The sequence below is a fragment of the Taudactylus pleione genome, unplaced genomic scaffold (assembly GCF_031769625.1).
Source record: "Taudactylus pleione unplaced genomic scaffold, aTauple2 ptg000854l, whole genome shotgun sequence".
Lineage (NCBI taxonomy): Eukaryota > Metazoa > Chordata > Amphibia > Anura > Myobatrachidae > Taudactylus > Taudactylus pleione.
The window spans coordinates 827,706-1,116,063 of record NW_028285256.1 but is presented as its reverse complement, the minus strand read 5'-3'; the positions used below and the strand labels follow the sequence as shown (position 1 = coordinate 1,116,063).

The 288,358-nt window shown below is 44.7% G+C and overlaps 3 protein-coding genes and 1 long non-coding RNA gene across 10 annotated transcripts; all 4 read left to right on the top strand.

Annotated features, from left to right (window-relative positions):
- The first annotated feature begins 60,682 nt into the window (after positions 1 to 60,682).
- On the top strand, positions 60,683 to 72,281 carry LOC148474291 (uncharacterized). The gene is made up of 3 exons (XR_015872907.1): positions 60,683 to 60,749; positions 61,848 to 61,953; positions 72,256 to 72,281. It is a non-coding gene; the product is annotated as an uncharacterized LOC148474291 (long non-coding RNA).
- A 66,017-nt stretch (positions 72,282 to 138,298) lies between these two features.
- TIMM10 (translocase of inner mitochondrial membrane 10) lies at positions 138,299 to 150,470 on the top strand. Of its 5 annotated transcripts, XM_088458806.1 has the most exons (5): positions 138,303 to 138,404; positions 139,619 to 139,649; positions 141,473 to 141,657; positions 144,185 to 144,297; positions 149,180 to 150,470. In XM_088458806.1, the coding sequence occupies exons 4-5, from the start codon at positions 144,227 to 144,229 to the stop codon at positions 149,379 to 149,381; spliced, it is 273 nt and encodes a 90-aa protein (XP_088314932.1). In that variant the 5' UTR covers positions 138,303 to 138,404; positions 139,619 to 139,649; positions 141,473 to 141,657; positions 144,185 to 144,226; the 3' UTR covers positions 149,382 to 150,470. The 5 variants fall into 5 exon arrangements, with proteins under 5 accessions (XP_088314930.1, XP_088314932.1, XP_088314931.1 ...); XM_088458805.1 differs by lacking the exon at positions 141,473 to 141,657; XM_088458804.1 differs by lacking the exons at positions 139,619 to 139,649; positions 141,473 to 141,657 and having other exon boundaries at positions 138,299 to 138,404.
- A 3,245-nt stretch (positions 150,471 to 153,715) lies between these two features.
- SLC43A1 (solute carrier family 43 member 1) lies at positions 153,716 to 244,513 on the top strand. Of its 3 annotated transcripts, none has more exons than XM_088458814.1 (16): positions 153,716 to 153,824; positions 165,396 to 165,660; positions 166,519 to 166,674; positions 170,008 to 170,212; positions 173,878 to 173,933; positions 174,220 to 174,296; positions 214,768 to 214,860; positions 217,349 to 217,482; positions 217,732 to 217,892; positions 220,500 to 220,649; positions 221,145 to 221,180; positions 225,028 to 225,133; positions 228,661 to 228,769; positions 230,572 to 230,645; positions 235,747 to 235,870; positions 241,109 to 244,513. In XM_088458814.1, exons 3-16 carry the CDS (start codon positions 166,521 to 166,523, stop codon positions 241,280 to 241,282), a joined length of 1,653 nt encoding a protein of 550 aa, XP_088314940.1. In that variant the 5' UTR covers positions 153,716 to 153,824; positions 165,396 to 165,660; positions 166,519 to 166,520; the 3' UTR covers positions 241,283 to 244,513. The 3 variants fall into 3 exon arrangements, with proteins under 3 accessions (XP_088314940.1, XP_088314939.1, XP_088314941.1); XM_088458813.1 differs by having other exon boundaries at positions 166,469 to 166,674; XM_088458815.1 differs by lacking the exon at positions 165,396 to 165,660 and having other exon boundaries at positions 166,469 to 166,674.
- An 18,676-nt stretch (positions 244,514 to 263,189) lies between these two features.
- TMEM17 (transmembrane protein 17) lies at positions 263,190 to 287,424 on the top strand. The gene is made up of 4 exons (XM_088458812.1): positions 263,190 to 263,357; positions 280,042 to 280,145; positions 282,244 to 282,357; positions 285,267 to 287,424. The coding sequence occupies exons 1-4, from the start codon at positions 263,258 to 263,260 to the stop codon at positions 285,498 to 285,500; spliced, it is 552 nt and encodes a 183-aa protein (XP_088314938.1). The 5' UTR covers positions 263,190 to 263,257; the 3' UTR covers positions 285,501 to 287,424.
- The last annotated feature ends 934 nt before the right edge of the window (positions 287,425 to 288,358 follow it).

Sequence of the window (288,358 nt, the reverse complement as noted above, 5' to 3'; positions counted from 1 at the left end):
ATCTCTTCCCTGGCCCTTCCCCATGAAGCCATGGCCCTTTTTTGGGTGCATTATGTCCCTTTGAAAAATGAGGGGGGCGCCAATGCTCTTTCTGGCACAGGGCACCAAAAAGTCCAATTATGGCTCTGGAACCTAGTAACGACCGACCAAGGCTGGCGCGGAGGGGGGGGGACAAAGTAAGGGGGAAATTAAAAAGAAAATAGCACAGCGGGAAAGGGGAAAGATGCACCAAAGGGGCAGGGGAAGGACAGGGGAGGGGCGGGGGAACCAGGGCTGAAGGAAGCCTGGCCCCAGGGAGGATATGTAAAAAAAAAAAACCCAGAAAAAAACAACCTGGCTGGGAGTAGAAAGGGCTATGGGATGATGGGGATGACCCCAAAGGGACTTAGGGAGGGTATAGGCCCCTGGGGCACTTAAATAGGGGGCGCCATCATAAAGGGGGGCTTTAAGGAAATCTCAAATGCCGGATACCACTATATGAGTGGTATCCAAGATGGCCGCCACTATCTGAAATGGGCGCCGGACCCGCCGTGAGGCTGGGTCCAGTGCACTGGGGTGGGAGCCATACACTCCTGGCAGGGAGACAAGGGGTCGAATAACCGCTGGGGGGAGGCAGGCCACCCGCCGGGGACATGCGGCGATGACTTCCGGAGTGTCCAGCGGGAGTCACAGCAGCGACTGCTCCCGCTGGTACAGCTAAGCAAATAGAACAAGCAGCCAGCCTGTGGAGGGGGGGGGAAGAACCTGTGGGGAAGGGGCATGCTGAGGAGGAGGAGAGACAGATGTGAAAAGAAAGGGAGAAAGAAATGAGCAAGGGGGAAGAGGAGGGAGGGATGACAGGGAAAAGAAGGAGGGAGGTAAAGAAAGAGAAGGTAATAAAGCTGCAAACAGCGGGATACTCATCCAATCCTCCAGAATTGACAAAGAGACTGATCACATGCACAACCACCTCTTTTATACATAATTATCAAACACACCAACAATTCACTCCATTGGTCAGATAACCAACCACCTGACCAATAACTCAACTAATCTACCTAGTAACAAGGCTGTCAAGACAGACAATCAGCAAAAAATCCAGGACTCTTATCTATTCTTAAGCCTATATGGCTTTCGTCTGCTATTACAGTATGTTCAACACTATTGTCTATCTTAAGTAGCTATATTCTAGGGTGAGAACCACTAATTCTATTTATTACCGTTACTGTTATTAATGAAATTGTAGTAAAGCAGAGAAGAAAGCAGAGGATTCATATGGTGACAAACGTCTATGGTGATAACTGTTCTATTTATTTGATCTGCTAATAGTTTGGGCTACTTTCTTATTTATGGCTAACTGTAACAAAAATAAATTTTGCCATTTTAAAGGCTCTGTTATTGTGTCGGGATAAGTTGGGGAAACCTGCCTCTATGTCATGGTGTGCGCAAAATAAAAGGATCCAGAAATCAAGAAAAGAAAGAAAGAGAGAGCGCACTGTCTTCTTTACTAATATGATTAATATTAATATTGTGAAAACCGGAAGGGTGTGAAGTGAGCCCAGCAGCTGCCAAATTAGCAGCACAGAAACCTAGAGTTAGGTGCCGTTGTAGTCAGTATGGAATAGATGATAGTATAATTAAGGGAAGGAAAAGCACATGAGGGAAGAGGGTCCTGCTCGTGAGAGCTTACATTATAAACTAACCACTTCAGCGACACGCCCGCAGGCCATTTTTTATGCGTCTGAATAGCACCCCCCCCAGTCACCGCCCAGGAATGCCCAGCACATTTCCAACACATTTGTGATACCAGGCATATGAATCACAATCACAGCACTCTGTGCGTGCACTCTGTGGGGCCCTCAAGCCGTGTTACTCATATTCACAATCTCCTATTTAAACCGGTTCCTGTGAGCGATCCATTGCTGAACAATGTGTTCCTTCCCAAAATAGTTCTAGGCTCCCGGTTTACTCCTTGTATCCTGTGATTGTGTTCTCTGTCACTCTATCAGCTACTTTGTGGATTCTCACTATTTACCATCTGCCACTGTGTTCTGTTACCTGTCAGCGCTGCAGCTCTCACACTGCATACAGACCTGCTCCAACCATTTTGTCTGCCTTCCATCTGCCGCTACAGTTTCCTTGCTGCATATCAACTATTACTCCTCAGTGCAGGGCCGGCGAGTACAGCGGTCTTCATTACATCATACCGCCGGGGCAGTGCATGCAAGTTACCTATTCTGTTTTACTCTGTGCTTGGTGGTTGGCCAGGTTATTGGGTTCAGTGGTTCCCAAACTGTGCACCGTGGCACCCTGGGGTGCCTCAGGACACTTGCAGGGGTGCCCAGGATGGTGGTCCAGCACCAACTCAAATTAATTATTGTCAATGTAATGTAAATATGTGGACAAAGAAGCTCAGACCGGTCCACAACCACATAACTGAGCCTAAGGATGACAGGTAAGCACAATTTACTTCACTTTACTACATTTTTCCTGAATTTCTCAATAACAAACATTTGGCTTAGGGGTGCCATGAAAACAATGCTGATACTCTAGGACGCTGTGATTCAATAAAGTTTGCGAACCACTGGGTTATACTATTGTGATGACCTTGAATTGGTTTAACAGTGCTGTGTGCTATTGTCTTGGGCTGCTTTAGAGAAGGGTGCTGGTACCAGTGCTAGGGTTCAGTGTGCAGAATACGGTGTCCAGTAAGCTGTATTACTTATACAGACTCTCAGTTTATGAGTTCCTCACTGGTTCCAGTTCCAGGTCTTGCGTCAGAGTAGTACCAGAGTTACAGCTTCCTCAAGTTGTACTCTGACTACATAAGACTCTGATTCCTGGCTTGAGTTCTGAGTTCCTATTTACCAGTACTATATTGTTCTGAGTCCTTTAGTTCACCCTTGTTTCTGGAGTGTATCCCTGGACTTGCTGGCCTTCACAGGTCACTAGACGAGGGGTCGCTCAGCGGACCTGGTCTGTTCACTGCAGTTCCAGTTCAGTATCCATGCATATCACAAGTCAGTGGTTCCTGCTACACGGTCACTAGTGTACTTATACTCCTGGTTATACTCATTCAAAAGAGTTACATTAAGCCTCCTCGTTTCATCTGCACCACCATTCAGTCCACTCTGGAACTATTATTATATACCGCTGTGACCCTGGTCACTCTATATTACTTACCTACTCTCATGGAAGGTGCAGGAGACTCCCTATTTGTCAGGTAGTCCTCCAGAAGAGTGGGTGGCTCTCCCGCATCCTGCCCACTTCCTTGTGAATTGGGTGGGATGGGGAGATAATACCGGGAATTGCAGGTTCATATGGGTGGGGTGGGACTAAAATGAAGCAAATTGCACAATTTTATGGGTCTAATGTCAGCTGCATCTCCTCTCCGGGCTCCTCCCGCAGTCGGCAAGTATGGATTAGCTTGATTTTAGTAAGTTAGGTTTGTTATTGTTAATTACTATTTTTTGTGCTTGATAAATCATTTCTCATAATGACATAACATGGTACTACTCTGTCAGATATGTAGGTAAAAAACACCAATGGGCTTAAATTAATATTGCAATACACTGTTAAATACATAGGAAAAATGCATCAAATGCATAACATAATACTGTACTATACTGTCAGATCAGTAGGGAAATTCCATCTTATGCATAACCGCATGAGATTATGTGTAACACATCTATCTGTGAGACATGAAACCAGCCCTGGATGAATCTATACACTGTCTTTAAGCTGGACTTATTTGCAGCAATTCAGCAATAAAAAAAACACAAATGGATACGGAGACAGTTTTGAGTATACATACTTGGCACTGAGTGGTTCTAGAGTACAATCCATGGCACCATCTAATGGCCAATTGCAACACTGCAATGTATTACCACTACATTAATCAAGACATAACAGCAATCAAGTCGATATTACAAAGTGATTTAAAACCCTGTACTAGTGTATTTCATAGATATGGGTCACACGCTGCAGACATCAGGACAGCATACAGTATGTGTTATGTATTACTAATGCTGGGAAGCAACTAGCTCTTCATTTACCAAATTATTTACAGATGTCTTAGCCTAGGTCAGGTTACAAAGCGTTGGTCAGTAATAGATCAGATAGATCTGTGGGCCTGATTCAGAGCCGGACGCTCTGACCAGAGCGCTCTCTCTGAATCAGGGCCCTCCTACCTCAACTTGGAGCGGCCTCTTGGACGCTCGCATAGCTGTAGGTTACCACCCACAGCTATAGCGAGCGTCCATGATGATGGTTGCGATGGTCAAGACCATTGCGACCATCGGGCTTGCGATGAGACCCTGCGGTAGGGTCTCGTGGCTGCAAGCCCAGGAGTGATTTTGGCTCTATCAGAGCCAAAATCACTCTGACTGACATCACTAGTGATGTCAGTGGTGCCGGACCCAGACGGTAGGCGTTCCCATGGGAACGCCTCCATCTGGCAGCCACGCCCCCGGCACACCCACCAAAGGGGGTGTGCTGTCAGTCACCATCGACAGCACGCCCCCTTTGGTGCGAGACCCATAGCGACAGCTTGGCTGTCGCTATGCGGGTCTCGCGCATGTGCAAAACGGAGCTCCCTCCATCGTGCGCATGCGCATTAGGGCACCATCGACCCGCTTGCGAGCGTCCTACGCTCGCGAGCGGGTCTGAATTAGGCCCTGTGTGTGAAGCTGACAGTTACTGAGCAGAAGATAAGTTTTTCCTTATGAAAGACCTGTCAGCTGGATTGTTGCCACCCTTTGGCAGCTGCCTAGGGCACCAATGATTAGAGTTTCCTAAATCACTCATATCGTAATGTTACTCACCCAGTGTTTTTAATGCTTCTTCTCCCCTCTCGGTGCCCCCTCTTGGAGTGCCAGCTGCTGAGGTGAAGCAGCCAGAAGCTACTCTGCAGCTCCTCCATCTCAGTGTTATGCTGGAAGTGTAGTGCTTGGCAATGATGTCACACCTAAATGCCACACTCCCAGTCTGAGGAGTGAAGAATGCCATTCAAATGCCACGGCAAGGAGCAGTAAGAAATGGGCTGATCCAGGTCTTTATGTATTGATCTCCGGTAATTGATACCAATCTTGGGCAATGCAGCGGAATGCATACTGTACATTCCTTATTATAGACCTTTAGAGACAGCACCTGTGAATGATTGGATGTGTACATTGCATATGAACTGTGAAGCTAAAACTCTATACAATGGACCCCAGAGGCTGGTGGCAATGTGGAGGATAAATGTAATGACTGCACCATGGTGTTAGACTGCAGCCCTGCCCTAACTATCCTTTATTAAGGAAGCTATATAAGCTTTACCTATACCGTGGAGAACTTCACAAGTATTCTTAACAGTCAAGCAGACTAATTTGCTTCCATTTGGTCACCCTGGTTGAATCATCACAATTACTTTTCTCCATTATCCTCAGGACTGTGATCCCTGACAACCTTAAGCCCGACTGATGACTTTAAGTCTATGGTCTCTGCTGAAACCTTGTTGGCTATGTTCATTTTATGTTATCTCTGATTAGCTGTTATAATAAATCCCCAGATTGCTCGTCAAGTTGATAACAGTTGGCTGGTTATGTGATGTTCCTCACAACCCTCCCCAACTGGCTCCATTTTCTTTTTTCTATGTCAAACTCTCCTACCGCCCTCCCTATAAAAAAGTATTATTTTTTTTTTCTTAAAGAAGGAAGGAAGTACAGTGGTTGTACGTCACCAACACAGAAAGGTCTCCAGGTCTGATGTAATTGAAGCCTAGGATTAGGAACTAACACCAAAAATTGGAAACCCGTCTCTCCGTAAAAGGTATAGAGCCAAATGTAATAGGGTGAGAGTTTAGCAGTAAAACTCTCACACTAATACATTGATCGAGTTGTATTTTCAAAACAGGAAACACCTGGATGAGAGTTTAAATCTTGACAGTTATTTGAGTCTGAATAACATTGTATATTCATTGTATATAACATTGTTTGTATATTCTGTGACTTTATTGCATTGGCTCAGTTTAAAAATGTGAGTTTTCTATTACATTTACTATACTCTCACCCTATTACATTTGGCCCATAGTATTTTCCTCAAAGTAGTACATAGAAAGAATGCTTGGGAACAGACTATAATTGGGAGGAGGTCCATAGTGAACAGTCTGGTAAAGACAATTCACTATTGACCTCAGGTAGAACACTACATGCAATTTAAATACACTTTAATCACTTTTTGTTTATGATGAAACAAAAGTATCATTCAGCACAAGTAGGCGCTCCTACCCATTGTGTGTGTGTGTATATAGGTGGCGTTGGTGAGCCACTGAATCTGTGCTGCTATGGTTGGATCTTCCTACACAAGTTTAAAAAGGAGTGTGATTACACCTATCTGCTGCCCTGCGGAGGCAGCCAGGCCAAAAAGTCAGAGGCCATACCTGCAAGAAGCAATGTTAAAGATGGAGAGCACTACTGTGCAGACTCCATATTGCTCCTCCAGGGAGGCTTCATTCCCTGCACCAAAAATGTCGGAGAACCCAGTACTGCGCATGCACATTGCCATCTTGTCACTGTGCTAGAGTGTCACAATGGAAGATGCATGTCTTCCAGTTACCTCTATTATACTATACTGCATCCACAAAGGGGTCCAGTCATCCTGCTCCGCTACCTGGTTCCTGCCATGCTGTATGACACCCCATTTTGCTCAAGCTCAGCTCCATTTATCGGTGTGTATAACAGTGAGTACGGCTGTACCCATTTCACTATCACTAAACCACTCCTGTGGTTAAGCAATGGGTTGTTCATTGTCTCAGGGAATCAGCTGGTGTGTACAAGTTTTTTTGTTGACTGCCCCTTGATAGGCAAGGCTAAGAAATTAGGTAGTTGCCTGAAATGGGACTAGACTGATTATTATTTTCTATTCGTTTATGCTGACATTAAAGCATAATTTACTTATTTAAAATTGGATAAGCTGTATGTTGACCTTTATTTGAGCACCCAAGTACTGCACCACTGACCACTCTACTGAGCAAAATACCCCAGAATGTCACAATATGTACAGTACTGCTCTCATATGGCTACATTTCCATGTTTCATTGTACTTTTTCACATTGTTTCCTATATGGTGGGTAAAGCTGGGCATCCACTGTACAATTATCTGTCAGATATCTGTCCAATCTGGCTGGTTGGATTGAAAACCTGGTAATGTATGGGAGCAAATGACAGTTGATCATATGGTTTTAAACACTGGAAAATGGATAAAAAAACAATTGTTCAAATTGGTTAAATTCATGTGCTTTAACCAATTTGGCTGAACGTCCATTTTTGTCTGTTTTCCAGTGTTTGTGAGCAAATGGTCGATTGTCATTTAATCGCATACATTACCAGATTTTCATTTCAACTAGCCAGATTGGACAGATAATTGTATAGTGGAAGCCCAGCTTAAGCATGCTGTAGCAAACATTACAGATAAGGCAAATTATAGAGCCCATACATCAGCAATCAGAATATTGTGGTTTTTTTCCTGATTTCACAATTCTCCAGTCCACCAATCTGTACCCATACATTAGATATATCCCAGTGATTTGCAGATAATTCTTAGCAAATAACAGATCTGCCAATCGTGAAAGGCTCATCATTTTACTAGTAACAGTCGGCAATTCTGCTGATTGTTACATTACACTAGCAATCTGCAGCCCCGATTGTTCAGTGAAATCCAACATGTTGGACATCTTGAATTACTGATTCTGATCACTTTTTTTTTGCAATCGGTGAATCCCAGACATTGCAGATACTTTTACACGATCATCCGCAAAACAGTGAATTGCCTCAATTATTTGATGATATATGGGCCCCCTTTATGTGTACGCCTGTTTGTGGAGCATATGTTGCATGTTTTCGCACTGCACATATTCTGGAATTGAGTACATGCAAGTACAGGTGATGAACAGTCATACACATTTCTTTAATTAGAATTGAAGAGGTGTGACTGGGCAGGTAAAGGGCGTTCCCACATAATCCTAGTTTAGCTAGGGCCTCTGAGCAGACTGCTGTCGGGATTCCGGCGCCAAGATTCTGACCGTTCGCATCCCGACCGCAACTACATCCCCTCTGAATCAGGCCCGTAGTCAGAAAACACCAAGGGCCAAAATTCAATTCAGTGCGATGATGAATAGCCACAGGAGGGAGCTCCTTCAGCTATCCAATACAATGCGCTGTTGGTTTAAGTCAGAGAATGCCGGTTCTCGCGACTTAACCTGGGTGTTTAGTCAGAGAATGCCAGTTACCGCGCCTTAAGTGCCGGGCGCGCGTCTATTAGCGCCGTGCTAAGCTGGCAAACAGTTGCGCGCCCTGCCCTTTTATCAGATTTCTCCTCGCATCCCCAGGGGATGCGGGCCAAACAGCGCAGTGTATTGACTAGCTTCTGGAGCTCCCTCCCGTGGCTATTCATCATCGCACTGCATTGAATTCGGCGCCAAAATAGGCAGCTGGCTAATAGAAATATTTGGAGTTAATAACACTGTCTAGACATAGACGGACTGTCTTATGTACAAAATACATAACTTCATTAAAGTATTATTGTACCATAGTAAAGTACAGTATTATCATTACACAGTCCAATACGACAATGCAGCTCCTGTTTCAACAATTTTCGAAGGCAAAGAAGGAAACATGCCAGTATATATTAAAATTTCATTTTCCGAAGTGGTTGAGATTACAACCAGTTCCGTAGCGCATCTGTAAAATGTAATATTTCACTAATAGTCTGACTGCTGAGAGGAACAGTGACCTTGCGGAAAAAAAAAATATATATAGAAAAATTGTTCCTGCTTCTTACAGTTTCCTGGTTCCAATATACGCCACAAACATGGGACAGCAGATAGCGGCAGCAGTGCATGTCAATATTGCTGCTAGGGTGGTGCGACCAGGGCACCGCAGGGCAGGGAGCGCTGTTTGGGCTTTTCAATTTTCCAGTTTATTTTCATTCTCACTTGTAGCTTCCTCTTCTTTTATCCCCAGGATCTCCTGGCCTTTAAATACACATTTAATTACACAGCAAGTGTCCCGTTATGAGAGCAGAGTGTGTGCTGTGATGTTCAAGTGGCCATAGTGTGTGTTGGGGAGCCTGGAGCGGAGGATGGACTGAGGCAACTATTTTGACCCATTGAGGAGACTAGCTGATGCGGACGCTGGACAGAAGCAGCGGAGGTAAGCTTGTTAGTGTCCCACAGCCCTCTCTTCCGTACCCCCCTACCAGTGTCCCCGCAGTCCCATCACTGAAACCCCATGCCAGTGTCTCTGCAGTCCTATCCTCCTAGCCTGCCAGTGTTTCATTCGGCATGCAGGCTGCGGGGACCAAGGATGCAGGGAAGAAGGGACTGAGGCGGTGCCGGATAGTCGAAGACAGCGAAGAGGGATGATAGCCGGCGGGGTCCGGGCTCCTGTCTGTGACTGCTGCTTGGTGGGTGCCGGCTAGAGAGAGTGTCCTGCAGAGTCTTTGTACAGGTGAGATGCTGTGTGAATGGGGATGAAGGCTGTGGGCAGGAGGTAGGGTGGGCACAGATGAGCAGCAGACTCTGGGCACCAAGTGCACAATTGGAGCACTTGACTACCTGGCCGGCCGCAACTTGCTGGGCAGCGGCGGCCAGTGGAGTGTGCGCTGAGCCGGAGGCAGTGGGGATACAGCGGGAAGGGATGTGAAAAGATCCCTCTGCTGCATAAACGGCAACTTGTGAAGAGATTCGGGGGCTGTACGCCATCTCAGGGTGGCGTACAGCTTCACTGTCAAATTCCGAAAAAAAAAGTATTTTCGGAACTTGATGAATTACATAATTTCTATTTCCCGATACTATAATATGGGGACTGTGGAGATTATCGGGGCAGATTGTAACCACGAGATATGAGTGATATGTCCTGCATTACAGCAGTGATACGTGGCCCTGACACTTAATTTATACAAAAGTAGGTGAAAATGATAATTTTCACCAGCTTTTGTTTAAATGAAGTGATGATGAATAGGCCCCTGAATCATAAAGCAAAGTAATCTAATGATGGAAACCCCTATTTAAGCACATTGAGACCTATTGAAGAACAGTGCTATATAAATTATTATTATTATTACAGGTTGAGTCTCCCATATCCAAAATGCTTGGGTCCAGGGGTACTTTGGATATCATAATAGTCCGTATTTTGGAATATTTGCAAACCATATTGAAATGTCTTAGGAATAGGGCCCAAATCTTAACACAGAAGGCATTTATGTGTTATATACACCTTATACACACAGCCTGAAGGTAATTTTATACAATATTTTCAATAATTTTGTGGCTCAAAGTTTGTGTACATACATGAATTTTATTTGTTTCATATACACCTTATACACACAGCCTATAGGTCATTTTATACTTTATTTTAATTTTTTGTGCCTTAAACAAAGTTTGTGTACATTGAACCATCAAAAATCAAAGGCTTTACTATCTCAGTCATACTAAAAATATTCCGTAATTGGGAATATTCCGTATTTTTACATTATTTTATACTGTGAATTTCCCAAGACAATGACATTGATAATAATAATAACTGAACTTGCTAATTAAGTGAAAGGGGGACATTAAACTGTCGGGGAGATGTATCAAGCCTTGGAGAGAAATAAAATGGTTAAATTGTCCAAAGCAACTTATCAGCTTTAACTGTCATTTCAAATATTGTGCTAGATAAATGACAGAAGCTGATTGGTTGCTATGGGCGACTTCTCCACTTTATCGCTCTTCAAGGGGTTTATTTGCGAAATTTACAATCCGACACTTCTGTTCCTGTTTATGCCCGATAATTAAAAGGGCACTGATCTTATAAATATCAGGTATAAGCAAGAACAGAAGTGTAGGTAAAACTTGACACTTATTAAATAAACCCCCAAGGCTGCTAAATATAGAATATAAATGTGTCTAACTGTTATATAGCTGCTCAGGAGCACCAGCAGCACAGTAGAGTAACAATCATATCAATAGTAATTTGTGAACTCTGTGAAAGTAGTACTCAGTAAAGAATAGAGACTCTGTCAATAAATACATAAAACATTTTTATTATTTGTTAAACTATAAAAACGATTTATTATGCGGAATGACGCAGAAGTGTGAACTGGAGAGACGCAGAGATTTAAGCTGGAGAGACGCAGGGGCATGAGCTGGAGAGATGTAGGGGTGTGAGCTGGAGAGATGTAGGGGTGTGAGCTGGAAAGACGCACTGGCCCTAGGTAGTCTCGCAGCACCCAGAGTGGCCACACCCTGCCTGGGACGCGCCGGCCCTAGCTAGTTTCGCAGCACCCAGAGCGGCCACACCCTGCCTGGGACGCACCGGCCTTAGCTACTCTCGTAGCACCCAGTGTGGCTGCACCTTGCCTGGGACGCGCCGGCCCTAGCTAGTCTCGTAGCACCCAGAAGGGATGCACCCTGCCTGGGACGCACAGGGACGTGAACTAAAGAAACGCAAGGGTGTGAGCTAAAGAGATGCAAGGGTGTGAGCTAAAGAGATGCAGGGGTGTGAGCTGGAGAGATGCAGAGGAGTGATATGGAGAGTGGAGAGATGCAGGGTGTGAGCTGGAGAGATGTAGGGGAGTGATATGTAGAGTGGAGAGATGCAGGGGTGTGAGGTGGAGACACGCAGGGGTGTGAGCTAGAGAGATGCAGGGGTGTGAGCTGGAGAGATGTAGGGGAGTGATATGGAGAGTGGAGAGATGCAGGGTGTGAGCTGGAGAGATGTAGGGGAGTGATATGGAGAGTGGAGAGACGCAGGGGTGTGAGGTGGAGAGATTCAGGGGTGTGAGCTGGAGAGACAGGTGAATAATGGTGATCATAATGGCATAACAGCCACATACTTGGGCAACCTCCAGACTCATGAAGAGTCATCCTTCAGCACTCAGGAGAGGAAAACCCCCTGTGGAGGAAACCTCTGGGGAACCATGGCTTCAGGATCGCCCTTCCCTCTGGGCATTAAGAGGTGTATTAATAGATAAAGGGAGACAGGTGAATGATGGTGATCATAATGGCATAACAGCCACATACTTGGGCAACCTCTAGACTCATGAAGAGTTATTCTTCAGCACTCAGGAGAGGAAAAACCCCCTGTGGAGGAAACCTCTGGGAAACCATGGCTTCAGGATCGCCCTTCCCTCTGGGCATTAAGAGGTGTATTAATAGAAAAAGGGAGACAGGTGAATGATGGTGATCATAATGGCATAACAGCCACATACTTGGGCAACCTCTAGACTCACGAAGAGTCATCCTTCAGCACTCAGGAGAGGAAAAACCCCCTGTGGAGGAAACCTCTGGGGAACCATGGCTTCAGGATCGCCCTTCCCTCTGGGCATTAAGAGGTATAGTAATAGATAAAGGGAGATGTTCAATGCTTTCCAATACTTACCAAAGATCATCAGTTGTTGTGTAGAGTAAGGGGAAAGAGAGGAGAAGACATTGTTAGTGTAAGAACAAGCAGAGTGATAAACTGTAAACATTGATGTGGTTGTGAAGATGAAAAATCTCTCTATGTAAATAGGTTAATCCGATTTTCCAACTATTGAGGACATTGAAAATGCCTAAAATATGAACAATTGCCAATAGGGACAATTTTATTCCCCCTAATGTGTGGATTATATAAATCAGTTCACTCGCCGGTGAGGGCCAGCTACATCCCTCCGCTCAGCTGCTGGCAGCCTAACGCTGCCGGCAACGGGCTTCTATGTCATGCCCATGTGCGATGGTCAGTCTGCGTATGCGTCATCTAAAGATGTCAAGAGCAGTGATAAACAGTGATAATTTTAGATTGTTAAATAGCGAGTGCTAAATGGGTTATGTATGATAAATGGAGCTCTTAATATTTGCATAGGCAAATATACAATCACTTGTTACAGGTCTATTTCATAATTTTAGTCTATACTATTTTGTCCTATTTCATCATTTGGATATACTTTGTACAATTATATAAAGGTCAGGCATTTCACTATCTCCAGATCAGTGCTCCCCCCCCCTAGATCTGTGTATCCTGTATTGTGCTTCCCTGTTTAATTCCCCCATTATTGTATTGTGCCCCCACATTTATATGTGCTGGCCCCCATCTATATGTTTTATATTGTGTACTCTCCCCACCTGAGTCTCTCTGTTTTGTACTGTACTCTAATCACACCCCACCGCTACAAATACATTTATCTGCACATCTGTCTCTTACTTCATCACCCTGACCCTCCTCACAGCCCATTGTATTACTAATGATCCCTCTGCCAGCCCTCCTCGCTCTGCACAGTCCTCTGTTACTGTCTCACATGGATAGTCCTCCTGTCTTTTCCTCGTCCATGCTATAAGTCTCTGTTCTTCCAGCTACTTTATGTGCTTATCATCCATACTGTCCTCTTGATTTCTCTACTACTACATTATGAATTTTCATTCCTAAATGTGTTATTCCTTCCTGTACTTCTCCTAATTATGTGTCCTTGTACATATATTCCCTGTTCTATATTGTCCTGTATCTCACCCTAATACACTGCACCCTGCTTTCCTTACCCACCTCCATCATACCCTGCCATGTAGGACTTACCTTCTCCTTCTTGGCCAGTAACTGTAATCTGCAGCAACTGTAGATAGAATGTTACAGGATGAAGCACTGTGATGTCACAAGATAGGTGTATGATGTCACAGCAACCATAGCAATGCTGCTAAGTTACAGCTATCATATTATAACTGGATGTACATGCACTTTCAATAAAAAAAGAGAATAATGTAGAAAAAAAACTATAAGGCAATGTTGTACAGAGTGCCCCAATATATTAGTGAAGGGAAAATCTAAGTTATAGTAAAATCTAGATTATATCACCATTTATATTTTAGAAGCAAACAGGATTTATGGTTCCTACCAGTTACATCTCTTTATCTGACTTCATCTGGGGGACACTCCATTACACCTGGGGTTAGTGTGGGATAGAGACGTCAGCACATAGGGGCCTATTCATGATGTTAACATTTCAATTAATCATTGCTCCGGCATGGTGACAGCTGATGTGAAATCATTTGTCCCCGCAAACGGCTTCACTGCTCCTTTCATCATTGCTCCTACAGGTCACACATGCGCACAAGAGCCCCGACATCCGGTGGAAGGAGCTGGACAGGGGCGGAGGGATCCTAAAGGATCCCTCTTCGCTACCTGGGACTCCTTCCCACAGGGAAGGAGCGGGTATCGGGAGCATTTGCCATCTTATGTTAGCAAATGCTAACGCAGTCAAGCTCCGAAAATATTATATTTTCGGAGCTTGATGAATTCTGTCCCCATATTAGTGTATGGGGACAGCGGGCCATTCCGCCAGAGGAAGGTAAGCAGGAGATATCTGTGATAGTGTATGGGGACAGCGGGCCATTCCGCCAGACGAAGGTAAGCAGGAGATAACTGTTGCCCTGATTCAGAGCCGGACGCTCTGACAGAGCGCTCGCTCTGAATCAGGGCCGTCCCTCCTACTTTTTGGAGTGGCCTCCTGGCCGCTCGCATAGCTGTGGGTGACCACCCACAGCTATAGCGAGTGGCCAAAATTATGGTCGCAATGGTCAAGACCATCGTGACCATCGGGCTTGCGACGAGACCCTTGTGGTAGGGTCTCGCTGCTGCAAGCCCTGGAGTGCTTTTGGCTCTATCAGAGCCAAAAGCACTCCCACTGACATCACTAGTGATGTCAGTGGGGCCGGCCCCAGACGGTAGGCGTTCCCATGGGAACACCTCCATCTGGGCAGTCACGCCCCTGGAACACCCACCAAAGGGGGCGTGCTGTCAATCACCATCGACAGCACGCCCCCTTTGGTGCGAGACCCATATTGACTGCTTGGCCGTCGTTATTTGGGTCTTGCGCATGTGCACGACGGAGCCGCCTCCGTCGTGCGCATGCGTACTTGGGCAACATCGACTCGCTTGCGAGTACTCAGCGCTCGTGAGCGGTCTGAATCAGGCCCTGTGATACTAGTGTATGGGGACAGCGGGCCATTCCGCCAGAGGAAGGTAAGCAGGAGATAACTGTGATACTAGTGTATGGGGACAGCGGGCCATTCCGCCAGAGGAAAGTAAGCAGGAGATATTTGTGATACTAGTGTATGGGAATAGGCCCCTAAATGTGCTGACACCAAGCTTAGGGGCCTATTCTGCTCTGAAAATCAGCTGCTTCCAGTAGGAAGGAGCAGATTGTGGTACTGTGTGTCGTAATTTTAATTGGGCGTACAAATGTGTTGTCATGGCTGTTCCTTGTGAGACCACACCCTTTTTTGTGGCGGCAGGCTGTCCCTTTAGAGAATATGGGTGGGAGGGTGTTACCAGGTTAACATTGCTGCTCTACACAGCTCCGCCTCCCCTGCGTGTTAGACTGACCAACAGGAATCAGCCCATGTATGAGTGCGACGTCAAGACGCCACGCTGTGCGCGCTCACTTGCTCTGCATGGCTGTCAAGAAGAGCTTGTGGAGGTCTCTGGAGGAGCTGTGCAGCAACACCCGGAGGAGGATGCCGGCCAGAGACGAGTCACTCAGTCACTGTGACACTGACAGCTGCCACTGCCCCACTGCCAGATGTAGAAGAGGAGAGGATGGCAGAGTAAAGCAATTTATATTGCTCTCCCCAGGTAAGGGAATTTTCCATACTGCAGCTTGCAGGGGAGAGGTGAGCTTGGGTATGTGTATATATATATATATATATATATATATATTTATATATATATATATATCTATATTAGGGGTGTGCACCGGCCACTTTTCGTGTTTTGTGTTTTGGTTTTGGATCTGAATCTTTCTTCGTGTTTTGGATCTGGATTGGTTTTGCCAAAACCACCCTTCCGTGTTTTGGGTTCTGGGTTTTGTGTTTTGGATCTGTATTTTTTTGAAAAAAAGCATAAAAACAGCTAAAATCACAGAATTTGCAGGTTTTTCTGCTCCTATGCTATTATTAACCTCAATAACCTTAATTTCCACTCATTTCCAGTCTATTCTGAACACCTCACACCTCACAATAGTGTTTTTATGTCCAAAAGGTTGCACTGAGGTAGCTGGATGACTATGCTAAGCGACACGAGTGGGCGGCACAAACACGTGACCCATCTAGGCGTGAAACTGCAGTGGCAGACAGGATGGCAGTTTGAAAAACTAGGCCCCAAACTGTACATAATGCAAAGAAAAAAAAGAGGTGCAAGATGGAATTGTCCTTGGGCCCTCCCACCCACCCTTATGTTGTATAAACAGGACATGCACACTTTAACAAACCAATCATTTCAGCGCCAGGGTCTGCCACACAACTGTGGCTGAAATGATTGGTTCGTTTGGGCCCCCACAAAACAAGCTGGCAATTAATCTGTCCCTGCACAAACTGGCTCTATGGAGGCAAGATGTCATCCTCATCCTCCTCATCCACCGATTCCTCACCCTCTTCAGTGTGTACATCCTCATCCTCACAGAGTATTAATTCGTCCCTGCTGGAACCACAGGTCCCTCTGTACGTTCTGGAGGCTGGTCTCCCTGGAAGAGTTGATAATTCATTTTATGAACATCATCTTCTCCACATTTTGTGGAAGCAACCTCCTACGCCTTTCGCTGACAAGGTTCCCGGCTGCACTAAACACTCTTTCAGAGTACACACTGGAGGGGGGGCAACTCAGGTAAAATAGAGCCAGTTTGTACAGGGACCTCCAAATTTCTTCTTTTTCCTGCCAGTACAGGTACGGACTGTCTGACATGCCTACTTGGATGCTGTCACCGATGTAATCCTTTAACAGACAGACGCACGCTTGTCGCTGCTGCTTTGAGGATGCAAGTGCGGCTACAGCCCACACAATTCACAAAGACAGAAAAAAAAAAAGAATATTTTTATTGTTTGTGGAGCGCACTTTGAGGGTTACACCACCCTTTAACAGACAGACGCACGCTTGTCGCTGCTGCTTTGAGGATGCAAGTGCGGCTACAGCCCACACAATTCACAAAGACAGAAAAAAGAAGAATATTTTTATTGTTTGTGTAGCACACTTTGAGGGTGTCACCAACCTTTAACAGACAGACGCACGCTTGTCGCTGCTGCTATAAGGATGCAGGTGCGGCTACAGCCCACACATATCACAAAGACCGAAAAAAAAAGAACAATATTTTAATTGTTTGTGTACCACACTTTGAGGGTGTCACCACCCTTTAACAGACAGACGCACGCTTGTCGCTGCTGCTTTAAGGATGCAGGTGCGGCTACAGCCCACACAATTCACAAAGACAGAAAAAAGAAGAATATTTTTATTGTTTGTGTAGCACACTTTGAGGGTGTCACCACCCTTTAACAGACAGACGCACGCTTGTCGCTGATGCTTTGAGGATGCAAGTGCGGCTACATCGCAGACAAGTCACAAACACATTAAAAAATAATAATAATTTTTTGGAGCACTTTGAGAGTTACAACACCCTTTAACAGACAGACGCACGCTTGTCGCTGCTGCTTTGAGGATGCAAGTGCGGCTACAGCCCACACAATTCACAAAGACGGAAAAAAAAAGAACAATATTTTAATTGTTTGTGTAGCACACTTTGAGGGTGTCACCACCCTTTAACAGACAGACGCACGCTTGTCGCTGCTGCTTTAAGGATGCAGGTGCGGCTACAGCCCACACATTTCACAAAGACAGAAAAAAAAAGAACAATATTTTAATTGTTTGTGTAGCACACTTTGAGGGTGTCACCACCCTTTAACAGACAGACGCACGCTTGTCGCTGCTGCTTTGAGGATGCAGGTGGAATCTAGACGGGATTTGGAACCGAGGACACACTACCTCCATCAATTGTCTAAATCCCACTGCACTAATGGCGGATACCGGACGCACGTCTAACACCAACATAGCAGTCAAGGCCTCAGTTATACATTTTGCTTCAGGATGACTGCGGTCGTACTTCATCCTCATCGCTAGGGACTGTTGGAGGGTCAATTGTTTAGTAAAAGTAGTGATGTTCCTACTTCCTCTCTGGGATGAGGAACAACTCCCAGCAGCAGCAACAGCACTAGGAGGAAGTGGTTCTTGATCTTTCCCTATTTTATTTTTATCGGAGAAAGTTTGGTCCTCCATTTATGTTATATTGATATATACGTGCGGCTAAAGCGCACACAAACACAGAAAATATTTTTTTATTTTTGCTGGAGAGCAGTGCACTTTGTGGGTTACACCACCCTTTAAGAAATGAGCCAGCCGGCTCTTTACTTATGGGACACAGGCGCACGCTTGGCGCTGCTCCTTTGTTGATGCACGTGCAGCCACAGTGCACACAAGTCACAAACACAGAAAATATATATTTTTTTGTTTTGGAGTGTACTTTGGGGGTTACAGAACCCTTTAACGGTCAAGCCAGCCGGCCCTTTACTTATGACACAGGCGCACGCTTGGCACTACTTTGTTGATGCACGTGCGGCTACTGCGCACACAATTCACAAACACAGAAAATAATTTTTTTTTTGGTTTGGACTGGAGTGTACTTTCGGGGGTTACAGCACCCTTAACGGTCAAGCCAGCCGGCCCTTTACTTATGACACAGGCGCACGCTTGGCACTACTTTGTTGATGCACGTGCGGCTACTGCGCACACAATTCACAAACACAGAAAATAATTTTTTTTTTGGTTTGGACTGGAGTGTACTTTCGGGGGTTACAGCACCCTTTAACGGTCAAGCCAGCCGGCCCTTTACTTATGACACAGGCGCACGCTTGGCACTACTTTGTTGATGCACGTGCGGCTACTGCGCACACAATTCACAAACACAGAAAATAATTTTTTTTTTGGTTTGGACTGGAGTGTACTTTGGGGGTTACAGCACCCTTTAACGGTCAAGCCAGCTGGCCCTTTACTTATGACACAGGCGCACGCTTGGCACTACTTTGTTGATGCACGTGCGGCGACAGCGCACACAATTCACAAACACAGAAAATAATTTTTTTTTTGGTTTGGACTGGAGTGTACTTTCGGGGGTTACAGCACCCTTAACGGTCAAGCCAGCCGGCCCTTTACTTATGACACAGGCGCACGCTTGGCACTACTTTGTTGATGCACGTGCGGCTACTGCGCACACAATTCACAAACACAGAAAATAATTTTTGTTTTGGTTTGGACTAGAGTGTACTTTCGGGGGTTACAGCACCCTTTAACGGTCAAGCCAGCCGGCCCTTTACTTATGACACAGGCGCACGCTTGGCACTACTTTGTTGATGCACGTGCGGCTACTGCGCACACAATTCACAAACACAGAAAATAATTTTTTTTTTGGTTTGGACTGGAGTGTACCTTGGGGGTCACAGCACCCTTTAACGGTCAAGCCAGCCGGCCCTTTACTTATGACACAGGCGCACGCTTGGCACTACTTTGTTGATGCACGTGCGGCTACTGCGCACACAATTCACAAACACAGAAAATAATTTTTTTTTGGTTTGGACTGGAGTGTACTTTCGGGGGTTACAGCACCCTTAACGGTCAAGCCAGCCGGCCCTTTACTTATGACACAGGCGCACGCTTGGCACTACTTTGTTGATGCACGTGCGGCTACTGCGCACACAATTCACAAACACAGAAAATATTTTTTTTTCTGGTTTGGACTGGAGTGTACTTTGGGGGTTACAGCACCCTTTAACGGTCAAGCCAGCCAGCTCTTTACTTATGACACAGGCGCACGCTTGGCACTACTTTGTTGATGCACGTGCGGCTACTGCGCACACAATTCACAAACACAGAAAATAATTTTTTTTTTGGTTTGGACTGGAGTGTACTTTGGGGGTTACAGCACCCTTTAGCGGTCAAGCCAGCCGGCCCTTTACTTATGACACAGGCGCACGCTTGGCATTACTTTGTTGATGCACTTGCGGCTACTGCGCACACAATTCACAAACACAGAAAATAATTTTTTTTTTGGTTTGGACTGGAGTGTACTTTCGGGGGTTACAGCACCCTTAACGGTCAAGCCAGCCGGCCCTTTACTTATGACACAGGCGCACGCTTGGCACTACTTTGTTGATGCACGTGCGGCTACTGCGCACACAATTCACAAACACAGAAAATAATTTTTTTTTTGGTTTGGACTGGAGTGTACTTTCGGGGGTTACAGCACCCTTAACGGTCAAGCCAGCCGGCCCTTTACTTATGACACAGGCGCACGCTTGGCACTACTTTGTTGATGCACGTGCGGCGACAGCGCACACAATTCACAAACACAGAAAATTATTTTTTTTTTGGTTTGGACTGGAGTGTACTTTCGGGGGTTACAGCACCCTTTAACGGTCAAGCCAGCCGGCCCTTTACTTATGACACAGGCGCACGCTTGGCACTACTTTGTTGATGCACATGCGGCTACTGCGCACACAATTCACAAACACAGAAAATATGTTATTTTTTTAGCACTTGGGGGGAGCACCCCTGATGGACAGAGCACCCCCTGGACAACACTACAGCACCCCTTTAGGACTGGGACACTGCACAGCACTTTGGAGTGGACACAGTCCCTATGGAGAACTGACTGCACAACACAGTCCAGCCAGCCCCTATGGACTTTGAAGTAGTGGACACAGCCCCTATTAACAACAGCAGCACAGCACAACACAGCCAGCCCCTATGGACTTTGAAGTAGTGGATAACAGCAGCACAGCGCAGCACAGCACAGCACAACACTACACTACACTACACAGCCCAGCCAGCCCTAACTCCCACCCTCCCTCTTCACTGTCCACAGCCGAGTGAGAAAATGGCGCCGACGCGGGCACCTTATATAGGATCCAAAACCCGCGAGACTCGGAAGGCGGGATGATGACGTTTTGCCCCGATTTCAGATCCGAGTCAGGCGGGAAAAGTCGAGCCTGACTCGGATCGGACTCGGATCGGGGGGGCTCGGGGGGGTTCGGATTTCAGAGATCCGAACCTGCTCACCCCTAATATATATATATATATATGTCTATACCCAAGCTCACCTCTCCCCTGCAAGCTGCAGTATGGAAAATTCCCTTACCTGGGGAGAGCAATATAAATTGCTTTACTCTGCCAACCTCTCCTCTTCTACGTCTAGCAGTGGGGCAGTGGCAGCTGTCAGTGTCACAGTGACTGAGTGACTCGTCTCTGGCCGGCGTCCTCCTCCGGGTGTTGCTGCACTCCTCCAGAGACCTCCACAAGCTCTTCTTGACAGCCATGCAGAGCAAGTGAGCACACACAGCGTGGCGTCTTGACGTCGCACTCATACATGGGCTGATTCCTGTTGGTCCGTCTAACACGCAGGGGAGGCGGAGCTGTGTAGAGCAGCAATGTTAACCTGGTAACACCCTCCCATCCATATTCTATAAAGGGACAGCACGCTGCCACAAAAAAGGGGTGTGGTCTCACAAGGAACAGCCATGACAACACATTAGTACTCCCAATTAAAATTACGACACACAGTACCACAATCTGCTCCTTCCTACTGGAAGGAGTTCCAGAGTGCAACGAGGGATCCGAATGGGCCTCCAATGGCCCTCTCTGTGCACATGTGTGAACTCAGGGCCTCATTCAGCACGGATCGCAAGTCTGTAATCGCACGCACCCACTGTGAAACTATGCAAATGATTGCGATCGCACTGCGATTGCAACACTATACCAAGACGCCCATCACTGTGTAAAGTCGCCCACTTCCCATTACATACATCCGCAAGTCAGAGAAAACATCTGTAACATCGGACTCATACGCACACTTGTGGTTGAACTAACCCAGACTCGCAAACTGCGGAACTTCCTGTCACCATTTAGACCTCAGACACGCCTGTGTTCCTTCTACCACCCCACTCTCCACCCCCAAATGTTGCTTTCTGTCAATCACTCTGCGATGGCTCTGAGTATCCTCAGCATTTGCTTTCGCGATTGCAGCAGCCGGTTCGCGCACATGCGCTGCATACGCATGTGCAGAACGTAAACATCGACCGGGTGTGTGCTTCCGCAGACTTGCGATCCAAGCTAATTGAGGCCCTCAGTTCATGCAGTGCTCACTTACACTGTCCAGCAGTCTAAACTTTAACCGGTAGTAATCAGGGCTGTCGAGAGTGGGGACTGACCCATATGCTGGGGGTGTGGCCAAATTGTGAGAGGTGGGGCCACGCTCACTTCCAAAACTAATGCTGCATACAACTCAGCCAGAGGCTGATCCAGGGAAGGGGAGGCAATCAGTGCATTACCCCCGCCTTCCATAACTAGGGGTGTGCGAGTGATGCCACTGCACAGAGCATACCATCGCTGCCCCATGGCACCTACATGTGCCTTGCAGGGTGCCTAGAGTGGCACCCTGCAACTACTAGCACTGCCAAAGAACCACAGGGATGCTACGGATAGGTACCCTGCAACCCGTGGAGCTGGCTGGGCAGTGCTCTATTTTCTGGTGCCAGTGGCCCCACCCCCTATGTGTAACGTAATGACTTAACGGGTTTAGGAGCCAGCGCACTGCCACCCTGTTACGGCACTGCACTGAACGCTGTATAGCAGCGTAGCAGCAGGGGGCACATCAAACAAGGGCAGTCTCCTTGGATCCTCTGCAGCTTAGGATGGGGAGAGAGGCGGCGACAACTGACACAGGCCCCACCAACAAACTTGGGCCCAGGTAAAGAGTACCCTTTTCAGGGCCCCTGCTAGTCATTTGAGGTGAAAGCGTCAGCGATGATAGGGATGGGAAGCAGCTGATTTTCAGAGCAGAATAGGCCCCTAAGCTTGGTGTCAGCACATTTAGGGGCCTATTCCCATACACTAGTGTCACAAATTATCTCCTGCTTACCTTCATCTGGCGGAATGGCCCGCTGTCCCCATACACTGGTATCACAGATATCTCCTGCTTACCTTCCTCTGGCGGAATGGCCCGCTGTCCCCATACACTAGTATCACAGTTATCTCCTGCTTACCTTCCTCTGGCGGAATGGCCCGCTGTCCCCATACACTAGTATCACAGGGCCTGATTCAGACCCGCTCGCGAGCGCTGAGCTCTCGCAAGCGAGTCGATGTTGCCCAAGTACACATGCGCACGACGGAGGTGGCTCCATCGTGCGCATACGCGAGACCCGAATAACGATGGCCAAGCAGTGGTGATTGACAGCAAGCCCCCTTTGGTGGGCGTTCCAGGGGCCTGGCTGCCCAGACGGAGGTGTTCCCATGGGAACGCCTACCGTCTGGGGCCGGCCCCACTGACATCACTAGTGATGTCAGTGGGAGTGCTTTTGGCTCTGATAGAGCCAAAAGCACTCCAGGGCTTGCGGCAGCGAGACCCTACCGCAAGGGTCTCGTCCCAAGCCCGATGGTCACGATGGTCTTGACCATCGCGACCATCATTTTGGCCACTCGCTATAGCTGTGGGTGGTCACCCACAGCTATGCGAGCGGCCAGGAGGCCACTCCAAAAAGTAGGAGGGACGGCCCTGATTCAGAGCGAGCGCTCTGTCAGAGCGTCCGGCTCTGAATCAGGGCAACAGTTATCTCCTGCTTACCTTCGTCTGGCGGAATGGCCCGCTGTCCCCATACACTATCACAGATATCTCCTGCTTACCTTCCTCTGGCGGAATGGCCCGCTGTCCCCATACACTAATATGGGGACAGAATTCATCAAGCTCCGAAAATATAATATTTTCGGAGCTTGACTGCGTTAGCATTTGCTAACATAAGATGGCAAATGCTCCCGATACCCGCTCCTTCCCTGTGGGAAGGAGTCCCAGGTAGCGAAGAGGGATCCTTTAGGATCCCTCCGCCCCTGTCCAGCTCCTTCCACCGGATGTCGGGGCTCTTGTGCGCATGTGTGACCTGTAGGAGCAATGATGAAAGGAGCAGTGAAGCCGCTTGCGGGGACAAATGATTTCACATCAGCTGTCACCATGCCGGAGCAATGATTAATTGAAATGTTAACATCATGAATAGGCCCCTATGTGCTGACGTCTCTATCCCACACTAACCCCAGGTGTAATGGAGTGTCCCCCAGATGAAGTCAGATAAAGAGATGTAACTGGTAGGTACCATAAATCCTGTTTGCTTCTAAAATATAAATGGTGATATAATCTAGATTTTACTATAACTTAGATTTTCCCTTCACTAATATATTGGGGCACTCTGTACAACATTGCCTTATAGTTTTTTTTCTACATTATTCTCTTTTTTATTGAAAGTGCATGTACATCCAGTTATAATATGATAGCTGTAACTTAGCAGCATTGCTATGGTTGCTGTGACATCATACACCTATCTTGTGACATCACAGTGCTTCATCCTGTAACATTCTATCTACAGTTGCTGCAGATTACAGTTACTGGCCAAGAAGGAGAAGGTAAGTCCTACATAGCAGGGTATGATGGAGGTGGGTAAGGAAAGCAGGGTGCAGTGTATTAGGGTGAGATACAGGACAATATAGAACAGGGAATATATGTACAAGGACACATAATTAGGAGAAGTACAGGAAGGAATAACACATTTAGGAATGAAAATTCATAAACCTTCTATCGGATGAGGTGTTGTCATGTGTGCAAACCACTTATCATACTAACATAAAATAAAGACACTGAGACGTGGATTTGGCAGATAACTTGATGGCGATTTATTGGAGCAATAATAATTATTATTTATTTAAGGATGTATGGTGGCAAAGAAAGGACGGCCAGAAATCAGCCAGATCTGCTATGCCCACACACAAACAACAAAAGGCATAGCAGGCATAGATCGCCCAGAGTGCATACACATAACCATGTAACTCATATCATCAACAAAAGGTAACGCTCACCCCCATCTTGACTTCCCACCCGTTTAGGTGGTGATACTGCCCCCCGTTAGGTTGGTACAGCCAACTACCAGTCAACGAAGGGAGCGCCCTTAAATCATAATTGCACCCGGACTGGCGACCTGCCGTTCTTTCCCGCCACCCAAAACCAAACCCACAACATACCAAAATTTATAGGGGAGGGAGGGTGGGGAATCTGGAACAAAGAGGCTTTGGCCCACACTTTTATCCCACTATATAATGTTCCTGTTACAAACCCGCCCCTGCTTGCCATAGGCTAACTCCCACAAGTAATTTGCATACATGCCTGCCCCCATCCTAGAGGTTTAAAACACCTCTTTTCTTATGCAATCTTTCGGTTTCTCTAAACCTTCTATCGGATGAGGTGTTGTCATGTGTGCAAACCACTTATCATACTAACATAAAATAAAGACACTGAGACGTGGATTTGGCAGATAACTTGATGGCGATTTATTGGAGCAATAATAATTATTATTTATTTAAGGATGTATGGTGGCAAAGAAAGGACGGCCAGAAATCAGCCAGATCTGCTATGCCCACACACAAACAACAAAAGGCATAGCAGGCGTAGATCGCCCAGAGTGCATACACATAACCATGTAACTCATATCATCAACAAAAGGTAACGCTCACCCCCATCTTGACTTCCCACCCGTTTAGGTGGTGATACTGCCCCCCGTTAGGTTGGTACAGCCAACTACCAGTCAACGAAGGGAGCGCCCTTAAATCATAATTGCACCCGGACTGGCGACCTGCCGTTCTTTCCCGCCACAGCAAGGTTCTGCTTATAGAACCGCCGCACCGCCACCATACCAAGTACTACCCCAATAACGCCAACTCCTCAAAAAGATCCCCAATAAACAATGACAAACCCTCCTCTGTTAAATGAACTCCATCAGGTCTATACATATAACTAAATCGAAATTGAATGTTCTTATGGTAAATGAAACGGCCATAATTGGCCATCACAAATTTGGCAACTGCGAAATTAAGTTTCTTCCTAGCTTCGTCATTAGCAGGAAAACTCCTAACCCCACGCCAGACCTGTCGAGGTACAATGCAAGACCAAATTAATTTACACAAGGGCCAGGCCGATAGCACCCTCGCCAAATCGTTGACAATATCAACTCGTAATTCTACAGTGGACCTCTGCCCTAAGTCGTTGCCTCCTAAATAAGCCACCAAAATACGTGGCCTACCAAAAAGCCTTGCATACTCTAACAGTTTAGGACAAAAGGAATGCCATCTCATACCTCTGGAACCTATCCAACGGACCATAGCTGAATATTCAAAAATTGGAGCTTGATCTGAACTCAAACCTAGCAGCCCAGAAAATATATGAGTGGCCTATAACCCAAATGTCCTGCGTGTCAAAGAGCAATCCTAAAGGTGGAGGAAAGCAGTAAATAAAAAATTAGTAATTGTCATAAAACAATAAAATTTTATGGTGTATTAGTGGGATCTGATAGAACATAAGTGAGTATCTGCCAAAAAGAAAAATTTTCTATTGGTCGCCGACTTTACTATTTGAAGTGGCTGAGACAAACAGAAGACACAAAGGGGAAGAATGGGTGGGGAATTGGGAAAAAACAGGTGAACTCGGCAAGAGGTAAAATAAAAACCTGCTGAGGGATGGACTATGGCCTAATTAAATGATTGAGAATAGCCGAATTGAATCCGTCAGTTCAGGTAAAAATTGTAAAATCCCTCAAGACTCCCATTGCCAGCAATGGCGAGTAGCTAATCCCGAGTAGGACGGACAGGGGTAACAGACAAGACAGGACAGTACATGAGACAAGACAAAAACCAGGCAAGCATAAAATATAAACGTAACCGGAACAGACTGTGAAATGACTTTAAAACAAAGGGCCTTCACGCCTAGGTCGAATGTAACCTTTATAACTATCCGATTTCCAACGTCCTAGGTCCTTAATTTCTGATGCCGAGAAACCCGCAGCTGCCGCCGAAGTTGCGGCTCCGATCAGAAATGAGTGTGTACCAAAATCTTGAGGTGGGAGGCCTAAAACTGATACACACCTCTTCAAAAACCAACCAAACTGGTATTTGGTAAGCGGAGTCCTGTCCATATGCATGAGTCATGAACCAGGAACATCCGGCCGCAATAACTCATACCGCATAGCTAGTGCCACGGGGCAGATCTGTTCGTACCTAGATGGACCCAACGAGATCCACCTACCCCTACCAGTCTGGTCGGTCTTTGACCGCCGAATCCTACAGAGAACAGACCTCTCACTGACCAGGATATCCGAGAGGAGCATGGCGGCATCAACCCATTTGGATGATGCCACCAGCTCCGATACCCTCAAGGTGCCGTGAAAAGCCTCTGAAAACACCACTTGAATCAGGACCGCCTCATACGCAGTAAGAGCCACTCTGAGAACCGCCCCTAATACTGCCGGAAAGCAGATGAGCATCCACAGGTCTCCTACGGTCAGCTACTGGCCGGGAGACCCGTGCCCAACCCTTTAAAGCCTTCACAATCAGAAAACTTTTAGTAAAGTCAGGTTGGCCCTTCAATTTACAATAAAATGCAATGCCCCCCAAAGAGCGCGCAACAGAAGCCCTGGATCTGCCAGCCAAATGGAGACTCCAAATAAAAGAAAGCATCGAACGATGCTGACTCTTACCTGCCTGTTTGCTGCTACGGGAATAATCTTCCCATTCATTCCATGCCTGCCGATATGCTCACAACGTGGAGGGGGCTAAAGACTGTTCTGCTAAGCCCTCCATGCCGGCTCGATCACCTGCCAAACATAAGAGGGGCAAAGCACAACGTCAGCACCAGGGGCCACAGATCGGGACCTAGCCCACTGGAAACGTGATAACGCATCGTCTATCTCATTCTCCACCCCAGGAACGTGTCTTGCCTTAAACATGATGTTACAGCGCAAACATGTGAGCACAGCTGCGCTAGCAAGCGCAAAACCAGCAGGGAAGCCGCATGTTGCTGATTGTATCGCATGGACCAAGCCCAGGTTGTCACACCTGATAATGATGCTGCGATTGCGTAACCATTCCCCCCAGATTTCCAAGGAAACCATTATGGGAAAGAGTTTGAGAAGGAGTAAGTCCTTAGTCAAACCCTTTCCCACCCATTCTTCCAGCCAACGGCCAACGCACCAGGAGCCATCAAGGTAACATCCGAACCCTGTGGTGTCTGCTGCGTCGGTGAACAGCTGCAGCTGCAAATTGTCAGCGGCTGGAGACATCCACAACCGAACGCCATTAAAATCCCGAAGAAACGAGACCCAGACAGAGAGGTCCTGCTTAATCTCTGAGGATAAACGTAGCAAATGTCTCGGTTAGTGACACCAGCCGTGGCCCTTTCCAATTTACGTGAAAAAGCTCTGCCCATTGGAATTACTTTACAGGCCCAGGAGGGATTGCGCCTGCCGCAGGGTAATTCTACTGGAAGCCGTGCATTCCGCTATGGCATTACGCAACTTGACAGGCTTATCGAGAGGAATGCGACAAGAACCCGCCGAGGTACAGATCTCGATACCCAGGAATGACAAGGGGAAGGGCCCTCCGTTTTGTCCGCAGCAACGGGAACTCCAAATGAGAAAACAGCGCTCGTAAAGAAAACAAAAGATAACTGCATCTGCCTGAACCGGAAGGGCCGACACACAGAAAGTCATCGAGATAGTGGGCTATTCCATGACTACCGCAAAAATTAAATAAATAAATTCCGCGCACCAGTGTAGGAAGGTGCTAAAATGCTCAAAAAACGCACAGGACACAGAACACCCCATAGGCAAGCATTTGTCTATGCAATATCCGTTGTCCAAGCTAAAAACCCATAAACTGGAATGACTCTGGGTGCAAAGGAAGTAGACGAAAAGCTGACTCAACATCTATCTTAGCCATCAGTGCGCCCGGACCATAACACCTAATGACGTCCAAAGCATCGTCAAAAGACTGGTACACCACCGAGGAAACCTCAACTGGTATGGCAAAATTTACTGACGAGCCTGGCGGATAAGACAGATGTTGCATGAGCCTGTATTTTCCTGGAATTTTCTTGGGAACCACTCCCACCGGGGAATTCACAAGATCCCTAATGGGGGTTCTGCAAAAGGCCCTGCAATGCGCCTGACGCTAACCTCGCCAGCCACTTTTTCCCTAAGAATGTGAGGCAATTCAAAGGCAGACTTCAAATTTCTAGGCGAATATGTGTCGACATCCCTGCAAATAGGTAAACGAAAACCAAAACTGAAGCCTTTTAATGAAAATTCTGCGTCCTGCAGAACCGGGTACCAACTCAACCATTTTGCTATCGCTGTGACACGGACAGGGGATGGAACTTTACTTAGCACTTGTGCCTTTTGCTGGCTGTGCAGGCTGCTGCTGGGCACCCCCCTTGAAACACTTGGCAACTGGGTGATTGCCACCACATCGCAAGCAGAGGTGACGAAAACGACATTTTCGTCCCTGCGTACAGGTGGAATTATTAAAGGCGAAGCATTTTCCCCAGACGCCTGCTGTTAGCCCTGACGAACTGAACTAGCTGCTTTGCTCGCGTTGTACCCCTCATAGGCAGGACGCGAAGGCTGCGTGACCTCCAGCAATGTATATTTGTCGAAGTAGGAGCATAGCTGAGAATGGAGCTTCCCGGTGATAGCTGCTTGGGGCAGTGATTGCAATAATAAGCTGTGCACCCCTGTAGAAATTCACTGTAGCACATGTATTCTGTCTATTTTGTAAGTTAAATGCTCAGAATACAGTATATAATACAATCTCCTCTATTGACTGATAATATGATTCAAAGGAGATAAAAGCTAGATCTAAGGTGCTATACATAAATAAAGCAGTGTCAAAGCCATTACCCCTTACTGTCAGATAACGCATCACTAAAGCATTCTATTCCCCCAATGATACCTCAATGCCCAGCATAATACTGACACTGTTTGCTGCAACTGTTTTCTACCATTAAGAGGGCATAATCAGCACTTAGACCATCTATAAAATACATCATACGAATGTACTGAATGATATAATTCTGGCATATACAGGACCAGCAAACACAGTAAGCAATTATATGTAGAAGTAGAGCCATCCTGTCTGAGCTGAATCTTTTTATTTCATGTGCCGGCTCCTTTACAGATCATATGAGCAAGTTGGGGAATCTGGGAGAGGGCAGAAAAAGAAACCATGCTCTGTCCTGGACATAGATGCACAGATTGGTCCCCTTATGTACTGGATGGTGTATTATCCAGTATTAATAATTGATCCAATAGGTGATCCATATCAGTGCACCCCGTACAGTGCATGTTTTCCAGATCTAGTTGGTGCACAACAATATTCATTACTGGCTTTTTAACTTTTTCTACTGGCTGACACATTTAAAAGATCAACAGGGACTGTAGTGCTAGTTATTTCATTTGTGACACTGAGGGGATCCTAAAAAACATGCAACTTTAGTATTATATGCTATTTCTATTGTAGTCATCGTGGTGTGGGCTGAGGGGGGGTTCAGGCAAGGCACTCATAAACCCCTCCTGCATTTGCCTATGGTGCTGGCCACTGCAGCCACAAAGATGATATTGACCAGGGGCATTAAGGACTGAAGGGAAGCACCCCTCCCCCGCACTGGCACACCTTCCACAAAGCTGCTGCAGCAGCCTGAGGGGGGATAGAACTATCAATAGGGGAACCACACCTGCAGCTCCTAATAACATGGGGGCACTGTGGAGCCAGGGACCAGGGTCTGGGGAGGCTCATTACTAGGCAGGACATAGCTACACCCACCCCCAGCAGAACAAGAAATCAGAAAAGACACTGATTGAGGACAGAAAGGAAAAGTAAAAGCAATGATATGAAGTAAATGAAAAGAGACTAAATACAATAAGGAAAAGGAGGAGAGAAGAAGAGAAGAAGGAGAAGCACTAAGAGAGTTTTATTAAGGAAAATGACAACTGACAAAATGCACTTCCCTGTCCTGGAGGAATCTGGAACAAAGAGGCTTTGGCCCACACTTTTATCCCACTATATAATGTTCCTGTTACAAACCCGCCCCTGCTTGCCATAGGCTAACTCCCACAAGTAATTTGCATACATGCCTGCCCCCATCCTAGAGGTTTAAAACACCTCTTTTCTTATGCAATCTTTCGGTTTCTCTAATGTAGTATAAGAGAAATCAAGAGGACAGTATGGATGATAAGCACATAAAGTAGCTGGAAGAACAGAGACTTATAGCATGGATGAGGAAAAGACAGGAGGACTATCCATGTGAGACAGTAACAGAGGACTGTGCAGAGCGAGGAGGGCTGGCAGGGGGATCATTAGTAATACAATGGGCTGTGAGGAGGGTCAGGGTGATGAAGTAAGAGACAGACGTGCAGATAAATGTATTTGTAGCGGTGGGGTGTGATTAGAGCACAGTACAGAACAGAGAGACTCAGGTGCGGAGAGTACACAATATAAAACATATAGATGGGGGCCAGCACATATAAATGTGGGGGCACAATACAAAAATGGGGGAATTAAACAGGGAAGCACAATACAGGATACACAGATCTGGGGGGGGGGAGCACTGATCTGGAGATAGTGAAATGCCTGACCTTTATATAATTGTACAAAGTATATCCAAATGATGAAATAGGACAAAATAGTATAGACTAAAATTATGAAATAGAGCTGTAACAAGTGATTGTATATTTGCCTATGCAAATATTAAGAGCTCCATTTATCATACATAACCCATTTAGCACTCGCTATTTAACAATTTAAAATTATCACTGTTTATCACTGCTCTTGACATCTTTAGATGACGCATACGCAGACTGACCATCGCACATGGGCATGACATAGAAGCCCGTTGCCGGCAGCGTTAGGCTGCCAGCAGATGAGTGGAGGGACGTAGCTGGCCCTCACCGGCGAGTGAACTGATTTATATAATCCACACATTAGGGGGAATAAAATTGTCCCTTTTGGCAATTGTTCATATTTTAGGCATTTTCAATATCCTCAATAGTTGGAAAATCGGATTAACCTATTTACATAGAGAGATTTTTCTTCTTCACAACCACATCAATGTTTACTGTTTATCACTCTGCTTGTTCTTACACTAACAATGTCTTCTCCTCTCTTTCCCCTTACTCTACACAACAACTGATGATCTTTGGTAAGTATTGGAAAGCATTGAACATCTCCCTTTATCTATTACTATACCTCTTAATGCCCAGAGGGAAGGGCGATCCTGAAGCCATGGTTCCCCAGAGGTTTCCTCCACAGGGGGTTTTCCTCTCCTGAGTGCTGAAGGATGACACTTCATGAGTCTAGAGGTTGCCCAAGTATGTGGATGTTATGCCATTATGATCACCATCATTCACCTGTCTCCCTTTTTCTATTAATAGTTTAATACACCTCTTAATGCCCAGAGGGAAGGGCGATCCTGAAGCCATGGTTTCCCAGAGGTTTCCTCCACAGGGGGTTTTTCCTCTCCTGAGTGCTGAAGAATGACTCTTCGTGAGTCTAGAGGTTGCCCAAGTATGTGGCTGTTATGCCATTATGATCACCATCATTCACCTGTCTCCCTTTATCTATTAATACACCTCTTAATGCCCAGAGGGAAGGGCGATCCTGAAGCCATGGTTCCCCAGAGGTTTCCTCCACAGGGGGTTTTTCCTCTCCTGAGTGCTGAAGGATGACTCTTCATGAGTCTGGAGGTTGCCCAAGTATGTGGCTGTTATGCCATTATGATCACCATTATTCACCTGTCTCTCCAGCTCACACCCCTGAATCTCTCCAGCTCACACCCCTGCGTCTCTCCACCTCACACCCTGCATCTCTCCACTCTCCATATCACTCCCCTACATCTCTCCAGCTCACACCCTGCATCTCTCCACTCTCCATATCACTCCCCTGCATCTCTCCAGCTCACACCCTGCATCTCTCCACTCTCCATATCACTCCCCTGCATCTCTCCAGCTCACACCCCTGCATCTCTTTAGCTCACACCCTTGCGTTTCTTTAGTTCACGTTCCTGTGCGTCCCAGGCAGGGTGCATCCCTTCTGGGTGCTACGAGACTAGCTAGGGCCGGCGCGTCCCAGGCAAGGTGCAGCCACACTGGGTGCTACGAGAGTAGCTAAGGCCGGTGCGTCCCAGGCAGGGTGTGGCCGCTCTGGGTGCTGCGAAACTAGCTAGGGCCGGCACGTCCCAGGCAGGGTGTGGCCACTCTGGGTGCTGCGAGACTACCTAGAGCCAGTGCGTCTTTCCAGCTCACACCCCTACATCTCTCCAGCTCATGCCCCTGCGTCTCTCCAGCTTAAATCTCTGCGTCTCTCCAGTTCACACATCTGCGTCATTCCCCATAATAAATCATTTTTATAGTTTAACAAATAATAAAAGTGTTTTATGTATTTATTGACAGAGTCTCTATTCTTTACTGAATACTACTTTCACAGAGTTCACAAATTACTACTGATATGATTGTTACTCTACTGTGCTGCTGGTGCTCCTGAGCAGCTATATAACAGTTAGACACATTTATATTCTATATTTAGCAGCCTTGGGGGTTTATTTAATAAGTGTCAAGTTGTACCTACACTTCTGTTCTTGCTTATACCTGATATTTATAAGATCAGTGCCCTTTTAATTATCGGGCATAAACAGGAACAGAAGTGTCGGATTGTAAATTTCGCAAATAAACCCTTTGAAGAGCGATAAAGTGGAGAAGTCGCCCATAGCAACCAATCAGCTTCTGTCATTTATCTAGCACAATATTTGAAATGACAGTTAAAGCTGATAAGTTGCTTTGGACAATTTAACCATTTTATTTCTCTCCAAGGCTTGATACATCTCCCCGACAGTTTAATGTCCCCCTTTCACTTAATTAGCAAGTTCAGTTATTATTATTATCAATGTCATTGTCTTTGGAAATTCACAGTATAAAATAATGCAAAAATACGGAATATTCCGAATTACGGAATATTTTTAGCATGACTGAGATAGTAAACCCTTTTATTTTTGATGGTTCAATGTACACAAACTTTGTTTAAGGCACAAAAAATTAAAATAAAGTATAAAATGACCTATAGGCTGTGTGTATAAGGTGTATATCAAACAAATAAAATTCATGTATGTACACAAACTTTGAGACACAAAATTATTGAAAATATTGTATAAAATTACCTTCAGGCTGTGTGTATAAGGTGTATATAACACATAAATGCCTTCTGTGTTAAGATTTGGGCCCTATTCCTAAGACATTTCAATATGGTTTGCAAATATTCCAAAATACGGACTATTCCGATATCCAAAGTACCCCTGGTCCCAAGCATTTTGGATATTACTCCTCAGTGCAGGGCCGGCGAGTACAGCGGTCTTCATTACATCATACCGCCGGGGCAGTGCATGCAAGTTACCTATTCTGTTTTACTCTGTGCTTGGTGGTTGGCCAGGTTATTGGGTTCAGTGGTTCCCAAACTGTGCACCGTGGCACCCTGGGGTGCCTCAGGACACTTGCAGGGGTGCCCCAGGATGGTGGTCCAGCACCAACTCAAATTATGTATGGTCAATGTAATGTAAATATGTGGACAAACAGAAGCTGAAACCGGTCCACAACACATAACTGAGCCTAAGGATGACAGGTAAGCACAATTTACTTCACTTTACTACTTTACTACATTTTTCCTGAATTTCTCAATAACAAACATTTGGCTTAGGGGTGCCATGAAAACAATGCTGATACTCTAGGATGCCGTGATTCAATAAAGTTTGCGAACCACTGGGTTATACTATTGTGATGACCTTGAATTGGTTTCACTGTGCTGTGTGCTATTGTCTTGGGCTGCTTTAGAGAAGGGTGCTGGTACCAGTGCTAGGGTTCAGTGTGCAGAATACGCTGTCCAGTAAGCTGTATTACTTATCCAGACTCTCAGTTTATGAGTTCCTCACTGGTTCCAGTTCCAGGTCTTGCGTCAGAGTAGTACCAGAGTTACAGCTTCCTCAAGTTGTTCTCTGACTACATAAGACTCTGATTCCTGCCTTGAGTTCTGAGTTCCTATTTACCAGTACTATATTGTTCTGAGTCCTTTAGTTCACCCTTGTTTCTGGAGTGTATCCCTGGACTTGCTGGTCTTCACAGGTCACTAGACGAGGGGTCGCTCAGCGGACCTGGTCTGTTCACTGCATTTCCAGTTCAGTATCCATGCATATCACAAGTCAGTGGTTCCTGCTACACGGTCACTAGTGTACTTATACTCCTGGTTATACTCATTCAAAAGAGTTACATTAATCCTCCTCATTTCATCTGCACCACCATTCAGTCCAGTCTGGAACTATTATTATATACCGCTGTGACCCTGGTCACTCTATATTACTTACCTACTCTCATGGAAGGTGCAGGAGACTCCCGATTTGTCAGGTAGTCCTCCAGAAGAGTGGGTGGCTCTCCCGCATCCCACCCACTTCCTTGTGAATTGGGTGGGATGGGGAGATAATACCGGGAATTGAAGGTTCATATGGGTGGCACTAAAATGAAGCAAATTGCATAATTTTAGGGGTCTAATGTCAGCTGCATCTCCTCTCCGCGCTCCTCCCGCAGAGTGGGATTTCAAAGTCGGCAAGTATGGATTAGCTTGATTTTAGTAAGTTAGGTTTGTTATTGTTATTATTGTTAATTACTATTTTTTGTGCTTGATAAATCATTTCTCATAATGACATAACATGGTACTACTCTGTCAGATATGTAGGTAAAAAACACCAATGGGCTTAAATTAATATTGCAATACACTGGTAAATACATAGGAAAAATGCATCAAATGAATAACATAATACTGTACTATACTGTCAGATCTGTAGGGAAAATCCATCATATGCATAACCGCATGAGATTATGTGTAACACATCTATCTATCTGTGAGACATGAAACCAGCCATATCTTAGCCCTGGATGAATCTATACACTGTCTTTAAGCTGGACTTATTTGGAGGAATTCAGTAATAAAAAAAACACAAATGGATACGGAGACAGTTTTGTGTATACATACCTGGCATCCAGGGCCGGCTTTAGGGGTGTTCAACCTGAGCGGTTGCACAGGGGCACCACCCATAGAGGGCACACCCCTCCCCAACATCCCGATTTCAGCAGGACATTACTGTCCCGCTGTTGCACCCGTGGGCCGAAGTGGCCTGGGGGTGGTGAAATTGGGAGGTTGGGGACCCCCACCGCTGCAGCTGTGCGGCGGTGCCGGTCCCCGGATGGGAGAGGGCTGGGGGAAGCCCAGCTAGTGAGGCTCCCCCCAGCCTGACGTTATTGGAGGCGGACACGCCTACTAATAACGTCACGTAGGGGGCATGGCCTATGGTAATTAGGCCACACCCCCATTTTCAGTCACACCAGGGAGCTCTGGAGGGGGCCGGCACAGGGGGCTCTGACCCCTGGAGCTGGCGCTGTTGGCATCGTGTGGTCCTAGAGTACAAACCTTAATCCATGGCACCATCTAATGGCCAATTGTAACACTGCAATGTATTACCACTACATTAATCAAGACATAACAGCAATCAAGTCAATATTACAAAGTGATTTAAAACCCTGTACTAGTGTATTTCATAGATATGGGTCACACGCTGCAGACATCAGGACAGCATACAGTATGTGTTATGTATTACTAATGCTGGGAAGCAACTAGCTCTTCATTTACCAAATTATTTACAGATGTCTTAGCCTAGGTCAGGTTACAAAGCGTTGGTCAGTAATTGATCAGATAGATCTGTGTGTGAAGCTGACAGTTACTGAGCAGAAGATAAGTTTTTCCTTATGAAAGACCTGTCAGCTGGATTGTTGCCACCCTTTGGCAGCTGCCTAGGGCACCAATGATTAGAGTTTCCTAAAGCACTCATATCGTAATGTTACTCTCCCAGTGTTTTTAATGCTTCTTCTCCCCTCTCGGTGCCCCCTCTTGGAGTGCCAGCTGCTGAGGTGAAGCAGCCAGAAGCTACTCTGCAGCTCCTCCATCTCAGTGTTATGCTGGAAGTGTAGTGCTTGGCAATGATGTCACACCTAAATGCCACACTCCCAGTCTGAGGAGTGAAGAATGCCATTCAAATGCCACGCAAGGAGCAGTAAGAAATGGGCTGATCCAGGTCTTTATTGATCTCCGGTAATTGATACCAATCTTGGGCAATGCAGCGGAATGCATACTGTACATTCCTTATTATAGACCTTTAGAGACAGCACCTGTGAATGATTGGATGTGTACATTGCATATGAACTGTGAAGCTAAAACTCTGGACAATGGACCCCAGAGGCTGGTGGCAATGTGGAGGATAAATGTAATGACTGCACCATGGTGTTAGACTGCAGCCCTGCCCTAACTATCCTTTATTAAGGAAGCCATATAAGCTTTACCTATACCGTGGAGAACTTCACAAGTATTGTTAACAGTCAAGCAGACTAATTTGCTTCCATTTGGTCACCCTGGTTGAATCATCACAATTGCTTTTCTCCATTATCCTCAGGACTGTGATCCCTGACAACCTTAAGCCCGACTGATGACTTTAAGTCTATGGTCTCTGCTGAAACCTTGTTGGCTATGTTCATTTTATGTTATCTCTGATTAGCTGTTATAATAAATCCCCAGATTGCTCGTCAAGTTGATAACAGTTGGATGGTTATGTGATGTTCCTCACAACCCTCCCCAACTGGCTCCATTTTCTTTTTTCTATGTCAAACTCTCCTACCGCCCTCCCTATAAAAAAGTATTTTTTTTTTTTTTTTTTAAATAAGGAAGGAAGTACAGTGGTTGTACGTCACCAACACAGAAAGGTCTCCAGGTCTGATGTAATTGAAGCCTAGGATTAGGAACTAACACCAAAAATTGGAAATCCGTCTCTCCGTACAAAGTATAGAGCCAAATGTAATAGGGTGAGAGTTTAGTAGTAAAACTCTCAGACTAATACATTGATCGAGTTGTATTTTCAAAACAGGAAACACCTGGATGAGAGTTTAAATCTTGACAGTTATTTGAGTCTGAATAACATTGTATATTCATTGTATATAACATTGTTTGTATATTCTGTGACTTTATTACATTGGCTCAGTTTAAAAATTTTAGTTTTCTCTTACATTTACTATACTCTCACCCTATTACATTTGGCCCATAGTATTTTCCTCAAAGTAGTACATAGAAAGAATGCTTGGGAACAGACTATAATTGGGAGGAGGTCCATAGTGAACAGTCTGGTAAAGACAATTCACTATCGACCTCAGGTAGAACACTACATGCAATTTAAATACACTTTAATCACTTTTTGTTTATGATGAAACAAAAGTATCATTCAGCACAAGTAGGCGCTCCTATCCATTGTGTGTGTGTATATAGGTGGCGTTGGTGAGCCACTGAATCTGTGCTGCTATGGTTGGATCTTCCTACACAAGTTTAAAAAGGAGTGTGATTACACCTATCTGCTGCCCTGCGGAGGCAGCCAGGCCAAAAAAGTCAGAGGCCATACCTGCAAGAAGCAATGTTAAAGATGGAGAGCACTACTGTGCAGACTCCATATTGCTCCTCCAGGGAGGCTTCATTCCGTGCACCAAAATGTCGGAGAACCCAGTACTGCGCATGCACATTGCCATCTTGTCACTGTGCTAGAGTGTCACAATGGAAGATGCATGTCTTCCAGTTACCTCTATTATACTATACTGCATCCACAAAGGGGTCCAGTCATCCTGCTCCGCTACCTGGTTCCTGCCATGCTGTATGACACCCCATTTTGCTCAAGCTCAGCTCCATTTATCGGTGTGTATAACAGTGAGTACGGCTGTACCCATTTCACTATCACTAAACCACTCCTGTGGTTAAGCAATGGGTTGTTCATTGTCTCAGGGAATCAGTTGGTGTGTACAAGGTTTTTTGTTGACTGCCCCTTGATAGACAAGGCTAAGAAATTAGGTAGTTGCCTGAAATGGGACTAGACTGATTATTATTTTCTATTCGTTTATGCTGACATTAAAGCATAATTTACTTATTTAAACTTGGATAAGCTGTATGTTGACCTTTATTTGAGCACCCAAGTACTGCACCACTGACCATTCTACTGAGCAAAATACCCCAGAATGTCACAATATGTACAGTACTGCTCTCATATGGCTACATTTCCATGTTTCATTGTACTTTTTCACATTGTTTCCTATATGGTGGGTAAAGCTGGGCATCCACTGTACAATTATCTGTCAGATATCTGTCCAATCTGGCTGGTTGGATTGAAAACCTGTAAATGTATGGGAGCAAATGACAGTTGATCATATGGTTTTAAACACTGGAAAATGGATAAAAAACAATTGTTCAAATTGGTTAAATTCATGTGCTTTAACCAATTTGGCTGAACGTCCATTTTTGTCTGTTTTCCAGTGTTTGTGAGCAAATGGTCGATTGTCATTTAATCGCATACATTACCAGATTTTCATTTCAACTAGCCAGATTGGACAGATAATTGTATAGTGGAAGCCCAGCTTAAGCATGCTGTAGCAAACATTGCAGATAATGCAAGTTATAGAGCCCATACATCAGCAATTAGAAAATTGTGTTTTTTTTCCTGATTTCACAATTCTCCAGTCCACCAATCTGTACCCATACATTAGATATATCCCAGTGATTTGCAGATAATTCTCAGCAAATAACAGATCTGCCAATCGTGAAAGGCTCATCATTTTACTAGTAACAGTCGGCAATTCTGCTGATTGTTACATTACACTAGCAATCTGCAGCCCCGATTGTTCAGTGAAATCCAACATGTTGGACATCTTGAATTACTGATTCTGATCACTTTTTTTTTGCAATCGGTGAATCCCAGACATTGCAGATACTTTTACACGATCATCCGCAAAACAGTGAATTGCCTCAATTATTTGATGATATATGGGCCCCCTTTATGTGTACGCCTGTTTGTGGAGCATATGTTGCATGTTTTCGCACTGCACATATTCTGGAATTGAGTACATGCAAGTACAGGTGATGAACAGTCATACACATTTCTTTAATTAGAATTGAAGAGGTGTGACTGGGCAGGTAAAGGGCATTCCCACATAATCCTAGTTTAGCTAGGGCCTCTGGGCAGACTGCTGTCGGGATTCCGGCGCCAAGATTCTGACCGTTCGCATCCCGACCGCAACTACATCCCCTCTGAATCAGGCCCGTAGTCAGAAAACACCAAGGGCCAAAATTCAATTCAGTGCGATGATGAATAGCCACAGGAGGGAGCTCCCTCAGCTATCCAATACAATGCGCTGTTGGTTTAAGTCAGAGAATGCCGGTTCTCGCGACTTAACCTGGGTGTTTAGTCAGAGAATGCCAGTTACCGCGCCTTAAGTGCCGGGCGCGCGTCTATTAGCGCCGTGCTAAGCTGGCAAACAGTTGCGCGCCCTGCACTTTTATCAGATTTCTCCTCGCATCCCCAGGGGATGCGGACCAAACTGCGCAGTGTATTGATCAGCTTCAGGAGCTCCCTCCCGTGGCTATTCATCATCGCACTGCATTGAATTCGGCGACAAAATAGGCAGCTGGCTAATAGAAATATTTGGAGTTAATAACACTGTCTAGACATAGACGGACTGTCTTATGTACAGTATACATGACTTCATTAAAGTATTATTGTACCATAGTAAAGTACAGTATTATCATTACACAGTCCAATACGACAATGCAGATCCTGTTTCAACAATTTTGAAAGCAATGAAGGAAGCATGCCAGTATATATTAAAATAAAATTTTCCGAAGTGGTTGAGATTACAACCAGTTCCGTAGCGCATCTTTAAAATGTAATATTTCACTAATAGTCTTGATGACTGCTGAGAGGAACAGTGACCTTGCGAAAAAAAAATATATATATAGAAAAATTGCTCCTGCTTCTTACAGTTTCCTGGTTCCAATATACGCCACAAACGTGGGACAGAAGATAGCGGCAGCAGTGCATGTCAATATTGCTGCTAGGGTGGTGCGACCAGGGCACCGCAGGGCAGGGAGAGCTGTTTGGGCCTTTCAATTTTCCTGTTTATTATCATTCTCACTTGTAGCTTCCTCTTCTTTTATCCCCAGAATCTCCTGGCCTTTAAATACACATTTAATTACACAGCAAGTGTCCCGTTATGAGACCAGAGTGTGTGCTGTGCTGTTCAAGTGGCCATAGTGTGTGTTGGGGAGCCTGGAGGGGAGGATGGACTGAGGCAACTATTTTGACCCATTGAGGAGACTAGCTGATGCAGACGGTGGACAGAAGCAGCGGAGGTAAGCTTGTTAGTGTCCCACAGCCCTCTCTTCCGTACCCCCTTACCAGTGTCCCCGCAGTCCCATCACTCTCTTCCGAAACCCCATGCCAGTGTCTCTGCAGTCCTATCCTCCTAGCCTGCCAGTGTTTCATTCGGCAGGCAGGCTGCGGGTACCAAGGACGCAGGGAAGATGGGACTGAGGCGGTGCCGGATAGTCGAAGACAGCGAAGAGGGATGATAGCCGGCGGGGTCTGGGCTCCTGTCTGTGGCTGCTGCTTGGTGGGTGCCGGCTAGAGAGAGTGTCCTGCAGAGTCTTTGTACAGGTGAGATGCTGTGTGAATGGGGATGAAGGCTGTGAGCAGGAGGTAGGGTGGGCACAGATGAGCAGCAGTGGGGATACAGCGGGAAGGGATGTGAAAAGATCCCTCTGCTGCATAAACGGCAACTTGTGAAGAGATTCGGGGGCTGTACGCCATCTCAGGGTGGCGTACAGCTTCACTGTCAAATTCCGGAAAAAAAAGTATTTTCGGAACTTGATGAATTACATTATTTCTATATCCCGATAAGTGGCCCTGACACTTAATTTATACAAAAGTAGGTGAAAATTATAATTTTCACCAGCTTTTGTTTAAATGAAGTGATGATGAATAGGCCCCTGAATCATAAAGCAAAGTAATCTAATGATGGAAACCCCTATTTAAGCACATTGAGACCTATTGAAGAACAGTGCTATATAAATTATTATTATTATTACAGGTTGAGTCTCCCATATCCAAAATGCTTGGGACCAGGGGTACTTTGGATATCGGAATAGTCCGTATTTTGGAATATTTGCAAACCATATTGAAATGTCTTAGGAATAGGGCCCAAATCTTAACACAGAAGGCATTTATGTGTTATATACACCTTATACACACAGCCTGAAGGTAATTTTATACAATATTTTCAATAATTTTGTGGCACAAAGTTTGTGTACATACATGAATTTTATTTGTTTCATATACACCTTATACACACAGCCTATAGGTCATTTTATACTTTATTTTAATTTTTTGTGCCTTAAACAAAGTTTGTGTACATTGAACCATCAAGAATCAAAGGCTTTACTATCTCAGTCATGCTAAAAATATTCCGTAATTCGGAATATTCCGTATTTTTACATTATTTTATACTGTGAATTTCCCAAGACAATGACATTGATAATAATAATAACTGAACTTGCTAATTAAGTGAAAGGGGGACATTAAACTGTCGGGGAGATGTATCAAGCCTTGGAGAGAAATAAAATGGTTAAATTGTCCAAAGCAATTTATCAGCTTTAACTGTCATTTCAAATATTGTGCTAGATAAATGACAGAAGCTGATTGGTTGCTATGGGCGACTTCTCCACTCGCTCTTCAAAGGGTTTATTTGCGAAATTTACAATCCGACACTTCTGTTCCTGTTTATGCCCGATAATTAAAAGGGCACTGATCTTTTAAATATCAGGTATAAGCACGAACAGAAGTGTAGGTACAACTTGACACTTATTAAATAAACCCCCAAGGCTGCTAAATATAGAATATAAATGTGTCTAACTGTTATATAGCTGCTCAGGAGCACCAGCAGCACAGTAGAGTAACAATCATATCAGTAGTAATTTGTGAACTCTGTGAAAGTAGTATTCAGTAAAGAATAGAGACTCTGTCAATAAATACATAAAACATTTTTATTATTTGTTAAACTATAAAAATGATTTATTATGCGGAATGACGCAGAAGTATGAACTGGAGAGATGCAGAGATTTAAGCTGGAGAGACGCAGGGGCATGAGCTGGAGAGATGCAGGGGTGTGAGCTGGAAAGACGCACTGGCTCTAGGTAGTCTCGCAGCACCCAGAGTAGCCACACCCTGCCTGGGACGCGCCGGCCCTAGCTAGTTTCGCAGCACCCAGAGCGGCCACACCCTGCCTGGGACGCACCGGCCTTAGCTACTCTCGTAGCACCCAGTGTGGCTGCACCTTGCCTGGGACGCGCCGGCCCTAGCTAGTCTCGTAGCACCCAGAAGGGATGCACCCTGCCTGGGACGCGCAGGAACGTTAACTAAAGAAACGCAAGGGTGTGAGCTAAAGAGATGCAGGGGTGTGAGCTGGAGAGATGCAGGGGAGTGATATGGAGAGTGGAGAGATGCAGGGTGTGAGCTGGAGAGATGTAGGGGAGTGATATGGAGAGTGGAGAAATGCAGGGATGTGAGGTGGAGAGACGCAGGGGTGTGAGCTGGAGAGATGCAGGGGTGTGAGCTGGAGAGACAGGTGAATAATGGTGATCATAATGGCATAACAGCCACATACTTGGGCAACCTCCAGACTCATGAAGAGTCATCCTTCAGCACTCAGGAGAGGAAAAACCCCCTGTGGAGGAAACCTCTGGGGAACCATGGCTTCAGGATCGCCCTTCCCTCTGGGCATTAAGTGGTGTATTAATAGATAAAGGGAGACAGGTGAATGATGGTGATCATAATGGCATAACAGCCACATACTTGGGCAACCTCTAGACTCACGAAGAGTCATTCTTCAGCACTCAGGAGAGGAAAAACCCCCTGTGGAGGAAACCTCTGGGAAACCATGGCTTCAGGATCGCCCTTCCCTCTGGGCATTAAGAGGTGTATTAAACTATTAATAGAAAAAGGGAGACAGGTGAATGATGGTGATCATAATGGCATAACAGCCACATACTTGGGCAACCTCTAGACTCACGAAGAGTCATCCTTCAGCACTCAGGAGAGGAAAACCCCCTGTGGAGGAAACCTCTGGGGAACCATGGCTTCAGGATCGCCCTTCCCTCTGGGCATTAAGAGGTATAGTAATAGATAAAGGGCGATGTTCAATGCTTTCCAATACTTACCAAAGATCATCAGTTGTTGTGTAGAGTAAGGGGAAAGAGAGGAGAATACATTGTTAGTGTAAGAACAAGCAGAGTGATAAACAGTAAACATTGATGTGGTTGTGAAGAAGAAAAATCTCTCTATGTAAATAGGTTAATCCGATTTTCCAACTATTGAGGACATTGAAAATGCCTAAAATATGAACAATTGCCAAAAGGGACAATTTTATTCCCCCTAATGTGTGGATCATATAAATCAGTTCACTCGCCGGTGAGGGCCAGCTACGTCCCTCCACTCAGCTGCTGGCAGCCTAACGCTGCCGGCAACAGGCTTCTATGTCATGCCCATGTGCGATGGTCAGTCTGCGTATGCGTCATCTAAAGATGTCAAGAGCAGTGATAAACAGTGATAATTTTAGATTGTTAAATAGCGAGTGCTAAATGGGTTATGTATGATAAATGGAGCTCTTAATATTTGCATAGGCAAATATACAATCACTTGTTACAGCTCTATTTCATAATTTTAGTCTATACTATTTTGTCCTATTTCATCATTTGGATATACTTTGTACAATTATATAAAGGTCAGGCATTTCACTATCTCCAGATCAGTGCTCCCCCCCCCCAGATCTGTGTATCCTGTATTGTGCTTCCCTGTTTAATTCCCCCATTTTTGTATTGTGCCCCCACATTTATATGTGCTGGCCCCCATCTATATGTTTTATATTGTGTACTCTCCCCACCTGAGTCTCTCTGTTCTGTACTGTGCTCTAATCACACCCCACCGCTACAAATACATTTATCTGCACGTCTGTCTCTTACTTCATCACCCTGACCCTCCTCACAGCCCATTGTATTACTAATGATCCCCCTGCCAGCCCTCCTCGCTCTGCACAGTCCTCTGTTACTGTCTCACATGGATAGTCCTCCTGTCTTTTCCTCGTCCATGCTATAAGTCTCTGTTCTTCCAGCTACTTTATGTGTTTATCATCCATACTGTCCTCTTGATTTCTCTTATACTACATTATGAATTTTCATTCCTAAATGTGTTATTCCTTCCTGTACTTCTCCTAATTATGTGTCCTTGTACATATATTCCCTGTTCTATATTGTCCTGTATCTCACCCTAATACACTGCACCCTGCTTTCCTTACCCACCTCCATCATACCCTGCCATGTAGGACTTACCTTCTCCTTCTTGGCCAGTAACTGTAAATTGCAGCAACTGTAGATAGAATGTTACAGGATGAAGCACTGTGATGTCACAAGATAGGTGTATGATGTCACAGAAACCATAGCAATGCTGCTAAGTTACAGCTATCATATTATAACTGGATGTACATGCACTTTCAATAAAAAAGAGAATAATGTAGAAAAAAAACTATAAGGCAATGTTGTACAGAGTGCCCCAATATATTAGTGAAGGGAAAATCTAAGTTATAGTAAAATCTAGATTATATCACCATTTATATTTTAGAAGCAAACAGGATTTATGGTACCTACCAGTTACATCTCTTTATCTGACTTCATCTGGGGGATACTCCATTACACCTGGGGTTAGTGTGGGATAGAGACGTCAGCACATAGGGGCCTATTCATGATGTTAACATTTCAATTCATCATTGCTCCGGCATGGTGACAGCTGATGTGAAATCGGAGCTTGATGAATTCTGTCCCCATATTAGTGTATGGGGACAGCGGGCCATTCCGCCAGAGGAAGGTAAGCAGGAGATATCTGTGATAGTGTATGGGGACAGCGGGCCATTCCGCCAGATGAAGGTAAGCAGGAGATAACTGTGGCCCTGATTCAGAGCCGGACGCTCTGACAGAGCGCTCGCTCTGAATCAGGGCCGTCCCTCCTACTTTTTGGAGTCGCCTCCTGGCCGCTCGCATAGCTGTGGGTGACCACCCACAGCTATAGCGAGTGGCCAAAATGATGGTCGCTTGCGAGAGCTCAGCGCTCGCGAGTGGGTCTGAATCAGGCCCTCTGATACTAGTGTATGGGGACAGCGGGCCATTCCGCCAGAGGAAGGTAAGCAGGAGATAACTGTGATACTAGTGTATGGGACAGCGGGCCATTCTGCCAGACGAAGGTAAGCAGGAGATATCTGTGATACTAGTGTATGGGGACTGCGGGCCATTCCGCCAGAGGAAGGTAAGCAGGAGATATCTGTGATACCAGTGTATGGGGACAGCGGGCCATTCCGCCAGATGAAGGTAAGCAGGAGATAATTTGTGATACTAGTGTATGGGAATAGGTCCCTAAATGTGCTGACACCAAGCTTAGGGGCCTATTCTGCTCTGAAAATCAGCTGCCTCCCATCCCTATCATCGCTGACGCTTTCACCTCAAATGACTAGCAGGGGCCTTGAAAAGGGTACTCTTTACCTGGGCCCAAGTTTGTTGGTGGGGCCTGTGTCAGTTGTCGCAGCCTCTCTCCCCAGCCTAAGCTGCAGAGGATCCAAGGAGCCTGCCCTTGTTTGATGTGCCCGCTGCTGCTACGGTGCTATACAGCGTTCAGTGCAGTGCCGTAACAGGGTGGCAGTGCGCTGGCTCCTAAACCCGTTAAGTAATTACGTTACACATAGGGGGTGGGGCCACTGCCTCCAGAAAATAGAGCATTGCCCAGTCAGCTCCACGGGTTGCAGGGTACCTATCCGTAGCATCCCTGTGGTTCTTTGGCAGTGCTAGTAGTTGCAGGGTGCCACTCTAGGCACCCTGCAAGGCACATGTAGGTGCCATGGGGCAGCGATGGTATGCTCTGTGCAGTGGCATCACTCGCACACCCCTAGTTACGGAAGGCGGGGGTAATGCACTGATCGCCTCCCCTTCCCTGGATCAGCCTCTGGCTGAGTTGTATGCAGCATTAGTTTTGGAAGTGAGCATGGCCCCACCTCTCACAATTTGGCCACACCCCCAGCATATGGGTCAGTCCCCACTCTCGGCAGCCCTGATTACTACCGGTTAAAGTTTAGACTGCTGGACAGTGTAAGTGAGCACTGCATGAACTGAGGGCCTCAATCAGCTTGGATCGCAAGTCTGCGGAAGCACACACCCGGTCGATGTTTACGCTCTGCACATGCGTATGCAGCACATGTGCGCGAACCGGCTGCTGCAATCGCGAAAGCAAATGCTGAGGATACTCAGAGCCATCGCAGAGTGATTGACAGAAAGCAACATTTGGGGGTGGAGAGTGGGGTGGTAGAAGGAACACAGGCGTGTCTGAGGTCTAAATGGTGACAGGAAGTTCCGCAGTTTGCGAGTCTGGGTTAGTTCAACCACAAGTGTGCGTATGAGTCCGATGTTACAGATGTTTTCTCTGACATGCGGATGTATGTAATGGGAAGTGGGCGACTTTACACAGTGGTGGGCGTCTTGGTATAGTGTTGCAATCGCAGTGCGATCGCAATCATTTGCATAGTTTCGCAGTGGGTGCGTGCGATTACAGACTTGCGATCCGTGCTGAATGAGGCCCTGAGTTCACACATGTGCACAGAGAGGGCCATTGGAGGCCCATTCGGATCCCTCGTTGCACTCTGGAACTCCTTCCAGTAGGAAGGAGCAGATTGTGGTACTGTGTGTCGTAATTTTAATTGGGAGTACTAATGTGTTGTCATGGCTGTTCCTTGTGAGACCACACCCCTTTTTTGTGGCAGCGTGCTGTCCCTTTATAGAATATGGGTGGGAGGGTGTTACCAGGTTAACATTGCTGCTCTACACAGCTCCGACTCCCCTGCGTGTTAGACGGACCAACAAGAATCAGCCCATGTATGAGTGCGACGTCAAGACGCCACGCCGTGCGCGCTCACTTGCTCTGCATGGCTGTCAAGAAGAGCTTGTGGAGGTCTCTGGAGGAGCTGTGCAGCAACATCCGGAGGAGGACGCTGGCCAGAGACGAGTCACTCAGTCACTGTGACACTGACAGCTGCCACTGCCACACTGCTAGACGTAGAAGAGGAGAGGTTGGCAGAATAAAGCAATTTATATTGCTCTCCCCAGGTAAGGCAATTTTCCATACTGCAGCTTGCAGGGGAGAGGTGAGCTTGGGTATAGATATATATATATATATATATATATATATATATATATAAAATTTGGATGCAGCTGGTGGTCTGGTTTCCTATCAGTACTACTGTGACATGTGTATAAGGGGCGCTACTACTGTGGCATTATGTGTATAAGGGGCACTACTACTGTGGCAGAACGTGTATAAGGGGCACCACTGTGTGCCATAACGTGAATAAGGGACACTACTATGTGGTGTAATGTGAATAAGGGGCATTACAAATGGTGTGAATAAGATTGTACTACTGTGTGGCGTAATTTGAATTGGGGGAACTAATGTGTTGTCATGCCCATTCCTTGTGAGACCACACCCCTTTTTTGTGGCTGCGCGCTGTTCCTTTATAGAATATGGGTGGGAGGGTGCAAATTTATAGTTTGCAGGGGGGCCGTGTGTTTGTGTGTATATAATATATACACACACAGTATATATGTATACATATACAATGTTGTCCCCTTCCCCGCCTACACTTTATTATCCCCCTACGCTTTGTTAGAATTCCCCTGCTGCAGTGCCTGGCTTTGTTAGTATGATGCTGCTGAAAGTCATGCTACATATATGAATAGTGCACTGTACAAGTTATTGCCCTTACGGTGGCGTCTCACTGAAACAACCTGCCCTAAACCCTCTCCACCCGCGGGCCACAGTGTCCTGCAGGTGGGAAAAGTTTAACGATCACAGGCAGTGAATAAATTCTGTGTGCATGCACATGGCATCTATTCACAGTGAGGCAGCGCTTGAGGGCAGCCCAGCATCTCCATAAGTGCTGAACATGCTCCTTGGAATGAAGAACAAGGGGTTTGACAGAATACACGCCCCCTTGTCGGGAGTGCTCGTGCATCTTCTCCTGGACAGGGCCCTGCCTGCTATTCACCCTAAAGTGAACATTAGGTTGTATTGACCTCAGCCATTCACTTCACGAAACAAAGTGTCAAACATCCAAGGTAACATAACTTCTGGCAAGGGGATGGATCTGGGACCACCCATTACCAGGGGCGGATTGGGCCACCGGGACAGCGGGAAAGTTCCCGCTGGGCCGGTCCCATGAACCCCTCTACCGGGCCGGCTGACATCGGCTGCCGGGCCATGCAAATTTCTATGTACTGGGCTGCCGGCTGCGGCGCTTCCTCTAATTGCGTTCCGACATGGAACGCCAACAGGAAGTTGTCACCTGTTCCGGCTAGCAGGCACTTCATAGTGCCGTTAGACAGATGCAGTGCTGCAGCGGAGTCAGCGTACGGACCGCTTGCGCTCCAGCCGGGACACTGCGGGGGGCCGGGGCAGAGTATGGCAGAGTTAGAAGGGGTGATCCATTTTTGCACAAGACCACCCCTCAGCTGTGCGGGCAGCGGGCAATGCCGGTCTGGACTCAGGAGCTGGTCATGCCGGAGTTAGCAAGGGACGAGGCGGTTCCTCATCCTCCTCGGCTCCCCTGCCCAGCAGTACTCCAGTGCGGTCTGACAGTCATGGACCCTGCAGCCGCGCACTACCGGCACAGCATGACCTGGAGCTCTAGGTAAGAAGCCCAGTGTCCTACCGTATGTGCAACTAGATTCACTGTGCCTGTCCAGCTGTGATGAGACTACAAGTCCCAGCACACTTTGTCAACTGAATGTTCTGGGACTTGTAGTGCCATACCAGCTAGAAAGGCTCTGAAAAGACAGACAAGTGTTTCATATATATATTCTTTTTTTTTTTGCTTATGGATTTCATGAAAATTCCTTCTTTAGGAATTTGTATGCAGTCTGCTGTGGAAATGTTATATACTGTGTATATATGTATATATATATATATACACACACACATATATATATATATATATATATATATATAGCCAGTACTCCACTCCACAATAATGGTACCTGCCCACATGTCTTCCTAGATGCTATATCTCTAAATAAAGAAGCCCCCTCAGGGTCCCTGCTCTCACCCTCCCTGTAACTCCCCCTCAGTGTCCCTGCTCTCACCCTCCCTGTAACTCCCCCTTGGTCTCCCTGCCCTCACCCTCCCTGTAACTCCTCCTCCCTGCCCTCACCGTCCCTGAAAGTCACACTGTGTGTCTGTCACTCAATCTCAATATTCCTGCCACTCATACTCACTGTCACATTCACCTTTGTATCACTCATACTGACTCTCAATGTCCCTACACTCATCAATTACAGTAGTCCTGCCAGTCACAGAATCACTCAAGCTATGTACCACACAAACACCCACAATGTTACCATCACACACTCACCCTGGCACTCACACTTAATAACACACAAACACCATCAATGTTCTCTATTAAAAAAAAAATGAGCAGGAAAGAATGTCAGAAAGGAAACAGACACAGAAATAGAGGAGCAGGAGAGCGAGAGGGGGAAAGGTGGAAGACAGGAGGGAAGAGAGAGAAAAAGCAGTGGGATGAGACAAATGGGAAGGAGAATATCAGAGCGAGAGAGAGAAAAAGTGTGGAGGAAGAAAAGAGATACGAGGAAAAGACAGAGCCGGAAGTGAGAGATGGAATAAAAAGGGGGAAGAGGGGAGGAGAAGGGGACAGAAGAGAAAGAGAGAGTAGAAAAAAAAAATCAGGCAGTGTCGTGGACAGCAATAGTTTAAAAAATAAAAAGAAAGCCAGGCAACGCTGGCCATTACCTTTTGGATTTTGTGTGTGTATGTATATATGATTATGTTTTTAAATGTAAATTTTTGTGTGGATGTTTCATGTTATAATGTGTATTTTGGGAAGAGAGTAATAGCTGAATCCACACTAAAGTTTCATGCACACACGCAAGATCCACGCTGGGTTCTATGTTAAAAGTAAAGTGAAAAGCGTCTTAAAAACATTTATTTGTGTCCAACTCAGAATCAGATCCAATGAGGAGAGATCCCGCTCCCCTCGATAGACCCCACCCCCTCAACAGGCCACGCCCTCTTTAGGGCTGCTTCCTATAAATCTCCCGGGCTGGTTTTTCATCCCAATCCGCCCCTACCCATTACCAACTGTCTAGCTTCACCTATAACCATAAGGGATAATGGATAGGCCCCTTATTCTCAGATTATAGTAGGGATGTGTGCCGAGCCCCGTGTTTTGGTTTTGGATCTGGATTTGGTTTTACAAAACCACCCTTGCGTGTTTTGGTTTGGTTTTGGATCTGTATTTTTTTTCCAAAAAAATTATATAAACTGCTAAAACCACATAATTTGGGCCTGTTTTTGTTCCTACAGTATTATCAACCTTAATAACAATAATTTTTAGGCATTTTTAACCACCTCACAGCTCACAATATTGATTTCACTATTTTTCACCAATATAAGCCAAAGGCTGCAGTGAGCTGGCTGGCTAAAGTAAGCGACAGAGCAGCAGTGCAGGGCAGTTTAAAAAATATAGGACATCTATGAAACATTGCCACACAGCAGTGGCAGACAGGATGGCAGTTTAATAAACTATAATAATGTCAGTCGTCAAATAAACCAAATTGTGCAAAATGTAAAGAAAAGAGAAAACTTGTATTTGAGATATTAAAAAGGACATGCACAGTTTAACAAACCAAGCACTTTAGCCACTAGGACTGACATTTTCATGGCTGAACTCCTTTGTTTGTATGGGCCCCCACAAAACATTTTTTGGAAGGACTACCTTCAATTTTCAAGGAGGAGGTTGATGATGAGGGTGTTGGTGGTGGAGATTGCATGTGCTGGTCCAAACTGCTGATAGATGATACTGCTTGTTATTAATTTACAAATTATTATAATTTTGTTAAACAAATTGCATGAACTCGCTGCAAATGACGTAACAGGGAGGAGGTGCCTAGATGGTTAACGTCCCTTGCACAGTTGGTTAATGTGCCTTAGCAATTTTAATCTTTTTGACACTTCTACAGGGAAAAAGGCTTAAAGCATCATAAGATGCAGAACCACCAGTCATAAATAAAGGCCAAGACCTTATCCTTTCCTTGCCACTTTGTGTAGTAGATGGCATATTGCCAATTTTTTATTTCTCTGCAGCTATCTTAGCTTTTAATTTTTTTTCTTTAACACTGTAAAACATTGCTTGTTTGATATTAAATGCCCAGACTTAAGCCCTTGGGCATCGGCCTTCGTAGATGACGTTGACGGCCTTGCATCGTCATCATGACTGCTGGCAGAAGCTGCATGACTGGTATGTAGTTCCTGCTCTCCTCTCATTTGATCATCCTCCATATCAACAAACTTACACTGTGGCACAATATTTTTTTTACATTGGGGAATATCACACCTGAATGAGGCAGCAGCACCTTGATGTACAACACAGACAGCAACCCTGTTTTATGGACAACAAAGCACCCGTGCCAAGAGCAGACAGACCACAAATACGTGAACAATAAACTGTGGTCTGGCCGGCAGTGTCACCAAACAATAATAGTGTAACTACTACTACCTAGCACACACACACAAAAAAATGAAGCAAAAAAATAAATAATTTTAACTTTCATTTTTTTTACATTGGGGAAGAGCACTCCTGGACAACACAGCACCCCTTTATGATCTGCAGCCCTAGCCCCTTGATGGACAGGACAAGACAACAGCAGCCCTTTATGTACTGCAGCCCCTGCCCCTTGATTGACAGGACAACACTGTACCCTTGAACAAATAGTAACATGGACAAGTCACTTACAATGATTGATGACCGACAAGTTGACAACTACACTAACTGCACCAACAGCAAGTCTGCTCTGTAGTCCCCAGCCAGAGTGAAAATGCTGCCGATCACTGGGACCTTAGAATCCAAAACCCACGAGAATCCAACAGGGGGATGATGACGTTCGCCTCGTTTTAAGATCAGAGTCACGCAGGAAACCCCGAGCCGGACTCGGATCTCGTCTCAGAACACAAAGTTTGGGTGGGTCCGGTTCGAACCGGACCCGCTCATCTCTACATTATAGTAATACATTATATATAATAATTCTTTGTATGGAACTTAATATGTTCAGCACATGCCCCATTTTATTGTGGCAACTGCAAGTTGGCCACAAAACGGCTGATTCAGCTACTTACCAAGCACCAAGCTACAGTTTTACTGTGCAATTTGTCTATACATTACAGCTAGCATATAAAGCAGACCCTCATGTGCATGGCAAGTGTGCTTTTAACGTTAAATAGCCCCAGGACCCCAGGGTTGTTATCAATTGGCACTGCTGCCATTGGCTGATCTATTTTGTATCCTGGAATAATTTGTTTGGTTGATGGCACTCACTGCAGTAATGTACATTGTAGGCTGCTGTCAGTAGTCATTGTTTTAAGCAGGGATTCAGTATGATTGGCCGCCGGCCGCGGTTCAATTCCCGACAGCGGTATCCCGGCAGTAGTGAAAATCCTGATCGTCCCAAGGTAAGTATTTCCTACCCTATTCTACCCCCTAACCCTCCCTTAGGGGTGCCTAACCCTAACCTCCCCCCCAAGTGCCTAACCCTAATCCCCCCTCTAAGTGCCTAAACCTAACCCCCCCTTCCCCGCTGCCTAACCCTAACCTCCCCCCGGGGGTGCCTAACCCTCACTTTCCCTAGCCTAACCCTAAACATCCGGAGGGGTGCCTAACCCTAAGTCCCCCCCCGGTAACCCTAAACCTAACCCCCCACCACCCCCGCGCGGCTGTCCGCGCCCGGCTTACCTTCGATCGGTAAGACGGGTGTCTGCTCCCGGCATAGGTAAAATGACAGGTGTCGGAATTTCGACGCCTGTCATTTAACCCCTTGCCGGGATTAGACAGTCTGGAATCCATCCGTCGGCTTCCCGACTGCTTCCCTTAAGCAGAATAGGGATGAATCAGAACTAGTACTGACAGCGGATTGGGTATGAAATACCGGCGCCGGAAGCCTGATGAGTGAACATCTGGACAGGGGCAGGTAAGTACACTATTCCTCCCCTCCCTTAGTGGTGCCTAACCCTAAACTCCCTGTGGGATGCCTAACCCTAACTCTCCCCAGGGGGTGCCTAAACCCCCATCCCCGGGCTAATGCTGATACTTACCCGGAATCCTTGTTCAGGATTCTGGCGGTCGGGATGCCGGCAACGATATCCTGATCCACTTTGAGATAGCGACTTCTGCATTTTGGCGGGCATCGGGATTCCGGCGACATATCGGCAGCTGGCATCCCGTCCGCCGGCATATTAACTACATCCGACAGCACCTTGTGATATTTACAACTATCATCTGTTCCAGGAAATGAGTACCTAGGGTATTTTACACTTATTATGGGGCTGATTTGGTAGCTAAATTGTCTTTTATCACTCATTAATGTTTATGCATTTAAGTTTGTGTACGTTCACTTTTTGAGCATGCGCAAAGTGAGATCAGGCAACATGTGCCATGCAAACTGGCATAGTACTCACTGTGCATTCACCCCATTGCGCATAAATAGATACAAAAACATAATTTACATGTTTACTGTTTAGCTACTGTAAGTATACCTTTGGTTTTTTAATACTATAACCACTTTTAGAAAGCATATATATTTTATTTGTCATATTTGTCTACTCTCCTGGAAAGTCCGTGAGACTCTCGAATCTCAGGTGGTTCTCCCGGATGACCAGAAAAGCAGGAAAGTCTCCCAGATCCCTCTCACAGTCCTCTGCAGCTTCTTGAGGGAAGCTTGCTGTCTGAGCGGCTTGATGACACGATTCGCTCTGAATAGAGTCATTGTGGCCCTACCCCTGCTTTACAATCTGCTAATTGCGGCTTTGTATAATGAGGTGCAGGGCAACAATGACTTAATTGTACAATTACGCCACCCTCTTGGCTGTACCATGCCCCCTGCATCACCAGCCTGGCTGCCCCCTCCTGGAACCTATCACAATCTACATCTCATAAAGACTTGTGCCCCTCACTTTATCGGTAGGTGTCAGTGTGTAAAAGATGAGTTTCTGTGGATGCTGTGCCTTTCTTTCTCTACCCTTCTCCCTAAATTAATAAAAAGCAATGAACACAAACCAACAATCTCATTAGAGGGCATTCTCTGAACATGGGCGAGCAGAAAGCGGAGGTACAATAATATACATGTAGTGGGAGACTATAGGTAAAAGTGTAGGAATGCTTAATTCTTGAGAAAATAAGGAGATTTACCTCCATTTTATCATCATTTTTTGCTCCTTCCAGTTACAGATAATTAAATTTTTGGGTCTTCTGTTTGGGTAAAGCCTACTGTATGCAGGGGCGTATCTATAATGGGTGCAGGGTGTGCGGGGAACACTGGCCCCTTGGTCCAGGGGGGCCCCACACCGCACACCCTGCACCCATGATATTACCTCTACAGAGTCCCACGTCGGCGCAGGTGTCCGGCGCTGTAAAACGACTGGAAAATTCCTGTCATTTGCACATGCGCAGTACAGCGAAAATGGCCGCCGCGGCCATTTTCCCGGTGACCTGTGCATACACTATAGACTCTGGGCACGCTCTAGTGCCCAGAGTCTATAAGTCCGGTGCTGGCCGCGCACAGCTCAGTGCGCTGCCGGGTGGAGAGGAGGGGGCTCGTGTCGGAGACTGCACACGGGCCCCCTCCTCTCTAGAAACGCCCCTCACTGCATGTTACCCAGGATGTAACATGTACATCAAGGCATTTTGTCCTCCTTGCCCAACTGCCTGTTAGCAGGTGCACTGTGATAGGGCAGTCTGGGACATTTATTGTCATTAACATGTATCACTCTTCTACTAATAATCAGTATAAGAGGAGTGTGATATTGCACACATACGAGTAAATTACATTAATAACCATACATAACATATGTCCTCCACTATAATCCATATATCACCATGCTTTTCTTTATTCTATTGCTGTGTACGGGATCCCGGCGGTTGGGATACCGGCGGTCAGAATCCCAACAGAATTAGGTAAGTATCCTAACCCTAATTTCCCACAGTCTAACCCTAACCCTCCTCCTCCCGCAGCCTAACCCTAACCCTCCCCCTAATAATAAATACTTGCCATCAGTATGTCAGCGGTCGGGATTCTGACTGCAGGTCATACTGATACCTTAGGTCATTACTATACACAGGTCATACTGATATCACACACCTGATACACACTAATCATCACTATATACAAGTCATAGGGCTCTATTTACTACAATCCGCATTTGTAATGCAGATTGTAGTGTGATATTACCGCCGGATTTCGCATTGGATTTACTACACAGGGATTTACTACAAATCCCTTGCAGGGACAGAGCTTACAATAAAGCTCTGTCCCTGCGAATCCCCTCCGGAGCCTTATCACGGTATTTTCGCAAAAAATACCGCGATTAAGTGCCCGCGCATGCGCCGACCGGTCGCCGCTGCTACCCCCCACCGGCGCTAAGCCCCGCCCCCGCAATCGCGGACCCCCCCTCCCCCCCGCGACCCCCCTCTCCCTTACTTACACTTACCTGCATGCTCCAGGCCTCCGGTGATGGTCTCCATTCCTCCGGTCAGGTGATCTTCCATACTGCACTAGGGCCCGATCACCTGATGACCGGGCAGCAGTGCACTGTGGGAGACCAGCTGACCAGAGGGGAGTCATCACCGAGGCCCGATCACCAGTCCCTGGAGTCAGGTAAGTAAATTTTTTTTTTTTATATTTTTTTTTTCTTTTTTTTACAGTAATCAGCTTGCGGTCTGTTTAGACCACACAGCTGATTACAGGGACCGACTCCCGGCTCTGCTCTCCCCGTTAGAGCAGGGCAGGAGGCCGGTAACCCGGGGGAGACCCTGGATAACGCCACCTCCAGGTGGCGTTATTATCACAGGGCTTTCCCCGGTATTTTTTTCACATTTATTTTTAGTAACTTTGGTTGGATGACATTTCCCATTACAGTTATGGGAAATGCGATCTGCTTTACTAAAAATAAGTGATACTTAGGGGTTGAAGTAGAATTTTACGAATTCTACTCCAATTGCCCTGTAATAACTATAGGTGATACTAAAATAATGTAAAAAAGGGTGTGAAAACACCATTTTTCACTTTATTTTAGTAAAAATAATGTTAATAAATAGAGCCGATACTGAGATCAAATAACTGATACACACTGATCATTACTATTGTAACAAGGTCAGGAAATCTGTACCATCTCCTGGGGTAGATGGCAATGTGCAGCAGCTGAGAGATCACACAAAGGGGCATATGTATCAAAGCTTGATGTGAGATAAAATTGTGAAATATATATCACCAACCAATCAGCTTCTAACTTACATTTTGCAGGCTGTGTTTGAGAAATGATAGTTTGGAGCTGATTGGTTATGCTGGGCATACACCATACTTGCCGACTATCTGGCTGCTCCTTCCGGGAGGGAGCAGCCAGATCAGCAGAACAGGGGGCGTGGCTGGCAAAGGGGGCATGGCTGGGCGGGCTGCAGGTGTGACAGGGGGGGGGGCCACGCGATCGCGTCATTTTGGCCTGCTCCCGCTACACAATGCCGAAAAACAGGCATTGTGAAGCAGGGGACGGGGCCAAAATGACGCGGATCGCATCAGCTGCCCCCCGCTGCGGGGGTTAATCAAGTACTGGCGGGGGGGAGACGGGGGATCGGCGGTATGCGGGAGGCTTGCCTGCCTTTCCAGGGGTGCGGGAGCTGCACCCATTTATCGGGAGGCTCCTGCCCGAAACGGGAGGGTAGGCAACCCTGGCATACACGGCCAGATAAAATGCCTGTCAGACCGACAGACATTTTATCTGGCCGGCTGCCAGCCGCAGATGTCGCCGGCATACACTGTGAGATTTCTCTCACAGTGTATTCGGCAGACATCTGTGCTCCGCCCCGGGGGGAGGAGACATTTCCCTGTTCCTTCCGTAAGAAGGAACACAGGAAATGTCTGTCTGTCGGCCGCGGCTGGGCATACACTGCCCGATGCGGCCGACAGTTTACCGGGAAATATCGCATCGGACGGACATGCTGGACAATCCGGCATGCCCGACCGAGCAATATTTAACCCTCGGTCGCATCCCCACACGCTACAATTATCGGGGCGATCGCCCCGATAATTGTAGCGTGTATGGCCAGCATTAGTGATATATATTTCACAATTTTATCTCACATCAAGCTTTGATACATATGCCCCAAAGTTTGTTGGTCTGGTGCAACTGACCTTGGACAGTTTTATTATCAAGCAAAAACAAAATAACAAATATAAATACCTTGGCGTCCAGCACTAACTAAACACAGAATGGTCCTAGCTCACTAATAAAAATACAAGAAGTTTTTACCAGGCATAGTTCACTTGGTTTCAGCAGCATGTTTTCTCTCATAGGGCTCTATTTACTACAATCCGCATTTTGAATGCAGATTGTAGTGTGATATTACCGACTGAATTCGCAATGCGAATTCAGGCAATATCACAGGGATTTACTAAAAATCCCTTGCAGGGATAGAGCTTGCGATAAAGCTCTGTCCCTGCGAATCCCCTCCGCAGCCTTATCGCAGTATTTTCGCAAAAATACCATGACAAGTGCCCACGTATGTGCCGACCGGCCGCCACTAAGCCCCACCCCCTGATGATAAGCCCTGCCCCCCATCATCGCGACCCTCCCCGCGACCCCCCCTCCCTGATTACATTTAACTCCGGTGATTGGTGCTCCAGTGATTTCCTCCGTGGCTCAGCTGACATCACAGGGCTTTCCCCTGTATTTTATCACAATTTATTTTTAGTAACTTTGGCCAGATCACATTCCTTATTACAATTATGGGAAATGCGATCTGCTTACTAAAAATAAGTGATAATTAGGGTTGGAGTAGAATTTTACGAATTCTACTCCAATTGCCCTGTAGTGATTTTAGGTGATACTAAAATAATGTGAAAAGGGTATGCTCTCTAAATCTAACCCTCCCCCCTCACTCACACGGCTAAAGCTAAGGGCACCCCGGGCTTATCTCGTTCAGGCTGGCATTCCGGCGTGGGGGTTAAGATAGGCGTCGGTATTTCGATGCCTATCTTAAGTCCCTTGTCGGGATTCAGCTGTTGGTATTGAGACCGGCGGCATCCCAGCAGGCACATTTGCTGCATGGGCAGATGTAGTTGCATCTTGAAGTGCGTCTAGCTCTGCATATCGATATACAGGGCTGTAAGGAGAGGCGGGACTAGCCGTACATACCATTGGCTGCAGCTTGCGCCCTTCTCTAGCGTTTGGATTCCGCACTGTTTGTGTGGGGGGGGGCCCTGTCTGTTTTTGTCGCACCCGTGCCCCACAATTTCTGATGGCAGCCCTGCTCAGTGGCTTCCCTACCTTTTCATGCACCCAATGCGGGTAGGTAAGCTGTGTGCGTGGCATCGCCGTGCACCGGGAAATAGGGTGTGTGGCCTCGTGACAAGGGGGCATGGCCTCCCGGGTGGTGGCAGGGCCACATTCCCAAACCCCATTTTTAGCATCTCCGGGGGGTCCCGAAGGTGCGGGCTGCTTCCGGAGACCAGTGTACTAGTAGTGCACTTTGGTGTTACCCCCTCAGCGGGTGACACCCGGGTGCGGCCTGCACCCCCCGGGGAACACCACCCTTGCGACGCCACTGGTCATACTGATATGACACATCTGATACACACTGATCATCACTATACATGGGTCATACTGATATCACACACCTGATACACACTGATCATCACTATACACAGGCAATACTGGTACATACTTGCCAACTCCCTGATTGTCAGGGAGACTCTCTGAAATAGCAGCAATCTCCCTGACACCCTGAAGAGTCTAACAATCTCCCTGATTGCACTGTGCCCCAATTATGAAGCTATATATATATATATATATATATATATATATACACAAACAGAGATATATACAGTCAAATTGAATCATTAGTATAATTTCCCTGCATTTGGTTATAAGGCACAATGTTCCCTATGGCTACGAGCATTTTCTGAAAAGTATCAGTGTGTTTTTTTTCATCAACAATTAGTTCTTACTAACTGCTTTGGGGCTTATTTACATTTGGATGTAAATCAGTTTTATGACACCACTCTCAGATGTAGCAGTACACGTCTACTTTACCATCACGCAATCTCCCTGAAATGCTTGAAATGCTTTTTCAAAAGTAGGCAAGCATGAACTTCTGTTATAAAACAAACATCTTTGTGGATTGTCTAGTAACATCAGGCTTGCCGACTATCTGGCTGGCTCTTCCGGGGAAGGCAGCCAGCTCGGCACAGCTGGGGGGGCGTATCAAAGTTTTGAGGGCGGGCCAGGGGCGTGATCTCACAATTGCGTCACTGCGGCCCCGCCCCTGGCAACATAATGCCTGTAATCTCGGCATTGTGTTGCCGGGGGCGGAGCCACGATGATGCGATTTACCGCGAATCGTGTCATCAGCCCCCGCCCCTGCTGCAGGTATATTTTTTTTCTTATATATCCGGCAAGCGGGAGGGAGGGTAAATTACCGGGACAAGTGCCTACTTTTCCGGGAGGTCGGGAGCGGCACCCGATTTTCGGGAGGCTCCCAGCCAAACCGGGAAAGTAGGCATGTATGAACAACAGATGACTAGTAACATTTTGTGTTTTAATGTCTTTAAATGTAAATTCATTTATTATAACAAATAGTTGACATTAGCAACCATCTGTTTTTAAAACCTCCTTTAAAAGCACATTTTTTAAAGTTTAATTTCTCATTTAGAACTTAACTCCCAATACTGAGCCTACGCGATATACCACATTCATAATGTGCTGACGACAGTGACTTACAAGAGTTTCTTCCTTATTGTTAGTCCTGTAGAAGAAGACATTGCCCCTACTCCTGGTAAAGGAGCAACCCGTGAGAAGGATAATCATGAACGCAAAGCCGAGCTGCCCCGTTCTAGAACTATGCCAAAATCATCCGGGAGGGCCACAAGGAAAGACATAGCGGAAAAGTTTGGAGGGTAAGTGTATAAAGTGGCTATTACCAGTCCATACGTGACAATATTTTAAAACTATCCTCCAGGAAATGGCCATTGTGGGGGGAGGGGACTGTGGGCCAGCAAATTATGTATTTGACAATGTACCTCCATTGCCATGAATCAAATCACACACATACAGACTTAGGGAGTCATATTAAGTTGGATGCAATTCGCACTTAAACCATAACCCTAAATTGTATCTAAATAAAAAGCCAATTTGCAATGGTGACTTGGCTAAATCACAAGATCCGGTCAGCTGTTTATAGCCAGTATATGCGGTCCCTCATCGTCATTATCATCATCACCTGCAAATTTTGCCACAGTTACTATGGCAACCACAGTCACGTGACATACAATGTAGTGAGCAGAGATCCTTTGGAATACCACTATCACCTCTTAGTATAGTCAAACCTTTTTTACTCTCCTTTGCACCCAGCTGCCTTCATATATATTCATATATACTGACTGTGAGTGCCTGTGACTGTGAAGCAGCAAGACAATGTTTTTTTTGTGTGTCTGCTCGGTGCATTGGGTCATCTTTCTCCTCCATCTACCACCTCAGCCATGACATGACATCCTGAGAGCTTTGAGTCTGTGGCAGCCATATTTGTTTACCCTCCAGAGAGTTTTTGAATAGAAAATAATGATAACTTGGAATATAGTTATGCTTATGTTCATTTTAGCCATTTCATTGGCTATCTTAAATACTTTCTATGTAGGATTTCTGCTTCAACATCTGCAATTTGCCACTTATAGCATTGTTGAAAAGGATACCCCAATCTCCCGTTCTCCTTCTCCTTTCCCTCCTCCATTTTCCCCATTCTCTTTCCCTTTATCTACAAGAAGTAGAAGTATTGAAAAGTTTTAATTTTATTTTATTTACCACAATTACATTAATCGCCAGTCACTGAAATGTTTTCAGTGTTAGCATGTCTTTTTATATATACTGTGTATATATGTATATATAATATTATATATATATACACAGGATATCTGTTTGTATCTGAGATGTATTTTATTATACTTAAATACAGGTAATGTGTAGTAAGGTCAGGTGATGTACTGTGAGCTTTCTTACAGGGTGGCCACTTCTGGGATTCGTGTGCAAAGATCGACAAGCTGTGGTGCAGGTGCTGTGAAGAATATGCTGCTAGAGTGGTGCCGGGCAAAGACTCGTGGGCGCGAGGTGAGAATCTGGAACAGTATTTCATTGGGATCAATTCCACAGAGCAAGATAACTTTCTTAGGAAGAATACTGGGCTCAAATGAATTACAATCAAAATGTTGTGTGTGAAAACCTGTATGGGATTATAAAGCAGCTCAGTTACCTAAAGCTGGGTACACACTATACGATGTGCTACCCAGCGATGGTGTGATGTGCCGTAATCATACTTTGCTGTACACACTGCGCGATCCAGTGTACAATGGTGTAAAACATTGTAGCAGCATGACGTTATTCATTGCATGCCCTGGAGAACAGAAGATGGGACGATGCAATGAATGACTGTCACGTACAACGGATCGGGCGTACACACTGCATGATCCATACAATACATTATTCCGATCTGTGATGGAGCAATATGTTTTACGACGGATGGTATAATGTGTACCCAGGCTTACATATTGTGATCTTCTGACTGACAGGCAATTGCTTCCATTGGTGTCCAGTAGTTCATGTCTGAGAGATAATTGTTACTCTCACTCCCAATCCGTACCGGCCCAACAGAGTTTATGCAAAATATGAAACTTTCTCTCTGTCTCCTCTTAGCTAGCATTTGTCTCACCCATCTATCTAGCTTCAGTCATCCGAAATCTATGGCGAGACTGATCATCATCTCTCCCCACTCCACATCCACTAGAACATTCCCTACACTGGCTCTCTATATCCTCCAAAATATGATTCAAATGACTTCCAGACAAAGCCATAATACCATCGCTTCCTACATGTCAAAGCTCATCTCCAAATACTCTCCCTCACGCCCTCTTAGATCTACCTGTAACCTGACCCTAGTCTCTCACTTACGCCTACAAGACTTCCCAGCCTTCAAATCATTAAGCACTTTCTGTAAATCCTGTAGACTCTTCCCTTCTCCTTCCTATTCTACTGACACTGCTACACCGTCACACCCAGGAGCTGGGGGGATAGTCTAAGCATGTGTCTGCCACTGGCAGAGGACTAGTTACAATGGGGGCATACCTAGCCCTAGACCACCCTTAAAGACCCCCCCCCATCCTTTCATGCTTGGTGCAGTAAAGGGGGAAATGGGCATAACATTATATTGCTAGATAGAGGTTACTCAATCAAGAAAGGCAGATTTCCCTGATGAATAGCCACTGTTTGAAGCATGCTGTCCTCCCTCATTGGGGTGCAGGACATATCTGTTCTGACAGCTACTTAGCAGTGATTGTGGATAATTTGCATTACATATAAAACAATTTAGAATTATTTAAAATATGTACTGTGCTGGGTAAATTGAAAATTAAATAAATGTAAATCAAAATAAATTATATATACACTATTTTAAATTGAAAGTGGTGGATGTATAATAAATAAGGAATTCTTGTGGTGGGATTGCTACACTAAGAGGTTTGGTCCCTGCACTCTGCTTGCTTACCTGTGTGTGGTGCCTCATTGGTGGGGTTCTAGATGGATAACATCCTTTCCACGTTCTCCATGCTGCTTCCTGCTGCTGGCCGAGCAGGCCAGTGTGGTGTCTCCAATTACTAGGAGCCGTTTAGACTTACGGAAGCCCTGTGCTTCCAAAAGACTTGAGGTTGTAAAAGAGCCTTAATTTCCTCTATTCCAGTTCATACTTGCATAATGAGATAGTCTGTCACTAAAGAAAAGAAAATATCCGATACATACAAATGCACCAACATTAAGTATTATTTATTTATTTACAGTCATTTATATAGCCCCATTATAAAAATAAAACACTTTACAGAAATTATTTGTACTTTTCACATAAGTCACTGTGCCGACTTAGGACCCGTTTTAGGTATGGACGGAATTGAAGAGCCACACACAAGCGGTTATTCCTTCTATCTCAAATGCAAATGCAGCGGGAGGTAACAGAACAAATAACCACACCAAAGAGGCTGACAAGTGCGTTAAGTTAGCTCCGCCCCTATTAGTGACTTCTGCAGAAGGTCCTTCCGCCTCACAAGCTCTGATTATTATGGTGTCCTTTGATTAAGAGAAGCTCTCACTCTGTATAATGCGGGAGAGCTGTGTCATGTAGTGTAGGTTATAGGAAGGTTAGGGGGTACTTTGGAGGGGATCCAGGTATGCCTGTGTTGGGATTAGGTTATAGGGAGGTTTGCTTTTGGTGTCTTTAAGTTTTGTTTATTTGCTTAGTTTGAAGGTTAGGGATGGGCTTTGAGGGGTGGCGGGCTATGGTAAGCAATACTTTATATATATATTTATGGTGGGTGTAAATCTTTATATTTTGCATAATTTCATTTATTACATTTAAACCCCATTGTTGTTATGCTTTTATTTGTTTTTCTGTGCACCCAAATGGCACCTTTACGTGTTGCTTAGGTCATCCGTGATTGTTATGGGGTATTTTAAATTACCTGTATTTGGTTTAAAAATCCGGCTATTTTTATTTTCTTATATTCTATGTCTCACTGGCTGTTCTTATATGTTGTCATTCGTTCTTTGATTTATATATCCTTATATGTTATTTCTCATGTCTCCAGCCCTTATCATATGCCTGTTCTCCGGGCTGGGTGTAATACTGCGTACACACGGTACGATTAAACTGGACGATTTAAATGATAACGATATCGTTCAAATCGTCCAGTTTTCGGCCACTTCCAACCCATCAACGACCAACGATGCACGGGCATGTATGGACGATAGCGATATCGTCCATCGCTCGTGCATGCTGGTCAACTTGGTCGATATCGACCAAGTTACTATAGGGATGTTATAGTCGTTAATGAGTTGGTGGTGTGCTGGATGATCAATATCGATTATCCAGCACACCAGGAGGTTGCAGGACGATCCGACAACGATATAGTTATCTGATTGTACGCAGCTTAATTTTTTCAATAAAAATACATGATTAAAAAAAAAGGTCGAGGCGGCCTAGAACGCACCCATGAATTTGTCCCAGAGGTCCTCAAAAGGGTTAAGATCTGGACTCTCCCGCTTACTGAATTTTCAGTATACCAGTCCAGCGCCGCCCTGGAAACATGACAGGTGGCATTGTTGTCCTGATAAAAACATTTGTTGTTTCTGTAGAACTGCAAGTGCATGGGCCTCCCTACATGGCGTTCTTGTCAAAACCGTCACATTAGTGGCCATTTGGAACTCATGTGTTTGCTTGGGGGTGTCCAATCACTTTTGTCTACATAGTGTGTGTGTGTATATATATATATAAATATATATATATATAATGTCAATAGGTTCGGCACTCCCCATATATAAAATGATGATCCTGTGTGCCCTTGCAAAAATTGAATAGGGGTCATGGAAGTGCCAGATCCGGCAAAACACACACGGCACTGAGGACGAGGCGTGCAAGCCTCGAAATGTTGAGGTAAAGCAGTCTTTTGTATCAATCTGCAGTGCCGCGTGTGTTTTGCCGGATCTGGTATTTCCATGACCCATATACATACATACATATACATACACATACACACACACACACACACATATATATATTATATACATATATATATATATATATATATACACACACACACACACATATATATATACATATATATATATATACACACACACACATATATATATATATATATATATATATATATATACATACATACACAATTGTTAGGGATTGCCAGTTGCCTCACCTGTGCACGCCTTCATCGGATGCTTCTGTAATGGATTCTCTCACACTCATGTACCTACAGGCTTCAGACTTTGGGCCTGACTCAGAGTTGTACACAGCTGAGAATTTGTACGCAGTGGATGTGCGAAAATATGAAGATGTCACAGCCACCGGGATTTGTATTGAGACACAAATCCAAACAACTTTGTGCAAAGACACAGAATCTGATACAGATCAGTCGATTATTGGAGTTCTGAGTAACCCTATGCTTACTTAGAATAGCTGCTGGAACCAAGAGCCTGCAGCCATTTTTACTGCTTGTGGGATCGCAGTTGCAGGCTGAAATATGCCCAAAAAAACGGTTGCGTCACTTTTGTCATTGCCAGCCACAAATGGTCCCTGTCTGTCAATCACTTTATAAAAAAGTACCCGGACGCAGCATCGGATCAGAGAAGTCGGCAGTGAGCGTTTTTAGCAAAGCAGCGGCTGTGCTACTGCGTCCATCTCTGAATCAGGCCCACAATCACTAACCTCTCTAATATCTGGAAGAGTATTTTAACAAATGCACACTAGCACTAAAATGGTTAATTACTTGGCAATCATGCCAAAACAATCTTCTTAATGGTAATGATTTCATTAGTGCATAAGAACAGAAACATTTGTAATTTGTAATTAATTTTGATGAACATCTTCTTTTCCACATTTTGGGGAAGTAACCTCCTATGCCGGTCACTGACAAGGTTCCAGGCTGCGCTGAAAACTCTTTCAGAGTACACACTGGAGGGTGGGCAACTTAAGTAAAGCAAAGCCAATTTGTGTAAGGGTCTCCAAATTGTCTCTTTTTCCTGCCAGTAGTGAAACGGACTGTCTGACATGCCTATTTGGATGCTATCCCTAAAATAATCATCCACCATTCTCTGAATGGTGACCATATAAGACAAAGTCACGGTAGACATGTATTTCATTGTAGGCAGTTCTTTCAGTCCCAACCAGATGTCATTAGGTTTTGCTGACTGATCTGCATCACCACCAGCAGCGGGTCTCTTAGGAAAATTTAATTTTTTCCTGGCAGCCACAGAAACTGAAAGAGGAGATGCTGCCATGTCACGTGCCGCTTGAGCTGACAATTTTTTCACCACCAGCTCTTTGCATCTTTCCAGATTTATGTCCGTCGGAAAGAAAGACACAAGGTATGACTTAAACCTAGGATCAAGTATGGTCGCCAAAATATAGTTATCTGATTTCAAGAGATTGACGACCCTTGGATCCCGGTGAAGCGAATGAAGGGCTTGATCTACAAGTCCAACATACTTAGCGGAATCACTCCGTTTCAGCTCCTCCTTCAGTTTCTCCAGCTGCTTTTGCAAAAGTCTGATTAGGGGAATGACCTGACTTAAGCTGGCAGTGTCTGAACTAACTTCACATGTGGCAAGTTCAAAGGGTTTGAGAACCTTGCACAACACGGAAATTATTCTCCACTGCACTTGACTAAGGTGCATTCCTGCTCCTTTCCTTATGCCATAGACCATAGTGTAGCATTGGATGGCCTTTTTCTACTCCTCCATCCGCTGAAGCATATAGAGTGTAGAATTCTACCTTGTCACAACCTCTTGCTTCAACTGATGACAGGGCAAATGCAACAGTTCTTGCTGGTTCTGCAATCTTCTACACGCAGCTGCTGAATGTCGAAAATGTCCCGAAATCTTTTGGGCCACCGAGAGCATCTCCTGCACGCTCGTCATTTTAAAAAAAAAATGTTGCACCACCAAATTAATTGTGCGAGCAAAACATGGGATGTGTTCGAATTCGCCCGCATGTAATGCTCATACAATATTGCTGGCATTGTCAGAAATCACAAATCCAGAGGAGAGTCCAAGTGTGGTAAGCCAATTTGCAAAAATTTCCCTGAGTTTTTCTAAGAGGTTCTCAGTGGTATGCCTCTTAGTGAAACCGGTGATACACAGAGTAGCCGGCCTCTGAATGAGCTGGCATTTGTTAGATGCTGCTGCTACTGTTTGCACTGTTGGAGGCAATACACCTACAAAGTGGGCTGTCACAGTCATGTAATCTTTAGTTTGCCCTGTCCCACTTGTCCACATATCTGTGGTTAAGTGGACAGTGGGCACAACGGTATTTCGGATGACATTAATAAGGTTTTTTTTAATGTCCTTGTACAGATTGGGAATTGCTATTCTAGAGAAGTGGAATCTAGAGGGGACATGGTAGTGGGGACACAGGACCTCAATTAACTGTCTAAAACCCACTGCATTAATGGCGGATACTGGACGCACATCTAATACCAACATAGCCGTTATGTCGTCAGTAATCTGCTGTGCAACTGAGTGTCTGCTGTCATACTTGTTCCCCATTGCAAAGGATTGTTTGACAGTCAATTGTTTGGTTAAACTACTAAAAGTAGTCTTCTTCCTGGTCCCCTTCTGGGATGAAGATCCACTCACAGCAGCAACAGGCGTAGCACTCAAGGATCTTTCTGAGGAACCACGGATAGGAGAGGAGTCAGTCATTCTTATGAAATTGGATGCAGGACTACTCCCGAATCTGATCATGATTGAGGATGCAGCTGTTGGTGGTGGAGATTGCAGGCGCTTGGATCCAGATGAAAGGGAGCAGCTAGGTAACACTGGACTGATTGTTGTTACATTTTTTTTTAGCCAAAGTTTCTGAATTTGAAAAACCCTTTTCAATTTGATGAATATGCTGCAAGTGACATAACAGGGAGGAGGTTCCTAGATGGTTAAGGTCCTTACCTCTACTCACTGTTACTTGGCAACGGTTACAAATGGCTTGGCAAAGGTTGTCCAGATTTGGGTGAAAATATTTCCACACGTGAGAAGTGGATTTTTTGGTCCTTTGCCCAGGCATGACAACAATGGGACTTTTCCCACCATGGGCAACAACTGTTGCCTGATTTACAATTTTTAAACAAACATCCTCGGCATCAACATCCTCATCATCCTTGTTGTTATCGCCAATTACATAAATATCCTCCTCATCTTCCTGGTGCAATTCCACAGAAGCATCCTCGATTTCTACGTCAGCATCTTGACTTGTGCTGCTCATCCCCACATTTGCAGAGGGCACACAAATGGTGGAAGGAGGATCCTCTTCAAGTACAGTATTAAAAAGGTCAGGCTCACACATGGCAACCGCGGACACACTTGGACTCTCCTCGGGGATCTGTGACTTTTCAGAGCACACAGTTGGTTCCGGTGTCTTACATGTCCTAACAATATTAATTATTTTTTTATACCTCTCCTACAAGCAGAAGGGCTTAAATCATCACAATTAGAACCACCAGTCATAAATAAAGGCCAAGGCCTTATCCTTTCCTTGCTACTTCGTGTAGTGAATGGCATGTTGGCAATTTTTTGTTTCTCTAAAGCTAACTTAGCTTTAGATTTTTTTGTCTTTAACAGGGTAAAAGTTGATTTTACATGGCCTGATTTAAGCCCTGGGGCATTGGCCTTCATAGATGACGTTGACGGCCTTGCGTCATCATCATGAGTGCTGCCGGCAGTTACAAGACTGGTATGTGGATCCTGCTCTCCTGTCATGTGACTGTCCTCCATACTCACTGCGGTCTTGCAGCAGTGTCACCAAGCAATTATAGTGCAGCTACATTGCCGCTAACGCACACAGCCACACACAAAAAAAATATATATATGTATTTAAAACTGGGTAAGAGCACCCCTGAACGAGGCAGCAGTCCCATGATAAATGACACAGGCAGCGCCCCTGCGCAGCTACGTTGTTAAGTGCGGCGAATGCACACAGAAAAAAAAACACTTTTATTAAATTTTTTTACACTGGGGGAGAGCACCCCTGAATGAGGCAGCAGTCCCTTGATAAACGAGATAGGCAGCACCCCTGTGCAGCTACATTGTTGATAAGTGTGGCTAACACACACACACACACAGAAAAACCCCCACTATTTTTATTTTTATTTTTTTTACAATGGGGGGGAGCACCCCTGAACGAGGTAGCATCCCCTTGATAAACGACACAGGCAGCACCTCTGCGCAGCTACGTTGTTGATAAATGTGGCTAATGCGCACACACACACAGAAAACAACAAAACACTTTTATTCATTTTTTATTTTTTTTACACTGGGGGGGAGAGCACACCTGAATGAGGCAGCAGCCCCTTGATAAATGACACACCCCTGCAGCACCCCTGCACAGCTAAGTTGTTGATAAGTGTGGCTAACGCGCACACAGAAAAAATCTTTTATCATTTTTTTTTTCTTTTACACTGTGGGGAACGCACCCCTGAACGAGGCAGCAGCCCCTTGATAAAAGACACAGGCAGCACCCCTTTGCAGCTACATTGTTGATAAGTGTGGCTAACACACACACACACACACAGAAAAAAACCCACTTTTATTATTATTTTTTTTACAATGGGGGGAGCACCCTTGAACGAGGCAGCAGCCCCTTGATAAACGACACAGGCAGCATGCTTGGGGCAGCTACATTGTTAGTGCGGCTAACGCGCGCACACACACACACACAGAAAAAACCCCACTATTTTTATTTTTTCCACACTGGGGGTGAATAGCACCCCTGATGGACAGAGCACCCCCTGGTCAACACAGCAGCACCCCTTAATGGACTGCAGTGACAAAGGAGACACTGAAGCCCCCCTCTTCTGTCTTCAGCACAGCTCTTATAGACAACAACACAGCCCTTATGGACATGAGCACAGCACAGCACAGCCCAGCCCCTATGGACAACAGCAGCCAGCCCCTATGACAACAGAAGCCAGCCCCTATGCACAGCAACAGTACAGCTGCTATAGACAACAACAGCACAGTACCTCCCTAGCTTCCTCTTCACTCTCCACAGTCGGAATGAAAATGGCGGCGAGAGCGGGATCCTTTATAGGATCCAAAACCCCACGAGAATCCGACAGTGGGAGGATGACGTTTTGCCTCGCTTTGAGATCCAAGTCAGACGGGAAACCCGAGCCGGACTTGAATCTCGCCCCAGATCTGCAAATTCGGGGTGGGTTCGGTTCTCTGAGAACCGAACCTTCTCATCTCTAATACAAATAAGACACATTTGAAGGTAAAAAGTCGCACGAAAGACGCTTGGTGCTACCGTGTCACACGGATCTCTCGCGTTATGTGTGGCGCGACTTGTAGGAGGAAAGATATGTGGACACATCTGTACATACGATGTTTCTGATTTTGTGTGTGTGAGATGCTCTCAGGGCTGCCTCTAAGCACTGGACGGCAAGTAAGTCATTAGCATATTTTCACAATTGTGATCCGTGAGAGTTTGCAGCTGAGATGGAATTTGCATCCACATCTGAATCAGTCCCAATGTCCCCAGTAGGTGTATGGATGAAAGAAGAGTACAGATTATGAGAAGGATTGGACATGTGCAAATTCTAGGAATTGTTCTTGTTCCATCAGACTGAAGGGACCTCACATATTTGGGGCCATAACTTGCAAAAGACACTTGAGGCCTGATTCAGAGTTGTGCGCAAACCCGATGGTTTACATACAACTCCAATGGTTGCCGATCAGCCCATACACAGGATCTGTACTGCACATCGCAGTGCCCCCTAAGCTGCAGCCTTTTGATGTTCTCAGACGCAGCAGTGGATCACAGAAGCTGGCAGGAGGCGTCTATTTACACAAGACATTGGTATCATTTTACTTTGCCGCTGTGTACAAAGACACAGCGACGAGGCGATTAGCATACAACTTTGAATCAGGCCCTTGTTTTACGAACATAAGTAGCTGTGATTAACAGATTTTTCAAAATAAGCAAAAGGAATCTGATACCAGGGTTTGTTCTTCAATGTCCAGAATGTCAACATACAACATACAACATGTCAACGTTGTCAACGCTAACATAACGTTGATATTGTCAGAATGTTGATATTGTGATTTTAAGGTTAGGGTTAGGCTTACATTGAAAATCCTATTGTTGACATTGTAAATGTCAACATTAAATCAGTGTTGGCATTCAGATCAGGTCGACATTCTGAATGTCGACTAAATATATTCAACCTAATGTGGCCTTCACAGGACACAGTTTTTCACAGGACACTGACATCACAGTCTGTGCAGAGTCCTATGCAGTAAGCTACACATGCAATCCTCTGTGTTGGAGTAAGAATGCTGCGTCTTCAGTGATCTTTTAAGGTCAGGTCAATCAGCACATTAACAAAACCAGCAATGGTTGGCGGACAGGGTAATAGTATACACACATATTACTCCTGCACATACCTGTAGCAAATGCTAGTGCTGTACAGGTGGATGCATGCCGAAGCTGCGCCTGACTGACCACATACATGTGAATTCGCATTTTCTTGCATGTGTATTTTCCAGTGTAAGTTTAGGGTACAAATACATCCAACTCTCTATGATCCCCCTTATTACTCAGTTTACATCTTTAAGTTTCCCTGTTTCTTTGGCTCAATTTCTTAGCTCTAGTCTATATGGAAAGTGGGTTCTGTACTTAGTTTTCCCTTGTAGCTGAAAGTACACTATTACATAATGGTACTCAAACACAGTAGAGATATTGTCATATATGTATATTCTAATAAGATCTATAATGTTAACATTATTCTGAAAACAACAGGTAACTACCGAGATAACTTACCATAGTTACAATCTGACTTTCTTTCTTCTATCTTTGGCTTTTAGGGGGTAGACATCCAGAATTTTTCGAGCAGTTGGGTAGCGGCCTTGCATTCTGTGCTCTCATTCTGGCCTTCTTCCAGGATGCGTTTGACTACGACTCTCTTGATCCCAAGAACAGAAGACAGAACTTTCAGCAGAGTGAGGAACACAGTTTGGAAAAGAGTGGTAGGGGTAGCATGGTGGGGGACATAAATGAGAGGGGATAATTGAGCAGAGGCAATTGAGACTAATGTGGCCCAAATGGGATGAGATCCAGGTTTTTGGCTTTATCCCCAAATAGCCAAATCTTTGTCCAACTTGGCCACACACGTAGAGGGCAAGTTGGACAGAACTGTATATTCAGTGGTCAGAAAGAATCCCATTACTACAATTGTCCAATGATCAGTGGTCAGTGGAGAGCCATAAATATATTGATTCTTTAACGCATGTACACACATAGCGATTTTGTGTGGTGCCATCATTAGACGGCTGAACTAATGGAACCCCTTGGGATTGCTGTTGCTTGGTCCAATCTGGCCTAATTGAATACTGTATAGAGCAGACAATTCAGAGATCAGACCAAACAACTGAATACCAACATGTATGGCCCCTTTACAAAGAAACTACTTTTTTTATAATATCAACATAAAGTCCCCATCCTCATTATCTCTTATTTCTCTATCTAATCCTACCTATTACTGAGCTGATGAATAGACCCCTTATACTCATGCTACTAACATAACACTACAGTATATAGATCTGTCTACCTTATCTCTTTTAATATATATTTTTCCTTTGTTGTTTGTGCTCTAGCTTTTTTCTATCTGCTCATTGTGTTCCCTGCATTACAGCAATATACGTCTGCTTTATTAAATAATAAATATGTACAGTATGCAAGGACACATATACCAGCCCTTCATGGTATAGAAGTGCATATTCAAACATCATCAACACCACATTGCATCCACAGATGCACGGGTGCCAGGAGCTCACACATATTTGTGTTAAATTCTTTGCATTAAGGACTCAAACACGGACAAATACATATGGAAAAACATATATACAGTAGAATAAACTTTCCTATTATATCTGTGGGCCTGATGCAGAGATTGACGGATGTGCAGAGACGCACACAAGCAGCTGTGAAATTCCGTCCATCTCAGATGCAAATGCGTCAGACACCTTCTTGCTGCATTTGCGATCCCAGTACTACGACTCGCATCGCAGTCTGGGATCATCATCGCGACCGATGGTTGCTCCTTTGGTTATGGTCTTTAACCGGGTACTGATCACTTAAGATGCCAGGAATCTGTGCCTGGTCTTGTCCCTCCCGGATAACGGTGACCAGACACGCCCCTGCTCCACACCTAAAAACACCACAACATGTCAACCATGCTGCGGCTTTGGGAGAGTCAGCGAGTGAGATTGCAGGAAACGTCATCAGATTAACGTACATCTCTGAATCAGGCATCCATGTGTGCAAAATTTCAGTGTTACTATATAGATCACTGATCATACTCTGCTTCAGACCAACTTGTACAGCTCTGAGGTGTATCCATGGTCTAAGCTGCAAAGTGTTTTTCATATAGGATTAACTGTATTATACATACAATTTTCCAATTATATTGTTTCTATTGTCCTGAGATTGGCTTTCTGTCTTCTTATTCTATTGATCACACACTACCAGACACTCCCCCATGATCCTACTAATAGCCTCCTCTGTAATACTTACTGTACCTCCTCTCCAGGAAGTTTGAAGACTGCCCCCCTCTGCTGGATGTGGAGGACATGGTACGTATGAAGGTCCCGACTCTAAATGCGTTTACACCTATGTGCAAGAACTATACCGCAGTCTGGTCGCTAAGGGGCTGGTGAAAACCAAGAAGGCATGAGCTTACCAAAGATGTACGAATAAAGGCAAAGTAAGAGATAATTATCCATTATATTTTATATTAATAATCTAAATGTAACACATGCTCCAAATATAACCAAACTATTCATATTGCTGGTGATTTATACAAATGACAATAAAACAATGACATACAAATAAGTATTTTCCCAGCAAAATGCTAGCTAGGCCTGGAACCCGGGAAAATAGCCTGGCATTAGTGCAGACAGCGTCCATGGTAGTTTTAAAAGAAGTAGGGGTTACTTTTTTGCTGACGTCTGAGTGACATGTAGGCTCTGCTCTCTAATATGTCATATTGGCAAGTGTCTTGAAGATGAACTTGGTGATGACACCATCCATGGAGGACAGCTGCAATGGGCAGGTCCAGTCAACAAACCAAATCAACAAAGCAACTTTATATCAGTTTACTGCCCAACAGAGATCAGTGACAGCTTATTGTGAAGTGGGAAATAAAGGTTATGCTGCTGAGGAAGTAACATTCATAGATGGGAACTGGGAGATAAGATCAAAGACTATATATGAACCAATGTGGCTGTATACATATACATAGACACTGTCATTTGAGATGTCCTGGTGACTTGTGCAAATAGTCCCTGGGGGGACCCATTTCATTTCTGTACAGTGCCAGGCACACAGCATTACAGGGGTTCTAGGGGTGATTTGGTAATCAGACAACAAGGGGGGAGCAGGGCCAGTAGGTGCGGATCTGGATCTTCTATGTATACGCTGCACATACTGGCCCTGCCCCCCTATTACATAGTAGACTATCTCCATTATCCATCTTTGTGCCATGATCCTTCTCCATCAGCCATGATTTATGTGACATAAGCCTCTTTTTTTTGCACAGGTTTCATAAACAGGGAGCTTGATACAAACGGTCTCTTCAAAGTAGCAGAAGCAGTTTGCCAAGATATCAAGCGGACACCTCTCTGTTCTTGGAGAAAAACACAGAGAAACAAGCACATGTGCAGTAGAAAAGTGTTTGTTATGTCAAAGAAAATAGTTTTATTTTTAAATAAAAATGGGTTATGGTTAAAGCAGTGTGGAGTGTGGGCCACATGGAACATGGCTGTGTACTGTTTCCCTAATTCTTGCTCCGTGACCCTCTTGAGTGGGTGGAACATATAGCCTATAGCAGTGGTTCCCAAACTGTGCGCCGTGGCACCCGGGGTTCCTCAGGACACTTGCAGGGGTGTCTCAGGTTGTTGGTCCAGCACCAAATCAAATTCTTTATCGTCAATGTAATGCAAATATGTGGACAAACAGAAGCGCAAACCCGTCCACCACCACATAACTGACCCTAAGGATGACAGGTCAGCACAATTTACTTCACTTTACTATTTTACTAGATATTTTCAGAATTTCTCAATAACAAACTTTTGGCTCAAGGATGCCATGAAAACAATGCTAATACATTAGGGTGCCGTGATTCAAAAATGTTTGGGAACCTCTGGCTTATAGCATGGAAGGAAATGAGACTGAATATCACCCAGCACAGAAGCCACTTCTGCCCGGCATATCCTGAGCTACCAATACCTAACATTTATCACTCCACATAAACTACATTCACCAACCCAAGTCCTATTTGACAGTTTACCATGGAAAATGGCACCGGATTACCATTTTATGATGTTTCAAATTACCATGTAGTTCCAGTGTCATGCTAGTCATACACATTGTTTTTTTTATTTTGTGAGGGACTCTACAGTATTACCTCACTCATTCTCGACATCCTCTAACACAGTTCTGCCACAGCAATTACACATGTGCTGATGGTCTAATATAGCGGTTCTCAAACACAGTCTCAGGACCCCAAACAGGTCACATTTTCCAGGTCATCTAGCAGGTGCACAGGTGTACTCATTACTCACTGACACATTTTAAACATCCACATGTGGAGCTAAGTATTTCACATGCGATTCTGTGAGGAGACCTTGAAAACATGCACATTTTGGGGTCCTGAGGACAGAGTTTGAGAACCTGTGGCCTAATAAAATGATTGCGTTCATCTCCGTCCAAAACACTCACTTTATCTCTGTGTCCTCTTAAAATGACATTATTATTGAACATTCAGTTTCAGCTTTATAGAAGACTTGGTTACCTAATGAGGAATATATAAATCAGCCTGTTACAAATGAGTAATCAATTGAGGTGTGGAAGTGGGAAGGGAATAAAAGAAAACATGGCTACAGCAGAACAGGGGGAGGATTGATGAGCAAGGAGGACCGCAATGTCCGTGGCAAGAGATCAGCATGAAAGTCTACAGTACTTGTCGGATATATTTATCAGTGAAACATATTTTTTTGTATTTAGCAGTGATGCCTGGTTCTTCCTAGTTATGAGTAAATGAGGCTATCAGTAAAGTTTGAGAACCTCTGTGAATACTGGGCCTGATTCAGACCCACTCGCAAGCGGGTCGATAGCCGGGCAGAGCGCACTGCGCGTGCGCGAGCCCTGCAGCGAGCAAGAAATCACTCACTCCGGGGCTCACAACAAAACGGGGCGGCTGTCGATGTTGATTGACAGCTCGCCCCGTTTTGTAGGCCAGGGAGGGGAGGTGGCTGACCAAACGGAGGCGTTCCTGAAGGAATGCCAGCCGTTTGTGGGCGGCCCTACAGACATCACTTGTGATGTCAGTAGTGAGCTTCCTGCTCTATTTGAGCAGGAAGCTCACTGTGGCTTGTGGCAGACAAGACCCTACCACAAGGGTCTTGTCGGAAATCCGATGGTCGCAACCATTGCGACCATCAACTGACCGCTCGCAAAAGCTGTGGGTGGTCACCCACTGCTTAGCAAGAAAAAGCTTCCCCCCTGATTCAGAGCGAGCGCTCGCTTTTTGCGAGCGCCTCTGAATCAGGGCCACTGTACATATAAAGGTAATCAGATAATGCTTATGATTACTTTGTTTATAAAGAAAAGGAACAAAATTAATGGAGTGAAAACCACTCCATTAAGGGTGCGCGTTTAAGTGGACTAATCAGGACACAGGTATACATCAAAATATTAATTTTATTCCACACTAAAAAATGATATCTAAACCCTCATTAAAATGTGTGCACATAAATACATCCAATAAAAGAAAAAACTCTCCTCCTCTTAAATACAATACTTGAAGACAGGAATCAATGTATAAATAAAGTCCTGCCCAATTAATAGCATTTGATGAGTGGTTTATTCCATCCTGTTTCCACAGGAATTATTTAAATTGAAAGGTTGCTTTGTAAGCTTTACTCCATAGCACAGCTTGATACACCTGTAAATAATATAGTCTCATTACAATTGAGCAGTCTCTTCAGTTTTGACTGTGAGTCCAATATAAATAATTAATATGGATATGATCTTAGAGGACTTGCTGGACAAAGTGGACTTAAGCCAAAAAGTAATCACCAATAACCAACTCCAGGGTAATGCTGATAGTTGTGCAGAGATGAAAGAATCACTTGTCCTCACTACAAGCTGTCAGCAGCAGGACATAGTCACAGTGACCACAAAGAATCCTCCCGGTCGGCGTATAAGGAAGTGACTGTAAGGTCTTGGTGTAGGCTTGATTACCACATAGTGATCAGCTAGGTCCTCGCTGACGGGTGATAAGCGGTGGTTAGGGGAATTGTCCACATAAATCCAGTATATAAATAGAGGGTTAGGAGTAATCGACAGAGTCCCAATATTCTTATCCTTGACGCGTTTCTCCATTTAAATGTAATCATGGTTCCTCAGAAGGTAAGTAAAAAAAAGGGGACTACTTTCTGACCTTAAATAGCTCTCTCAGTTAAGTCAACTGCTGATAATAATTGACTAATTAAGTTAACACCCAATTATAATTCACCTGTGTCCTGAATCAATATACATTTATTTATAAACAAAGAGTATCAAAAATACTCATTCCAAACAGAATTTGCACAATAAATATCAATCCTTAAAACAACTGCACTTGCATTTGAACAAAAGACATATATATTTTCTCTAACCTGCGTTAATCAAGAGTATTTAGTTCTCCAATGTTCACTCATAAGAACCTCAAGAGAAAACAAAAAATCCTTTTTCATTATAGGTCTGGCTGTGGCACAACACAATAATCACACAGCCTTCTAAGCAAATGGTCATGGGTTCTAATACCATTAGAAATGGAATATTGATTTTTTTGAAAAACATGATCATAATTTATTACTCTAACAATAGTCCTTATTTTGACATGATCTCCAATCCCAAATCATAAAACAAATATTATAAACTGCCATTAATCGGACTAAGCAGATGGCAATAGCTATACATTTTAATTTTCTCAAAGTCATATATTGTGCATCTCTACATCACTTATTGAAATGAATAGTGACAGAGAGTAGTCAAAATATATAGTAATCTATCATAAATATATTTTGTGCAGTCATCTAAATACATAAAATACTATTAAGAACCAGTCTTATTAGAGATCATGAGCAATGGTTCTCTTATATATTAATCACATCAGCACCTCGAATAGCAACATACACCTACACATGCATACATATATATACACATGTATAAAGCCAACTAAAATAAGAAGCAGAGATTGAGAAAGAAAAGAGAGGGAGGTAGAAGAAAAGAAGGGGGACATTTTTATTTCTTTATTTTTTTAATAATAAGGGGAATAAAACCCGGGGATCAGTGAATGTTATTAAGTTCAATGTTTTCATTTAGTCCCCAGGTATTAATGTCCCCAATGCAAAAATCCAATATGCCTCCCTCTTGTACAGGAGATTGAACCTGCTCTTCCCCCTCCGAGAGGTGGACACATGCTCAATCCCCTGCACCGAGAGAGATCTCACATCACCCCCCATGACATTGAGCTATATGTCTGGAGACACTATGAAGACAATTTTCTTTAACTACATTTCTCCTATGTTCTAAAAACCTAATGTTTAAGCTTCTCGTGCTACGTCCCACGTACTGTTTCCCACATTTACATGTTATAAGATATACAACATAAGTGGATTGACAATTAATACATTTACATATATCGTATTTGTTCCCCAACGAAGTTGACTGAAAACTAGTACTCCTATGTAAAGTAAATTTGCATGTGATACAAGAACGCCGTCCACATGTAAAATTCCCTTTAGGTTTCATTAAAAAATCCATCTTAGTTCTAGTACTCTGCTCAGACAGTCTATTGACAAAAAAACTTGGTGAAAGGAAGTTCTTCAGATATTTAGCTTTACGAAAAGTAACTACAGGTTTATCCCCCATATGAGGGGCTAGGACTCTATCCATATTTAGAAGATTGAAATTCTTATAGATAATTCTTTTGATATGATCTGAACAATTATTACATTTTGAAATAAAAGACATAGTATAGGGTTTACAGTTAGCTTGTTCTTTTTTATTATTATTACTTTCCTTAGTTGATAGGAGAGAGTCTCTATGATATTGCTCTACTTCTTTATATGGCTTCATCAATAATGATAATTGGTAACCTTGCTCCAAAAAATGCTAGGGTCAGCTTCCCTGCTTGTTCTCTAAAGACAGTTATATCAGAGCAACTTCCGTTTAAGTCATAGGTACTGACCCTTAGGTATGTTTTCTTTCCACTTACCATAGTGAAAGTTTGAGTAATTTAAATAGCCATAACAATCTACATCTTTTTTATAGGTTTTAGTACATCATTTATTCTTTCTGACTTCCAAAGAAATATCCAAAAAATTAATGTGAGAAAAGTGACAGGTATGTGTGAATCTTCAACCAAAATTATTAGTGTTTGAATGTGGAATAAAGGAGGATATCAAATCAAACCCCCATCCCAAAGATCATCTATATATCTGCCGAAGAGCACCAGGTTCACCCCAAATGGACTGCCCCAAATGTATTGTTTCTCAAAGAGGCGCATATACAGGTTGGCGAAACTCAGAGTGAACCTGGTACCCATCGCAGTACCGTGAAGTTGCAGAAGAAATTGTGCATCAAAAAAAAATAATTGTGAGTTAAAATAAATAGAATCTAATACAAACTGACGTCGCTTAGTCTCCAGTCCCACATCAGAGTCAAGGAAGTGGCGGGTGGCTTGTAGGCCTCCCAGATGGGGGATGTTAATGTATAATGACTCGACATCACAAGTCATCAACATGTACCCATCCTGCCACTTCACATCCCCTATCAGTTGGAGAAAATGGGTCGTGTCTCTGATGTGGGACCGGAGAGTAGCGACATGAGTCTGCAAAAATGAATCAACAAAAGCCGAAAGATTTGTAGTGAGGGACCCAACACCTGAAATAATAGGCCGACCAGGAGCTGAGGAAAGAGATTTGTGTATTTTGGGGAGGTGATAATAAGTGGGGATAACCGGAAAACCATTAAACAAAAATGAATATTCTTCTCTGGAGATTGCTTCTTCTATCAAAGCTCTGTCAAGAAGATTTTTAAATTCTTTTATATATTATTTAGTCGGATCAGACTGAAGTTTCTGATAAAACTTTGTCTGTCAACTGTCTCTTTGCCTCACTATGATAATCGGAAGTGTCCTGGATCACTGTCCCACCTCCCTTATCCGCACTTTTGATCGTAATAGTTTTATCTTTCATAAGTTTATTCAGTGCCTTTCTTTCACTCTTATTAAGATTATCATATTTTGTAGCTCTCTTGATATTGTTCTTTTCACATAGGATCCGAAAATCCTCTAAAGTTGAGGTATAAAAGGATTCTATGTAGGCACTTTTAGACTGTATTGGAAAAAACTCTGATTTCTTTTTGAAGTTCTTTTTATTCCCATCAATTTCAAACAATTTAATTATCTCCTCCTTGTTATCATCAACTTTCCCTTCCCTTTCTAACTCTTCTAAAATTTGTACAGCTAGAGTATCTCCCGTATCCACTACTATCAGATTCCCCTCTCTGTCTCTTTTCTTAAGTTCCTTGTTCACAAAATACAGTTTTCTACATAATTCCCTTACCTATCTATTTAATGATACAAATAGTTCAAAAAGATCAGGTTTAGAGGTTGGTGCAAATGTTAGTCCTTAAGCTAGTATTGATTTTTCATGTTCACTCAGATTGCGAGAAAATAGATGGAATATCCCTTTATTTCTTATCTTATTTTTGCACTTTTGGTAGGATTTTTTGTAACCTCCTCTACATCCTCGTCTCTGAATCTTTTTGATGTATCCGTTCTTAGAATTTCGTATCTGATGGGATCTAGTCTCAGATTTTCCTTTTCTCTTCCTAAAAAATTAAGTTTTTTCATTTATTTCAAAATTACTATTTCCTCCCTCAATCTAATTTGTTCTTTCGGTCTCACACCTCTTGATGTATATACATCCTCTCTCACATTGTCTCTTCTTCTACGGGAAGGTGTTTAGAGATCTTTCCTAAATCGTTCTTGTTCTTTGCAAATTGTGTATTCATCAGAATATTGTCTCCTATTGGCTGAATTGATCCTACCTCTTTAAAAACAATTGGTCTGGCTCCCACTTTGAGTTTGAGTGTCTTGTCTACTTTTCGATCTATCCGATTTAAACATTTTTTTCCCATAGTTGGAGGAACTCCTATCCTGATTCATAAATTGTCTATTATAGGATCTCACTTGATCTGAATCATAATCCCTAGTATCCCTCTCAAGCTTGCAGAGAAACTAGTAGATGTATGTAGTCATTAAAGCCAATTTATATGAGTAGAAAAGTGAGAGTTCGCGTATCAATGCAATTATCTTACTCAAAGGGATTATACAGTTTAAATAATTAAAAAAATAGCACTCCTACCCCTTTATAGCCCCACATCAATGGTCATTTAATGTTTTATTTGTCCCACTAATCATGGGATCCAGCATTTACAGAGTGAATTGCAGTAACTTTGCCTCCCAGCTCCAAGCCTGAACTTGACTTTGTCCTGACATTTCCAAATGAAAATTGGGATAAATTAGATTGTTCCCACAAATTTCTCTGATGCACTGTACTGTGCCTAATTGTATAGCTATAGCTCTTTATAATAAAGCCTAGCACAGTGATTTCTTTGCAGGGCACCTGCACGTTAACACAGGCTTAGAGACATATACATGCTGTTGGCAAGCAGTATCGCAGTAGCTCAGGTGGCTGAGCCATGTACAGTGTCTGCAGATCTCTCAATCAATAGTGGATTACATAATAGGTAAGACAGATAAAACCAAAATAGACCATTATGGCCAAAAGGGGGAGGGTGGTGTGGTTCAAACTATAATATAGCAGTATTTAAGATTCATTATTTGTTAAGTTTTATTTTCCAACATGGCATTCGTAACTGATATACATAGGGGCCTATTCATGATGATAATTAACATTCTAACTCGCTGCGGAATCCGGAGCAATTCATCATTGCTTTGGCGCGGTGGCAGCTGATGCAAGTGAATCTTTTTACTGCTCCTTGTCACGCTTGGCGCTGGGGAAGTGGAAACTCTGGGTCCGGATTGCGGAAGGAAACAAAGGCGAGGGGCCTGGATATATGTTCTCCTCATCCACAGCTCTCGAGTGTTGACGAGAACTGGGCAATGGTGCGGAGTCTAACCCACAGGATGGTGTTCACCAGTGACCCCTCCAATCGGGATTTGGGCTTAGCTGCACCCTGTGAGCAGGTCGTGGTCCTTTGACCAGGAACCCGAGCTCAGTGGGAATTGGAGACACAAATAACCGTGGCCCTAATAAGAGATGCCTAAGATTTAAGGCACTGTGGAGTGATCCACAAACAACGTAAAGAAGTCTGGCAATACTGTAGCACAAAGTTCACTAGTGACACGTTTAGCACACAGGCAGATATGGTAATTCACTGTTGTATGAAGTTCACTAGAGGCTCGTTTAGCACACAGGCAGATGGTAATTAACTGTTGCACCTGGTTCACTAGAGACTTGTTTAGCACACAGGCAGATGGTAATACACTGTTGCAAGAAGTTCACTAGAGACACGTTTAGCACACAGGCAGATGGTAATACACTGTTGCACAAGGTTCACTAAAGACACGTTTAGCACACAGGCAGATGGTAACTCACTGTTGCACAGGGATCACAGTAACATCTTGGCACACAGGCAGAGATGGAACACACTGTAGAGGAAATAGAACGCCAGGAACCTGGACCGGAACTCAACTAGGGACTAGGAGACAACCGTTGTTCAGGCAGTTTGCAGAAAGGTGGAAGCAAGCTATATACCCCACAGAACCCTTTGATAGGTGCACAGCGATCAGCTGATGCTCACCTATCCCAGGCCGGAAGTACAGTCACATGGGCCGACTGACATGGCGGCGCCCATGCCGGGAACCCCGATTCCAGACACCGGACCGCCCGCAGTCCCCTACGCACGGGGAGAATGCTCAGCGTCCTCTCAGCCGCCGCGCCAGCTGCCCGACCGCCCGGGAGATCAAAGGAAGCCGGCGAGGAGGTAAGGCGGCGCTGATCCCCGGCAGAGCCCTGACAGTACCCCCCCTTTCAGGGTGGGCACCAAACACCCCATAGGCTTATTTGGAAATTTCCTATGGAAGTCTCGGACCAACCGTGGAGCATGCACATCGGAAGCCTTGACCCAAGCCCTTTCTTCGGGACCATAGCCCCTCCAATCGATGAGGTATTGAAGAGTATTAAACTTAAGGCATGAATCCAAGATCTTCTCTACTTCAACCTCAGTACCCTGTAAAGTCTGTACTTGAGGCAATTTGGGAGGAACAATTTGAAATCGATTGAGCACCAGAGGACGTAAAAGAGAAATATGGAATGTATTGCAGATTTTCATTTGTGGAGGAAGTTCCAACTTATATACTACTGGATTGATTATCTTAATGATGCGATAGGGGCCAATAAAGCGTGGAGCAAGTTTCATCGTGGGTACCTTCAAACGAATGTTCTTGGAAGATAACCAAACCCTATCCCCAACTTTTAAAAAGGGAACAGCCAAACGTTTCCTATCGGCAAATCTCTTATAATTCTTTGAGGATTGTACCAAGGAATGGTGAAATTTATTCCACAGGGTTGAAAATGACTCAATCTCCTTGACTGCTGCCGGAACTTCTACCGCTGGAAGATGTTCGAAGTCAGAGACTCGGGGATGTCTACCGAAGACAGTGAAGAAGGGTGTGGATTTGGATGACAAATGATACTTAAAATTGTGAGAAAATTCTGCCCATGGTAGAAGGTCCACCCAATCATCCTGAGAAGATGATACAAAAAGCCTGATGAAGGTCTCAAGTTCTTGATTAACCCTTTCGGTTTGACCATTCGTCTGAGTGTGGTATGCTGAAGAAAATTTTAATTTAACTCCACATGTATTGCACAGGGCTCTCCAAAATTTGGCCACGAATTGGACCCCACGATCAGAGATTATCTCCTTAGGGAGACCGTGTAATCGGAAGATATCCCGGATTAATATTTTAGCCAATTGAGGAGCCGATGGAAGACTAACCAGAGGAACAAAATGTGCCATTTTTGAGAAGCGATCCACGACCACCCATACCGTATTGTGCCCCTTGCATCGAGGTAGCTCGGAAATGAAGTCCATAGAGGTATGAGTCCATGGGGCAACTGGAACCCGTAATGGGCGTAATGGACCCATCACTCTCCTGCGAGGTGTCTTATGCTGCGCACATTTAATACAGGACAGGACAAATTCTCTGACATCTCCCTTCATGGTGGGCCACCAGTAGGAACGTAGTAGGAATTGATAAGTTTTAGTGATTCCTGTATGACCAGCAAATAACGAAGTGTGAGCCCATGTCAACAGTTTTTTACGTAAACTGGGAATAACAAAATTTTTTCCCGGAGGCGGAGAGGATATCTGTGTAGGAGCGAAAACAATTGGATCAAGAATTGGACGTATCTGCGGATGGTCCTCTTCCTCTACCATAGTCATAAAAGAACGGGAGAGAGCATCCGCTTTTTTGTTTAAAATGCCTGGGCGAAATTGAAGCCTTAGATTGAACCTGGAAAAAAAAAGAGACCATCGGGCCTGCCTGGCATTCAATCTATGAGCAGTTTGTAGATAAGTTAGTTTCTTATGGTCTGTAATGACCGTAACTGGAAATCTAGCTCCTTCCAGAAGATAACGCCATTCCTCTAGTGCCAAGCATATAGCTAATAGTTCCTGATCTCCAATAATATGATTTTTCTTTGCAGGAGAGAATTTCCGGGAGAAGAATCCGCAGGGGTGGATCTTCCCATCTTCAGCGATCTGAGACAATACGGCCCCAATTCCAACAGAGGATGCGTCCACTTCTACCGTAAATGGTTGATCCAGCTGAGGCTGGTGGAGAATTGGGGCTGTGGAAAATGCAATTTTTAATTTTTTAAAACCTTGTATTACTGGATCAGGCCAAGAGGATGGGCTCGCTCCCTTCCTTGTGAGAGAAGTAATAGGAGAGACCAATGTGGAGAAATGTGGAATGAACCTCCTATAATAATTTGCAAACCCAAGAAACGTTGAGTAGCTTTCAACGAAGTAGGCTGAGGCCAGTCGGCAATAGCTTTCAGTTTATCAGGGTCCATTCGAAGAATTTTTCCAGAGATTATATGCCCCAGGAAGGGTACCGAGGTCTGATTAAAGAGGCATTTTGACAACTTTCCAAAGAGACGATGATTTCGGAGACGAGACAACACTTCTAGTACATGCCGATGATGGTCTTGTAAGTTTGCAGAAAAAATTAAAATATCATCGAGATAAACTACCACAAATTTATAGAGAATGTCCCGAAAAATCTCGTTGACGTAGCCTTGAAATACAGCTGGCGCATTACAGAGTCCAAAAGGCATTACCATCCCTAGTATTAAAAGCGGTTTTCCACTCATCCCCTGCCTTTATCCGAATTAAATTGTAGGCCCCGCGTAAGTCTAGTTTGGTGAAAAACTGAGCTCCTCGGACCTTGTCGAAAAGTTCGGAAATCAGGGGTAGTGGATACCGATTCTTTATCGGAATTTGGTTTAGGCCCCGATTATCTATACAAGGGTGGAGCCCTCTGTCCTTTTTCCCTACGAAGAAGAACCCTGCTCCAGCAGGAGAGGATGACGGCCGGATAAATCCTTTAGCAAGGTTGTCCTTAATGTACTCTGCCATAGCGGTAGTCTCAGGAACAGATAATGGATAAACATGGCCACGAGGAGGGGTCTTCCCCAGAAGCAGGTCAATAGCACAATCCCATGGTCAATGTGGAGGGAGTTTATCTGCCGCTTGTTCGCAGAATACATCAGCAAAATCCTGGTAGGGCTCTGGTAAATTGGACTGAGAGGGACCCACAGAGATAGAGGGTGGAGAGAACATCTCGGATGGACAGGTAACTGTGGTTAACTTCCGCAAAGGAACCACCTTGGTCAAACACTTCTGTAAACAACTTGATCCCCAGGACAAAATTTGCATCTTATTCCAATTGAACACAGGGTTGTGTTTTTTTAACCAGGGTAGCCCCAAAACCAGCTCGTAGGGAGACTTAGGTAACACAAATAATGCCAGCCATTCCTGATGAAGACATCCAATCTTGATGGATACTGGATGGGAGAGAGAAGAAAGAGATTCTCCTAGCACTGTTTTACCATCTAAGCTGGAGAGTACTAGTTTATTGGGTAATGGGACGAGGGGGTGCAGCGGCTGTAGCTGGTGGAAACGGGAGAATAGATGCCAATGTAGTTTGGATCGAGACCAGCTGTCTTGAGAGCTCCTGCAGGTACTGGGCCACTTGCTGTTGGGTTGCCTCCTGGTTATCCATCCGAGAGGCCAGGTCCTGAAGGGACCCTGTACCTTGGGACCCAGCGGCTTCCATTGTGCGGCCTGAACAAACTGTCACGCTTGGCGCTGGGGGAGTGGAAACTCTGGGTCCGGGTTGCGGAAGGAAACGAAGGTGAGGGGCCTGGATATATTTTCTCCTCATCCACAGCTCTCGAGTGTTGACGAGACCTGGGCAATGGTGCGGAGTCTAACCCACAGGATGGTGTTCGCCAGTGACCCCTCCAATCGGGATTTGGGCTTAGCTGCACCCTGTGAGCAGGTCGCGGTCCTTTGACCAGGTACCCGAGCTCAGTGGGAATTGGAGACACAAATAACCGTGGCCCTAATAAGAGATGCCTAAGATTTAAGGCACTGTGGAGTGATCCACAAACAACGTAAAGAAGTCTGGCAATACTGTAGCACAAAGTTCACTAGTGACACGTTTAGCACACAGGTAGATATGGTAATTCACTGTTGTATGAAGTTCACTAGAGGCTCGTTTAGCACACAGGCAGATGGTAATTAACTGTTGCACCTGGTTCACTAGAGACTTGTTTAGCACACAGGCAGATGGTAATACACTGTTGCATGAAGTTCACTAGAGACACGTTTAGCACACAGGCAGATGGTAATTCACTGTTGCACAAGGTTCACTAGAGACATGTTTAGCACACAGGCAGATGGTAATACACTGTTGCAAGAAGTTCACTAGAGACACGTTTAGCACACAGGCAGATGGTAATACACTGTTGCAAGAAGTTCACTAGAGACACGTTTAGCACACAGGCAGATGGTAACTCACTGTTGCACAGGGATCACAGTAACGTCTTGGCACACAGGCAGAGATGGAACACACTGTAGAGGAAATAGAACGCCAGGAACCTGGACCGGAACTCAACTAGGGACTAGGAGACAACCGTTGTTCAGGCAGTTTGCAGAAAGGTGGAAGCAGGCTATATACCCCACAGAACCCTTTGATAGGTGCACAGCGATCAGCTGACGCTCACCTATCCCAGGCCGGAAGTACAGTCACATGGGCCGACTGACATGGCGGCGCCCATGCCGGGAACCCCGATTCCAGACACCGGACCGCCCGCAGTCCCCTACGCACGGGGAGAATGCTCAGCGTCCTCTCAGCTGCCGCGCCAGCTGCCCGACCGCCTGGGAGATCAAAGGAAGTCGGCGAGGACGTAAGGCCGCACTGATCCCCGGCAGAGCCCTGACACTCCTTTCGGAACAGTGACAGGAGTGAGCATGTGTGACCTAGAGGTCACGCATGCGTACAAGAGCCCCGACGTCCGGTGGAAGGAGCCGGACAGGGGCGGAGTGATCCGAAAGGCTCTCTCTTCGCAACCCGGGCCTCCTTCCCAAAGGGAAGGAGTGGGTTGTGATCCACAAGCGAGAGCATTCACCACCTTCGGAGCTTGATGAATTCTGTCTCCATACTAGTGTATGGGGACAGCGGACCATTCTCTCAGAGGAAGGAAAGCCGGAGAGATCTGTGATATCTCCTGCTTTACCTTCTTGATGAATGGTCCTCCAATGTAAATTTTTACAATTGCAGGTGAAAATGTTGTGATGATGAATAGGCTCTAGAGTCACAGGAACACCTGGCATCTGATCACAGGCACTGCATACTGAGACACCAGGGATAACTGAAAAATTAGATAATATTTGTGTGAAATATTTGTGTACAGGGGCAGTGGTATGGCAGAGTCTATGTACGCACCAGTGGATGCCTTATCATTATTAACAGTCCAGTTGCTTAACCAGTGGGATGGTTTATTGGATGACAAATGATGTACAGCCGGACTCACTGTGATACATACTGGTTTTGGATGGAGCGGAGCTAGAGCAGAGCACGGTGTCATACAGCTCACCCAGTGAGTGTATGCAGCAAGCTGATAGTGGTGCAGGATGCTGGAACAGCGGTAAATGCAGGGTAATCTCGCAGATCTCTTTAGGGATAAGTAGAAGACGTCCATCTCCCACTGTGGCACTCTTAAGCTGGGCATCCACTATACAATTTTCTGTGAGATATCTGTCCAATCTGGCTGGTTGGAATGAAAACCTGGTAATGTATCGTTCATTTGCTCACAAACACTGAAAAACAGCCAAAAATGGTTGATCAGACAAATTGGTTAAAACACACATATGTAACCAATTTGAACATTTTTTTTTGTCCTTTTCTACTTCAGGGTCCATAGGGTATCCACAGGATACCTTGGGGTATAGGTGATGACGTCAGGCATCGGGCACCATAGAGTTGAGTTTTCAGTCCTCCCAGGATGCACTAGGGTCCCCCTCCTATACTCCGCCCCGAGCCAAGGCATCTTAGTTTAGTTTGGTGCCCGGCCGGAGTCGGATACACCTGTTGGAGTGGGGGCTAAGAAGAGCCCCTGAAGTTTTCTTCAAGCAGCTGTGGCTGCACATCTGGAAGTACAGCATGGACAGTCAGTCCTGACGTCCATGCTGTCTTCCCTACACCCCCGCCGGTACCATAACGCCGGTACTGATCCGGGGATGCTGGTAGGCATCTGGGGTCACAGCTAGCGGTGACCCCAGATGTTGAGGACCATGGCCGGAATCAAGGAGGACACCAAGGTAAGCAGCGAGGTCCCGCGGTGGGTCCCCGCTGTTACATGGTCCAGAGTCCCCAGGCAGGGGGCTCCCTGGGCAGGGCAGTTTCTAGGGTCTGAGGCTCCCAGTGCGAGCAGTCAAAATGCGCCCCCCCCTCCCCTCGAAGCAGTAATATTGTGGAGTGGGCGTGGCATCATCGTGAGGGGGTGTGGTATCACAGTAAGGGAGCGTGATCTAGAAAGACCACAGAATGACAGCCACCGTGACTACTAAGTACAGGAGTGTCTAACCTGTCAGAGGCAAAGCGCTGAAAAATATATGTAGCTAAAGTAAAGATAGACAGCATGCGCATGTTGCAGGGGGAGTCTGTGATGCGGCCCCACAAGCGGCCGGAGGCGTCTCAGTCCGCTCCTTATGAGGATGACGACGGGACGTCCGATGATGGGGAGATTCTGGATCTTTCTGACCAGGAACCTCCCCGTCCTAAAGAGTCGGACGCTAAGTCTAAGGTGTATATACCTGTTCTTATTTGTGCAGTCCGGACTGCTTTAGTTATTGAGGATGAGGAACCTCCGGTATCTAAGTCCAAATATGCCTTTTTCAAAGAGGTTAATGGAGATGCCACAGTATTTACTCTTTTGGAACAATTAGTTGACCACCTAGAGGAAGCGTGGAAACAGCCAGGCAAACGATATCAGCCTCAAAGGCGTTTAGCAGTGGCGTATCCGTTTGCGGACAATTATTTTGCTAAGTGGGAATCACCTCCACAGGTGGATTCTTATGTGACACGCCTTGTCCGTAGTGCCACGTTACCCATGCCATCCATGTCCTCCCTTAAGGATGCTACGGACCGCAAGGTAGAGATCTGCCTGAAGTCCATCTATTCCCTTGCAGGGGGGGCAGCACGGCCAGCTATGGCCATTTGCTGGGTCGCCAGAGCTATGGAGCGCTGGGCTGATACGTTGGAGGCGTCCTTCGATCCCGACTGTTCGGCTGAGCAGGCGGAGTTGATAGGCAATCTCCGGGATTCGGCCACTTATATCAACGAAGCGGCCGTAGATATTAGTACCCTGGCGTCTCGAATTTCTTCGGCAGCGGTGGCTGCTCGTCGCACTTTGTGGTTGCGATCCTGGAAGGCGGATGCTGATTCCAAAAAGGGTTTGGAGGCATTGCCTTTTAACGGAGAGGTTCTCTTCGGTCCGGACCTGGACAAGATTATAGCCACGCTGGCGGCAGCTAAATCAGCATGTCTCCCTTCGGCTGTTGTTCCTTCTGGTTCAGGTACATCGTCCTTTCGGGCTTACAGGGCCCAGGGTAGGCCTAAAACACAGTCTTTTCCCCGTCAGGCTGGCCCCCAAAAATCAGCCAAGTCCCGGAAGCAGGCCTGGAGTACCAGACGTCCGGTCCCTAAGCCCGATGACAAGCCTGCGGCCTGATGGTCCGGGCCTCCCTTTGTGGGATCCCAAAGTGGGAGGCCACCTGCTGCAGTTCGCCCGGTGTTGGTCGGTCACCACGACAGACACTTGGTTTCTCGAGGTGGTCTCACACGGGTGGGTATGCCCTCTCCTTCCGGCACTGACCCCCGGCTCGATTCTTCACCATGGGTCTACCATCAGACCGGAACAAAGCCACGGAGCTGCGGAAGGTTTTGCACACTATGCTCCAGGCTGGAGTTATAGTGCCTGTTCCATTCTCCCAGAGGGGCCAGGGTTTCTATTCCAATCTCTTTTTGGTGCAGAAACCCAATGGGTCATTTTGTCCAATTCTCAACCTCAAAGCTCTCAACAAATCTTTGCGGGTACCGAAGTTTCGGATGGAAACCCTACGGTCCATCATTCTGGCGCTGGAACCTGGGGACTACATGGTGTCATTGGACATACAGAACGCTTACCTGCATGTCCCTATTCTTTGCGCCATCAGCAGTTCCTCAGGTTTGCAATCTGCAGCGACCACTTCCAGTTCCGGGCGTTACCTTTTGGCCTGGCGACAGCACCACGTGTTTTCACCAAGGTGATGGCGGTCATGGCGGCTTCCCTGCGGCTGCAGGGGGTCCGCATGTTGCCGTACTTGGACAACCTTCTATTAGTGGCAGGATCTCCGGAGCTCCTTCTGCGCCACTTGGACCTGGCCATTGCGCTACTGCAACGGCATGGCTGGTTAATAAACTGGCAGACGTCCACCCTGGTCCCGTCTCAGCGGATTCTGCACCTTGGAGCCTTATTGGACTCGGGACGGCAAAGGATCTTTGTGACGGGGGAAAAGATCTCTGCCTTACAGTCGAGGGTGCGCAGTTGTCTGCAGAGCCGCCGGGTTTCTCTACACTCAGCGATGAGGTTACTGGGCTCCATGGTGTCGGTATTCGACATGGTGGAATATGCCCAGTTTCACTCCAGACCTCTGCAGCACCTGATCCTGTCCAAGTGGAATGGACTGCCTCAGTCTCTAAAATCCCAGACGATAGTGCTCACTCCGGAGGTTCGCCTGTCCCTTGCCTGGTGGTTACAGACGACCAATCTCAACAAGGGTCGTCCGTTTTGGGTGGCGAATTGGGTCCTGTTGATGATGGATGCCAGTCTTCGGGGCTGGGGAGCAGTTTGAGGTCCACACTTGTTCCAGGGCAGGTGGACTCCGGCAGAAGCAGAGCTTCCAATAAACATCTTGGAACTCCAAGCGGTGTTCAACGCTCTCCAGCAGGCACGTCGGGTTCTCCAAGGTCACCCAGTGCAGGTCCAGTCGGACAACGCTACCACCGTGGCCTACATAAACCGGCAAGGAGGAACCCGAAGTCGGGCGGCTCTCGTGGAGGTGTCTCGGATCCTGGTATGGGCGGAGCGCAATCTTCCGGCCATATCAGCTGTCTTCATCCCGGAAGTGCCAAACTGGGAGGTGGACTTTCTCAGTCGCCAGGACGTTCATCCGGGAGAATGGTCCCTGCACCCGGACGTTTTTCAACTGCTGGTGGACTGGTGGGGTCTTCCAGAGATCGACCACATGGCGTCCCGGCACAACAACAAGTTGCCGGTGTACGGGTCTCGCACAAGAGATGAAGAGGCGTCTCTGGTGGATGCTCTGTCCGTCCGGTGGACGTTCCAGTTTGCTTATCTCTTTCCGCCAGTTTCCCTTCCACGGGTAATCCGGAAGTTCAAACAGGAAGGAGGGATGCTCCTGTTGATAGCTCCTGCATGGCCCAGACGGCACTGGTTCTCAGACCTTCGGGGTCTGTCCGTGGACAGTCCTCTGTGGTTGCCGCTACGTCCGGACCTTCTGTCACAGGGTCCTTGTCTTCACCCGGACCTGACTCGGCTGTCTTTGACGGCGTGGCTGTTGAGACGGCCATGTTAAGGTCCAGGGGGCTTTTCCAGCTCTGTAGTGCGTACCATGCTCAGAGCTCGGAAGCCGTCTTCCGCGAGAATATACCATCGCGTGTGGCATACGTTCTTCCAGTGGTGTCGGCCGAGAGGTTATGCACCGCGGGAGTTTCGTCTGTCTCGGATTCTCGCCTTCCTGCAAGCGGGACTAGACCATGGGCTTCGCCTTGCTTCTTTGAAGGTGCAGGTTTCGGCCCTGTCTGTCTGGTTCCATCGTAGGATTGCGACAATCCCAGATGTGCGCACCTTTATGCAAGGTGTTCTACGCATTCAGCCACCCTTTGTTCCACCTTTGGCGCCTTGGGATTTGGCTGTGGTCCTGAGGGCTCTCCAGGGGCCGCCGTTTGAACCACTGGGCTCAGTGGATCTTAAATGGCTAACAGCTAAGACTGTTTTCTTTCTGGCCATAGCTGCGGCCAGACGTGTTTCTGATTTAGGGGCTCTTTCTTGTAGACCACCTTTCTTGATTTTTCATGGCAACAGGGCAGTGCTACGCACTCGTCCTGAGTTTCTTCCCAAAGTTGTTTCCCAGTTTCATGTTAACGAGGAAATAGTTGTTCCGGCCTTTAACTCACCTGGCCTTTCAGTGGGTGAGGCCACTTTGGATGTTGTGCGGGCCTTAAGGACTTATGTTGACCGCACTTCTTTGTTTAGGAAGTCGGACGCCTTGTTCGGACACCTTGTTTGTCCTCTATGGCTTCCGTAAAAAGGGTTGGCCTGCTTCAAAGCAAACTTTGGCAGCCTGGATCCGTATGGCTATTTCTGAAGCTTATCTTCATGAAGGTCTGCCGGTTCCTCCTTCTGTGAAGGCTCATTCCACTAGGTCTGTGGGTCCTTCGTGGGCAGCTCGACGTGGTGCCTCTGCAGTCCAAATCTGCAAGGCTGCTACGTGGTCCTCTGTCCATACCTTCGTGAGGTATTACAGGCTTGACACCTTCGCCTCTCAGGATGCTTCCTTCAGGCGGCAGATTCTCCTTTCAGCACAGGAGCGTCCCCAACCTTAAAGGATACTGCTTTGGGACATCCGCAAGGTATCCTGTGGATACCCTATGGACCCTGAAGTAGAAAATATGAGATATGGTAAGAACTTACCTTTGTTATCTCTATTTCTACGAAGTCCATAGGGTTCCACAGGACTCCCGCCCTGTCGCACCTGTGCTGCAGATAGGCTTTACTCTGGTCACCGGTTTTTCTGTCTCCCTCTGGTGAGAATGTGATTCTTGTGTGTGTCCAGATCTTTCTTCTCTCTCTTCCTTCTCCTCCTCCGGCCTATGGCTTGATAACTAACTGAGATGCCTTGGCTCGGGGGCGGGGTATAGGAGGGGGACTCTAGTGCATCCTGGGAGGACTGAAAACTTAACTCTATGGTGCCCGATGCCTGACGTCATCACCTATACCCCAAGGTATCCTGTGGAACCCTATGGACTTCGTAGAAATAGAGATAACAAAGGTAAGTTCTTACCATATCTCATATTTTTTCAGTGTTTAAAACTATATGATCGACTGTCATTTGCTCCCATACATTACCAGGTTTTCATTCCAACCAGCCAGATTGGACAAATATGTGAAGAAAATTGTATAGTTGATGGCCAGCTTTACTCAGTGACAAGATGGTGCAGTGTGTGCAACCTGTGGCGGCCATGACCCCAGAGCATATGACATCATCCCATGGGGGTGTAGGCCACCAGCGCATGGAAGAACAATGCTGCTCTATGGGACTATAAAGATTGGGGTTGTCCATGTCAGGAGCATCCAGAGGACGCCATAGCAGCTATTCTGGCTGCAGGCACCCAAATTTCCAGTCTTACTTTATGATAGCTTGAACAAAAGTTTATAAATAGATAAAACATAACAACAGACAGTATGTTCATATTTATTTTCCTGTAATAATATTAATAATAGAAAGTACCTATTGCTTGTTGTAGTATATTGAAAAGTAACAAAACATATGGTTTGAGAAAGAAACAACAGTAAAAGCTGCTGGAACTTGAGCAATAAAACCGTAAACATTGCCACAATGTGCAAAATAATATCCACAGAAAATAGCTATTACGCTAGGTGTTAACTGTTTTAGTTTGGGATCATATTATGTCAACACAGCAAATTACTGTAGTTGCACATAGCTGCCCAAAACATTATTAAATGTAGTGGGTTTTAATGCAGAAGATAATAGTATTGCATATTGTACTTCCCAACCGTCCCAAAAGCCACTATTTGAGGTTTCTGTCCTGCTGACGAATGGGACTGCTTTGTCCTGATTGTGGGAAGTTAGGAAGATGTGTGGACCTCTCACAGCAGTTAAAGGTTTACAGGAGGAGGACCAGCAACAGAAAAGGGGTGGCTAATGCCTTTCAGCACTAGGCACACCCCCTCAATGACACAGACATAACCCATCCGACACATAGCCATGCCCCTTGTCCTGAAATACTGACCTCCGATGTTGGGAAGTATAGTCTTGCATATGTAAAAGCACTCCATTATGGAACATTACATTGAATTGGGAACACTGATCCATGGCAACAAAACAGCACTTTCAGTACATCTGGGCTGGCTATACTACCCAAGTACCAATGGAAATATCATTATATAATAAGATCAAGGTCATATGTTATTTACTAATCCGATGATTTCGTGTGCAATGATGAAGTAGAGAGATCTTGAGGATGGACTAGTGCGAGCAGCCAGAGGTTACAACCTATCAGATAGTTTATTGCAATAATGAAAAAGAATGTTTTCCTCACCATGTAATGACTACATAATTGCACAATGATGTAAGTAACACAGCAGGAAGTTCAGCAGCGCAGTGTATATATGACGACAAAGCAGTCTGGCAGTGTAGGGAAAGATAGACATCCAAATCCTGACGCCTATCTTTAGCCCGACGCCGGAATCCCAACAGACGGCTTCCCCAACTAAGGTAAGAAGGGAATGTTAGCACTTAGCCGCTGGGGGGAAGGTTAGGTTTAGGCACCAGCTAGGGAAAGGGGGGGATTAGGGTTAGGCACCACCTGGGGGAGATTAGGGTTGGGGGGGAGGGTAGGGTTGGCCTACTTACCTGCCCCGTCAGGATTCTGTGTCGGCCCGCCGGGATTTCATACCCAACCCGGACTAAGATATGGAGCCAAGTAACCTGTAACTGTTACTGTGTAGATGGTGGAGCACATTACATAAGATTTACACAGGTTTAGCTCACTCACTTTTTTATCAATCATTTACTTAGTCAGGTAATAGCAGAAAACCTTAAAGATATTGCTGAGAGAGGGACACAGTAACTTGAGAAAACATCTGTAGCCTCAGATAAGCTCAAAGTCTTAATATAGCAGAGGAGGGAAATAAATGAGTCCAGAAAATGATGGTAGAAGTGAAACTACAGACAAATATTGAGACAGGGATACTTCCCAGCATCAGGACGTTCAGCATTCCGGTGGTCCAGATGCCACTTATTCAGGATAGCGGCGTCTGCATTTTGCCGGCGGTCGGGTTTCCGGCTTCGTTATATCGGCGGCTGGGATCCCGACTGCTGGTTTTTAACTACATCCCCTGAAAAGTAAAGTTTTTAGAGCTCGTCCCCCCACTAGCTAATGAAATCTTTGCATGGCAGGAGAACTTTTGGGCATGTGCCGGAAATTCAGGGACTCAAGTGTACCCCCTTCCCCACCCCTCCTACTTGTGCTCTGCCATATCTAATATATGTGCGGTGACCGGAGGGCTTTCAATGTGCATGTCAGAACGTCACCACCACTTGCGCAGTATCCGGATCCCAGGACAATGATGCGGTATTTTGCAAACTGCACTGATTGGCTACTTGGCTGAGGAGGCTGAATAATGTGGACATCGCAAGATGGGTAAGTATTATTGAATCACTCTGTAACTTCAAGATATATTGCATTGATATGACCCACTTCAGTATCTTAATGAATACCTGAGTATCTCTACATCTCAAAGTCCTCAGCATATTCCTGAATAATCAGCAAGGCGAATAACCCTAGAACATCAAGGAAGTGATCCTTATAATAAGATACTCTACTGTTGTTGACTCCTACATTGGGGAGTGCAGCCTAGGGATCAAGACCCTCTTATAAGCAAATCCTCAGTCTTAAGATCTAACCCGGTTCCAACGCACCGTATAGGACTATACCACTAATTATAACAAAAAAAGATATATGGTCCATATATTCCAATAAATTTATGTTTTGAATTTATGTGAATGTTGCATTATGGATGTGACATGTATATGATTCAGCATTAGTATTCATGACATATCCTAATTTGTAGTTTGTCATGTTCCATGTGATAATTTAGTTTGTACTGTGGATTACTGCTCTTCCTTTTGATGTATGTACCTAAATTCATTCCATGAAGGCTTTTATGTAGCCATAGCAAAAGCACACATAAGACCTCCATTGGTTTATTGCTGATTAATACCTTAAACATCCTTACTTAACTTAACACTTAACTTATCTAATTAATAAAGAGATGGACACAATAGCTTGGCTAAAAGGTCACAGCATTTATTTACCAATTAATTAATTCATCTAACCGAGGTGGAGACGCTGCATACTCAGTTCTAGATTTCAAGTTGGAGACATACACGGGGAACGAATGAAACGCTCCCCCTACAGACGCACTTACGCTGCGAAGGTCTCACCTCCCTCCTGGGCATAGTCCAAGCGCTTCCGTACAAAAGCGCTCGGGTCCCCTTGTACGAGAAGGACAAACTCGCCATAATACATCGAGGTCCAGCAACCTCACAACGCTCTCTTGCGCCACAATAAAGCCACTGAGATGAAGCATTCTCCTGCCAAAGCGAGACTCAGAAGGAGACTGGCCCACCACCAAGGAAAACTAACTAATCTAAGAAGCAAGCAATTCCTTAAGAAACAAACCTAAACCCAAAGCGTTAAAATGCACCCCGTCTGAAAAAAAAATTCTGTCCAAATCCGAGCCCCAAAAGCCATACCTAACTACCAAGCCACCCAAAGACAAGACCTGTTCATTCACAGCCCTATAACCTTACGCCTCGCTCTGTCCATGGCTGAATGATCCCGTGCACCACGCCACACAAGACGAGGCACTGTTTCAGACCATACAGTGCGCGTCTTCGGCCACAAAAAATTTATTGCATACACCAGCCCCCTCAACCAATCAGCTCCAAACCCTCCAACTCACAAAGATCATTCCCACCAACAAGCAGGGCCAACCAATCAGACATCCCCTAATTCATGACCGACTCAACCAACAGATCCTTCACGTATGCACACAGCAGGCCACGCACACCAATCCAGCGAACATGCCTACTACCCAGCAACAAAAAGGGCACATCTAGCCAAACCATGTCGCTCTGCCCAGAAAATACAGGAATGGCCAACTAGCCAAACCTGCTCTTCTCCAGAACCTTCAACTGTAAGGAAAGAACCACCACACCAAAACCAAGCCGCACACAACAAAATTTAAAACACAGCAACTAACTAGCAGGATTACCAAATGGGTAAAACATGTAACCCGCGTGAAGAAAAAAAACTAAAAAACCTTCCCTGTGAACCAAGGTGGGCCAGATAATGGTCCCCGGGTGAAAAAAATGAAAAAATACTTTCACACCCATACTTATCGAATGCTAACCATTCAATAAGTGGTGGATAAGCATTTTCGGGTTGGCGCAGGAAGCGCTACTAAAGCTTATCGCGGCGCACCTAAGATGTGTAAGCAGACAACCTCCACCTACCCAATCACATGAAAAGAACCATCTAAACCCAACTTCACTGAAGAACATCGTTAACTAAAATAAAGAGAGGAATTAAAATGGCATAGACTTACCACTGGGCCCGACTGAAGGGCAATACCCCAATTACAAGGAACGGGTCGCACAAAACAAATAAAGGGATCCCCAGCCTCAGTAAGGTAAACCATATGCCCCTTCCTAAACGGTCAGCTTGGAAAACTTAAGCCTGTGCAACATGCCGAAGCCCTGAACAAACTGCATTGAAACAATGAACCCAAGGAAAACAAAATCTTGCTGGACACCACAATTGCACTGACCCGAACAGAACATAACCAAAATGCAACTGAAAGGCCAAACTGAAAAGGGGCAACTACTAAATCGACAAAAACCTCCTTGACATAACCCAAGCAACCTCCCCTAAAGCTGCAAGTCAGAGGGTCTGTGGGAGCAAGCACTGGTGGGAAAACCCCTACGACAAACTTTAAGGGCCTCAACTAGTGGGAAAAATTCTGAAGAGCCGTAAAGACCCTACAACTATTAAAGAAGGAGATTCTCGTCAGCGCTGGGACCACAGATCCCATAAAGTGGCCACACTGGTAATACCCTCATACAAATTGACAAAAACATATCCCTTGAAGACCCAATCCCCCGGAAGCCTGTCAGTCCCACCAGACCACTAAATAAGTCTGCAGATATGGTGGTGCAAGCACCCTCCATGCTTGCCTGACAACCTGCCATACCACTGCAGAAATCGCTGGAGCATATGTAAAACGGGATTAATAAAGCGAGATAAAACATACTCAAAATGTAGCATACACAATGCAAAGTAAATGCCTCAACAGCCGAAAAGCTGGAGGAGAGGGAACAATTTGATTGCTAATGTCACACCAAGCCCAGAGAGTCACACCAGAAACCCCCCCCGCTGATTACTTAAACGACCGCTCCATAGGTCAAATAACCATAAACAAATGCAAACAGTACCAACAACCCAAAAAGTGCCAATAAGTCCTTCCGCATGTTGTTTCCAGCGGCCAGGGTGCTACATATCAAAAACCTTCAAAAAGGTCAAAGTATACAACAAGCCAGCTGCCTTGGCAAAAGCTGAATTGTAGTAAATAATGACCGGACATGAAGGCAAGCGTGGTAGCTACTAAATTGAACAAGGGCCTGGACCAGAATCACTGGCTCGCGCTGTGCATTCGCAAGTGGCCCGATGTTTTGCGTATGCGCATGTGCACGCTTCGTTCTGCACGTGCGTGAACTACACACTGTGATCGCAACCCTCTCACTCACCCAGCAAAGGCAGCCCAGGGTAATGAGTGACAGGAGAGGCCATTTGTGGGTGGTAACAGGGGCAGGACACTAATAACGGGGGGTTGGAGATGCGAACGCAGGCGTGCCTGGGTGTTTCAACGCCATTTAAGAGGCGTGCATAATTAACAGGCAGCGTCATAGCACACGTCACTTGCCATTTTTTTACACTGATTTCTACGCAATGATTGCGGTAGGTTAAAGCTACCTCAAGCACTGCGTTCGCATCCGATGGTGCTAGATGTACCAATGTTTTAATATACTTCCTGGAGATGACGTGTGCTGGTAGGTGGCTCTGCCTGTGCGATTGGGTGTACACATACACAAAGTGGCCGCTCGCTAAGACATGGTGGGCGTGCTTATGCCTTGGCGATCGATCGCTTCCCGTGGTGTCACTTTGAAAAATTTGCATATGCATCTAGCGAGCGTACGCAGATAGTGAACGGGTCTGAATCAGGCCCCAAGTGCGGAGGGCATCCTCAATCACAGAAGACAAACACACTTGGTAATATGGCTTGCACGCACTGAACACAACCCCTACCAACTGCATACCAACAACCTGCCCAGAGGGATGAAATGACAAGCACAATAAATTAACCTAGCAGGGCCGTAGCTAGGGTAGTGCGGCCGGTGCCATCGCACAGGGCACCACAGGTCAGGGGGCACTGTTTGGGCCTGTCAAATTTCAGTTTATTATCATTCTTGCTTGTAGCTTCCTCTTATTTTATCCCCAACATCTCCTGGCCTCTCCCATCTCTTCCCTGGCCCTTTCCCATGAAGCCATGGCCCTTTTTTGGGTGCATTATGTCCCTTTGAAAAATGAGGGGGGCGCCAATGCTCTTTCTGGCACAGGGCACCAAAAAGTCCAATCATGGCTCTGGAACCTAGCAACGACCGCACCGTGCGCAGCTTAAACCCATACGCCTACAAACCACCGGCAAAGGACACCCAAAAATCAACCAAATTTCCTGCGGCAAATGACAGCAAAGCTAAGTGCCCAGATAAAAGAAGCATGAATAGAAAATCTGTCTTATTAAGCACTACCGGAGCACCTGAAATCCAAACAGAGGAGGTAGCACAGACATAGCTCCCCCTGGCCCTATAAAGAGAAATGAGGTATAAATAATGTGCAACACGGGCCCGGCAATGCCAGCGGAAAGTGTAAAAGGAAGTGAATGTCTCAAAATAGGTGCTGGAGAAAACAGTTATAAACAAATAAACCCCGTCCCAACGAACTCATAAAGTACATGCATGCTGATGGACAGGATCGCTCCTATGCCTACATCTGATGCATCAGTTTGCACAACAAAATCAGGGGTCATCAGAACTGGTTGGGTACACAATGCAATTTTTAGCCCCTGAAATGCCTTCTCTGCTTCAGGACTCCAATTAACTATGACTTTCTGTTTGCCTTTGGTAAGGTCAGTTAGTGGGACTGCAATGGTGGCAAATTGGGTATAAATCTCCTATAATATCCAGTAATCCCTAAGAAGGCTCTCACCTGCTTCTTGTTCAGGGGTCATGGCTAGTTTTGTATTGCCTCAATTTTATTAAGTTGTGGCTCTATCAAACCTCCGCCAATGTGTGATACCCCACCAAAACACTGTTTTAAGCCTATGGTGGGTATCACTAATGTATTTACAATCCCTATAAAAACAAAATACATGTATTGGTGCAGGTAATATGTGATGCAGAAGCTGCTGCAGGTGACTGTGGGGGACAGTTACGGCAATTACAGGGAGCCCTGAGGATGATGCGCTGAGGAGAGGACATGCACGTGAGGACTCTCCCGAGGGACAGTAGCAATTTGTGGACAAAGCAGCGGTCAGCTGCTGCCACCGGAGCACCAGAGACCTCCACCCAGCACCTGTGACAGCCTGCAGCTAAGGGGTGAAAAGCTGAAGGTGGTCCCAGTGCCATCAAAACTGAATTGGAGGCAGGCCTACCTTGGTATAAACTTCAAGCATAGAATAGCCTGTATCCCATATAAAGAGACCACTGGGTAGTGCCACTTATCTTCCTGAAGGAGCTGAACCAACGTCCGGAGAGGTCGGTAACACAATCCCCAGCTAAATCCTGCATTATAGACTGCATTACAGCCACAGCACTGAGGCAATCAACATTACAGAGTAAGGTGAGGAGTGCAGATGTCAGTTATAGTGACCATCACCTGATCATCATTTGCAGCACCATACTCATCCAGCAGTATAGCTAGTACCCAAGATACTGGACAGCAGCCATAGCTAGCTTACAATCAGTACATAACAGCCTTAACCCATCAGGAGGCATCAACTAAACGACATTACATTAGTGAAAGTCTGCAGAGATAACAGCATAAAGTAAAATGACAATTCCTTTTAAGCACTTCAAATGGCTGTAAAATTACATTATAGGCTGCAAAAAGCATTCAACCCGGGCAACGTACTACAACAGAGCTCTCCAACGGTATTTAAGTAATAACTTTAGCAAAAGTGAGAGGAACATCCCAAAATCAACTTATAAGTGCACCACCTATAAAAAACAAACTGAACATATTGTTGGTATTAGGCTGCATGCATGCAATTATAAAAGTGAACAAAAAGTATTTTAAAAAAATGTGTGTTATTCAAAAAGTGTTACATTTCTTTTATTTAATTGTTTGGTCACTGATATACAGTAAGTGCGACTATGCCAAGTTGTTTAGTGTGTAATACATGACAATGTAACTGTAGTTCACTGGGACCAGTTAGTTATTCAGAAATAGTGATATAATTTGTTCCGTAAAGAGAGTTATAAGAAGAATTGCATGTTGGTAGGGAATATTCATCTTTTCACAGGTGTTCGAAGTGGATGGGATAAACAGAGTCTCCCACTAATTTCCAGTGTAATAAAAAGTCCATTTTCAATTCAGTGTGATTTTCTAGTAGATGTAAAGAAATTATATTGTAATTTGTCATATGCTGATTGTTACACATTGTGTGATGTTAACTTTTTAATAAATTGTAACTCTTATTTGAGACCAAACTGGTGACAATCTATGCCTATAATCCCTCCTTACCTCTCTGCAGCCAGAAAAAGAACCAAATAACTCATTCAAATCTTTTAAGATTAGTTGACACTACACCACACCATATACCCGAACAGGTGGGGTGTCACAAATGATGTATACGAGATACTTTGCTTCTTCCATCCTTAGGCAACATCCTTTTGGGTTGGCTGTCAATCTTGCCCTATAGATGGAGTCTAACACTACTTGTACTCTGGGCAAGTGAGACTGCCAATTAGGTCTATGAATGACCACACCATCTAGATAAGCAGCAGCATACTGTCTATGGCGCCTTAGAATTCTTTCCATCATCCTTTGAAAGGTAGCCGGTGCCCCATGTAACCCAAAGGGCAACATCTTGTATTGGAACAACCCTTCTGGTACAGAAAAGGCTGTATTTTCTTTGGCATTCTCAGTTAACGCCACTTGCCAATACCCTTTGGTTAAGTCTAGAGTGGTTAAATACCTGGCTGTTCCTAGTTTTTCAATTAGTTCATCCACCCTAGGCATAGGGTAGGCATCAAACTTTGACACACTGTTCAATTTTCGGAAATCGTTGCAGAAATGCACACTTCCATCAGGCTTTGGAATAAGCACAATGGGACTTGACCACTCTCTATGCAATGCTCAATTACACCCAATTCCAACATTTTTTAAATTTCTTTAGATACCGATTCTCTTTGGGCTTCTGGTAACCTATAGGGCTTTAGGTTAATCTTAACCCCTGGGTCAGTGATTATGTCATTTTTAATGACTGTGGTTTTGCCCGGTTTATCTGAAAACAAAACTCTATTTCTGCTAAGAAATTCCTTAATAATGTCCTCCATGTTGTCTTTAGGTGTAGGTTGGAAGCGGAATCTGGCTTCTCTAAGCATCTACCGACGCCACCTTCATGGATTCCACAAAACACAGGTTGTCATCCAAACAACAAATTGGTGTCTGTCTCTTTACATTTTCAATGCAAAACTTTTCCTCTTGCTGCAGCTTTCGTGTGTCTGCCCGCATTGTCCACCACTTGTGATATAGTCGGGGTAAGGGGTGCCCCTCCTGGGGTAGATAAACACCTCCTTCCACACAGCAGCCAGGAAACAGCACACCAGTCCAGGGTTTTCGTGCAAGCTGGTTGGAACCAGTTTTATTGTGCTATATACACAACAAAATAAACAAAACATAAAAATAAATCCTAGCCCCTCTGGGCACTAACTAGACAGGTTATTCCCTCTCTACAAGTGCCTTACCACAAACACAGCACTTTCAAATATCACAGTGTCTCTGAACAAGCCTCAGTGTCTGTTTCTCCCCAGGGTATGTGAGACACTGAACCAAAACCTAACACATCTTATCTGAGCCATTTCCAGGTGCAACTACTAATCAGCCTGCTCTCAGACTGAAAGTCCCAACACCTGGAATGGCCTGTGGATGGAGCCCTCCCTTTGCTTCTCACATCCACACCCCTAGGACTGATTATCCGGCTTTTACCAAAAGACGACACTTCTGGACTGTTTGGCATAACAGACTTTCCTGGGGTTTTTAAAACACATATGATAGGAATCTGGGACACACATATATGCCATCCCAGACTTCTCCAGTGCTTCTATCACATAGCCTAGTAAATAAAATACCTGAACCAAAACTACAAATCAGCCACAAGACCTCAACAAATAGCTGAGAAAACCACTCTGCAGGCCGGCTCTGGTATGGCATAATGAACAGAAAAACCGTTGGGCCAAGGTAAATATTGAACAAGGAGATACCACCCCGGAGCCTAAAAAGGGAAAACTTCACAAAGAAGAATTAACAGATTCTGTAGGGAGGGGCAAGGGAAAACGTAAATTAACCCATCAGTGGGCCACTTTTGGTAAGCAGAACTGGTGCTGCGGGATGAACCTGACATGAAGCAACCCCGAATGGTAAACCACAACCAAACAGATCCCCCCCCTCAACGGTAGTGGAAAAGTGGAATAGCCTCCCATCAGAGGTGGTAGAGGCTAAAGCGGGGTATCCACTAGGTGATTTTTGCAAGCGATTGCACGATAATGACATCGTTATCGTGCAATCGCTTGAAAATTGCGCATGCATCGGGCATGTTTGGTCGATGCGCGTGCACGCTGGTCGCTTCCGACATCTATCATCGCCCGTACATGCTGGTCAACCTGTCAGGTTCAGCATGTGCGGGGATGATGGATGTGCCTGGACTGAACGAAGTGAACGTTCAGTCTAGGCACATCACTAGATATACAAATGAGAGCATGATTGCAATGTCGTAATCGTGCTCTCGTTTGTATATCTAGTAGTGGACATCCGCCTTAAGATAGTAGAGCAAATTGAACATACATGGGAGAAACATAAGGATATCCTTCAGCAGAAGTAAATCAATAAGGGCTGAGGTAACAATAGGTGTAAAAATGGGGCAGTCTAGATTGGCCAACATGTTACTATGTTTCTAACTTGCGAGAAAAAAAGGGGGGATGCCCTTTCGGGGTACCATTACAACCATTCGGACAGCTCATCTCAAACCAATGTGTGACTAGCCTACTAGCGCCACATGCATACCACATGAAACCACAAGGCACGCTGCTACGAAATGCACTCCTAGGGGCATAATCAGCAATAAATATGAATTATACTCCCCACATGCAAGCCCATTGTACCGGGTGAACATATCAGAAACCAAATAAAAGTAGTTAAACAAGTTTGCATGTACCTAAGTACGTGTCCAAAAATAGCAAGTCGCAAAGACAATGATGCCATGAGTAAACTACAATATTCTTCCTCCCCTACATCACCTGGTGCCCTAGCCAGCACCAAACCCATGTAAGTAAAATGGAAAGTGAGGAACAAAAAACCAAATATATACCTATGCAAATGTTCTCCCGCACGGTCTTGTGCAACCCCTAACGGACCGCTGAGTTGGCACAATGTACAGAGTCCACCCCCATCTCAGGCTCCGCAGTCTGTGAAGCAGCTGCCCCCCGACCCTAGCACCTGACTTTCGGACAACTGTAGCGCAAACCACCTAATAAGCTTGTGCAAACGCTTGGGGGAACTAGACAAGCGAGAACTGTAAAGAGTCAGTGTAAGAGAAATCATGCAATCCGATACTTACCACCACCAGAAGGCACGGGAACTGCGTCATCTGCGACTTCATGCGGAGGAGCCACCGGATCGTAATCCAGGGTCGTCTTGACGCGCACTGGAACAGCAGCCACACAACTGCTGCATCATCTTGAGGAACCACAGCTGAGTCCGGCAGACCTGTAACTAAAGGAGAAAGGTGAGCAGCCGAGACAGAAGCAGGAGTGCTGGGCGGAGGGGTGGGGAAAGGAACCATAAGGAAGAAGGGGACCTAACAGATAGCAGAGGGGGGGGTGTGCTACAGAAAACCCTGAAATGGGCCAAGGCTGACGCGGAGGGGGAGGACAAAGTAAGGGGGAAATTAAAAAGAAAATAGCACAGTGGGAAAGGGGAAAGATGCACCAAAGGGGCAGGGGAAGGACAGGGGAGGGGCGGGGGAACCAGGGCTGAAGGAAGCCTGGCCCCAGGGAGGATATGTAAAAAAAAAAAAACAGAAAAAAACAACCTGGCCGGGAGTAGAAAGGGCTATTGGATGATGGGGATGACCCCAAAGGGACTTAGGGAGGGTATAGGCCCCTGGGGCACTTAAATAGGGGGCGCCATCATTAAGGGGGGCTTTAAGGAAATCTCAAATGCCGGATACCACTATATGAGTGGGATCCAAGATGGCCGCCACTATCTGAAATGGGCGCCGGACCCGCCGTGAGGCTGGGTCCAGTGCACTGGGGTGGGAGCCATACACTCCCGGCAGGGAGACAAGGGGCCGAATAACAGCTGCGGTGAGGCAGGCCACCCGCCGGGGACATGCGGCGATGACTTCCGGAGTGTCCAGCGGGAGTCACAGCAGCGACTGCTCCCGCTGGTACAGCTAAGCAAATAGAACAAGCAGCCAGCCTGTGGAGGGATGACAGGGAAAAGAAGGAGGGAGGTAAAGAAAGAGAAGGCAAACAGCGGGATACTCATCCAATCCTCCAGAATTGACAAAGAGACTGATCACAGTCACAACCACCTCTTTTATACATAATTATCAAACACACCAACAATTCACTCCATTGGTCAAATAACCAACCACCTGACCAATAACTCAACTAATCTACCTAGTAACAAGGCTGTCAAGACAGACAATCAGCAAAAAATCCAGGACTCTTATCTATTCTTAAGCCTACACGGCTTTCGTCTGCTATTACAGTATGTTCAACACTATTGTCTATCTTAAGTAGCTATATTCTAGGGTGAGAACCACTAATTCTATTTATTACCGTTACTGTTATTAATGAAATTGTAGTAAAGCAGAGAAGAAAGCAGAGGATTCATATGGTGACAAACGTCTATGGTGATAACTGTTCTATTTATTTGATCTGCTAATAGTTTGGGCTACTTTCTTATTTATGGCTAACTGTAACAAAAATACATTTTGGCATTTTAAAGGCTCTGTTATTGTGTCGGGATAAGTTGGGGAAACCTGCCTCTATGTCATGGTGTGCGCAAAATAAAAGGATCCAGAAATCAAGAAAAGAAAGAAAGAGGAGAGAGAGAGCACTGTCTTCTTTACTAATATGATTAATATTAATATTGTGAAAACCGGAAGGGTGTGAAGTGAGCCCAGCAGCTGCCAAATTAGCAGCACAGAAACCTAGAGTTAGGTGCCGTTGTAGGCAGTATGGAATAGATGATAGTATAAGTAAGGGAAGGAAAAGCACATGAGGAAAGAGGGTCCTGCTCGTGAGAGCTTACATTGTAAACTAAGTTTGTGTCTTTAGACGCCATAATACCACTTGATGCATCTGTAGCCGTAACAATCGGTGGGACCACTTCAGCGACACGCCAGCAGGCCATTTTTTATGCATCTGAATAGCACCCCCCCAGTCACCGCCCAGGAATGCCCAGCACATTTCCAACACATTTGTGATGCCAGGCATATCAATCACAATCACAGCACTCTGTCAGGTTCACTGTGGGGCCCTCAAGCCGTGTTACTCATATTCACAATCTCCTATTTAAACCGGTTCCTGTGAGCGATCCATTGCTGAACAATGTGTTCCTTCCCAAAATAGTTCTAGGCTCCCGGTTTACTCCTTGTATCCTGTGATTGTGTTTTCTGTCACTCTATCAGCTACTTTGTGGATTCTCACTATTTACCATCTGCCACTGTGTTCTGTTACCTGTCAGCGCTGCAGCTCCCACACTGCATACAGACCTGCTCCAACCATTTTGTCTCAGCCAGCAAGTATACTGCCTTCCATCTTCCGCTACAGTTTCCTTGCTGCATATCAACTATTACTCCTCAGTGCAGGGCCGGCGAGTACAGCGGTCTTCATTACATCATACTCCCGGGGCAGTGCATGCAAGTTACCTATTCTGTTTTACTCTGTGCTTGGTGGTTGGCCAGGTTATTGGGTTCAGTGGTTCCCAAACTGTGCACCTTGGCACCCTGGGGTGCCTCAGGACACTTGCAGGGGTGCCCCAGGATGGTGGTCCAGCACCAACTCAAATTATGTATGGTCAATGTAATGTAAATATGTGGACAAACAGAAGCTCAAACCGGTCCACAACCACATAACTGAGCCTAAGGATGACAGGTAAGCACCATTTACTTCACTTTACTACTTTACTACATTTTTCCTGAATTTCTCAATAACAAACATTTGGCTTAGGGGTGCCATGGAAACAATGCTGATACTCTAGGACGCCGTGATTCAATAAAGTTTGCGAACCACTGGGTTATACTATTGTGATGACCTTGAATTGGTTTCACTGTGCTGTGTGCTATTGTCTTGGGCTGCTTTAGAGAAGGGTGCTGATATCAGTGCTAGGGTTCAGTGTGCAGAATACGGTGTCCAGTAAGCTGTATTACTTATCCAGACTCTCAGTTTATGAGTTCCTCACTGGTTCCAGTTCCTGGTCTTGCGTCAGAGTAGTACCAGAGTTACAGCTTCCTCAAGTTGTACTCTGACTACATAAGACTCTGATTCCTGGCTTGAGTTCTGAGTTCCTATTTACCAGTACTATATTGTTCTGAGTCCTTTAGTTCACCCTTGTTTCTGGAGTGTATCCCTGGACTTGCTGGCCTTCACAGGTCACTAGACGAGGGGTCACTTAGCGGACCTGGTCTGTTCACTGCAGTTCCAGTTCAGTATCCATGCATATCACAAGTCAGTGGTTCCTGCTACACGGTCACTAGTGTACTTATACTCATGGTTATACTCATTCAAAAGAGTTACATTAAGCCTCCTCGTTTCATCTGCACCACCATTCTGTCCACTCTGGAACTATTATTATATACCGCTGTGACCCTGGTCACTCTATATTACTTACCTACTCTCATGGAAGGTGCAGGAGACTCACGATTTGTCAGGTAGTCCTCCAGAAGAGTGGGTGGCTCTCCCGCATCCCACCCACTTCCTTGTGAATTGGGTGGGATGGGGAGATAATACTGGGAATTGCAGGTTCATATGGGTGGGGTGGGACTAAAATGAAGCAAATTGCACAATTTTAGGGGTCTAATGTCAGCTGCATCTCCTCTCCGGGCTCCTCCCGCAGTCGGCAAGTATGGATTAGCTTGATTTTAGTAAGTTAGGTTTGTTATTGTTAATTACTATTTTTTGTGCTTGATAAATCATTTCTCATAATGACATAACATGGTACTACTCTGTCAGATATGTAGGTAAAAAACACCAATGGGCTTAAATTAATATTGCAATACACTAGTAAATACATAGGAAAAATGCATCAAATGCATAACATAATACTGTACTATACTGTCAGATCTGTAGGGAAAATCCATCATATGCATAACCGCATGAGATTATGTGTAACACATCTATCTGTGAGACGTGAAACCAGCCATATCTTAGCCCTGGACAAATCTATACACTGTCTTTAAGCTGGACTTATTTGGAGGAATTCAGTAATAAAAAAAAACACAAATGGATACGGAGACAGTTTTGAGTATACTTACTTGGCACCGTGTGGTTCTAGAGTACAAACCTTAATCCATGGCACCATCTAATGGCCAATTGCAACACTGCAATGTATTACCTCTACATTAATCAAGACATAACAGCAATCAAGTCGATATTATAAAGTGATTTAAAAAACCCTGTACTAGTGTATTTCATAGATATGGGTCACACGCTGCAGACATCAGGACAGCATACAGTATGTGTTATGTATTACTAATGCTGGGAAGCAACTAGCTCTTCATTTACCAAATAATTTACAGATGTCTTAGCCTCGGTCAGGTTACAAAGCGTTGGTCAGTAATTGATCAGATAGATCTGTGTGTGAAGCTGACAGTTACTGAGCAGAAGATAAGTTTTTCCTTATGAAAGACCTGTAAGCTGGATTGTTGCCACCCTTTGGCAGCTGCCTAGGGCACCAATGATTAGAGTTTCCTAAAGCACTCATATCATAATGTTACTCACCCAGTGTTTTTAATGCTTCTTCTCCCCTCTCGGTGCCCCCTCTTGGAGTGTCAGCTGCTGAGGTAAAGCAGCCAGAAGCTACTCTGCTGCTCCTCCATCTCAGTGTTATGCTGGGAGTGTAGTGCTTGGCTATGATGTCACACCTAAATGCCACACTCCCAGCCTGAGGAGTGAAGAATGCCATTCAAATGCCACGGCAAGGAGCAGTAAGAAATGGGCTGATCCAGGTCTTTATTTATTGCTCTCCGGTAATTGATACCAATCTTGGGCAATGCAGCGGAATGCATACTGTACATTCCTTATTATAGACCTTTAGAGACAGCACCTGTGAATGATTGGATGTGTACATTGCATATGAACTGTGAAGCTAAAACTCTGGACAATGGACCCCAGAGGCTGGTGGCAATGTGGAGGTTAAATGTAATGACTGCACCATGGTGTTAGACTGCAGCCCTGCCCTAACTATCCTTTATTAAGGAAGCTATATAAGCTTTACCTATACCGTGGAGAACTTCACAAGTATTCTTAACAGTCAAGCAGACTAATTTGCTGTCATTTGGTCACCCTGGTTGAATCATCACAACTGCTTTTTGTCAGGGCTCAGCCGGGGATCGGCGCCCGCTTACCGCACCGCCGGCTTCCCCTCTCATCCTGGGTGGTCGGTCGGCCTGCGCGATGGCGGGGGAGAAGCTGAGTATTCTCCCCGCATGCTGTGGCTTCCTGGAGGGCTGGTGTCCGGCATCGCAAATCCGGACATGGGCGCCGCCATGACAGTCGGCCCATGTGACTGGACCCTTCTCCCTGATAGGCCCGTTTTCAGCTGATGCTGTGCACCTGTCTAAGGGTTCCCCTGGGTATAAAACTGTTCCACAGGTTATGGGAAATTGCCTGAACAACGGTTGTCTCCTAGCGTGCTTTAGTGAGTTCCCGGTCCAGGTTCCTATTCACCCGTACAGCAGCAGTGTTACCACCTTTACCTGTGTGCCTATACGTCTCTGGTGAATACCCGTGCAGCAGTGTTACCACCTTTACCTGTGTGCCTATACGTCTCTGGTGAATACCCGTGCAGCAGTGTTACCACCTTTACCTGTGTGCCTATACGTCTCTGGTGAATACCCGTGCAACAGTGTTACCACCTTTACCTGTGTGCCTATACGTCTCTGGTGAATACCCGTGTAGCAGAGTTACCATCCCCACCTGTGTGCCTTACGTCTCCAGTGAACATCCGTGCTACAACGTATACCACCTCTACCCATGTGCCTTCTATCTCTGGTGACGTCTCAAGTAACCGTGAGTTGCTGCCCACTTGAAATCCTTATTGACATTTGATCCTCGTGTCAAGGTGTTTTCTACACAGTGTTTTAAGGGACTGTTTGGTGCCTAAGCAGGCATATCCTCGCTGGGCCACGGGTGTAGTGTCTCTATCCCTGCAGGGCTTGGGTACCTGGTCAAAGGACCGCGACCTGATCACGGGTGCAGCTAAGCCCATATCCCAATTGGGGGGGTCACTGGCGAACACCATCCTGTGGGTTAGACTCTGCACCTTTGCCCAGGTCTCGCCAACACTCAAGACCTGTGGATGAGGAGAACGTACATCCAGGCCCCTCGTCTCCGCTTCTTTCCCCAACTTAGGCCCACCACGTCCTCTTCTCCAGTCTCAGACGTGACACTTTTCTCCATTATCCTCAGGACTGTGATCCCTGACAACCTTAAGCCCGACTGATGACTTTAAGTCTATGGTCTCTGCTGAAACCTTGTTGGCTATGTTCATTTTATGTTATCTCTGATTAGCTGTTATAATAAATCCTCAGATTGCTCGTCAAGTTGATAACAGTTGGATGGTTATGTGATGTTCCTCACAACCCTCCCCAACTGGCTCCATTTTCTTTTTTCTATGTCAAACTCTCCTACCACCCTCCCTATAAAAAAGTATATATATATATATATTTTTTTAAAGAAGGAAGGATGTACAGTGGTTGTACACCAACACAGAAAGGTCTCCAGGTCTGATGTAATTGAAGCCTAGGATTAGGAACTAACACCAAAAATTGGAAAACTGCCTCTCCGTAAAAGGTATAGAGCCAAATGTAATAGGGTGAGAGTTTAGTAGTAAAACTCTCACACTAATACATTGATCAAGTTGTATTTTCAAAACAGGAAACACCTGGATGAGAGTTTAAATCTTGACAGTTATTTGAGTCTGAATAACATTGTATATTCATTGTATATAACATTGTTTGTATATTCTGTGACTTTATTACATTGGCTCAATTTAAAAATGTGAGTTTTCTATTACATTTACTATACTCTCACCCTATTACATTTGGCCCATAGTATTTTCCTCAAAGTAGTACATAGAAAGAATGCTTAGGAACAGACTATAATTGGGAGGAGGTCCATAGTGAACAGTCTGGTAAAGACAATTCACTATCGACCTCAGGTAGAACACTACATGCAATTTAAATACACTTTAATCACTTTTTGTTTATGATGAAACAAAAGTATCATTCAGCACAAGTAGGCGCTCCTACCCATTGTGTGTGTGTGTATATAGGTGGTGTTGGTGAGCCACTGAATCTGTGCTGCTATGGTTGGATCTTCCTACACAAGTTTAAAAAAGGAGTGTGATTACACCTATCTGCTGCCCTGCGGAGGCAGCCAGGCCAAAAAGTCAGAGGCCATACCTGCAAGAAGCAATGTTAAAGATGGAGAGCACTACTGTGCAGACTCCATATTGCTCCTCCAGGGAGGCTTCATTCCCTGCACCAAAAATGTCGGAGAACCCAGTACTGCGCATGCACATTGCCATCTTGTCACTGTGCTAGAGTGTAACAATGGAAGATGCATGTCTTCCAGTTACCTCTATTATTGCTATACTGCATCCACAAAAGGGTCCAGTCATCCTGCTCCGCTACCTGGTTCCTGCCATGCTGTATGACACCCCATTTTGCTCAAGCTCAGCTCCATTTATCGGTGTGTATAACAGTGAGTACGGCTGTACCCATTTCACTATCACTAAACCACTCCTGTGGTTAAGCAATGGGTTGTTCATTGTCTCAGGGAATCAGTTGGTGTGTACAAGGTTTTTTGTTGACTGCCCCTTGATAGACAAGGCTAAGAAATTAGGTAGTTGCCTGAAATGGGACTAGACTGATTATTGTTTTCTATTCGTTTATGCTGACATTAAAGCATAATTTACTTATTTAAACTTGGATAAGCTGTATGTTGACCTTTATTTGAGCACCCAAGTACTGCACCACTGACCACACTAATGAGCAAAATACCCCAGAATGTCACAATATATACAGTACTGCTCTCATATGGCTACATTTCCATGTTTCATTGTACTTTTTCACATTGTATCCTATATGGTGGGTAAAGCTGGGCATCCACTGTACAATTATCTGTCAGATATCTGTCCAATCTGGCTGGTTGGATTGAAAACCTGGTAATGTATGGGAGCAAATGACAGTTGATCATATGGTTTTAAACACTGGAAAATGGATAAAAAACAATTGTTCAAATTGGTTAAATTCATGTGCTTTAACCAATTTGGCTGAACGTCCATTTTTGTCTGTTTTCCAGTGTTTGTGAGCAAATGGTCGATTGTCATTTAATCACATACATTACCAGATTTTCATTTCAACTAGCCAGATTGGACAGATAATTGTATAGTGGAAGCCCAGCTTAAGCATGCTGTAGCAAACATTGCAGATAATGCAAGTTATAGAGCCTATACATCAGCAATCAGAAAATTGTGTTTTTTTTCCTGATTTCACGATTCTCCAGTCCACCAATCTGTGCCCATACATTATATATATCCCAGTGATTTGCAGATAATTCTCAGCAAATAACAGATCTGCCAATCGTGAAAGGCTTTTCATTTTACTAGTAACAGTCGGCAATTCTGCTGATTGTTACATTACACTAGCAATCTGCAGCCCCGATTGTTCAGTGAAATCCAACATGTTGGACATCTTGAATTACTGATTCTGATCACTTTTCATGCAATCAGTGAATCCCAGACATTGCAGATACTTTTACACGATCATCCGCAAAACAGGGAATTGCCTCAATTATTTGCTGATATATGGGCCACCTTTATGTGTACGCCTGTTTGTGGAGCATATGTTGCATGTTTTCGCACTGCACATATTCTGGAATTGAGTACATGCAAGTACAGGTGATGAACAGTCATACACATTTCTTTAATTAGAATTGAAGAGGTGTGACTGGGCAGGTAAAGGGGGTTCCCACATAATCCTAGTTTAGCTAGGGCCTCTGGACAGACAGCTGTCGGGATTCTGGCGCCAAGATTCTGACCGTTGGCATCCCGACCGCAACTACATCCCCTCTGAATCAGGCCCGTAGTCAGAAAACACCAAGGGCCAAAATCCTATTCAGTGCGATGATGAATAGCCACAGGAGGGAGCTCCCTCAGCTATCCAATACAATGCGCTGTTGGTTTACGTCAGAGAATGCCGGTTCTCGCGACTTAACCTGGGTGTTTAGTCAGAGAATGGCAGTTACCACGCCTTAAGTGCCGGGCGCGCGGCTATTAGCGCCGTGCTAAGCCGGCAAACAGTTGCGCGCCCTGCACTTTTATCAGATTTCTCCTCGCATCCCCAGGGGATGCGGGCCAAACAGCGCAGTGTATTGATCAGCTTCAGGAGCTCCCTCCCGTGGCTATTCATCATCGCACTGAATTGAATTCGGCGCCAAAATAGGCAGCTGGCTAATAGAAATATTTGGAGTTAATAACACTGTCTAGACATAGACGGACTGTCTTATGTACAGTATACATGACTTCATTAAAGTATTATTGTACCATAGTAAAGTACAGTATTATCATTACACAGACCAATACGACAATGCAGCTCCTGTTTCAACAATTTTCGAAGGCAAAGAAGGAAACATGCCAGTATATATTAAAATTACATTTTCCGAAGTGGTTGAGATTACAACCAGTTCCGTAGCGCATCTGTAAAATGTATTATTTCACTAATAGTCTTGATGACTGCTGAGAGGAACAGTGACCTTGCGAAAAAAAAAATATATATATAGAAAAATTGTTCCTGCTTCTTACAGTTTCCTGGTTCCAATATACGCCACAAACGTGGGACAGCAGATAGCGGCAGCAGTGCATGTCAATATTGCTGCTCGGGTGGTGCGACCAAGGCACCGCAGGGCAGGGAGCGCTGTTTGGGCTTTTCATTTTTCCTGTTTATTATCATTCTCACTTATAGCTTCCTCTTCTTTTATCCCCAGAATCTCCTGGCCTTTAAATACACATTTAATTACACAGCAAGTGTCCCTTTATGAGACCAGAGTGTGTGCTGTGCTGTTCAAGTGGCCATAGTGTGTGTTGGGGAGCCTGGAGGGGAGGATGGACTGAGGCAACTATTTTGACCCATTGAGGAGACTGCGGACGCTGGACAGAAGCAGCGGAGGTAAGCTTGTTAGTGTACCACAGCCCTCTCTTCCGTACCCCCCTACCAGTGTCCCCGCAGTCCCATCACTGAAACTCCATGCCAGTGTCTATGCTGTCCTATCCTCCTAGCCTGCCAGTGTTTCATTCGGCATGCAGGCTGCGGGTACCAAGGACGCAGGGAAGAAGGGACTGAGGCGGTGCCGGATAGTCGAAGACAGCGAAGAGGGATGATAGCCGTGGGGTCCGGGCTCCTGTCTGTGGCTGCTGCTTGGTGGGTGCCGGCTAGAGAGAGTGTCCTGCAGGGTCTTTGTAAAAGTGAGATGCTGTGTGAATGGGGATGAAGGCTGTGGATAGGAGGTAGGGTGGGCACAGATGAGCAGCAGACTCTGGGCCCCAAGTGCACCCTTGGAGCACTTGACTAACTGCCCGGCTGCACCTTGCTGGGCAGCGGCGGCCAGTGGAGTGTGCGCTGAGCTGGAGGCAGTGGGGATACAGCGGGAAGGGATGTGATAAGATCCCTCTGCTGCATAAACGGCAACTTGTGAAGAGATTCGGGGGCTGTACGCCATCTCAGGGTGGCGTACAGCTTCACTGTCAAATTCCGAAAAAAAAAGTATTTTCGGAACTTGATGAATTACATAATTTCTATATGCCGATACTATAGTATGGGGACTGTGGAGATTATCGGGGCAGATTGTAACCACGAGATATGAGTGACATGTCCTGCCTTACAGCAGTGATAAGTGGCCCTGACACTTAATTTATACAAAAGTAGGTGAAAATGATAATTTTCACCAGCTTTTGTTTAAATGAAGTGATGATGAATAGGCCCCTGAATCATAAAGCAAAGTAATCTAATGATGGAAACCCCTATTTAAGCACATTGAGACCTATTGAAGAACAGTGCTATATAAATTATTATTATTATTACAGGTTGAGTCTCCCATATCCAAAATGCTTGGGACCAGGGGTACTTTGGATATCGGAATAGTCCGTATTTTGGAATATTTACAAACCATATTGAAATGTCTTAGGAATAGGGCCCAAATCTTAACACAGAAGGCATTTATGTGTTATATACACCTTATACACACAGCCTGAAGGTAATTTTATACAATATTTTCAATAATTTTGTGGCTCAAAGTTTGTGTACATACATGAATTTTATTTGTTTCATATACACCTTATACACACAGCCTATAGGTCATTTTATACTTTATTTTAATTTTTTGTGCCTTAAACAAAGTTTGTGTACATTGAACCATCAAAAAACAAAGGCTTTACTATCTCAGTCATGCTAAAAATATTCCGTAATTCGTAATATTCCGTATTTTTACATTATTTTATACTGTGAATTTCCCAAGACAATGACATTGATAATAATAATAATAATAATTGAACTTGCTAATTAAGTGAAAGGGGGACATTAAACTGTCGGGGAGATGTATCAAGCCTTGGAGAGACATAAAATGGTTAAATTGTCCAAAGCAACTTATCAGCTTTAACTGTCATTTCAAATATTGTGCTAGATAAATGACAGAAGCTGATTGGTTGCTATGGGTGACTTCTCCACTTTATCGCTCTTCAAGGGGTTTATTTGCGAAATTTACAATCCGACACTTCTGTTCCTGTTTATGCCCGATAATTAAAAGGGCACTGATCTTATAAATATCAGGTATAAGCACGAACAGAAGTGTAGGTAAAACTTGACACTTATTAAATAAACCCCCAAGGCTGCTAAATATAGAATATAAATGTGTCTAACTGTTATATAGCTGCTCAGGAGCACCAGCAGCACAGTAGAGTAAAAATCATATCAGTAGTAATTTGTGAACTCTGTGAAGTAGTATTCAGTAAAGAATAGAGACTCTGTCAATAAATACATAAAACATTTTTTTATTATTTGTTAAACTATAAAAATGATTTATTATGGGGAATGACGCAGAAGTGTGAACTGGAGAGACGCAGAGATTTAAGCTGGAGAGACGCAGGGGCATGAGCTGGAGAGATGCAGGGGTGTGAGCTGGAAAGACGCACTGGCTCTAGGTAGTCTCGCAGCACCCAGAATGGCCACACCCTGCCTGGGACGCGCTGGCCCTAGCTAGTTTCGCAGCACCCAGAGCGGCCACACCCTGCCTGGGACGCACCGGCCTTAGCTACTCTCGTAGCACCCAGTGTGGCTGCACCTTGCCTGGGACGCGCCGGCCCTAGCTAGTCTCGTAGCAACCAGAAGGGATGCACCCTGCCTGGGACGCGCAGGGACGTGAACTAAAGAAATGCAAGGGTGTGAGCTAAAGAGATGCAGAGGTGTGAGCTGGAGAGATGCAGGGGAGTGATATGGAGAGTGGAGAGATGCAGGGTGTGAGCTGGAGAGATGCAGGGGAGTGATATGGAGAGTGGAGAGATGCAGGGGTGTGAGGTGGAGAGACGCAGGGGTGTGAGCTGGAGAGATGCAGGGGTGTGAGCTGGAGAGATGCAGGGGTGTGAGCTGGAGAAATGCAGGGGTGTGAGCTGGAAAGACGCACTGGCCCTAGGTAGTCTCGCAGCACCCAGAGTGGCCGCACCCTGCCTGGGACGCGCCGGCCCTAGCTAGTTTCACAGCACCCAGAGCGGCCACACCCTGCCTGGGACGCATCGGCCTTAGCTACTCTCATAGCACCCAGTGTGGCCACACCCTGCCTGGGACGCATCGGCCTTAGCTACTCTCGTAGCACCCAGTGTGGCTGCACCTTGCCTGGGACGCGCCGGCCCTAGCTAGTCTCGTAGCACCCAGAAGGGATGCACCCTGCCTGGGACGCGCAGGGACGTGAACTAAAGAAATGCAAGGGTGTGAGCTAAAGAGATGCAGAGGTGTGAGCTGGAGAGATGCAGGGGAGTGATATGGAGAGTGGAGAGATGCAGGGTGTGAGCTGGAGAGATGCAGGGGAGTGATATGGAGAGTGGAGAGATGCAGGGGTGTGAGGTGGAGAGACGCAGGGGTGTGAGCTGGAGAGATGCAGGGGTGTGAGCTGGAGAGATGCAGGGGTGTGAGCTGGAGAAATGCAGGGGTGTGAGCTGGAAAGACGCACTGGCCCTAGGTAGTCTCGCAGCACCCAGAGTGGCCGCACCCTGCCTGGGACGCGCCGGCCCTAGCTAGTTTCACAGCACCCAGAGCGGCCACACCCTGCCTGGGACGCATCGGCCTTAGCTACTCTCATAGCACCCAGTGTGGCCACACCCTGCCTGGGACGCATCGGCCTTAGCTACTCTCGTAGCACCCAGTGTGGCTGCACCTTGCCTGGGACGCGCCGGCCCTAGCTAGTCTCGTAGCACCCAGAAGGGATGCACCCTGCCTGGGACGCGCAGGGACGTGAACTAAAGAAACGCAAGGGTGTGAGCTAAAGAGATGCAGGGGTGTGAGCTGGAGAGATGCAGGGGAGTGATATGGAGAGTGGAGAGATGCAGGGTGTGAGCTGGAGAGATGCAGGGGAGTGATATGGAGAGTGGAGAGATGCAGGGTGTGAGCTGGAGAGATGCAGGGGAGTGATATGGAGAGTGGAGAGATGCAGGGGTGTGAGCTGGAGAGACAGGTGAATAATGGTGATCATAATGGCATAACAGCCACATACTTGGGCAACCTCCAGACTCATGAAGAGTCATCCTTCAGCACTCAGGAGAGGAAAAAACCCCTGTGGAGGAAACCTCTGGGGAACCATGGCTTCAGGATTGCCCTTCCCTCTGGGCATTAAGAGGTGTATTAATAGATAAAGGGAGACAGGTGAATGATGGTGATCATAATGGCATAACAGCCACATACTTGGGCAACCTCTAGACTCACGAAGAGTCATCCTTCAGCACTCAGGAGAGGAAAAACCCCCTGTGGAGGAAACCTCTGGGGAACCATGGCTTCAGGATCGCCCTCCCTCTGGGCATTAAGAGGTATAGTAATAGATAAAGGGAGATGTTCAATGCTTTCCAATACTTACCAAAGATCATCAGTTGTTGTGTAGAGTAAGGGGAAAGAGAGGAGAAGACATTGTTAGTGTAAGAACAAGCAGACTGACAAACTGTAAACATTGATGTGGTTGTGAAGAAAAATCTCTCTATGTAAATAGGTTAATCCGATTTTCCAACTATTGAGGACATTGAAAATGCCTAAAATATGAACAATTGCCAAAAGGGACAATTTTATTCCCCCTAATGTGTGGATTATATAAATCAGTTCACTCGCCGGTGAGGGCCAGCTACGTCCCTCCGCTCAGCTGCTGGCAGCCTAACACTGCCGGCAACGGGCTTCTATGTCATGCCCATGTGTGATGGTCAGTCTGCGTATGCGTCATCTAAAGATGTCAAGAGCAGTGATAAACAGTGATAATTTTAGATTGTTAAATAGCGAGTGCTAAATGGGTTATGTATGGAGCTCTTCATATTTGCATAGGCAAATATACAATCACTTGTTACAGCTCTATTTCATAATTTTAGTCTATACTAATATGTCCTATTTCATCATTTGGATATACTTTGTACAATTATATAAAGGTCAGGCATTTCACTGTCTCCAGAACAGTGCTCCCCCTCCCATATCTGTGTATCCTGTATTGTGCTCCCCTGTTTAATTCCCCCATTTTTGTATTGTGCCCCCCCATCTATATGTTTTATATTGTGTACTCTCCCCACCTGAGTCTCTCTGTTCTGTACTGTGCTCTCATCACACCCCCACCGCTACAAATACATTTATTTGCACGTCTGTCTCTTACTTCATCACCCTGACCCTCCTCACAGCCCATTGTATTACTAATGATCCCCCTGCCAGCCCTCCTCGCTCTGCACAGTCCTCTGTTACTGTCTCACATGGATAGTCCTCCTGTCTTTTCCTCGTCCATTGTATAAGTCTCTGTTCTTCCAGCTACTTTATGTGTTTATCATCCATACTGCCCTCTTGATTTCTCTTATACTACATTATGAATTTTCATTCCTAAATGTGTTATTCCTTCCTGTACTTCTCCTAATTATGTGTCCTTGTACATATATTCCCTGTTCTATATTGTCCTGTATCTCACCCTAATACACTGCACCCTGCTTTCCTTACCCACCTCCATCATACCCTGCTATGTAGGACTTACCTTCTCCTTCTTGGCCAGTAACTGTAAACTGCAGCAACTGTAGATAGAATGTTACAGGATGAAGCACTGTGATGTCACAAGATAGGTGTATGATGTCACAGCAACCATAGCAATGCTGCTAAGTTACAGCTATCATATTATAACTGGATGTACATGCACTTTCAATAAAAAAGAGAATAATGTAGAAAAAAAACTATAAGGCAATGTTGTACAGAGTGCCCCAATATATTAGTGAAGGGAAAATCTAAGTTATAGTAAAATCTAGATTATATCACCATTTATATTTTAGAAGCAAACAGGATTTATGGTACCTACCAGTTACATCTCTTTATCTGACTTCATCTGGGGGACACTTCATCACACCTGGGGTTTGTATGGGATAGAGACGTCAGCACATAGGCAGGGCAGTTTCTAGGGTCTGAGGCTCCCAGTGCGAGCAGTCAAAATGCACCCCCCCCCAAGAAACAGTAGTATTGCGGAGTGGGCGTGGCCTCATCGTGAGGGGATGTGGTATCACAGTAAGGGAGCGTGGTCTCGAAAGACCACAGAATGTCAGCCACTGTGACTACTGAGCCCAGGGGTGGCTATCCTGTAAGAGGCAAAGCGCTGAAAAATATATGTAGTTAAAATAAAGCCTGACAACATACTCAAAAAATGGGGTGTGGCCTAGCTGTCACAAGCCCACGCCGCATTTGTGTGTGCATGCCTGTGGTGTGACATTTGCAGGAGTATGACCTTGTATCACACCCGTTTTAGTCATGTTGGGGCCGAGACCAGCACATTGAAAATACAAGCCATATCCATATAAAATACACTAAAATAAGCCAGGTCCACATAACCTTCAAGCCACTTCAGGATTACACTGCAACAAACCACTGCCACATAAAATACACTGCAACAAACCACTTCCACATAAAAAATAATGGAAAAGCCAGAGCCACATAAACTACGTTTTAAAAGCACATCCACCTCAAATACATTATTAAATCCAGAACCACATAAAACACATTGAAAAAACATGATTCACGTAATACACATAATAATGTAATACATTCCAGCCCGACAACTGACATTACACACTCATATACATTACTCATCATGCTGCACCCCCCCATTGATATTACACATGCTGCACCCCCCAGCATATACATTACTCATCATGTTGCACCCCCCCATTGATATTACACATGCTGCACCCCCGCCCCCCCCAATTGATATTACACATGCTGCACTGAACCCCCCCAAATGACATAGCACATGCTGTGCACCCCCCCAGGCCCCAACATGCTGCAGGCAGCCTGCACAACTGACAGTGACACTTACACCACACTGCACGCTCTTCCCCTTCCCCCCGCAGAGGTGCAGTTTAGTTACCTGGAACTGGAAGAAGTAAATTGGAACCTGCTGCAGCTGCTGTGCGCTTGCCGCGCTTCCATCCCATGCCCAGTCCGGAGTGCGGGCGCCGCCGCCGCCAACCACCCAGTCAGTGAGACCACCAGAGAGAGAGTGAGTGAGGAGTCGAGCCGAGGGCAGCCAGTAGCAGGACGGAGCGGAGGTCACTCTCAGCCGGCGGGACCGGACAGACTCTTCAGTGCTGATGTGTGGTGTGCGCGCCACCCCCTTCCTGTCATGTGACACCCAGGAGGAGAGGAGGGAAAGCGGCTATTGGGTGCGCGCCGTGTGCGCACGAAGTTACTGTAGGTAAGACAGGCTGATGCAGCCTGCAGGAGTCAGACCCGGCGTATTTTGCATTGAGGGCGGAGCGCCCCATGCAATTGCACGGGTTGCCCGCCCCTAGAAACGGCCCTGCACATAGGGGCCTATTCATGATGTTAACATTTCAATTCATCATTGCTCCGGCATGGTGACAGCTGATGTGAAATCATCTGTCCCTGCAAGCGGCTTCACTGCTCCTTTCATCATTGCTCCTACAGGTCACACATGCGCACAAGAGCCCCGACATCCGGTGGAAGGAGCCGGACAGGGGCGGAGGGATCCTAAAGGATCCCTCTTCGCTACCTGGGACTCCTTCCCACAGGGAAGGAGTGGGTATCGGGAGCATTTGCCATCTTATGGTAGCAAATGCTACAGCAGTCAAGCTCCGAAAATATTATATTTTCCGAGCTTGATGAATTCTGTCCCCATATTAGTGTATGGGGACAGCGGGCCATTCCGCCAGAGGAAGGTAAGCAGGAGATATCTGTGATAGTGTATGGGGACAGCGGGCCATTCCGCCAGACGAAGGTAAGCAGGAGATAACTGTGGCCCTGATTCAGAGCCGGACGCTCAGACAGAGCGCTCGCTCTGAATCAGGGCCGTCCCTCCTACTTTTTGGAGTGGCCTCCTATAGCGAGTGGCCAAAATGATGGTCGCGATGGTCAAGACCATCGTGACCATCGGGCTTGCGACGAGACCCTTGCGGTAGGGTCTCGCTGCTGCAAGCCCTGGAGTGCTAGTGATGTCAGTGGGGCCGGCCCCAGACGGTAGGCGTTCCCATGGAAACACCTCCGTCTCGGCAGCCACGCCCCCGGAACGCCCACCAAAGGGGGCGTGCTGTCAATCACCATCGACAGCACGCCCCCTTTGGTGCGAGGGAGCTCCGTCGTGCGCATGCGCGAGACCCGGGGAGCGACGGGCTTTCCATCGCTCCGGGTCTCGCACCAAAGGGGGCGTGCTGTCGATGTTGATTGACAGCATGCCCCCTTTGGTGGGCGTGCCGGGGGCGTGGCTGCCAGACGGAGGCGTTCCCATGGGAACGCCTACCGTCTGAAGCCGGCCCCACTGACATCACTAGTGATGTCAGTGGGAGTGATTTTGGCTCTGATAGAGCCAAAATCACTCCAGGGCTTGTTGCAGGGAGACCCTACCGCAGGGTCTCCGTCGCAAGTCCGATGGTCGCGATGGTCAAGACCATCGCGACCATCTTTTTGGCCGCTCGCATATGCTGTGGGTGGTTACCCACAGCTATGCGAGCGACCAGGAGGCTGCTCCATTTTCATGGAGGAGGGCCCTGATTCAGAGCGAGCGCTCTGGTCAGAGCGTCCGGCTCTGAATCAGGCCCTAAGTGTAGTTTGTGTTCACAGTGAAGTGCAGCCATTCAGTTCTAACCTGAGAATAAACCCCACACATGAATGGTCTCAGAATGCTTTACTGTTGGCATGACATAGGACTTATGGCAGCGCTCACCTTTCCTTCGCCGGACAAGCTTTTTTCCAGATGCCCCAAACAAACTGAAAGGGGATTCATCTGAGAAAATAACTTTACCCCAGTCCTCAGCAGTCCAATCCCTGTACCTTTTGCAGTATATCAGTCTGTCCCTGATGTTATTCCTGGAGAGAAGTGGCTTCTCTGCTGCCCTTCTTGACACCAGGCCATCCTCCAAAAGTCTTCGCCTTACTGTGCGTGAAGATGCACTCATACCTGCCTGCTGCCATTTCTGATCAAGCTCTGCACTGGTGGTGCCCTGATCCCGCAGCTGAATCAACTTTAGGAGACGGTCCTGGCACTTGCTTGGACGTTCTTGGGCACCCTGAAGCCTTCTTCACAACTATTGAACCTCTCTCCTTGAAGTTCTTGATGATCCGATAAATAGTTGATTTAGGTGCAATCTTACTAGCAGCAATATCCTTGCCTGTGAAGCCCTTTTTGTGCAAAGCAATGATGACTGCACGTGTTTCCTTGCAGGTAACCATTGTTAACAGAGGAAAAACAATGATTTCAAGCACCACCCTCCGTTTAAAGCTTCCAGTCTGTTATTCTAACTCAATTGGCATGACAGAGTGATTTCCAGCCTTGTCCTCGTCAGCACTGACCTGTGTTAACGGGAGAGTCACTGACATGATGTCAGCTTATCCTTTTGTGGCAGGGCTGAAGTGCAGTGGAAATGTTGTTTTGGGGATTAAGTCCCTGATTCAGAGCCGGACGCTCTGACCAGAGCGCTCGCTCTGAATCAGGGCCCTCCTCCATAATTATGGAGCGTCCTCCTGGACGCTCGTATAGCTGTGGGTCACCACCCACAGCCTATACGAGCGTGCAGGTTGATGGCCGCGATGGTCTTGACCATCGCGACCATCGCCACTGCGAGCCGGAGCCTGCGGTTGAGTTTCTCAACCGCAAGGCCCGGAGTGATTTTGGCTCTATCAGAGCCAAAATCACTCCCACTGACATCACTAGTGATGTCAGTGGGCCGGCTTCTGATGGTAGGCGTTCCCTTGGGAACGCCCCCGTCTGGGTGGCACACCCCCGGCACGCCCACCAAAGGGGGCGTGCTGTCAATCAACATCGACAGCACGCCCCCTTTGATCAGACACAACGAGCGAAGGAAAGTCCTTCGCTCGTCGCGTCTGGCGCATGCGCACGACGGAGCTCCCTCCGTCGTGCGCATGCGCAGTGCACACCATCGACCCACTTGCGAGCGGACAGCCACTTGCGAGTGGGTCTGAATGAGGCCCTAAGTTCATTGTCCTGGCAAAGAGGGACTTTGCAATTAATTGCAATTCATCTGATCACTCTTCATGACATTCTGAAGTATATGCAAATTGCCATCATAAAACCTGAAGCAGCAGACTTTGTGTCATTCTCAAAACTTTTGGCCATAGCTGTAGACGGTTACTAGTGTACTTATACCATACTTGCCGATATTCAGCTCCCTCCTTCCGGGAGGGAGCTGAATGCAAGCATAGAGGGGGAGGCGTGGCCGGCTATGACGTCGTTTTGGGGGCGGGGCCAGGGGTGTGTCTGCACGAACGCATCATCGTGGCCCCGCCTCCTCTTCACGATGCCAAAAATAAAGGCATTGTGAAGCGGGGGGCGGAGCCACGATGACGCGATTCAGCGCGAATCGCGTCATGGGGCATCCCCGCTGCGGGGGTTTCAAGTAGTTGTGCGGGGGGCAGGCGGCAGCCGACCAAATCGGGAGGGTAGGCAAGCCTGACTTATACTCCTGGTATACTCATGCGCAAGAGTTACATTAAGCCTCCTCGTTTCATCTGCACCACCATTCAGTTCAAGGGTCCCAAATCGGATCTACAGAATACTCAGAACGTGACACTCTGGAACTATTATTATATACCGCTGTGATGCTGGTCACTATATATTACTTACCTACTCTCATGGAAGGCGCAGGAGACTCCCGATTTGTCAGGTAGTCCCCCAGAAGAGTGGGTGGCTCTCCCGCATCCTGCCCACTTCCTTGTGAATTGGGTGGGATGGGGGGATAATACCGGGAATTGCAGGTTCATATGGGTGGTGTGGGACTAAAATGAAGCAAATTGCATCATCTTAGGGGCCTAATGTCAGCTGCATCTCCTCTCCGGGCTTCTCCCGCAGAGGGGGATTTCAAAGTCGGCAAGTATGGATTAGCTTGATTTTAGTAAGTTATTTTTCTAGTTAGGTTTGTTCTTGTTACTTACTATTTTGTGCTTAATAAATTGAAATCTTATTCCTAAATGCCAATCATTTCTCACAATGACATAACATTGGGCTTAAATTAATATTGCAATACACTAGTAAATACATAGGAAAAATGCATCATATGCATAACATAATACTGTACTATACTGTCAGATCTGTAGGGAAAATCCATCATATGCATAACCGCATGAGATTATGTGTAACACATCTATCTGTGAGACGTGAAACCAGACATATTTTAGCCCTGGACAAATCTATACACTGTCTTTAAGCTGGACTTATTTGGAGCAATTCAGTAATAAAAAAAACCACAAATGGATACGGAGACAGTTTTGAGTATACATACTTGGCACCGTGTGGTCCTAGAGTACAAACCTTAATCCATGGCACCATCTAATGGCCAATTGTAACACTGCAATGTATTACCACTACATTAATCAAGACATAAAAGCAATCAAGTCGATATTACAAAGTGATTTAAAGCCCTGTACTAGTGTATTTCATGGATATGGGTCACACGCTGCAGACAATAGGACCCCCTATTGTGCCCCCAGGAGTAGTCCTCCCAGTAGTGGTCCACCCTATGCAGTGCCCCCAGTAGTCCCCCTTATATAGTGCCCCCAGTAGAAGTCCCCACTATGCAGTCCCCACTGTGCAGTGCCCCCAGTGGTAGTTCCCCCTATGCAGTGCCCCCAGTAGTGATCCCCCGTAAGCAGTGCCCCCAGTAGTGATCCCCCCCTATGCAGTGCCCCCAGTAGTGATCCCCCCTATGCAGTACCCCCAGTAGTGCCCCTGATATAGTGCCCCCACTCCAGTAGTGGTCCCCCCTATGCAGTGCCCCTTATATAATGCCCCCAACAGTAGTCCCCCCTATGCAGTGCCCCCAGTAGTGGTCCCCCCTATGCAGTGCCCCTTACAGGGCCGGCCTGCCCATTACGCGAGGTACGCTACCGCGTACGGCGCCTAGCTGTAAGGGCGCCATCTCCTCAGTCCCGCCGCCGTACCTCACAGCTGCCGGCAATACAATAAGTCACACTGACTTATTATACTGTGCCGCTGCGCTGCCTGCCGCCAGCCAGTGCCGCAGCCTGAACACTGTCAGTGATTGACAGTACAGCTACGGCTGGAGGGGAAAGAGGGGCCGTCCTCTCTTCTCCTCCCCTCCTCTCTCCTCACTCCAAAGTGACAGCCTGGCTTTGGCTTATGCTGGAGTCCATCCGTACACGTCCATACAATGCTGGAGAGGGAGGAGGGGCTGCTCTCTTCTCCTCTCCCCAGAGTGACAGCCTATGCTGGAGTCCGTCCGCGCAAAGCTGGAGGGGGAGGAGGGGCCGCTTTCTCTACTCCTCCCCACAGAGCGACAGCCTGGCTTATGCTGGTGTCCGTCCGAACAAGGCTGGAGGGGGAGGAGGCCCCACGCTCTCTCTTCTCCTCCCCTCTCCTCAGCTCCTCCCCCCATAGGGACAGCCTGGCTTAAGGGGGGTATCCACTAGACGATAAAGTTGAACGATTGAACGATAATGATAAAATCGTTCGATAATCATTTGAACATCGTTTGCAAATCGTGCAGTAATTGTTTCTAACGATGTACGATGCGCGCTCCCGCTGGTCGTTTGATCGTCTCCTCCATCGACTGAACATGCAGGTCAATTTCACTTGATTGCTTACAAATCGTTTACACATCGTTTACGCTGAACGATCAAACGATGAACCACTATCTGCCCACTATAGCTGAAAGCTCTCAATCACAGATTAAAACAACATAGTTTATTGTTAGATATTTTGCAAATCGTTTGCAAATTGTTCAGAGTGGAAGATCATATTTCAAGGGAAACTTCAAGGGAAAATCGTTAAGAGGTTGGACAGGGATAAAATCGTCTAGTGGATGCCCCCCATTACTGTAGTCCGTCCTTACAAAGCTGGAGGGGGAGGAGGGGCCACGCTCTCCCCTCTACTCAGCTCCTCCCCTTTTACCTTAAGTTCCCCGGCTTCCTCCCCTCTCTGAAGGCTGTGCTTGGGCACCGGGCATCTGACGTAACGTGACCGTCCCCGGCGTTAAAAGACCAAGGAGGAGCCACCATCCACGAGCTACACTGCAGTTCTGGGCCCAGGTAAGAAAATTTAAATGCTGTGTATTAATCATCTACTGGCTGTCACCGTCTCCCTGTCCCCACTGCTGTCACCCTCTCTTGGCGTCATCCTCTCCCTGTCACCCACTGCTGTCACCCTTTCTTGGTGTCACCTTCTCCCTGTCACCCTCTCACTGTTGTCATTCTCTCCCTGTCACCCAGTGCTGTCGCCCTCTCGGTCACCCATTGCTGTCACCCTCTCCATCACCCAGTGTTTTAATTTTCTCCCTGTCACCCAGTGCTGTCACCCTCTTCCTGTCACCCAGTGATGTCACCCTCTTTCACCCAGCGCTGTCACCCTCTCCCTGTCGTCACCCTATCACTGTCATCCATTGCTGTCACCCTCTCCGTTACCCAGTGCTGTCATTTTCTCCCTGTCACCCAGTGCTGTCACCCTCTTTCACCCACTGCTGTCACCCTATCACTGTCATCACCCTTTCCCTGTAACCCATTGCTGTTACCCTCTCCCTGTCACCCAGTGCTGTCACCCTATCACTGTCATCACCCTTTCCCTGTAACCCATTGCTGTTACCCTCTCCCTGTCACCCAGTGCTGTCACCCTATCACTGTCATCACCCTTTCCCTGTAACCCATTGCTGTTACCCTCTCCCTGTCACCCAGTGCTGTCACCCTATCAGACATCACCCTTTCCCTGTAACCCATTGCTGTTACCCTCTCCCTGTCACCCAGTGCTGTCACCCTCTCCATCACCCAGTGCTGTCATTATCTCCCTGTCACCCAGTGCTGACACCCTCTCTTTGTCGTCACCCTTTCCCCTTCACCCATTGCTGTCATCCTCTCCGTCACCCATTGCTGTAACCCTCTCCTTTTCGTCACCCTTTCCCTGTATCCCATTGCTGTTACCCTCTCCCTGTCACCCAGTGCTGTCATTTTCTCCCTGTCACCCAGTACTGACACCCTCTCCCAGTCGTCACCCATTGCTGTTACCCTCACCCAGTGCTGTCATCCTCTCCCTGTCGTCACCCTCTCCCTGTCACCCTCTCCCTGTCACCCAGTGCTGTCATCCTTTCCCTGTCGTCACCCTCTTCCTGTCGTCACCCTCTCCCTGTAACCTATTGCTGTGACCCTCTCCCTGTCGTCACCCTCTCCCTGTAACCAAATGCTGTCACCCTCTCTCTAAATTTTATATAATTGTAGCTTAGCACCCAGGTTGATCCTGCTGTTTAAGGGCGTTACAACACTTTTGTAATTGCAATTGTTTATTTTATGTAATTGTTACATCATTATATGTACTCCCGATATTTCATACACTGAAATATGAAAATTTATTTCACCAAGGGGCACCAAAATCTATAGCCGCTTACCAAAAAAATTAGGCTCGGGCCGGCCCTGGCCCCTTATATAATGCCCCCAGTAGTAGTCCCCTCTATGCAGTGCCCCTAGTAGTAGTCCCCCCCTATGCAGCGCCCCCCTCCAGCAGTGTCAAAGACACACACAAACCCCCCCCTTCGTCCTCCCAGGCCGGCCCGCTCTGCACTATGGGCGAGACGTCATGGCACCGGCAGTGGGCGCAGCAGTCAATGAGAGTCTGTCTGACTCTCATTGGCTGCCAAAACAAACACACTGCCGCTGGGTAGTACGAGTGTACTACCCGGCGGCGGTGTTTGTTACTGTGTAGAGCGGTCCGCATTACAGTGACCAGTGTCCTGGACCGCGGCCGGCAGGGCGCCGAGGGCACGAGCCCTGCTCGACCCCCCCTAGTTACACCACTGGCGTAAGGTGCAATCAGGGAGATTGCTATTATTTCAGCGAGACAGCGAGAAATTTAACTTGTTGTTTCCACTCTTAGGGCCTGATTCAGAGATGTATACAATGGTGATTTTTACACAGAATGAGTGAATGACAGGTAGTCGGTGGGGGTGATAGGCAAACGCAGGCTTCTCTGACCATCAGGAGAGCAGCTATATTCGAGACAGGTCAGGCCTGCATGACTGGTCAATGTGCGTCAGTGTTACCCATATTTATGCTGGTATACAATGTGGGACGCAGGAATCAGCCCGTGTATGAGCGCGAAGTCATGACACCACGCTGAGAAGGCAGCAGTGGGCGTCCCTATGCTTGGGTAAGCTTTGGAACTATTAGCATATTTTCGCAGCTGCATTCCGTGCGAAATCGCAGCTGCAATCGCGTTAGCATCAATCTCTGAATCAGGCTCTTGAACAACACCTGCCTGACCCCTGAAGCCAGGCCGGCAGATGATCTGCAGCTCATACTTCTGATATTTCACTACAAAACTGTCTCCTAACTTCAGGTAATGGCTCCTAACTTCCCCCATTTGTTACAAGGGATCAAATAATATTGAGGTACAGTAGTGTTACGCAAGAAAGAACAGCCCCTTTATTAAAACCATAAATGTTTTTAAATCCATGTACTGTTTGTTACTGTGTGTTTAATTTTTTTACTTTATCTTTTGAAAAGATGAATACAATAGCAGGTGTCACTACACTGAAGAGATTAGGTATGACCGGTTGGTGTATGGTTACAGATGGGTGTGTTTAGGCGTCTGGGAGTTGGTGTTTTACACCTGGTGACAGTTTGGAATGTGACTAATCTTGCTGGAAATAATGTTGTTTGTGTCTTGTTGTTATGGTTACAACTTCATTCATAAATGACTTTCTTGTTCAGCCAGGATTACTATACATTCAAGAACATGTCTACGGTGCTAAGCAGGGACAGCTCCAGAGGGAGATGATTGCCCCCCCCTCCCCTTAGAATATAACATATCAGGTGTGCACTTAGGGCCTGATTCAGAGCCGGACGCAATTAGCGCTCGCTCGTCCAGAAAATAGGGGTGGCTATTCAAATGAACCGTTCGCTCTTTGCGGTCTGTTCACGCCTCTAGGTCTGAACGAGCGAACAAAACTTGCGGTCGTTTTTTGGGAAACTACGCCCCCTGGCCGCTCGCATCCTACGTCATGTCCGCTATTTATTAGATTAATCGAGTACATCGACCAGGGTATGAGCTGCTCGCTATTCTTGTGGCTGGTTTTTGCTACCACAATTTTGCGAGCAGTTCTGGCTATAAAAAAACCCAGTGACGTGGTCAATGACGCTGCTGTATTAATTATGCACACCCATAAAACGCCCGTTTTGACCTTTAAGCACGCCTGCGATCGGATCTCCACTCCCCATTTTCAAGCACCTTCCCCTGTTACCACCCACATACTCCTCCTTCTGTCACTCAAATTATCAGGCATTCGCTATTTTGCGAGCACATGAATTTCGACCGCACTGACTGGTTCGCGCATGCGTATAACGATCCGTACGCATGCGCAGTTGGGCAAACATCGCTCGGAGCGAATGAGCGGCCGCTTACGAGCGGTTCTGAATCAGGCCCTTAGGTTGCCCAGAAATCCCCCCCATCCACAACATAGTTAGTCTCATGCAAATCTCATTGCTGACTGACACCTAAGAATGCCATTTATTGGGGACATCATTCTAATGCATAGTAAAATATTCTCACAAATGAAATGTGTTCATACTTCCTCTCTGAGCTGTATAAGCGCAGGCCGTGCAGTGCAATGGCAGCAAAACATCAAGGCAAGAGATATGTGTGGAGGATGGATAGCAATGAGCGATAGGAGCTAGGAGGCGAATCAGAAAGAGATGACTGGATCAGGAGTATTCAGCTGTCAGCGGAAGATGCCCGGGACAAATATATTCAGGTATCATTGCCCACAGTAGGGTTTACCTATTACATATAGTAAACTGACATGTTTATATTCATCAATATAAATGTCCTGTTAATGTATGGGTCAAGGTAAACACACTAATGGTGCATACACACGGTCAGATTTTCTGTCAGATATTAACGATTGTAAAAATTCGTTCAATCATTCATATCTGAAAGAAAATGTGACATGTGTGACTGCAAAGATGAACGATGCGCGTTCCCGTTAGTCAGATACCGATATCGGACATCTGATGTGTTTGCAGACAGATTTTGATGATTCCATTAAGTTTAATAATGTCTGAAATCGTTCAAATTGTTGGTAAAATCGTTCATCTGACATATCTGACTGTGTGTATGCAGTATGCACCATTACATATACACACACACCCACGGGATGTAGTCGGCATCCCGGCGTTCGGGATGTCGACTGTCTAAATTCCGGCGCCAAAATCCTGACCGGTCGGGATCACGGGACCAGTATCCTGAGTATCGGGGTGTTAGAGGGAGGTTAGGGCACGGGGTTAGGCACTAGGGGGAGGGATGGGGGTTGAGCACCGGGGAAGGAATGTTAGGAATAGGGAGCGAGAAGGGGGGGTTAGGTTTAGGCACCGGGGAGGGGGTTTTAGGTTTAGAGTGTGGGGAGGTTAGGTTTAGACCCTAGGAGGGGGAGTTAAGGTTAGGGACTGGGGAGAGAGGGTTAGGGTAGGGGTTAGGAAAATACTCCATTCGTTCTTATGTGTGTCGGGATTCTGGCTGTCGGGATGCCGTTGTCGGTATTCTGACCAGCGGAATCCTGACAGCCGGGATTTCATACCCAACCCCACACACACACCCAAGGAGGTATGACCCATTCACTGCTGTTCTGCGCAGTTGTGTGGTTGCCATGCACACCTACTAATAGTCAGAGCCGGGCCTAACCAATTTGATTTCATAGCCCTTTGATCCAGAACCCCTCTCACAGCACAGCACCCATCACCCAGCAGCACAGATCAGCAACACCCATCACCCCTCATCCATAGCAATCCTCATCCAGAGAGATGTAACTAGACATTTTGTTTCCATGTTCCAGCAAGAGCATTGGCGCCCCATCCCCATATTTTAAATGAGGACAGTGAGCGCCTGATTCACATTACATGACACAGTAGTGTCCGTTATTCACAGTACACCACTCCGTATTGCTCCTTATTCACATTACACCACACAGTAGTGCCCTTTATACACATTACGCCACACATTAGTGCACCTTGCACCCATAATGCCACACAGTCGTAGCACCCCTTATACACAATGCCACACAGTAATGCCCTTTACACATTGTGCCAGACATTAGTAATGCCCTCATACACATAATGCCATACAGTAATGTCCCTTACACATGATTACACCCCACCCTATCCATCCCAACACCCATTCCACAGCACTCACCTGGCCAATAAAACTATGACCTCGTCACCTCAGCCTGCCTGGACTCTGCAGATATTGAAGCCGCCATGCTTGCGCTCCTCACTCTATGCTCAGCTCGGCACTGTGTGCCTCCCTGCAGACAGGCTCAGCATGCTGGACTCTGCAAAGGTTCATGGGATGAGGAGCTGATGCGGCTGGGCATGCGCAGAAGCCCTCCTCCAGTGGCCATTTTTGTTACTGTCCACTGCCCCTATTGTCTCTGCTTCCTGCTCCCGCTGCTGCCGCCCGTCTAAGCTGAGAGCTTTGATCGCGGAAGGGCAGCCAGAGCATAGCTGCCGACGCCATCTGCCCGTCCTGGTCCTGCCAATGCCTGCTGTCAAGCTGAGCCGCCCCTAGGCTTGAAATGCATGCCCTTAGGCATTCCAAATGCCCTAGGTATTTGCCTAGTTTATCTATGTCAAGGGCTGGCTCTGCTAATGGTGAATGGCACACTACAAGTAAGGTTTAGGTGAAAGAGGTAAGTGGTAGCTTTGCACCCCCATTATTGTCATGCTTCCATATGACATGACAATGCTCTCTTCTCACGAAGCACTCAAACACTATGCAGTCAATTCAATTAGATGTGAGTTTGCGAAAGTGGACTCACAGCATAAAACTTGCATACAATGCGGCAATGTGTGCACCAGAGAAATGCGATATTCATTTAGAAATGGCAGAAAAGATAACAGGACTGTACAGAAGGCTGTTAGTGGCCATATTCAAAGTATTGGAGGTTCTGAAAAGGTGTCAAATGCTTGATCTTTAAATTTTTTTGTAATGAAGGAAATATTATAGCCAGCAAGTGTTTTTCTGCAAATTAAAGTCTTTTGGACAAAACGCATGTAAAGTGATTTTTCATACAAGTTTGTAAAATGTTGGAAAAACAAACAAACTTGTAACTCCCAATTGCAAGTTCAATGACCGCTCTCCCATCAATACAACACATAGTTGCCGACATTTTGGATGCCCGAGGTCGGCATAGCGTACGCGGGGGGACACGTGGAGCGGCATAAGGGGGCATGGTGGGAACATTATGCTTTGTTAGGAGCGGAGCACAACCGCACAATTGTGTCATTATGGCCCCACCCCTGCTACATGAAGCGTGCATTGTTATTCATTGAGAAGGGTGTACTAGAGGTTCTGCACTGTCCTGACATTTGTACCTTAAAATAACAAATTCAATACCTTTTCACCTACTTAGGGGCGGGCACACAAAAGAATGCCAATTTGTGAGAAAATGGATTGCCATTTTGGAAATTAACTTCAAATACAATTTGCAGGACCCAACTTGGTTCTAACTGAATCAACCCCCTATGTCCTAATTGCAGGGGTTGATACCAAAATAAGTTGACTTAGGAATGGTCACCAAAGAATATTCTGTTTGAAAAGATTGATCTTCAAGCCCGATGCATTCCTTTCTTTGTTTTTAAAATAATTAATCCATCGATCCAAACACCTTGATGCTGGCAGAGATGATCTTTACCTGTTCCTGTTTGCATGGTTACTGTATATGTGGGACCTTTTCTCTTTTTAAATACGCTTGTGCGAGCTGTCCTTACTGTCCAAACTGCACATGCACACAAATAATATCAATCAATCCCGTAATATCAATATTTTGGATCTTTTGGATAGCTGATTGACTATGTTGGCTACCAATGGGACATGGGGTGTAGTTGTAGCATCTCGGCGCAACCACATCATAGTTAACATGGCTATGTCCCAAGTGGGCATGTTTAGTACTTCTGAGAACTTCAAGTTCTGGCCAGTGCACTCCGCTGTGAGGTCCGACCAGCACCCCAACCACTTCATTAGACATCCCAGAACAATTGCCACCCCTCTGTGAAGTTTTCATAGAAATCCATCCAGTGGAAGGCCCAGAACAGGCTCCCCGGGTCAAAGTTCTGCCCAGCGTCCCCGGGTCAAAGTTCTGCCCAGCGTACACCAATGGGAGGTCCGACCGGGAACTCAACCACCTAGTATGTCTTCTGGGATCCAATGTTACCACTCTGTGAAGTTTTTGTCCAAATCCATCCATGTTCAGAACAGGCTCCCGGGTCAAAGTTCTGCCCTCGTACACCAACGGAAGATCCGACCAGGACCCTAACCCTAACCCCCTAGAACCTGACCAGAATCCAACTGGATCACCTTGCGTTGGTTTCATCCCAATCAATGCAGGGGTGACTGAATGTATAACCAGTCAGACAGACCATTGAATTTTATATATAAGCTTGGCACACTTACTTGAGGTACCTGGCAGCCAGGGAAATATCTCCCTCACGGCAAATGTGTCCAAGCTAGTCATCCATAGGAGACCTTTTCCTACGCCACCCCTAAAAGTGCCTCTTAAATATAATTTTAGGTGGGATGGTGGTACGACAGCCCCCTGAAATCAGGGTAAATCAGGACAGTAGTGAGATATGATTTGAGGGCCATGATTCAGAACCGGTCGCAAGCGCTGAGCGCTCGCAACCGAGTCGATGGTGGCCCAGAGCGCATGCACGCGACAGAGCCGGTTCGGTCGTGCGCATGCACGAGACCCGGATAGCGACGGTCAAGCCGTCGCTCCGGGTCTCGCACCAAAGGGGGCGTGCTGTCGATGTTGAGTAACAGCATGCCCCCTTTGGTGGGCGGGCCGGGGGGGTGGCTGCCCAGACTGAGGCGTTCCCATGAGAACGCCTACCATCTGGGGCCGGCCCCACTGACATCACAAGTGATGTCAGTGGGAGAGCTTTTGGCTCTGTTTGAGCAGAAAGCTCTCTGGGGCTTGCGGCAATGAGACCCTACCACAAGTGTCTCGTCGCAAGCCCGATGGTCGCGATGGTCTTGACAATCGCGACCATCTTCTGCCCGCTCGCTATAGCTGTGGGTGGTCACCCACAGCTATGCGAGCGGCCAGGAGGCCGTTCTAAAAAAAGAAAAAGACCGGCCCTGATTCAGAGCGAGCGCTCTGTCAGAGCGACCGGCTCTGAATCAGGGCCTAAGTTTGGATTTCTAGGCCATATGTAACTTGGCAAAATAAAGTGTATACCTGATGAGTGCTTTACGGCAAAAATGCAAATATATAGGTCCCTAGGAGATACAGATCCAATTATCCAATGATGTAGTTCAGTGGTTCTCAAACTCGGTCCTCAGGACCCCTCACAGGTCACGTTTTCCAGGTCACCCAGCAGGTGCACTGATGTATTAATTACTCACTTACACATTTTAAAAGATCAACAGGTGGAGCTAATTATTTCACTTGTGAATCTGTGAGGAGATCTGGAAAACATGCACTGTTTGGGCCCTGAGGACAGAGTTTGAGAACCTGTGATCTAGTCCCACGTCTGACATATCTGAACTTTATGTTAAGCATATTATATAGCACAAAGTCCATCATATAATTCTCTCCTCTTGGATTCCCTGCTGAAGTTCCTATAGGAAAACTAACCACAGATAACAGCTCAGTCTACAGTACATCATATACATTTTTATTTTGGAAGCTGGCATCTAACCATTTCCCCCCAGTCAGGGACATGGAGCTTATTGTTTGATGATCTCTACACAAAATGACTTAAACCAAGGATAGCTACAAAAAAAAAAAGGCATAAGCAAGCGATAGGAGGACTTCGGGGTCTGTTTATTAATATTTATAGCTTGTTAACTTTAATCTGGTATAGCTACTATTTGCAGTTATAACAGATGAAGCATTTTGAGTCTACTTATTACTTCAACTGAGCATAGCCTAACTAGATGGCCTCACTCAAGTTATCCTATATGCAAACACCCGAATACCACCCAGTTACGGCATATAAAGGCTCCCATACATCAGCAATTGATTGCAGCAATCATCAAATTTGCAATCGATTGTGTATAAAAATCTTTCCCTTTTTCAATCGATTGTTGCAATTCTGCAATCGATTGAAAAAGGGAAAGATTTTTATACACAATCGATTGCAAATTGCACGATTGCTGCAATCCATCTCTGATGTATGGGGGCCTTTAATCTTTCCCATTGTGTATATCTGTCCTGCTTAATATTAAACCGCTTTGCAATAATACCGGGTAATGTATTGTATTGTTAAACATTTGTTTATTTAGCAGCTACAAAGCTACTGAAATGTGAGCTAATATATATGTATATACGTGGCAGTATTACATACTGATTCCATCAAGCACAGGTGTTCTGTCCCCCTAGTGCTTAACCCTAACCCACTAGCTAACGCTACCCTCCCCCTTCACCCCGATATTTACCTTCGGGATGCCGATGGTCGGGATACTGGTACCGGGATCCGCCGGTATTAAGATTGTCAGCATCCCGCACGCCAGGATGCCGATGACATCCTGCATAGGGGTTATAGTGCTACATGCTTATGGCATAGGATGAATACTGAAAGGCTAATTTTACTAGGTTATAAAAATTTTCACCCACAAAATACCTATAATATTCTGAGATAAACTAATTTTATGTATATTCAGCTGGAGAGAAGGAAATGTTAAAAGTAAACTAACCATTAGAGATAAATTGAGATTTAAGCAGTGCATTTATATATCGGCCAAGGCCCAAGTGCAGCCACTAACACATTACACAAGCCTGTCCCATATAATTGACAGACCACAGTCTGCACATAATATCTACCACTTGCACCTAATCACTGCACTACAACAAGGCAACTGAGGTCACGCTGCACAAATATTTCCTTGCGATACACCAGCGTGAGCCATAGGTGGCGCTTGTGCTCTATATGCCGGTGACACTCAGCCAACATTTCCTCTCTATGATATCTCCCCCCCCCCCCCCCCCACCCACAGCCATGCCCTTGGACTCTATGGTACTAACAAACTAAGCAGGAAGTAGTCCCTGTAATATAGACACGTGCTGCCGGCACTGGTTCTGTAGGTGAGTGCAGTGCATGCATGTATCTATCTAATCGCATGTTGGTGAGTGCAGGCATGTGTCTGCCTGGCTGTTTCATATAGGTGGATCCGCGTGTCTTATGTAGGTGCAGCCAGGTCTTGTGCGTCATTGGCAATGGCTGGGAGCGCTTGCTGGGACTTCGAGTTCCACAGCAATAACAGCCTTACTAATGTGATGTTGGAGGAGCACTATGCACTGGGTAATGTCTAAATGCACTGCCGTATATCCTAGTAATTCAGTTGTCCGCTGAAATTAAATTTTTTACAGTAGTGTGTTTGGATTGACACAATAGCTGAACATGTAACTAAAAATAAAACCTTCCTTGTGCCCACATTATGATCTGTTACTATTAATATTAAAGTATTGTCTTCCGATATAAACAAGCTCTATATATTTACCTAAAGCCATCATAATAGAAGTGTTTTCTGCATTGTGGGTGCACAGATTTGTGTCTGCTCAATGTCCTGAAGTATGTTACTATATTCTCATTGCAGTCTGAGTTTTTTTAAATGGATATATAGATGTGTCCTCATACCTGTCCTGAAATTGCACCATTTGCTGCCCCACAGGCTCTGTGACTTGGTCAGTTGCTCTCGGTTTAAACTAGTGACTAGTGGATGTCTGCTTGCACCCTCTTTGAGGGTGCGAGCAAAGCTCCGCGTTAACTAGTGCTTCTGAGCTAGTTGTGGTATTACTGCGTGTGGTTACAGCATTGCACCTGCCATTTAACACTGGATATGCAGTTTACCGTAACTAAGCCCCAGGCATTAGCTGAGGTAAGTTGTATCTCCCAGGTTAAGTGCCAGACATGATGCAGTTAATTGAATAGCACTTAACTTTAGAGCTACATACCCGTGATAAGAATTAAATTCCTCCCAAATGGTCTTATTCACATATCTAATGTGACAAAAGTATAATGCACAGGTACCTTTTCATGTAGTTTGTGTGCGACTCATTCACTAATCTGGGTAAAATAAGTTGAGATGTGCACCGACCCCCGTGTTTTGGATCTGTACCTCTTTCAAGGTTTTGGATCTGTATTTTAAAAAATATATATATATATATAAACAGCTAGAACCACATAATTTGGGCCTGTTTTTGTTCCTACAGTATTAACTTTAATAACAATAATTTTTAAGCATTTTTAACCACCTCACAGCTCACAATATTAATTTCACTATTTTTTACCAATATAGGGCAAAGGCTGCAGCGAGCTGGCTGGCTAAAGTAAGTGACAGAGCAGCGGCACAAATGCACGGCAGTTTAAAAAAAATAGAGGACATCTATGAAACATTGGCAGACAGGATGGCAGTTTAATAAACTATAATAATGGCAGTCGGCAATGCCCCAAATTGTGCACCATGTAAAGAAAAGAGGTGCAAGATGGAATTGTCCTTGGGCCCTCCCACCCACTCTTATGTGGGATATTAAAAAGGACATACACAGTTTAACAAACCAAGCTCTTTATGACAGGGACTGACACTTTCGTGGCTGAACTCCTTGGTTTGTTTGGGCCCCCACAAAACATGTTTTGGAAGGATTACCTCCAATCATTAAGAAGGTTGATGATGAGGATGTTGGTGGTGGAGATTGCATGTGCTGATCCAAACTGCTGGTAGCTGATACTGGACTGCTTGTTGTTAATTTACAAATGAGTATCATTTTGTTAAACAAATTGCATGAACTTGCTACAAATGATGTAACAGGGAGGAGGTGCCTAGGATAGTTAACAGCCCTTCCTCTGCTAATTTTGGCTTTACAAATGGAGCAGATGCCTTCAAAACTGTTGTCAGAATTTAGATTAAAATAATTCCACACCCAAGTCATGGATTTTCTGGCTTTCTTTTTATTACAAGCGAGAACTGCTGCCACTGATGGCTGATTTACGCAAACAACATCCTCATCATCAACAGGACACACATTTTCCCCTCATCCTCCTTTTGCACTTCCTCCACACTATCATCCTGACTTTCTATTATTTCACCGTCTAGTACTAGCACAGTCGTCATGGTGTCACTGATCCGCTGTGCAACTGGTGTTAGAGTGTAAGGACACCGCTGCTATCAGATCCCGTCCTCCACAAGCAAGCGTTGGGTGTCACAGTACTGCTACTGCTGGAACCAGAGTGGTCAAAAAATGCACACCAGGAGAGAGAGTACCAGGATATTTGGAGCAACTACGCGTTTCAGTCACTCCTGTGACCTTTTTCAAGTTGACCACTCCAGTTCCAGCGGTAGCAGTACTGTGACACCCAGCCCTTGCTTGTGGAGGAGGACGGGATCTGATACCGGCAGTGTCCCTACACTCTAACACCAGCCTGCCATCTAGTTCCTGTTAAATACTCCAAACCCAGTGCTTACTACGATACTATAGCATCTGGTGCCCGCTTGGAGAGAGAGGTGGTTCGGCAGCGGCGTTGACATTGCGTACAGCACTCACCTGCTGCTTACTGCCCTGACAGACACTCTGATTGGGCACTTGAACAGGTAACCCAAAACCTGCTAGGATAGCCTTGGTTGCCGATTGAGACCCCCCTGTTGGAAACTTGGGACTCTCGGCGTCCGTGATTTGGACAAGTGAAGTTGTACACCAGAGGTAATTATTGGCATTCCCAAGATAATTAAGACCAAAAAGTTTTTTCCATACTGTGAGTGCAGACTGCATATAGTATGATACGATATCTACAAATAACTTTATGTTCAGCATACATCTTTCTGTGATTGAATATGAACACTAATTACTATGTACTGAACTCAAGGTGTTGCATACTGTTACTTATTATATGACATTTAGTACTAATGTTGCAGTTTGACTGAGATATGAAAGTGTGAGATTTACAATGTAGCTTTTAGATTAATGTTTTACAAATATATTGTTTTATTTTTCTGTTTTTTTTTTTTAATTACCATTATTATTCTTTGCTTTTCATTATTTATTTATCAATATTTTTTATGTGAACAATGAATGCATTGACGCTTATACTCCAGCGCAGAATTTTGTTTATTTCTTGCTTTTTTTGCGATGTGGACAACACCTCTTTGCTTCTGCAGTAGGTGTATAAGTTTATTTATCAGCAGAGAGATTTAAACAGGAGCGGAGATCTCAATCGTGAATATACTGGGCAAGAGCACCCCTAATTGACAGAGCACCCCCCCCGGACAACAGAACACCCCTTTATGGACTGCAGCCCTAGCCTGATGGACAAGCTAACAACACACCAGCAGCCGCAGTAATGGTGGGTACACACTGGGCGATATTAGTGAGCGATTGCACGATAACGACATCGTAATCGTGCAGTCACTCAGTAATCGTGCACAAATCGTGCACTCTTATGTCGGAAACGACCAGCGATGCGCACTCCCGCTGGTCGTTTCCGACATTGTCCATCGCCTGAACATGCAGCACAATCTGACGATGTTGTCAGGTTGCTGCATGTTGGGGAATGGGGGAGAGAGCCCGGCGCTGAACGATATCGTTAATGATATCATTCAGCAGCTGTACTCAATGTCATGAACGACATTGAGCACAGCCTGCCAGGGACACACTACACGATATCGCTCAGGGAGCATATCGTCTAGTGTGCACGCACCATTAGTTGACAAGACAAGTGACACACCAGTTGCAGCACCCACTGAAGCCCCCCTTTATATACTGCAGCCCCAGCCCCTTTATGGACAACACAGCAGCAGCCTTCAGCCCAAGACCCTGACTGGACACACACACTGAGTGACTGACAGTGACTGACTACGTCTGCTAGCTTCTCTCTCCACAGCTGGAGTGAAAATGGTGCTGATCACAGGGAGCTTTATATAATCCAGCCAAGGGATAGTCCTTGGCTGGATTCTTTTGGGGTTCCCTGCGTCTCGGACGTTAACCCCATAATGTTAGGGATGCTGGTATAGAGGAGCCTTGACGTTGGCCCAGCGCTTATTCATATATTTGCAATGTATGTAAACCAATACCTCTGAATTTCTATTATCATGTAGGATTCAAGTATTTTTGTTGATTTTGCTGCAGTGTGCTGGAGGGAAAATCCCTTTTTTTTCTGTAGCTCAGTGTAAACCCCACCATTTACAAGCACCTGTGCAATGTCATTAAGTTGATGTGAGCGACCACCATACTTTTTGTTTATAATCCAAAACCCGCAAGAACTGACAGCAGGGGGATGACATTTTGCCTCGTTTTGAGATCCAAGCCGGTCTTGGATCCGACTCTGAATTGCAATGTTCGGGTTGGTCCGGTTCTCTTTGAACCGGACCCGCTAATCTCTAAAAATAAGGCAAAGACAGGTCTGATACGAGTGTTTGGTGCGCTGTGAAAATGCCACTAAGTCGCTTCATATTTATTGTTCACTCAAAAATGTACTCCATTGCTTATTTTGTGCACTGCTAATGCGACAAAAGCACAAGGTACACGTACCCTTTACACCGGTAGTGAATTTACGTGCTAATCTGAGAAGACCAGAACGAGACCTAGAACCTCTTGGTTTCTATATATGCTGGCATGTTTTATGAAGAGGCTGCTGTTCAACTTTCATGTGGATTATTTTATAAGCTGTTTGTTCCTGCTTTGTGACATATGATATGCCTGTTTATAAGGGCACGTCATGGTGTCATTCCAAAGTAAACACTGCTTTAATGTCCTTTTGCAGTCATAAGTTAGCACATAATTGAGTCAATGAGATATTATACAGTAGGTGAAAATAATGCAAATGTAAAATTAATGAAAGGGAGGAAGCAGTTTATGATTGGGGGCATATCTATAATGGGTGGAGGGTGTGCGTTGCACACAGGCCCTTGGGCCCAGGGGGGCTCACGCCACACACCCTGCACCTATTAAAGCTACATACACACACAACGATTTTGTTACCAACGATTTTTTGTCAGATTATCTGTCAGATTTTTTTTAAAGTGTAATGAACGATTTTTTTGAACTACAAACGATTTTTGCATATTCCCTTAATGAAAATCGTTGATTTGACAAGTCTGACTGAACTACAAACGTGAATGCGCATGAACGATTATCGTTCATCGTTTGACTCAGAAAGTGAACGATTTTTTTTAAACGATATCATTAACGATAATCGTTCAAAAAATCGCGTGTGTATGCAGCTTAACTCTTTAAACTTATCTGTCCGTTGCCTTAAGTAGTGCTGCTCTGCAGCGCTGGACCGGCGCTGCAGAGCAGAAAAAGTAACTGGGAAAATGGTGGCGGCCATTTTCCCAGTGACTCGCTCATGCACAGTGCTGCTGTCGCGGGAAAATGGCACAGGCACCATTTTCCAGGAGACCCATGCATGCGCAGTAGATTCTGGCACTAAGCCAGAAGCTACTGCCGCACCACCCGCAGCGGCACCGCAACAGAGAGGAGGCGGCCCGTGCTGAGTCTGCATACGGGCCCCCTCCTCTCTTAAAACACCCCTGCTTATGATATTTGTTTGGCAGGCATTACTTTGAAGTATTATGTATATTAGTCTTAGACAAAACATTTACAAACCTCTTACAAACTGTTGTATAGCGGCAAATACAATATTTGTGTGTAGTGGGAGAACAAGGACATTTGGTCAAAGTACAATGTACTATACTGTACTCTGCTTTTTCAATACAACTTTCTATAGTACTTTGGACACCAAATATGCTTCCTAACTTTAATACATGCATAATATAAGCTTATATTTGGTTTGCGTATTTAACTGTCGGCTAATGCAGAGATTTTAGGAGATGATAATGACAAGTCTCACTATGTTGATTTGCTTTCTTCAGGAGTGCTTATACACATGACATAAAGAGCACGGCTGGGACACAATGGACCCTTTAAAAGCACAGCAGTTGGCAGCAGAGCTAGAGGTGGAAATGATGGCAGACATGTATAACCGGTAAGCAAAATCCTCACTCTTCAGTATTGCTGTGCTCCGTGTAATTCATTATCTATTGTTCTGCACATCTACTATTTAGAATGACCTACTTGGGTCCTTTCTTTTTTTTTTCACTCGTTCAAAGGACCTTCTTTACACTTAGGAGAGAGAACACAGGTTGTCACCGGTAGGACAAAATGGTTCATCACATACATACACTACCGTTCAAAAGTTTGGGGTCACCCAGACAATTTCGTGTTTTACATGAAAACTGACTTTTATTTATCAAATGAGTTGCAAAATGAATAGAACATATAGTCAAGACATTGGCAAGGTTAGAAATAATGATTTTTATTTGAAATAATAATTTTGTCCTTCAAACTTTGCTTTCGTCAAAGAATGCTCCTTTTGCAGCAATTACAGCATTGCAGACCTTTGGCATTCTAGCTGTTAATTTGTTGAGGTAATCTGAAGAAATTTCACCCCACGCTTCCTGAAACACCTCCCACAAGTTGGATTGGCTTGATGGACACTTCTTGCGTACCATACGGTCAAGCTGCTCCCACAACAGCTCAATGGGGTTGAGATCTGGTGACTGTGCTGGCCACTCCATTACAGACAATACCAGCTGCCTGCTTCTTCCCTAAATAGTTCTTGCATAATTTGGAGGTGTGCTTTGGGTCATTGTCCTGTTGGAGGAGGAAATTGGCTCCAATCAAGCACTGTCCACAGGGTATGGCATGGCGTTGCAAAATGGAGTGATAGCCTTCCTTATTCAAAATCCCTTTTACCTTGTACAAATATCCCACTTTACCAGCACCATGGCAGCCCCAAACTATCACATTATCTCCACCATGCTTGACAGATGGCGTCAGGCACTCTTCCGGCATCTTTTTACTTGTTCTGCGTCTAACAAATGTTCTTCTGTGTGATCCAAACACCTCAAACATCGATTTGTCTGTCAATAACACTTTTTTCCAATCTGCCTCTGTCCAATGTCTGTTCTTTTGCCCATATTAATCTTTTCCTTTTATTGGCCAGTCTCAGATATGGCGCTTTCTTTGCCAATCTGCCTAGAAGGCCAGCATCCCGGAGTTGCCTCTTCACTGTAGATGTTGACACTGGCGTTTTGCGGGTACCATTTAATGAAGCTGCCAGTTGAGGACTTGTGAGGCATCTATTTCTCAAACTAGAGACTCTAATGTACTTGTCTTCTTTAGGGATGTGCAGGCTCGTATAGGTTCGAGTTTGCACGCCGAGTTCGGATTTTTCCCTCCAAAAAAACGGAACTCAGAAAGAGGCAAAACGTCTAGCATGGACAAACATCATCATTCCTGGCTTTGTCCAGGAATGATGATGTTTGTCCATGCTAGATGACGTTTTGCCTCTTTCTGAGTTCCGTTTTTTTGGAGGGAAAAATCCGAACTCGGCGTGCAAACTCGAACCTATATGAGCCTGCACATCCCTAGTTCTTGCACAGTTGTGCATCGGGACCTCCCACTTTTCTTTCTACTCTGGTTAGAGCCTGTTTGTGCTATTCTCTGAAGGGAGTAGTACACACCGTTGTAGGAAATGTTCAGTTTCTTGGCAATTTCTCGCATGGAATAGCCTTCATTTCTAAGAGCAAGAATAAACTGTCGAGTTTCAACATGAAAGTTGTCTTTTTCTGCCCATTTGGAGAGTTTAATCGAACCCACAAATGTGATGCTCCAGATACTCAACTAGCTCAAAGGAAGGCCAGTGTTATAGCTTCTCTAACGAGCAAACCCATTTTCAGCTTTGCTAACATAATTGCACAAGGGTTTTCAAGGGTTTTCTAAACATCCATTAGTCTTCTAACGCGCTTAGCATTCACAATTTACCATTAGACCACTGGAGTGATGGTTGCTGGAAACGGGCATCTATACACTTATGTAGATATTCCTTTCAAAACCAGACGTTTGCAGCTAGTATAGTAATTTACCACATTAACAATGTATAGAGTGTATTTATGATTAATGTTATCTTCACTGAAAAAAAACAGTGCTTTTCTTTCAAAAATAAGGAAATTTCCAAGTGACCCCAAACTTTTGAACGGTAGTGTAGGTTGTTAAATTGGACACATTTGTGATTTTCCGTTCAATATAAATTAAATTACTAGGTATTGTAATGCTTTCGGGCCGTTTAAACGTTAACTTGCTTATCCTGCATTCTGTGTTTGGTACATAAGCATCTGTGTAATTGGGTAGAAGCCATAGGGTCTGATGAACAAATGAAAGACAAAGTTTATAAAATAACATTGGTTGCAATAAAACTGTACCACGTGCGCTAAAGGCAAAATGAAGAAATCAGACTTAGAAATGTTCAGCATTAGTTCTATATTTGCCTTTGTTTTGCCATGATTTAGTAACATTAAAATTAAATATGAACAATTTCTGTGGGACATATTTCAAATAGTCAGTGGAGCTGGATCCCTATACTTCTAATAAGTGAGGTTGGAGAGCACAGGGGCCAAAGTGGCAGAAGGCTTCTGCTTGGAAAAAATGCCATAAGGGTCATTCCATGTCAAGTGGACCAGGCGTCCCCACCCGACCATCTCCAATAGTCATAAAATTATACATGAAGGATGGCATATATGTCAGACTAACTTTGAGAAAATTTTAGTTAACACTATGCAGTAGTAGCAAATACTCACTCCCACTTTGAGGGCCATCGTTTTGCTTATTGTGAACTAAAATTTGGTGTGAATGATCTTCAAAATTGGTCCACTTGACATGAAATAACCCAAAACCATCCAGTCAGTATTTGTAATGTTGCCTTCAGTTCTCTTCTTGCTTATATCCTCTGTCACAGGAATTATGGGCCTTTGCATGATCAATCAAACTGTGTGGTTCTCTGGCGATGGACCCCCAATAGTTCTGCAAAACCCTCCATTTGTTTACAATAGCCCTCTCTTCCTATATTGGTTGTTACATATGCATCCAAAGAAAACAATTATGTGTAGCTATGTCATTAAAGTTATAAGGTGCTTAATCCTTAATAGTTTATTGCATTTTTATAGGTAACAATTATTCTGTGAATTCCATTCTTTACATTTCTCTCTCTGCGGTCTAGCTTTCTCACTCCTCCTCTCTTTCCGGGCTTCCCTACCCTTTTGGCGTTCACACTTCCTCTGTAGTATCCTCTTTTTTTTTTCTTTTTTTTTTTTTTTTGTTTTCCTTTCTTCCCTCTTTTTTTTATTTTTTTAATCTAGTTTTTATAACTTCTATGTGCGTGGTTCCATTTTGTCCTTGTCTCAGTCTTTATAGTGGCCCTATGTCGATTTGCTGCCTGTGTAACCAATTTCTTATTCTTTTGCCTTTCATTCTCTTTTTATTATTCTTAATCCATTTGTCACGTTACATTTACATCCTTCACACAAATCTGATTTCCTCTGTTGCTGAGCTAGGTGTCGGCGTCGCACATGCCAGTCACGCCCCTCCTAAAGTGACTGGGGTAATATATAATATAATTGAGGTAAGCTTTTGCATAGATCGTAACTTGGAAAAAATACATGGGTCTATGAAGATAAAATTTCCATAAACTCGTAATTTATGAATAAGGTATTAGAAATAAAACTAACACAGCGCCTAACGAACATATGGGGTAAAACCAAATACACACCTGCAGCAGTAAAAAAGAGGTATTGCCAACCTCACAACAAACCTATATTTCTGAAACAACCGCGCTGGCGTGTGCCTTTATTATGTTCTGCAGCGCCTTACAGAGCACATAAATAAATAAGTGAACAGAAATCAGTGACTTACAGTGCAATACAATGCAGGACACGGACATCATTTATACACATTGCAGCAATAGCGATCATAATACTCCAAATAAGCAGCAGGGCATAGGCAACCAAGTGTTAGGTGCCCTTGTGGGGGGTAAGGAGTAGATGAAAGTAAGAAGACGCAAATGCGGGAAGAGAGCCCTGCTTGTAAGAGCTTAGATTTGGTCAGCTGAATCATATATTGTAATATTTATTAAATATCACACATATGTGTATACAATAAAAACGATTAAAATATAGCAGAAACATGGTATAACACGTAAATAGAACATTCAGTTGGTAACTTGTGTAAGCTCAGAAGAGCAACAGTTTATCAAAATTGGTTTTCTTCAAAAGCCGCAGAGACCATGGGATTGAGCTCTTATTTATTAATAGCAAAATGTGGCAAGTTCTGTATATGTTGAAGATATGTTGTAAAAAAACCAATGGGGCACTATATCAATTCAAAATATATACAGTACCTGTTCAATTATTATTCAGCACCAGATCAATGTCTGCAGTCAAACAGCAAGCAGGGGCAAGCTGTTAGCACAGATCATTGTTTACAATCTGCCACAGTATACCTTAAGCAGAGAGCCTTCTATATGTGGTAGTAGGAGCCGCTGGTGGGTGCTGTATAGCAGTCCCGATTGCCTCCCAGGAGACTTGCCGGCAATAGCACTTTCTCCTAGTGTTATGGTGGATCCAGCTCCAGTAAGAGAGTGTCTATTGGAGCACTCGCTAATTGCCACGGATGAATGTCCAGACTCCTAGTCTCGTGGGGAGTTGGCGGACTGTAGCGGGATAAGGGGAGACGCGGCAGTCTGCATAGCAGCAGGTGGGTGCCCCAGCTCATTCAATACCAGGAGAGCAGCGACGCGTTTCAACCATCACTGTGGCCTTTTTCAAGCTAGTATATTAAGCTGACCAAATAATCTATTTATAAAGGTACATGCAGCACGGCTGTTTCAGAAATATATATTGTAATTTATGAGCAAGCAAGGCATCTGCAGTTTCCTACAGCAACAAATAACATTTATTTTAAGGGTACACTGACAAAGTTTTCATCATTACAACTAAACAGTTATGTAATATTTACCCCTTTATTTTTCCTAGAATGACTGGTGCATGTCACAAAAAGTGCGTCCCTCCTCACTACAAGGAGCCAGAGTTATCCAAAGGGGAGAGTGTCTGTCTCGACCGCTGTGTGTCTAAATATCTCGATATCCACGAGCGCATGGGCAAGAAACTCACAGAACTTTCTATGCAAGATGAGGAGCTGATGAGGAAAATGCAGCAGGGTGTGGGGCCCGCATAGTAACGTTACAGATATTAGTTTCGTCCTGAATCCGGAGGATTTGTCCTACTTGTATACTGGCCTGTGTTATGACGAGGCCTTGTGTCTTTTGTTTTCTCTGTTGTACACATTGTGCGATGTATTTAATTTTTGTTCCGTTTCTTGGCATATTACAGACTCATTGATCAATAAAATTGTCTTTTCATAGTGTGAATTTGTGTGATGCACGCAGTCATTTGCTCTCCATGTTTGGGTCTCAGTGTGTCTTTGTTGAGGCTACCACTGTTTATCATCCCGCTAATCTTTACCTTACACAAGTTACTTTCAGCTCATTTTTGATTATGCTTGTTATGTCTTTTATCCTATAGAGTAGTCACTTTCACTTAATGTTTGTAGTCTGGATCAAGACCTGAGACAATGTAGTCATATCAGAAGGAACTAGAGACCTCACAGAGGCACAAGGTGACTCACTAGTTACTATTGATTTGCTGTGCCTCGGTCATCTCCCTGGGTTATTAGTGATTCAGAGGTTGCATTATTTTACACTTTCTTTCAGTACACAAAATGTCTGCCTTCATTCTGAGTAGGTGACAGTTAAACATTTGAAGTTGGCATCCATTTTGTGTGCTGAATGAAAATGGGAAAGAATGTAGCCTGTGAATCACTAATAACCCAGGGACATGACTGAGGCACAGCAAATCAATAGTAACTAGTGAGTCACTTTGTGCCTCTTGTGAATAGACTGCATTGTCACAAGTATTGATTCAGAGTACAAACATTAAGCAAAGTGACTGCTATATACAGTATGTTTATCATTGAACAGATTGCACTTGATTTCAATATAAAACAATTCATACTTTGTTTTATTATACTGTTTTGTTGCTCCTTTGTTATTTTGGTTAATCTGTTTTCTATAACCAGTATTCGTGTTACTGTTGCTCCTTCTGCCATCCAGAACTTGCTCTGTTACTAAATGTACTTGACAGATACCAACATGATGATGATCACTCGTAGAAGACACAAATTGTAACCAATAAGTTAACCATGTATTTCTCATTATATTGCATATATTACATATTCAATAATATTAAAATATGAAAACACAAACAATTATTTTGATCACTGAGTACATAAATTTGCTATTCCAGTTGAAACCCTTTTAGAATATTTTTCTCTTCTCTATTAGGAGAACTATAGTTGAAATCATGTTTTCTTTTTTTTTTTAGACCAGTGGTTCTCAAACTCCATCCTCAGGACCCCACACAGGTCACGTTTTCCAAGTCACCCAGCAGGAGCACAGGTGTAGTCATTACTCACTGACACATTTTAAAAGATCCACAAGTGGAGCTAATAATTTCACTTGTGATTCTGTGAGGAGACATGGAAAACATGCACTGTTTGGGTTCCTGAGGACCAAGTATGAGAACCTGTGCTTTAGACCAGAGGTTCCCAAACTCCGCTATTACAGGCCAGGTTTTAAGGATATCTATGCTTGAGCACAGGAGACTTAGTGCCTCAGTCAATTTGAATTAACCATCTGGTCTCAAGCATGGATATCCATAACACAGGGCTCAACAAATCCCAGGGGCCGGGTCGCCATGGCGACTAGATTTTGTTGCCTGGCGACCAGATTTCAGGGAGGGAGGATACCTGGAAACAGTTCCCCAGCGGAGGTTCCTGGGCGGCCATTTCATGCGTGCGCTGACTGACTTACCCTCAGTCCCGGCTGTCTGGCTCCTCCGCCTGCGGCGTTACCTGCTCACTGTCTTCCTCATCCGTCCCGGCTCTCTGCCTCCTCCGCCTGCAGCGACACCTGCTCCCTCATCCGTCTGGCTGGCTGCACAGAGCTCCGGTAAGAGCTTGTGATAGAAGGGTGGGCTCCGGGTTTGCTTTAGCGGTGCTGTAATTATTACAGCACTGTGAAAGCAATCCCGGAGCCCACCCTTCTATCACAAGTTACAGTGTAATAAACTTCTCTGAGTTCTGGTAAGAGCTTCTATGCGTGGCCCTGGATTGCGGCCGTGCAAGGTATGGCCACCGCCGACGGGAGGGGGTGGGGGTGAGGTGGCATTGCAGCCATGCAGGCTATAGCCACTGCCGACGGGGAGGTGTGGGGGGGGGATTCTCTCTGGGATAATTTTGCTCGAGGTGTGGGGTAGCTCCCCCCTCCCCGTAGCTGCCCAGTAATGTGTCAATGGGGGGTGGGGAAGGAATAACTGTACAGTGTGGCTGCGAAGGGGTGGGTTTGCCTGGGGGTGGGGGGGATTGGTTACCCGTCGAATAGGTGCCCAATGGGGGCACTATTAAAGGGGACTTACTACTGGGTGGGCACTATTACAGGGGGCTTACTACTAGGTTGAGGGGCTCTGAAAGGGCATGTGTGGTGGTCTATACAAGCTTTCATATATTTTGGTAATGGACGATGGTCTGGCTCCTAAACTTTTAAGATGGCTCCTAGATTTTACAAAAATTTGTCGAGCCCTGCCTTAACATGACTGTAATGGCGGAGTTTGGGAACCTCTGCTCTAGACTGTTTGCTGCAAACTTATGTTTAGTTACTCTAGCATAAACCATATCAGTTCTGTGTAAAAACAATTAACTGTACACTCCATGGCTCACTTCTCTTTTATGTTTGATCATTTGCTCTTTATAACCTCTCGTTTATTGTACATACGTTGTTTACTGTGTAGCTTTTATGGAATAGTATGCATAGATGGAAGGCCTTGGGTTCAAGGCCCCATTACCCAATGTTGTCAACAAATATGCTTTTACTATCATTTTTTCCTATTTTATGTCTATAAAAATAATGTAAATTGATAGGGGTCTGGAACCTATTGGCTCCAGGGACCCCATATCCACTTTAGTCTGTGCGTGTAGACAGGAGCGATGTGGGATTGATGCATCTGTGATTACTCTGTTCACTGCAGCTCTGTTCTGAATGCTAGGGGGTCAATGGAGTGGCCTCTATGGATTTTTCACCCCGACCTCAAGTGGTAACCACTGCGTATTAGATGCAATCCTAACGAAAATGTATACCCAGCTGAAGAAAATTGTAATTCTTTTATCCTTGATATTTAAAGTGTTCTGCTCTATATTTTCAGTTTTTGCTGTTTTAAACCAAGTGTTTACTTTTGGACAATTCCTATATTTGGCCCTTTATGTAGGGGTTCCTCTCCTAATAACTTTCCACTGTTGCTTACATTTGGATTTCAATCCACAGCATAAGCAGAGAGGAGAGTGATCTGAACCAATTATAGCTATGACAGCAACTGGGATGGGCTGTAAATTGAATGTGACAGCTAAATTACGTCACTTGTAGTTGTCCTGTCCTCTGAAGCATGCAGTCCATTCCTAGGTAGCTGGGAGGTCACACCTTGCCCCACAGGCAGCACTCTCCTACAGTATCTGTAAGCCGGCAGCACTGAAGCAGAGTGCAGATGACAGTGGGATACTAAGAGAGTGGCTGGGTTAGCGTTACTGCCATCTTCTAATTTTGAATGAATTATGTAATCACTAATTGTATAACATGCCATTAGAGTAGTCTTGCACAATCTGCACCTCTTCTCTGTTTGAGAAACTAAAAGTCCCCAGTATGCGGGCAATTCACAAGAGCTGGGCAGACTAAAGGTGCATATCCACTAGCAGATAGGGGAATGACAGTACGATTACAACATTTCCCTGCAGTGCCTACACTGAGCGATATATCTGTCAGTGTATGTACCCTCCCTCATCCCTGAACATGGTCAATCTGTCGTTATCGGCAGATTGACCAGCATGTTCAGGCGATGATTGATGTCAGAAACGACCAGCGGGAGCGCGCATCGCTGGTTGTTTCATGCATGATTAATGAGCGATTGAACGATATCGTTATTGTTCAATCGCTCACTTTAATCGGCTAGTAGATACCCGCCTTAACTCAGTTTTACAGTGACTGAAACCTGAAATGCAATTGGACGATTGAAAATAAATATTTCATAAACCTAAGTACAAGTATCTACTGTCTTCTAAGCTATTGTACTCTGTTAGCAGTTATTTTCCTCCCTCATGTTAAAATTCTTTTGATAAATATCAGTAAAGGTTTGTTATGGTTGCTTGCGATGTGTTGTTTTTTTTTTTCTACTTGTTTGATTCTCAATAATATTTTGAAACGCCCTGTTATACTCCCTGCCGTTACCTTCTACGCTATTGGCTACTTATCATTTCCTTCCTTCTCTCTAATCACATTTTCAGCGCTAAAAGTCTCTTGCATGCCTTGAGTTTCTTTCCTCCAGGCACTTCTCTTCCTCCTCTCCACGTGTTATAGTAAGTAGTCTGTATTCTGACCAGCACTTCTCTCTCCTCCCTTCCTAACTCTCCCACCCCCCTGTCCCATACCTTATAAAGTAGTGTAGTTGTTTCCTGTGTCTGTACCCTCTACTTTCTCTCACTCAGTCTGAAGGAGACATCTGGCATAGTAAAATCAAGGTAAGTACCCAAATGTGCGATCTCTGCTGATCCTAATTTTTTGTTTGACCAGAAATGTCTATTAGTATTTGTTATGTCTGTGTTTTTGTTTTTTCTTTTCTTCTCATATGTGACTTACAGTAACACGTGGCGTTCAACTGACAGCTTTATAGCTTGTTAGTATGTAGCCTTGTGCCATACATACAAAACTCGGAAAGACAATGTACTGTAGTTAGAGCTGCATAATATATTTAGGTGTCTTTGTAAATTCTATTTTGTTTATGTAGCTGATGTAATGATTTTCACTGTTACACGTGTCACTTGTTGTGCATATGTTTGTATACAACTTTAATGAGAGGTTTTACGCATGGTGGTTATGTTTTAAGTTAATCTGTTGCAATGTATAAATCACAGATGTGTGTAGAATTGTGGTTGTTTAAGTTTATTAGACTTATTAATCCAAATTATGATGTTTAAAAATAAGTATATTGTTGAAATTGCAGAAGTTAAATGTGTCTGCATGTGTACATAGTTGTGATTCTATATATACGTGTACATACGTGTGTTCACCCTTTGTTCTGTAGTACATTTTTTGGCAGAACCTGTCTCTTTGATGGGGGAAAGCAGTGGGTGTGTGATATACTCATGGTTGGAATGTGTGGGAGTTAAGTATATAGTTACAGCCACATGGGGATAGTGCAACCCTTTCCATCTGTTACACTGCTAGCCATACTGGCCTTGCGTTAAGAGTTCTGAAAACTCGTCAATTATTTCCATCTAGTTCTGCATGTGCTTGAAAGGTGTATATTCATTCACTGTCCGTATAGCACATATTCTCCCAGCATGTGTTCTTGCCAAATAACTTTTAAGTGCCCTCTAAACCTAAAATCTAAGTTGATTCCATCTACGTTAAATCTTTTTTTTTTTTTGTAACATTAAAGAATGTCTGTTTCCTATACCCGTTACAGCATTTAATGTTGCATGTCCCCGTTTATCTAACTTATTGCAAGCTGTTTTTGTCTGTCATAAAGACCCTGATGCGCTTGCTTTTAACAAGCTATTGAAACATTAATATATATATATATATATATATATATATATATATATATACATATACACACACACATTTGGAAATGATTAGGAGCTCTTGTGAAGTTCAACTTGGCTTTGACCTTTTACTTGTTATGTGTATAATACATAATGTAGTCCACAATGATCAAAGCAGTGCTGTAATCTAAATGATAAAAAGTCAGCATTATACCATCAATCGAGGAAATAGGTCAGCTGTGGTTATTTATGAGTTAGTAGCGTGGTTCACATCCCAGGCTGGAAGTCCTAAAGTTATTTAGGGCTATGTTGCAATCGCCTTTTGTATGTATCAGCTTTACCTTAAAGAAAAGATTGCAGTAGTGAAAAGTAGTGCTACTTGGGAGCCTGATGCTTAGTTGGGTGGAAATCTGATGTATGGACTCTTGCATGTGTATATTCACCTATTGCAGAGTTGTAGGCACCTTGTGGACAGTTGGACGTAGGCTTGATCTGCTACTCGTCATCATCCGGGTGCACTTTCATTAACTTATTCTTGGCGCAAAAGATATGTGCATCTACAAACTGTTGTCGCGCCTCTTTGGTAGATGCAATTGACGCGTGTACAACTTGCGCCCAGTTCCGAAGCATCTGCAGTTCGAAAACACACACAAAGTACACTCTACAAACAAGTGTACGCTCACTTCTGCGTCTGTCCCTGGGTCTGCATAAATACCAAGTTAGTGGCGCTAATACAATGTTTATGTAGTAGAGTTGGGACTACTGTACATCTAGTTTGATTATCATTGTTCCATATGGAAACCATTTAATAGTTCTCAAAAGAATGCAGCTGTAGATCTAATAGGTTCTTGTATAGGTCACTGACCTGGACTGAGGCCTGTTTTGAGATTTACACAATGGCGATAATTTTGCAGATGGAGCGATTGTTTGCTATTGCAAAAACTGCGCAGTGCATCGATTACAATGCGAATATGCCCGCAAAGAGGCACCACTCAAAGTGAGTGACAGGTAGTCAGCATTTGGGGATGGCAACGGGGGAGTGGTTAGAAAAACTCAGACGTGTCTGCTAGTTTAAACGCAGTTCCATTGGCGTGTATAAATTAGCCATTGTGATCTCCTTCGCAGCATGAGAGCTCTCTGCGTGGCAGGAGAGCCGCAGTGTTTCATGCAGGTCAGACTTGACTTCCATGCTGCGTGACTGCCTGATGTGTGTCGATGTTACCGATGTTTACACTAATGCACATCATCGGATGAATATGAGAAGGTAGCAGTGGGCGTTATCATGCTCTGCTATGCTTTGGAAGGCATTAGCATATTTAGCTACTGCGATCTGTGAGAGAATGTAGTTCCAATTGCATTAGCGTACATCTCGGAATCAGGCCCTGAGTCGATAAACTGTTTACATCAATATAGTGTTAATTAGAGCTACTTATTATTGCATTTAGATGCACATTTACATTAAAGTATAGACACAATCATTTGTCTAGTTAAACTTTGTTAATGGTGCTGTTGCTATGGTGCTGAGTACGTTTTGGTAGGTGCCATGTTAGTAAATAACTCTCAATACGGTTTTCTTTTTTGCCTTGTTAAAACAGAATTGTTATCTAAATAATAGATAAGAACTCCACATGATAACAAAAATATAAACAGCAGCGACGTTTCACACACGTCTAGTTCTTTTACAGCCATTTTACATAGTCACAACCACGTATCTGGTGTTTTCAAACTTTATTTAATATATTTTACATGTTTAAATCCTCTTATTTCATATAAAGCTAGGTCTTTTTATTCCTAAGGGCGTGTTGTACTGAGTAAATTGATATCTGAGAGATCAAATGCTTTCATTAAGCTAGTTTTGTTCCTGTTTACATATCACTGAATAAACTATTCTATACAGAGTTTGAAAAATTCACAAAACTGTTACAAAGTGTATAACAAAAAAATTGCATAAAGCTCCTCGCTCTGCGTCAGAGACAGTCTAACGGAGATATACAGTCAGGTGCATAAATATTGGAACTTTCACAGAATTTTCATATTTTGACCTCTATTCACCACCACAATGGCTTTGAAATTAAACAAACAAGATGTGCTTTAACTGCAGACTTTCAGATTTAATTTGAGGGTAATTACATCCAAATCAGGTGAACGGTGTAGGAATTACAGCGGTTTCTATATGTGCCTCCCACTTTTTAAGGGACCATCAACTCAAAAGCTATTTCATGGACAGGTGTGGGCTATTCCCTCGTTATTTCATTATCAATTAAGTAGGTAAAAGGTCTGGAGTTGATTCTAGGTGTGACATTTGGAATCAGTTGCTGTCAACTCTCAATATGAGATCCAAAGAGCTGTCACTATTAGTGAAGCAAGCCATCATTAGGCTGAAAAATCAAAACAAACCAATCAGAGAGATAGCAAAAACATTAGGTGTGGCCAACTCAACTGTTTGGAACATTCTTAAAAAGAAAGAACGCACCAAAAGACCCGGAAGACCACGGAAAAACAACTGTGGTGAATGACAGAAGAATTATTTCCCTGGTGAAGAAAAACCCCTTCACAACAGTTGGCCAAATCAAGAACACTCTCCAGGAGGTAGGTGTATATGTGTCAAAGTCAACAATCAAGAGAAGACTTCACAAGAGTGAATATAGAGGGTTCACCACAAGATGTAAACCATTGGTGAGCCACAAAACAGGAAGACCAGATTAGAGTTTGCCAAACAACATCTAAAAAAGCCATTACAGTTCTGGAACAACATCCTTTGGACAGATGAGACAAAGATCAACTTGTACCAGAGTGATGGGAAGAGAAGAGTATGGAGAAGTGAAGGAACTGCTCATGATCCAAAACATACCACCTCATCAGTGAAGCATGGTGGTGGTAGTGTCATGGCGTGGGTATGTATGGCTGCCAATGGAACTGGTTCCCTTGTATTTATTGATGATGTGACTGCTGACAAAAGCAGCAGAATGAATTCTGAAGTGTTTCGGGCAATATTATATGCTCATATTCAGTCAAATGCTTCAGAACTCATTGGACGGCGCTTCATAGTGCAGATGGACAATGACCCGAAGCATACTGCAAAAGCAACCAAAGAGTTTTTTAAGGCTAAAAAGTGGAATGTTATGCAATGGCCAAGTCAATCCCCTGACCTGAATCCGATTGAGCATTCATTTCACTTGATGAAGACAAAACTGAAGGGAAAATGCCCCAAGAACAAGCAGGAACTGAAGACATTTGCAGTAGAGGCCTGGCAGAGCATCACCAGGGATGAAACCCAGCGTCTGGTGATGTCTATGCGTTCCAGACTTCAGGCTGTAATTGCCTGCAAAGAATTTGCAACAAAGTATTAAAAAGTGAAAGTTAGATTTAGGATTGTTTACTTTGTCCCATTACTTTTGGCCCCTTAAAAAGTGGGAGGCACATATAGAAACCGCTGTAATTCCTACACCGTTCACCTGATTTGGATGTAATTACCCTCAAATTAAATCTGAAAGTCTGCAGTTAAAGCACATCTTGTTTGTTTCATTTCAAAGCCATTGTGGTGGTGAATAGAGGCCAAAATATGAAAATTCTGTCAATGTCCCAATATTTATGTACCTGACTGTAGATAGTCCCACTGGAAAGTTCATACGGTATTTTGGAATATTTGCATACCATAATGAAATATATTGGGGATGGGACATAATTCTAAACACAGAATGCATTTATGTTTTATATACACCTTATACACACAGCCTGAAGGTAAATTTGTACTATAATTTTGTGCCTTAAACAAAGTATGTGTTCATTGAACCATCATAAAGCAAAGGTATCACTATCTCAGTCATGCCAAAAAAAATAAATCTATCTCGGAATATTTGTATACGGGAGATGCAAACTGTACACAAATTCAATGATTATATTCCTTAATCACTTTACTGGACTGATTTTTAATTTATTTTTAAATAAAAATTATGCCAAGGGTGTCTCTCACAGCTCCCCTTACCCATAGGGCCTCCATTGTAAACTTACCTCCCACATTTTAGTGTCAATAGATCCTCCAGCAGCCAATAAAACATTTTGTGGGTATCTGTCATCCCCCTATCCCCCACTAGCAAAAAAAAAATACCTCCATGGCACTTCCCCTTACTCCATCCCCATCATGCAGAGATCAGCGTATTAGTGCTCAGCAGGTGAACTGTTCTTGCACTTTTAGTACAGGTGCATGTGCCCCAGAGTGCTGTTTGCACAGAATTCTGGGGTGCGTTTTCAGTAGCGATGCTGGGGGAATGGATACGGACGGTACAGCCGCATGGGATGTGACTATCAGCGAAAGCCTGCCTTACTACAGTCTGTTCCCATGCAACTGTCATGTAGGTGGTTAAAGTGCTGGTGTCATTGGTCGTCACTCATCGCATCTGTGACTTGGTGGTTACTGTAAAGGTTACACACTGTCTCGGTACTCGATCTTGCACTCATTTATCACCTAAGTAAGAGGTTCCCAAACTCTGTCCTCAAGGCACCCTAACAATCCAGGTTTTAAGGCTATCCATGCTTGACCATAGTTGACCTCAATTAATTAGTATCTCAGTCAATTTGATTTAACCACCTGTGCTCAACCATGGATAGCTCTAAAACTTGGACCTTTTGGGTGCCTTGAGGACCGCGTTTGGGAACCTCTGACTTAGGTAATCGCCGTCCAGCCCAATTATATCACATACACAGCTTAATCACTTCCACAACCTATTGGATTAGGTCAATAGGACTTTAAGCTCTGTTACACAAATTTGCATGCTGGAACACAATATTATTGAGGCAATAGGACTCCATGTTACACAAATGTACACACTGGCACACATTATTAGGTCAATAGAACCCTAAACTTTGTTACACAAATGTAGATGCTGGCACAAACTGTACCCTCTGTAGTCAGAAAGTTAACATATATATATATATACACACTTACCATTGAAAGGATTAACATAGCCAAGCAACACTTCTCTTTATTAAATGCTTCTAGATTTGGTAGGGTAACAAGGGCGAACTTATTAAATGTAAGATCTAATATATAATGATATAGTGCTTTTTGATATAATGAAAATCTGTAACACGTATAGTAGGATCGTATAATATGTATGCCGGTTTGGAGGAAGTGGACAGCTCTCAATTTGATTAATCCCCAACAAAACTAAAACTTGAAAATAATTTTCCATGTGGTTTAAAACTCACTTTTTATTTCTCAGACATTCTGTAATGTGCACAAGGCTTTCACACCTTAGCCAGGAATATTCTGCTTAATTAAAAACTTTACTATCTTGCTAATTGACAGGAATAACATTTAAAATACCAATATTCTCCTGTCTTTACAAACCCTGAACCATTTGTCTGGTATGGTCGCATCAGATGTGACCGTGTCAGATCACCCACTGGTGCCTGATGGAAGCTAGACTGACCGTGATTGCGCATCCAAATGGCATCTCCCACCAGCCTGGGCTCGCAGCCTCGCCTCTCCCTCTCCCAGGCAGCAGTGATGGGCAATCCTCAGAAAGACCCAACTGCCACTGGCTTATCTTGCAGGTCTGTTAAGTCCTGCAATAAATGTAAGAAAGAAGAAGTCTATAGTTTTATATTTTGTGCAGTTAAAAAAACAAAACTTGATATTGCGATTTATAGTATATATACTAGTATAATGGATTCGGCATGTCCTGGGTCACCTTAATCTCTTCCTGTTTTTGTTGTACGAGCAGGGTCCTCCTGTATGACTAGGGCACCAGGGCAAGTTTATTCAAAAGAATGTGAGTGTTGGGCTGTGTTTATATATTAATATATATTTTTATGGACAGTATTGTGGCAGCACACCAAGGGGATTTTTCACAACAAGCCAAAGAGCATCAAAAACTATTCCCACATTTCAGACTAATATATCTTTCTTCAAGCGAGTGCCGATCTGTGGATATATATTTTTATGTATATATATACACATACACTGTAAAGTCTTTTTCCTGTATTAAACTTTTTTCAAATGATTTTATTGACAAATCTCCATATTTTGGAAGTAATTTATGCTGAATGGTTTAAATAGTTATTACTTAATTTGTTAAAAAAAAATAAAAAATTCAGGGACATTTTTGGAAAAAATATTTGTCCGTTAAATGGTTATTTTGTGGATTTAAGCTCACATGGGATATTAGGTTATCAAATGGAAATACACCGACTGGGTAGCTAAATATTTTTTGTTTCTGACATGTTAAGCTCATTCGCTGGTCACTTCTACCCTTGGAAATAAATTAGTTAAGTCACCATGGGTTTACTGGCCACATCATGAAACAGGTTTATCTGAGGATAAATCATTTATTGACTATCCTAATTTAAATGTAATCAGCGCTGTAACTAGTGCTCCCAGTGCAGGCCGCACTCCCTCCGCGTGATGTCATGCAGAATCGGCGGGGCCACAATCGCAGGTGATTACAGCAATACTCCGGATGCTCCGGGGGGCTGTAAGGGCAGCGGTGTGACTGTCTGAATCATCCTAAGGATGCTCCAGGCGGCACTGCTGCAGAGATTCTGGTTGCAGGGTGCCATTCTAGGCACCATGCTAGCCAGATGCAGGGAACCATGGGTGAGCGACGGTGCTGTTGCCCTCTGTGCAGCCACATTGCTCGCACACCCTTAGTTACAGCCCTGTATGCTGTATTTAATATTTTATTTGGCCTCTATTGTGACTATTTCTACCAGGGAGCATTACAATTGGGGCAGCACAGACAATGGTTAGCGTTAGTGACTCACAGCACTGAGGTCGTAGGTTCGATTCCCACTATAGCCCTAACTGTGTGGAGTTTGTATATTCTCCCTGTGCTTGCGTGGGTTTCCTCCGGGTACTCCGGTTTCCTGCCACACTCCAAAAATATACTGGTAGGTTAAGTGGCTCCCAACACAAATTAACCCTAGTGTAAGTGTGTGTACATGTAATAGGGAATATAGATTGTAAGCTCCACTGGGGCAGGGACGGATGTGAATGGCCAAATATTCTCTGTAAAGCGCTGGGGAATATGTGTGCGCTATATAAATAACTGGTAATAATAATTACAATTCTAATACAGTTGCTGAATTATGTGGGGAGACATTGATTCTGGCTGTTGCCAAAATGCATGTGTAGTTCTAATATCCCTTATTTGGGCTAGTCAAAAATTATATTTCTCTCTCTACTACATTGTGCATAACTTAAATAATTTACAGGTACGTCAGTGCAGGGTTGTAACTAGACTTGTGCTAGTCGCCCTGAGGACAGCACCATCATTGCTTAACGGCCCCAGCATTTGGCTTGCAGGCTGCTTGGAACGCCGCCCTGCACGTAGACTTGCTGTTGCAGAGCTGCTCAGAGCATCTTTGGATGGTCCAGGCACGCACCAGGTACAGCTCACCTGATGTCAGATGGTGGGCCCACACTGCGGTGGCACTGTGCCAGTGGGTACCAAGTCTGCTTAAACCGAAAAATCTTTACATTTCTAAGCACTCAAAAGAGACTGTATAATCTGCAGTACAGATGTGTCCATATACAGCTGTTACCAAATTGCTCCAAACAACCCCGTTTATTGAGCAACAAAAAAAAAAGAGCACCCAGTACACTAAATGCGAACTAAGGGCTTCATTCACAGATTACGTACATTTTATATTTTCTGCACCTGCACAGGAGCCACCCTGCACATGAGCAGATCTGTTTCTGCAATGTTGGTCACAGTGCCCCAAAGGCCGCAGCATGATTGACATGCTGCTGGCGTTTGCGGGTGGCAATGGTGAGCATTCAGAAAAAGGGGGCGTGTCAGACTCGTTTTCTGGGTGTGCTGATGCCTGTGGCTGGCAGGAGGTTTCTGTTTACACACATTTACATATTGTCTCACAGCCTCAATAGCGCCCATCTCCGACTCAGCCCATAAGATGCTAAACATACAGTACGGGGAATGCACCAGGCGTCTTACTCCATATGGTGCAAAAAGTATAAGTTTAAAAGCACAGATTCACACTATGCATCGTAATGCTCAATCTGTGACTTTATACCAATCCCTTTGCTACAAAAACACTAATCCTAAATGCCTGCTACATTATAAGCAAAGTAGAACGTAAAATTGAGGTAAATGTGTGCCGCATGGGAATAGCGCCAAGCGTATCACGCCATATGAGCATAGGTTTTTGAATGCTGATCTGCAGTATTGTAAATGCTAAATAAACGCCGTCTCTGGGATGTTTTAACAATTTTCTATGGTTAAAAAAATGCCTATGATCAGTAATGGCAACTTGTTACTTCATATCACAAATCCATGTTCTAGGATTTCTGAAACTGGCATGTATAAGCCTATGGGGCCTATTCATCAACACTAAAATAATGTTTTTAAGGACATTTTCCTTAAATACCGTTACTTTAGTATTCATGAAGTATCTTAACACAGGAGATATCACTGATATCTCCTGGTTAAGTCCCCCTGCAGATATGGAAATTATGGTATTAATCAATTTCTGAAAATTGTGTGTTTTCGGAATTTGATGGAGTTACTATCCGCCACTGTGAGGTGGCGAATAGTAGGTGACACTTACCTGCTTCCAGCTGTGCAGGTCCCCCGGCGTCTTCCTTCGGCACTCTGGTCCCTCCTCTGCTCGGACACTGTGTTCTCCCAGCAGAACACAATAAAGTTTAGAAGAAAAAAAAATTATTTTTTTTCGAAACTGTACTGTGGTGTGCTGGGAAAACACCGTGTCCGAGCAACCACCGGAGCCAGAGGCGCTGCAGCGACCAGGTATGTGTGGGACGGGGGACACACACACAAAATTACCGCAGCTGTAGGCAGTGCTGCACCTGTGCTGGTTTTACGAATGTAACATCGCATGCACAGCACAGATTCCAGCTGCGGTAAGTTAGTGTAGAAGGGGAAAACTATTTCCCGAAAAGCTGTCATCGCAGAAATGACAGCTTTTCGGAATAGATAGTTATGGAGAGGAGGAATGATGAATTCCCCGGTAATTAGGTAGAACTCCATGCGAGTTCTAAACCTAATTACCTACAGAGAATTTTAAGTTATGCTAAATAGGCCCCTATGAGTCTTATTTCCAATGGGATACCTTGTTGGATCACAAACTAGTAGAGTATCTGAACATCCACTAAAAGTAAATAAAAAAATAACAAACAGCACTGAGACGACCCATATTACTGGAACGTCTTTCAGCCTTTTGCGCAATTTCTTGATAACTGTCCAAAACCTATTGTGACATCACAGGTTTCTGCATTTGTACTATTGTTATTTTAGATATGGAAAGCCCTTACGTATGAAAGTGAAATAGGGATACAAAACACATTTACTATAGCTGAAAATTGGACCAAAAGTTTTTAAAAAATAGTTTTTTTTTTTTTTGCATCAATCTAGTGCAAATTGCAAGATGGAGAAGTGAGTTGTTATTTAAATATGATTTTAGCACCAAGGGAAGGCAAAGCTGTTGAATGTTTCCCCTACCAATGCTAATTTGTTGAAGCTTTGGACTACATCCTGTTTATTTAACTTCCTGGCAGAGGGCCTGATTCAGACATGTACACTAATGCTGCGACTGTGCGAAAATATGCAAATGTCGCAGATGCTGAGGAATGTATTAAGACGCCCACTTGTGAATCCAAACATTTGCATACAAAGATGCAGCATCGGTCGCAGATCATTTGACTGTCGCAGTCCTAAGTATGTATATGATCCAGAAGCATGGGCGTAGGAACGGGATGCATTTTCGATGCCGGACGTCGGTATACTGATGCCGAAATCCCGATGCCGCGATCCTGCAGGGATTAAATACTGACGTCGGCATCCCAAACACCGACATTCTGAAGGTAAGTATACTAGCCTTAACCCGGGGATGGAGGGGTTAGGATTAAGGACCTCCCAGGTGGGTTAGGGTTAGGCTGTGGGGAGAGGGGGTTAAGGTTAGGCAGTACCCCGGGAGGGTTAGGTTTAGGGTACGGAAGGTGGGGTTAGGATATGGCACCACCGGGGGAAGGTTTGGATTAGGCACCACCAAAGGAGAGTTAGGGTACTTACCAGTCCCTGTTGGGATTTTGCATGATCGTGATTCCAGGGTCTGTATTTGAAATGCCGACATATCATACCAATTCCGTGGGAATTGAGACACTGGAGCCATATTTCTAGCACACAGGATCACAGACGCAGGGTGTGACATGCACCCGAAACGGACGCTAGATGCCTGCATTCTTTGCCGCCACTTCCTGTCTCCTCCCCCAAACGCTCCCTGACTGGCAATCACACTGCGAGTAATACGAACGCTGTGCAGTGCAACTTAGACATAAGCATGGTTTTCTGACAAGCGTTCAAATCCATAAACATCTGCATCTCTAAGCCAGGCCCTAAATCCCTCTTTCTCTAATATTGCTCACCTAGATCCAAGTATGTCTTCATCATGCCATTTGCAGCCATTGCATTCTCAAATACCTGTAGTTGGGTGTCAATATCAGAGTCTGCTTCTTGAAAGATAGGGAAATCCCGATAGCCTAATTTTCCTCTCTCTTTCATGCATCAGGTCCTCTTGGCTCCAGAGCTGCCAGCATCAGCACTTAATAGAAACGCCTGCATGACTACAGCCCAATCTGTGTTCTCTGGCTCCCTGGTCTAACGTAGCCAGGTACACTTGAAGGGCTGCTGGTGAGGCCCCACCGTGCTCTGCCTGTCTTTCTGGAACTCCCTCCCTTTCTGTTTGATCAAAAGGGAAAATTTGGCTTCCATACCTGGCACAAATATTGGACTCTGACAAACTTTTAACCACAACCCACCAGCCTCATATACAGGTAAAGAAATATACATTAATCACACCAATGCAATAACATACTGTAATAAATTACATTAAGAGGTATATTTAGTGAACGTTTTTAGGAGTGTAGATGTTGCTAGAAGTGCTAGATAAATGTTAGGTAGAATCTGATTGGTTCCTATGGGCAACATCTCCACTTCTAAAAACTCTCACTTTAGTAAATATACCCCTAATAGTCCAGAATTTGGCTCCCTATATTGCCAATATTGGGTATCATAAACACTTGCGACCTGGAAACTCCAATTGGTTTAGCAAAAGTACCTAGCGTGTTTCGCACTGCGCATGCCCTGAAGACAAGCGTACGCAAGCATGGCTGATTAGGAGTCATACACAACTCAGGTGCATCTCCACCACTTGCTTTGTGGAGGGGGTATAACTGGGTGGTCACGGGGTGTTCGTACATAAGCGAAGTCCAGTGAGGGCGTGTCAATGGGCTATACAGAGTTTTGTGCATTTGTAAATATGCCTATTTTCCGATGGAGCTTTTGTAAACCAGGGATACAGTAGGGCTGGTGCAAGATCGCACTGATAATGATGACGGGTGTGAAACCAAACGCCTGGTCCAGGAGACTCATTTATACATCTACACAGGAAGCTTCGTTTTGCCAAAGTGAACAGTAATAAGCCTTAGGGATCTGAACTTTTGTACTAAAGTTTCCTTTTTTAGATGTGGAACTTATTACTAATCTGACTGCCCCACTGTCTCAATCTAATCAAAGTATTTTTTTATTAAGTTTTTCTTGTGGCATAAGTACATGGTGACAATCATTATCTTCTATTTACAGTGACTGAAAAAAATCCATCTTCCTCTCTGCTCCATCTCCATTTGCTGCAGATATGGCGCCTTCTCTGCAGACTGCGTACGCGCGCCGTTGGTGGATCGCTACCACTGCAGTGCTGGAGAATCTCTTCTTCTCAGCTGTTCTGTTCGGATGGGGTTCTCTGCTCATCATGTTACAACAGGAAGGATTTTATTCACATCTATGCAAAGGTGCGCAAAGAGATTTCAATTGCATATTATATACAGCTCTACACAGAAATAAGCAGGAAAACATAATTGGGTTCCATACTCGTGCCACTTACTTATGAGACAACACGCACATGCCTTATTGTTGTTGGGTCAAATGGCCAAGGGGCAGAATGAATTAGTCGCAGAAACATCTTTGTTACCCGTGGCTTGACTTAGGGCCTTATTTATCAATGAGTTTTATCATACGCAATGAGTGATAAAACTCGTTGCGTGTGATAAATGGTGCTCCAGCCAATCAGCTCCCAACTGTTATCTGTTTGAAAAATGACAGTTGGGAGTTGATTGGCTGGAGCACCATTAATCATATGCAGCAAGTTTTATCACTCGTTGAGTATGATTAAACTCGATAAATAAGGCCCTTAACATGCTTATCGCATGGTAATTTAGCTTACCACGTGTATGCACGCTCATGCTTAATGCACAATTTAATTGGCAAAGGCTTATCCCTGAGGTCGCGTGGTAATCCTGGCTGATATTACCCGCGTTAAGTATAAGGAAATCAGTCTGTACCCCCCAAGAAATGCAAATTAACATTGGATAAGAGTATAGAGGGCTATTAGCGGCCAAAAAGCAAAGTCATTGGGGCTCTTAAAAGTTGTCAAATGGCTGATTTTTTTGATTTTTTTCAATAATAATGAAAAAATTACATAAAGAAAGCGTTTTATGTTGTTGTTTTTTTTTTAGCAAACAAATTTTTCATTAATTTGAAGCCACTTTTAAAAATTGGTTAAACAATACCTGTAACTCCCACCTGCAAGCCTGTCCCATCTATACAACAGCCCCATATACCTGTCACACATCTTTTAATCCATTATTCTGCATTTTGCAGTGTATCACCCCAAAAATTACGTCATTACTGGCCAAATTAAGCTAATTAAAAAATATAAAATACCTAATTAATCATTAGGAGGGCTGTCCTTGGGGTTCTGAACAAAGGGCCTGATTCACTACCATATGCAACTGTGATTATGCACGCAATTGGCCAATTGTTGCGTACTGCACATGCGTACGCATCGTAATGCGCGTTCACGAACTAGCCATTGTGATTGGGACTGCAATCGCAGTGACTACTGTGATAAGGTCGGGGTAACGGGTCCCTCTCCTGGGGTAGATGGACACCACCTTACACACAGCAGCCAGGAAACCGCACTCCAGTCGTGGATTTTTGTGCAAGCTGGACGTTGCCAGTTTTTATTGTGCAATTTCAATAAACAAAACATGAAATAAACCCTAGCCCGGCTGAGCACTAACTAGACAGCAAGTTCCCTATCTAACAGAACACTAAACAAAATCCCCATCCACAGTACCTTCTGGTTTACAGCCAACAGTGTCTCAGAGCAAGCTAACCTGCGGCCTGCTCTCCCAGGTATCAGACACTCAGCTACAACTGAACACAGCTTATATCAGCCAGTTCCTGGTATAAACCCTAATGAGCCTGCTACCAGGCTGAAAGGCCCAAAACCTGGAGTGACCTGTGGATGGAGTCCTCCCTCTCCTCAAATCCACACCCCCAGGACCCAAACCGGCTTTTCCGAAAGCCAATACTCTGGTCTGTTTACACAACAGACTTCTCCGGGGGTTTTTTACAACACATAGTCCAAAAACCTAGGACAAACGTACCTGCCATTGTCCACTTTACCAGTGATTCTATTACACTACGTAGACTCTTTGATTGACAGGGAATGCTGTTTGTGGGTGGTGGTGGGATGAACGCAGGCATGCCAGTGCGTTTCAATGTCGTTGCAGGGGCATGTATAGATTATCCATTGCAATGGCCTACGCAGCCTGAGGCCTGATAGCGTATGTGGAAGTTAGCAATTTCCGAGTAAGGTCAGGGCTTGTGCAAGTGTCCATGAGGCTGCGATGGTACTTGATTGTACCGATGGTTTCGCAGTCATGCTAAACATTACGGATGTGTGTAAGGCATAGTGAGCATCCTTATTGTAGTGCTGCGTATGGCGTAGCGATCGCAATGAATCAGCATACTATCACAGTTGAACTGCATGCGTAATAGCTATTGCATTCACAGTTGCGTTCCGTAGTGAATCAGGTCCAAAGTCCCAACATGTTTTCCTTAAAATAGGGATTTTCCACAACTATTTGCTTAGGGGCTATGAAGAAAAACTGCATTAAATCCTATGGAAAGTTAACATGGATTAACTTGCACAGCTAACTGATTAGGGAAAACATTTTTATACCCAGACACGTGAAGTTGAATTTATCCGGGTTAACTTGTGTAAATGGGTTATCACTGATAATTGAATCCCCCTCATACCCCTTTCACACTACAAGCAATAACCCGGTTATTGCATGTGAATGTGCAGCAACCCGGGTCTCCCCAGTGTGAAAGGGCCAGGTTAATATAAGCCGGGTCGCGTAACCTGGCATTTCAACCCTGGTAACGAGTAGGGTTGAACACTGGTTCAACCTGGCTCGCAATGCAGTGTGAACAGGTAACCCGGGTCGATGCGATTGACAGACAGAGACATTTAAGGAGCGGTACAGGGGCGGGGTAGGCTGGCGTTCCCGGAAATGGGGCCGTGTATGCCCCGTTATTCGGGATCTGCCTTGATCAACACAGTATCCTGGGCTCGCAAGCCGGCCAGCCTGAGTAAGCTGAGGATCGCAATTGCAAAGCTGCCTGCGTGCAAAGTGAGGAAAATTATTTATCATGGACAGTGACAGCACAAATACCGCCACTACCCCTGGATTACTAGTGCCATCTCGCTAATGTATTTGCAAAAAAAGTCTTAGAAATTCTTTCTAAACCCATTATGAATTGGAATTCCAATTGATTTCTACAAAGTCATTTTTTAAAAAATTAGGTATTTCTCAGCCCCTATTTTCTACTCTGCTCTCATTTATTATAGCAGGTAACAGACAGCCTGCACGTATCACTCACAGGGGGAAATGTACTGTACTAGCCTGTTTTAAAGGGGCAATCATTTAAAAAAAAATAACACAAAAAAAGAGTCAGGTTGGTTTTGACTATTAAATTATTGCCCCTTTAAAACGTCAGGTAGACTCGCCAGGGACTAGTCGATGCCCACATGTCGCAGGCTATTACATTGGCCCCATTATGCTCATTATGTTATTGAGCTGGTTTACAAACTGTTATGCTACAGTAAAGCAGGTGTGTGTGCTGTATTTCAACTATGGAAAAAAATATAAAAAATCACTTTATTATACATCATTACATATTATGCAACACACTTTCCTAATTTTTTAAGTCGTTTTCCATACCATAATAAAGCATTATGATAATAACAATAGACAGCCTCTCTTTGTTTCCAGAGACAAATTCTTCTGAGAATGAATCGTTGTCCTATAAAGCAGCAGCTAATGCCTCGTTACCGAAGCCGTGGCTGACTTGTACGGCCCAGGAAGAGATGCTGAATTTGGGTTTTACTATTGGCTCTTTTTTATTGAGTGCAACAACGCTTCCCTTGGGAATTCTGATGGATCGATATGGACCTCGCCCACTCAGATTAGTGGGAAGGTGAGTGTATGAAAGCATATAGCACACATACCCTGGTTTAGTGCTTCACAAATATTGTATGCTGAGACACAATAGTAAATGTACCAGCAGGGGGCGCTGTTTGGCGGCACCAGTCAATTTTCTGTTTATAATCAATCTGACGTGAAGTCGCCTAGGGGATGGGGCTGCCGACTCTAGGAGGTGGAGCACTGCCTGGAGTGTTCTATGGACACTCCTTGCATCTCCATAGTCTGCACGGTGCCTGTCAGGAGCTTTCCTTAGACTCTCTGTGCGGCTCTACAGTATCACTACTGGCTTGAACAGCACCTTTCAAGCCATGGGGCAGCGATGGTGCTGCCCCAAGATCCCTGTGCAAGGCCGCAACTAGGGAGGGGGGCAATAAGGGGGCATGTGTCCCGGGTGCCAGACTAGAGGGGGTGACGAGGAGAGGCTGCCAAGGTAGGGGTGCCCTAGGTAGCTGCATGTGTAAGTTTGGAGCCGCATGCGGGACCTGAAGGCAGCCGTGAGAGACACAGCACTGCCATCAGTCTAATGTGTGGCTGCTGGTCTGCAAGCTCTAATTGGTTTGCGACCGGCACCACCTTAGAATGACAGTGGTGCTGACCGATCCCCGGCATGTGGCATCCCCATCTCATCCTATGCCACCAGAGCTAACCCACCACGTGGCCCCGGCAGGTAAAAAGAAGGAGCTGGCTTACTAGGAGATCCCATTTTAATGTGAGAGTCTGTTTTTAATAGTGTTTTATCTGTCAGTTCTGAGGGGCTGCTGTTACTGGGGGCATTACTGTGGCATAATATGTAAGGGGCCTTACTGTGACATAATGTATAGTAAGAGGCATTACTGTGTGGCATAATGTGTTGTAAGGGGCATTACTGTGTGGCATAATGTGTTGTATGGGGCATTACTGTGAGGCATACTGTGTTGTAAGGGGCATTACTGTGTGGCATAATGTGTTGTAAGGGGCATTACTGTGTGGCATAAAGTGTTGTAAGGGGCATTACTGTGTGGCATAATGTGTTGTAAGGGGCATTACTGTGTGGCATAATGTGTTGTAAGGGGCACATCCTCCATTAATAAACACACACATTTCAAAATACTGTCATACCTGGGACTCGAACCCATCACCTTTCACTTTGCAATCAGACACCATCCATCAAACCTTAATACCAGCAGCATATTTCGTTTAGGATCACAGTGATACAAATGAATATGCCATCATTACTTACCCATCCGACGAGGTCCAGCACCGTCCTCGTCGTCGTTCACCTGCTGGCAGCCTATCGCTGCCAGCAACGGGCTACTCTACCATGCGCATGCGCCAAGATTTGTCTGCACTTGTGCATGACTGATTAACCCAGCGGGCACCCGGCAGTGCCTGGAATGTTTCATTGAAGCCGGGAAGGCTGCTGCCAGGTCCCCAATGGGGGACCGCATCATTCTTGCCATCTAAAGATGGTGAGAGCGATGCAGTGACAAACAACGGTAATCTCAGATTACTGTGGTGTGTTTATATATAGAAAGGATGACATAACCCCTTTAGCGAGTGTTAAAGGGTGTCACGACCAGGGTTTCGCGGCGTGGAAGTTTGCAGTCCTTACCGGTGAGGGTGCTGTGGCACGGTCCTTCTGTTGGGGGAGCTGGCGTGTGGAGACTGGCATTGGCTGTACGCAGAGGTCTGCCAGCATTGGGCCATTCTGGCAAGGATAAGTCTAGCGGCATCTCTGCGTCACAGGTGTCTGGGTGCCACCATGTTGTCTTTGGCCATGTGACATAGCAGGCCAATCTTCTGTAGGTCACCTGCTGTCTCTGGCCTATCACGTTCCGCTACTGGGTACTTAAGGGTGTTTGGAGCTCCCTGTAGTTGCCAGTGCAACGTGTTCACAGCATAGCTGTGAGAAACTTCTCTGCGCTCCTGAAACCTAGACTTGTGCTCCAATGCTTGCCCTAGCTCCTTGACGGCCTCTGACTCCCTGCATAGGCTGCACCTCTCTGCCTTGCTTTGCTCTCCGCTGAGATCTGCCCTGCACCTTCCACCAGACCCAGTCCTGTCTGAACCTGTCTCCTCAGTTAACCCACTTCTGCCTGAACCTGTCTCCTCAGTTAACCCACTTCTGCCTGAACCTGTCTCCTCAGTTAACCAATTCCTGCGCAACCATCATCACAGCATTACCGGATATCCCCTTCAGCCACTATTCAGGAAACCAGGATATCCACTTCACTCTCACAGTCTATCTAGATTCATCTCTGTCACCGATCTGGACATTCGTTTACTCCCATTCACTACAGTTCCCTTCAGCCACATATATCAGTTTGTTTATTACTGGACTTTAGTTTATCTTATTGTTCATGTCTACGAACATTCACATTAAACAACCCACCTTTCAGTTTAAGGGGTCTATTTACTAAGCAGTGTTAGGAGACAGAGTGAAAAGTGATAAGAAAGTGATAAGGTGCCAGCCAATCAGTTCCCAACTGTCATTTTTCAAACACAGCCTGTGAGATGGCAGTTGGGAGCTGATTGGCTGGCACCTTATCACAGACTTATCACTTTTCACTCTGTCTCATAACACTGCTTAGTAAATAGACCCCTAAACCTGTTTCGATGTCTGCTCCTGTTTCCACCCCGGGTCCACAACAAATACAGGGCCTGAATCAGAGTTGGGAATAGAGAGAGATATCTCTCTCAACTGATTATCTTGGTGAAAGCATGCTGCACTGCAGGTGGGGCAGATTTAAAATGTGCAGAGAAATTTAGATTTGGGAGGGAGGTGTCCAAACTGACATCTAAATTGTAGAGTAATAATAAAGCTGTGCAGTATTTGTGGCCTACATTTAAAAGCAGCCAGTATTTACCCTACTTGCAAAAAAAAAAATGTATTTACACCCCTTGCATTGCAACATGGTTCGTCCAGGTACATAGTTAAGTGCTATCTCTCTCTCTATTCCCAACTCTGAATCAGGCCCACAGTCCCTAACAAATGGGTTATGCATCGTTGATAAATGGGGCCTTAAAATCCAATATTACCAAAATATAAAAGGCCCTATGGGATTGTATTCTATGAATGAGGTACGGTGTCCAGATTATAGAGTTCCGGGGTCAGCACTTATGGTGAAATGGGAGGCTACAAACCCAACAGCGCTGCTAAAAATCATAGTGTATTAGGAACAGAGCTGATTGGTTGGTACTTTACTGTGTCTCTCTCCAAGCTTTCATCCTATGAACCTATTTACTTATTTTTTTTTGCTATAAAATTATCATACATAATAACTAACAAGGGGCACAAGAAAAAAAGTATGAAAACTGAAAAGGTTACAAAAACTTAAAAAGGTTAAAAAAAACAGTGTCTTACATTAATATGGCCATCGGCAATTTTAAGATTTAAATGTCAGATTTATTTTTTACTGGCTGATTAACATTTAACAGATTTATCAGTGAGTGATATTCTTGTTATCACTCATTACTAATCTTAAATGGTGCTCCAACCAATCAGCTCCTAACTCATTTGTAAAACACATAACAGGAGCTGATTGGTTGGAGCAACACTTATCACTTGTTGATAAATCTGAGCCTTAATCACAGCCTTGCATGTAAGCGGAGGGCATTCTGGTTAATGGTGATGGCAGTGCTGTGATTGTGAAGGCTCACCTTTCTCCTTTTTCACAGTTTCTGCTTTGCACTGTCATGTGCTCTGATGGCTCTCTCTGGATATGATCCGTCAGGTAAGTGAACTTTGTCAAAATATTTTTTTTACTGTGGTTTAACTTTATACCTTAGTCATTTGTGGTTGTTTAGCTGTTATTGCAGTTCATCCGCTTCCTATTATTTTGCTCTTTATTTTACTTCTCTATATTTTATAATGTAGTTTTAATGTAGCTGCTCCTTACTGTAATAGTTTATTATTTGTAGACTTTCATAAATAAATCACAGCTATCAGAGCCCCTTGTATTTCGATCTGCAACTATCAGAATATAATATCCATGTATCTGATTTGTATTACTTTTACAGTGTTAGCACCAGTGATATTTCTTGCTCTGTCTCTGAATGGTTTTGGAGGTATCTGTCTTACATTCACGTCTCTAACCGTAAGTGTTCTGTGACTCTTGCAATAAATACTATGGACCTTATTTAAGTAGTGTACTTTGGGCTTGATTCAAGTGTGGACACAATGCCGATATTTACAGCATGTAGTTTAGAGATTATTGGCCGACTGCCGCATGCACAAGATACCTTAGCGATGCCGCACACAGTGAGGATTTCTTTGCAAAGTGATTGACATCCAGTCACCGTTTGGAGGTGCTTACAGGGAGTGGCAACAAAAACTCAGGAGTGTTCTGGCCATTTTTGGGGGCGTGTCCCAGCATATGGCTGCGATTCCGTATGCATAAAACTTGGCACCAGTGTCTTAGTTCCCGCGGTCATTCTGCATAGGGTTACTCAGATGGTCGATTATTGAAGGATCTACGACAACCGCTGTATGCAGTTGCTTGGATATGCGGTGGGTGTCTCAATAAATTTTCAGGCAGTTGTGTGCACTAGTATATATTCACACAGTAGTTGCGTACGGGATCGAAACTGCGATTGCATTAGCGTACATATCTAAATCAGGCCCATTATACGCATTTATGTGGTTTGTAGCAGTGCTTCTAAATGGTCCATATCTGTTTGCCGCTCTCATGAAATGCCTTGCTGTATGTTTATGTGTGCTTGAAGGTGGAACATCCTGAAGAGATTTTGAATAACCCCTTTCTATATACAAACTTTTTATGTTTTTCTCCTCAAATATTGTGCAGTTAAGATTCAATTAATTACGATATTCGTTTATCATGAGAGTTAGGGGACATCGGGGTCATAGGTGTATCTTCGGTGGAGGGGCCTGTGTGCCTCCCCCTTATGTTGGCACATGTGCTTTGAAGAGCGTGGCACTGCGCATTTCCCCGTTATATCTGTATCAACAGAAGGAAGGAAAGTATAGTACATGGGTACATCACCTGATCAGGATTTTGCCTTTCCACCATTTTATTTAATTTAAATAAACTAACTCAGTCTTAAACCTAGATTTTGCACTGCTTTGCAAAACTAGGTGCCCCAATGTATCAAATACATTTTACATTTTTACACATTAAGAAACGATGTAGAGTTGGAAGTAGATTGGGCTACATTACTCAGAAGAGGTGCACAGAGATATAATGCAACTCTGTGTGTGCTACACATCTGTGTGTGTAGCATTTGCACCTTGTTTCCTGTTGGTCGTAAACATCATTAGTGTGTACATGCTCCTTCCCTGTACTAGGAGAAAAAGATATGCGTCCAAAAATAACACTTTTGCTTTTATCCTTGTCAACACAGCCCACCTTTGCATATACAACATAACAACAAAATGGCCGTACTTAGCACTTTACATGCTCACTTATGTCTCCTAAACAAACTTTTTTGTGACATTTATAACACCTGAATACAATCTAAAGTGGCAGAACAATGTAATCGCATATTCTGATTGGTTCTCCTGCTCACATCTCTCCCACAGCGTCTTATAGCCCCAGTTTTCAAACAGACTGTCATAAGATTTGTGAGCACTTCATTTACCAGAAGCGCATTGTTCTATACAGTATCTGACCATTAGCAGAACTCATGGGACTGCAAGGTACAAAGCAGAGACGTAACTAGGGTAGTGCGATCAGTGCCATGGCACAGGGCACCACAGTGCAGGGGGTGCTGTTTGGGCCTCTCAATTTTCCTGTTTATTATCATTCTCACTTGTAGCTTCCTCTTCTTTTATCCCCAGCACCTCTTGGCCTCCTATATCTCTTCCCTGGCCCTTCCCCATGAGGCCATGGCCCTTTTTACAGGTGCACTATCTTAAGTCCCTATTTAAAAAATGGGTGTGGGGGGCACCAATGCTCTCTCTGGCACAGGGCACCAGAAAATCTAGTTACAGCTCTGCAGCTCTGGTACAAAGTGTAGATATGAGAGAGCAGGTTTGCTGGGATTATTTATGCTGCCGTAGAGCCACTGATGAGCAAACCTAAGTTTCTGTCATGTTATACCTCAAACGATTTGGGTATGGGATCCCAGCTGTTAGGATGCCAGTGGTCAGAATACCGTCGGCATCCCGACAGTCAGAATCCCGACGCCTGAAGGTAAGTAGCCTAACCCACCTTTCTCGTAGCCTAACCCTCATCCCCCCCCCCCACAGCCTAGCCCTAACCCTCCTTCACCGAAGTCTAAACCTCCCCCTAGTGTTTGACCTTAGTAAACCCTAATCCTAACCCTCCCCCTTACTCTAATACTTACCATCGGGATGCCGGGGATCGGGATTCTGGAGCCGGGATTCAGACTACTGTATGGATTCCAGCACCGGTATTCTGAGTGCCAGCATCCCGACCATCGGGATGGTGACTACATTTCCTTCAGACAAACATGGAGACTTAAGTTACTATATATATATATATATATATATATATATATACTTATACAGAAAGCATCTTGTATCATTCACAAATGTTCTAAGAGAGCATCAGCAAATTCATTATAGTTTAAAAAATCTACAGTACTGTATATATCCCTGATTATACTTTGTCCTTTTTTATTATATTTACAGTTGGTGTCATGACAGTCCAGGTTACTATTTTATTTCTGTATGGTTTGGCTTCTGTAGGCTAATTAGCAAGTGCAGGCTAGTTTCAAAGGAACAAGTTTTGTGTCCATATAGGGAATTTATTTTGCCAGGTAGCTGGTACCCTGTAGACTGTGGGATTGGCCAAGCGCAGGTTTATTTGCTTTCTTGTTTTCACGTCTGCCAAGTTTGTTAGTGTAGTTCTGTTAGCACTTCATGCCCAGCTGTGGATCCCACATAAATATTCCAGCATACTACAGTAGTCCTAACATACAAAAGGCTTTCAGTGGCTATAAGAAGTATTCCTTTTGGATTTAGGCAAATCCATTGTGGTTTTTGCTATATTTAGGTTCTTTGCATGCTGAAATATAAATCTTCTAAATAGTTCTACTGTGGGTGTCTCAGAGGCCGCAGCAGGTCGTCCTCCAGGATTTGGCGGCTATATAAATATTGGGGGAGCACCAAGAATATACCTCCACTCTATAACTGCAGCCAGGAAGAAATCCTGACTCAGTGGGATAGTTTGGAAAAATTGTGGACTGCCGCCAGACACAGGTGAAGAGGCGTCTCAGCGTGTGGTGACACCCGGTGCGCAGCTCATACGAGGGGCGCATGTTAAAGGTAGCATGGCCTCCTGCCCACAAGGCCACGCCCCCTCATTTATTCTGTTTCAGGGTCGTGACCGTGGGCTGGATGCATCAATGCATATTTTGCAGTCACACCTCAGAAAATGACGTTTTCGGAAATTTGGCCACTTACCGCATATGCACCAAGCATCGGAATGCGATACATTCTGGAGCTTGGATGCGATACATTCTGGAGCTTTAGACGCATGCGCAGGAGGACTAGCTGCTCTGCTATTTGGTGTCACCCCCTTGGATGGTGTCAGCGAGCAGCTATACTGGAGATAGAGGCAGGGGAGGGGCTGGGGGCTGCCCAGCAGCTGCTGGAGCGCTGGGTAAGCTCATGAGTGTCAAGAACGGAGGGCGTGGCATGCGGTCACACCCCCAAGATAGGCACAAATGAGGGTGTGTGGCTTTGATACACAAGGCCACACCCCCTTACACACCCTCCTGACAGCTGCACTGAATGTCACCAAGATCAGTGACACCACTGTTTAAACCTGGAAATCCTTTGCGATAGCAAAGGACAGCTCTTATCGGGAGAGCTGTCTTTTATGATTTTCTTCAAGCATACAGCATTAGTAAATGCCGTTATTCTTCCGATGAGATGCAGGATGCATCATGCATTCTGCCCCATTGTCATCACGATTGGGGCTTGCCTCTCCAGACACAGGGGGTTATGCATTTGCGCATCATCCATCACTGCTGCTCACCGCTCAGTGACATCAACCGAGAGGGTGACACCAAAATAGCAGAGCAGCTTTGCTATTTTGGTATAACCCCCTTGGATGGTGTCACCCAGTGTGGCCTGCACCCCCTCATGACACCGCTGGAAAGGTGAATTGTTCTACCTGCTTTTACAGCTGATATGAAATTATACTGCCCACTCACACACATAGATAACATTAATATGACACACATATAACATTTATATGACACATACATACATTACATTACGATGACATACACATAGCATTAATATACAGAGTCACTTAGATATTACGTTGCATTAGTAAGCCATGACAGGAGGCTGACCTTGCTGCCAGCAGGAGTACATGTAATATGGTATCTGGCCCCAAGGGAAGGGCCTGCCAACAGGAAGAATAGAGCGCTGAGCCCCTCTCCAACCATGCCAGCACAAATGTGGGTACCTGGCGGCTCCATACGTCAAGGGATGGTACGGAGTTCCCCTGATCCATGGGCCGTTAGCACTCCACACCCTGCACCCATGGTGGATACGCCACTGGTCTAGACCTTGTTTCACCAATTTTGCCCTCTATTTAGTCAATTATTCTGATTGAAGATCCAATCGTGCAGGGACTAATGTGAATGATTAAAATTTGCTGCTTAGTATACTGGCACTATATAAATAATCAATAATAATCTTATTTATTAATTAACCATTATTTATATGATACCTATATGTATTTGCAGCACTTTACAGAGATTATGTCATCATTTACTCCAGTTCAAGCCCATTGGATCATACAATCTATATTCCCTATCACACAGACATACTAGGATTAATTTAAACAGAAGACAATTAACTTACCATCTCGGGTGTCTCTCCCGGATGCCCGGGGGAGTGGGCAATAGTCCTAGAGGGTGGCTGCTGGCCACACGTGGCTGCCTACCTCCTGAGTGAGGTTGGAGGTCCAGGCTGCCAATGATGCTATTTGCGCTGAATCGCTCCATCGTGGCCCAGCCCCCACTTCACAATGTTAGTAATTGCAGCATTGTATAGCAGCAGGTGGGGACACAATGACGCAAACTTTGGAAGAGCCACATAATCTCTTACGAAATGGGGTGAATACTTATAGTTGATTGTTTTGTTATTTGTAATTAATAAAAAGCTTTACAGTTGTTATTTTATTTGATCTTGCAGAGTATTTTGTCTGATCAATGCTAAATAGTCCATAATTAATCCTAATTTATTCCAAAATGTATTGTAAATAAAATCTTTAAAATACCAATTTTTTGGTTATGTATGTACTAAGCTTTGGAGAGAGATAAAGTGGATAGAGGTAAAGTACAGACCAATCAACTCCTAACTGTCATTTTTCAAATACAGCCAGTTAAGTGACAGGAGCTGATTGGTTGGTACTTTATCTTCACTCACTTTGTCTCTCCAAGGCTTAGTACATAGACCCCATACTATGCATTTCTCATCTATCTGCCTAGACATTGTCTCCGCTAAGTACATATCTCTCTACATACTTTGTTTATACGCTTTATTCCCTTGCCACATACTGTATTCGCCAACCAGGTGCAGAACTATGGGAGGCAATGGAGGCGCCTGCCGCCGGACGCCAGCACTGAAGGGGCACCTCCTACATTGGCTACAATATATTCACCCCACTTAGGGCTGTAACTATGTACCCGGAGAGTACCGTCACGGTCGCCCAATACATGGCACCTCTTCCCGGCACCTGAGAAGTCACCATACACTAGTGGAGAACTTCGTGTCAGACCATCAGCTGCCGCCTCCGTCTATCTATAGCCTGTCCCTACTCATTGGTGTCGCTGCTCCTCAGCAGATTCTTATGTCAGTGTGACACGTCCGGTGCCTCCCCTCACCCACAACTCCCCGTGACACTCCTCCCTGGCGGCAGCCCTAGCCTCAGACCTGTGCAGCAGTCCCGGCGCACCCCCTTACCTACAACTCCCTGTCCCACTCCATCTATCTATGCTCCGTGCGCTAAAAGTCACGTTACACATAACGCGTGAGCGCAGAGTGACTCAGTAGTGCCGAGCATCTGTTTGTGAAATAATTTTCCTTGAAATGCGTCTTCTTTCCACAGCAAATAGGACGCACAAGCAGCTTCTGCTGATTAAAATGATATGCGGCATGCCTATATTCTGTGTGCGACTGCGGGTGTATCTGCATACGAAATGCTACATTGCAATGTCAGTGGCTGTGATGGGGGGGGGGGGGTGGTGTCTGGGATGAATTTACTCCACTGTCGCCAACATCCTTTACAACTCCAGCTTCACATTTTTGTAACTCTTTTCCTGTGTAAAAATGCTTAACTCTTGATATCATTAACCATTTAACTGGCTAATATTTTTTCCAAAAATGTTCCCAAAATTGTCAATTTTATTATGTAAATGTAAACTTGATTCAGCAATTTTAAGAACAAGTATACAGATGTGTTATTAAAATTTTAATGAATCAGGTATAAATAGCTATTTTTTACATGTTTATTTAAAAATATTGGAAAATGAAGACTTTATGGTGATAATAATAATTATATATTACGACGATCGACGATGCGGCACTCAAGGCATAATAGAAATGATGCACATCTGGAAAGGTATTCAACGTTTCAGGTAATTTAACTGTCGCCAGAGAATGACAGAAGCTGATTGGTTGCTTTAGGCAACTTCTCCACTCTATCTCTCTCCAATGCTTGATACATTTCCCCCACTATGTGATTTTTGTAAATCCTAAATTTTCATGTCAGCATACAGTATTGCTGTGGGCTGTTTCTCTTTGGCTGTACTCTGTATGGCAAACTGAAAGTTTGTCTTGGAGTAATGCCCACAACCCTGGCTGCTCTACAAGGGTGTGAACAGAGCCCCACCTAAACTTTAAACACAAGTAGGCATTGGTAACAATATTAAAATAAATGACTTTCATCATCATAAACAATTTTAAATGGGTTAAATTAGTCTCTCTCTCATTCCCTTATTTAATTCAGTTCCCAAATCAAAGCAATAGTCTAATTCATCCAACCTGTGGCAAGAAGATGTAATTGCACAAGGTACATGAGAAGCGTACCATAAGAGAAATCCTAAATATAATAAAAAATAGATCGACAAAGGTTAACATCATACCACATCTGAAAAGCTAATCGGAAAAAGATACCATCAGTAATGCAAACTGAAAAATGCAACCAGTAAAGTACATGGTGATCCTACTAACAGCAACCTATTCCATATTTCCCCTTGTTATTCTAACTAAAACTCAGATATTATTCAAGAGCAGGACCTCACATAAATCAGGACAAACAATATAAGTCTACTTTATCCTTTATATTATGGCATTGTACTAATTAGGTGTATTTTGTTGCAGTTCCTCCTTATGCTCTTAAAGCATTTGACTTGTACGGGATGGGTACGGGATGCCGGCGGTCAGAATTCCGGCACTGGTATCCCGACCAGGTTACAATTCCGACTGCTCTAGGTAAGTAACCCTAACCTAACCCCTACCCCTAACCTTCCCACTAACCTTCCCTCCCCAGTGCCTAAACCTAACCTCCCACCTTAGTGCCTAATCCTAACTTAGTGCCTAACCCTAACCCTCCCCTTAACCCCACTGCTTACCTTCGGGATTCCGGCGGTCAGGATGCCAGCACCAGTATTCTGATAAGTGGCGGGATTCTGGCGTCAGCATTCTGAATGCCGGAATCTCGCTGTCGGGGTTCTGAACGTAACCCTTTGTGTACATATGGACATATATTCTACTTTCTTCCCACATTTATTGGTTATGTTGTATCAACATTCTGTACTAATAAAAATATAGGAAATATATTCAGTGATGGATTGTAAGAACGACGATTGGGACTACTGCCCATGATCCTTTAGGATCCAGAGAATCCCTATGTATGAGTGTACTGTATAGGAATGTTGCAGGAGATTACCTTCGTGTGCAGCCCTGTGAGTTCCAGGCATTGTTTACCTGAAGCTTCATTATTGCTTAATACATCATCTGAAAGGCCTGCTATTAGCACTGTAACAAAATACCATGTTGGCAGGAAGGTCATGTTTAAGGTTGTTTTAATAAATAAGTAGTAAAAGCAATGATGCATAATGTTTAGTAATTGGGGTATTTCCAGTAGGAGAAGACTGTGTCACACAGAACTGTGTTTTTATTGCTTAATATTGAATTCCCATGTCTTTCACACATGAGAAGGTTCTATGATAATGGAAAGCTGTACAAAGTAAACGCATTATACACATATTCATTTCACATATACATATGACGTTGTCTGCAAGTGTTCTTACAGTGTCAATTCTGGGGGACAAGATCAGAGCTCTCCTCAGACTTTGGGATAGGTTTACAGTTTATGGATCCAGCTTAGGTTTGGACTATGGGCCTGATTCAGAGCTGAACGCTCTGACCAGAGCGCTCGCTCTGAATCAGGGCCCTCCTCCCTGAAAATGGAGCGGCCTCTTGGACGCTTGCATAGCTGTGGGTGACCACCCACAGCATATGCGAGCGTCCATGATGATGGTCGCGATGGTCCCTGCGGTAGGGTCTCGCTGCCGCAAGCCCAGGAGTGATTTTGGCTCTATCAGAGCCAAAATCACTCCCACTGACATCACTAGTGATGTCAGTGGGGCCGGCTTCAGACGGTAGGAGTTCCCATGGGAACGCCTCCGTCTGGCCGGCACGCCCACGGCACGCCCACCAAAGGGGGCGTGCTGTCAATCAACATCGACAGCACGCCCCCTTTGGTGCAAGACCCGGAGCGATGGAGAGCTCACGCATGCGCAGTGGGGGAACATCGACCCACTTGCGAGCGTACTGCCGCTCACGAGCGGGTCTGAATGACCCCCTATGGTTTGGGCTGCTTAGGATTATGTTAGGGTTAAGATTAAAGCCTAATATAGGTTGCCATATAAAATAAATAATATAGTGCATCTGAATGACCCTTTGGTAATCTAGGCTCTTGGTACAAGAAGCTATTTCCTTTTGTATGCAAAGGTGGGGATCGGTACGTCCGGCGGTTGAAATCCCGATGCTGGCAGCCTGAACACTGCAGATCCCGACAGGGCAGGTGAGTGCGCACAGGAGGGTAACACACATATACACATACACAGCACCAGGCTGCAAGTAACCATAGCGACAAGTGAGAACAAGAATAGCAGCACCTATTGCTTCCTCTGCCCATGGAGCTGGCACATGGTGGGGATGGGGTACAAACTGTGGGTGAGTCAGTGCTCCACCCCAACCAAAGAATTTTACCCCCTCCACCATCCCCCCACATACCCTGTAAATCTGCTACTGCCAGCTACAGTTAAGTTGCACTACATACATACATACATATTATTATTATATTCTTTTTTTTTAATGTTCTTCCATGCAGCATAATATTTTACCCCTCTAGTTCTGGTTTATATTTAGCCAATGCACTGCCACACACAACATAGATTTCTTGTTAATATGTATAATATACTGTATGTTGTATATATTAACAACACGTGTGTTGCGTGACTCAACATACGTGTTGTTAATATACATATATATATATGATATACAGTATAATATATATATTAATTAACAAGAAATGTATATTTGTGTGTGTGTTGTGTAAGTGTAATGGTGCTGTAGACCAGCATTTTTCAACCGCTGTGCTGTGGCACACTAGTGTGCCGCGAGTGGTTGTTAGGTGTTCCGCAGGGTCAGCACGGTCAAAGCCTCCGGTCAGATCCGCCTTTACTGTACTGCGGACCAGGCAGTGCTGAGATCTTTTGGGAGGAGCGCCCCGGCTGTGACCTATTTAGACGCGATGGCGTGACATCATAGATCATGCATGCCGCATTGCCAACCAGCCCACCCGCCTGCACGCTGCTCACAGCTCTGCACTGTGTGCACCCCCAGCCGATGAGGGACAGGTATGGGCAGAAAAATGTCAATGTAACTTTTATGTGGGAGCCAGTGTTTTGTTCTGTTTTGTGGGGAGCAATGTGTTTTTATTTTTATTGTCTGACCAGCCAGTGTGATTGTTTTTTTTCTGTGGGTAGCAATGTGTTATAGTTGTTTTTTTCTGTAGGGAGCAATGTACTTTTAATGGGAATACTAACAAATATCAACATATATTAAATATGTTGATATTTGTTATTATATTAAAAAAAGGATGGTGTGCCATGGCAATTTTACAATCTTGTGTAGTGTGCCTCGAGTTGGAAAAGGTTGAAAATTACTGCTATAGACAGTATATACTGTAGTATACTGTCTACAGCACCATTACACTTACTGACGCACACAACATACATTGCTTGTTGATATATATTATATATAATATATATATACTGATTATCGCCTGACAGTCCACAACAGCGCTCATTCCCACTCCCTGGGTCTCAGGCCGGGCGGCATCCATTCCCTGCTCTTCGCTTTTCTAGGACCCATTTATTAACGATCCATAACCCCTTTAGCGCTTGTTAGAGGGGTTATGTCATCCTTTCTGAATTCAACAAACAGCGTTCTCGCCATCTTTAGATGACGCTGACACAGCACCCGAGCATCCTGAACCCGGCCGGACACAGGGCAGACGCTGTGGCTGTGGGGTTAGTTAGCAGACAGTGTGCAGCACTGCCGGTGCACACTCTCTCACTCTCTATCACTGATAGAGTGCTGTGGCCGTCTTCTCGGTCTTGACACAGGCAGCCATGCAGGGCTCCATTTAGTAGTAGACTAACACAACACAAGGCCATTTATGGGTGGCGAGCGGCACCCTCCAGCTGCCTAATGGTGGCGCCGGCCACAACCCCTGATTGTTTGCAGAACTCACACACAGAGATATTGCCAGTAAGCAACACATCTACCCACACCGGTCATACTAATGATATGGATGGCATGCCCGTTGAAAACACAAGGCTGAAGTTAGCTTCTTATTTGGCCAGCTTTTTATTCACTTCACAATCGCGCTCCAGCTTATTATTCCGAACTTGTTATATTAAAACAATTAAATCAAGTTAGATCACTAAGTTAATATTGTATAAACTAAAAAAAATCATGTCTCAAATTTCATTTGTATTTTACCTGGCACAACATGGTTTTGGGTATGAAAGGGTGGTAAAGCGGGCACAGGCACCAGATTTTGTCATTTTGAATAAGTAGCTGTAGTTGTACAAGGGTTAAATAGCCTTGGTCAACAAATTTGACACATGGAACCCACAGAGGGTTCACTTACATATGACCCACTTGTAATTAACCTTGACCAACAAGGTTTTGGGCATGAAATAGGATGGAAAAGCTGGCACAGGCACCAGATTTTGTCATTTTTAATAAGTAGCTGTAATACCAACCTATTTATGGCCGAATAAGAAGCAAATTTCAGCCTCGTGTTGAAAACGGTGACGATTACACAGCATTAAAACCATAATATCAGATTGTAAATCTGAGGTAGGGACAGCAGGCACTATTTCTGGAAATGCTACCCTGGACTTAGGTGGTTTAAATAACACTGTAATAAATTCTGTGATTATTTCTGTTACAGTAGGCACTGACAGTGTTTTCTTCCAAGTAAGGGGTACTGAATTAAATTGTGCCTCAAAGGAGGTGTAGCAGAGAGGAAATGTGTGTCCTTCTGTACTGGGGTCAGTGGTACCCACAAAGGTAATATTTGGAAGCTGGTCCAACCTTTCTGAGACTGAAGAGAGGTGTCTTCAAAGCCCGACCCAGGCAGTTATAACTGTGAGATATTCACAGGAGTGTGACCCAAGCCTTAACCCTGCACATACAACAGCAGGTGTTAGGACACCAGGCAACTGGGAGGTAGGGGAGAGGGTGATTGTGAATACTTCTGTGCTAGAAATGGTGGTGGGGTCGCACTCTATTGAGTCTGGGGAGGAAGGGGGGAGTTCATGGTTAGCCCACTAAAGGAGTTTATTAATAATGATAAATTAGGAATGTCCACAGGAAGTGGTGATATGTCAGATTTGCTAGAGTAAGCCTGAGTGGCCAAGAAATGTTGTTTCCAGTAATAACCATGCATTCATTTATCATATAAGGCAAGGAACATATTTCCATATTGTAACTGCTAATGTATGTTACACATCTGAGCAGGCTAGAGAGCCAGGGTCAATGGCCCCTGTGTTTCCATTTGATTCGTCAATGGAAAATACTGGATAGAGTTTTGTGTACATAGCACCGCACAGAACAGCTGAACATGCAGCTCCCAACCTCCTGTCATTATCCCCAGCTGCTGAACCTGAGGTGAAAGGTGAGACAGTGCAGCCCACACCTGACACAAGCACTGACAGAGGCTGCAGATTAGTCCCCACTCAGTCTCACAGGGGAGGCAGCTGTTGTAGTTTGCATATGGCCATAGGATATCGCCCTAATCGGACTCTGCCGTCTACCAGGCAGCACAGGAAGATGGTAATTAATAAAACAACTTCACCTAAAATACCCTTTAATAAATGAAGTTATTGTGCTTTTAAACGTTTTCATGCGTGAGGGACTGATTGGTTATTTTGGTAACTTTGCATATTAAAGCAGATATTATTAGGATAATAATAAATATGATTACTGTCAGTTGAGATAAGTGGTTTGGTTCTGATTAACCATTTACATGTCATGCAGACTTAGGTTCGTCCCAGCTGTGACAATTTTTAACACTGATTTACATGAAGTCACTACACAGCTACTGTTGTTATTTTAGTATAGAGGTGAGTATCCATGGATGCAGACTCTCCAACATGACCCCTTCCATCCGGTACAAAATGCTCTGCTCCTGGACTTCCTTTTTAATTGATGATTGCAGCCACCTGTGGTGAAACACCTGTTTCATCTATTAACTAGTTCAACACAGGTGTCTGCAATCATTAATTAGGTGGGAAGTCCAGGAGCAGAGCATTGTGTACCGGGTGGAATGGGTCATGTTGGAGGGTATGCAATCGGGAAGCCGACTGCCTAAATACCAGCAGCCGGCTTCCCGACTGTCATATCCCGGCAAGGGTGAAATGCCGGGCGTCTAGATGTAGACGCCGGGAGACCGGCGCCCAGCATCCCGATCGTAGTGATGCCGGGTGCCGCGGGGGGGGGGGGGTTAGGTTTAGGGCTCCCGGGGAGGACTTAGGGTTAGGCACCCCCCGGGAGGGTTAGGGTTAGGCTAGGGGGAGGGTTAGGCACCCCGGGGGGGGGACTTAGGGTTAGACACTCCCCCGGGGGACTTACGTTTAGGCAGCGGGGAAGGGGGTGGTTAGGGTTAGGCACTTAGAGGGGGGATTAGGGTTAGGCACTTGGGGGGTAGGTTAGGCACCCCTAAAGAGGGTTAGGGTTAGGGGGGTTAGGTTAGACAATACTTACCTATCCACGATCGGGATTTCCAGCGCTGTCGGGCTTCCGCTGCTCGGAACTCTGCTGATGTCGGGCTGCCGCTGCCGGGAATCGAACCGATTCCTGGGCGAGGGTAGGTGGATGTTAATATAAGCAGGGCAGCTTTAGGCAGCAGCCTAGGGGCGCCGGAATCTGGGGGGCACCACAGAGTCTGCCCATCACGATATTAAGGTTGTCTCAGGGAGACATTCTTATTGTACTAAATTCAGGAGGCGACTCTGAAACTAAGATGATGCCTCACTTTCACCTGATAGGCCGGAAAGTGGGTATTGGTGGCGGGAGGGAGGGCGGGTAGGTAATTTAGTAGGCTGCAGTTTTGCGTAGGGTGCCGAGAAACCTTGCATCGGCCCTAAATTATAAGAAATTTCATATTCCAAGATACTAACTAGATATCACCTTTTTATTGCGGGTATCTGTGGCATAACTTTGTTTAGTTTATAGATGCAGCTTCTTGTTTCCTTTTGTGTAAGTAAATACTTGTAGGGTTCTATTGTGTGATTTTACTACAATAACATTATTTTATAACTAATCAGCAGCCTGTCATAATGACAAGACATTGTCATGCCCTCGTAAAGTTCCGTTCCAGCACTGAAAGGGGTAATTTTTCGGTCATTTCTGTTTGTCAGCTCTGGGGGCTGCGAGTTAAAATGTCAGCCCCGGCAGCTGTGCGTGCCCCAACGTAGCAACAATTGAATTGCTCCATCAGGCGCCATCTAGTGACCGCAGGCGCGCAACACACTTGAATTTTCCCCATAGAGGTTAGGAGCAGCGCTAGCCTTTTATATATATATATATATATATAGATCAGTGTATGATTTCCAGCGACCACAATCTGGACTTTTCTGGTAAAATTGGGACACTTGGGTACACTTTTCTGTTGTAAGTGAATATGAACATATCATACCTGAGTAGATTTGGCTGCCCGGATCGAACAACCAAATTACAAGGGGTCCAGTTAACGCTCAGGACTACAGGCATAATGACACAACTCAGGGCCTGATTCATATGTGGATGATATTGCACATCTGCAAGGAAGCGGCTGTGCAATACCCAGGGCCGGATTAAGTCATGTGGGGGCCTCGGGGCAACTTAGTTGTGGGGGCCCTTGTCCCCCTCCAATACAGCCACAGTATCTCCTCAACCTCATGACACTCTGGCAGACCCTGTCTGTCTCTTCGGCACACTGCGTCTCCATCCGCAGCACCTAACCCCACACTTACCTTATTTGTTTTTCGGCTGCTCACTGCAGCACAGCTCCTCGGATGCCTGCTCTCTTTCAATGGGTGCAGCGCTGCGTGACGTCATGATGTCACGCAAGCTGGACCGATTAAACAAAAAAAACTTTATTGCACCGGCCACTGGCACCACCGGTTCAATAAAGTTACTAAGCGCCGCGGATCCCCGGACTGTCCCCTTACAGGTATCTGCCTGCGCCCTGCTGATCATGTGTATGTGTGGGGGCCCTCCTGTGTGTGGGGGCCCCGGGACGACCGCCCCTGTCACCCCTCCCCCCTTAATCCAGCCCTGGCAATACCGTCCAGCTAAAATGCAAATGTAGCAGAACATATTAGCTGACCTTTTGGCTGCCTCCTCCGGGAGTACTGCATACTGGGAGCAGGTGGGTACTGCGGGGGGGTCGGTGGAGGTCCTGGGCGTGATGACGCATCATTGTAGCCCCGCTATACAATGCCGAAATGTTATTAGTGTGGTGCAGAGGGTGGAGCCACAATGACGTGATTCAATACGTATTGCATCATCGGTAGTTTGTGCTGCCCACTTTACTGGGGAAGTGGGCGGCTGTGTGGCCCAAGCCCTGGGAGACTTGTCCACCTTTCGGGATGGCCAGGAGTGCCAGCTGATCTTTGGGAGCCCATTCCGGGAGGGTAGGCAAGTATGCAGCAAGAGGTGTCTGTAGGAAATAGACGCCTTCTACATGCATCTGCAATACGAGAGCAACGTCCATAGACGCTGCTTCGAATCACTAACGGTCGCGATGATCGAAACTTACTCAGCCTGGCTGTCAGAACCCCTCTGTCGGGTCCAGGAAGTCTGCGGCACACCAGTTTTGTAGAACGGTCTCGGTCGCCACCCCTGCTTCACCCACCGAAATGCTGAAGCATGTCAATCATGCTGTGGATAAGGGAGGACTGCAAGCAATCAAGCAAGACCCATTCTGCACATGCACAGAATGGGTCCTACGCATGCACAGACCCCCAAACATCGGATATGTACATAAACCATCTGGTTTCTGATATCTGAAACAGCCCCTCGGTCGTTAGTTGACTGCATTTATGGACAGTCCCAATTCACAATCTGATTGATACCTATCGGGTTTGTCAGTTGTTTGGGCCCAGAAATGCCCTAGTTTTGTTGTCGACCAGCATCATGGTGTGCGTGAGGGCAGGAATGCAAGCACGAGTCTGCCTGTATACACAATCATCATGTGCCACTGTTTTGTTGTACGGGCTTTAGGCAATGTTATTGCTAGTAACAAGCCATCATGTGTGATCTTTCTCAGATACCGTTGTATAGTACATAACATACACTGCTGTGAAAATAACATATATTATGGAGAGGAGGAACTCGGTTTATGTAAATAGAACCCCTGTCATAACAATGCAGTTTGTACATTCTTTGTATAGAATTATCATTGTATCGCATTACAATGAACTAGCTAATTAACCCCAAAGCTGACTTTTTAAATATGTATTTATTGTTGGCATCATAAAGAGATGGGGCCTAAGGGAATAGTGTTGTGTTCTTGAGCTTGGCTTGGGTGGATTGGGTGTGGTCTAGTTTGTCCTGATTTTCCAACTGTAAATGTTGGCAGATACGTGCACAGAAAAACAAACATTCAGTATGTTCTGGGAGCAGTTACAGTATATCAATGTATACATAAGCCCAGCTTGGTAAATCTGACTGCTTTACCAAGTTGTTGGAATGGTGGGACTGCAGCAAATATGGAGATATATGCTGTGGACTCTGCATGGTATATTCGAGGCAGGGGCATTTCTAGAGAGGAGGGGGCCCGTGTGCAGTCTCCGTCATGGGCCCCTCCTCTCCGTCCAGGGGCCGGCAGCGCACTGAGCGCCGCACTAATAGACTCTGGGCACTAGCATGTGCCCACAGTCTATAACGCATGCACAGGTCACCGGGAAAATGGCCGATGCGGCCATTTTCCCTGTACTGCGCATGCCAAACAACAGCATAATGGGAGCGGCGTCCATTTTCCAGCCATTTTTTACAGCGCAGACGCCTGCGCCGACGTGGGACTCCGGAGAGGTAAGTATAGTATGGGTGCAGGGTGTATGGTGTGGGCCCCCCTGGACCCAGGAGCCTGTGCACCCATTATAAATACGCCTCTGATTCGAGGGATACTTCATATTTGCGACTATCCGCCAAAAACAGGTGTTTGGGGGGAAAATCCTGCAAATATTATTTGATAAATAGGCCCCTAACCTCAAAATACAAGTTTCCTCTTACAGGACGGGATATACTAAGCGCTGTACATTGCGACACTTATTGGGTACCTAGAAAATCGCAAAGGTCATGAGCTGTCATTTGCGATAGAGGGACTTCTGGGTTTATGACCCAGGAATCCCTCTGGCGTCCTTCTGCGCCCACAGGGGATGCTGAGAGGGATCATCCTCTGTTCCTTACTACTGTATATTAAGCAAGAAATGGTAAAATCTGATAATCTACTAAAAATGTAATTTCATCTCTTTTCCTATGTCTCCCTCAGTAAAAATTCTGGAAAGCTTTGAGAGAGTATAGAGACACGTGCTGATTGATATACAGTGCATCCAGAAAGTATTCACAACGCTTCACTGTTTCCACATTTTGTTATGTTACAGCCTTATTCCAAAATGGAATAAATTTATTTTTGTCCTCAAAATTCTAAACACAATACCCCATAATGACAACATGTAAAAAGTTTTTTTGAGATTTTTGCAAATTTTATAAAAAAAAACAACACTAAGAAATCACATGTACATAAGTATTCACGGCCTTTGCCATGGAGCTCAAAATTGAGCTCAGGTGCATCCTGTTTTCCACTGATCATCCTTGAGATGTTCCTACAGCTTAATTGGAGTCCACCTGTGGTAAATTCAGTTGATTGGACATGATTTTGAAAGGCATACACCTGTCTATATAAGGTCCCACACTTGACAGTGCCTGTTAGAGCCCAAACCAAGCATGAAGTCCAAGGAATTGTCTGTAGACCTCTGAGACAGGATTGTCTCGAGACACAAATCTGGGGAAGGGTACAGAAAAATATCTGCTGCTTTGAAGGTCCCAATGAGCACAGTGGCCTCTATTATCCGTAAATGGAAGAAGTTCGGAACCACCAGGACTCTTCCTAGAGTTGGCCGGCCATCTATACTGAGCGATCGGGGGAAAAGGGCCCTAGTCAGGGATGTGACCAAGGGGTCTATTTACTAAGCAGTGTTAGGAGACAGAGTGAAAAGTGATAAGGTGCCAGCCAATCAGCTCCCAACTGTCATCTCACAGGCTGTGTTTGAAAAATGACAGTTGGGAACTGATTGGCTGGCACCTTATCACTGTCACGTCTGAGACTAGAGAAGAGGACGTGGTGGGCCTAAGTTGGGGAAAGAAGCGGAGACGAGGGGCCTGGATGTACGTTCTCCTCATCCACAGGTCTTGAGTGTTGGCGAGACCTGGGCAAAGGTGCGGAGTCTAACCCACAGGATGGTGTTCGCCAGTGACCCCCCCCCCGAATTGGGATATGGGCTTAGCTGCACCCCGTGAGCAGGTCGCGGTCCTTTGACCAGGTACCCAAGCCCTGCAGGGATAGAGACACTACACCCGTGGCCCAGCGAGGATATGCCTGCAAGGCACCAAACAGTCCCTTAAAACACTGTATAGAAAAACACCTTGACACGAGGATCAAATGTCAATAAGGATTTCAAATGGGCAGCAACCCACGGTTACTCGAGACGTCACCAGAGATAGAAGGCACACGGGTAGAGGTGGTATACGTTGTAGCACGGATGTTCACTGGAGACGTAAGGCACACAGGTGGGGATGGCACGGGTATTCACCAGAGACGTATAGGCACACAGGTAAAGGTGGTAACACTGCTGCACGGGTATTCACCAGGGACGGGAGGCACACAGGTAGAGATGGTATACACTGCTGCATGGATATTCACCAGGGACGTATAGGCACACAGGTAAAGGTGGTAACACTGCTGCACGGGTATTCACCAGAGACGGGAGGCACACAGGTAGAGATGGTATACACTGCGGCACGGATATTCACCAGAGACGGGAGGCACACAGGTGGAGATGGTATACACTGCTGCACGGATGTTACAGAGACAGAAGGCACACAGGTAGAGATGATAACACTGCTGCTACAAGGAAGGTTTGGAACCTGGACCGGGAACTCACTATAGCACGCTAGGAGACAACCGTTGTTCAGGCAATTTCCTGGAACCTGTGGAACAGTTTTATACCCAGGGGAACCCTTAGACAGGTGCACAGCATCAGCTGATCACGGACCTATCAGGGAGAAGGATACAGTCACATGGGCCGACTGTCATGGCGGCGCCCATGTCCGGACTTGCGATGCCGGATACCAGCCCACCAGGAAGCCACTGCATGCAGGGAGAATACTCAGCTTCTCCCCCGCCGTCGCGCAAGCTGCCCGACCACCCAGGATGACAGGGGAAGCCGGCGGCGCGGTAAGCGGGAGCCGATCCCCGGCTGAGCCCTGACAATCACTTTATCACTTTTCACTCTGTCTCCTAACAGTGATAGGAAATAGACCCCCAAGAACCCTATAGTCACTCTGTCAGAGCTACAGCATTCCTCTGTGGAGAGAGAAGAACCTTCCAGAAGGACAACCATCTCTGCAGCAATCCACCAATCAGGCCTGTATGGTAGAGTGGCCAGACGGAAGCCACTCCTTAGTAAAAAGCACATGGCAACCCGCCTGGAGTTTGCCAAAATGCACCTCTCAGACCATGAGAGACAAAGATTGAACTCTTTGGCGTGAATGCCAGGCGTTATGTTTGGAGGAAACCAGGCACCACTCATCGCCAGGCCAATACCATCCCTACAGTGAAGCATGGTGGCGGCAGCATCATGCTGTGGGGATATTTTTCAGCGGCAGGAACTGGGAGACTAGTCAGGATAGAGGGAAAGATGAATGCAGCAATGTACAAACACATCCTGGATGAAAACCTGCTCCAGAGCGCTCTTGACCTTAGACTGGGGCGACGGTTCATCTTTCAGCAGGACAATGACCCTAAGCACACAGCAAAGATATCAAAGGAGTGGCTTCCGGACAACTCTGTGAATGTCCTTGAGTGGCCTAGCCAGAGCCCAGACTTGAATCAGATTGAACATCTCTGGAGAGATCTGAAAATGGCTGTGCACCGACGCTTCCCTTCCAACCTGATGAAGCTTGAGAGATGCTGCAAAGATAGGTGTGCCAAGCTTGTGGTATCATATTCAAAAAGCCTTGCGACTGTAATTGCTGCCAAATGTGCATCAACAAAGTATTGAGTAAAGGCTGTGAATACTTATGTACATGTGATTTCTTAGTTGTTTTTTTTTTTTTTTTATTAAATTTGCAAAAATCGCAAAAAAACTTTTTACACATTGTCATTACGGGGTATTGGGTGTAGAATTTTGAGGACAAAAATGAATTTATTCCATTTTGGAATAAGGCTGTAACATAACAACATGTGGAAACAGTGAAGCGTTGTGAATACGTTCCGGATTTTTTTGTACTACTGACATTCCTTACATCGACCACCCTTCTCTAGTGCTTTGTTGTTTGCTATTGTTTTTGGCATGAAAGTACGGCTTATCTTCAAAACGGGTGCAGTTGGTTCATTGGGAGCACTCACCTTCTAGTAATTGTGGAGAAATACCGTACCACCTTTACGGGGGGAGTATGACCATCTTCAGATGGGATTGGGAGAGTCGACGGTTTGTTCTTCGTACCCTAGTGATTGGTTTTTGCATCCACTGGGTGGGTACCGCCCGCAATGTAGTGTTTTGGTTGTTTGGTTTACATTGTTTGGCTGCACTGTTTAGGGGCCACCCTTTCTTGCCACCATACAATCTTTTAAATTAATTTCTTTAAATAAATAGCTGACCTTTGTTAATTCCATTTACTGTCTCCGTGTGTTTATTTTCTTAGATAAGTTTGGTTATGTATGATGAGCACACATCCAGGATACACCTCAGCTGTTACTAGGTTTATACAGCTAAAATAAATAGCTATTAGATGAATGCTTAAAAGGTACTAATTGACATTATTGTTTTAAAGGATATTCTTCAACATTTTTTTAAAGTTGTAAACAGTAGTATACAGACTAAGAAAATATATTTTCCACTGTATATAATATTAAAAGTATGGGCCTGATTCTGAGTTGGGAGCAAAGTAAAAATGATCAGTAAAGGTGCGTACACACACAACGATATTTTCAACGATTTAACTATAATTTAATCTTTATTGTTCAATCGTTTTCAAAAATCGTTCAGTTTCAGATGTACAACGATGAACGATAATCGTTCATGCGCGTTCACGTTTGTAGTTCATCGTCCATTCTGACTGTCCAACTGAACGATTTTCATTAAGGTAAGTATCTAAATTCGTTTGTAGTTTGTTAAAATCGTTCATTACATTTGGTAAATGAAAGATTTTAGTAAACGATGCTATACTGCAGGTGGGGCAGCTGTAAAATGTGCAGTCAGATTTAGGCTGGGTACATATTAGGCGACCGGCAAATCTTGCAGCTGCGGCGATTTACCTTCGCCACAGACCATGCAAGTTTGCCGGTACACACTAAATTAAGATTTAATGAACCACGGAACGATCACTGGTACCATCCTTCATTACACTACACATCCCGGCATGCGATATCGAGCTATTGGCCGTGCAGCACAGCCGGTCACACGATATTGCATACGACTCGTGGGAGCGCACAACTGGGCATACACACTGCACGATTTGTCATTCCGATTTGCCTCAAAACGACACATTTCTCAATTTATCGTGTAGTGTGTACCCAGCCTTAGATGTGAGAGGGGAGTATCCAGAATCAAATCTAAATTGCAGTGTAAAAATAAAGCTGTCCAGTATTTGTGGGTACATGCAAAAGCAGCCAGTATATACCCTGCATGCAAAGAAAAAAATGTATTTGCCCCCCTTGTATTGTAACATGGTTTACCCTGGTACACAAAGTCACTTGCTCATTTTTGCTTTTCTCCCTATGGGCCTGATTCCAAGTCGTGTGCAGCCGAGGCTGCGTCTTTATGTTAAAGCCATAGACAACCATCAAAACTTTCACTAGCACTATGTCAGGTGCAATTTCTGTATCTAACTACTATGGCGTACTTTGTGAGTGTTTGTGCCTTTTTAGACAACAGCCACTGTCAGTGACACACCAGCGTTGCCTGCATCTGCCTAGCGCCCCGTTATCTCCCAGGAACGCCCACTAACATTCGAACTGCCTGCATCCAAATTCATTCTGCGTGTACATGTGGTTAAACTTAGGGACACATGCACAGCAACTTAATGCAACGCATCTGCAATTCGGATGCATGTTCAGTACTTCACATCAGCCAATTGTGCTCATATTGGCATAGCGCACGACCAGGGGCTGGCTGGCAACTTTTAGCCTGGGGGGCAAATGCATGCAGGTGGCCCTGGCAGAGGAGTAGCGTGTAGCCAGGGTGCCCGAAAGAACGTGCATGCTACGGCGCCCCCCCCTCAAGTGTTCTAGGGAGGAGGCGGGTCCATATGGGATTAATGTAAGGTAAAAATAAAGATTAGGGGCAGCCCCCTGTCGTAGTGCCCATATGCAGTGCCACCCTGTGTCACAGGAGGACACCCTTATGCAGGCCTCGAGTAGTGCCCCCAGTAGTGATCCCCCCTATGCAGTGCCCCTTGTGCCCCCAGTAGTAAGCCCTTATATAGTGCCCCCAGTAGTGGTAACCCTTATGCAATGCCCCTTAAATAGTGGCCCCAGTTGTAGTCTTCCCCCTATGCAGTACCCCCACTATTGCCCTTTATATAGAGCCCCCAGCAGTGGTCCCTCGATGCAGTGCCCCCAGTGGTAGTCCCCTCCCCCCTATGTAGTGCCCCTAGTAGTAGTCCCCTCCCCCTTATGCAATGCCCCTAGTAGTAGTCCCCTCCCCTTGTAGTGCCCCTAGTAGTAGTCCCCCCCAGTAGTAGTACCCCCCAGTAGTATTACCCCCCTTGTAGTGCCCCCAGTAGTAGTCCCCCCCTTGTAGTGCCCCCAGTAGTAGTAGTCCTGCCCTTGTAGTGCCCCCAGTAGTAGTAGTCCCCCCCTTGTAGTGCCCCCAGTAGCAGTAGTTCCCCCCCTTGTAGTGCCCCCAGTAATTAGTAGTCCCCCCCTTGTAGTGCCCCAAGTAGTAGTATTCCCCCCCCTTGTAGTGCCCCCAGTAGTATTCCCCCCCTGTAGTGCTCCCAGGAGTACCCCCCTTGTAGTGCCCCCAGTAGTAGTATTCCCCCCCTTGTAGTGCCCCCAGTAGTATTCCCCCTCTTGTAGTGCCCCCCAGTAGTATTCCCCCCCTGTAGTGCTCCCAGGAGTCCCACCCTTGTAGTGCTCCCAGGAGTCTCCCCCTTGTAGTGCTCCCAGTATTCCCCCCCTGTAGTGCTCCCAGTATTCCGCCCTTGTAGTGCCCCCAGTAGTATTCCCCCCCTTGTAGTGCTCCCAGGAGTCCCCCCTTGTAGTGCCCCCAGTAGTATTCCCCCTTGTAGTGCTCCCAGGAGTCCCCCCCCTTGTAGTGCCCCCAGTAGTATTCCCCCCCTGTAATGCTCCCTTGTAGTGCTCCCAGTAGTATTCCCCCCTGCAGTGCTCCCAGTATTTCCCCCCTTGTAGTGCTCCCAGGAGTCCCCCCCCCCCGCAGTAGAGACATAATAAAAAAACAAAACACACTTACCTGACACCAGCTCCTGCTCCTGGTCCCGCCGCCGAGATCAGCTCCTCCGTCCGCCGCTTTGCATTATGGGAGTGACGCGTCATAGGAGTGACGCATCACTCCCATTACCCACTGCGGGAGCCGGAAGATGTGATTGTAAGAATACTATGTTCATTGGAAGGCATTAACAGCAGGTGTATGAAAGAGAACTGACGAGACACGCTGATGCCTGTGGAAGGATAGCGAGGTAATGAGATGATTTGAACTGACCAATGACAATAAAGGTCAAGGGTATATAGGATCAGAGGAAATAGCGCTCTGGTTGATTTGCCTTGAAAAAGCAGCTTTATGCGAAACGCGCGTCGGCGTTTCCATATATACCGCTGCCTCATGTATTTTGACATGTAAAATGTGAAGCTAACCATAACTTCACTTATTATTAGTAATAAGATATCTATGAATGTTTCCTTAGTGATAATGACTGTGTATTTGATGCTATTAAGGGGAGTTTCTGTTTGCTGGTAATTTATTTATGCACGGACGCTACACGTGCAATAACAAATGTATACTGTTTGCTAGTAATTTTGCACGGACACTACAAGTGCAATAACAAACCTGTGATAGGGTGAATTAAATACATATATTCCATTGTTCTCAGTACCTGGGATGATACTATTGAATGACTAAATGGTATCTAAATGTAACATCAACGGAGAAAACCAGAGTTACAATTGGTTACTTTACTCTATGACACATGGATATATTCTAAAAGAACTATAAAATTGATACCTATAATTCATTTATTAAACTGACATTAGTTCTTAGTAATAATAATAAAAATAATTTCAGCATATATCGATGAATCGATGAATATCCAACTAAAAATCCATTAGGTTGTGATAGAGTGAATTGAATACATATTTCATTTTCCTCAATAAATGGGATGATATTACATAATGAATAAATAGTAGCAGAATGTGATATATATGGAGAGAACCAGGATGATAAATGGTTAACATGACTCTCTGATATATTGGTATATTATATGAGAACCAGAAAACTGAGAAATATAATTTAACTATTACTTTGGCAACAGCTTGAAGCAACAGGAATAAAGATATCAGTACATATTAATATATTGATCTACATCGGATTAAGGAAACCTATCAGTAATAATAAGAATAAAAAGACAGCGGTATTTGGAAAACTTTTTATTTTCACATATATTTTTTATATCATTCACTCCTTATTATTTTTGTTTATTTCTTTAAATATTAGTTATTGATTTTATATTTCGCAAGATGGTACCCTAGGATATATTTTAATAATTTGACAAATAAAGATTTAACATTTTAATACATACATTACATCTTACATTAAGTGGTATACTACAATGGATTAGAGTGCACCGAATAGAACTCTTATCTTTTTTCTTTTTGTTTCTAAAGTGTATGTGATATATAGAGTTAGCGGTTGCACCATCCAAATGATAGAGTATTGAATATAAGGAACAATTTATAATGAATTACTATACTTGAAAATCATTTGGAATACAAATATGAATATGAAAAAGTAATAAGGATTACTAAATATATACAAGGGTATACATTGTAGTGTACGTTTTTCTCTTGTGCGGGATTTTACTTTGTTTTCATGATTTATGTAACTTGTAGAACTGATTCTGTCTCAGTTCTTTTCGATTAAATCCCAGCACAGAGTAATTTATTCTATAATATTGAATAAGGGGACCATACATTTAATAGTAATCAACCAGAGCAATAAATCATCATGTCCTCGTTTAGTCTCAGTCAGGATTTGATACGGAGACAAGATAAATGGAAAACAGAAGCGAATTCAGTTTTTGGAACCATGCTTAATAAAGGGGAGAATAGTAGTAATGTGAATTGGTCCACAGATCTCATTGAATTAAAGTATCTTCTTCAAAAACAAAGTAAAGTATTTTGGAATAAAACAATGTTCCATAATTATCAAGAGAATAACATGACCCCAAGGGGACTTAGACCGAAGATATTTCCAGCTTATGAATTGGATGAAATTTTGAAAAAAGAATGGGAAAAGGTATTGTTGAAATGTTCTAGGGAACTGATAGATATATTAATAAAGCATGATGAAAAAATTTTGGAAGAATACAATAAAGAAATCATCATTCTGGGAGAGAAACTAAAAACCTATGAAAACTTGGAAACCTTTCAAAAAACTTATGAGAAATATAAGAGTGAAATTGAACAATTTGAAAAGGACATAATTGAGAGAAAACAACAGAAATGTTTACGTGATAGAAATGACTACACTAATGATACGGTTTTCAAGTGGAATAGGAATAAAAAGAATAATCAGCGGAATCAAATGAGACCATCAGCTTCCGAAACATCAGAGGGAGAGAGTTCAGACAGTTCACATACCAGTGGTTCCTATCAAAGAAAACAACAATATTTTTAGGAGTAGGCCCAAAATCAAATCTCAGCAATCCCGGACTCCTAGAAAGATCAGAAGAGGAAGGAGGAGGAGGGAATGTAAGGAAAAGAGAGAGAGGGGATTGGGGCAAGAATACACAGAGGAAATACAGAATGTTCAGAAAGTGAAGGAGCATGATACTTTACAGATTATTAATTTGACAGATAAAGAATTAAATAAGTTCCATCATCATATTCTCACAAAAGGTTTATCCTTCTCGCCAACTAGAAAAATGGATAGGTTTGTCCTAGAGAAAGATCTTAATCTTTATATCAGAAAGATATTACTAAAGAAATTTTTCAAAAATAAAGAGAAATTGTTGGAGGTGGATCCTCAACATCTTGATGAAGGAGATATGGGAACTCTGCAGATTCTGGAAGAACTTTTGGAAGAAGGGAAGACTCAAAATAGTGGTATCATAAGGGATATGTCTCTTAAAAAACAATCAACTTTTTGTCCCAATCTCAACATCTGTCCACAAGTGAGGACATATTTAGAGTTGGTCTCAAGAGATTTTGACAGATTGTATATAGAAAAGCATCCTTACAATGGTTATAATTTAACTAAAGATGAATATAAAGCCTTGAAGGAGATAGAGACTTGGGAGGATATTGAGATCAAACCCTCAGATAAAGGGGGAAATATAGTCCTCTGGAACAAAGAGGACTATATTAATGAGATATTGGGACAACTCCAAAATACAGACTGTTATAAGAGATTGATATTCAATCCTACTGCAAACTTCTTAGGGGAATATAAGAAAATTATTGAACAACATTTTGTGAATGGAACTATCACTAAAAGGGAAAAAGAGTATCTATAGATTGATCATCCGAAGCCACCAGGTAGACCGATTGTCTCGGGTATAGTAGGGTTGACCGAAAAAGCGAGTACCTTTTTGGATAAGAACTTACGTAAATTTGTAGAAGAACTACCCTCCTATACAAGGGACACTTTAGACATCTTGGGAAAATTACAAAATCTGACAGTAACATCGAACACATGGTTTTGCACATGTGATGTCGAATCCTTGTATACGAGTATAAATCATGAAATAGGTATACAAGCTGTTGAATTCTTCCTGAACATGGGGGAAAGAAATGAGTTCAACGAATTTTTAGTCCAGCTTTTGAGATTCGTACTCACCAAAAATAATTTCACCTTTAATGAAAGGTTCTACCTGCAGACCCGGGGTACAGCGATGGGGAGTACTTGTGCTCCCACGTACGCTAATTTGTACCTCGGGTGGTGGGAGAAGAGGCATGTCTTCACCTCAGAACTTGATCTATATACTGAACATGTAACAGCTTGGTTTAGGTATATAGATGACATTCTTATTATTTGGGAGGGAGAGAGAGACATATTACAGGAATTTATAAAGACACTGAATAACAATACCTTGAATTTAAAATTGACTATGGAGGCAAGCCAAAAGATGGTCACATTTTTAGATCTAAAAATAGAGATATCAGATGAAGGTAAGATCATCACAGATATGTTCCACAAGGTGACTGCAACAAATAGTATTCTCCATGCAGAAAGTTCGCATTTTCCAGCAACCATTAAAGGAATACCGAGAGGGGAATTTTTGAGGACAAGAAGAAACTGTTCTGAAAAAGATACCTTTGAAGAACGAGCAGTTGAATTGACTGACAGATTGTAAAACAGAGGTTATAGTAGGAGGATGATTAGAGGAGGATACCACTTCGCTAGAAACCAAAACAGAGAATCTCTGATCATGACTAATACAAAAAGAAATAAAAAAGAAGAAAAAGAGCAGAGAGTGAGATTCATATCTTCATTCTGTAAAGATTGGAAAGAGATTCGTCAAATACTACAAAAACATTGGAATGTACTCACCTTGGATCCGGACCTAGTAGAAATCCTTGGAAACAGAGTGGATATTAGTTGGCGGAAGTCTCCCAATTTGAAGGACCGTTTGGTCCATAGCCATTTTAGACGAGCTGGAAAACAGAAAGATAAAATTATGGGATGCTATACATGCACTAGATGCAAAGCATGTAATTATATTGAACAGAAAAAAGAAACCATGGACACAAGCTGTGTGTTTGTGCTGTGTAGCGCTGACCGAACTCCATCCGGTCAGCGCTACACATGCGGTGCAGGTCTGTGTCACAGTGACACAGACTGCCCACGGCCCACATGACGCTGCGGCCCGGGGGGCACATGGCACCCTGCCCCCCGGCCCAGCCCGCCGCTGCGCACGACTCATGACATATATGAGATTTGTTATTGGGAAGCAATGAAACTTAATTAAATGCAAATGTGGTGAGTAGACAAATATGTTAGTGTGAGAGGTATTAGATTGGTGGATACATGATTGGATTTATAGTAGGGAGATTTAGAAATAATGGATGAAAGTTGTTAGAGTGAGGAATGTAAAACCAATGTCCCTGAAAGGGATACCAGACCCTGTACACTCTCTGCAGCTCCCTACATTTAGCAAACTTGGGCCTGATTCAGACCCGCTCGCTGAGCGCTCGCAAGCGGGTCGACGGTAGCCCAGTGCGCATGTGCACGACGGAGCCGGCTCCGTCGTGCGCATGCGCGAGACCCGGATAGCGACGGGCAAATCGTCGCTCCGGATCTCGTACCAAAGGGGGCGTGCTGTCGATGTTGAGTGGCTGCCCAGACGGAGGCTTTCCCATGGGAATGCCTACCGTCTGGGGCCGGCCCCACTGACATCACAAGTGATGTCAGTGGGAGTGCTTTCGGCTCTATTTGAGCCGAAAGCACTCCAGGGCTTGCAGCAATGAGACTCTACCACAAGGGTCTCGTCGCAAGCCCGATGGTCGCGATGGTCTTGACCATTGCGACCATCTTCCTGGCCGCTCGCTATAGCTGTGGGTGGTCACCCACAGCTATACGAGCGGCCAGGAGGCCGCTTTAAAAATCAAGAAGGACGGCCCTGATTCAGAGCGAGCGCTCTGTCAGAGCGTCCGGCTCTGAATCAGGGCCTTTTGTTCCAAGGACCCTGTTATTTGATTGAAATGTAGGTGAGAAGATTTCCATTGAGCAACTTTATGAGTTCTTGCAATGGTACAGATATTCTGGGATAAACAGGAGTCATCCTATTCCAGGCTCTCCTGAAGGCCCCTCCCTATACATCAGCAATGAATTGGGGTAATTCTGCGTTTTGCAGATGATTGTGTAAAAAAATCCACAATGTATGGGGTTTACAGATCGCAGATTCTGACCAAAAGATTATTTGAATTGGTGAATCAGGTTGTCCAACATGTTAGATTTCACCGACCAATTCAGGGCTGTAGATTGCTAGTGTATGGTAACAATCAGCCAATTTGCAGACTGTCACTAGTAAAAATTATGGGGCTTTCATGATTGGCAGATCTGTCTTTCCTGAATATGATCTGCAAATCACTGAAAAATATCTGTAATAAATGGGAGCGCATTTGGCCCAAAATAAAAAAAATCACAAAATCTGTAAATCTTTTTTGTGATTACTGATGTATGGGCCCCTTAAGACCAGTAGGCAATGCACAAAGCTCTTAATTAGATTGGGCACTGCTGGTAATAGTATAGAAATTAGTAAAATGATATTGTTATAAAAACATTCGGCCTATGGACTGGCCTAAGCCTATATTTTCTATCAGGGCTGTGAGTTAATGGTCCATTTTAAAAAAAATATGCTGCAAACACCAAATTAACAATAATACCAAATGTAAAGAAAGTGTAACTGTTTAGTTATTATTTGTTACTAGCTGGAATACCCGGCATTGCTCAGGTTGAAGAATTGACCTGAAGTACACCTGCAGCCTTTATATATCTACATTTTCCTCGCCTATAACCTCATTCCATTGATTCTGAAAAGGACCCCACTGTTTGCTAACATGTAATCAAACCGTGACGTAACAACCGTGGGTGCAAGGGGTGTGGCTGCTATGGTGCCTCAGCTGCCTCCGTGGCCCACTGCTCCTCCTGCACCCAGTCACACACACACGGTGGGCCAATCCAGTCAGGGCCTCCTGATTGGCTCGCGACCGGCACCAGAATCAAATTGTGCCAGCGCTGTCTTCCATGTCTGCCACCGGCTGCCAGTGTGATGGCACACAGGGGGAGGCGAGAGGCTGCTAGAGAAACACAGGGAGGTGAGTTGCTGGGGTGGGCATAATATGTAAGGGACACTACTATTGTGTGGAATAATGTGTATGGGGCACTACTATTTTGTGGAATAATATGGTATATAGGGCACTATAAGTATGTGGTATATTCTGTAAAGGACATTACTGTGTGGTATTATGTATAAGGGGCATTACTGTGTAGTGTAAGAGGCATTACTGTGTATTGTAAGGGGTATTACTATGTGGCATAATGTATAAGGGGCACTACTACTGTGTGGCATAATGTGTATAAGGGGTACTACTGGGTGGCATAACCTGAAGGCGCTCTGTGTGGCATAACCTGACTGGAGTCTGTGTGGCATAACATGAATGGTCTCTGTGTGGGGGCAAATGCATGTGTTTGTTTTTTTTTACCTCTGGGGGGGCCCTTTTAAGATCTTGCTATGTGGCCCACAAAGTTCTAGTTACACCCTTGCATACAAATACAGAGGTTCTGGATTTAATATGAACTTGCATGAGTCATCAAGTTTGCTCAGACTGAGATTAAAATGATACCTTTGTAGCTTTCTCACAGGTTTTTGGCAGATTGGCAATTTCCATTGGAGTCAGCCATGGAACCTGTGTAATTTAAGAGTGTTCCCATTTTTAGGGCTTGTGTGACAGTGCTTGGCCCTAACGAAGTTCAGATCTAGGCAAACACCTAATCCTAGTCAAACTACAACAGCATGCAAAATTTACTGATGCTAGGTCCAAAACTCTGGCCGTGCATGAAGGACAAAAATATGGTCAGACAGACGAGCTTTGTCGCTTATTTTATAGATATTTGGCTTAAAAATATTATGCCCAAATGTAAACACAGAAGGTTAACAGCTGTTTATGATTGTGTCATTCACCTTTCCACATGTGATTATCTCAATTTATTTATTTTGACGTGTGTATGCCTTTGACTTTTGTACTCAGGTTTACCTCATTCTTAAACCTAAATGGTAGTTTCTTGTTTGTTAATTTCTTCATCTATTTGCTGTCCAGCCCCTCAACAAAACTCCCCTCTTTAACCTGTGATTTCCCATGATCCACAGCTGAATGTTACTTGTGATGATATTAAGGTATTAGCACTCTGTAGGAAGATCACTATAAATAGACATGTTCATGTCATTCCACTCATCTGTAAGCCAGAAGTGGGGAACTTTTTTCTGCCGAGGGCCATTTAATATATATAACATTATTTGCGTGCCCACTGTAAATCATGCCTCTCCATGTGATGTCACATGTGAGCTGGGCCACAATCGACAGTGATTACAGCAATGCCCAGAGCATCCTGAGGATGCTCCGGGGAGCTGGAAGGTCAGCAGTGTGACCGTCTGAAGCATCCTACAGACGCTCCAGGCGGCACTGCTGCATAGATTCTGGCTGCAGGGTGCCATTCTAGGCACTCTGCTAGCCAGATGAGGCTAGCAGAAAAAAGCTCTGAGGGCCAGACCAAATCATTCTGCGGGCCTTATTCGGCCCCCAGGCCTGAGGTTCCCCATCCCTGCTGTAAGCCGTTCTGCGTTCTACAGTGATCAGTAAACTCAATCCCAATTTTTTGCAATACTTTTCCATGATATGACAGCAGAGGTTCTTTTTCTATCATTGATGGTGGCATTGGTGCTTAGAGACTATGGCATGAAAACATTGATGGACAAGCCGCCTTGTGCTGCCAATCAGGAACAGGGGCGGGGCCTATTTCCATGCCCCCTGCACTGGCTTTAAAAAAAAAAAAAAAAAACAGTGCCGCACTTATGCCATAGAGGGTGGAGAACCATTGGCTCATTGCGGTTGATGGCAAACCCATTAACCTCTACCATGGGGCAGCTCTAGGCAGCTGCTAAATGTGCAGGGATCTGGGGTTTGCCACTGTGTTTGCCCATCATATAGTTAAGGAGGTATGCAATCGGGAAGCCGACGGCCTCTAATTCTGGGCATACACTATACAATTATTTGTTAGATATCTGTCCAATCTGGCTGGTTGGAATGAAAATCTGGTAATGTATGGAAGCCAATGACAATCGACCATTTGTTCACAAACACTCAAATACAGACAAAAAATTGTCATCCAGACAAATTGGTTAAATCAAATGAATTTGACAGATCATTTTTGCCCATTTTCCAGTCTTTAAGACCATATGGTCGATTGTCATTGGCTACCATACATTACCAGATTTTCATTCCAGCCAGCTAGTTTGGACAGATATCGGACAGATAATTGTATAGTGCATTAGAAAGGCATTTTTGTTGTACTCAACGGAGGCAGGCGGCTGGGGAAACTTATAAGACGCCCCCTCCGCACTTTCACCTTACTGACTGGGAATTAAGTAATTGGTGGGGAAGGGGGGGTCAGTAGGCTGAAGTTTTGCGTAGGGTGCCAAGAAACCTTGCACCGGCCCTGCAAACTATCTATTATTGCTAACCATCAAAGTTTACAATTGTTACTTTCCAAAACTTCACACTATGGGCCATATTCAATTAGCCTGCGAAAAGTCGCAGATGACGTAATTTTCGCATGTTTCAATTATCCCCGTATTCAATTTCAAAGACTTTTCACCGGTGTGAAAAGTCTTTGTAAAAAAAATGGGGATAAGTTTTCACAATGTAATACATGGCGAAAAAAAGTGCACAATTGGGGTTTAGGGGTGCAGGCTTAAAAAAATAGCCTGCACCCCTGGGAATAGCCCCTAGAAACGAACTGTGTCAAAAAAAGTTTAAAAAAAATATAGGGACACCCCAAAAAAAATATTTTAATTTTGGGGTAAAAAAAATTAAAAATATGGGGAACAAGTTTTGAAATAGCCAAATTAATTCAGGGGGGGTTCCCAAGTAAGTGGCAGGTGTTTTAAAGAATGCGGATGGTGGCGGCAGGTGCATGTTTGAAGAATTGTCAAAATGCACCTTAAGGACTTAAAAATAGGCTTGCACCCATTTTCATGTACCCCAGATTTGATGCACCTAGTTTTTTTTGGGAAAAAAAAAACCTAAGTGTTCTTCTTCACCCCTTCTTCCCTGTCGGGGGAAAAAACACCTGCCGCAGCTATTTAAAAAACATACTTGCCTTCCGCAGGCCAAAATGGGGGTACCCATAATGATACCCCATGTCAGGACATCATTAGGGGGGTCCCTGGATGCTTTCCCGAAAATTCCCTAATTTTTTCCTATACTCACCCTTCCGCCGGGTCCCGTTTTCGCAGCTTTCAAATTATACGGGGATAAAGCGGGCGCGCGCCCGATACTTTATCCCCATAAAATCTCCAATGTGGAGCGAAAAGTCCAGCATGGACTTTTCAGTCCCTAATTGAATACGTGCCTATAACTTAATTTAAAATCATCATGTGTGTCCTATTTAAAATAGCTAATTATAATTCCGAATACTGTCCCTTTAAGGAAAGCACTAAAAATATTATTGTTATTAGCACAGTACTGCAAGTCATAGACCTATAATGCTACTGCGGGGAGAAAAGTTTATTATATACAACTGTGTCAGGGAGGACCTTTTCCTAAATGTTATGTTTTGTTTCCAGCGTGACAGTCATATGCTCAGGTCACATTTCCTCTGCTTATAAAACAGGAGTAATGTGACTCTGAGACAATACCAGGACCCTCTCCCCTCACAGACACCCCTGACACACCTGCTTCTCTCACACTTTTTCCTTCCCAATGACTTCTAATGTCCTTGATGCAGGCTGAAGCCAGACTTTGGAAGGGGCGTGTGACAGCAGCCAATCCTGATTGGCTTCCAGTTACCTGCCTTGCTCTTATCACACGGGGTTACTTAATTAACTCATTGCTTGCTGCAAATAGATGCAATATATATATATATTATATATATATATATATATATATTGTTGTTGTTTTTTTTTACTGCAGTTGCACAATATTTTCTTTTATACATGCTACTGTTTAATTAGACAATTCTTATGTGTTTGACAGATAGAGGTTGCTAGACATGAAGCTTCTAGTAATACAGCATTTAAATTCTTTAAAGTTCTTCAAGTTCAAATAAATTTTCACACAAACCTTTCAATGAATGGAAATTCTTTTGCAATGACAAATTTGGAATGAACTCTACTTTAGGGTGGTATTCAATTAGCTGCGTGTAAATGTGGCTTTTTATGGGCAAAATGAACTTCAAGCTTTTTAACCAGCCCGCAATTTAATGTGCGTTAATTCTCCTTAGGATTTAACGCAACTTTTTTCGCAACCTTGGAACAGGTGAAAAGTTGGGGAAAATCCCTTTTTTAAAGTACAAATGGGCATATTTTGGGCCCGATTCAGACCTGTTTGCTAGGCTGTGCTCGCACGTAGCCTGCCGATGTTTGCAATATGCGCTTGTGCATAAGATGCAGGGCACATGCGTGAACCAGTCATTGCGATCGCGAAGCGATCGCCCTTTGTACATAGACACCCCGCAAGCATGAGTGACAGATCGTGCCATTTGTGGGTGATGACGGGGTGGTGGGTGGTGACAGGGGGTATGGTGGTGCGAACACAGGCGTGTCTGTGCATATGAATGCCGTTTCAGTGGTGTGCATGATTAAGACACAGCATCAGCATACACGTCACATGGCTGATTTACACACTGCAGCACTCGCAGTGCTTGTGGTAGGGTATGGCCAGCCACAAGTGCTGCGTATGGGTCCGATGTTACTCGATGTTACCGATTGTTTAATACACTTCCTGGAGATGATGTGAAAGTGGGCGTCTTGTGACAGTCTGGTGGGCATCTAAATACATACCGCTATTGCACACCAAGACATAGTGGGCATGCTAATGTCTTGATTGCGATCGCGGGATATGCATACTTTGGCTGCTGATGGCTGCGTGCGAACGCATCCTTGCGAGCGGGTCTGAATCAGGCCCTTGGTTCAGAACCACTGGGACACCCTCCCTAATGATTAATTAGGCACCTAGAAGCTTTTAATAAGCTTAATTTGGCCAATAATAAAATGTCATTTTTGGGGTGAAATTCTGCAAAATAAAGAATAATGGATTACAAGATGTTGGACAGGTATAAGGGAGTGCTGTATGGATAGGGCAGGTTTATAAGCTTGCAGGTAGCAGTTACAGGTGTTTTTAAACACATTTTTAAAAGTGGCGTAAAATTACACAAATCTCTACTAATGGGCATTTTTATGCACCCCAAATTTATCTAGCGCATTTATTTAGCAGAAAAGTACTTGCTTTCTATCATGTCTTCACTGTTTTTGAAAAATGCATATAACAGCCATTTGACACATTTTAAGAACCCCCAAATGCTTTGCTTTTAGCAGCTCACACACTTCTATACTGTAATTCAATATTAGTTTGCTCTTTGTGGGGATTCAGGCTGATTTCCCCATTTTCACCGCACTGCGGGTATTACCAGCAAGAATAAACGGGCTGACGCCAGAATAGGCCTTTTCTAAATGAATTGCACGTTAATCGAGAGCGCGCATACACGCGTTAAGTGAAATTAATGGGTGATATGCGTGTGAATTTAACATGCAAAAGCTATTTTTTTATTGTGGCTAATTGAATTCACCCCTAAGTACATTTGATTGCTTGGACCCAATCCTGTGAACAGCAGTCAAAAATACTCATACAGAAACTTTTATGAAGGTCTGTTTATTAAAGTACAAAAAACCCTATTGTCTATTTTTTGCCCCCCATATGGTTTAGCTCTATACATCATGGGACCATTGCCGGCAATAAACCAGTAGCCCAAAACAGCTGTAATGCTGCATACACACGTAAAGATTTTCTGTCCAACCATCCAACTATTTGATTGGTTGGAATGAAAATCTGGTAACGTTTGGGAGTAACTGATCATCAGCAATTTGCTCCTAAATGCCAGAAAACAGATGAAAATGGACGTCAGACAAGTTTGTTAAATGTTTGATCTAAACAATTTGTTCAAACAACAGTTTTTGTCCATTTTCCAGCGTTTGGGAGCAAATTGCTGATTGTCATTTACTTTCATTCCTTACCAGATTTTCATTCCAACCAATCAACTAGTTGGTTGGACAGAAAATCTTTACGTGTGTACCCAGCTTTAGCTTCATAGGGATGGCTATTCCACAAGCATTGTGCCAGTACATGTACAGTAACAACACAATACTCCTCTATCCGGTCTCGGTATTAAAGATTATGCTATAGTCTCATAGTCTCAGCATATGCTAAGCTATAAATGCATCTAATGCTATCAGCTTAAATTATGAAAAATATGCAGTTTACAAAATTTGTACAGTCCCAGGTATTTTAAGATACTGGCAGCTCTGCATATTTAATTGCCTATTTTTAGTGGACACAGGGCCTGATTCTGTTTATACGCACGCACCACCGCAGTTGCTAATATCAGCGGTGCTATTTAAATGTGTGTATTCACAATGCGAAGGCAGCCAGACGTAAGGACACCCACTTCCCCTTACTCACATCCGTATACTAGGGCAACCTAGCGTAACAATCGGTATCATTGGACCCATATGCACACTTGCACAAGCCCTGACCTTACGCAGAAATTGCTAACAGCCACGCACGCTATCCGTGCTGTGGTTGAAATGCACTGCACGCCTGCGTTTGCCCAAACACCCGCCCCCCCTCACCACCCACACTACCCACAAACAGCACTGTCTGTCAATCACTCTGCTCTGGGTCTGCACAGCCTCTGCAAACGCAGTTCCCATTGCAATTGCTAGTTTGCACACGCACACTTTGATGCATATGCATGGGCAGAACCCAACAATCGGCCAATTGCGTATTAGCAACTGTGTTCCTTGCTGAATCAGGTCCACAATTGGTATCTATGTTTTTGCCACAAATTGTTTCCAATGCTACATGAGCTCCAATGTAAGTGACTGATTTGACAACTGGCAACTAACTATATAACTGTGGGGTAGATTTATCATTAGCGAACTTTTGTCAGCACAAAGCAAGCTTATTACAGCAGTACAGGATGTCACAGTGCTGCAATATATCTAGCTCAGTCACCATACAATTTTCTGTCAGATATCTGTCCAATCTGGCTGGTTGGAATGAAAACCTGGTAATGTATGGGAGCAAAGAACAATCGTCCATTTGCTCACAAACACTGGAAAACAGACTAAAATGGTTGTTCAGACAAATTGGTTAAAACACACACATTTAACCATTTTGAACAATTTTTTTGTCCTTTTTTCAGTGTTTAAAATCATATGATTGATTGTCATTTGCTCCCATACATTAGCAGGTTTTCATTCCAACCAGCCAGATTGGACAGACATCTGACAGAAAATTGTATAGTGTATGGCCAGCTTTATTGTAACTGACCCATCCAGCGTTTTGTGCTCCTCTGATACATGCTTGTCAGTGTGTAGCCCTATTGCACATGCACAAGAAACTATGGCTGCTAATGTGCATTAAACAATGGCATCACCATCGGAAAGGCGCAACTTGGACTCAGGAACTGTTGGCAGCGCATGGCAGGTAAGCTTAATACATTTTGAAAGCAGCTATGGCGGCGGCGATATTACACAATCTATTAGGCGCCACTAGATGACTTTTGGTAAACATTGGAAGTAGTAAAAACCCTTATTTTTGTTGAAAATGCCTAAAAAGGGGTTACTTTATTATCTCCTCTTGATAAATCCGCCCCTATGTAACTGAAAGGCCAAAGAATAGTTTTAGCTTTAAGAGGCTTGGTAATGATGTCAAAGCATTTTCAATCATTAGAATTCTGTAACGCCTACAGCAATGTGAGGCTTTGTGGTGCAATGAGATTAACATCTAGTCTTTCCAGTTCTCATGGCAGGTGTTTCAATTTTGACCTCTTTAACATACACTTTTTCCTTACCTCTTGTGTAGCTCATTGGTGATTATTGTATGAAAAATGTAAATTGAAATGTACAATAAAAACAACACCAAAAGTGATACTCCATTTGGTGTAACGGTTTTCTTAAATATGTGTTCGTTGTTAAAAAAAAAAGGAAAAAAATGTAAAATGTGACGTACGCTAATTTTAGTATAACAGACGCCATTGACATGGGAAGTGATTCAGTTACTGTGTTCAAATGCCGAATGGCAAAATTTTGTCCAATTATATGTCCCACTAACTGACCTAATTGGGTAGTGATCCAGCTCTCAGGCCGCTCCCACTTCTCTCTTCTCGGTGGCCGGCAGCTGACTGACGTGGCTGGCCAGCCATCGGAGTGTGCCCGTAGTCTACTGCGTATGCGCACATCACCGGAAAAATGGCCGCTGCGGCCATTTTCCGGTGTTCTAAGCAGCGCTGACACCCGACGCGGGACCACGGACAGGTGAGTTTAAAATTATATGGGTGCAGGGTGTGTGGTGCGGGACCCCACTGCACCCATTATAGATACGCCACTGTGGCTGCCTTGTGTGTAATATTCCTGGATCATACCTGCTTACTCTCCTAGTATGTTCGGTAGAATCCCACATCCCATCCACTCCGCAGTGATGTAGGGCCTCTTTAACAAAATTCACCAATTGCATCAAAATATGTAACCCCTGTAGACCTTCCCCCTCCAAGATCTTCCAGGAAGGAGAATCCCACAAAGTTTGCATGTGTGCTGTATATTAATTGCACTTACACATGTACTGGTGGGCAGTTATAGTCATCTGTTGTGATAAGCAGACATATGGGCACATTCTGTACTATTCTAGGAGACTCAGGGCAAAAAAATGAATTGTCAGTGCCATTTAAATATCGCTGCTAAGTCAGTTATCCCAGTTAGGTGGCGCTCCTCCTCTCCTCCAACGGTTAGTGATTGGTTCTTTAGAATTGATTTCTATACGGAAATGGAAAATATTTTGTCTTCTACAGACAATAACTACATAGCTTTCAGAGATACATGGTTCCGTTGGATGGACTTCAAGGACTTGAAAACCTTTATGTATTATTATTGCATCCCATCCCTCCTCAGCCTTTTGTTGATCTCCGGTACCCTTGGGGTCCTTGGCCCACTGGTTTTGTCACTGATTGGGGTTTTGTTTAATTTGACCGGCATTTGAACCTGCGAGTTTATTATCTTTTTCTTGATTTATTAGTATTGTAAGGTTTTGTTTTTTGTTTTCTTTTTTTCTCTCATATTTTATTTCTATGTAAACTGTGATTTTTATGTGATTTCTATGTTTTGCTTATCTATTTCATGCAAATGAATCAATAAATACAAATTTGTACAAAAAAATTAATTGTCTACTGAAAAATAAGTATAATTCTGATTTAGCTCTTTTTCCATATTTTGCACTTTAAATGTCATATTTTTTATTCCTGGAAATCCTATATAATAAATAATTTGGAATTATAATCCAGACCTTTATTCTAAGTAATTGGTGTAAATAGAAAAGGCCCTTAGCAATTAATCGTATGTTTGCTTTAATTTTGCAAACTACACTAGAAAAATGACAGTTACAGGTGACTCCCAGTCACAAAATGTTTGTATCGCATGTGGCTTTGATATGAACAGGAAACGACTTCCTAGAGGTATGCCAAGATGAGTCGAGCAGCTCAAACAGCACATGGAAAACGTTCAGTGGTTTGCTATCATTGGCAGCTATTGATGCTGAAGAAGCATTCTCAGTAATTTGCTTTCAATCATATTTCATGCTTGCTGTGGTCTCCCCGGTCATACCCATAATTAGATCTATAAATCTTATTGAGTATTTAAATTAGACAAAAAGTACCAGTCAATCAATTGCTTCTACGGTATCTTAAAAACTATGGTATCCGGTAGTCAACATTCAGAAGATCGACACCTGAATGTCTAAAGAATATCAATATGGTCGACATTCAAATATGGCACCACTAGAATGTGTCGACTGTTTTTTGTTGATATTTAGGACCAAAACTATAAGGCCCTCAACAACCCATTCACATCCTGGCATCCTATCTTGCCCATATTCGCTTTGTGTAATTAAATATGGCACATATTATGGAACAACTAAATTTAGTTAAACCGTCATACTTGCTTACTCTCTAACGTGTCTTATCTATAATGGGTGCCGCGTGTGCGGTGCACACAGGCCCCTGGGTCAGGGGGAGTCCACTCCCCACACTCTGTATCCACTGCATTTACTTACCTGGTCATACTGCTGGTAGCTCGCACCATTATTCTAGCGATTTCTGAAATAATCATCAGAAATATGGCTCCAGTGCTACATTTACAAATAATGCTGAAAATATGACACATACGTAGCAACTGTAACACACAGTGCAGGCCTCTGATTTTCAGTGCATGTGTTGGCACCATTTATTTCAGGGGGGAGGGGTCCACAGACATCTGCACATGGGCCCGTTACAGTCTTGCAGCACCCATGACGGAATGTCTGAGAGACTCCCAAACTTTGGGTAGTCAGTGGAATAGAGCATACTCTGGCGGACACTAAACTCAAGGTATATGACAGTGCATCTATTCCACAAACAGATATTAGTTTACATGCCTAAACAGAACTTGAGGTTTTTGACATTGTACTTACTAGCTATTATTCTCTGTTATCAACCATTTCACACTGATAGAGATCATTGTATATTATAGTCTGATGCACATAGCAAAAATTGCTTGGAATTGATCACAATTTTATTTACAATAATTTTCAGACAGAGCTGTTCGCAATTGCTGTTACTAACTAATTTGTACAAATTCAGTTACATTTAGGTTTAGTAGTTTCTTAATTTTCAGCAGTGGGCAAAATATCTGCTTCCTATACAGTAATATTATACATTTTCCTGTTTCAGTTACCCAATATGTTTGGGAGTCTGCGCTCTACAATGATGTCATTAATGATTGGATCTTACGCATCATCTGCCATCACATTTCCTGTTCTCAAAGTAAGTCGCTTTTCTACGCTTTAGAAACTCTTATATATACCAATGGAAATATTCCCAATAATGCCCTTGTGTACTTTGGTAGCTGGACCAAAAATAGAGTGTTCAAGGACATTGTACCCCAGAAATAAAGATGGTTTGTTTTCAAATTGTGTACAAATAAAAGTTCAGTAAAAAATGGGGTTATACATTTTTCTGCACAACGATCTTAATTTATCTCTTTAGTTTATTTTAGTAACGGTAGACTGTAGTGAAACAGGTCCCATAGCGTCCATAATATCAAAAAAAGATGGTGGAGTGGTTGTTTTATTCTATTACCAACATGAAACTCTTTACAAAAAAACAAATGTATGTTTACAAATGATTGTTTTATTGTATAATGCCCCTTGAAACCTTTATCTAATCTGACCTTACTAACAAGTCACTGTACGTTAAGTGTATGTTATTATTTTACCATGCTTATCACCATCCAACTCTAGCTTGGTTACTAAAATAACTTAAATACATATTTAAAGGATAGAAAGAAGCACTAAAAATATGTAAAAAAAATTCCTAACAACCCCATCCGCCACACACAATCGGCAGTTACGGCATTATCAGCCTTGCGGCCCTTATTGACGTACTGTATTTACTACAGTTCTATTCATAAACCACCTGCTATAATCAGAAGTGATACAATTTGTTCATTTGTTACAACCCCTAAAGTGTTTTCTTTAGACCTCTCAAAGTTCTCCAGTTTCAGGCTGAGAGAGATAAAGTACCAACCAATTAGCTTCTAACTGCATTTTTCAAACCAAGCCTGTAAAATGACAATTAGAAGCTGATTGGTTGGTACATTGGGCGGGATGTACTAAGCATCGCATCAGTGATGCGGTACATCCTACCTGTCTTCGGGCATATACCGTAGTTGATTACCGCGGTATGTACCTAGAATATTGCAAAGGACAGCACAGGGCCGGCTCCAGGGTTCTGAGCACCCTGTGCCGGCTCATGAGAGAGTGCCATAACCTTGCGCGAGTGAATTTGGGGGGGTGGCCTAATTACCATAGGCCACGCCCCCTGTGTGACGTTATTTGGAGGCGTGCCCGCATGGCACGCCTCCAAATAACGTCAGGCTGGGGGTAAAGCCCAGCACTCAGTCACTGGCTGTGCTTCCCCCAGCCCTCTCCCGTCATTGAATGCGCGCGACATCCATTCACACTCCGGGGGTCCGGCACTGCCGCACAGCTGCGGCGATGGGGTCCCCAGCCTCCCGATTTGACCACCCACGGGCCACTTTGGCCCACGGGTGGAACAGCGGGACAGTACTGTCCCGCTGAAATCGGGATGCTGGGGAGGGGTGCAGCCCTCTATGGTCGAACACCCCTAGAGCCGGCCCTGGGACAGCTCTCCCGATAAGAGCTGTCCTTTGCGATGGCTCCAGAAAAAGGGACTTCCGGTTTTAACACCAAGAAGTTCCTATGGTGTCCTTCTGTGTAAGGATGTTAGCCGCGGGGGGTGATGGGAGGGATCCAATCGGAGGGGAGCTCCCAAGGGGGAGCGCCCCGATAAGAAGCCCATAGGCTTCTATTGGATGATGCCATCTGAAGGTCCCACCGGGAGGAACTACCGATAGGCATCACATTCCGGTGCTTTGTACATATGGGAACCCCCAAAAACTGCATTTTCCCCTTTAGTACATCTCACCCTTTATCTCTATCCACTTTAACTCTCTCCAAGGTTTGATACATTTCCTTATAGGCCTATAAGCATAAGGACATTTTGCGCCAGGTGGAGTGTTTTAGAAAAGAGCCAGGACCTTTTAATAATTTAATAAATGGCAATTAAAAACTTAGGCCCTGATTCAGACCCACTCGCGAGCGGCTGTCCGCTCGCAAGTGGGTCGATGTTCTGCACTGAGCATGCGCACGACGGAGGGAGCTCCGTCGTGCACATGCGCCAGACGCGACGAGCGAAGGACTTTCCTTCGCTCGTTGTGTCTGATCAAAGGGGGCGTGCTGTCGATGTTGATTGAAAGTACGCCCCCTTTGGTGGGCGTGCCTCCCTGACGGGGGCGTTCCTAAGGGAACGCCTCCCGTCAGAAGCCGGCCCACTGACATCACTAGTGATGTCAGTGGGAGTGATTTTGGCTCTGATAGAGCCAAAATCACTCCGGGCCTTGCGGTTGAAAACCTCAAACGCAGGCTCCGGCTCGCAGTTTCGATGGTCGCGATGGTCAAAACCATCGCGGCCATCAAGCTGCACGCTCGTATAGGCTATGGGTGGTGACCCACAGCTATACGAGCGTCCAGGAGGACGCGCCATAGTTATGGAGGCCGGCCCTCATTCAGAGCGTGCGCTCTGCTCAGAGCGTACGGCTCTGAATGAGGGCCTTAGAGTATTATAATAGTCACTATTTAATTTGCATGGATTTACTGTCTTTCATTTGAGGTTCTATGGTAAGTTTTCTCCCATTTAAACCCCTAAATCTTTGACCCCAATCTTTTTGCAGCTTATATACGAGGCAGGTGTCTCTTTCGTGGCGATTTTGTTGGGGTGGTCTGCTCTAGCCTGTCTGATTTTTCTCAACTGTCTCATCAACTGGCCCAAGGAATCCATCCCATCGCCAGAAGAAACCGCCTTTACGTGAGTGTGTAGTGATCAATAACCAGTGGCTAAAGAAAGTGGTCTTTATTGACAGCTAGAGGGTTAATTGCACTACAGAAGAGAATGCTGCGACACTCTGATGTGGCGCCCAGTTTCAAAAAGGCTTGGAAGGGAATATATGGGATAGAACGGTCCTGCAGCAAATGAAAACGTATGGAAGTGACGCTCACTGACATGAACACAACTGAAACGTATTGCATTCTAATTGCTTCTCACACACTCTCACAGGAAAAAGGTCACACTGCGCACTCTTGCCCTAGACCATAAAGTCACTGGAGACCAGTTTTACACCCATGTAACCACTGTTGGTCAACGATTAAGTCGAAAAGGTGATTCCGAAGGGGAGCATTTGTCCAATGAAGACCTGTCAAAACCTACCAAAAAAACTGGTAAGGACTTATAAATGTACAAATTTGTTACAATTAATGTTTGTATGCTAACAATCCAGGGTTCATTTGAAATACTTATGCATTATAATGGACATCAAAGTCCTTAGTATAACTCAGCGTACAAGAAGAGACCTCTGGCATCCTTTCCATATGCAGTCCACAATAAGTACGTATAATGTAATAACATCTTGTGATTTAAAACTTCGCAGACTTATAGCGGGGTGATACAATTAGTGGCTCGGCCACTATGTGCCAATCTGGACCAGCACCATCACTAGTTTTATAGTGGTGCGCAGCAAAATTAGAGATGCCGTGCCACTGTAATAAGTAGAAATGTACACAGCCAAACGTTGCGTAAGGTTCGTCAGGCTAGCACCATGCCACTAACTAAATCATCCCCTAGTTACATAATAAATGCCTATTTGTTAAATCCTTTTCTATGTGACCACCCACAGCATATGCGAGCGGCCAAAAAGATGGTCGCGATGGTCTTGACCATCGCGACCATCGGACTTGCGACGGAGACCCTGGGGTAGGGTCTCGCTGCCGCAAGCCCAGGAGTGATTTTGGCTCTATCAGAGCCAAAATCACTCCCACTGACATCACTAGTGATGTCAGTGGGGCCGGCTTCAGACGGTAGGCGTTCCCATGGGAATGCCTCCGTCTGGCAGGCACGCCCCCGGCATGCCCACCAAAGGGGGCGTGCTGTCAATCAACATCGACTGCACGCTCCCTTTGGTGCGAGACCCGGAGCGATGGTGAGCCCGTCGCTCGCCGGGTCTCGCGCATGCGCATGATGGAGCTCCCTCTGTCTTGCGCATGCGCAGTGGGGAGCATCAACCCACTTGCGAGCGTACTGCCGCTCGCGAGTGGGTCTGAATTACCCCCATAATGTAGGCTGGCATGATAAGTTCAAGGGAAAAATCAGCGTAGGGTCTCCCCAGGGTCAGTGAGAGATTTCTTGACACCCTAGAAAAAAGCTCCAGATTCCTGACCATCACGGCTGAATAAGGCCCAGAGATTAAAAATAAAGTAAGTAAATAAATAATGAAAGCACAAATTCTATAATCAAAGCTGCAGATTATACAGCATCACTGGCCTGCATAGCCACTCACCTCCTCTGGGGGTGTGCTTGCTTGGATGGTAGGGGAGGGGCCCTCTATACTATACCACACACTATACTATACAAACCCATACTATTACCATAAATTGCTATATTGCACTATAACATATACCATAGCCCCCCAATACATGATTGTCTTGCATTATTACCATTTTAGAGTACAGTATTACATTCATTCTACACGGGATGCAGTCAGGAAGCCGATGGTCGAAATGCCGATCGCTGGCTTCCCGACTGTCAAATCCCGGCAGGGTACTAATGACAGGCGTTAAAATCCCTACGTCTGTCATTAGACCTACACCGGGAGTCCGACGCCTGGCATACCAAACAAAGGTAACCTGGGCGCGGACAGCCGTGGGTGGGGGAGGGTTAGGTTTCAAGGCTGTGCCTAACCCTAACCCCCCCTTTCCCTAGGTTAGGCTAGGGAAAGGGGGGGTTAGGGTTAGGCACCTCCGGGGGGAGGTTAGGGTTGGGCACCCCGCCGGGAAACTTAGGCTTAGGCTGCGGAGACGGGGGGGTTAGGTTTAGGCACTAGGGAGGGAGGTTAGGGTTAGGCACCCCTAAGAGAGGGTTAGTGTTGGGGGGGGATAGGGTTAGCATTACTTACCTAAATCCGCTGTCGGACTCTTCACCCCTGCAGGGCTTCCATGTGGCCGGCGGTAATACATACTGATTCTATTCTACACCATTGGTATATCCATAATGGGTTGTTGATGGAATACTCTTTTCTTCATCCTTACTTGAAACATCATACTTATCTATACTCTAGGGGAGCACTACCAGTACTTCTATCAGAACCACATATACCATCTACCCCTCTCAGAAGGGGAAGCTGCTAGGTATTTATTTGTTGACATAGATACTGGTACTAAAATTATTTTAGTTCAAACAGTGCTGGAACCTTCCTCCATCAAGTACATGTGCATCGATAATGTGCGCAAGGTGGACATATACTGCAACCATATAATTATACGCAACTTCCCTAGAGCTGTACGCGGAGCTGCAGCAGCAGTAATCACCAGGGAAATGGTTCTGCGTCCTGGGGATTTACACAAACGCTGTAGAGAAGTCACCGGGAACATGGTGCATTTTAATGGAAAACTTTTTCATTGAAAAATATTTTTTATTTGTGCCCTAATAAATAAAGAATATGCAGGACGTTGAAGAGCCAGCATGTAAGTGGCATATATTGTATAATTGCCCAATCACTATTTTGTCACAATAGTGATCACAGACTTTATAAAATCTGTAAAATCACAAAATACTGAGGGGCTGCAAAGCAAATCCTGGTCCGTAAACCTGACCCCTTGGTATAACCCCAATAAATCCTAAATACTCTCATGAGCAGGGCCAACCCCATTTTGTTTTCACGGTTACATTTATTTTGTCTCCCTTTGTATGTCCCTGTTTTGTGCATGTCCTGTTATCCACGCGGTCTAATGCTGTGGAGCATTATGGTGATAATTACTTTGTTACTTTCCCAGGACCTTCCCCCACATTCCTACAGAGTGCCTGCTCTCCCATCTTCCTCTACTCACTTATTACTATGATGATGACTCAACTCCGCATCATTTTCTTCATGGCCTCCATGAACAGGATGGTGGAATACTTGGTGCTTGGGCCTCAAGAAACAGGTAAGTAAAGATTTGACATCATTGCTTGAAATAAATACCAGCACTCATTGTACTGTAACCAGAGGCTAACGTGTGGACTTACAAGTTTGCTGGTGCTGCCGTTTGAAGTATCAGCTCTTGTAGAGGAGATTTATTCTAAAATCCGTATATAAACTAAAACTGAACATTTCATCCACTTGTGTTTTTTTCATGTGTAATGAAAATGTAAATCTATGGTATAAGGTAGAGCATAAATATAGTTTACAAAGCATAGTAGTGCTCAATACACACACTTCAAAACTCAATGTGAAATTAACCAAAACATTGCTGTACAAGCCCAATAAATGTGTACAGTACTTTGTTTGACTCTTTTTGTCCTTTAGCCACCAGGAGGCAAAAAAAATACATTAAATTAGTAATGGAATACAAATAAACAAACAAACAAAAAAAAACTATTGCAAACTTTCTGTACTCAGGTGTCAGGAGTTAAAGATTTTATTTATTTTTTTTCTTCAGTACCGGCGCATCTGAAACGGGAAGCAGAGGATACAGGTAAACGCGCTGCTTACATGAGAACCTATCAGCAAATGTTTCACTGGATAAATAACAATTGATGGGATGTGAAGGCTTTATTCTGCATTAATATCATAATGTTGAAGCATAATATATATATATATATATATATATAATATATATATATATGTATATATATATTTGTTGTAGTGTACTATGCACTTAGTGAGTTAATTGCCTACTCTTTGGAGGGCTCATAGCATCGCTATCTGCGTCATCATAGTCCGCCCCATGCTGCACATCAACAAACATACCTAGCCATGACGATGTACAGTAACTCCCCCACTTCAGAAGAAAGACCCAGGAAGTTGGCCCTGTCTGCCGGAAGTTCGAGGGTACTCCAAAAAAAATTCACCAGTCTGACAACATTTATATGAATGATATGTAGAAGACTTGTCAGATAATGAGTATACTGGTCCATTTGTTTACATTGCTTTTCCTATCAGCAGTAAAGCATGTGTAACATTAACACATGCGTGTGTAATTCCTTATTGAGTTCTAATAGGAGTCCTTATTATAACATCCTAGTTTTAGAAGATAAATACAGGCTATATTACAGAACTGGAACATTACGTATGTCTTAATGACCTGAATACAATGCTTTCAGTGTATTCTGGAACTTTTCTAAACTACATACAACTTTGTATGTCTGATACATTTCCTATGAGCAACTTAGGAGCAGACTCTATCCAGTTTCCCATCACCCCATAAAATCAGTTTTCTGCAACAAGGAGAGCATGTGTCCTTTTTAGGGAAATTAAGGACAGGCCTGTTCTGTGTCTTTATCTGCTGCTTGTTAAGGATCATGTGATCAGATATATTTATTTCTGAGACGCTACGGAAACAGTTACATATATATTATGAATCTCACCTGAAGGTGTTGCATACAGGACTGTAGTGTTATAGGTTTCAAAAAGATGGCAAACTAGTTGTGAAAAATACATAGTGCAGTTAGGCATAGCCAAATAATCTAACACATATACAGATTCAAATTGTCCCTCTTTGTCCCAAATCCCAATGCCGGTTTATCCCCCCCACTGTTTCTCTGATGTATAGTTCTCTACTGATAACTGTTCTATTAGTTCACACTTCAATATCTGTCTTCTCAGGGCTATTTTATAAGTAGATCCTTTAAACGTTATCGGGCATATTTGCCAATATTCAGAATTTTTCCCGTTCAAATATCATTCCTTAACGCTGCATATAGTAGCACTAGCACGGCAATAAGAAATGGTAAAAGAATATATCATTTCCCAAATATCTCTTGCTGGGACAGGGGCTCGGATAATAGCCTGTACCGGAGAAGAGTCAGAAGTAAAGTGATAGCTTACGCCAAGGATAGGCAATATGTTGCACTCCAGCTGCTGTGGAAGTTCACATCCCAGCATGCGCTGCCACAGTTTTGCTGCAAGGGCAGACCAAAGCTGTCACAGGGCATGCTGGGATATGTAATTATACAGCAGCTGGTGCGCCACACGTTGCCTACCCTTGGCTTACACTATCACTTTTCATCCGGGGATGGGCCCAGCGAGTCTAATGTGCATGTACGGCTGCGGAGCTGCACATGACATTACAAGCTGAAGGCATACCTCCCAACTTGTATTTCTCATAATGTGGGACATTGAGTGCCCAAAAGGGGGCGAAGCCTCATATAAAAGGGGTGGAGCCTCATGGCATCCCCCTTTAGGTCACTGTGGGGGTGTGCCTAGCCCCCAGGCTCTCCCTACACTAATACATGGCATCTATTCTACTTCTGCTTATCGACTGCTCTGCTATACGGCCCGTGGGTGAGACATCGGGACACACTGAGAAAAACAGGACAGTTGGAAGGTATGCTGAAGGGGATCTCTAAAAAATGAATTCAATGCAGTTGCCCATAAGTGAAGATGTTGTTAGCTAATAGCTACCATGTCAAGCTTTGCATTCCAGAGCTTAGTAAATTTCACAATTTAGCAGCCCCTATAGAAATCTATGGGGGCTGCTTTCGTGATCAAAAACGGGGGTATACAGTCGATACCTACAGTATGATATCTGCTGCCGGACCTCTTACATACATCCTGGGGCTATTTAATATTTGCGTTTTGGGGGGGATTTCCCATAAAATAATTTTTGTAAGTGGCTCTGAAGACAATATTCAGCATACTGTATGTTGGTATTTAAAAATGATCGTCCTGATATAGTGCCTGGTTCAGAGATGTACGCTAATGCATTCGCAACTGCATTCTCTTACAGATCACCGTGGCTAAAATATGGTAATAACTTACAAAGCACAGACGAGCATAGGGATGCCCACTGCTGCCTTCTCATAACTGTCCGACGACGTACAACAGCGTAAATATCGATGCAGTTTGTGCAGCCATGCAGCTCATGTGACAAGTCTGACCAGCTGCAAACACTGCGGCTCTCCTGACACACAGAGAGCTCTCATGCTGCGCAGGAGATCACAGTGGCTAATTTATACACGCCCATAAACGATCAGGCATGTGCTTTTGTTTTTCTAACACCCCCCCGTTACCACCACCAAACACTGACTACCTGTCACTCACTTTGCATGTGGTTCCTATGTGCGAGAGTTATCTCAATGCAATCGCTGTGTGTGGTGTGTGCGCAGTGCGCCATTTGTGCATGCTCATTTGCAAACAACTGTTCGATCTGCGTAAATATCGGCTTTGCGGAAATCTCTGAATCAGGCCCATAGTTTGCTCTGATGATGATAAAATACTAATACTGGACAGAAATTGCATGGGATGGAATGGACATTTTCTAGATCCTCTCCTCATATTCTAGACCAATGTATTAAGGAGTGTCCGTTTTAGAATATGAAAAGAATTAATGTTCCTTTGCCATTGTTACCAATGAGGGTCAATTTCCACTTCCTAATTGTAGAAAGATTGATTGTGGGCATTTTTATTTTAGATTCACAAAAAAACTGCGCTAATATACAGACATGTACATATAAAATAATTTAATGGAGTCAAGTAAGAATACCAATAATAATGGCAATATCAAAATATAGGTATATAAATATAAATTAAATAAATAAATGGTGGATGGAAGTAAAGAAATAATATCCTCCCTTGACCGGCTCACTTTTTTGTTAACCAATCACAAAGGCTGAAAAACTAGAGATTACTTTGTCTTATAATGAAATATATCATCATTATCTTGCAAATCTTCAAAAAATACATAGATTTACAGGCAGAAATCTGACTTCATACACAGGAGCTTAGACCAGTGACATCATAACTAGTATATTGGCCTGCCGTTCTCCCCTATGTTAAGTACCTATATCAGACTTCTCTGTACAAACATTTGGTTTATAGGGATGGTTATTATAATGATCACAATTTGTGATGAAGGGAAGAAATCTTGATTTCAATAGTACAAACACAGATTAGTGGACTTTTTATTATGCCAAAATACAATGCATCAGCTAAGCTAAGCTTTTCGTGGCTTTACCTGATAACCAACGCCATCTTTGTGATACAGTATCGCCAGAGAGGAATCTTTGGATCCCTCCCCAGCAGACTGATTAGTACAGGTGTCTGGCCCGAAGACTGCATATGCACATTCTAAACACCTTTGTTATTTAATGGGGCAAAGTCATGGCCTGAACACAGTGGTGGCATCGAGGTCAGTGACACCCGGTGCGCTAAATAGCTCCGCCCAAAAAAGGGGCATGATCTCGAGGGTGTGATGTCGCATTCTACAGTCTATATACTTGTTCCAACATCAACAAGTCCTAAATTGGTATTTCTGTGCTCTCATCTGCCTCACACACCTCAAGGATGTAAAATATTTGTCTTTGTTTGTCTCTCTCTTGCAGTGGGTTTATATTCATCAGTGTTTGGGGCATTACAACTGCTCTGCCTGTTCACCTGCCCCTTAATTGGATTTGTCATGGACTGGAGGATGAAGGAGAGTGATGAAGGGTGAGATAGAATAGAATAAAACCACAAATGAAAGCTACATGCAAAACAGTATATACTATTAAAGAGCAAATGATAATGTAGTAAGAAAAGCTTTATGTAGGCATTATTAAACCTTCTAAAGAGAGATTGTCCATTCAACCAATCAGATTCCTTCCAACTATAATTATAGTTATTAAATTATAATTTATTTAATACAGTACAGTATAAAAAAAAAATTATAGCTATGGGCAACACCTCTATTTTAAATCTCCCCTTTAGGGTCCAATTTTGTTTTGTATTCAGATGTGTCCATCTACACCTGTCCTCAAATTGCACCAAATAACCCCATTTAACTTGCCACAGACTTTCAAACCAATCCGGGCGTCCCGCCAGGGACTCGTTCTCAAAATATGTGGCTTATTCACATCACTAATGCAACAAAAGTACAATGCAAGGGAACAGTGACTACTGGCGCTGGCATTTCATGTACTTCTTTGTGCAACAGTCACTAATCTGGGTAAAAAGGCAAAAGACAGATTTCGGACAGGAGCGACCCCCGTGCCATGCCTTGCGTCACATATTGTTATAATTAATCTGCGACTTTATACCAATTACTAAGCTAGTGTCCCTGGAGCAGCTTTATATGCAGCTATTATGCGAATAAGATGCAAAATGCCAGAAAAGTATGAATCATTACCCATGGCGGATCTAAGCCGCAATAAGCGCCTTGGTTATATGCTGAATGAGGACACATTTGTATTCACAATCATGCATGAGAGTATATAGAGCCTGATTCAGAGTTGAACGCTGTGCCGATTTTCACTCAGTTGAGCGATTATCAGTGGTTTGCGCATGCGTCACAGCTGAATTGTGCAGTTCTCGCTGCGTAGATTCACTTGCAATTGACTTACAGGAAGAGACCGTTTTGTGGGTGGTTATTGGGAGTTCCGGCCAAAACGCGTGCGTTACGGTGCCGTTTTCTAGGCGTGTACTAGCCAGCATCTGTGATCGCTTGCGCAGAGAACAGTCTCAGTTACCGCATCCATTCTGAGTGACCATAGACTCACTCGAGGAGTCAATGTTTTCTGGATCTGCGTCCAATGCTGCGTTGTGTACGCAGTTGTGGGCAGCTACGAGCGCTCCGGTGGGCATCTCATAACAAATTTCTCCGGCAGATGCATTAGCATATTTTAGCAATTGCTAAGCAGTATTTGCAAATGCGTTTGCATTAGTGTACATCTCTGAATCAGGTCCATTGTGCGTGTTCCTGTAAAGTTACAATAGGAAGTCTTGCATTTGGCATTTTATGATATTACACATTATACATAGAAATGCTGGCATATGTAATCCCATTCCATAGTCTTAAAATTGTGCTCTCACGTAATCCACATTACAGTGGTGGAAAGCCCCACAGAGGCAAGGGTGGAATTTATCAAGCAGCGATTTGTCCAAACTAATGTTTTTTAAACTTGTTTTTGGTCTGTTTTAAAAAAGTTTGATTTATGTCAGGCAAAAACACTTGAAAAATCAAAGCAAAACAACCATTTCCAAAACAGCACGCCATAAGTAGTCATCCCAAGGTTTTTAAAAAAATTCTGAATACATTTATTAAGCTCCGGTCTGACAAAACGCAGGAAATACCACCAGAGAAAATAGGTTATTCTGGCAGGCGAGATTTCTCAAACTGCATACTGTTAAGCTACAGTATCTGTTCATTCACAAGGTAATAAATAGGCACAATTCACCCTTTTTCTGGTGTTTTTTCTGCTGGCAAATTCAGTTTTAACTATCCAGACCAATGGATAATAAGTCTAGCGTTTGCATTTCAAAAACACCAGCAATGTGCAATAATTTTAAACCCACCAGAAAAAACACATCCCAGCATGCCCTACACAGCTTTAGCATGACCTGATAGCAAAATTGTGTCAGGGCATGCTGGGATGTGTAGTCCCACAGCAGCTGGAGGTCCGCTTTTTCCCACCCCTGCCTTAAAGTGTTAGCCTTGAATTGAGCGGTATGAGCATAATTGCAATCCCAGACATGAGGGGAGATATATCAAACTTTGCAGATAGATAAAGTGGGAGACGTTACCCATAGCAACCAATCAGCTTTTATGTCGGGCACTGGCTCCATCCACTAGCATGGGGTCTTTCATCAAATTGACAGGTTGAGCAGCATGTAGGTTCGATTTTTCGATGTGATGAATGACCCCACATTGAACCATCATAGTGGGTACACATTTGCCGATGTGTCTAATGTGTACCCACCTTAAGGGTGGATCTAGTCTAAGGTGAGACCCATTAGGAAAGGATGGTCTTTGTAGCAGCTGCCACTTTAGCAAGATTAAGTTTATTACCTCGAGTCAGGGCATGGCAGGTGGGAAAGGGATATATATTCCTAAGTGGGATTTAGATACCTAAATCACACTGAACTTAGTTCTTTTAATTGTATTTTTATAGACTATGCTAGAGAAATGACAGTGAGTAGCTGATTGGTTGCTATGGGTAACTTCTCCTACTTTATCTCTCTAAGGGGTCTATTTACTAAGCAGTGTTAGGAGAAGTGAAAAGTGAAGAGTGAATAGTGATAAGGTGCCAGCCAATCAGCTCCCAACTGCCATCTCACAGGCTGTGTTTGAAAAATGACAGTTGGGAGCTGATTGGCTGGCACCTTATCACTATTCACTCTTCACTTTTCACTTATTCTAACACTGCTTAGTAAATAGACCCCTAAGTTTTGATACATCTCCCCTTAAATGAGTCCAATAATAATTAGTATGAGAATGGTACAGTTGGTGGTGAAAAAGCTGAAAATGTTTAAGTGCCTGTGTAATGTACCTAGCATTTTGACAAGCAAATAGATCAGCCAGAAAACAAGAGAGGGTGTTGGCAGGATTCTGCCTGAAATGACATGGTCTTCTCATCAACTCTTGATAGATGTCAGCTTTTCATTTTTTCAAGTAATAGATTGCATGATGAATCTGTCTCCTTTGACTCATTAGTATTACCTATGATGAATGCTATAGGTATAAGCAAGGGTCACTAAAGGAGCGAGCAATGTAGATCAGAAAAGCCAATAACCCAGGGCCCAGATTTGTGTTTTAGATACTAGCATCTGATGAATCTCTCTCCTCATTCAGTTGAATGTCATTGAAGTAAGGATGGGACCCCCAGTTAAGAAGAGGAAGGGGTACAGATTAGAGATGAGTAACATTTTGCATGAACACGGTATGTGCATGATGGCCATTGGGAATTGAAGTTTCATTTTTGATGGCCGTTTTGCAGACAGCCATAAATTCTTGTGAAACAACCTTCGACTGCCACCTTTGCCTTGCAGAATGTTGTCTATGTAAATTCAAATTTTGTGGAGGGAATAGAGGTAGGCAGGACTGGGAACAATTAGGGCCAAGTTCCACTGGCAAAATGTTAAGTGGAAATGCGTAGTGAGGCAAATGTTTTGTGGAAGAGTTTTGAAAATGTCCTCATCTCTAATACAGGTAAAAAATAATAACAACTAAATACTACATACTACTTTCCTCTTCTGTCTAGGTCTAAGACTGTGCAGAAACTCACCAACGCTACCAGGGCATTTGTCTTTACAAATATCATACTCATTGGCTTTGGGGTTACTTGTCTGATTAGCAACCTCAAATTACAGGTAAGTGGCAAACAACTAACCAGTATCTATGAACAGTATAAATGCATACATGCCAGAAGTAGTAGGAGTCAATGTTACCATATTCTGAGTACTAACCAGGGTGGTTTAAAAAGGAGGGTGTACGTGTGCAGTCTCTGTGTGGCCCCCCCCTCTATGTGGTGTAGTACACTCTCTCATTGTGCCAGAGTCTACTGCACATGAGCTGGTCTCCAGTAACATGGCGCCCGCGCCATGGTCCAGGAAAGTTCACTGCTGCGAATATTGATATCTCTGGGAAGATGGCTTGTGCACCATTTCCCCGGGTGCAGGGTGTAATGTGTGGGCCTGCACACTCTGGGCCTGATTCAAGCTCGGTCACAAGCGCTCGCAACCGGGTCGATGTTTGTCCACTGGGCATGTGCACGACGGAGCTGGCTCCGTCGTGCGCATGCGCGAGACTCGGCTAGCGATGGGTGCTTCGTCGCTCCGGGTCTTGCACCATAGGGAGCGAGCTGTCGATGGTGATTGACAGCTCGCCTCGTTAGGTAGGCGTGGCCGGGGGGTGACTTCACAGACGGAGGCGTTCCCAAGCGAACGCCTGCTGTTTGTGGGCGGCCCCACTAACATCACGAGTGATGTCAGTGGGAGAGATTCCGGCTCTATTAGAGCCAGAAGCTCTCTGGGGCTTGCGGCCACAAGACCCTACCACAAGGGTCTTGTCGCAAGCCCGATGGTCGCGACCCTCTTGACCATCGCGACCATCAACCTGGCCGCTCGCTATAGCTGTGGGTGGTCACCCACAGCTATGCGAGCAGCCTGGAGGCCGCTCCAAAAAAACCCAAAAAGCGCCCTGATTCAGAGCGTCCGTCTCTGAATCAGGCCCTCTGTACCCAATATACAGTATATACGCTAATAGTACTTTTTTTGTAGTAATAGTAATTTTTGTTAGACCAACAATATTCCTAGAACCTGGCATGTGGTCTGTTTGCCAAGATTTGGCATTTAGTAAATGAATGGTAACTCGAGCTTGGTATGCCTGTCAGCTAGATTAGTTACACCAGGACTAGGAGGGTAAGTGTCCAGCTGGGTCCTAATATTTCTGCAGCACTTTCAATCAGATTGACCCTTACGAGCTGTAGCCAACCACAACGTGTGGACACGCCCCCTAGTATCGGAGACAGGCCAATCTCTGTTTGAACCTGCACACAGCGGAATTAACTGCCCACAGGTTTAAGAACAATTCAGTCGGGTGAAAAAGGCATTATTGGTCCTTGCTGTGTAACCAAAGCAGACAAGCATGTATTTGCATTTGTATTGCAGTGCATTGTTCACGCCTCCAATAAATCATTTTATGATCCATATTTACATAAATCAACAAACTCGTTGAGTATCATGATGGTTTTAATTTTTTTTTATTCAACCTGAATATGGTGGAATAATCGGACTATATAGATTCATGGATCTTAAAATGTCACTCAGTATGGAAAATATAATGTAATGTAAACATTATATGAATACCGTCTGACTGAAAGAAAAAAAACAAATCATCCTCAAAGAAAACAATTAAAATCAAAGTTATTGTTTACATCACAAAGTTTCCTAGAATCAAGCACAGAGAATCAATGACGATTTTCTGCAGGAGAACCTTGTACTGTTGTACACTGTGAACAGTACCTGAGTAATGAATTGAGTCTCAGTAACTAATGTTAACCTAAAAATCAATACATAAACAGTTACTAAACCATACCACGCGATTGAGCTTTACCCCTTCGCCACATTGGTTACAAAGTTTCCCCTCCTAACTTTATCTCTTTTTTTGGCAGTTTCTATCATTTATTCTCCATACCATGGTCAGAGGTTTCATCCATTCAGCCTGTGGGGGATTGTACGCTGCTGTGTAAGTATGCACCATCATGGAATCCTACAACAAAGCATAAATGTCCCATAATGCATTTCCTGACTGTGAGATTACACATACTAACACTGGATACTGAATATCAAACCTCTGTTCCTCAATGTAATACAGAGTGATATAAGTAGTGTACACATACTTTATACTAATTTAGCACAGAGGGGCTGATTCAGCGGCAATGGTCAGGTTTCTGCACATGACCTGGACCCGTACTCTGTCGGCTGACAGGGATTTCCTGGCCTCTTTTCCTGAACTGCGATGGCAGGCCTGCATGACCCCATGGTCACTGAGCCGGCCGAGGATCACGCAGATACTATAATGCTGTGTCCATGGACAGAGCTCGGATCATTAATGCACAATGAGACATGACGCCTCCTGCTGCATTAATGTAATAGTAAGGATGGAATTGCAAAGCTGCTTTTGTAATTCTGTCCTGTGCTGAATCAGGGCCAGAAAGCAGTATATAATACACTTTGAAACAATGTCATATTTATAGAGCAAAAATAAACTTTTAAGGACAATATGGTAATAATCAGATATCATAGTGGCAAAACATCAAGAAATTATGTTATTATTTGTGGGACTAAAAAAACAAAACCCTTTCCTCTGATGCTCAATGAAATCATTGCATTAATACATAATAGTCAGTAAGTAACATTATATACCTACCTGTTGTAGACAGCGGTCAAAGTGGCAGAATGGAGAATGTAAGTGAATAGAATTTGATATACATATAATAAATTGCATTTAATAAATAACAACACCAAGATGGATATATATATATATATATATATATATATATATATATATACACAGAACAACTGCGGTACCTTTGACGAATCAGTCTTCACCCACCAGCTTGACAGCAGCCTCACATCACTACTCCGTGCTCTTCTTAATGTTTGGCTTAAACCCTCAACCTCAGACTTGCTTAAAGGAAAGAGATAGAATGGGATCTTCTAGGCTGCAAGAGACACTTTTGACAGTCGATGTATAAAAAGTGTTTGCACTCAAGAATGGGGGAGCACTTGCAGTAATTAGATCAGGCTGTGCATCAAATGCAAGTGTAAAACGGTAATGGGGTCAATGGAACCAATAGGTTCAATCGAAATCCCTGAAGTATAGTGTATGTAATAATTCTGACATATACAGGACCAGCGATCACAGTAAGCCAGTAGATGCGGAAGTAGGGCCATCCTGCCTGGGCTGAATGCTTTTGTTTCAGATGTGGGCACCATTCCAGATAATTTGAGTACATTTGGTGACATATATGTACAGATTGGTCTCCTTATGCACTGGATAGTATATTTTTATACAGTATTAATAATTAATCCTATAGATGGTCTATATCAGTACCCCCCTAACAGTGCATGTTTTCCAGTTCGGTGCACAAGTGTATTCATTACTGTCTCACACATTTTTAAAGATCAACAGGTAGTGCTAATTATTTAATTTGTGACACTGAGGGGATCTTAAAAACTGACAACTTTAGCATTATAAGTTATTTACATTGCGGTCATCATGGTGTAGACTGGGAAGGGAGGTTTCCAGGCAAACGGAAACCCCCTCTGCGTTTGCCTATGCATACCTTCCAGCAGGTTATAGTTTGCTGAGACGGTCTTAATTTGAGGACCCTAAAAAGCGAGTGTCTCACTGAAAGGTGGATCTGGTGTGGTTGGATTATGGTGGTGCTTATTTATAATAATATTGTAAAACGTGCAATATGCAGGCATTTATTATAGATATTCATGGATCATTTAATTTAAAAAGTTTTCCTCCAAATCATAGATTGATATTGTTAAAAAATAGTCCACTTAATCCAAAACATTCTCAGGTTTATGAAACTGCTATTCCCCAAATGTCATATTATTACAATATATTTCCCCAAACCTCTTAACGGGATACGTTCAGTATTCCAGCACAGTGGATGTTGGCGCATAGAATACTGGCACAGGAATCCGGACACCTGTCAGAATACTGGTGCCGGCATAACGAAGGTAATGTAGCGGGGTTAGGAGGGGAGTTAGGGTTAGGCACTAAGGGGGGGGGGGAGGTTAGGTTTTGGCACTAGTGGGGGGAGGTTAGGTTTAGGCACTGGGAAGGGAGGGTTAGGGAGAGGGGGAGGGTTAGCATACTGACCGACAGGTGTCGGTATCCTAACCCTGTCAGGATGCCGGCGGCGGAATTTTGGCAGTTGGGATCCTGAGTGCCGGATTGTATATGATACATATATGAACCCAAGGGTTCATGTGGGCATTATACAAAGGTGCAGTATATAGTGCTGGAAATTTGGTGTGTTTTGTTCATGGATGTGTGAAAAAGGTAGGCAGGGGAGGCAGTGCCCAATGGCATAACTAGGGTATTTGGAGCCCAGGGCAAGTTGAAAAATGGAGCCCTCCCCCTCTACGCGTGTCAGAAAATGGGCGTGGCCACTGACTAATGGGGCGTGTCAACATGACACACACCCCTTTCTCGTCACTCTAGGAACATTCCTTTCCATATGCACCTTAATGCCCCCCGGTAGTAGTGCCCCTCTTTCAATGACCACTGTAGTAATGCACCTTATGCAATGTCCCCAGTAGCAGTACCCCATGTAGTAATGCCCTTTATACAGTGCCCTCAGTAATGCACCCTTATACAATACCCCCAGTAGCGCCCTTTATACAGTGCCTCCAGTTGTGCACCCTTATACAGTGCCCTTTATGAAGTGCCCCCAGTATTGCAACCTTATACTGTGCCCCCCTATGCCGTGCCCCTTACACAGTCCCCCTATGCAGTGCCCCCAGTAGTGGTCCACCTTATGCAGGCCCCAGTAGGGCCCCTTATACAGTACCCCCAGTATGCAATGCCCCCAGTAGTGGTCCCTCTTATGCAGGCCCCAGTAGTGCCCATTATAGAGTACCCCCAGTAGTGGTCCCCCTTATGCAGGCCCCCAGTAGTGGTCCCCATTATGCAGACCTCCAGTAGTGCCCCTTATACAGTGCCCCAGTAGTGGTCCCCCTTATGCAGGCCCCGCATTAGTGATCCCCCCTATGCAGTGCTCCTTATACAGTGGCCCCATAGTGGTCCTCCCTATTCAGTGCCCCCAGTAGTGAAACAGTGCCAGTGGTGCCCCTTACACACAAACATACACACACAAAACACTGACTTACCTTACCTGAATCCCCGCTCCTGCCACTGTCTGCTCCTCCATCCTTACCCTCGGTACTATGGGAGAGACGTCATGACATCTCTGCCATCACCCACTGCAAGAACTGGAAGGCGGAGCTCATGAGTGAGCTCCAGCCTGGGTCTGGCAGTGGGTGCAGCAGCCAATGAGAGTCTGTCTGACTCTCATTGGCTGTTGAAACACACACATCGCCGCCGGGTAGTACGAGTGTACTACCCAGCGCCAGCAGCGGTATGTGTTACTGTGTAGTGCTGACCGCACTCACTGCGGTCTGCACATACTGACTAGGGCGGACCTCCGGAACCTGTACCGTGGCCGGTGGCGCCCCCCTTCGCCGCCGGACCCATGGCACAAGCCGTGCCATAGTGACGCCACTGGCAGTGCCTCACCTGCCATACACTTTTTACTTCAGAGTTTTGACTATAAAAATTATTAGAATAATACAAAGAAGATATTATTCATATTTTCTTCAAAGGTTTGACTATAAAAATTATAAGAAAAATTTAGAGTATACCTAAGTATGACAGGTACAGCTCTGCTAACCTGCCTCACCTGACTGCACATCACTGCCGGGAACAAATGGTTAGGGAGAGAGGGAGGGTTAGCAATATGGCCGACTGGTGTGGGTATCCTAACCCTGTCGGGATGCCGGCGTCGGGATTTTGACCGCTGGGATCCCAAATGCCGGCATTCCGTACCCATCATAACAGTTCTAAAAGTTTATATATATCTCCATCTAGTGGCTAAAACAGCAATGATGCCTTACATATCCATATAGACAGGAAACTACTGTTGTAATTAGCTTTCTATCAAATATACTGTACATAGTGGTAAGCGCCACCTGCATTTTTGCCCAGTTTGAGTGCTTTTGAAGTGTTCATTTGCCTCTTATGTGCATAGATTGTCACATACATCAAGCACCATGAAAAAAAATTAAAACTTGTAAATATCTAAATACAAATTGTAACAAATTACAATCACCAAGAAAGATGTTTTTTTTACCCTGAACATATTGTTGAAACACATGGACATTACTACTATAACATAGGGCCTTATTCAGGGAGGTACGCTATTCCGATGTTCACGTAGTTGAGCAATTATCGGTCATATGTCAATGTGCATGCGTCTGAGTCGCACTGTGCCTGCGTTAAGGTTCTTAACCGTAGTCGCTCACAGCAACTTTTCATTCACAAAAACTAATAGTTAGGGACTGTAGGCAATGGAGAGTGGTGGTAAAAACCGCAGGCGTGTTTTGGCCATTTTTGGGTTGCGTTGTAGCCTGCACCTGCGATCTCATACGCAGATAAAGTGGTTCAAATGTCTCTATTCAGGCAGCCATTCTGCGTGACCATAACACTAGTCAGATGACCAATTATCAAAGAATCTTTGACGGCTGCGTATTGGTACGCAGTTGCGTGGATTTGCGATGACCCAGGTGGGCGTCTCAATACTTATACCGTTGCCTGCGACATTTGTATATCTTCGCACAGCAGCTGTGTACGGGATCGCAGTTGGGATTGCATTAGTGTACAACTCTGAATCAGGCCAATAGTCATGAAGCGCATGATGATCAATTCAAAATTATTTTTGTAGGAGGTCCTAATGATACCCTAAATGTTTTTCTCACTCTGCTGATGTTACAGTATGTGGTACAGTAATGCAGATTAATACCACGTTTTTTCATTTACCTATTGCAGACCACGTTATTCTTTCTCTTATTACGGCTAAATGACTCAATCACATTGCAAGATGTGGGAAGTAATGTCGTAATGACCTACACCTCAGTAGTTCTTTTATAATCTGCAAATTAGCCTGACGTTAAATTGGAAGAGATCATTAATATACCTGTAATACTCCATTGAACACTTCCAGTTTGTTATATTTTCTCTGCTGAGTCTCTGTTGGTTTGTATTTTAGGTTTCCATCGAATCATTTTGGCACCCTCACTGGGCTGCAGTCACTCCTCAGTGCAGTATTCGCTTTACTACAGGAGCCTCTGTACAGGGCCATGCTTGGACCTCTCCATGGGAATGGATTCTGGGTAAGATTTGTGCAACCTTAAGATTTGCTGAGATCGTATAATCAGGAGGCGCAAGTAAGATAATGTCATTTTCATAAAAAAAAAAATCAAAAATAGTTTTCTCAAAAAATACTTTATTAGGAAAGAGGTGAATAATGGGACTAAAAGGACATACATACCTTAAAATAGGATCTGGTAAAATCCAGGAAAGTGTGAAATGAAAGAAATCTTTAAAGCCAAGTAAAATTTGTGAAAACACATAAGACAATTTTCAGTTGAACAAAGTGGCTTTATTGTGTTGTATAACCTGTAAAATACGCAGTAGAGTCAAATAAAATGTACAAATGTAAAAAAATAAAATAATAAATTAAACTAAAAAGAGCAAATACATCCAGTTCTGTATATGATCTGCACAGTATTTGGTAACCTTTGCTAAAATATGATCTACTGTACTAAGCAACTAAGCATCCAGTAATACTAAATAAGAGAACGCTACTATAAGGTACTATGACGGGATGAAGCTGGGATCCCTGCGTGCACAATGCCTGCGGTCCCAATACCGACGCTGGAATCCTGACAAGGGTCAGAGGCGCGGCTCGACAATCCTGGTGGCCGCAACCCCGAAGGTAAGTATTAGGGTTAAGGTTAGACACTTGGGGGAGGGTTAGGGTGTGGGGGAGGGAGAATTAATATTAGGCTGCAAGAGCGGAGGGCTGGGTTTAGGCTGTGGGAAAGGTGGGTTTGGGTAGGGATTACTTACCTGCAGGCGTTTGCACTGTAACCATCATGATTTCGGTGTCGGTAATGTAATTGCCGGCATTGTGTCTGCCGGGATCACGTACCCAACCCATTATGACAGTACAAATAGTGTATGTAAAAAAGTTATATTTTTTCATAAATAAACCCCACAATGTTCCCATCTGTGTGTTTAACAGTACCAGTAGTATTGTGTGCTCTCAAGATCTAGAAAAGAGTAGTAGGGGTTAAGTACTGCTCCAGTAAAATTCATAGTAAGAACCATTCACGAACTGGAAAAAAGTGTAACCCACACATTGGACCTGATGCAGAGATAAAAGTAAATAATGCACACATGCCTTATACTGTCAAACATGTATCATTTCACTAACGTCCAATTCTGTAGCCCGCATTTGCATGAAGATACCCTCAGGGCCAGATTAACAATGGGGCGGATGGAGCTACAGCTCCAGGCCTCCAAATAAAAATAGGCCCATCAACATGACAGAATGATTACCAGCTGCCTAACTAGCCATACATTTTAAGTAGTTAAATAGTTTTTCTAGTCCCCCGTCCCCCCAAAAAAACTAAATTAGGCAATTTTTCTATTTCTATGTAGTTAGGGATACATTGTGGTCATAGTTTAGGGGGTGTATACACCAAGGTGACTCTGACCACAGCCACACAGCACCGTTCACAGCTCTTCCCCTTCTCAGTATAGGCCCTTGAACATTTTCAGCTCCAGGCCAATGTGGGCCTTAATCCGGCCCTGGATACCCTGATAGAGTATGTTAAACTCTGTATCAGCTCATTTGCACATACGTGTCTGCCTAGTACATGTCCAGGTACACACCCACTTCACATTGCACCAGCATTTACTGTTTTGACAATAATCCATAAATATGCCCTTGGTGGAAACAGTAAAACCATTTTGTCCCATCTACTTCTACTTTAGTAGCACACACTTCATCAAATTAAACTTTGGGCCTGTTTTAGAGAAGTACGTTTATACGGCATCTGATGTGTCTGTGTACGCAGTGGATGTACCAAAATATGTAAATGTCGCAGATGCCTAGAACTGTATTGAGACGCCCAATCCAAGCATCTTTATATAAAGATGCAGACGCAGATCCTTTGATATCGGCCTCCTGAGTAATCCTATGGTCGTGCAGAATGGCCTCGGGAACTGAGACGCAGGAGCCATGTTTCCTGCATACAGTGTCGCAGACGCAGGCAGCAACACAGCGCACAACACATCTGCGTTTTTGCCGCCCCTCCCTGTGGTCTGTCAATCACACTGCGAATAAAAGATTGACTACTATAAAGTACTTTGATGCATGTGCAAAATGTTGATGTGTTACAATGAGTAAAAAGATTAATGCCATTTTCTGAAAATACAAAGTCTGCTGAAAAATAACAAGGTATACTTTGTGAGGGTACCGCATTAAAATATCAGTGATATTGATGTTGGAATGTGACGAACACTAATGTTGGAAAATGACCTCAGCACAAGATTGAGAAAACCCTCAACAGCAAACCCACACTCTAATAAACACAAATACAACTAGAGATACCTTCAAACTACAGAAAAGTAGTTGGGAGAACAAGGCACAGCTAGAAAAAGCCCTATACCAACATAAATATATGCTGGACATGGAGTGATCAATGTGGGGTATTATCCTCTTTTATTTATAAAATTGCCACTAGGGTTCCGTAGGGGCATATATAGGGGATAGAACATACAACAAAATGACTCAAGTACTTTAGTCAGTTGTAGACAATTTTATAAACATAATTATGTAGATGAGGTATTAAGGAGAGAAAACCCTGCTCCCAAGAACTTACATTATAGGGCTCAATTCAGTTCAGCTCGATGCTGAATAGCCTCGGAAGGGAGCTCCTGGGGCTATTCAATTCACTGCACTGTTTGGTCCAACAGTAGCCAGTTAAGTCCAAGAATGCCGGTTCTTGCGACTTAACATGAGTGTTTAGTCGTGAGAACCGGCATTCTCCAACTAAAGAGCCAGCGACGACTCAGGGGGTGCGAGAATAAATCCTTTAGTCCAGGGATGGGGAACCTCAGGCCTGGGGGCCATATAAGGCCCCCGGAATAATTTGGTCTGGCCCTCTGAGCTTTTTTCTGCTAGCCTAGAATGGCACCCTGCAGTCAGAATCTATGCAGCAGTACTGCCTCAGGATGCTCCAGGCATTGCTGTAATCACCAGCAATTGTGGCCCCACCACTGTGTGACATCACACGGAGGCGACGTGGCCTGCACCAGGCCCGCAAATAATATTATATATCAAAATGGCTCTCGGCAGATAAAATGTTCCCCACCCCTGCTTAAGTCAGACCAAATAGCGCAGTGATTACAATAGCTTCTGAAGCTCCCCCACGCGTAATTGAATCGAGCCCATAGAGGGGATACAGGTGGTTACAAAGAGAGAAGCAGAGTTGGGGAGTGATAGGAAGAGGGGTGGTAGAGTGGGGAATGCAGAGTCTGGTGAGAGAGATAGGAGGTGGGAGGCTAAGTAGGGAATGCAGAGTCTGGAGAGAGAAGTAGGAGGAAAGGTGGTAGAGTGGGGAATGCAGAGTCTGGAGAGAGAGAAGGAGGAGGTATGGTAGATTGGGGAATGCAGTCTGGAGAGAGAGATAGGAGGGGGGAGGGTAGAGTAGGGAATGCAGAGTCTGGAGAGAGAAGTAAGAGGAAGGGTGGTAGAGTGTGGAATGCAGAGTCTGGAGAGAGAGAGGAGGAGGAGGGCTGGTAGAGTGGGGAATGCAGAGTCTGGAGAGAGATAGGATGAGGGGTGTTAGAGTGGGGAATGCAGTCTGCAGAGAGATATAGGAGGGGGAGGTAGAGTGGGGAATGCAGAGTCTGGAGAGAGAAGTAAGAGGAATGGTGGTAGAGCGTGGAATGCAGAGTCTGGAGAGAGAGATAGGAGGAGGGCTGGTAGAGTGGGGAATGCAGAGTCTGGAGAGAAAGATAGGATGAGGGTTGGTAGAGTGGGGAATGCAGAGTCTGGAAAGATAGGAGGGGGGTAGAGTGGGGCATGCAGAGTCTGGAGAGAGAGATAGGAGGGTGGGTAGAGTGGGGCATGCAGAGTCTCGAGAGAGAAGTAGGATGAAGTGCAGTAAAGTGGGGAATGCAGAGTCTGGAGAGAGAGATAGGACAAGGGGTGGTAGAGTATGGAATGCAGAGTCTACAGAGAGATATAGGAGGAGGGGGAGTAGAGTGGGGCATGCAGAGTCTGGAGAGATAGGAGGAGGGGGGGTAGATTGGGGCATGCAGAGTCTGGAGAGATAGGAGGAGGGGGGGTAGAGTGGGGCATGCAGAGTCTGGAGAGATAGGAGGAGGGGGGGTAGAGTGGGGCATGCATAGTCTCGAGAAAGAAGTAGGATGAAGGGCAGTTGAGTGGGTAATGCAGAGTCTGGAGAGAGAGAGATAGGAGGAGGGATGGTAGAGTGGGTAATGCAGAGTCTGGAGAGAGAGAGATAGGAGGAGGGATGGTAGAGTGGGTAATGCAGAGTCTGGAGAGATGAGGAGGGGGTGGTAGCTTGGGGAATGCAGAGTCTGGAGAGAGAGATAGGAGGAGGGGTGGTAGACTTGAATAAAGAGATGAGTCTTAAGAGCTGGGAGGCTGGAAGAAAGTATAATTGGGGGATGGAAAGGCATTACCAAGGCTGTGAGAAGCCCCAGAAAAGGTGAAGATGGGTAGAAGTGATCAGGGAGGAGGTGAGGTGGCAGTCATTGATAGAGTGAAGTGGGTGGAAGGGAGTGTGGAAATGAGGCTGGAAGGTGTAGGGAGAAGAGTGCTTGAGGACTTTGTAGATGAGAGTAGTTTTAACTTGATTCTGGATAGGCCAGGGAGTAGTGGAGTGACTGGCAGAAGAGGTAGTGACAAGAGAGGAAAATTAGACAGTGGTGTTGAGGTTGGACTGAAGAGGGGAGAGGTAGCAGATTGGAAGGCCAGTAAGGAAAAGGTTGCAGTCATCTAGTGACAGATAACAAGGGCTTGAATAAGTGGCTTCCAGTATGAGAGGGAGCCTAATCCTAGAAAGAAAGGTTGAGAGAAGAAATTATTGTGTGTGCTGTGCAGTACAATGCATTATAGAGCATTGATTGATGTAATGTAGGGCTGTATACAGAACATGGACTATTAAATGTACAATGATCTTTTCTTGTCCTTCCACTGTGAGAAATGAATGTTCTACTGAAGATAACATTTTTAAACTCGGCCAATGTAATAGAGTCCAAGAACAAAGTAACAGAGCAAACTCGCATGTTTTTCAAACTAAAAAAACTCTCACGATTTAAAATCTCATTCAGATGTTTTTCCATTTCGAAGATAAAACTCGACCAATGTTTACTGCTAAACTGTCACATTTTCTAAACTCTCACCCTATTACATTAGGCCCAATATCTAAGGGAAGATACAAATAATAATTACTGGGGTCCTTTTCCTAAGTGCACTAATTTAGTCACCATCTTCTTATATGTAGGTCATAATCCTATTTCTCTTTCAGGTAAACATGGGTCTATTAATATTCTCCTTCGCTGGTTTCATCCTTCCGGGATATTTGATAGTGTATCGACGTCGCCTGCTGAGACAAGCAGCAAGTGAAAAGGACCCAGCCACCATCCAACTGCAAGATGTAAACCATGCCAACGGGGTGACAGAGGGCGAGACTAAAGCTTAGTGACATAGCGGAAGCAATAGTGCATACTGGAGAGAGGGATAAATAAGGAGAGCTGAGCTGCTGTATAAAAATGTTAAGATGACAAAATGACCATTGAATTCTTTATGTATTTATTGTAAAATATCACAGTGAGTCACATGCTGCCGTTCCCCGGACTACGGTTGGTCTTAAAAATACAGGGGACAACGTTTAAATTTACTGACATGTTTTGGTGCACGCAGGACTCGCCACAAGGATATGTTTTCTTCCATTGTTTCTGCATGTTATATGCACAGGAAAATCTTTCATAGCACAACATTAACAAGTAGGAGGAGCAGCACCTTGTATGTTCTACTCTTCATTTTTGGAACCACAATATGGACAGTATTTCTAGTGTTTCTTATTATTGCAAGATATCAAAACAAGAGTATAAAAACATCAAGGACTCACAAGTTTTTTTGTAACGATTTTACCGCTTTTTTGTGCATTATTATCACAGAAAACAAAATGGGACAACAATGGCAACTCAACTCCGGCAAAACCATGCCAGGATGAAGAAGCACATTACTAGATGTCACTGTAAATAACATGTGCCCCATACACACTCAGGGTTATTTGGTGACCAGTACATATAAGACTGTTGTATGGCTCCATAAGGAAACCTTGCAAACAAATTTAAACTTGAAACATTTGCATTCATTTGTTCTGTATAAAATCCAGACATTAATCCACCCCTTTCCATGTGCCAAAACTCAACATTTGTTGCTAATCTCAGATCGGTGGCATACATATCATTTATAATGATGGTACAAAGATGTCTCCTCACCTTTGATTTTTGGATACACAGTATTGTACGATGCATTACAAGCAAGGTATTGTAGTTGTCTTTCGTTGCTGATTAGACAGATGATCTGTATAGTAACAATGTCATATTGACAAATTCATCTGTTTATTCATCCATTTATTTCCATGAAATTTTGTCAATGCTAAAACAGCCAGCATTAGCGTATAGAGTAGAGCATTAAAGAGTTCACTGTTGCTGAGTTTTTAAAAGTAACTGCACCTCTGTTAGTTACCTGAGCAGATTTTGATAGCAACATTGTTGGTTTATGTCAGAATTTTTTTTAAATGCAACATCTTTCTGCCTAGAAAAATACATCAATCTACATCGCCAGTACTTTACTCAAGTAGAATAGAAAAATAGAATAATTTTCATTAAGGCAAAAAAAAACAATAGCTAATTGCATAAGTCCTCATAACACCTAGGGGAGAGTTTTTAGAAGTGGAGATATTGCCTATAGCAACCAATCAGATTCTAGCTATTATCTTCTAGAAGGTGCTAGTTAAATGTTAAGTAGAATCTGATTGGTTGCATCTCCACTTTCTAAAAACTCTCACATTATAAAATAAACCCCCTAGTGTCTATGGGGGTATAAAATGCCGCTATGACTCTTCCTGCTTCGCCTCTTTACGGAGGCGAAGCAGGAAGCACTAACGATAAGATGTCTCATCGGCTGGAGCGGGGGGAGTGATAACTGGTGATCCCTGCTAGAGACCACAGCGCATCAGCCTAGTGCTCAGTCCCGGGAAGCTCCACTGAGCATGCGCGGGATCTCGCAAGTGTCGAGAGATCCCGCTTGCAGCCCTGGAGTCGAGAGATCCCGCTTGCAGCCCTGGAGCTGGCAGCCCCCGCAGCAGGGACAGCGCTGTCCCTGCTGTGGGGATAGGGCATCACCAAGCTGTACCTGTCGATAGCGACAACTGCAGTGGGAGAACGGTCAGGCGAACTGACCATTCATACATAGCCCAGGCTGTCGGTGCTGCTATATTGTAGATAGCAACGCCAATAATGACAGGGGCGCATAACGCACATGTCATTTATTGCCCAGACCTCCAATCGTACATGGGGGAGAAGCTCAGTTTGTCCTAGTCGCTCAGGACTGGCGCGTCGAGAGGGTTTTTTGGAGCGATTGAAGCCACAGTGTATGAGGACACATACCGTATGTATGTTTGATATTATTCTCTAGCAGTTATTATTTAAAGCAGTGATCCTTTAATTACTGTAGATCAGTGCCAAAAATGCTAAGAGACAGTGTGATACCAGGGCATTTCTGTGCAGTGACCCTCCCCCAAAGAAGAGGAGGCCGGGAGCAGGGAGCTTTCCACGTCTCCCTCTCCAGGCAGCGGAGTATCTCTCCAAGCACTCCAGAAGCTGATGGCGGGTGCCACTAGGGCGCCAGCCATGCTGCCCCCGTGGCCTGTACCTTAGACAACGGCACCCATCGCATCACCCTCGGTACAAGCCTGTTAAGAGCTAAGTGTCAGAAGTGGGAAACAAATCTTAGCAACTATCATTTATACACCAGTGCAGGCAATATGCTTTAGTGCATTCATTGGGCAGTGCAAGCACTTTCATTTTGCATTGGTGCGCATAGAAGGTCTATACTTTGCACATCAAGGTGCATGTCTACCTCTGCTCATAGACCTAAAAGTACACCTTTGTGTGCAGAGGTGAAGAAAAGCAGTGTGGAAAAGTGTAATTGTCACATCAAAGTCCTAACTTCTACCACTTTAGAACCACCCGATCATTAAATTAAAACATTTCAGTTTTTCTCTTAAAATACTGCTCGGATTAGCCCTATTTAAGGTTTTATATTTATGATGAGTGTGTGTTTGGTAGATGCACTTTGCAGATGCAAAACAAAGTTTCAAAGTGCAACTATGATGCCCATTACAATATGGGATGAGCTTGGAGCTGGTGAGAAAAAAAAAAGTATTTTGCAGAGTGGAAAAGTCTCCGGCCACTTGGCACATTTACAAGCACCCCAAAAAATGTACCCTCTCCACCACTTTATCTCATTTCAATAATCTCACTCCATAAATCAACATCTAGTATTTGCGTTGACCTAGTCTGTACTTTACATCGTACATCCTCGCTCTGACCAAATCCTTCCAATGGCTGCTGCTCCAAAGCTTTGCTCGTCTGCAAATTCCGTCATCTTACTCCATAATCCTATTTGCTTTGGTGGAAATCTAGGCAATCTGATGTAAGCTCCCCAATAGGGGTGTAAATGACCTCTAAGGTATTCAGTATAATCTTCCATAGTTGACAGGAGGACACAGAACACTTAAGAAATAAAGATAGTTTGTTTGTGTTTTCAGTTAAATATTATTTATACTGATGAGTGTATAAGAATTTAATTATTATGTGTATGTTGTGACACTGCATAAATAAAGAACATTGTAAAGTAATCGTTGTGGTAGGATATTTATTTATCTAACCCACAATATCTCAACCTGTGGTGCATGTAAACAATGGGCAGATCAAGCAAATTAAATAGTCACTTCAAAATGATTACCAATAACAGACTGTTACTTGGCAAATACTTCTACAAACTTGATGACATTTGGAATAAATGTTCACACTTTTGGGGGTACAGATGTGTCCACATACACCTATCTTCAAATCGTGCCAAATAGTCCCGTTTGGTGAGCCATGGACTTTGCATCTAACCCGCGCCATGTGTCCTGCCACACCGTTTTGTTCTGAATTTGCACTGTATTTGTATTACTAATGCAACAAAACTATAATCCATGGGTACCCTGGACACTGGCACTGGATGCAGTAGCTGTGTGCAATTGCAGGCACTGACCTGGATAAAAAGGCATAAAACTAAGGACCGATATAAGTGCAACGCACTACACAGCGTTGTGCTTAAAAAGTGTGACTTTCTTCTTCAGGGTCCTTAGGGATCCACAGGGATACCATGGGGATATTATGGTTGGAGAGATCCAGGTATCAAACAGTTAACGCTTCAGCTCCCAGGATGCCTCGGGTCCTCCTCAGTATATACCCCGCCCCTAGCCACAGGCCTTCAGTTGTTCGTTTGGTGCGGCAGGATCAAGACGCCCCTAGTAGCAGCATTGCTACAATCCAGACTGCAACCGGACGCAGGGAGATGTCAAGTAAGGAGATTCCTTGCTTCTAAAGGAATCGCGAACGGCAGTCCTTGCTTCTGGTGTTAGAGATGCACCAGAAGCCGCTGCAGTCAGGGCCTGGGATTGTCCGCGTCCTCACTACACCACTGGGGCCTTAGGATCGGGAGCAGACGCTTCTGCCACGAGGCCAGCGTACGAAGGATGGTTAATGCAGCTTATGGGAGGTAGGCACTCCCTCGGCAGCTCCTCCCCCGACCCAGAGGGGAGGTGGGCGCTCCTCCCCCGACCCAGTCCCTACGAAGAGTTTTGCATGTCTGGGTTACTCCGCCTACCCTCCACGTGTGTATGAGATGCTCATGGTCCATGCTCAGTGCGCTCTGCAGCTGTTGGTCTCAAGAGGGTTTGGGCCACTCTCCCTGTATACCTCTCCCTTGGTTAAGGTATATAGGACCTGATTCGGGCCCGCTCGCTAGGATGCGTTCGCTCGTAGCTGGCCGATCTTCACATTCTGCGCATGCGTACGCATCGCAGTGCACATGCGTGAACCAGTGTGACATAATAGGAGTGACATTATGATGTCATAATGGGAGTACTAAAGTGGTTTAATAATGAGAATGACATTGTGATGTCATAATGGGAGTGGCTATGTGACGAAAAATGGGAGGGACAGTGTGACATCAAAATGGGAGCACAAATGTGGTTTAATAATGAGAATGACTTTGTGATGTCATAATGGGAGTGGTGATGTAAAAATGGGTTTTACAGTGTGATGTCATAATGGGAGTGACAAAATGATGTCATAATGGGAGTACTAATGTGGTTTAGTAATGAGTGACAATGTGATGTCATAATGGGGCTGGCTATGTGATGTAAAAATGGGAGGTACAGTGTGACATCGTAATAATAGTGACATTGTGATGTCATAATGGGACTGGCTATGTGATGTAAAAATGGGAGGTACAGTGTGACATCGTAATAAAAGTGACATCGTGATGTCATAATGGGACTGGCTATGTGATGTAAAAATGGGAGGTACAGTATGACATCGTAATAAAAGTGACATTGTGATGTCATAATGGGAGTACAAATGTGGTTTAATAATGATAATGACATTTTGATGTCATAATGGGAGTGGCTCTGTGACGTAAAAAAGGGAGGGACAGTGTGACATCATAATGGGAGTCACATTGTGATGTCATAATGGGAGTACAAATGTGGTTTAATAATGAGAATGACATTGTGATGTCATAAAGGGAGTGGCGATGTGATGTAAAAATTAGTTTACAGTGTGACATCATAATGGGAGTGACATTGTGATGTTATAATGGGAGCATAAATGTGGTTTAAAAATGAGAAAGACATTGTGATGTCATAATGGTAGTGGTGATTTGATATAAAAATTATTTTTACAGTGTGACATCATATTTGGAATGAAAATATGATGTCATAATGGGAGTACTGATGTGGTTTAATAATGAGAATGACATTGTGATGTCATAATGGGAGTGGCAATGTGATATAAAAATGGGAGTCACAGTGTGACGTCATAATGGGAGTGACATTGTGATGTCATAATGGGAGTACAAATGTGGTTTAATAATGAGAATGACATTGTGATGTCATAATTGGATTGGTAATGTGACGTAAAAATGGGAGGGACAGTGTAACATCATAATAAGAGTGACATTTTGAAGTCATAATGGGAGTGGCGATGTGATGTAAAAATGGGAGTCACAGTGTGACGTCATAATAGGAGTGACATTGTGATGTCATAATGGGATTACAAATGTGGTTTAATAATGAGAATGACATTGTGATGTAATAATGGGAGTGGCTATGTGACATAAAAATGGGAGGGACAGTGTGACGTCATAATGGGAGTACAAATGTGGTTTAATGAGAATGACATTGTGATGTCATAATGGGAGTGGCGATGTGATGTAAAAATTATTTTTACAGTGTGACTTCATAATGGGAGCGACAATATGATGTCAATGGGATTACTAATGTGGTTTAATAATGAGAATGACATTGTGATGTAAAAATGGGTTTTACAGTGTGATGTCATAATGGGAATTACAATATGATGTCATAATTGGAGTACTAATGTGGTTTAATAATCCTGCATTTTGCGCATGTGCAGTGAGGAAACAAACAAGGCACCCTTTACGTCCATCTGGAAATCATATCCATGAGTATAAATGTTTCCCAAGTACAGATTTGACAACATAAACCTAGACTTTTTTGCACTATGGGGCATGGATAACCCAGGGGTAATGTTCACGGACTCCTACCTAATTCTGTATTTAGCATTTTTTTTTCAATATTAATTTTTTTTTTATTGAAGAGTTAAAAAGCAGAGTGTTAAACTTGTCAACATAAGCATTAATGACAATATAGTCAACAATAGCACAAAGACAAAACCATACAGACACAATATAAATCATTGTAAATGGAAATATGTGCATAATATGAGGTAATACCAATGTGAAAATTGTATTAAGACAAAGAAAAAAGGAGAGAAGAAAGGATGTGGTGGGAGGGGAAGGCGTGCAAGGGGATAGGTAAAGGAGAGGAGGACTGGACATAGAGGTTAAATAACTATGCCAACCCAGGGAGAGGAGCATTATGAAGATCATACCAAGGTCTCCAAACCACATGAAACTTATCCACTGTGTTGTTTTGTAAGCTGGTTATATATTCCATCTTGGATATGTACCATATCCTGTTAGTTCCTGGCGAGAGGGCGGAGAAGATTGTTTCCAAACTCTAGCGATCTGGTATTTAGCCGCACAATGCAGAACCAATTTGTTGGCTTGCTTAGATAACTGGTAGATTGGTACACACAAGAGGAGTGAGGCTGGGGAGATGGGGCGGTGAGCCGGTGTTATTGAAATTATAAGCGATCAAATCATGGACCAAAAGGATGCCATCTGCAGACAAATCCACCAGATGTGGAAAAAGGTGCCCACCTGCCTGTCAGAGTTCAGCCAGGGATCGGCCATCCCTTACCGTCCCGCCGGCTTCCTCTGACTTCTCGGGCAGTCAGGCGGCTGGCGCGGCGACGTGGGAGGAGCTGAGCATTCACCCTGTAGCTGTGGTGTCAGGCGACCCGGTGAGCGGGGATCGCAGTTTCCATCATGGGCGCTGCCATGACACTTTCCCTATGTCAGTACTTCCTTCCCTGAGTGGCCCGGCTGGTCAGCTGACGCTGTGGGCCTATCAGCAGGCTTCCAGGGGTATATATCCGGCTCCTGTGCTCCAGGTAGTTGCCTGAACAATCATTGTCGCCGCTAGTGTAACTAGAGGAGTCTCGTTCCAGGTTCCCGTGCTTCCAGTGTGTTTCTTCCAGAGCTTCTGAGCTATCTCACCACAGTGTGTAATTGTGAAAGTTAACCCTCCATCTCACCACAGTGCTTTTCCCATCACAGCCTGTGTGCAAGTTAACCCTCCATCTCACCACAGTGCTTTTACCATCACAGCCTGTGTGCAAATTAACCCTTCATCTCATCGCAGTGCTTTCACCATCACAGCCTGTGTGCAGGTTAACCCTTCATCTCATCGCAGTGCTTTTACCATCACAGCCTGTGTGCAAGTTAACCCTTCATCTCATCGCAGAGCTTTTACCATCACAGCCTGTTTGCAAGTTAACCCTTCATCTCATCGCAGAGCTTTTACCATCACAGCCTGTTTGCAAGTTAACCCTTCATCTCATCGCAGTGCTTTCACCATCACAGCCTGTGTGCAAGTTAACCCTTCATCTCATCGCAGAGCTTTCACCATCACAGCCTGTGTGCAGGTTAACCCTTCATCTCATTGCAGAGCTTTTACCATCACAGCCTGTTTGCAAGTTAACCCTTCATCTCATCGCAGTGCTTTCACCATCACAGCCTGTGTGCAGGTTAACCCTTCGTCTCATTGCACCCTAGTGCATGATCTCTGGCCGGCAATCCGGCATATACTTCGTGGGATATCCAGCTGTTACCTCAGCCTACCAATAAATCTCCACACCTCTCTAACCAGCACCTCAAGTGCCTTTCTCCAGCCAGGAGTTCTATCCCACTCCCCACGTGCCTATTCCAGGCATTACCCTTGGGCCACGGGTGTTTTGATTCTCTTTTTCCCTGCAGGCCTTGGTCACCAAGTCAAAGGACCGCGACCTGCTTACAGGGAGCCGCACAAGCCCATATCCCGCTTGGAGGGGTCACTGGCGAACACCTCCTTGTGAGTTAGACTCCGCATCATCGACTAGGTCTAGCCAACGACCAAGACTTGTGGATGCAGAGATCATACGTCCAGGCCCCTCGCCTTCGCCTCCTCCCGCAGCCTCAGACCTCGGCTTTCAAAAACCCACCTCCCAGCGTGACACTGCCCACACTGGCTCCAACACAGCTGAGACACATTGGGGAACATTTGGTGGAGACGGTACGGGACTAGGTACCAACGAGTGTACACCTTGTACGAGCAACAACAGAAGAATATGACGCGCTACCAGGACAGCAGCTGGTAAAAGGAAGTGTCAATCCCTAAACAGAAGTGAAAATCAATAAAAGAGGAATAACCAGCGCTAAAAAATAAAATGATAAATAAAACTGCATGGATGGTTTCAAATATATATAATTGCAGATAAGTGTTTATTACGCTAATTAGCACTTAAAATAATACACTGTATCAATTGTATTCATGAATATCAAAGGACAAACAACATTAAACAGACAACACATACATAAAATATTGATATAATGAGTCCACCTAGGACCAATAATGAGAGTATAGGTGATAATCAGGTATAATGGTCTTTCTCTGAATAGTCCCGCAAATGTCAGTAATGTAGCCCCATATGAGCAATCGGGGACTGAATGAGTGAGAGAAATGTAATATATCCCACTCGTATTGGCAATATGTCACAGTGGTGTAACTGTGAAAAGCAGCACTTTACCAGTTCTTGGTTGAAATGGCTGTTTGGAAAATCCTCTGGCATATATAAACACTCGTAAGACTTGGTCAGGTGAATGCCAAGGTACTTTAAGGAGTCCTTTAATTGGAGCAGAGCAATGTTCGATTTGGGAATGTATAAGGGCAGCGCTTCAGATTTGTCGTTGTTAACATTGTATCCTGAAAAAAGCCCATATTTGGACAGTTCTTGAAAAAGGTTCGGAAGAGAGATTAAAGGGTTGGACAGGATGAGAAGGACATCATCTGCAAAAAAGGAGATTTTGTAATTAGACCTCCCAATGATGAAACCAGCAATGTCAGGATTGGCCCGTATCCGACAAGCAAGGGGTTCAATGGCTAGAGCAAAGATGAGTGGAGAAAGAGGGCACCCTTGCCTGGTCCCATTCGAGATGTTAAATGAGTCTGATAAAAGACCTCTTGCCAGAATTGATGTGGAGGGGTTGTGATATAGAGCATGAATAGCCTGCGAAAATTTGGTTTCAAAGCCAAAATGCCGGAGTGTGTCAAGCAGAAAAGGCCAGCCGACTCTATCAAATGCTTTTACAGCATCTATGGCTAAGAGCAGGGAAGGCAATTTGACAACATTAATATGATGAGTCCACCGTGCGTCTAGTATTATCTAGAGCTTGGCGAGTGGGTACAAAACCTCCCTGGTCCATGTGAATAAGTGAGGATTGTGAGGATTTTGTTGAAAATCTTAAGGTCAGTATTTAATAGAGAGATTGGGTGGTAGTTGGTAACCAGCTGGGGATCCTTACCCGGTTTCGGTATGACTATGATCTTTGCCCTTGTGGTGTTAGGGTGGAAAAATTGACCTTCCAGGATCTGGTTAAAGGTATCTGAGAAGTAGGGGATAAGTGACGCCTGGAAAGTTTTGTAATAGGAAAAGGGGAGGCCATCCGGACCCGATGCTTTTAAAGGTTTCTGGGTCTTGAGGGCATTGAAAACTTCCTCCACTGTAATGGAGGCTTAGTGAAGTTGAGGTTGGGAGATCAATTTTGGGGAGATCACAAGAGGATAGGTACTCTGACATGGATTGGGCAGAATTGACGGGTGGAGTGGAGCAATCAGGAGCATTGTACAGATGGCTGTAGTAATCTTTGAAGATAGAGTTGATTTTGGACGGGCTATAATGAAGAGATCCCATTGAGTCTTTAATTGCCGAAATGGCAGAGGCAGCTTTACGAGCTCTTAGACGAGAGGCGAGGAGGGAATCGGCCTTATTGCTTTTCTCGTAGAAGCGCTGGTTAAGGGATTTTTCGATCTACTCGGATAAGATTGTGTTGAGGGCTTATTTTGCGATTGTGAGCTGTCTATAAATAGTGGGTGTGTGTTTATGTTGGGACTCCAGTGCATGGACCTGAGGTGTGAGAGTTTGTAGGTGTTGTTTATGTTCTTTGTTTCTGTGAGAGGCATAACTAATAATATGGCCTGAAGAACAGATTTGTGGGCTTCACACACTAGAGAGGAGCAGCTAGTTGACTGAACATTTAAAGAAAAATAGTCTCTCAAAATCATATTCATCTTGGACTGAAATTGGGGGATTTGCAAGAGAGTCTCGTTGAGGCGCCAAGCAGGACGGGACACCGGAGCGTTTAGGAAGTTAAAGGATGAGGTAATGATAGAGTGATCAGACCAGGTATTTGGAAGGATAGGCACATTAGTGAGATGTTTGGAGGCCAAGTGACCACAGAAGAGCAAATCAATTCTAGAGTATGTGCGATGAGGAGCAGAATAGAATGTGTAGTCATTGGAGGTGGGATTGAGAGCCTGCCAGGTGTCGACGAGGGCTGCCTCCTCTATATGTGAAACAAGAGCATGAGAAAGTGGGCAGTTACTTGAGAGAGGATGGGAAGCTGTGTGATCTAAAGCCGGGTGCATGAGACAATTAAAGTCTCCCCCTAGAAAGAGAAATCCCTCTCTCCGTTTGTAAAGTATTTTAAAGAAGGACTTGAAGAAGCGTTGTTGGCCAGTATTCGGAGCATATGCTGTAGCAATAGTGACATCAAAGTGACCCAGCCCGCCAGTCAAAATTATATAACGACCATCTGAGTCAGTGTAAACAAAGCGCTGGATAAAGGGTAGCCTGTTATGCATCATTATAGCGACCCCATTGTGTTTAGTGATACTAGTAGAGTACAACACGGTGGAAACGCTCCTAGAGAGCAACGATGGGTGACCTGGGTTTCAGAAATTAGTTTTTTTACAATAAGACAATATCTGCCCTAAGGCTTTGAATAGTGCAAAACAAATGTGAGCGTTTCTGCGGGGTATTGAGGCCCCGAACATTCATTGAGGCTATAGTCACAAGCATGGTGTTGTCAATCCAATCCTAAATATTGATGGCTGGAACTGGGAGAAACAATCCCCAGCTTGCGTGAGGGGGAAAAAATAAAATAAGGGGAGTGAGGGAGGAGAAGGGTTATGTATGGAAGTCCAACCGATAATAACGGAGGAAAACGCACACAAAAAGTAAGACAGATGTCCAAGTAGGTGTAGAAAAAAAATAGGGCACAGCTAAGAAAGAAAACAGAGACAAAGTGAACTGTGAAAAGGGGGAAGAATGATGTAAACAGTTGAGAAGAGAGACTGTAGTAAGCAGGAGAGTCCCCTGGGTGTAAAGGGGACTGGGGGGATGGGTAGAGAAAGGGATAATATTTGCGTCTTAAAAGAGATTCATAGAAAGAACTTCACAGTAGCATGTCTCAGATTATTAGTAACAGAACAAACAGTTACATCACCGAATATTATTAAATAAAAAATAATGAGAAACAAGGAAAATAACAGTAACTAATTGAGCTCCCCAGAAATAAAGATTGATGAAAATTGACGAAAATAAAACTATAAAACTATTGGGGATACTAAGGAAAGACCAACCCGCATTGACCAGAGGCCAAATGTCATACTATGAGGAAACAAGCATCATGGGAGAGAAATATCGGACCTAGTCTATCCACAGTAACCCCACAGCAAATCACAAAAAAAGTACATAATATATATAGTAATATTTACATATAATTACATGCGGATAGTTAACGAGAAGAAAAAAAAAACAGGCAGTAAGTTGTAAGCTCAAAAATAGAGATAACAGACTAACTTGCATGACAATATCTAGATAACATTTGAGTGATAAACTCAGTACAGTAATTCTAAATAGCGTAAAATAAGGTGATAAACTATAGCACAAATACAGGTTGCAATATGTTATCGTAAAGTAAGATAATGGAGTAATGAGAACAGGACCATAAGACGGATAGAGTGGACCACTCACGATGCGTTGGCAACTCCTCCAGGGGAAGGACCAGACTCCTCCAAGTGAGTCAGTAGATCTTTGCATTCCCGAATGTCCCGGATCAAAACCGACTTGCCATTGAGATCCACGATGAGCTTAAAGGGCAATACCTGATGCCCCGGTCATGGAGAGATTTAGTTAGGTCCTGGAAGTCCCTACGTTTAGCGATTGTTAAAGGAGCCAAGTATGGGTAGAATTGAAGATTGGAATTATTGAAGAGAATACAGGGTTTCCCCTTAGTGGGGGCCAGAACAGGTTCCTTGTCCTTGTAGCTGAGAAAGAGCATAACTACATCTTGGGGGGGGTTCATTGTCCCTAGGTTTGGGGGTGGAGAGCACGGTGGCCCGTTCCAACGGGAGCTCCCGGGTTCCAACGTCCGGTAACAGAAATGAAAACATGTCATGTACATAGGGTTCCAGGGCTTCCGAGGTCACAGACTACGGGACGTTATGGATGCGGATGTTGTTTCTTCGTTCCCTGTTTTCCAAATCTTCATTTTTGGAGTGAAGGTCCAAGAGTTCAGTGACAATGTGGTCCAAGTCTCTGCCTGAGTCATTTAGTGCTTTCTGTAGATTATCCTGACGAGAGTCCAACATCGTCGTTCTAGATGCAGGGGTAGATATGTCAGATTTAATCGATGCCACGGCTTTATCCAAAAAGTGCAACATGCCCTGCGGTGCCCTGTGCCGTGGCACATGTCGCACCGCCCTAGTTATGGCCCTGGCAGCTGCATCTAAAGTCACTTAAAGTGTCATAGGATTAGAATTTATGCATTTAGGATTAGAATTTATGTCGCAATGGAGTTGGTATAAAATTACAAGTATGGTAGACAACTAGATAACTCCTTTTCTTCGAGGTCCATAGGGTCCACAGGGATACAATGGGGATATTATGGTTGGAGAGATCCAGGCACCAAACAGTTAAAGCTTCAGCTCCCAGGATGCCTCGGTTCTTCCTCCATATATACCCCGCCCCTAGCCACAGGCCTTCAGTTTTGTTAACAAGCCTCAAGGCAGGAGAAGGAAATAGGAGAAGGAAGAGCAATTGTACACCAGATGAGGGAATCTACGACCGTAATAAAAAATTTACCCATGCAGCCTGGTGCATCAGGGAGGGTGCCATGTGGACCTCGAAGAAAATTAGTTATCTAGGTAAGTCTACCATAACATTAATTTTCTTCTTCACGGTCCATAGGGATCCACAGGGATACCATGTGGATGTCCTAAAGCAGTTCTCCTAGGGTGGGGGACATTCCTGAGCAGAAAGGAGAACTCATCCCCCAAAGGAAGCATCCTGAGAGTCAAAAGTATCAAAGGCATAGAATCTAAGAAAAGTGTGGACAGAAGACCACGTGGCTGCCTTACACAACTGTTCAGTGGAGGCACCAAGACTAAATGCCCACGATGACCGTACAGACAGAGTAGAATGTGCTGTCACTATGCTTGGGACAGGGAGATCAGCATGTGTGTACATCTGAGAGATAGTCATGCGTATCCATCTCACTAGAGTCTGTTAGTTGGCCATCCTCGTTTGGGAAAACCATAGTTTACAAAAAGAGCAACTGATTTTGTATGCTCCACATAAATACGGAGGCACGAACTACATCCAGGGAGGCTTCACCTACAGAAAGATCTGGAGCCTGAAAAGCTGAAACTACAATTTCATCATTCACATTAAAATGGGACACTACCTTAGGAAAGTAAATTCCCTTGTATGAAGAACAGCTATATCCTGGTGAAAAATAAAAAATGGGGAGCAACAAGAAAGCGCTGCCAAATCAGAGACTCTGCATGCAGAAGAAAAGATAGTGAGGAGAAAAAGTGTCTTCGCTGTCAACCATTTCAAATCTACAGAGTCCAGAGGTTCAAATGGGGAAGCTTGTAGCCCTTCAACAACAAATTCCACGGTGCTACCGGTGGAACAAAATGAGGCTGAACTTACAGAACTCCTTGGAAAAAAATTCTAACATCTGGGATTGAGGCGATCTTCCTCTGGAACCAGACTGACAGTGCAGAAACCTGCAATCCCAAAGTGGCCAGGCAGATACCACAGTCTAAACCCGCCTGGAGAAAAGCCAGAACCCTGGAAATCCTAAACACCTTAGGATCATACGGATCATAGATGCGGGCAGAGGCAGGCTTCCGTGCCCTAAGCATCGTTTGAATTACAGAACTGGAATAACCTTTCGCTCTTAGAGCAGAAGATTCAAGAGCCATGCCGTCAAAGCCAGATGAGGTAAGTCCAGGTGTCGGCAGGGACCCTGCGTTGACATATTTTGTATGTAGGTGAACCAATGACGTCTGGGCAAAGCCGGAGCCACCAGTATGACTGTTCCGCCTTCCTGCTTGAATTTCCTGACAACCCTTGGGAGGAGGGAAATCGGAGGAAAGATATACGCCAGCTTGAAGTCCCATCTTGCTAGTGCATTCACGAAGGCTGCTGATGAGTCTCTGGACCCGTACCTGGGGACCTTGCGGTTGTGACGTTACACCATGAGATCTATCTCTGGTAGACCCCATTTGTTTACCAAGAGCTGATACACTCCCGGATGGCGAGACCACTCTCCGGCTTGTATGTCCTGGCGACTTAAGAAGCCTGCTTCCCAATTGAGTACTCCCGGTAAGATTATTGCCGAGATGGCCGGATGATGACGCTGTGCCCAATCAGAACCCTTGTCACTTCTTTCATTGCTGCGTAACTTCTTGTTCCTCCTTGATGATTGAGGTAGGCCACTGTTGTCGCATTGTCAGACTGGACCTGGACCGGGTTGCCGTGGAGAGGTTCCTGTGCCATGACAAGTGCTTTGTATATTGCTCGCAGTTCCAGAATGTTATTGGCAGATGACTTTCCTGATTTGTCCATCTTCCCTGAAAGGTGCAATAATTTGTCACTGCTCCCCATCTGCGTAGACTTGCGTCTGTGGTGAGAAGCACCCAATTTGGAATCCAGAATGGGTACCCTTTGTTCAAATTATCCTTTTTCAGCCAGCACAAGAGGGAGTGACGAACCTCTGGAGTAAGAAGGATCCTCTTGGACCTTATTAGATAATACTGTCCGTTCCACTTGGAGAGAATCAATATTTGCAGAGGCCTGGAATGGAACTGAGCATACTCCACCATGTTGAAGGTAGATACCATTGATCCCTGGACCTGCATTGCTAACAGAATGGATACCCTTCGCTTGCGTAGCAGCTTGCTTATCCGCAACGATAGGCCAAAGGGTAGAGCCTGAAAATGGTAATGTTGCTGAAGGACAGAAAACCGTAAAAATTGCTGGTGGGATGGTATAATAGGAACATGCAGATATGCATCCTGAATGTCCAGGGAAACCATGTAATCCCCCGGCTCCATTTCCAAAATAATTGATCTGAGAGTTTCCATACAAAACTTGGGTACATGGATAAACTTAGAACAAAAATAGTACATAGTAACCAAAAAGCGCTCCCCACTCAACATGTGTAGCAGATAGATCACCACTGTGTTCTCACACAATAAAAGGGCACAATAATCACCTATAATAATGGTAAATAGAGATTCCAAGTCCTGGATATTCACTAATTGGGCTTCTCTATTGAAGTGCTGGTCAGTTATCCTTTAGAGTAAATCCATATGCATGGAGAAAAAGAGAAGGTAATAGTGCAGTATGTCTCGGTTAAAAAAGGCTTTTAATGACAATTTTGCACTTACAATCACGAAATAAATAAAAGGCATGTAACAAATATAAGACCACGTCCAGCCCCCATCCACGTGTCGACATCCACACCCAGATGTATAATGGAAACAGTGGTACCGCTACTCCGGATATAGGGATCCACTAGGATGAAGTCCACAAGAGGAGGCTGCAGATATTGCGGTCAGTTCAAAGGGTGAGGCCCGCGGATTTACTCTAAAGGATAACTGACCAGCACTTCAATAGAGAAGCCCAATTAGTGAATATCCAGGACTTGGAATCTCTATTTACCATTATTATTGGTGATTATTGTGCCCTTTTATTGTGTGAGAACACAGTGGTGATCTATCTGCTACACATGTTGAGTGGGGAGCGCTTTTTGGTTACTATGTACTATTTTTGTTCTATGTATGCTTACTGAGTAATATTTAGGTGTTTACTCCTGTGCATTTTACCCAGCAGCACCTCCCTCTTTGCGCTATATTTCCTTCACCTACGTTTTTATTGTTGTTGATCACATGGATAAACTTGTTGAGGGTTTTTAGATTTAGTATAGGGCGATAAGCCCCAATCGGTTTCTTAACCAGAAATAGATTGGAATAATAACCCCTTCCCTGTTGCGACAAAGGAACCGGGATTATTACTCCAGCCTGCAGCAGGGAGTGAATAGCTTCCTGAAGGACCAAATCCTTGACCGCATCTGATGGAGGATCTGTGCAAAAAAAAACTTCCGGTGAGGACGCCTTCTGAAAGTGAGGACATACCCCTAAGAGACCACTTCTCAGTCCCAGGCATCTGTTGTTGTTTGATGCCAACAATCCGCAAACTTAAGAAGTCGGCCTCCCACCCTGGGATCCCCAAGAGGAGACCCGCCCCATCAGGCCGGGGATTTGTCATCCAATTTAGAAGCTGGAGTCTTGCCAGGCCAGACCTCTTAGTTTGTCACCTTGACATTTTGCGAAAACTAGATGTTTTAAGAGGAAGGCTGTTCCCGTGCTCGTCCCTGAGGACGGAAGGACCGACAAGAAACCTGCCTAGACTTTATAGTCACCATAGATGGCAAACCTGCTGACTTAGAAACTGCCAGAGTAGCTATTATTTTATCCAACTCTGCTTCAAAACCTTCCAGGGCCTTCTTTGATCCTGTATCAACTCTCCAGCATCTTAACCAAAGGGCCCTGTGTGCCACTATTGAAGCTGCTGATGCTTTAGAAGCTAAAATTCCAGCATCTACAGCAGCTCCTCCCAGATAGGTAGCTGCTTCTTGTATGTGGGAGATATACATCATCTGTTATCTGGTAGCATTTGGTAGAAAATCTTCCAATGCTCCCATCCATTCTTCAACAGCTTTGGCTACCCAGGCAATGTAGCATTTCTTATTAAATGCGTCACATGAGCATCCACAGTATAAGGTACCTCCCGCTTAGTACATATAGAAGCCGGGAAAGGATACAACAATGTTATTCTCTTATTCACATTAAAGCATTTGTCAGGGTTACCCCATGCCTCATCCATAAGCACAGTGAGCTGTTCAGATACAGGAAACTCCGTTTTGACCACCATACGGTGGTGATTAAACACTGGAGCCTTCTTGCTATGAGCTGGTTTATTATCCTGAATATCTAGGATTTATTTAACCGCCTTCACCAAAGGAACATCCACTATGTTAGACCCTGGAGAGGACCTTGCGCATCATCTGATTCCACTGATGATGCGTCTGAATCCATATGTTGAGCAGACTGAAAAAATGATGGCTTGCGCTTAGGCGTCTTAGTAACTACCGGTCTGCTATCAACATTAGATAGAGTTATATTCTGACTAGAATGGCCATAAACATCCTTCCTGGAAGGATGCATAGGAGGGGAAAACATGGCATCATGCTGTGGGCACCCCATCCAAGGAGTTATAGTGGGAGCAGCCATACGATCCACAAACTGCTTCGTTACCTAGGATAAAGAAGATACTCAAGATGGCTCTTGTCCAGGGACAGATAAACTGAACTGGTGAGGTGGCTCTTTATAACAGACAACACACAAAGCATCCTTAATGTCCTGAGGGGACAAATAGGGCATACATGATTTACATGAAACCAGCACAGAGGGCTCCCCCTCCTGTATTCCTTTATCTGTTGACAGATTCAATAAAGGCATTAATTGCAATATTATGGGGCAGCCTTCACAAAATCTTAATGAATGTGAAGAACTCAGAGAAAAACCTCCACCCCAAGAGGATGGAGAGAAAAACAGTGATAGTTATAATTGACAGTCAGAAATTAAAGACAGTGACAATACAGCAGCTAGCAAACAGTCACATACAATGCATATGCAATAGAATTACAATCGACTCTAAATCAACTACACAAACACAAAGGAATGATAGGATATAGAGCACTATGGACCTGATTCATACCCGCTCGCTGGATGCGAACGCTCGCACCCAGCGTATAAATCTGGGTAGCCAGGCGATCGCACGTCAACACATTAACATGCCCGCTATATCTTGCTTTGTGTATGCAGATGCCCACCAGCAAGTCTAAAGACGCCAACTTGTGCACGGAATCTCCAGGAAGTGTATGCAACCATCGGTACATCGGGTGCCATCGCAGCGCTTGTGGCTGACCATACCCTGCCGCAAGCACTGCGAGCACTTCAGTGTAAAAACAAGCCAGGTGACGTGTACTATGACGCTACCTAATTATGCACGCCTCTGAAACTCCCCCGTTCCTTGCAGTAAGCCCCCGTCACCACCCACAAAAGGCTTCACCTGTCACTCACTCTGCTGGGCTGTCTATGCGCAGCGAGCGAACGCTTCCCAATCTCTCGATTAATTGGCTGATCAATTTATGGTGTGATACTGTGCAAACCTCAAGCTATTTAGCATAACCAGATAGAAGAGATAACCTTGGAAATATTATCCTGGTAAAGTTTATCATATATCTCTGTATGGGCTGGCATCTGTCATAATAATTTGCCGTGACCAATTATGAATAATTATTGATAATAACTATCACCATACTAATTCTTGATAATTGAAGTCTCTTCTTTTTCAAAGAGGTGTATGCTAATATGGACTTACTAGTACATTTAAGTGTTGTTTTTGTTATATGTAATGCATTTTGTATCATTATTTTTATCCTAATACTAATAAAAGTTACATTTTATACATTTTTTTCAATCTAAGAATGTCATAAGAGTGCCCTCAACAAAAAGTCTTCTTTTCTCCTTCTACAAATTTAAATTCTAGGAACTCATTCTAGGAACTCACCAACCTATATCCAAAGCTGTAACTTGAAATGTTAGCACCTGGAACAAAAAGGTAAAGTGGCACGGCACCCTCTGGTCCTCAACTGTAACCAAAGTTTCCTAAATTATTAATTTTCCTGTGCCCCCTTTAGCATTGTGCCTTGTTAGTTGCCTAATTAACTCACACAGCCCTAGTTACTACCCAGTATATAACTCCATATCCTGGGAGGATCCATTTACTCTACTGAAATAGGGAATGCTGTTGCTCTATGTGAAAACAGCTGCAGATAAAGGCCCTCATTCAGAGCCGTACGCTCTGAGCAGAGCGTACGCTCTGAATGAGGGCCGGTCTCCATGAAAATGGAGCGTCCTCCTGGACGCTCGTATAGCTGTGGGTCACCACCCACAGGCTATACGAGCGTGCATTTTGATGGCCGCGATGGTCGTGACCATCGCGACCATCGAAACTGCGAGCCGGAGCCTGCGGTTGAGGTTTTCAACCGCAAGCTCCGGAGTGATTTTGGCTCCATCAGAGCCAAAATCACCCCCCTTTGATCGGACACAACGAGCGAAGGACTTTCCTTCGCTCGTCGCGTCTGGCGCATGCGCACGACGGAGCTCCCTCCGTCGTGCGCATGCTCAGTCCAGAACATCGACCCACTTGCGAGCGGACAGCCGCTCGCGAGTGGGTCTGAATCAGGCCCAAAGGTAACATTTTCTGCCATCTTTGAAATATTGAATTTGTTTCCTTAGGGTATTATGCAGTTACTATTATGCAGCAAAAACAAAGATTTTCTATTATTGCTTATGGATTACATTTTTTTTTTATTTGTAACAAGTTATCAATAAAGTTTTGCCAGGGCAGTTAAGACAACTGACTGCCCCAGTGATGCTTGCTGGCAGCAGTAAGGCTGAACTTACCACGTAGATCTATCAGGGGCAGAAGTATGGGAGACAATGGAGGCGCCTGATGCCGGGCGCCAGCACTGTAGGGGCACCTCCTCCATCACCCACAATATATTCACCCCACTTAGGGCTGTAAATATGGGGGATAGGGGGGCACTAAATGATAATTTGCCTCCGGGCATCTGGGATGAACTTACGCAACTGAGATCTATTAACCCAAAACCTTTGCCAGGCTAGTGTAGAAGTAGTTGCACATGCGTAACCCATACCCAGCGGTATCACTGGGCTATGATAGGTACGGAGAAATCCTATTTGTGATGAAAGCACCTGTTGTCGCTGGAGAAAGGACTTTACTCCCTTTCATAAATAAGCCTTTTATTTCTTCTGATGACATCTTTAAGGTCCCTTAACTAACAGTATTTGTCAGAGTGATTAACAGGTAGATGGAGAAAATATCTAACAACCATGAGCCTCCATGGGAGGTGGTGAAGATCTGCAGCCCAGCTAGCTGTTGGTGGGTATATAGAATTTACCCAAATGGTGATCCGAGGTGGTGCGCTCAGCATATTACCTGGAGCCAGTACTCATTTTATGATAAAATACATAATTAAAATATATATTTTTTAAACTTGTTTCTATTCTGTTTTAATCTGTCTTTGGCATAGCATGGCAGGTGATCACATGATGCAACACCACAGATATGGATAGATAGTCTCCGATTAACTAATGGGCCTATTTATCAAGGCCATTTTTTATTAAAATTGTGCAGAAACTACAGCCTTGTTGGTTTATGCCATCCTTATGCCTGGTACACACTAGACGATATGTCACCCGATGCTGCCGATCGGACGACATATTGAGCACATCGGCCAGTGTGTACCCGCTATGTCGCTGATAATGCGCGCTCCCGCATTCCGACAGGCGATGTCATCAGAGGGGGCCATGCTGCCAGATGTAGCTTGGAACCCGCTGTCGCATGCGACATCGGGCTGGGTACACATTATCTAAAGGTGCGTACACACTGGGCGATAAAGTGGACGACTGAACGATAACGATATCGTTCAGTCGTCCACTTTATCGTCCATTTTTAAGCCCAAAAAGATGAACGATAACGACGACGCGCGTTCCCGCGGGTCATTCGTCATCATCGGTCAGCGGGCTGACATGCAGGCCAACCTGACGATGCCGTCAGGTTGCTGCATGTCAGGGAATGGGGGAGAGAGCCCGGCGCTGAACGATATCGTTAATGATATCGTTCAGCAGCTGTGCTCAATGTCATGAACGACATTGAGCACACCCTGCCGGGGACACACTACACGATATCGCTCAGGGAGCATATCGTCTAGTGTGTATGCACCTTAAGTGTGTACCCAGCTTTAGATGGTATTAACTGCTTTATGCCTATGGAGGTAATATCGCAGTTGAAAGATCTTCTGATCTCCCTGCAACCTCTGTCTGACTCCCAGATCTGCCACTATGTGCACGTGCGGTCTCATATCCCCCGAAAGTCTTTTGAAAATGTGATAATCTCCTCCAATAAGCTGGGGATGTAATCACTGTCCCTGCGAGTTAACTTTAGTACATAGCAGTGATATTTTCATTCAAAGTTAAAATATCTGTTGCGATATTGACTGTTAATAATCGCGGTAGCACCATCCACCACCTCTGCACTATTGTTCGCGTGTAAAAATACATTTTTAAATTGACAATAATACTGTCATGGGTACCCAGGTTTCAAGTTAGTGGGTAACAGCTAGATCCCCTTCCGTAGATGCACCCAATACTAGACCTAAGCGTAGATGCACCCTGACGGACCGGTGACCATCAGGAAAAGTGTTTGTTGTAATGCTTCGCGCATGCGCAAGCATTCTGTAGAGGTCGCGCATGCGCAGAACAGCACCTCCTGCACCCGGAAATACCGGTAGCCATGGAGACGCACGCTGACGCTTGGTCGGTGTGATAGTTACGGGGAGCGGGGCCGGGGGATGTAAGATGGCGCCGCCCGGGACGGTACGCCGGCAGCTGGACTCTGTGACACGCAACATATTTAGCGATGCGAGGCGGACAGCGTCCAAGAAGAGCGAAGCGGAGGGTGAGTGATTGTCCGGGGGAGGATTGTGCAGGTAATGGGGGTGTTTTACATCAGGGTTAGGCAACGTGTGGTACTCCAGCTGCTGTGGAACTACAGTGCCCAGCATGCTCTGCAACAGCTTCGCTGTTAGGGCATGCTAAAACATTGGCAAGGCACGCTGGGAGGTGTAGTTCCACAGTAGCTGGAGTGCCGCACTCAGCCTACCACTGTTATAAAAGTCGTATATTATTCTAACATTACAATGACAAGAGGATTTGTGTTGTGTTACGTGTCTGTTCTACCCGTGGTGAAGTTACGTATGTATCCTAATTAAGGGTTTCCATGTTGACTTTGTACAGAAACATAAAGGGCTGATAGCTGTTGGGGTAGAGGGGGTTAAGGGCAAGCAGCAGTTGGGGTAGAGCTGCTGGTAAAGGCAGTGAGAAGTTGGGGGGAGGGGGCAAGGGTAGATAGCTGTGAGCATCTGTTTGGAGGAAACCAGGCATCGCTCATCACCACACCAATACCATCCCTACAGTGAAGCATGGTGGTGGCAGCATCATGCTGTGGGGATGTTTTTCAGTGGCAGGAACTGGGAGACTAGTCAGGATAGAGGGAAAGATGAATGCAGCAATGTACAGAGACATCCTGGATGAAAACCTGCTCCAGAGCGGTCTTGACATCAGACTGGAGCGACGGTTCATCTTTCAGCAGGACAACAACCCTAAGCACACAGCCAAGATATCTTAGGAGTGGCTTCCGGACAACTCTGTGAATATCCTTGAGTGGCCCAGACTTTAATCCGATTGAACATCTCGAAGTGTCGGTGCACCGACACTACCCATCCAAGCTGATGGAACTTGAGAGGTGCTACAAAGAGGAAGGGGCGGAACTGCCCAAAGATAGGTGTGCCAAGCTTGTGGCATCATATTCAAAAAGACTTGAGGCTGTAATTGCTGCCAAAGGTGCTTCAACAAAGTATTTAGCAAAGGCTGTGAATACTTATGTACATGTGATTTCTTAAGGTGCATACACATGTAACGATTTTGTAACCAACGATTTATCTGTCAGATTTTCCCTTGAAAAGTGAATGATTTTTTGAAGTGTAATGAACTATTTTTACAACGATGAACGAAAAATGTTCCTTCCCTTAATATAACTCAGAAACTGAACGATTTTTTTTGAACGATAACTACGTCGTTATAGATAAACCGTTAAAAAAAATCATTACATGTGTATGCACCTTTTAGTTTTTTTTTTATTACATTTGCAAAAATCTCAAACTTTTACACGTTGTCATTATGGGGTATTGTGTGTAGGAATTTTGAGGACAAAAATGAATTTATTCCATTTTGGAATAATGCTGTAACATAACAAAATGTGGAAAAAGTGAAGCGCTGTGAATACTTTCCGGATGCACTGTATAAAGGGGCTCCTTTTAGAAATGGCAAACAATCACAGACAAGAACCTACAGGCACATCTGATCAAACGTCTTTTATATTATAGTAGCTGTCAAAAGCTTGAACACACCTACTGATGTAAGGGTTTTTCTTTTTGTAACTATCTTTAGGTCATTCAGCCACCCTTTTGAATTGAATGGATGACACACTCATTTCATTCTCTCAGCCAACTTCAAGAGGTTGGTTTTTAGAAGTGGTTTTGTTGCCCATAGCAACCAATCAGATTCTAGCTATTACCTTATAGAAGGTGCTAGATAAATATTAAGTAGAATCTGATTGGTTGCTATGGGCAACAAAACCACTTCTAAAAACCCGCACCTTAGTAAATATACCCCTCTGAGTCAAAGGACAAATTTCCACTGGTGTGATGCCCAATCCCTGTGTCCCATGTCCCAAGCAAGTCTTTTCTTAGTTATTCTTTTCAGTAGTTTTTTTTTTTTTTTTTCTTTTTAAGCAATTTAACTGAATCTTTCACAATCTCCTGGGAACAGTTGATGTTGAGATAGTTCTTCTGCTTGAACTTTTATTCTCTGTGGTGCATCCTATGTGATCGTGTCATTTCAGTGGTTAATAGTCATTCTTTGTGGCTAGTGAATCTAATACCCTTATCCTGTGCAGCACAGGTATCTCTTGATCTGCCTTTCTGCTGGCAAACCTCATCAAAGCGCTTTATGGTTTTTGCCACTGAACTTGAAGAAACTTTCAAAGTTCTTTTTAATTTCTGGATAGATTGACCTTAATTTCTTATAGTAATGAATACTGTTGTTTTATCTCTGCTGAGTTGAACTGTCCTTAAACATACTATGGACTAATACAGCCAGAAAAAATGGCCGAATATCAAATAGGGCCATTTAAAACCCACCCTACCTTGTCCAAACACAGCCGATTGGCATTAGATGTAAATGAGCTAAGCAATTCCAATGGTTATCTTTCTATAGACACTCACTTACTATGTGTGCCTTCAAAAGTATGATCTACCTTTCAAGAGATGCTGCAGACGGCATACCTGTTTAGAGGTGACCATTGGGCATCGATCTATCCAGGGGGCCTGCTGGTCGGATAGGTGTTAAGCGAATTGCTCAGGTGCGGAGCTTTCCTTGGGGTGTCTTCTCCTTCCAGTCCCTTCCCTGGGGTGTCTTCTCCTTCCAGTCCCAGTCAACTGCAGATGTGCCGGCTGTGGTGGATTCCTGCAGTGAAGCGGATAGATCCCCTTCAGTCTTTGTACCTTGACGTCATCAGTTACTGTCCAACGTCATTCTCTACTATCCACGTGGACATAGAGGGGGAGTATAAACCTGTGGCGAGTGAAGCGAGCCACAATGCCCGAAGCGTGGCGAGGGGACAAACTTCTTCTTTTGGTGGCCTTTATGGGCATGGAACCTCACTTTTGCCCTCACGTCACTTCCAGGTACAAATACTGAAGGGGACCTATACCTTTCCATTCTTGCAGGCTTTTTGGTATGGTACTTCGGGTTTATGGTCGCGTGACACGTACTTGTCTGGGTAATGCTGATGCCGTACATTGCCGTGGTCTCTCAAGTGGGGTGTAAGTGTCCCAACACATTTGACCCTTATTGGCCTTCCTCTGGGGGTGCAGTATTGTTGATAGCATGATGTAGCGGAGTTATAAAGGTATGATAAGCCCAGACTGTGTCCCGATTGGTCAGTGGGAGTGGTGTATCTTGATTGGTCAGTTAGGCTGTCAATTGTTTGCTGGAGGTGGGTATCTAGACTGTGTTCAGATTGGTCAGTGGGGGTGGTATAGTTGACTGGTAGTAAGGCTGTCAATCGTTTGCTGGAGGTGGGTAAAAGTCTATAATGGACAGCTCAGAGTCATAGAGAGGGTTAATCAGCCATCTTGAAAAAGGTGAATGCACTTACTGTGCCATATTAGGTGTGGTACACATACTAGATGTGGTTCCTCAGCCTTCTTTAAAAAATATTGTACTGGCATAGTGGGGGTTAATCAGCCATCTTGAAAAAGTAAATGCCCTGACAGTGCCATATTTGGTGTTGTTAATCAGCCATCTTAGTGCCAGTCAGGACCAGTATAGCGCTGCTTGATATTTCCACAATGATTGTTGGTCAGATATGTCTGTCCAGGAAATAGAGCGTGATACTGCACCCATTTTTGCTATCCTGCAAGTCATGTGCAGCAGGCGTGAGTACGGAGGATTTGACTCAGTAAGGGTTATGTCTAAGGTGCCATCAGGTGCCGAGCCCCTTACAGGACCCCCTTAGGCGGTTTGTTTTCTCAAGACCCAGGCCTCCATTGCGGATCGCCTGGCGGCCCCCATAGTTGTAGCCCACTTGGGGTTACCTCAACATGCTACCCTTCCCTCTCAGTTTTTGCGGTTTACCCCTGTGACACAGACTATCGCTCCCTACTGGGGTTTTTCAAATTCCCTCAGGTACCACAACAGTCTGTCATTTCCCTGGCAGGGTTTACGATAACAGCCATCCTTGGTGGATGTCGTTTCTACGAAACGTAAGATGGCGTAATACACGCCCTGTGGTTACTACCCAGTCTGCACTGCTGTCTGACACAGATCGTCAGCTAAGGGAGTACTGGATGATGTTTCGGACTCCTATCCCTTTCACACGAGGGGGAACCTAAAACAAGTATTGTTATCCCTGCTTTGGTGCTGGTGGTCAAGTCCATCCTAGTTATAGAGGATGTTGAACCTGCACCTAAAAAAAAATCACCCTCAGTTTAAGCATTAAAGTGTCTTTGGCTGTTTTCCCCCTCTCTGACAGCGGGTGGATCACATGGTGGGGTCTGGCAATTGCCAGATTGGAGGTATCACAAAAGAGTTTGGCCTCATGTCACCCATTCCCTGAGGGTCATTGCGGGTAATAGGGCTCACCTCCTGGGGTGGATTCTCATGTTACTCGTCTGATTAAGAGCGCTACTACGCCTCCCATCCCTGCTCTGATGGATTTTACGGATACTTAGGTGGTAGCTTTGCCTGAAATCAATATACTTGCTTTCAGGGGCTGCTGCCCGACCAACCATGGCTAAATGCTATTGAGAGATGGGCTGATGCATTTGTAGACCGTTTTTCCCTCAAAAACTTCTGGGGATCACATGTCTCTTGCTGCTCACATTCAAGACGCAGTTTTCATATGTTGGAGTAACAACTTTGGATACCAGTCTCCTAACCTTCAGGGTTACGGCTGCGACTGTATCTGCCCACCATACCCTATGGCTGCGCTCCTGGAAGGCAGAGGTGGACTCCAAGGTAGGTTTAAAATGGTTTACCCTCTAATGGGGAGATCTTGTTTGACCCTGACCTTGACAAGATTGGAGCAATGTTGGCAGTATCATAAACAACATTTCCGACTTCAGCTACTTCCACTACAAGACCTCGGACTACATCTGTTTAGTCCTTTTGTCCTCAGTGAAAGTCTAAAGGCCAGTTTTTTTCCCTAGACTGTTGGCCTCCACGAGGGCCGCCATACCCTGACCAAGCAGACCTGGAACTCCAGACGCCCTGCTTCTAAACCTGAGGATACACCTTCCACCTGTCTGGACAGGCCTTCATCTGGGGGATCCCAGAGTGAGGTACCGACTTTTTCAGTTCGCCCAGTGCTGGTGTCAAGTCACTACGGATGCTTGGGTAAGAGTTAAAATCTCTTACAGGTACGCCCTCTCATTGCTCAGACGGCCTCCCCACATGTTTTGCTACACAGGCCCTTCTTCAGACCCGAACAAGGCCTTACAAATCCAGAAATCTATACAGTGCTTGCAGTAACCAGAGGTAATTATGCCAGCCCCACTATCTCAGCAGGAGACTGGTTATTCTACTTTCTTTCTGGTGCAGAGGCCGAATGGTCCTCATTGGCCTATCCTCTATCTGAAATCCCTGAACCAATTCCTAAAAGGTGCCTAGGTTCAGGAGGGTACCCCTACGCTCCATCATCCGAGCTATGGAACCTGGGGACTTTATGGTATCGCTGGCTATTCAGGACGCTTACCTACAGGTACCTATAGAGCCCTCTCCTCAACATTGGCTCAGGTTGCTGTGTCACAGCAACACTTCCAATTTTCGGGCTTTGGACTGTCCACAGCCCCACCAGGGTTTACCAGATTTATGTCTTTTATGACAGCCCACCTGTTCAGGGTATCCGACTGCTCCTGTATCCAGACAACCTCCCGCTCTTAGCAGGATCACCAAGGTACTTTTAGGCCATTTCCAGTTAACCATTGCTTTCCTTCACAAGCACGAATGGTTAATCAACTGGGAAAAAGTCCTCCCTGAATCCCTCACAGGGTACGATTCATCTGGAAGCCCTGCTGGATTCTCGGAATCGGAGAATCCTTCGGACGTCAGACAAGATCTCCACTCTGCAATTATGAGTGCGCGGATGTCTCCACAGTCGACAAGCGTCATTAAACTCTGTAATGCGGGTTCTGACCAGTCCGCACTCCTTTCGGGGCAATTGAACGTCTGTCGCTTCCGTCCTGCCAATCAACTTATTGGAACTTCAAGCTGCCTTGGGCCCTCGCTCTAGCCTAACAAATACTTCACGGTAAAACTGTAAAGGTTCAGTCCGGTAATGTCAACACTGGCTTACATCTAGGAGACACTCGTAGTTGGGTAGCAATGATGGAAGTGTCACACATTCTGACACAGACTAAGGGTCTCCTCCCGGCCATCTTTGCAGTATTCATTCTGGGAGTTCTCCAGTAGGAAGCGGACTTCCTCAGCTGTCACGACGTGCATTCTGGGGACAAGTCTTTTCTCCAAGAGAGGTTTCAACTCCTAGTGAGCAGAGGGCGCCTCCCAGAGGTGGACATCACGGCCTCCTTACTCTATCACACACTGCCGGTGTTGGGGTGCAGAACTAGAGGTACTGAAGCTACCTTCGGTGACGCCTTGTCAGTGAAGTGGTCCTTCACATTTGTGTACTAGTTTCTTCCGGTCTCCCTTCTTCCTCAAGTTCTTCAGAAGTTCAATCAAGACGGAGGTACTGTCCTGCTGGTGGCTCCAGATTGACCCAGACGTCACTGGTACTTAGATTTTCTGAGTCTGTCCATCGACACTCCGTTCCTGCTGCCTCAATATCCGGACCTGTTGCCTCAGGGGCCTTGCCTTTCCCTGGACTTGGATCGTTTGTCTTTGACTGCGTCCCTACTGTGGTCCTAAGGCTTCTCTGGCTCTGTCATCATCGGGATATTTAGATCGTGCAGGCCAGCTTTTGCTGCGATCTACCTCTGAATATGTGGCATGCATAATTCTTATGGTATCTTACCTGTAGCTACGATCCTCAGGTGTGTAGGATTTCCAGAAGTTCCGGCATTCCTTCCAGCTGGCTTCGGTCTAGCCCTCCACCTGGTCTCCCTGAAAGTGCTGTTCTCTGCACTGTCAGGATGGTTCAGATGTGGAATTGCTCCGCTCTCTGGTATCCAGATCCTTCTTTAAGGGTGTTTTCTGGATTCTTCCTGCCTTTATCACCCCCTAGGGGCTCCTTGGGATTTGGTAGTGGTTCTTCGTGCCCACCGGGAGGGCCTTCATGTGAACCACTAGATTGGATAGCCATTACGAGGTTTATGGCTTATACTCTTTCTTATGGCGTTTGCATCTGCCAGGAGTGTCGGAATTGGGAGCGTTCTCATGGGGCTCCCTCTTCTGGATATTTCACCAAGACAGGGTTGTGAGTCGAACTTGCCCTGTGTTTCTTCCTAAAGTGTTTTTTGAGTTCCATATTATTCAGGAACTTATTGTACCGACATTTCAATCTCCAGTCCTATCGGCTTGGGTGGCCTCATTGACTGACTGTGGTCGGGCCTCTCAGGATTTACGCGATCCGTTCAAGTTCCTTTAGGAAATCTGACTCCTTATTTGTGGTCTATGGATTTCTGGATTTCACAGGAAAGGATGGCCTGCCAAAAACAGATATTGGCTGGATGGCTTCGTGTGCCTATGTCAGGGGCCTACACATCGCTGTGGCGCCTCAGCTGTTCTGCCTTGCAAGGTGGCCACGTGGTCTTCTGTCTAGACCTTTCTAAGGTTTTATGCCTTGGTTTCCTTTGCCTCTCAGGATGCTTCCTTTGGGCGACGGATTCTCCTCTCAGCACAGGAGCGTCCCCACCCTTATAAGGACTGCTTTAGGACATCCCCAAGGTCAACCCTGTGGACCCTGAAGTAGAAAACAAGAGATATGGTAAGAACTTACCTTTGTTATCTCTGTTTCTACGAAGTCCATAGGGTTCACAGGGCGCCCGCCCTGATGCACCTGGCTTCATATGGGCTGTGTTACCGGTCACCAGTTTCCCGTCTCCTCTGTGAGTATGGTTCTTGAGTGTTCCAGTCTTCTCTCTCTTTCTTTACTCGTCCGGCCTTTGGCTACTTTCAATGAGGTGCCTCTGGCTTGGGGGCAGTGTTATAGGGAGAGTGGACCCAGTGCATCCTGGGAGCTGAAAGCTTTAACTGCTTGGTGCCCGGATTTGGTTTCCAACCTATACCCCACGGTCAACCCTGTGGACCCTATGGACTTCGTAGAAACAGAGATAACAAAGGTAAGTTCTTACCATATCTCTTGTTTTTTAACCCATTTTATTTTGGAATGGGATACATCAGAGCAAAAGGCCTTATTCCATGTCGTCCTGTATCTCTGCTGTAATAATGACCTAGTGATAGTTGATATGCTGGCTAGTAATAGATAACCATTGTCTGTTAACTGTATAATGAGAGCTGGATTGAATTGCTATCTGTCTATGTCAATGCTATCCCAGCTTGCTTATCCTTAAGGATGTGTGCACATGCAGGCTCTGCCATCAGAGAGAATAACAAGCATTATTGCAGGTCTCAGACTTAATGACTGTTATTAATTGAAATATTTTGATTAATTCCTAATTAGGTAGCTGTTATGGTTTTGCTCTGTTGATGCTCTACAACTTCTAATTGATGTCATACATGTTATCATACACAAGATGGTGGTAGCGCATATTAATTACAATTGTTGAAATCAGTCAAAGATTGAATCTGGCTTAGCTCCTACTCTTCTGAGGCTATTCTCACCCTTGTGCTGAGGGAATTTTCCGACATTTGTGCTCGTCACATTCCAGCTTCAATATCACAGATTTCTTTTATGTGGTACCCACACAAATTATACCTTGTTTTTTTCAGCAGACTTTGTATTTTCAGAAATTACCATTAGTTTTTTTACTCATTTTAACACATCAAAAAAGATTTAACCCTAATGGGAAGAAAGGGAACCAAAAGCAAACGTGGTTTGTTTTTTTTCTGCTCTATTTTATAAACACCACAAAGTGGTGAAAAGCAGGATTCTACATGTAGGTTTGACCAAATAATCTATACTTTAATTGAAAAATAAATGTTTGCGGTTTCTGTTTAAATGCTCCCTGTGTGTAGAAAGAATATGGGATCCCAACAAGGCCTACCATTTTATAAACTAGAAAACCTACTTCATTAAATGAGGGACCACTTTTTAATTTGAAACAAGAGTCTGGGTTATATGTATTCAAGTAGGCTATTTTTAGTAGATGTGTGACGACAAAAATAAGGGTTAGAATGAACATTCATGACTTATCACATATGCTCTACCTAAAAAGGGAAATATCAAAATTCCACTCAGAGTACCTCCTTCAATAATTTTATTTGGTGTTCATCCACTATATATCGTGTAGAATCATCCATGATAAAAGGGGAGTGGATTTAATATCAATCAACAGTGTTCGCAAATACGCGCTATAGCGCGTATTTTACCCGCTATCGGGCACCCACTTTTCGAAAGTATTCGGGTCCCCGGGGACGCGCTATGCTTTGGCCAATCCCTTACAGCTGGCTGCAGCATAGCGCGTCCCCCTGCAGTAACAGACACAACGCTGTCTGTTAGAGCAGCCAGTGAGAATCAGATAGACTCTCATTGGCTGGTGCTGTGTAAAGCCGTGCTGGGATCAAGTGTCTGATCCCAGCATCGGCACAGCGTCCGTGCCCGGCGCTGGGACAGTGTTTGTTCCCAGCGCCGGGTAAGCCACTGCGGCGGGTACCTGGTGAAGGGACCGCCTGGTCCCTTCCACTAGTGGCGGCGGGAGTAGCTAAGCGGAGCTCGCTGCCCGGAAGCCAAGCGGCGGCGGTTGTTTGGCACTGGCCGCGAGCCAAACACGGCTCGCGGTCCAGCAGCCAATAGGAGGAAGACGCGACGAGCCAATTGCGGCTCGCCGCGTCATGGCCCCGCCCACTCGCTGAGCGGGAAACTTCGGTACCGACGGCGGAGGGGAGGAGAGAGGACCTCCTGAACAGTTTTGGCGGGCGTGCAAGAGGCCAGAAGACGGTGTGATCAAGAGGGAAGAAAGGAAGAGGCGGCGCCGCTGGCCAGGACGGGCCAGCGGCAGAAGTATGAAGCTGAGGACCGAAGAGGACTGCGGGGGTGGGAAGTAAAAGAGCTATTGAAGATCCCCTCCCCCCCCCCCCGCAGCCTCTTCCACCATACGGGTAGGTGGCCTTGGGCCACCATTATTTACCCCTCCCTAGACCACCAGGGTTGTCGGGCACTAGGCCCGTGGCATAAATTCAGGCAGTAGGCCTGTTGGTATATAGGTGGGCACAAGGCCCAGGCTACATAGGGGGCATTAGGCCCAAATGAAGGTATTTGCCCCACAAACAGGTGACCTGGGCAATTAGGCCCAGGTCACTGAGGGGCAATGCATAGGGGGTCAACTACGGGGGGCCCTGCAGAGGGGGGATGACTACAGGGGGCCCTGCAGAGGTGGGATGACTACTGGGGGCCCTGCAGAGGTGGGATGACTACTGGGGGCCCTGCAGAGGTGGGATGACTACTGGGAGCCCTGCAGAGGTGGGATGACTACTGGGGGCCCTGCAGAGGGGGGATGACTACTGGGGGCCCTGCAGAGGGGGGATGACTACTGGGGGCAATTCACAGGGTGTGATGACTACTGGGGGCCCTGCAGAGGGGGGATGACTACTGGGGGCAATTCACAGGGGGTGATGACTACTGGGGGCCCTGCAGAGGGGGATGACTACTGGGGGCAATTCACAGGGGGTGATGACTACTTGGGGTAATGCATAGGGGGATTACTACTGGGGGCAATGCATAGGCGGACTACTGCTAATGGCAATGCATAGGGGGTCATCTACTGGGGCAATGCATAGGGGGACTATAGGGCATTAATGTACAGCATAATGTGTAAAGGCTGGGGATGGCTTTGTGGCATCATTTGTAAGGGGCATTACTGCGTGGCATTAATGTGCGGCCTAATGTTTAAAGATCGGGCATGGCTGTGTGGCAAAATGTGTAAAGACTGGGCATTACTGCATGACATAATGTGTAAAGGGCATTAATGTGCGGCATCATTTGTAAGGTTAGGGGAGGTCTGAGAGTTATATAGAGAGCTCTAAAGCATAAATTATGATAGGACCCCATTTTTTTAAAGTAGAGGGTCCCTGGGACCCACATATTTTGTCACTCACCGCGATCACTGAATCAATATGAAAAAAAATGGAATTAAGCAATAAGCATCAAGTGATTCGTATACATAAATGTGCAAAACATATATTAATATAGGACAGTATATATTCTACACTATTGGTATGACAAATGTCTTAGCTCCTAGAAATGAAAAACCAGATACAAACTGCTTGAATACAATTTTGATATAGCGACAACAGTGTCAAGTTCTAACACTTCTATACTTCCGTGTCATGCAACTGCTTCAGACACAAAATAAGTGAGTGGAAGAACTATTAATTGTCATAAGGAAGATTTTAGAGACACGTCTCTACTGTTCTATCTGTTGGTAGGAGATCCCTGTTGCTATCAGCATTACAGGGAAACTCAACTCCTCCAGGTTAGCTGAGAGAGTCGTGTATTGAAATGAACAATGATAGATCAAAAGTAAAAGAAAGAGGACAGTAGACATTGGAAAAAATACAATTAGAGTCTGTAGATATATATAACCCGGTCACTTCTGCTTTCTGACGTCATGCATTCAAGTATGCATCTGCAGTCAGATGAGAGAGTGTCTAGGAAGTCTACCGGACAGAAATTATAGACAAAAATGCATTTCTACTGTCCATTGAAGAACACACAACTCCCCCGGTACCACAGTATTACAAGGGGGCTTGGAAAATCAATCGGATGAGAATATGCATGAAATAGATTAGAGAAGTATATCATAAATTTGGTCACTGTAATGACTTATTCTTATTATCAAAATAGCGTACTGTTTTTGGGCAGTATCAACAAGCAGTATAATTTGTGATAGGAGACAAAGATTTGTAGTTTGTAACAAACTGTATAAATCTGTGGTTTATTTATCAATATACTATCTGACAGTTTTCACCACAGGCAAAGGTATAAATTTAATTAGAATGCTTAATGCACCAATAAACATATCAGTAATAATGTCTCTTTACCTGTAATTGGTACCAAACAGCTGCACATATCTATTTGACACTTGCAATAAGTGTATACACAGTATGGGTGTTATAATGGTTACAAATTAAAGACAAACTCTCCAGTAATTAACATAATTATATAAGATATGTATAGTTTTATCATCTGCTCATTTGGCAGCCGCAATCCAGCATAGTGTTGGCAGGATAAATATCTATGCATGCATTTATTAATTAAACTGCAGTTATTAGTGGTTTGCTGTGAGCATAAGATCAAAATGATGTCCGCAATCATAGGCATATGCACATTATGCCATGAGGTGCGGTTACTCACAGTACCAGAACGGAGCGTCTTGGTCACAGCACACTAGGAGGTACAGAGTGGAAAAGAACAGTCTCCTCTGAGACTGTAGTGGATATGACGTATGTTTCACCTTCCTGCTTGGTCACATAATCACTCCCCAAAGCATTGACAAGTCACATAGTCCAGCACATGTCAGGGGCATTTTATCAGAGGTGGGGCCCATGTGCAGTCTCCACCGAGCCCCTCCCGTGCAAGGAACCGCACTGGCACATGCCCAGTTTTCCCTGTTATTATTCAGAAATATGGCGCCTCCACCATATTTCTGAGGAAATTAAGAAAACATTGGAAAAATGGCTCCAGTGGATACAAAATAAGTAAAGTCAATAAGTACAGGGTGTACACTGTGAGCGACCCTTGACTCAGGGGCCTGTATGTACAGCTTACCCTGCACCCATTATTGATATGCCAGTGGCACTTGTACAGTAAACCATTTTCTTGTACAGCACATGCCATTCTTGTTCTTGGCCCCAGTATTATGAAGTATGTCTAAAAGTAATCTGGCCCATGTACAGTAGATTAGCACTTCGTCTAGCCATTGCTTTGGCATCTATTGGTAGTAAAGGCATGATGGAGGCTGTATTTGCCACTGGTTGGGCTTTATTATCTATCCTAGCAACTATAATATATGGCATAGGGCCCTGGGGAAGACTGACGGAGTTCAGTTGAAAAAGACTCTTTGGTATCTCACCCCCCTGTCATTACCTGTATCATGATGTTATTCTGAATAAAGCCTTCCATTATCACTGTGAGTGCTGGTCGTACACTCTGTGACAAATGAGGTGAGTGGTACAGTGCCTAGGTAGATAATAAGGAACCACACGCAGCTTTTCAGTAAGTGAAATAAATGGAGCTTTACTGTCAGCATTCAGGAACAGAAATAACAAAAACCTAGCACCCATTCAAGGCACTACCTCTTACTATAATGGACAGGTAGTCTGCAAACGTTATAGTCTCTTGTAGTCCTGTCTCTCACAGGTATAGACATGACCCACTGACCTATAGTTCTTGCGCCACTAGATGGGGTCACCAAGTGTTCATCTATAAAACAAAGGATTACGATTAATCCAGTGATGCCAGTTAACAAACGTTCTTGTACAATTCTCTTGTCTCAGATCTTCTTATAACACTCTCACGGATGTTTCCAGAGATCATGTGAAAGAGAAGAAGATAAGGCTCCACATAGTGAAGTACTTCCAAAAAACCTTTATTCCAACACAAATATATACATAAAACAAAAGCACAATCCACAGGATGAAAGGCAAAAATTAGCCGTGTACCGTGTAGTTGGGGTGCAGTCTCCTAACACCCAAGCAAGCATAAGATAGAATTTTCCACTACGTCTCCCGGGAATGACTCGTGGACCTGCTGCAGTCTTGGTATATTGTCACAAACCAATCCTTGTGGCAATATACCTATGGGAGAATCTTCAAGTAATTGACTAACCAATGAGGAACTAGTAAGGGGGATATAAGTGAAAGGCATACAGTACACACATACCACGAGGAAGACTCTTATTATTTGTGAGTCGAAACGCATTGGTGTGTGACTGGTACCGTGGGGGGACGTCTCCAAGACTGCAGCAGGTCCACGAGTCATTCCCGGGAGACGTAGTGGAATGCTTAAAAAGCACATGGCAGTCCGCCTGGAGTTTGCCAAAATGCAAGCAAAAAATATGGTAGTTGCTCAATCAGCTTAATGACATACTGCAGGTGCTTGTAAAGGGCGGGGTTTACACTGAGCTACAGAAAAAAGGAATTTGCCCTCCGGCACACTGCAGATAAATCAAAAATACTTGATATAGCTCTCAGTTCCTACATGTACTGTTATCATGCAGTACACCAATTTGGAATTATATGACCCAGAGTGGGTGCTACTATTATGTAGCAATAATTATTTTGGGGTGAGCGTTTGGGAGTGGAGCCCCTGGCGTTGTTCTGGCTGGACCTTTCTCATGGCATCACCACTTAATTCACATAGAATATTTTTTCACTTCTCTAATCGTTTGTATATTATTTATGTCATTTTAATTCTTTTACATTTCATTAACACTTATTGATTTATCTTTACACATCTATCCTTTACACTTCACTATCACCTTTTTTCCCCTTTTCGTGTGATGCCCTGGGAATGGTCCTTGGCTGGAATTTACTGGGGTGCCTTGCTTCTCGGACGTGAACCCCTTATTGTTAGGGATGCTGGTATAGAGGAGCCTTGACGTTGGCCCAGCGCTTATTCATATATTTGCAAATGTATGTAACCAATACCTCTGAATTTCTATTATCATGTAGGATTCAAGTATTTTTGATTTATCTGCAGTGTGCTGGAGGGCAAATTCCTTTTTTCTGTTTGCCAAAATGCACCTGAAGAACTCTCAGACCATGAGAGACACCGATTGAACTCTTTGGCGTGAATGCCAGGCATTATGTTTTGGACAAAACCAGGCATCGCTCATCACCAGGCCAATACCATCCCTACTGTGAAGTATGGTGGTGGCAGCATCATGCTGTGGGAACTGGGAGACTAGTCAGAATAGAGGGAAAGATGAATGCAGCAATGTACAGAGACATCCTGGATGAAAACCTGCTCCATAGCGCTCTTGACATCCGACTGGGGCGACTGATCATCTTTCAGCAGATATCAAAGGAGTTGCTTGAGGACAACTCTGTGAATGTCCTTGAGTGGCCTAGCCAGAGCCCGGACTTGAATCCAATTGAACATCTCTGGAGAGATCTGAAAATGGCTGTGCACCGACGCTTCCCATCTAACCTGATGGAGCTTGAGAGGTGCTGCAAAGATTGGTGCGCCAAGCCTGTGGTATCATATTCAAAAAGACTTGACTGTAATTGCTGCCAAAGGTGCATCAACAAAGTATTGAGCAAAGGCTGTGAATACTTATGTACATGTGATTTCTTAGTTTTGTTTTTTTTAATTAAATTTGCATAAATCTCAAAAAAACTTTTTTACACATTGTCATTATGGGGTATTGGGGTAGATGTATTATAGCGGCACTTACCGTGCCGCTATAAAGCTTCCCGCTTCGCCTCTTTACCGAGGCGAAGCAGGAAGCACTACCGATAAGATGTATAAACATCTCATCGGCCGGAGAGGGGGAGCGTTAACTCCCCCCTCCGGCGCTACCCGTTAGAGACAGCAGCGCATCAGCCTAGTGCTGATGCGCTGTGTCTCTTCCCGGCCGGCTCCACTGAGCATGCGCGGGATCTCGCAAGTATCGCGATATCCCCGCGTGGAGCCCTGGAGCCGGCAGCCGCTGCAGCAGGGACAGCGCTGTCCCTGCTGTGGGGATAGGCTAGCACCAGGCTGTAGCTGTCGATACAGCCAGCCGAACGGTCAGACGATCTGACCGTTCGTACATAGCCCAGGCTATCGGTGCTGCTATCTTGTAGATAGTAACGCCGATAATGACAGGGGTGCATAGCGCCCCTGTCATTTAACACCCAGACCCCCTATCATACATTGGGGCGAAGCGGTATCAGCGCACATAACGTGCGCTGATACCGTTTCTGGGCTTCATACATCTTCCCCATTTTGTGTAGAATTTTGAGGACAAAAATTAATTTATTCCATTTTGGAATAAGGCTGTAACATAACAAAATGTGGAAACAGTGAATACTTTCAGATGCACTGTACATGCGTGATTATATGAAGCACATATACAGAGACACCCCACCCCCTACAAATCCTACATTTGTCCCTGTGCTTGCATTGTCTTTATGTTAACACAGATCAGACCGCACCTCCCACATATCATCTGTTGAAAACATGTGATACAGGTAACCTGGATGTGATTACCATGATTACTGGTGATTCCTTGGGGCAGATCTACATAAAATGTGGTATTTAAACTGTACTTTTGTTCAGCTAAAAATTGCTCTCATCTGGTTGCCCAGTGCGACATCAGCCTTAAGGAATGGAGGTCCTGGGGAAGGAGGGAAACCAGTACGCATGTTTTTAATATCTATACTCTGGCTGTTTATTTTTGTCGTTGCCTCATAATTCTAAAGCTGGGTACACACTAACGCCGTGTATACCCAGGGATTCGCTGAGGGGGGCTCAAAAAAATTCTGGGTACACACTAGAAGATTTATTTATTTTTTTTTGACCAATTTGCCCGGTCCCGACGGGTCGGAACGACAAATCCTCAAAATTGTCTAGTGTGTACCCACTATGTCTGGCAGTGCGCGCATCGTCAGGTCGGCCTAACATGCAGTTCTTCCTGACGATACGGCTGACGACACCATGCAGTGGGATGCAACAGGGGCCGGTATATCGGGGTGATCGTCTAATGTGTACCGGCTGCCCGATATGTCGGCAGGGGGGATCACCCGTCAGATCGCTAAACAACGTGTTAACCCATCTTTATACAGCTGTGTTATGTATCCTGCATTTATTGTCTTTTTTTATTTTTATTTTTCATTGTTGTTTTTGTATAGCAATAGCCATATTACTCATTGATCTATATATATATTTTTTCTTGTAGAGGTTCATATTGTCTCTAGTTTGCCACTGCAGATGTCGCTCTACTTCAACACATTTTACTTTCCCTTCTGGTGGATCTGTGATGTTTTAACACTTCAGTTAAAGGTACTAATTAAGACCTAGATTGATTGCATGGGAAAGAAGAGAAATGAATGATGGTGATAATGAGATAAACTGTAAAAGTCGTGTGAGTCCAGCTTTGCCAACCGATTGCTTTTCTTTTGTTGAACTACAATTCCAGCATACCCGTGCAGTCTTCTTTTCTGGTACAGATATAGCAAGTATAAAGTTGCCTTCTAATCCTCTGATTTTTTTCTGTTTGCTGCTGCTTTAAGGGAGTAAAGTATTTTCTAAAGTGTAATATTTAAATTGCACTGCGCTTGTTCTATTGGAGCAAGCTCTAACTTCAGAGCTGCTGAAAAACGGAACAAGACTACCCTGTCTATTATAGATGTACTCGAGCAGTTGCGATGTATTTGGTCAAAAAAGGACTACAATTTCTTTATAATAATTAGATGGAAATTGATCAGATAATTATTTATCGTATTGGAAAATGACTGCAGATCTTGACCTGCTGGTCTGCATTCTTCCTCAACTACGGTGGGTTTTGCCAGTTTGGCTGCTAGGTATGTTCCCACATTAGTCATTGGTTCTGTTACATTGTGCTAAGTAGCATTATTACTCTCCTTAATGTTACCATTCTTTTGCAATAAAGTGCTTAGGCTCTGGGACATCATTGGGTAGTGGGGATCTGATTAATGTAGAGTTTCCCAAACTCTGCCATTACAGTCCAGGGGCTAAATGTAATAGACTGCGAGCCAGTGCCGCTACGGGAATACATGCACGTTTTTTGCCTTGATTTTGCTTTTAACATGCTTGCTGTTTTAAAAAAAACAGGAACACTCGCATGTATTCCTGCAACGGCATTGGGTCGCAGCCTATTACATTTAGCCCCAGGTTTTAAGGATATCATTGATTGAGTCCAGATGGTTAAATCAAATTGACTAAGGTACTAATTAAGTCAGCTGTGTATGGATATCCTTAAAATCTGGACTGTAATGGCAGGGTTAAGGTGCATACACACGTAACGATTTTTTTAACGATTTAACTATAACAACGTAGTTATCGTTCAAACGTTGAAAAAAATCGTTCAGTTTCTAAGTTCTAACGATGAACGATTATCGTTCATGAGCGTTCCCGTTTGTAGTTCACTCTGACTGACCAACTGAACAATTTTCATTAAGGGAAGTTACAAAAATCGTTTGTAGTTCAAAAAATCGTTCATTACACTTTAAAAAATCTGACAGAAAATCGTTCATAAAATCGTTGGTAACAAAATCGTTGTGTGTGTGTATGCAGCTTTTGTGTTTGGGAAACTCTGGATTAATTAATAAATGGTACCAATATGGCGGTCTCATTACAGATCACTATAGTCTGTTCTATTTTTAATAGAGTAAAGCTGAAATGAATAAATTATTCCACAAGTACATTGTTTACCACTTCATGAAACATTAAAACGTTTTTTTTCTTTCTTAATCTGATGTAGTGTAAATCAGGGTGGGAGGAATCTGCAAAAACCCCTATGCCATTCACTTTGAGTGAGTGAGAATTATTACTATTATTAATTACACCGTTCAGCAACTGTGGTCTGAGCAGAGCTAACGTTCAACAGCATGAAGGTCTCCATTATTCAGCTGTGTATTTCTTTGGCGCTCAGTATTACTTTGGTTTGGCAATTAACATTATGAGTATCTAACTTGTACAGCACATATGATGGCAGCATAATAGCTCAGCGATATGAGCGCTTGATGCTACGTCTGCATCATAGTTGAAAATGGTGGATTTGGCACTAGCAAGTTTGGAGTGGTAATAATTTGATTTTGGCAACTCCAGTAATTAGGTTTGTCATGTGCGCAAGAGTGCTAAAACTCAATAGAGCTTTGAACTCTACCCATAATTAATTAATACATTTTTGGGTTTGAGTAACATTTTAATCATATTATGGCTTAAAAATATAACAAATAAATTGGATGCTTGAATAATTAAAAAATGATTGTTAATATAATCAGTTGGTCTTTTGCCAACCAAGATGTCTTTTGCAAATTCATTGACGCATGTTTTGGATCTCGGCCCATCTAACTAAATCTTGTTTAATCTAAGTATTTTTGTTCTAATTAAGGGTCACGTTTCTTGTGCTTTACAGTATGTTCTGCTTCCTGATCATTACAAATTTATTCTTGTGACTATACTGATCCTGATGACTGTGATTGAAGTCATTCGCCTATATCTTGGATACAGTGGAAACCTACAAGAAAAGGTGCTCATTATTCTATTACATTAAAAGTTCATGGTCCTTCTAGTCTGCCTATAATAAAAGTTTTTGAACCTTAGGCATGTTTATTCCACGTATGTACCAAGCATGTTATTTCAAGTGTGTCTTTATTATTGTTTCTGTACTACATCTGATGGATCCTTGCTCCTTGTACACAATATGCGTTCTATCGCCTGACACGGATCGGAACGATATATCGTACACATCGAGTATAGCCAATCCGTCGTTCCCTGGTGTCGCTCACTGAATCGTTCAGTCTGCTGTCCTGCACATCAGATGAGATGATTCCACAGATGACGTGGTGCTGTTGTTTTCAGCATGTAACTATACATCGCACCATCGTAGACCGGATTGTGTAATGTGTATGGTGACTCGATGTATCATTACATTGCATCGTCCTGTCATATGGTACATTTCCAGCTGTACTTCTAGCAAAGTAATATTTTGCAACTTTATTTGTGAGATATTTGATATAAGGGTTGCTTACACACCACTTGCAGTACAGCAAGTAAATATGTATAGTTTGGTAACTGGTTAGAAGTTTTATACATATTTTTTATTGTATTGTTTTACTTCTGTTTAAAACTATTTTTTTATTTGTTTGCCTCACAAGATCATCGGTGGCTCAAAGTAACCAATCAAACATATAGGGCCAAATGTAATAGGTTGCGAATTAGTTAAAAATGCGAGTTTTGCACTAAACTCTCATTTTTTACTAACTCCCAAATTTAATAGGGTGCGACTATAGTAAAACTCGCATTTTTCGGGCTTTACTATAACTCGCAAAAAACATCTCGCATCCAGATGTTTCCCCATTCTCTAGATAGAACTCGGGCAATGTAATAGAGTGCGAGTGCTTCACTCGCACATATTACTGCATGAGAACTCACAAAAACAATAGACCAGCTTCCGGATAGCGAGTTTATTCTGAGCAGGTCAGAGTAACACAGAAACATGCACATATCCATGAGATATGTGCATGTTTCTGTGTGTACATATAAAAACACTTTCAATTTAAAAAAAAAAAAAAAAGACGTGCACCACCACCTGCAGAAGCTTAACCAGCCCCGGGCTCTGTACAGTCTGTCCTGGTTCTAAATGTCTGTCCTGGCCAAAATGCGTAGGGGCCCCCTGTATATTAAGTACCAGCACAGGGCTTTTCTGAGCCGGTCCTGGTTGTGGAAAAACGGGACAAAACGAGTAGGGGTCCCCTGTAATTTCCATAACCAGCACCGGACTCTTTCTAGCGGGGGGATAATGCCACAGCCAGGGGAAACCTTTCACCGGTTTCCCCGGTCAAAGCAGCATTGGATACAATGTCGCGGTTCCCACCATAGACTTCAATGGCGATTTCTCACCATTGAAGTCTATGGAGGAGACAGACTGACCGCACACAGCCAATCAGCGAGCAGCTCCGACACACAAAACACACAGACAGAAGCCTTCACGGATCTCACTGATCTGTGCTGGCTTCTGTATAACTTGCACCTTTTAATGTTAGTCGCATTAAAAGGTGTAAGTTTACATAGGGAAATACTCGCACAGATTCGCATAGTGTAGTAGCCTCGAGCTGAAAAGTTTGCAGGTCCCAGCACCAACTCGCACCTTCAAAAAATGCCCATAGTGTTGACTCTAGGTTCGGCGCTGGGCAAGGGCACATCTGTGTGTGGTGAAGGCGCGTGCGCGCCTGGCAAAGGGGCGTGGTCAATTAACCCTTTTCTTCACTCTTGGTGGCGTACCCGGCATTTACGGACTTGCCAGGCTGCCCCCAAGCGCTGCTGTCAATGTGAATGGATGCTGGGCGCATGCGCCCAGCATCCATTCACCGGTGGTGCCGCTGCACTGCAGTCTTCCCCACCCGCGAGACACTGCAACCTGCGGGTGAGGACGGCATCCGCAGGCTGTTTCAGTGGGGCGCCGCGCCAGAGGGCAGGGTGCTTTTGCCCTTTAGAAATAGGGCAGGGCGCAGCACCCCGCTGAAACAGTTCAGCGGGAACGCTAGACATAGCCGTTTATTCCAATGGTACCTGGACTAAAGTGATAGAGTCTGAACGGTTGCTATGGATCACTGTACATTGTCAGTATGTTACTAAATAACTCCTAGTGTCAAGGTGTGTACACGGGCCGATTTTAATGAAAAATATGACCGATAACGATATTGTTCATATCATTATCTTTAATTTATGTGCCCTCCAACCCTCAAACGGCCAGCGATGCACGGGCACGTATGGACGATAACGATATCGTCCATCGGCCGTGCATGCTGGCCAACCTGGACGATATCGTCCTGCTTACATAGCTGATCGCAGGTCGCTGGCCTGTTGTTGGTGGGTTGGTGGTGTGCTGGATGAACAAGGACAGCGGGAAGGTGCAGGGAAATCAGTCAGCGATATCGTTATCGCTGATTGAGCGTCCTGTGTGTACCCAGCATTAACCTTTGTTCAAGAATGTGACTTATTTGAGAAAGTACATCCTTCATAAACCTTTTTTACATGTGTGTACAGGTGCTGTAAAGTTACTGTAGGTATAGCATGTGAGAAGTCTAAAATTGATAAATGATAATTGACAGAGCACTAATATTCTTGCATTTTTTTGTACTGAAAATGTATAGGGAAATCCAGTGTAAATGATCTTGTAATCACTATATCACTGCAGGTGGCAAGTGTGTTAGTGTTGGGCTTAAATAGAACACGGTTTGTTAGAATGGGAGCCCCAGGGACTACTATTCCCACACTGTTATTCAAAGTTTATTGGTCAAAGCTTATAATATGCAAATATGGTTTATTATCTATAATTTGTACAGAAACGACCGTAGTATGCATGTGTATATTTAATCTCCCGCACTAATGTACCGTGGATCCTTTTAACACTGTGATCTTGTATCTCTTTGTTAGGTTCCAGAACTGGCAGGGTTTTGGCTACTCAGCATCCTGTTACAGCTGCCACTTCTGCTTTTCCTTTTATTTGACCCTGGCGTGGAGCCTTTGCCACTTGAACGGGCCTCACATGGGATTCTGACCGCGTTCTTGCTCTTTCAGATTCCTGTGTCGACGCTCACACTTCGCAGGACCACCCGACGTCTTGCTGGTAGATTTCATCAGCTGGAGAATTTAAGGGAGCAAGCTTGATGGGGTCCTGTTTTGCTGCTGGAAGGAAAGAGCTAGATACAGTCAGAGTGGAAGAATCAGTACCAGCCAAATAACAGCAGAGTAGTGCAAAACAAGCCGGTTTATTTCATATGCATGTACTGAATCAGAGTTTACATGCTGCTGTCAGTTCCCATAGCTGGAAGGACCTAGTTTGTGGAAATTACACATTTACAACCGAGTACATGACTGCAATGTGGAAATTATTGTAACCATTGGGTTGCAAGCACCTGTTAATTTACACTTGTGACATAACGTCACATGCTTTGTACTAGCTGCTGACCTCTGACCAGTTATAAACCTCTCTAATAGAAATTTATCATTCCAACTAACACAATTAAACGAGCCATATTTCTTATAAGTTGCCAAGGATTAATAGTTCTTCTTTAACTATAGTTGTTAACTTCTGGAGGCAAGGTCCCAGGAGCAACTGTGGCTGGCGTGGCTCTAGGGATCACGTCCTGATAACCCTGTCAACATGCCAGAGGCGGTACCATGGCGATGTGATTCACAGTCCCTCTTCACTGCACAAGTGGACATTATGTGGGATGGTTGTCTAAACTCCCAGTATCCCGGGAGAGCTGCCCGACTTTCAGAAGTCTCCCGGACATTCCCGGAGAATAGGAAAGTATGTCTTTATCCAAAACCTAATTTAGATGATTTCTTAAGTCACTTTGGCTCACACCCAGGAAATAACTTTGGTCTCTTCCTTGTGAGTATCATGTTAAAGGGACGTTTCTCTCAAACATTCATAGAACAATGGGCCTAATTCAGAGGTGCATGTAGTTGGCCGATGTTGTAAGTCTGTGCATGTGTCCGAGTCGCACAGAGGATGCATACCGAATGTTACCGTTCAGAGACACAGCACAGAGGGCCTGATTCAGAGCCGGACGCTCTGACATGAGCGCTCGCTCTGAATCAGTGCCCTCCTCCCTAAAAATGGAGCGGCCTCTTGGACGCTCGCATAGCTGTGGGTTACCACCCACAGCTTATGCGAGCGTCCATGATGATGGTCAAGACCATCGCGACCATCGGCCTTGCGACGAGACCCTGCGGTAGGGTCTCTGTGACCGCAAGCCCTGGAGTGATTTTGGCTCTATCAGAGTCAAAATCACTCCCACTGACATCACTAGTGATGTCAGTGGGGCCGGATCCAGACGGTAGGCGTTCCCATGGGAACGCCTCCGTCTGGCAGCCACGCCCCCGGCACGCCCACCAAAGGAGGCGTGCTGTCAGTCACCATCGACAGCACGCCCCCTTTGGTGCGAGACCCCGAGCGAGGTATTTCTCGTCGCTCGCCGGGTCTCGCGCATGCGCACGACGGAGCTCCCTCCGTCGTGCGCATGCGCATTCGCCCAACATCGACCCGCTTGCGAGCGTACGCTCGCGAGCGGGTCTAAATGACCCCCAGAGTCGGAGGCAAATCTGTGGATCTTAGTGGGCGTTCCTGTGAGATACAGGGGGTGGCTAAGCTGACGTGGGCTTTGCTGAGGGGAAAAGACCTTGAACCGCTCACACAGGAGGCCATACTCAGACGGAGAAGCTACACCTGTCATAGGGAAACCGATGGTCCATCTAAAGACGTTCCAAGATGGAAAGTCTCAAAAACGCTGCAAGTGGCTGTCTCAGTTTTTAGAAAATTGGCTGCAGCATTAGCATAAGACACAGACATGACAGCGGCAAAAGAAGCAACCGCCTCAGAATCAGGCCCAATATATTTAGTACGTTATAATTTTAAACACAAGAACGTCCTAGTTAACATAAGTTACATACATATAATTTTTATGTTTTTAATTTCCTTGCTAATTGAAGCATGAATTATACCGTGTTATAATACAAATAACATTTTATGATAAATAAATAATTGACTTGAGAATTTATGTAAACGTAATTGCTATTGTGCAAATGGTCACTTTTATATGTAAATAAATGTTTATTTTTCCTACATATTGGTTGTCTGACTTTTTTTTAAGTATATACAAATAATTAATTTGTTACTGCCTTCACAGTTACTGATTAATCTAGAATGGCTGTAAAAGGATTCCAGCATCACTTTTTATAGACGAAACAATAAATTACTAGACACCTTGGGCGGTATTTAATTGTTTTCGCGGTCTGGATCTTCCGTCTAAAGTGACGGGAGTTCGCTGGCTGCTATTCAATTGTTCCAGCTTTTCGGGCTGATCGGAGCCAAAGTGGTCGGGTTTAGCCGCGTAAATCGGCTACCCCCGACCAAAGTGCTGGGTGCGATTGCGAAAAGTGCGCCCAAACAGGTGACTTCTCGCCCATTTCAGTTCGCACCCCCCTGGGGCTGCGAGCTGAAATGGAGCGCTGGCAGCTGATCGCGCCTGACAGGAGCAACAATTGAATATCTCCGTCGGGCATGACGGGGGCTGGAAACAATTGAATTCCGCATATCGGTTTGCTTTCTTATCAGAAAATAACTGAAAAGCAATGTGATTTATATCTGGTAAGAATGAGGTTAGGATGTGAATAAACTGCTAGTGTTTTAATCTTTCTCCGCCCAAGGCTACACGCCATGAAACAACAGGTAGATTTGATATGCTCATCTCCACTAAGATAAGGACCTAGTGAACTTTATGATGTCCACTTTGTTGAGGTAAAATAAAGCTGAGATGAGCATCTAAAATGAAGCTGCTGCCTTGTGGTTTGCAGCCTTACACCAAGTAAGATTGGGACCCAGAATAAAAAGACAAGTTGAGAAAATAAATAAAGGTGTAAACCTTATACAATATAATATTGATTTAAACTGGATGTGTAACCATAGACCCTTTAATGATAAAATGTTTGGTACTTGATGCTGTACAATATAGGGTCTT

Excerpts from the sequence above, each read along its gene's own strand:
- TIMM10 (XM_088458804.1), top strand. The coding sequence starts at position 144,227 with ATGGACCCTTTAAAAGCACAGCAGTTGGCAGCAGAGCTAGAGGTGGAA. Across the intron at positions 144,298-149,179 it reads ATGGCAGACATGTATAACCG|AATGACTGGTGCATGTCACA; the intron begins GTAAGCAAAATC and ends TATTTTTCCTAG.
- SLC43A1 (XM_088458815.1), top strand. The coding sequence starts at position 166,521 with ATGGCGCCTTCTCTGCAGACTGCGTACGCGCGCCGTTGGTGGATCGCT. Across the intron at positions 166,675-170,007 it reads TTATTCACATCTATGCAAAG|AGACAAATTCTTCTGAGAAT; the intron begins GTGCGCAAAGAG and ends CTTTGTTTCCAG. Across the intron at positions 173,934-174,219 it reads CTCTGGATATGATCCGTCAG|TGTTAGCACCAGTGATATTT; the intron begins GTAAGTGAACTT and ends TTACTTTTACAG.
- TMEM17 (XM_088458812.1), top strand. The coding sequence starts at position 263,258 with ATGGCGCCGCCCGGGACGGTACGCCGGCAGCTGGACTCTGTGACACGC. Across the intron at positions 280,146-282,243 it reads TTTTAACACTTCAGTTAAAG|TATGTTCTGCTTCCTGATCA; the intron begins GTACTAATTAAG and ends TGTGCTTTACAG. Across the intron at positions 282,358-285,266 it reads GTGGAAACCTACAAGAAAAG|GTTCCAGAACTGGCAGGGTT; the intron begins GTGCTCATTATT and ends TCTCTTTGTTAG.